The sequence below is a fragment of the Aristolochia californica genome, unplaced genomic scaffold (assembly GCF_029961685.1).
Source record: "Aristolochia californica isolate CCGP_79_NKW_82.1479 unplaced genomic scaffold, dmAriCali1.0.hap1 SCAF_13, whole genome shotgun sequence".
In the NCBI taxonomy this organism is placed as follows: domain Eukaryota; kingdom Viridiplantae; phylum Streptophyta; class Magnoliopsida; order Piperales; family Aristolochiaceae; genus Aristolochia; species Aristolochia californica.
The window spans coordinates 26602549-26890906 of NW_027181804.1; the positions used below are offsets into that span (position 1 = coordinate 26602549).

At 36.6% G+C, this 288358-nt stretch overlaps 20 protein-coding genes across 30 annotated transcripts in view; 13 read left to right on the top strand and 7 right to left on the bottom strand.

The window, feature by feature from the left end:
* The first annotated feature begins 4503 nt into the window (after positions 1–4503).
* LOC137948831 (uncharacterized protein At4g06598-like) lies at positions 4504–8447 on the top strand. The gene is made up of 6 exons (XM_068795010.1): positions 4504–4595; positions 4695–4772; positions 5817–6456; positions 7310–7385; positions 7480–7606; positions 7905–8447. The coding sequence occupies exons 3-6, from the start codon at positions 5819–5821 to the stop codon at positions 8135–8137; spliced, it is 1074 nt and encodes a 357-aa protein (XP_068651111.1). The 5' UTR covers positions 4504–4595; positions 4695–4772; positions 5817–5818; the 3' UTR covers positions 8138–8447.
* A 1261-nt stretch (positions 8448–9708) lies between these two features.
* Positions 9709–22292, top strand: LOC137948067 (uncharacterized). 2 transcript variants are annotated; one of them, XM_068793994.1, is made up of 11 exons: positions 9709–9924; positions 10444–10581; positions 10715–10813; positions 10902–11098; positions 12125–12321; positions 12453–12561; positions 12707–13029; positions 13108–13482; positions 18668–18746; positions 18850–20268; positions 21856–22292. In XM_068793994.1, the coding sequence occupies exons 2-11, from the start codon at positions 10514–10516 to the stop codon at positions 21993–21995; spliced, it is 3006 nt and encodes a 1001-aa protein (XP_068650095.1). In that variant the 5' UTR covers positions 9709–9924; positions 10444–10513; the 3' UTR covers positions 21996–22292. The 2 variants fall into 2 exon arrangements, with proteins under 2 accessions (XP_068650095.1, XP_068650094.1); XM_068793993.1 differs by having other exon boundaries at positions 9709–10581.
* Positions 22293–37403: 15111 nt separating this feature from the next.
* On the top strand, positions 37404–52384 carry LOC137947808 (protein REVEILLE 6-like). Of its 2 annotated transcripts, none has more exons than XM_068793594.1 (9): positions 37404–37678; positions 38892–38949; positions 39523–39646; positions 39960–40139; positions 40246–40359; positions 40532–40641; positions 41304–41363; positions 51748–51854; positions 51950–52384. In XM_068793594.1, the coding sequence occupies exons 1-9, from the start codon at positions 37476–37478 to the stop codon at positions 51969–51971; spliced, it is 978 nt and encodes a 325-aa protein (XP_068649695.1). In that variant the 5' UTR covers positions 37404–37475; the 3' UTR covers positions 51972–52384. The 2 variants fall into 2 exon arrangements, with proteins under 2 accessions (XP_068649695.1, XP_068649696.1); XM_068793595.1 differs by having other exon boundaries at positions 40038–40139.
* Positions 52385–52902: 518 nt separating this feature from the next.
* LOC137947807 (scarecrow-like protein 28) lies at positions 52903–56088 on the top strand. Of its 2 annotated transcripts, XM_068793593.1 has the most exons (2): positions 52903–55571; positions 55670–56088. In XM_068793593.1, coding segments are annotated over exons 1-2 (1938 nt in total). In that variant the 5' UTR covers positions 52903–53634; the 3' UTR covers positions 55671–56088. The 2 variants fall into 2 exon arrangements, with proteins under 2 accessions (XP_068649694.1, XP_068649693.1); XM_068793592.1 differs by having other exon boundaries at positions 52903–56088.
* A 4718-nt stretch (positions 56089–60806) lies between these two features.
* LOC137947876 (protein HOTHEAD-like) lies at positions 60807–63373 on the top strand. Its single transcript, XM_068793697.1, has 5 exons — positions 60807–61120; positions 61255–61900; positions 62037–62421; positions 62502–63067; positions 63171–63373. Exons 1-5 carry the CDS (start codon positions 61039–61041, stop codon positions 63223–63225), a joined length of 1734 nt encoding a protein of 577 aa, XP_068649798.1. The 5' UTR covers positions 60807–61038; the 3' UTR covers positions 63226–63373.
* A 16280-nt stretch (positions 63374–79653) lies between these two features.
* On the bottom strand, positions 79654–80215 carry LOC137949117 (uncharacterized). The gene has a single exon (XM_068795391.1). It carries the CDS (start codon positions 80131–80133, stop codon positions 79804–79806), a length of 330 nt encoding a protein of 109 aa, XP_068651492.1. The 5' UTR covers positions 80134–80215; the 3' UTR covers positions 79654–79803.
* Positions 80216–82757: 2542 nt separating this feature from the next.
* LOC137947756 (uncharacterized) lies at positions 82758–84045 on the bottom strand. The gene is made up of 3 exons (XM_068793525.1): positions 83741–84045; positions 83058–83203; positions 82758–82841 (listed from the first exon to the last, which is right to left on the bottom strand). The coding sequence occupies exons 1-3, from the start codon at positions 83814–83816 to the stop codon at positions 82758–82760; spliced, it is 306 nt and encodes a 101-aa protein (XP_068649626.1). The 5' UTR covers positions 83817–84045.
* Positions 84046–84432: 387 nt separating this feature from the next.
* Positions 84433–84744, top strand: LOC137947757 (uncharacterized). The gene has a single exon (XM_068793526.1). The coding sequence runs from the start codon at positions 84433–84435 to the stop codon at positions 84742–84744; it is 312 nt and encodes a 103-aa protein (XP_068649627.1).
* A 6162-nt stretch (positions 84745–90906) lies between these two features.
* On the bottom strand, positions 90907–93291 carry LOC137948701 (cytochrome P450 CYP72A616-like). The gene is made up of 5 exons (XM_068794849.1): positions 92959–93291; positions 92536–92756; positions 92146–92393; positions 91642–92023; positions 90907–91551 (listed from the first exon to the last, which is right to left on the bottom strand). Exons 1-5 carry the CDS (start codon positions 93227–93229, stop codon positions 91126–91128), a joined length of 1548 nt encoding a protein of 515 aa, XP_068650950.1. The 5' UTR covers positions 93230–93291; the 3' UTR covers positions 90907–91125.
* Positions 93292–104198: 10907 nt separating this feature from the next.
* LOC137948097 (ATPase GET3A-like) lies at positions 104199–111824 on the top strand. The gene is made up of 7 exons (XM_068794043.1): positions 104199–104632; positions 107844–107968; positions 109381–109531; positions 110136–110246; positions 110808–110943; positions 111083–111198; positions 111304–111824. Exons 1-7 carry the CDS (start codon positions 104372–104374, stop codon positions 111475–111477), a joined length of 1074 nt encoding a protein of 357 aa, XP_068650144.1. The 5' UTR covers positions 104199–104371; the 3' UTR covers positions 111478–111824.
* A 2872-nt stretch (positions 111825–114696) lies between these two features.
* LOC137948153 (golgin candidate 6) lies at positions 114697–138461 on the bottom strand. Of its 3 annotated transcripts, none has more exons than XM_068794124.1 (20): positions 138252–138461; positions 136938–137013; positions 125955–126007; positions 124910–125037; positions 124755–124807; positions 124195–124341; positions 123991–124064; positions 123777–123846; positions 123283–123336; positions 123093–123188; positions 122375–122425; positions 122122–122211; positions 121860–121973; positions 121700–121771; positions 120276–120461; positions 117570–117673; positions 117323–117371; positions 117128–117193; positions 116066–116839; positions 114697–115458 (listed from the first exon to the last, which is right to left on the bottom strand). In XM_068794124.1, the coding sequence occupies exons 2-20, from the start codon at positions 136980–136982 to the stop codon at positions 114991–114993; spliced, it is 2694 nt and encodes an 897-aa protein (XP_068650225.1). In that variant the 5' UTR covers positions 136983–137013; positions 138252–138461; the 3' UTR covers positions 114697–114990. The 3 variants fall into 3 exon arrangements, with proteins under 3 accessions (XP_068650225.1, XP_068650224.1, XP_068650223.1); XM_068794123.1 differs by having other exon boundaries at positions 138243–138461; XM_068794122.1 differs by lacking the exons at positions 136938–137013; positions 138252–138461 and adding an exon at positions 126145–126192.
* A 35870-nt stretch (positions 138462–174331) lies between these two features.
* On the top strand, positions 174332–176275 carry LOC137947851 (molybdenum cofactor sulfurase). Its single transcript, XM_068793661.1, has one exon. The coding sequence runs from the start codon at positions 174332–174334 to the stop codon at positions 176273–176275; it is 1944 nt and encodes a 647-aa protein (XP_068649762.1).
* Positions 176276–195623: 19348 nt separating this feature from the next.
* On the top strand, positions 195624–200405 carry LOC137947930 (hydroxymethylglutaryl-CoA synthase-like). The gene is made up of 12 exons (XM_068793788.1): positions 195624–195833; positions 197100–197206; positions 197316–197448; positions 197770–197913; positions 198180–198338; positions 198889–198962; positions 199057–199132; positions 199228–199283; positions 199406–199493; positions 199595–199735; positions 199822–199971; positions 200065–200405. The coding sequence occupies exons 1-12, from the start codon at positions 195762–195764 to the stop codon at positions 200269–200271; spliced, it is 1407 nt and encodes a 468-aa protein (XP_068649889.1). The 5' UTR covers positions 195624–195761; the 3' UTR covers positions 200272–200405.
* A 3117-nt stretch (positions 200406–203522) lies between these two features.
* On the top strand, positions 203523–208590 carry LOC137948623 (peroxisome biogenesis protein 16). 5 transcript variants are annotated; one of them, XM_068794725.1, is made up of 9 exons: positions 203523–203884; positions 204030–204087; positions 204242–204455; positions 204573–204868; positions 204980–205239; positions 205459–205526; positions 205617–205678; positions 205761–205822; positions 208196–208590. In XM_068794725.1, exons 1-8 carry the CDS (start codon positions 203816–203818, stop codon positions 205820–205822), a joined length of 1089 nt encoding a protein of 362 aa, XP_068650826.1. In that variant the 5' UTR covers positions 203523–203815; the 3' UTR covers positions 208196–208590. The 5 variants fall into 5 exon arrangements, with proteins under 5 accessions (XP_068650826.1, XP_068650825.1, XP_068650828.1 ...); XM_068794724.1 differs by lacking the exon at positions 208196–208590 and having other exon boundaries at positions 203523–203676; positions 203804–203884; positions 205761–206166; XM_068794727.1 differs by lacking the exon at positions 208196–208590 and having other exon boundaries at positions 203523–203676; positions 203814–203884; positions 205761–206166.
* A 15707-nt stretch (positions 208591–224297) lies between these two features.
* Positions 224298–225688, top strand: LOC137947758 (uncharacterized). The gene is made up of 6 exons (XM_068793527.1): positions 224298–224420; positions 224472–224527; positions 224619–224715; positions 224896–225050; positions 225195–225258; positions 225494–225688. Exons 1-6 carry the CDS (start codon positions 224298–224300, stop codon positions 225686–225688), a joined length of 690 nt encoding a protein of 229 aa, XP_068649628.1.
* A 6853-nt stretch (positions 225689–232541) lies between these two features.
* LOC137948753 (transcription factor TCP9-like) lies at positions 232542–234115 on the top strand. Its single transcript, XM_068794911.1, has one exon. It carries the CDS (start codon positions 232828–232830, stop codon positions 233986–233988), a length of 1161 nt encoding a protein of 386 aa, XP_068651012.1. The 5' UTR covers positions 232542–232827; the 3' UTR covers positions 233989–234115.
* A 13765-nt stretch (positions 234116–247880) lies between these two features.
* Positions 247881–251102, bottom strand: LOC137948015 (bifunctional dTDP-4-dehydrorhamnose 3,5-epimerase/dTDP-4-dehydrorhamnose reductase-like). Its single transcript, XM_068793917.1, has 2 exons — positions 250567–251102; positions 247881–248546 (listed from the first exon to the last, which is right to left on the bottom strand). The coding sequence occupies exons 1-2, from the start codon at positions 251008–251010 to the stop codon at positions 248100–248102; spliced, it is 891 nt and encodes a 296-aa protein (XP_068650018.1). The 5' UTR covers positions 251011–251102; the 3' UTR covers positions 247881–248099.
* An 11936-nt stretch (positions 251103–263038) lies between these two features.
* LOC137948955 (uncharacterized) lies at positions 263039–270703 on the bottom strand. The gene is made up of 4 exons (XM_068795187.1): positions 270421–270703; positions 266044–266291; positions 263738–263936; positions 263039–263615 (listed from the first exon to the last, which is right to left on the bottom strand). The coding sequence occupies exons 1-4, from the start codon at positions 270517–270519 to the stop codon at positions 263493–263495; spliced, it is 669 nt and encodes a 222-aa protein (XP_068651288.1). The 5' UTR covers positions 270520–270703; the 3' UTR covers positions 263039–263492.
* A 2888-nt stretch (positions 270704–273591) lies between these two features.
* Positions 273592–286678, bottom strand: LOC137948361 (copper chaperone for superoxide dismutase, chloroplastic-like). The gene is made up of 6 exons (XM_068794439.1): positions 286285–286678; positions 286078–286104; positions 285861–285933; positions 285591–285725; positions 285149–285372; positions 273592–274113 (listed from the first exon to the last, which is right to left on the bottom strand). The coding sequence occupies exons 1-6, from the start codon at positions 286537–286539 to the stop codon at positions 273856–273858; spliced, it is 972 nt and encodes a 323-aa protein (XP_068650540.1). The 5' UTR covers positions 286540–286678; the 3' UTR covers positions 273592–273855.
* Positions 286679–288270: 1592 nt separating this feature from the next.
* The window catches only part of LOC137947832 (elongation factor 2), a 5948-nt gene continuing 5860 nt past the window's right edge, over positions 288271–288358 (top strand). Inside the window, exon 1 of one of the 2 annotated variants that reach the window (XM_068793630.1) lies at positions 288271–288297. The gene's annotated coding sequence lies outside the window, so the exon portion shown is untranslated. The other variant, XM_068793631.1, reaches the window with a different exon arrangement.

Below are 288358 nucleotides of genomic sequence, written 5' to 3' on the forward strand. Positions count from 1 at the left end.
TTTGGCCTCAATTAAGACATTTCCAAAAATCTATTCTAGCGCCCTAGAGTTTCAAAATACTTCCCTATTTTCTCTTGAGGCTTAATTTCGCAAGATTGGTGGAAGATTTCAACCCTCCAAAACCGTCCAAACCCTAATCTGACCTGTGGAGAGTCATGTTTTTCTATTTTTTACGGCGGCCAAACCCTATTATAAGGTTCATGATTTCCACTTCAAGCTTTTCTCTATCCAAAACAACCCTTTGAATCCATGGTAAGAAGTAGGAAATGACACCTTTGAAGTTCCAAATTGGAGAGTGCATTTTTTTCTGGATAAGAGTATGGTTCAGCCCTCAAAACTTAACTAGGATTTTCAAAATGCAGGCTAGGGATTTTGATCATATTTGTAGAGATTATGACCCTATTGTGAGAACCATCTTTGAAATGTATCCATTCCTCAAATTAGTGGAAGAGGAGATATATCCAATTTTTCTTAACTTAACTTGTGAGCAGCTACAACAACTTTTTGTTGTTGAGCGTCCACATTTGTTGTGGTCACCACCATTCAAAAAGGTCCTAAAGAAGGTTTTCTCTAATACTACTTGATAAAATGATCTTAGAAAGGGCCTATCTTCTTCAAACAATTGCAAAAAAAGTGACGTTAAGAGGGTTGGAAAAAACCAAATCAAGGTAAATTTAGGAGGGAAAGGAAGGCAAGAGGATGGAAGGAGGAAGTAAGAAGAGAGAATTAGTGGGAGGAGAGTATAGTAGAGGGCTTGTGTGGGACAAGATGCTTGGAAACTCCTACTTCAATTAGGATTTCTAGTTACATAAATCTTGGAAATGAAAGATTATATAAATTTCAGAAATTGTTCTCTAACTAAGATCTTATCTATAGAGATTTCAGGAAAAATAAAAATTTAAGATTTAATCAAGCACTTTGACAAGCCTGTGAATATTCTTCATGGAATGCCAAAACTAACCTCAAGTTGACACCCCACGAGATAACTCCAAAACTACCCTTAGGTCGGTGTCCTCCTCTCTTGTGCATACTTGGTGCCCTCCACTTTTTTTTATTTTGAATCCCTTAGCTCCCCCCTTGCATGACCCATATATATATATATGTGTGTGTGTGTGTGTGTGTGTGTGTGTGTGTGTGTGTCCTGGAAAGAGCAAAGGGATCAAGAAGAAGTCAAGCCTTATACCATTCTCTTGGTACTCTCTCCCCTCTCCCATTAAAAATCCGTCCCCTTTCTCTCCATCTTTCCCTCTCCCTCTCTATTCAAGCACCTTGATCTCTCTTTCCTTTGTTTCTCTTACATGAACCCTCTACTATACTCTTCTCCCTTCCTCCTTCTATCCTCTTACCTTCCTTCCCCTCCTAAATTTACCTAAAGTTCAGTTTTTTTTTTCCAGCCCTCTTAACTTCACCATTTCTAGTTTTGCAATTGGCTGAAGAAGATAGGACCTCCCCAAGAGGCAGTGTGATCAATGTGGACCTTTTGAGAAAGTTACAACTCACATTTCCACCTAGGTTCTCTTTAGTACCTTTAGTGGTCATCGTGTTATTGTCAACCAAGGTTGCATTTCAAATGAACCACTCTTGAACAAGTAGCTAAATTCTTCGAGCCACTAACTGGTTATGAGTACTTCAAATATTGTGTAGGGATGTTGTTGATGGCTTCTTAAGGTGGTTTGGGGTGACTTAGTTCCACTCATGGCATGAAAAACCACAAGTATTCTTTATTAGTTGTTGTGGTTAGCCTCCTTTAGGCTCCTCAGGTCTTGCTGCCCTAGTCTTGTACAATGATATTTGTCATCTTGTAGATCCTTGGCAGTCCATGGAGGGTCTCTAATCCTTCTAACTTGTTGGTCTTTTATTCCTCATTTGGACCTTTGGTAACCCTATTTACTTTGGGGCTCCAACTCATGTGTTAGGCTTGGACATGATTGCTTTTATGGCAACTTCTGTTAGTAGGTCATGTCCTTTGGAAAGAAAATTCTCCTCTTGTCTTGTTCCCAATGTTAAGCTTGTAATGGTCATGTCCTTTGGAAAGAGAAAATTCCAATGTTCCTAGAGATTTGTAAAGAGAAAATCTTGGTGACCTACTTTAGGAAATTCAATTCTTCCTTGGTTGGTAGGAGACTAGTTTGCTATTTGCTATGTCTTCTTCTTTTTTCCATTATCATCTCTAGCAAACTTGCTAGTGCCCATTAGTCTCAATCTCTTGCCATAAGTGCTGCCCCATTTGCTTCATGTGTTCCAAAGTGGAACTGAAAGCTGTTTAGGGTTTAGGGTTTAAGAGGGAGTCCGAGGGTAAGTAAGACTTAGGTGGTCAATGAAGGAAATGGAATATCAGCTTAGGAGAGAACATAGAATGGTGAGTATGGCAAGGCTAGACTAGAGTGGATGTTGGTTGGTCATGGGGAAGGTGTGGTGTAGTCTAAGGGATGGTTCTCTTTAGACCATTCAAATGCTAGCTTGGATGGTTGCTTCCCATGAGCTTTCTTTCTCATGTCTAGTCAACCGGATGTTGTGAGACCATTTTGTGCCATTTTTACATTTTTTTTAGACAAATTTTTGCCATTGAAATGGATGTGCTAAAACCTTTTTTGGGTTTTTTTTTTTATCAATTATGTTCATTCAAAATTTAGAATTATTTTGTAAGTGTTTATTATCATCAAAATTAACTTAATCGGGATCTTGGAACAACAATCTCCTTGCTTTTTAAGATGACAAAAATTTATGAGCATTTAAACTTTTTTATGCAAATGTGGGCAAAACTCATCATGTGTTTATTGTAAAAGTAGAATTTTATTGATGGTGATATTCACATCTTCGACAAATTTATGGTAATCTTTTTCCAAATTTTTTTAATGATTCTACGGTTTTCGGCAATTTTTGAAATGTTTTAAAAAAATTATTTCTTTGAAAGTTGTTTGTGAATTCTCCGTAAGAGGATCGTAGCAGGAGAGGATTGAAAATTTTAGCGTCTCTCTTTTATCTTCTTCTATTTTTTTTTTATCTTCTAATATTTTTACTCAATTACCCATTCTATCAATTGTCATTTATATATACAAAATAAAAATCATTATTTGTATAATATTACCAATTTACCCTTATCTCATTTCTTCAATAAAAGCCGATATGGATGAAGATTCTTATGTACGCAATTGTTCTATTACCCAAATTTCCAGGGGGATATTTTTTTTTTATTTTAATTTTTCCCAAAATAACTTCTCTTTATATACCACAAAACTCAATTTTAAAGATTTTTAATTTAAAATTACTCAATTCGATGCCCGATTAATATATCTATATGTTTTTAAAATCGATATATTATCATACATTATCTATTAAAAAACAAATTTTGCTTATTTCTTTTACCCAATTACTTGGTTACTTGCCATTCATCCATAAAACAAATGAGCAACATGACACCCCCTTATTATTTTAGATAAATTAAGTAACAAATAATTGAAGCAAGTGAGAAAATAATCCTACACGTATTTTCAATTTTACCCCTTCGTAGTCTTAATTGGTGTGTATGCCTCATCGAGCGTCGTATATCGGACTGTTCTCGTCTTCCAAGCAGATGATGGTGCAGAAGTTTTCATACACTGAACCATCGAGTTTCCTACTCTTCACAAATCCCCACCAATAACATCGATTAGTTCCCATCCAACTCAGACGCTCTGTTAATGTCTGATAAAATCGCCTCCGCCACCCTACTCATATTCTTTTTTGTTGTCTTCTTCGCTTCCGGTCCGACAATCCTTGTCTACTTGCTTCCAAATCCAAGCAGATGATGCTACAGAAAGTTTCATACACTGAACCATCGAGTTTCCTATGCTTCACCAATCCCCACCAACAACAACGATTAGTTCCGATCCACTCGGACGCTCTGTTAATGTCTGATAAAAACGCCTCCGCCACCCAACTCATATACTTTTGTGTTGTCTTCTTCGCTTCCGGTCCGACAATCCTTGTCTACTTGCTTCCAAATCCAAGCAGATGATGCTACGAAAAATTTCATACACTGAACCATTGAGTTCCCATCCAACTCAGACGCTCTGTTAAATTATGATAAAATCGCCTCCGCCACCCTTCCCATATTGTTTTTACCGTCTTCTTCACTTCCGGTCCGACAATCCTTGTCTACTTTGTCTGCTGCTACGGAAGCTTTTTTATATGTTTCAATGGAGCCTTCGGAAATCATTTTCAGACGTCCTCTTTTGCAAAATCTGGCATTTAAACGACAGATTGTAAAGGTCCTTTTTGTTTGTCTTATAATTTATCTTAATTCACTTTCGATTTTTCAATCTGAACTCCAAAACTTATTTCTTCCTCACCAATGGATTGGGCCTCATCTCTATATTTCTATTTGTGTAAAAAAAAAAAAACTAAAAAAATAATATTTAGTTTTTTTACTATTTCTAATATTAAAAATATAATATAATCTATAATTACGCTAAGGTAGATTTTTACGGGGGCAAGAACACATCCAATGGGGTCTGACCTGATCCGGCAACTGCTCAGACGGAAAGAGATCCGGTAACCTTTACCAAAACCGACACGTATAGGTCCTAAAGCAGCAGTGAAAGCTTCTTTTTCCAGTAAATATTGCGCGGGGTTTTTTATTTTTTATTTTTTATTTTTTATTTTCTAAAAAAGGTCTCCGTTCACTTCAAACTCACTCCCTCCTTTCTCTACAGAGACCGGAACTCCACTTTTTCTCCGTCTGCTCTCCCTTCTTTTCCACGACTCATGCTTTTGGAGGAAGCCAAACTGAGGTTAGTTGTCTAAGATCCGTAATATTCTTTACTTTCTGATAATTTTAGGAACTTGGGTGTAACTTGAATTAGTGGCTGTTTCGTACTATGTCGATTTCTTTTTATTTTTTTTCCGAATACTTTGATCTTATTCGGAAACTATTTGTTGAAGTGAATGGAAAGATCTCCTTAACTTTTAGTTTGGATCAGGCGTTATATTTTGCGGATGGTCGCTCATTTAAGAAAAGAATTTATGAAAATTAAAGGAAATTTGTGATCATTCTTTTGATCCCCTTTGTAGTATCTTCCCTTTTCTGGTCACCATTTAGAGTCCCTGGAGGATATTAAGTTGCATCGGCTTGTCCTGACTTCTATATGTTTTTATACAAGTACAGGTTTTTTTTTTTTTTTTTTTAAAACGCTCAAAAGAAATTACTCCATACCTTGAGCTAGCCATGGATGTATAGGATCTTCCCATTGTCAACCATACTTGCAGGCTTGTGTCGGTCAACCACCTTGACCTTTTTCTTGCCATTTATTTCACTCGAAGATCTGAAATTGTCTTAGATGGGACAATAGAGATGTATCTCTATCAAGATGGTACCAGCTGTAATCTGATGTCATGCTTTGGATACATATTACAAGCATATGAATGGAAGGCAGAGCGTTTTGTCTTTCTGAAGCTTACCTAAGAGGAATTAATTACCTATTACTACATAAAACCCATGAGTTGTTGATTCTTATAGACTCTTGCAGTTCATACTTTCTGCTCGAGTCTGAACTACAGTTACTGTTATTATTTCTCTTAAAATGTCGAACCCCTTACCCTTATGAGACTTGAACCTGAGAAGTCACACCAGAAGCCCCCTGCACTGTTATTTCAACATTTATTTTAGAGTATTGCCTTGCAATCAGTTGTCATATTTGGTGATCTTCTTTCTTTTTTCCCCTTTTTTGAACATTTCTTTTTCTTCATCATGATTTTACTGGAATTTGTTTCTTCATAATGTCGTTCGAAGCTCTTATGTCAACTTTATTTTCTCAACTGGAAAATTTTATTTGCAGCCATGTTCAACGACAAAGGACTACCACACTTGGAAAACTGGTCGTGTACTGGACGAACATCTAAACTTCCTCCAAGATGCCCATTACAAATCTTCACACTTTTGTCTACCAATAGTGGATCCAGTCCACCAAATGGGAAGAAACACTTGCCAAGTCCGAAAAAGGTTCACAGGCAGCATCAAAGAACATCTTCAGAAAGTTTTGTATTTGAAGAACAACCGTCCTGGCTTGATGACCTCTTAAATGAGCCTGAGACTCCAGTAGGAAAAGCGACTCATCGCCGGTCCTCCAGTGATTCTCTTACATTTTTGGATTTTCCAGGTTCTTTTTCCATGGCAGAGACATTTACTGGCCAAGAGGGTAGTCTTGTTGGACCATCTGTTATGGATTGGGAGAGTACTGCAAACTCATTCAGGCATAAAAGTTATTTTCACTCCCCAGTGGAGCTGTTAGGCCCAAGGCAGGTGTCAGAGAAATTTGGTGAATGTAACCTTATAGGGGTTCTAGACAGGGGAGAGAGCAAGTCAGCTAAATCAGCTGCATCTGATGTGGCTTCTGACCAAAAAGTGCTCTCCGAGAAGAAGGATGCTACAAATGGAAAACCTACTGTTTCCGAAACAGATACCATACGAGCTAAACAGTAAAAACTTGACTCCTCTCTCTTAATATTTTGGAAGATAAATATTGACTAAATTATTATTTTGAGGACTTGTATCATGCAATTTCTTTGGAGTTTCAGTTCTCTTAGTGACCTATATGTTGCTGATGGCATCTATTGTTAATTTGGGCAGATGAGTTCTCTTGAATTATGATCTGCATATGCCAGAAACATGTAGAGTTTTCCAGCTTATTGACTAGCTAGCTATAGTTTCATGTATTTATTTATCATCATAATCAAATAACTAAAAAAAGGAGAGGAATTTGAAAACTGTAAAACATTCAGTTTATTAACAGAATACCGATAATATTGGATAAGAGTGGTCAACATTTTTAATCTTGTTTCTGAGAAATTTCTACATAACTTACCCACATAGTTTGGATAGAGAAATTATGTCTCATCTAATAATTTGAAAATAGTAAAACATTTGTTAACAGAATGCTGATAATATTGAATAAGAGTGGTCAATATTTTTAATCTTGTTTCTGAGTAATTTCCACCTGACTTACCCACAGTTTGGATAGAGAATTTATGTCCTGTCTAATTCTTTTCTGTCCTTCAAATAACTACATGCTTAAAAAAATATGAGGTTCGGTTTTAATTCTATAATTAGTGTCATTGTGTTACTTAGAAGATTAGTTGGACATTCATCAGGTTGCATATTCTGTACACTGTTATCATTTCAACTATACTTGTAAAGGTTTGGTTGGGTTCATGATTACATAGTTATGGGCGGCCTTTGTACTAAAACTTTTCACTCTAATTTTTTTTTTTATGCATGTTATAAACTGCAAAGTTTGAGCTGCTGTTGACTAGTAGGATTATTGGGATGCAGGCACTTTGCTCAGCGGTCACGTGTTCGAAAACTTCAGTACATTGCTGATCTGGAGCAGAATGTCAGCATGCTTCATGTAATTGCAGTTAGACATTACCTTACCTTTTGATAAAAAAATATTAAGTTTGTCTTTACTTCAGCTGACATATTTTTATCCCTATGTCGTATAGGCTGAAGGCTCTGATGCAGCTGCAGAGTTGGCATCCCTTAAGCAGCAACACCTTATCCTGACTTTAGAGAATAAGGCTCTCCTGCAAAGAATAAAAAGCATTTCTCACGAGAAACAAATAAAAGATGGTAAGAGAATAATTTTGTTATCATTTCTCAAATTGATCCTGTTTTGTTTCTCATCCTTGGCCACAGTGTGACAACTGGATTACCAGCTTTTCCACATCAGAAATGAGAAATTTAATACAAAAGCTGTTCAGCACCTCTTTGATTAACAAGAAGTAACTTTTAAGCACATACTTAAATTTCAGCAACTGATCTACTTGGTGGAGCTTACACCTTGAAGTGCTGTAATGCCTTAATTTAGTGCTGTTTGAGTTTTCAGATGCTCTGAAGGCGACTCATCTTGTGTTTTTGTACAATGCAGCTCAATATGAACTATTGAGGAAAGAAGTTGAGCGTCTCCGATGTTTATATACTAGTCGACAGCAAGACAGATTAAAATGTGTTACAACTAAAGAAGCTGCGGAGAATCTAAATCTTGAGTTCGGTAGTTTGTCCCTCAGCTCAACCAATCATAAGGCGGCAGACTCTGTAAAGGACCCCATAGGTATGAAAAATGCGGCTCCTTACCCGTGCATGATGCTCCAAAAATCCTAACTTTGATGGCATCCTTAAAACTTCACCACACTGTTGGTGAAGTTTAGGTGATGATTTGTTGTTATTCATTTCTGGATGTTGGTTTTTGACTGGGCAAAACTGAACAATAAGAAAGGGTTTTTCCAGCTTTCTGCCTTTTCTTTCTGTTATTCATGACTCGGAAAAGCAGGCAGCCCCCGTTTGGAGTGGTGGCGGTGATATCTCACTCTTTCTTGTTGAAATTCTTGTATTATTTATTCTTAACAGTTCTCTCTGAAGTTTGTGTTTCCTGGCTTGCAAGAGTAGTTCTTGTCAGTGTATGTTGGAACGATTTGGGACATTTTTTAGTTTTTTTCCCGGAAGAGGAAAGGAGATGAAAAAATGGTCAGAAAAAAGAATGTGATCAAATTTAATAAAGGATGGCGTGGGTACTCTTGCAAGGCTGGTTTATTACTTCGATTGGTGACTCAAGTGATAGGACCAAAAATAGGGGAAGGGCGATGGAGCTTCTTCATCTATTACAATCCCATGTTTTGGTTAAAGAGTTTCAAAAGCCAGAGTAATAGGTTGCACATCCTTGAGAAGATACCTTAAATAGCACTCTAGTTGGTTGGGTAGAATTAGGGTTATGACTTATGAGTTTTACCTTAAACCCAATGGTAAAACTCTAGGATTGGTGCAAAAGGTGGTTGGAACAGGCTAAACGATTGTTTGGATTGGTGAAGTGGCTCGAGTGGAGGGTTGGGTGGACCTCGACGGAGGGGATGTGTAGGTGTATCCTCCGGGTTAGTCGAATTATAAGTTGGGTAGAGCGGTTTAGCCAATTTGAGCTAAGATAGCTAATGAAACGAATGAAAAGTAGTAGTACCAAAAAAGTCATCCTCTTTGGGATATTGCTTGGCTAAAAAAAGAGGGGTTAGTCAAAGCTAGATAAAATGTTGTTGAATTTTTGGAAAAGAGAAATACTTGATGTAAGTTGAGTATATGAACCTCTATTTATAATAGAAGAAAGTAGTAGAGTTTAATTATAATTAAACTATTTTTATTCCAGTTACACCCAAAGTCTAATATTTAAAAGATAAGTCATAACATAATTAAATAATTAAACATAAATAGAGGATTAACATAATTAAAATATGTTTTCACTGTTCTAATCACTCCCAAAGTCTAATACTTAAAAATAAGTTATAATATAATTAAATAATTGAATATAAATAGAAGACTAACATAATTAAAATACATTTTAACTAAAACTCTTCTGTGAGACTTTTTATTGCGAGAATTATGTAAAATTCTTCTATAATTTAATGGTATTTTATTTTATTTAATAATAAATATAATCGTATATTTAAGTGTAATTTAAATAAAATTTCAAAAAATAAAAAAATAATAAATATAGTTAAATGCGGTTTTAAAATTTTAAATAAATTTATTTAAAATCTGAATTACTTATTATGGTAAAAAAAAATTATAATTAAGCGAGCCCTCGTTCATTTTTTGTTTTGGTTTTTTTATTCTCGTTTTTACCCGTTTTCTGATATTGTTTATTTCTCACTGATGCGCGTCATTCTACTCTCTCCTTTTCTGCAAGCTTCTCTTGCGAGAGAAAACCCCCCTTCCTCCTCCCTACTCGTCTCAAACGATCAAAGCTGCGACAAAGAGCAAAAAAGCTGCATCGGTGCCATAATCTCCAAGTATCCATTATATCTTTACTCTCTCTGCTTCTACCTCTAGCTGGTCTGGTTTTCAACGATACTTTCTAGGGCTAGTGGCAAAAAACAGAAACGCTTGCCTGTTCGATCTTTAAGGTTCTTTTCCTCCTTCTTATTTGGAAATTGGCGCGTTTATAATGAATAAATCTGGCTCGCTCTGATCTCGTTGTCTCTTTATGTGGGATGGTTGAAGTGTTTTCGATCCGGGGGGCTTTTCCGAGGGAGGTTCTGCTTTCTTTACTACTCTGCGTGGAGTTGAATATGTTTGTAAATGGATTCATCCCGTTGTAGATAGTATCCGTTCTAGAAAATGCTGGAGTTTCTTACCGGGTTTTAGGATTTGGATGTATTTTATGATTTTTTGAACGTGCATACCTATGGACGATCAATGAAGAAAGTGGAGTGGATTTAGTAAAAAAGTTCACTTTGACAGTTTGCTGTTCTTAGGCTCCTTTGCCAGTTTATGAACTGAAGAAACTGGTTCAAGCTTTGTGGTTGATCCCCTCTTGGATATGCATCATTTGGTTTGAGATCGCAATCCAAATTGTTCACACTGTGACCTATTGGCTTTTGTCAAGCTTCTTAATGGTTGCGACTTTTTGCAATTGGAACCAGGGAGGGCCTGCTGTCTCATCCTCACTGTCAATAAAAGCTAGCTGTAATTAACAAATTGGAGTGTTTCAGAATGAGCTCAGAAAATGAAGATCAGTGCTTCATTGTGTCTCCTATTGAAAGCAAAAGTCATCCTAATAAGTACCTACTTCCTAACTCTCACTCTTGTTTCTCTTATCATTTGAAATTCATACATTTTATCTCTTTTAATAACATATTTATGTTCTTTAAGCTTTTAATATATATATATTAATGTTATTCGAATGGAATTCAGGCAGACTAAGATTTCCTATACAAGAGATTTCCTCTTATCGTTTAGTCATCTAGATATCTGCAAGAAGTTGCCTGCTGGATTTGACACATCAATATTGAGGTATCACTGAGTTCTAAAATCTTCAGATTTGAAAGTTCTCACTTTTGAATTAGGCTTGGCCACTAAATTCAATTTTTTATTGAAGCAGGGAATTTGAGGATACTTTCAATAACATACCTGAGTGGCTGAAAGTTCCGGGAGGCTTATCTTTACAAAGTTCGAAGCGCAGTGACTATGGTACGTCCCCACCAAATAACAACTCTCGAGGAAGCCAAGGAAGGTGGGATACTCGTTCTTCTGGTTCAAATGACAGGGATGGGGATTTCCAGTCTGATCGGGAATCAGGTGTGAATTCATGGCTCCTCCTAGTTTCTCAAGGCCTAGGGAAATAGAAAAAAAAACAACGTGCTTTATATTATATTGTTCTTGAAACTGTTTCGTGGAACTACTTCCTGACTTTGTCCTTTTTAGTGGCTTCATGATACACCTCTGATGCACCTTTGATACATTGAAAACTAGTACTCTTTATCAGAACTACAAATTAGATACGATTGCCTGTAGGCATACAGCTGTCGTATTGGGAGCTAGGTGGCCTTTTCTTTTCTAACATCTTTGTTTTGAATAACTTTTGTCTTTAATTTTTAATGTGGTCTTAATAAAAAGTTAAAATCCGTTTTTTCACATGCCTCAATTAATTGTAAGCTCATTGAAAAACTTGATCAAGTTAACAAAAAGAGGAGGGCACATCATAAGGGTCTGAGTTTTTAAAGTGAAGTTTTCTAATTCTCTTTCACTTTTTTTAGATGTTTCAAAAATTGTTAATGTTTCCTTAGTGGTAAGGCAAGGTGAGTTCATACCATTCTGATAGCTGTTAGATGGTAAACGATTCATAGAATTAGTAGTGATAAGTTGTGAAAGCTTGAATGTCTTAAACCTTTTCTATGTCAAAACTGCACCTAGCTTTCTGACCTTCTTCAAAGGTTTTTTTTTTTTTTTTTTGTCTGTTTAGACTCTAGGTTTGGTTTTTTTGAAGAGCAGATTCTAGGCATGTTTAATAGGAGATTCACTCTTCTCACCTGGCACATGGCCACATAGACTCTTGCTCAGTGGAACATTGATTACTTCCTTATTCGCTTTACTTTTTTCATGTTTTTTCCCCTTTAGTTCTAGTCTTTTACAAACCTAATTGTTTTCTGCTCTTAGAAGTATTTGGGTTGGTACTGTAGCTCAATGGCAAGGAACCTTGCCTCCATCATGTACAATGCATGTTCAAGTCCCAGCTTACCTTTTAATGAAGAAAAGGAGTAAATCTTTCCGAATGTATGAATGAATTGGTTTGGGGACTTTGATTAATTCTTCTCTACCTTACAGATACTGGACGACGGTATGAAAATCAATCCCGAAAGTCATGGCAAAATCCAGAGCATGATGGGCTTCTTGGAAGTGGTGCTTTTCCAAGACCATCAGGATGTAGTACAGGAGGCTCCATTGCTTCAAGGATTCGAGGAAGTGACCATTACCCTCTGAACAGGAGTTCTGAACCTTATCAACCCCCACGCCCATATAAGGTTTTATGCCACCCTACTTTGAGGGTCTTTGTACCTGTTCTCTTATTTTTCCTTTCCACCCTTGGTGCTGTCTGTCCCTGTATTAATGTTGTTTATATTGTTTCACTTTTCTTTTTTCTTGTTCTTTTCAGGCACTGCCCCACACGCGACGAGATAACACTGACATGTTTAACGATGAAACATTTGGCCCTTCTGAATTTTCTAGTGAGGATAGAGCAGAAGAGGAACGAAATCGAAGAGGTGTGTTTCTTCCTATTCTTCTTCCTCGGCTTCCTCTGTTTCTTTTTTCTTTTTCCCTTTTCTATTGTAGTTTTGATTTTTCTTTTTTGGACTACAAGAAACTTATTATTACTTAACATCACGATTAGTTATTGTTTCCTTGTAGCTTCGTTTGAATTGATGAGAAAAGAGCAACAGAAAACACTACAGGAGAAGCAAAAAACTGGTACAGACAAGCATAAAGATCAGGTTGGCACGGATATTTGCATACTGTTGGGAAGTTCTGAAGCTGAGAAGACCTCTTGGAACTGTAACTTGAACAAATCAGAGGATTCTCATGTCGAACCTATTATTGAAAATGAGTCTGTCAAATGTTCTTTGCCCACCCAAGCTCCAGCAGCCAGACCTCTGATTCCCCCTGGTTTTAAAAGTACAATGTTGGAGAAGAATATTGGTGCAAAACTTTTGGCCCCTTCCCCGGCTCCAGAGGTATTTGTGCTTATTCTGCAGAGTAGGATTTGATTTGTGCAGATAATGGATTTGATGATGCTTGCGTTACTATCACAGGTTGGGCATTCTGGAGTTGAGGATGATAATAGCCGAACCAAGTTCATTTGGATGGCAAAAGGCTCGTGCGACAATCAGGATGACATGAAAAGTTCAACAAGATGTGAGGACACCAGTGAGAAGAATGTATTGCCATCATTGGATGTCGAAGTGTCTGATCATTCAATTCCTCTTGAGAATCCAAGGGCTAATGAAATTTCTAATCAAAGGGAAGCTGGTGCTGTTTGGCCAGATGGTGCTATTACTGACTTCGAGGGCGACAAATTGGCAATGGGTGGGAGTTTGGTTACTCCTGGTGAGGGTGCATCAATTCTGCAAAAGCTTTTTGATAGTGCTCTGACCCTAAATGGTGTTGACTCACTTAGTTCTGCTGAGGTACATACGATTGGCTTGAAGTTGTTGATCTTATTTTGAATCTACCTTCTATTTCTGTTTTGTACTTTAACCTAGGAATAATGATTATCTAAATCACTTTTTTATATGGTATAAAAGCTCATAATTGTGAAGGTACACATGATAGCACAAAAATAAAAAATAAAAATAAAGATGTGTCATGAGTAATTAATTATTCAGTATTATGGCTGAAAGTTTCCTTGTTTTCTCCTGTGATTACATCATTGCATTGTTACCATTTGTTACATAGGAAATTTTTTAAAGTTTAGCATCATTATGAAATATAGTCTCTGTTTTCCTGCATCTTTTGTACTTGAACTCCTCAAAAATTGCTCCCTTAGTAGAAAAGTATGCTGCTAAGTTATATGATTAACCTATCTTCTTTTTGTAAAGTTGTCTAGATTTTTAGTTCTGTCAAACCAGTTTTACACAGGCTACTAGAATAATTTGATGGAGTTTCACTTGGCATTGTTATTCATAAGTTTTCTCATCATTTCAAAAACAAAAAAAAAGTTTTCTCATCTTTATGAGCTGGGCTTGAACAAGTACCAAACTTGATTATTGTTAAGGAATAGTCCCACATGGATTAGTGAGTACAAAGATCTTGAGTTTATTAGTTGGGAAAGAGGTTTCCTAAGTTGGCTAGTCATTTTGGGATGGGCCTTAGACCCACCTTCACATGGTATCAGAGCAGGTACTCATATGTGGGCTTACACCTAAACTATCCACTTGTAGGGTCACAAAAAAAAGGCTTATACTTAAACTATCCACTTGTAGAGCCACAAAAAAAAGGCTTACACCTAAACTATCTACTTGTAGAGCCATACAAGAGGGCCTACACCTAAACTATCCACTTGTAGAGCCACAAAAGAGGGCCTACACATAAATTATCTACTTGTAGAGCCACACAAAAAAGGCCTACACCTAAACAATCCACGTGTAGAGCCACAAAAGAGGGCCTACATCTCAAACTATCCACTTGTAGAGCCACAAAAATAAGGCCTATACCTAAATTATCTTCTTGTAGAGCCACAAAAGAGGGCCTACACGTAAGGGGGAGTGTTAAGGAATATTCCCACACGGATTAGTGAGTACAAAGATCTTGAGTTTATTAGTTGTGAAAGAGGTTTGTTAAGTTGGCTAGTCATTTTGGGATGGGCTTTAGACCCAACTTCACAATTATTAATCAGGTTGAAAGGTGTGAGGAGGATTATTTAACCTTACACTTGTTGGTGATATTTGCAACCTGGAAGCTGTTCCACATACACCTGTTCAAATTTTATGTTGTTAAAGATATTTAACTAGAAAAACAGTAAGTTTTTTAACTAGTCCAGCTGTCCAATTGAAATGTCATCATTTTTCAAAAAGAAAAATATTTGTTCATACTTTTAATCTACATTCTGAACTCTTACTTTAACCCAGCAACCTGTCATGACTTGGGAGTAGTCCCCTTGCTAGTGTTCTCATTGGTGCAGCTGAGGTTGACTTGACATTGGCCTTAGGCCTCAGTTACAATCTCCTAGCCTTATCCAAATGAGTAGAAGATTTGTTAGTTAACTTTAAATAATCTGATCCTAAACCTTTTGGATTGGGTGATATAAAGTTGAATTATCTGAACTTAACTATGGTTCTGGTTAGAGGCTTTGTAACGCCTCCAAAATTACTGAATTAAAATTGAGGGACAAGGCTGGAGTATGAGTTACCCAGCTACTGGCTTCTCATCTCTCATTGTAGTTTTCTAAGTTTAAAGACACGAAAGTGAAATTTCAGTTGCTGTTTTCGTAACTTCAGTAGCTAGTACAAGAGAAAAGTTATTAAGAAACTAATTCTCAGAAAAGGAAAGAGAAACAATGGTGTGCTCCAATAACCAAAAAGAAAAAAAATCTTTTATTGATCTTCAAAACTTGCTCAAAGATACAATTGATTTACATATTTATAGACTCTAAAACATCCGACTTGCCAAAATATGTAACCTCACCACAATGGAAATTTCCTAAGCATAGATGTCCTAATTACATTAAATTCTGACTTTCTATATTGAAATCATGCTAAGAAAGGATTCCAACAACTAATTTAGATGGAAATCATTAATAATGAACTAACTTTGGAACTTTCCTAAATTGACTATTGATAAAGTAAACTTGCTGACCAAAGATTTTCCTAAAGAAAACTCTCCTATTGGGACTATGGTCAAACTACGAAACTATTAGAAGTGGAAACATGTTGACTTTCCCTATATAGAAATTACCTAAAGAACTTTCTTGAAATAGGTAACAGTTACATTTCAATCTTCTTCCTTCTTTTATATATCTTCAGTTGTTTTCCACAATTGAGCCATGTTCTACATCTTTCACCCTTTCTCTGCTCTCCTTTGTGGTTTTAGAATTTTTTCAGCGGTTTCTTTCAAGACCTTTAGAGGTGGAGGATGATTCAAAGTAGTTATTAGTTGGTTTCATTCTGATAGATGTCCGGCCTTGGCAGTTATTACATTTATCTGATGAGATTTGTGGCATTGCTAATTGTTATTAGATCTCTTGGTTACATACCTCACGGACTGCCAGCTCCATGGTAGACAATCTAGCATGTGTTGGAGTTACTCAATAGTAGATCCCACATGACGTGTTTTTTATTTTTTAGCTAGTTTGTCTGGCTTCTTGTGTTTCTTCTCTTTCTTTTAATGCATTTCTAACTATTTTAAAAAAAACGGGTAATAGATGTGTGATATTGAATGTATAATTATTCTGGAGGTCAATTTTAGCTTGTTGACCATTGTGTTGGATGGTAGGAACAATACCAAAACTTATATTTTCTTCATCAATTTTCTTCTCAAAATCTGACTGAGAGAGGTGGTGAATAGGTTTGAACTTTTCGTGATCCTTTGGCCCCATACTTGGTAGTAGAGCTGTTGAGAAGGAAGGAATAAGTGTTTCTCTTGCCACTATGTATTACCTCCGTATCATGTTTCCATGGTCTTTCAAGTAAAAGGTGGCATGTTTCCATGGGATTAACATCACATTATATGCTGTCTTTATTTTTATCTCCAATGCCAAAAGTAACAAAACACCTTTTTATGTTTGATACTTCACATGAAGTATTCAACCATGCAAACTTGTAAGGTTGACTTCTGTTTTTAGATTGAGCTTGGTAACCACAGTTTGGGAGATAATATTGTCACAATGTCATGCATCAATAATCACTTTGACTGTGTGAGCTCCAAGAGAACCAGCAGTGGTAAAGATATTGTGATGCATCCAATTCTCTTAATCTTTCTTTGGGAGTAAGAAAAGACCTACTGACTAAAGATAAATGGGGACCATAGTCTTCGGCTCTAAAGGTAATACCATCACTAGTTTCTTCCTCTTCATCTAGACAATCTCTATTTTTGTTTGAGTCCTCAGTAGTATATAAAACTATTTTCTCACTTCCATCTTCATGGACTAAGAGTTGTTGTCTAGCTTGTGGACATTGGGCTTTGGGATGACCTGACTTTCGACACTTAATAGATCATGAGGAGTAAGTGAGGTAGATGACTGAAAGGAAAGTTGGTAGTTTGGTGGTTTAAGAGAGTTTTTTCATCTTCTTCTGCATATTGAGCTTTGGTGAAGGCTTTTAAAACAAAAGTAATGGTAAGCCTATGTAATTTCCTCTGTATAGATGGTATCAATTGACTCACATATTGAGAAACCAATTGATTTTGAGTTTCTCTCAACCAATTTCTTGCTAGCAATTTGTAGAATTCTTCAGTTCATTAGGAAATAGATTTTGTACTTTATGTGTGTTTATGAAGTCTTTCATATAAGGCTTGATGGTAGTTGAAGGGCAAAACCTCTTCTCACATTAGTTTCTTCATCTCTTTCTGAGAACTGACTTCACTATTACTAGAGGATGCTGTCGAATTCTAAAAAGAACATACAAAAACAGTAATTCCTGGTTATTCATTGCACTTTCCAATCAGATCGATTGCCACACTTACTATCAACCTCTATCAAAAGAAGCAATCATCACACCAATAATAGGAGCATGTGCAGACCTTTGGGAATAAGCAAACTCACGCATGGTGAGTGAAAACTCCAAACTTCGAACTTCAATTTCAAACTTCAATCACTAGTTGGCAACAAATCAAACCAGCACCACGAAAAATAACAAAGAACAAACTTTCTAGAAGATTAACCTGGTCTGGACACATCAATGCTGCTTTTTAAACCAGTTCCAAACCCAACTAGGGGCACAGGCATAATAAACCTTCTGCAAACTATATTAAACCATCAGCCTAGAGGTTGTAGTGCAAGAACGAGAGAGACTAAGCTGGAAATCCTCCTAGAAGATAAGATTATATTTTTCCGAATCGGAGACTGCCGTAGGTGAAGAGGAGTAATAACTGTCTAATATCCATGCTACAACTTGATACCATGTAGAAGTTGTAAATCAAGAAAAAGAAAGAACTTGAGAAAAAGAGAATAGAAGACTTGTGGAAGTTCTAGTTTCTCAAAGTGAGAATACCAGACATGATTGGCATCTGCAGTGAACCCCTAATCCACCTTTATTAATTTATTGTAAGATACAATAAGGACAAAGACACAAATACCCCTACCACTAGAATGTCATCTGTGATACCTTCGTAGAATATAAAAACAGAAATATGACTAACTTAAACAATCAACCCAGGTATCTAAGTGAGAGCGTAACTAAATAATTCATTTACCAATAAATATAATCTTGCAAATACCTTGAAAGTTACATTATTCAACAAGTGCTAATCTTGCAAATACCATGACTGTGAAATAGCCGGCTGCAGCCAACCTCCTGTTCCTCTTGTGAATAGAAAACTGAAATATACATATACATAATAAAAGTAAAAAATACTGAGTGACTATTATTGCAGATAATCTATATAGCTGCAACTAGTGTCTTCATATGAACAACTATGGATAGGCTAAGAACTAATTGAGTAATTTGTGCTGATGTGGTGAGTGCTTGTTAACTTCTCACTTTTTATTGTTATATATTTGTTTCTATTGAACTGTTCTTAATGTGATTAACATGTCACTATAAGAGATGTAAAACAACTCAATGATATAATGGTGTAATTGCCTGTCTCCAGCAAAACTCCTAAAAGGTATATCTTTAACTATTATGATCTAACAACAATTGTTTTTTATTACTGCAGCATCCAATTGTCAAATTAGATGAGGACCGTTGGAACCCTATGCCTTCTTCCAAGTTTGCTCATTGGTTTCTGGATGAAGGTAATAAAGCTGCATACAGCCTTCAATATCCTATAATTTTATTTTTCACATTGTATATCAAAATTGCCCACAAAGCTGAAAGTTTTATTATATCTTGCTTCAGAGCCTAAAATTTCCGATGAGGACCACTCATCCTTCAAATCTAGAGATCTACTTTCGCTGATTAGTGACAAAGGAGGGCACCACGTTTCTAAAGCTTCTGATGAAACAGCTGTGGAGCACCTCCCTTCTTCTGTTTTGTTTGAAAAGGGCCAAGTTTCTCAGACGCTGGTAGAACCACATAAAAGTGTCATGTCAGAAGCAAACTTAACTGTGCTTACATGTGAAGACCTTGAACAGGTCATCTTGGCGGAGGCAAGTGAAAGTAGTATGCCAAATTTGGTCCGAGGTGGATCATGGGATGTATCAGATTCCGAACTTGATCCTCCAAAAGATGTAGTGGACAATAATGCCTCCCAACATCTTCTTTCTCTGCTTCAAAAGGGTTTCCCATTGAAAGAATCAGCTCCAGCTCCTAGTTTTGATGTGGGTACAACTGATAATAATGGTGCAAATTTGGAAAATATTGAGGAGATTCATAGTGCTGAGAAAACACTTACTCTTGAGACACTATTTGGGTCAGCCTTCATGAAGGAGCTGCAGTCAGTGGGAGCCCCAGTATCTGTGCAGAGAGGAACGACTGCAATGGGTGCTACAGTTGGTGATTGTGGTCCTGAAAAAATTAACCCTCAAAGTAATCTAATGACCTTAAACCATACCGACGCAAAATCAGATGTCTTTCAGGGGGATTGGTTGGGGCCTGATAATCCTCGAACTGATAGCTCAAACCTGAGTGGTGTGGGTTTTGAAGAGAGAGTTGATGGGGCCATGGAACTGTTACTACCTGAAGAAGAGAGCTTGATGAGTTTGGGTGGTGATGCAGTGCAGCTTGTAACCTCTAAGACTCAGGATTTCTTATCCACTAAGGCACCAGTTGAGATTGTTGATAAGCTGATGACTTTGAATGCTATAATTAAGGGTGAAAGGTCTATGCTACCTGGTGAGGATGGTGGTACTGTCTTCCATGATGCTTATGATCTAGTAAATCCTGAGCTTCCATTCCAGCACTCACATGGCCAACCTTCTTCTCCACCATTTTCTCATCATCAGATTAGTCATCATAATATGAGGCCTTTTTTCCAGCAACATACCCATAGGAACCCCCAGATGATTGGTGCAGAAAACATCCTGCATCATGATTTCAGTCATTTCCCTTCCAATGCTTTTCGTCACCCACATCCTTTTAATGGTCCTGGGGGGCCCAGATTTGATCCTCCCCATCATCCAATAATGCCGCAGATGCGATCCTTACATGGAAAATTTCCACCATCTCAAATGCTCCAAGGATTGCCAAGAGGTGTACCTTTATCTCCACCAATCAATCACATGGGTGGTTATGTTACACAAGACCTGGGCCCATTGCAAGGTTTTGCTTTGAATCATCGGCAACCTAATTTCCCTGGCACTGGAATGATGGTACCAGGTAAATCTCTCAGTTTGAATTTCCTGGGCCATTATATGCTTGTGATTTAGTCATGGCAGTTTCTCTTTTAATATATTACTTGGAGAAAAGTGATTAGGTTATCAAGTTCAGAATAAAAAGAGTGATAAGGTTATTAAGAAGAGAGGAGTAGAAGAAAAAAAAGAATCTTCTTTCAGCCTATCTCTGATTGTGTGTTGGTCATGATCTTGGAACTTCTTTCCATCCATCTGAAAATGCATGATCACTAGGATTGTCAAAAACTGTGTTGATGAACTGCATCTTATGTCATGATTTTTGAATTTGAGCCCCCCATGTTGCATGGTTCTCTTTGTTGCTTTAATTTTCTAGTGTTGTGATGCTTGTGATTTTCTGAATTTGTTCTGGTCTTAGCCAGACATTGACCTAAAGGTAGGTTGTTCTGTTGTCAAATTCTTATTCAATTTTTCTTTAATGCCTAGAAACAAGTACATAAAAGAAAATATATCTCTCGTTCATTGAAATGATCATAGTTGGGAGGAAATGTGGCTGCATGGCTATTTGATTGGGAGATGGGGACAAAGCAGGAAAGTAAAATGCTGTGGAAGAAAGAGATGCACAATGATTTTTATGTTTTCTGTAGTGTCCTTTGAATTTGTTATAGACTTTGAACTAGGAGTTTTGTTTGCCGACTGTTCTGCTGCTTATACTCATCATGTAAGGTCAAAATTGGAATTTTTTTTTGAATTTAGTAGGTGAAATATAACAGAGATTTTATTTTTTGAGTAAAAGAGTGAGATCAACTCCTAATTTCAGTTTGACTATTCATCTCTCATCTTGTCGCTCAGACTCCCTGACTCCCTGCTTTCACCCTAATGTGAGTCAACTTTTTGCCTCTGTATTTCCTGTCTTCAATTTCAGATTCTTTATACTATTATTCTTGATAGTGTCTGAATTTATATTCAAAACAATTACCTGACACATGCGACCCAAGAAACTATATTCATCTCTTTCAGGTGGTGGACCTCCATCACTTGTCTTTTGTTGATTGGGAAGATTAGGCTCACTAAAAGGAAATTGCTTCAATTTGGGTCGAGCATTTCTTCAATTATTCTTCTTCTTCGTAACCCAGTCTTGACTACTGTGTTGGTATAAGATTCATACTATATTGTTTGTGAACACATTAATTGTTGAATTACTAGATAAACAGTAAATTATGCATATGGTATCTGTGCCAATTGTCTTTGCAATTTAAGCATCTCTTCGCTTGCACAAGTGCCCACCTGGAAGAGCATCAAATGCTAAATCAAGTAATCATCCTGCATGCTGATAGTGGTTTTATGTGTTTATCAGAAAAAGGAAACTGTGTCACTGTAATCTATATTTAAAAGACAAATGTTTGTCTGGTTATGTAATTTTCTTGGATGAATTGGTGAATCCATTCGTTAAGATATAGATTGCTGGATTGAGCATTCATATAGGTGGAGCACCACTAGAGTCTTATATGTCTCTGATTGCTTGATGTTGGTCCGAGTCACTCCTAGTCTCTGTTGGTGTCTGTGTGATACATCGAACCATAGAAAGTAAATTTCCACCTCTTTATTGTTGCAGGGCAAATAAATCATCCAGAGTCATTGGAACGGCTAGAAATGGAGTTTAGAGCGAAACAACAAATTCTCCCAAGTGGTGCTGGGCAGGCCCCCGGGATGTATGTTCCACCCGAGCTTGATATGGGTTTCAGGTACAGATGATACTGCTGGCAATTGGAACATTTCTGTTACCATTTTGTTTTGATTAGGGTGTTGTAGGGGTTTGGTTTTCTCATTCCGATGAGCGGATTCTATCCTTGTGCTTAAGCGCATGCTCTATTAAAGGAATTCTACTTCAAACGACAACTAAGTTGACTAAAACCATTCCTCATCAAATTGGATCAACCACTCTCAATTCCTCATCTAGTTAATTGGGCAAATTTTCATTTTAATCACTTCCTACCTTGCCCATGAGGTCTATAAAAACTTGGGAGTAATAAGATATATAGAGGCTTTTGAAGTAGAAAATGTGATCTTTATATATTTCTTTTTTAACAAATTGATAGATCTTCTACTTGCTTCCCATTAGGGTTTTGAATTTACAAATTCTTGAGTTGAACCCTAAGTTATCGATTTTTCAAATTTATGTTGGAAAGAAAGTGTTTAATAACGTAATTAGAACTATTAGTGTTTCAGTTTCAATTTGACCATTTTGTTATCATCAAAATAATATGATCTAATAATCCAATAAGATTTGAACCCGTGTTATTTTGCATTTTTTCTCTTCACTCCTCGCGGTTGTCATCGTCATTAAGAAGCTACCATTCTAGCTCTTGGTTAGGGGAGATTTCCAAATAAAAACTTCTTCACTGTTTTGAGGGAAAACGTTTGTTGGTGCTGTTACTCGCTACAACTAGGGGTGGCATCGAGCCAGGCTGAGCCTGAACCTATCTATGTTCGACTTGAGTTTGATTTAAATATTTCAAGCTCGAGTTCGAACCGAGCTTAAATTTGTTATCGAGTTCGAGTTTAATAATTTTAATCAAGTTTGAGTCGAGCTCGAGTTTCAATATTCATTTAAATTTTTTTAAAAAATACAAGTCTCGAGTTCGTGCTTCAAATTACATTTAATTTTTTTAAAAAAATACATGTCAAATAAATTATATATAAAATTATACATACATTTTACATAAAATTGGGAATGACTTTTACTTAAAATTGGGTATAAGGGTGATATGAATCCAACAGAGTCTTAACCTTGTTCAAGCTGAGCTTGATTTAAATATTTTGAATTTGAGTTCGACCGACCCTAGCCTAGAGCCTAAAATTGTAATCGAACTCGAGCCTAATAATTTTAACTGAATTCGAATTTAACCTATATTTAATACTCTATATAAAATATATGTCAAATAAATTATATATAAAATTATGCATGCATTTAAAAAAAAAGAATGATAGGGGAGGTTTAGGATTGAATTTCAATAATGGATTAGAACGTACTAATATTAATATTTTTTACTCCAAATGTTGTTTAGCTTGTTTTGTAATTTTTGAATTTGGCCATAAATTTACTATGGCCTCCATAGTGCTCCTAGTTGAAAATTTATATTATAGGAAAAACTAAAAATATTTTTCCTATGATACATATTTACAAAAAAAATATTTAAATAAAATCCTATTACTATTAGTGACTTATTAGAAAATTACAAAAAATATTTTAAAATTTTCTTAGGAAAGTTAAATGGACATCTTATTGTCTCTTCTGGGGAAATAAATAAAAATTAATAATCAATCTAATATATTACTATACTTACTGATAAATTTTTAATCAAATAAAATGTTAAACATAAAATTGCCTCATGCTAAAAGTATAACAACATCAACTGTCAAATACTTATTCAAAAATTTCTATACAGTTTTCTTGCCATCTTGGCAGGAGAATTTTACTTAGAAAATTATATGATTTTTTTAATAAGAATTTTCAATTAGAAAAATGTTTACAAAAAACATGAGACACTAATAGTCCCTAGAAACTTATTTAGACTATAATGTATTTTCAATTTCTTTTAATTTTTTTTTAACTTTTGATCTCGCACGTGCGAAATCATTTTCGCACATGCGGGGGGGGGGGGGGGGGGGGGGGGGGTGGGGTTGTAAGTTAGGTATCTCTGCTTCTGTTGGTTCTAGTTTTCCACCAAGACAAGGAACGACACCGAGGGAACCAGCGGCGCTGGCGAAGAACTTTCGTCGGGGATAACGATTGCGACGGAGGCTGACGGAAACAAAAGCGAACAAACGAGGGGGAATAAATTGAGCGGCGGCCACAGAATCGACGACTATGGAAGTCGACAGCGACAGAGGCGGCCACAACAGCGACCGGAGGGGATCGGCGGTGATGAGGGGAGGAAGAATTTTTCCCCCTTCGCTCTCGCTCCCGCTCCGCTCGGCGCTCTGGTACCGAATCCCGTGCCGACTCGTTAAATTAACGAGCCGGCTCGCGAGCTTTAGAGTCAAACCTTGATTCGTTCGAGCTCGACTCGTTAATTTAAACGAGCCGATCCTGGATCTCGAACTCGGCTCGAGATTTGGGTATAACGAATCGAACCGAGCTCGAGCCGGCTTGGTTCGAAGCCACCCCTAGCTACAACTACGTGCAAGCTTTGCAAAAGGAATACTGAGTAGGGTAATTGAAATTCAATATGGAAAGAATAAAGAAAAACACATAAGTTTAAAGAACTTGTAAAACGAATAAATTACACTAAAACCTGATTAAGAGAGAGAAAAGTATCATCTCTGTAAATTGACATTGTGTTTATTTACAAATTGCGTTCTCATACTATATTATTATTATTTTTTTGGTAAAGAGAAATAGTTCATTGATTTGATTGTAACTAAGTAGAATGAACTTTTATTTATAAGCGATGAAACAAGTAGAATCGGATTACAAATAAACTACCCATGTCCCAGTTACCCCTAGTGTCAAACACTAAAAGATATGTCCTACAATAATTAAAAAAATTGAATAAAAATAAAAGACTAACATAATTAAAATACCTTAAATCTTTTCCCATGAAACTTCTCTTAAGACCCCATCCTAAACTTTTTGTTGTTTCTATACATGTTCTTCAATAGGTTTGGAAAATGCATATTCTCAATTTCAAAATATCATGAATAACATTTTTATGCCTTACACATATTACTTGATTTTCTATATTGGTGATGTTATAGATTTCTCAAAATGTTTGAAACAACGCTATAAACATTGAAAAACACTCAAACATCTTACCAAAAAAAGAAAAGGTTTGGTAATATCCTTTTCAAAATTAAATTATGGAGGAAGAAGGGCCATAGTGTTTGTGGTTGCAAAGAACAAAACTAAAAATCTCTTGAAGTGAAGAGAAAATAAGGTTATCTCCCTCTCATCCATTACTTTTATTTATAGAGCCCTTTAGGCTACAAGTATTGCATAATGACCATTCTAACCTTACAAAATGATGTGCTCAAATTAAAATTAAAAAAAAAACTAACAAACATGTAGCTTACTAGGTATGATACTTTGACTTTCAAACACACCCCTAAATCTAGAACATAGATGTCATACTTCCCCAACTTGTAACAAAAATAATCAAATTGCTTAAAAGAAGTTATTTGATGAAAAAATAACCAATTTTTTTCTATCGACTACACATGTGGATCTCTAATGAAGTGACAATTAACTTCAATGTGTTTGTTCACTCGTGGAAGACTAGATTACTTATAATGGATATGGCTACTTGATTGTCACAAGCCATTGGCATAGATTCAACATGTGTAAACTCAAACTCTTGAAAAATAGAGTTCACCCACATCATCTCCCTAGCAGTGTGGACCATAGCTCAATACTCTAATTAACATTAGATCTAACTACCACAATTTGAGCTTTTGATCTTCTAAGACACCAAATTTTCACCCACAAAAATACAAAACCAACTAGTGGATCAACTGTGAAGATTGGAACATACATTGTTTGCATTAGAGAATCCAAAAACATCAAAATGTCCATGTTTCTTGTATAACAACCCTTTTCTTGGGGTACGCTTCAAGGATTTCAAGATCCGATAGACAGTCTCAAAATAAATCTTCCTTTGTTTCTCCATGAATTGACTCACTGGTCACACAAAAGAAACAATAAATTGTGTAGTAATTGTGGCGTAAATAAGTTTTTTAACCAGCTTCCTATATTGAATATTGTCCCCCAAGACTAGACTAGCCTCATCATGTAAATTGTGATTCACCTCAATTGGTGTTTCCACAATTTTAACACCAAATAATCCTATTCATCAACATATCAATTATACTTATGTTAGGAAAAGGAAATACCTATTTTGCTCTTTGCCACCTCAATGTCTAAAAAATATTCAGGTCTCCCAATGCCTTTTTCATAAAAAATGCCCATTGATGTGATCCTTCAGTTATACTTATGTTGGGAAAAGGAAATATCTATTTTGCTCCTTGCCACCTCAATGTCTAAAAAATATTCAAGTCTCCCAATGTCTTTTTCTTGAAAATGACTTGAGCATCATCTCTAAAAATCATGATATCATCTACATAGACAATTAACACAATAATTATAAAAGATTTACATACACTTATCACAAAATGATCTAATAATGCCAAACAAAATCATGATAGAGTTGAACTTGTCAAATCAAGCTCTTGGGCTTTATTTTGACCCATATGATATTTTTTTTTTCAAACAATACAACTTTGTGTTCCTTCCTTGAGCAACAAACCCCAATGGTTGCTCTATAAAAAAACTTCATCATATAAATCACCTTATAAGAAGGTATTCTTGATATCTAACTACTAAACCAGCCCCAAATTAACCACCACAAATAATAAAATCTAAACAGAAATCAGCCAAGCTATTAGTAACGTATAAAAATATTTCACCCCATATATCTGGATATACCTTTTGGCCTTATCTTTAGCTTTATGCTTGTCCAAAGAAGCATCAAGATGATGTTTGGTAGTAAACACCCATTTGCAACTTTTCACTACAGAACAATGGAGGCCTCAACATGGATCTAGGTATCAGGAATAAAAGACAAGGACAATGCTGAAGTCTTGTTGGAAGGAGAAAGAAAATAAAGGAAGCAATGTTGGATGAGAGAAATTAGAGAATGAATATAAGAGAGGAGAAATCATGAGAGAGAGAAAACAAGAAAGCGCAATAATGTTTTTTTGTCTCTCTCTAACACATTCTATTTCTAAAAGACTTCTTGCACCTAGAGACATACACTAAATTGCCCTTGTCCCAATTATACCAAACTTAAACTTATTAATTAAGCATTAAGAAACAAAAAACATAACTAGCTAGGAATCTGTTTGTAAATGTCCTCTTCGTTCCAGCTTCTTCTTTGAGTTTGCTCCACTTGTGAGACTTTTTCCTCCATGAGGTTTATCTTAGAGTCCACCAAAAGGCTTCTTCCACACTCCCTTCAAGCTAGAGTTTTTAACTTCTACTTACAAAAAAACTGGAGTGGCCAGTATGTCACGTGTGACATGTAGAGCCAAAAGGATGAACTTTTTATTGGATCAATCCGACCATTGTAATGGATCAAGATTAGGGCCATTGAATGGAAATGATTATAGATCTTAACCATCAGATCAAGCGGTTGCAGATCTGAACCGTCAGATCATTTAGTTACACATATGAACAATTAGATCGAATGATTACAAGATCTAAACCATCAGTTCAAGTGGTTACATATTCTAATGGTTAGATTTGTCGTTCCGCATCTAATAATTTGATCAAAAGTTGTTGGAGATCTAAACCGTCAGATCAAAACGATTACAAATCTGACGGTCAAATTGGGATCATTGATCTGAATCGTTAGTTCAAATGTGGTTATAGATCTCGACGGTCTGATCAAGAAGTTGTTTTCCCGGAAGAGTAAAAAAGCTCTATAAATAGAGCTTTAGAACGTCATAAAAATACAGTGAAGAATCCTGAGCTTTGAAAAGCGTTGTGTGAAGAAGAAATCGTTTTTCATGTTCCTGAGAGAATTTTCAATATTCTTGAAAAAAAGGAGGAAATATCCTCCCTTCAATCCGGTTCGAGCAGTCAAAAAAAGTCTTGTAGAGTTCGTAGGCCTACTTAGCAATGTATATGTCTAAGAGGGCGGAAAGGTTCATTGTCTCTTGGGAAGAGATCACCAACATCCTATGTAATATAAGAGGTAAATCTCTTTCGAAGACAATGAATACACCTCGTGGGCCTGACTGAGGTATTATTTAATTATTTAACTATTTTTTGTTTGATTGGTGAAGCGGATCGACAAAAGGTATGCATCAACACCAAATTTAATTTGGGTTTATTAAAGTGTTTATTGAAGTTATGTGGGTTTGCATCATATTATTTCCAACAAGTTGGGATGTTGTTGCTCAGATTGAATTTTCTTTCTTCATTGTTAATGAATTTGATTTGTTCCAAAAACAACAAGTTCACCTACTTTGAGTAGGATACAACAACCATGGATCATGGGACAAAATGATAGAATTCCATTTTGTTGTACGTTATTGTGTTTTCTTCGCTAGTGAACTTAACTTGAAATTCAACTAAAATGGGAGTTTGAATAAGACATTGAATCATAAGTGAATTGATCTCATCCCAAGGAACTTAGACACAACAACAAATAAGACTCATAAATTGCTCTCTGCTACACTTTCCATATGCAGCTCATTGTCCATCCTAGCTCCTTGGATTGGATGTGCTCTTCAAGTCTTAGTCTCTTGCAACTCTAGAGCTCTCACATTACCATATTACAGGGGGACCAAGCAACAATTTGGTTCTATCAAGAAGCAATTGCACCCTAAGAAAAAGTGGAGGACGGAGGAGCCCATTGCCGTATCAGACAACTAAGACTATGTTTGTGGCCAATTGCACATCTCCTTTGCTGAAGACGCTAGTTGGGTTTATATTAGATTCCCATGGAACGATCCTCAAGCTTTTATATTAGAATCTCTTTGACAACTATGATACAATGCATCTGATAAGCCATGATCCTTGATATCAAGTGGGTTTTGTTCTCACGATTGGAGTTAAAAGTGCCTATGTCTTGGGATATGCTACTGCCATAATGGTTCTGCTAGGTTGGATAGCTCACAAAGTGGGATTAGTTTTGGTAGCAACCATATCCCTCCATGTGACTTCTAAAGTGAATGCAATTACCGAATCAAGTCTTTGTTCCTTCTGCATCAAGCATTTATTACTACTGCCATCTCTAAGTTGAATAGATAAACTCTCAAAGGCTTTCAAGATTAACTGAGGTTAAATACCTGATTTTGGAGTTGCTGTTAGCACATGATGGGTCTTAAGGCTCTTTGAATGCCTTATCTCGAGCAGTTTGTATTGTTGTTAGATGTAGTGCTGTTTGAAGACAATTTGGTTGAATCCTTTAGCATATTGGAGGCATTTGAAGCAAGAATGACAAGACTATCTTTTGCTTGTGCAAAAAAGTATTAGCATGACAACAAGTCCTGAGGAAAGGTTTGCTAAATTCCCTACTAGTTTATAAAAAATGGTTGTGGCTCATTGCCAGTTAATTATTGTTCCAAGTTCATTGAGAAGCTCTTCATCTAGATACACGTAGGAACCTTTGTTGGCCTAGGTGGCTTCTCAAGAGGAGAGTGAATTGAGATTTTAGAATTAAAAATTAATTACATATATGCAAATGTAAATATAAATAAAATAATAAAAGCACAAACCACAATAGAAGACAAAGAGTTTTTGTTATCGATGTTCCCCTATTGGCAATCATCGCCCAATAACTCGTGCTCGAGAAAATTTTACTAATAAGCTCTATTAGTTGAAATTTTACATATTTTGGCTTTCTTGTAAGCTACAACTAGATTCTAGCTCTAGCAAGCCTTCCTATCTAGATTCCAGGTTCTAGATGAACTTTGATAAGAAAAGTGGAAAATACAATAAGAAAAGGAAAAGTTACACCCTTTAATTATGGAGAGACAACTTTCTCCTAGAGATTTTCACGTCTCCAATGTTTGATGCACAAGACAAGAGTTGTTGGGGCTTTAAATGCTTGTATTCTCAATGAATTTGAGAGAGAGGATGATTTGGCGAGAATGACAGTCTCTTTCTCTCAAAAGTGGATTTATGAAAGAATTTAGGTAAAGCAATGGTTGAATGCAATAAATTGCCAATAAATACTCATATCACTCTTCTATAGGGATTTAGAGGGGTATATATAAGTTTCCCTACCAAATTAGCCATTTTCGCCCATTTTTGTAAAACTAAAAAAAGTGTCGATCGATCATTATGATCAATCAACCATGTATAACAACTATATTTTTGAATTTCAAAGTCTTATTGATCGATCATGCTATTAATCAGTCAAATTCTCAACCTTTTAGAAATACCTTGTTGATCGATTAGTCTAATTACGTTAATTGATCATACTTTATGGGGTTGGTTATGCAGTACTTGGGATGATCAATCATGGAATAGGTTATAATTGGTCATACTTTATTGCTTATATTGGTTGCTCTCAGTATGCTTGATAATTCTAGATAGGATGATTGATCATGCCTTACGTACTCTGCCAGACTGCATTCTTTTTTATCGATCATGCCATAGGTATGATCAATCATGAAACATGCTAGAATGAAAAATTAAGTTTTAAGTATGACGATAGCATGGTTGAGGGGTTTTGCAAGTTGAAGAACAATTTTATGTATCAGTTAAACATAGTTTGAGAAATTAAATGCCCTAAAGCTCCAATACTCTTGTGTAAAACAGAGTTTGGTGTTGTCCTCTTACATAACTAGAGTTCTTGAGATATTTTTAGACAATTTAAGAGTCTAGTCTTCAAATCTTCAATATTTGTTTGCGAGTGCTTCTTCAAGAAAACTTGACACGTTGTGAAGCTCTTGGTCTTGTCTTGAATTTGTCGGTTCTTTGTACAAATTTTATGATTGTGTCTTTTGAAGGGATTGTATCTAAAATGCTTGATTTTCAAATTAGTAGAAATGCAGTTAAGTTTTGTTATCATCAAAATATGGATGAAGGACAACCTAGGTCAACAACCTTTTGTTAATTCCTAGGGCAAACACATAAACACAAAATATTTTAAGGGGATGCGAGAAAAAAAGAACTCTAACTCTTGGGAGAGAGGAGAGAAGAAACCAAGAGAGAGAAAGAAGAAGAAAATGGATAAATTTGAGCCAAGAGGAAGACGCTTAAATGCTCTATCACATGCCTTGAAGCTATATTTATAGTTGTGTGAAGGTGTTTATAATGACAACAATGCCTTTGGGGCTACATGCATAAAAAAGAAAAAGATATAAGAGGTCATACACCAACTTGCATAATTATAATTCTATGCTATCTCTATGAAAGTTCTCCTTGTTTACTAGTCATGCGACTCCTACACACTTGGGTGTTTTTATCACTCCCCCTCAAGCTGGTGTTTGTAACTTCACTTTACAAATAATCTTGGTGATGAAAATTGTTTGCTTGAAAAGGAAATTTTGATTTATCTTCTTCTTGCTCACATCTTGTTTTTAGTCTTCATCTTGTTCTCATCTTGTCTCTCCCTTTCTTGGATATTCTAGCCACATAAAACTTTATTACTACAACAAGAGAAATTCTTTATTATTGGTTACCTCTGTTTTGTACTTCTTCTTCTACTTTTCCCCCTCAAGTTGGAAATCTCTTTGTTCTTTAACAAGAAACCCATGTTGTACAACATAATGGTGAGATAAGAAAAATCACTCCTAGTTGTACGACAAAGGTCCATACACCAGTCAAAATGGTCATAGTCTGAAACACACTCCACTCAATTTCAATGGTAAAAAAATAACCCAACTTTACGACACAAGAAAGAGACTATTCACTTTTTTAAGGGTAGCTCAAACACAAATTACTACTTGGGTGAAAAATAAAAGACTTGACTAAAACTAGATGTTGATCACACTCCTATACTTTTAGGTAGTGGGTCTACAGGCATTGTTTTAAAATGATTTTAACATACACAAATTGAAGAAAATACTTAGAGGAATTATGGTGTGAATAAAAGGATAACAACTCTCATACTTTAATTGGAAGGAGGTGCACAATGCAGCTCTTTATACTTCCAAGTAAGAAGGAGGCACGTTTAGACCAATAGATCGATGCAAATTGACCAGGTTTGACTCAAAAGGGAGATAAAAAATAATTTATTTATAAACATAATAATGGAGGAAATTTAAAATAAATTTCCAATAATAAACTTTTGAGATGAAACATAATAATGGAAACTTTCTAAAAATTGGCTTTTCATATAAGGCAATTAATTTTCAACACAATTTGACAAATTTATAAAGAAAATATTCAAGAGATAATTCTAGAATAAGGGTGATTTAGGACACTTATTTGGAATTTAGAATGATAAAATAAGACTTTATAATTAAAAATTTTCATACTTCGTAAAAAAAAAAAGAATCTAAACTCATATGGGGAAAGACTTCTCTTATCCTTAAGGAAATTAATGTGATGTGAGATCAAAGAAAAAATTTTTAATGAAGGAAATATACTCAAGTTGGTAAAATCTTGACTAGATTTTTAAAACAAATACTAAACTCAACCAACATTAGCAACTCAAAAAGTGAAGCAAAAAATTCGGCTTAAATTCTTATCTTAGCATGCAATAGAATACCAACATGACCTTTTGATTCTTCCAATGTAGATATATCTCTCAAGAAAGATCAGATTGAGAAACAATTTATTGGGATCGAAAGTAGGCTCACATAGATTTATTTTGAGATATAATTCTCAATATAAATCACCAATAATGTTGGTAGAAACCATTTAGGAAATTGATGCTTTCTATTGCTACATGAAACTTTTCTTCTACTTGACCTTTATTGCTTCATATGTTGATTTCTCTTTCTAGAAAAATCTGATTTCAAAAATTCTTTTGGAGTTGGAAAGTAGACTCAATGATCTTCCCAGTGGTACATATATATGAAACATAAGGTAATAGAGTGAAGTATCTAATGAAAAATAGAAATTAGGAAAGAGGACTTAAGGAAAAACAAGCAACTCCTCTTTTTTCTTTTTATTTTACTTATTGTTCTTCTTCCTCCCTTTCTCCTCCATCTTCTCCTCCTTTTCCATCTCAGATGTTTGCTCGCTCTAAAACCGTGTTGATTTCTAGGGCCAACACATAAACACAAAAGTTCTCAAGGGAAGGAGCTCTAACTCTTGGGAAAGAGCAGAGAAGAACTCAAGGGAGAGAAATAAGAGGAAAAAAGATAAAGGTATATGGACAAGAGGAAGAGGCTTTTTTTCTTCTACCCCATACGTTGAGGCTATATTTATAGTTGTTTGAAGGTGTTTTCAATGACTACAATGCCCTTAGGGCTACATGCTTCAAAAGGAAAAAAAAAAGAAGAGGACATCCACCGACTAACATAATTATAATTCTATGCCATCTCTATAAAAGTTCTCCTTATTTACTAGCCATGCCACCCCTACACACTAGGCGATTTGGCTTGGAGACTCCGCTCTAGTGGACTCCTCTCTAGTGTTGACTTCCTTGTCTGTATCCAAAAATTTTGGTCACCCCCTAGAAATTCCCTTGAGATCATACTTGGTCCATCTGGTTTGTTAAGTTATTTTAGTTCTTTTGTTACAATCTTATTCTTATTATTGTGATGGTTATTTTCTCTTCCTTTCATCCCCCTAAAACCCATTTACTAGAATACCTTTCTCCTACCATCTTTTTTTTTTTAAACTCTCGTTTACCCCTTTAGGCCAACCTCTTGATGTGTTGCTTCAATTTGTTCTTTTTTATATATGGGTGTTTTAAAATCTATTGAGACGATTCTATTGGTACCCTTGAGGTGGGTTTTTTATCATCTTCTTTTAAGTGACAGACATTACCCGTTTTAGTGATTATTATCACTATTTTTTTGAAGTCCTATGAGGTTGTTTTCGACTTTTTTTATCACCCATATTTTATTTTTTGAGAGTCCAAGTCCAATTGAGTACTTCTCCATAGGACACTTTGATGGAGGAGATAATTATTATAATTATTTTTTTGTTGTTGTTTTTACGCTGGGATCACTGCTAACACCTCCTAGCATGAGGGGGAGAATAGAAGAAGTATGAAGGATTCTACAAACTGAATCAAGCTCGTTCCTTTTTATTATTCTATTTGATGTGATTTACGTCTTCTTCAAAAAATTTACACGTGTAAGAATTTGTGAGTGTTTTTGTGGTTGTGTCTCCTTCCAAAATTGAATTATGAGTATTGTTGCAATCTATAATGAAGAATTCTATATATTGTGGTAATCAAAGAGTTTATAACTTCAACTTGCAATTAAAAAAACAAAATTGGTCTTCAAGAAGATATTCTTCATATTTTAGGGAGAGTGTTGAAGAATAGTTATGAAAGTCTTACATGATTCTCATAACAAAGAGTCTCACAAAACTATAATTAATGTGGTGGAGTATAAGAAGAGTTTCATGGAAAGGAGGTCTCATAGAAGAGGTTCAATTAAAAGTGTTTTAGTTATGTTAGTCTTCTATTATTGTTTAGTTGTTTAGTTATTTAGTTGTTCTAGGACTTAGCTCTTAGTGTTCGACTTTGGGTATAACTGGAACAAAGATAGTTTAACTGTAATATGATTTTATTTATTTTCTCTACTATAAGTATAGGCTCATTGTGCTCGGTTATAATCAAGACAATGAATTATTTCTCTTTTCTAAATATTCAACAAGTACCAAAGACTTTTCCGTTTGCCAAGGGGCATCCTCCTTGCGGGAGTGCTAGAGCTAGCAAGATGATAAGCCAATGGAGATCCTTGAATAGGGGGTTAGCCACCTAGGGAAGGGTGGCCAAAGCCGATAGGGTTTAACCAAAGCGAAACTAAGGGTTTTTTTGAATTGAAATGGGATGATTACAAGGATGATAGACTTTGCAATGTATAGACCAAGGACTAGTGTTACTTCTACTGTCTCCTCTATATGGAGCTAAGAGTTGGATACCCACTTGACTTGTGTACAAAGCCATAAATCAAACTTAGATGCTTTTAGGCTCTTCCTCTTAGTTGGTGTCCTTATAAAGATTTCTCTTGGATATTTGATGTGTTGACACCTCTTCTTCAAGAGTCTTCCTCGACTCTTCAACCCTTGCATAGTGGGCACCACTTCTCTAGGAATTAGTTTAACATTTTTACCCATCATACTAGATGCCACCTGCCTTCTCCTCCTCATGCACCTTTTGTTCCATCCTAGACAATTCTACTTGAGTCATATAACATCCTATGGACTTCTAATTTCATACTCGATCATATGAGGCCCATGTAGGAGTTTAATTTTCTTATTATTTCATCTATCTCTTGTGGCCAACACAGCCTCTCTCTAGGTACATTAATAGAGGGTTATAGCAATCCTTCTCTCTTAGGTGAACCTTGTCTTCAAGGTTCAACTTCTTGGCCCTCATTGTGTGCTTCTTTCATGGAGGTTTTTGTGGCACTTGATCTTTTTAGCCTCGTGTGTACTTGTGTCACTTGGGGCCTTGAGTATTTGTGTAGCAACTTCTTTGATCTTCTTCTTTCTTAGCTTGGCACATCAGCCATCTTCAGGCATGAATGCCTCTAGCTCTTCCAAGAAGTTGTATGGTATGCTTCTCTCTTGTTCAACTCCTGGATTCTTGGCTATATGTTTTCTCCTCTCTTGCAATCTTAGTAACTTGAAAATGTTTGGAGGGGTTTGATTTGGTGAGTGTTGGAAGATGTGCCCAAGTCCATACGACCAAGGAAGGTTCACACATCTAAGAGATGTGGAAGATGGGCTCAAGGCCCATAAACCCACATAGCGATGGTAGGATGGTAAATAAAGAGTCATCTCATAGAAATGACTTTGATGGAATTAGTTGAAGTTTCAGGCGTATTATTGTAATATTATAGTTTTATCAATCTATAAATTGAGCTTAAGGGGAAAGTTAGGATATAAGTCCATAACCCCTTTCTCTCATGTTTTCTCCGATGAGTGTCTTTTTTTTTCCATGAACTAAATCCATGGAGTCGTGAAAATCAACAGTGAAAAACCTTTCCAAATTGCTAAAGGTTGATGAACTGTTTGTCTTAGTTGTAACATGATTGGCTTTTAAGCATCTTTGACGTTTGTTTGCCCTAGAATCAGGAGTTTTGGGTGTTGGACTCTTAACCTTTCTTTTTTTGGCATTTGTTTGTTGGGCCTGATTTTGACTTTAAGTATGACATGTGACATTCACATCAAGACATGTTCTATGATAATGAAGTCATATTTAAGCCCACCAATGGCTGCCAATTTCTTCAAAAACTCACACGTCTCCTTAGCTATAAGAGACTTCAGACTCTTTTGAGTCTAGTGCCCAACACATGCTTGAGTTTGTTTGCTTGCATTTTGGATTGAGATTTTGCTGTCAAGCATTTATTAACTCACCTAACCTACCTCTTTGTTGTCAAGTGATAACTTCTGTGGTTGTTATGCCCCCATCACTGGGACTTCTTGGAGCCTTGTCATACAGATAGAGGTTTGCTCTACCACATGAGCTACATCCCAACAGAGGTTGCTTTCCTTGGCCGAGGGAGGAGTCTAGGCTTTTAGTTGGTTGCTTCATACCTTCTTCTTCTTTCTAGAGCCCTTAGACTACTTTATTCAAGCAAGATTTTAATTTATCTTGCATATTTAGTCCTTAAATTTTTATTTTATATTCTCAATTCACCCCTTTTCTGAGAAGCCACGTGAGTCAATAATTTTTACTCGTGTGGGAGGAATCCTGGTCAACACGGGGACGAGAGAGAGGGAAGAAAAGGAAAAAGGGAAGGAGAGATAAGGTGAAAGAAAGAAGAAGGGAAGGGAGAGAGGAAAAATGTATTTCTCATGATGATTTATAGAGAGCATTAGGAATTAAACGTCCTAATTCAATACTAACGAGAACAATAATAATCACAGAAGAAGAAAAGAAAACAAGCATGAAGAATACAAGATTTATACAGATTCGCCTCAAGGTGAGAGACTACATCATATCTTCCACTGCTACAGTTATCCACTATGAAGATGAAATAGTTTACAAGAGAAATCACATATATTCATGTTTTTCTCTAACATCTCTCAGTCGCAACTGATGATCCTCCTCGATGATAACCTTAACAACGGTGCCCCCACATATAAAGAGAAAACTAGTGCAACTATAATACAAGTATAAAATCTTCAAACTATCCTTAATGAAACAAAAATCAATATATCGTAGACCTTCAGGGGGCTCCCTGCCTCCCTTCCAACCCCCACAATGACCTTAACGCGAAGGTCAATCCGCGACATAGCGATCCGCGTAAGGCGTTGTGGAAAATTATTCTATTTTATAGGTAGAAATTTCAAAAGTGGGGTCAACCCACGAGCCTCCCCGCTTATACCTCGCGAGTCTTGCTGGCCTGCTTTTTAGCCCATCTTAGTCTTAACTGGATAAACCCTTTTGAAGAAGGATAGATTAGTTTAATACAGTTTAAGTAAAGTAAACGAGAGCGAAAACCTGCCAGGTTTCGCCATGTTATTTGTCGTCGTCATTATTAATTTTTGTCACTGAGGTAGGAGATGTGGTATTTGGAGCCACATCTGCCTAACGCTGCTAATCCCGACAAATTCCAACCCGTCGAGAGAGCACAAAAAAGCATATGGTGTCCGCTAACCAGCCGGAAAATTTCTTCTTGGATCAGCGCCACGCTCACCCCTTCGAAATGGCTCTTCCCGGTCTCGGCTCCCTTACTGCGTCCGCCGAGGACGCCAGCAAGAAGATCCGGAAGCCATATACCATCACCAAATCTAGAGAGAGTTGGACCGAACAAGAGCATGATAAGTTCCTCGAAGCTCTCCAGCTGTATGTATTTGGGCCTTTTCTAGATGATGGTTTCTCTTCTTAGTTGTTTTTCGATTGTTTTACTCCATTTCGATTATTGGCTCTCTCGATGTCTTGAATTTTTCTTGTTGACTTTGGTTAAGGAAATGGGGTTTTGGGTTTTTCGCCGTTTCATGAGTTGAAGTGGACACTTAATGTGGTTCGTGCACTATATTTAGTTCATTTTGAAACGTTGTTTGTTTGGTTGCTTTTTCCTTTTCGAGAGTTGAATTCTGAGAACAACTGAGTGAATTGTGGGTGTTTGACACTTTATCCTTTGTATAGGTTATTGTCAATTTGGTGTTTATTTTTTATGTTGCATTTGTTGGCGTATTATAGCATTCATTGATTTCGACCGGGGGTTTGCAGTATGCGGTGCAGGATTGCATTTATCGAAGTTCTTTTAGGATTGAGATATATATATTGTGAACTTATAAAAATGCAATGCTGAATGTTTAGAGTGAACCATGTTCCTGGGATTTAATCGGCTAGTAAATTACAAATATTGATTCTGTCGCACAGCTATTGAATAAATGGGAAGACGTTCCTGTGAAATCAGATTCTTTTTTTGGATGTTCTGTCTCGAGCTTGGTTATTGAAGTTGGGTTTGCCTCTCTTGTCATGTCATGAATTTCCTGGATCTGAAGTGGTTTGGCGTCATAAGTTGGACCCTTTTTATCATTTGCGAAATTTGTTCTAGGTGTTTTTACTTTAAAATCAACTGTGTGAGCTATAGCTTCTAGATACTTTGTTTTCTGCTATTTTTCTTTAACTTACTAGGGAGATATGCTGTTTTCTTTATGTGGTACTGACACTGAGTTTGATTGTGGCTAAAGATGACATCTTGGGTATTGGTTTATTATTTGGTATTTGCTGAGGTTTGTTCATATATTTTGGACTGTCTCCAGAATGGAGCAAAGCTATTGCTAGGGATTGCGAATTAATTTGAGATCTCTTTATCTTCTTCTGCATTTATTGACCTGTGAATTAATTCGAATTGGCCTTCTGGGCAGTGAATAGAGTTCTATTATATATCTGTATGATGCTATGTTTCAATTGCTTGCTGAATACTGAGCATTGTACCTCCTGAAGGTTCATTACTACACTTTTCTGTGGTTTTTAGTTTGCTCTCTATGTTTTTACTTCTTTTGGGTAAAATTTTTCAATATTTGATTACTTTGATTTCTATTTTCAGTTTTGATCGTGATTGGAAGAAAATCGAAGCATTTGTTGGCTCAAAGACAGTTATTCAGGTAATTTGAAATGCATTATCTCTATGCCAGAATGAATTTAGTTAAAGACTTTTATGCTTTGTTCATTTTCAAAAAAAAGAAGAGATTTTTATGCTACATTGTCTCTATTTTGAAATGAAATCTGCACATAAACAAAATGTGGTACAAAGGCATCTAAATTTTTATTATTTTTTTGGCTTTATAAAGAAAGTGAATGGAGAAGGAAATTGTGTTGGAAAATATGTAAGACTTGTGTTGCAATAAAAGTGAATGAATGAAGGAGGAAAATGCATGAGACGTATGTTGCACTCCCTGAAGCCTTTTTTCATGTGGTCAACCTTTTCCTTAATCTGCCATGAGAGAACAAACTGGTCTAGCTAAGATCTACACAAGTGCAATGATTTGTTGCTTTGAACTTCTAAAAAAAAAAACACTGTCATGTTTCTTTTCCAAATTTTATGTCATTTAGCTAGATGTTTCCTGCTCTCATCAGGATTCTTTCTTACTTCAGTAGTCGGAAGCAAAGTGGATACATAAAACAGATAAACTTCTTCTGTCAAATTTGTTTCCACCTGATCAAGTTAGTGTTTGCAGATTCGGAGCCATGCACAGAAGTATTTTTTGAAGGTTCAAAAGAGCGGGACAAGTGAACATGTACCACCTCCTCGACCTAAGCGCAAAGCAGCCCACCCTTATCCACAAAAGGCCTCTAAAAATGGTAAGAAACTGCTCTCTCTCTCTCTCTCTCTTAAAAATAAAAAACAATCTGTCTACACAGACACAACACATTTTCATGTATTAGGCTGTATATGCTGGTACCACCTTGTACATCTTGGATTTTGAGGTGTCTGCTACTAGGTTATTCCTCTGAGATACCCTAAAATACCCTGAGAAATATTGGTACTGGTGGATATTTCCCAGATTTTTGGGTACCCGATACAATACCCCAACAATATGTGAATCCGCGTGCGATTTTTCTTGTATATGCATATGGGTGGGTTTTTAGGTCATCAAATGGGAACATTTTGCAGCTCCTATCCTATCCCAAGCCTCAATGGCATTTCAATCTTCATCATGTCTTGTTGAGCCGGGATTTGCATTGCAAATAGATTCATCTTCGGTGCTGAGGAATTCTACCACAAATGCATCTGTTGTATCTTCCTGGCCTCAAAATTCGGTGCCAGCTGTCAGTGTATCACATCCGACAAAAGGTTCATTTCTTAAGCACTTAAAAATGTATTATGGCCTAATTAGCTCCCTTGCTGGATACTTTAATTCACGCTCTTTTTTCTTTTCTCTCTTTTTTTTCTAATATAGATGATAGAGGACCTGGTGGGCCTACTGTATGCTGCAGCAGCACTGAAAGCCCCACTGGAACATGGCCAACTTGTGAAGCAACTGATCAAGCAATCCGTGGGCCACTTCTTCGAGGCAAGTAACATGTAGTGTATTGTTGTAATGGTTACATCCATTCCTTCAGAAACTATTTTCTTTTTATTTTGTTTTCTAATTGTAATCTTGTTTCTTCAGATCTTTCTCTTTCTTTCTGTTGAAAATTCAGTATTCTGTTCTCAATATCATTTATTTTTGTGCGTTTCTGCAGTTATGCCAGATTTTGTTCAAGTGTATAGCTTCATTGGCAGTGTCTTTGATCCAAATACAACTGGTCATTTGCAAAAACTGAAGGAGATGGATCCAATTGATGTTGAAACAGTATGATGTTGCTTCTTTTCTCCTTGACAATAGCTAGGATTGTGAAGATCTGAACCATGTGTTTTTTTGTTGATCAAATATTAATCAGTTAATTAGTATGATTGTATTGCCATCTGCATCTATCTTGAAAAGGTTGTTCTATTTGGGACTCATGCTCTTTGGTGTAAATTTAAATAATCTGGAGGATTGTGTGCAAGGAAAAGAATGTAGAAGCAAGAAAGAACCATTTTCAAAAAAAAAGAAAAAAGAAAAAAGAAAGAACAAAATAAATTTAACAAACTAGATATCCAATTCTTTAGGTGCACACTTTGCTGAGCATGTTGACAGATGCCATTGCTTGACCATCAGTTGGATTTGTCATTTGTCATCAAATGATTTGTGATGAATAAATGTTATCTTTGCTTAAAACTCTATATTTACAGCAATCTACGTTATTAACATTTTCCTTATTGGTTCATTTTGTTTCTTGAGATGTCTTATTGTCTTGCATATCTCTCTGTACCTTTTAGTTGAGATCTTGTATGGGTCCTTAGTTGATTACCTGTGATATGTTTCAAAAATAATTCACTATGATAATATCATTCTCTTTTATTCTGTTCAAGTTATAAACTTCTGTTATGTAACAGCCAATTAATGCAATGCTCTCTCTGGTTTTATCCCAGGTTCTTTTGTTGATGAAAAACCTCTCTGTCAATTTGTCTAGCCCTGAATTTGAAGACCATGTGAGTTCCTGTACCTTATATAATATGGTCAAATTTTTTTATTTAATTTTGACATCCTCAAATTTTCTGATGGGTTGGAGTGAGAAAAAAATTGTCTCCTTTAATGATTTGCTTATTTGAGGTTCACACACTATGGTCTGTATGCATGTACTCTTTGTTCACTGATGACCAGAAGTAATAGTATGATGGCCTCAATCTGATTCAGTGCTACTGAGTTTCTGCATCCTCAAATGCATTCTTGAGAAACAAAATCCTGATAGAATAAAGGCTTCAAAAAGTAGGATAAGATGATCTAATAGCTCTGCAAGTTGATGCTGCTGGTATGGATTTTTCTTTTTTTATTCGAACTAGTGATGATTCCATTAAACTGAGAAAGGGCCCAAAGGGAAGATCCCCAATTACATGTTTAGATCTAAGAAATCCAGCCTTAGCTAAAACATCAGCAAGGTGATTTGCTGATCAAGGATCTTATTAACCGTAAAATGTCTACTTGTAGAAAGCGAAAGCAATTTTCTTTTGATATCTTCAGGTTTGAAAGTTGGAAATTTTGACAAAATGCCTAAACGTCACGAATTGTCCATTGTGATGCTTCTTAAATTTATCATGGTGAGTATCAAGTGGGACTGGTCTCTTTGGTCCTGGCTAGGGCATGTGATATCTATTGAAAGGATTAAGTATTTAGCACAAATAATTTTGTTTAGAAGAATGACATAGCACAGAAATTGGAAGCTAATATGGGTTAGAATAGATTGTTGGGGGCTATCTGGTGTGAAGTATTGGATTCAACTATTACTAGGGGAAAAGGGGTGTGGTGTGTGTATAATCAACATTCAAAAAGCATTTCTTGTCTAGGCATGAACTGATCCTCTTAGAATTTTGTAATTCCTTGTTTCAGATTCTCAACAAATAGGAAACTGTGTCAAATGAACAAAAGTCAAGTTTATGATCCCATCACCGACCACACAAGGTGATTGAGTTCCATTGAACCTAGGTCAATTGGGTTTGACAACAAGTTGACTCAAAGATAATGTCATATGATATTCTAGTTAGAAGGGGACTAAAGTCCCACTCGCCTTCTTTAGGTAGGGGAAGGGATGGGGGGAGTGTTAAGTTGTGGAACCTAATCAACGCCTTATGTTGAGTCGGTATGCGGATCCACCTTTGCGGTAAGGTCGTCGTGGGAGTTAGAAGGGGGGTGGGGAGCCCCCGAAAGGTCCACAATATATTGACTACTGTTTCATTAAGGGCAGTTTGGGGATTTCACACATGTAATCCGGTTGCCCTAATTTTCTTTTTATATTTGGGGGTGCCGTTGTTAGGGTTTTATCACCTGGAGTAAGATCATTAGTTGCGGCCGAGGTTAGAGAAAAACCACCTGTAAGTGTGTGTGATTTCTTTTGTAAACTATTTCATCTTCATAGTAGATTACTGTAGCGGTGGAAGACAGGACGTAGTCTTACCTTGAGGCGAACCTGTATAAATCTTGTGTCATTATTTGTGCTTGCTTTTCTTTTCGTCTGTGATTATTATTATTGCTCTTGTTAGTTTGGAATTAGGGCGTCGAATTCCTAACAAGTGGAAAAAATAGCCCAAATGGGGAGGAACTCTTCACCGTTTCTGCTGTCGCATAGCAGGGAGGCTAGGGGTGGCCATGTGGCAGTGGGGAGGGTGGAATGGGAGGAGTAGAGAGGAAGGGGTAATTGGTCCCTTCCATTGTCTTTGTGTTGTGGTGAGCCTTTGTGTGAGAAATGACACAATTGCCTGATTGAGTAAGCTAGTTTACTGGGTGTTGAATTGGCATAATATACTGCAACAGGCCAATCTCAGCCATCAGACCAAAATTTACAATGGAAGATAGTCTCAAGTTTCAATTTTGATTTGCAGTTTGACATCTCTCTTTAGCTCTCCCTATCAAACATATACCAAAGGTATATTTATGTGGTTCTCTCATTCCATCTCAAATTGTGTAGAGGACTTTCTCCTATCTGGTGAGATCAATTCCTTATGTTTGGTATTTTGTTTACTGTTCAGAAATTTAATGACTTTGTGTGGTTTGAACTTTTGTGTTATGAAAAATTTCTGTGTTTGAGAATTGAATATAGCAGTCCCTTAGTTTGAGTTCCTTGGGTTGGTTGTCTTAGTTTTGGTGCATATGGGTATTTTTGTCTTAGTTGACGTACTACTGCTCTTAAAACTGGGTGGTTTCTTACTGCTGCCCATAAAACTGGGTGGTTTCCTATTGCTACCCTTAAAAGTGGGTGACTTCCTCTTGTTGTCCTCAAAAAGTGGTGGCTTTCTTTTACTGCCCTTAAAAGTGGGTACTATCTGCTGCCATTAGATGGTCCACTTTGTGTCACCCATGTATTTTTAACTTTTTGCTTGTGTTATACTCTCTTGGTAGGGTTGTAAAACTTCATTGTCTTTACTAGTATGTGATCTGTCTGTTTTGTCCAATGGGACATCTTGAGAGGTGGTCTATTATTTAGGTGGGAGATGGAGAAGTTGAATGATTTAGAGCTTCTATTAATATTTTTTTAAGAAAGGGCAAACACAAGAGTTTCTATCATGTTCGAGTGCTAGCAATCATTGGCATGTATTCCCTAGCTTGAGGGGGAGAAAAGAGTATAAGTGCGCGAGTGCTGATGAGCCAAGTCCAAGAACTATACTACAAGTGCGTACTCAACCGTTGAAATCACGAAGCAGTTCATGACCACATGAAAGCTACAAATTCAAAAGCTGAAATTTTTGAAGGCCAAAATTGTGTTTTCTTTTTTCTTATGCTTATGATGGGGAATTGTGATATATTCTGGAACAAGTTGTAGTTATAAACTCTAAACTGAGGGGAAGCATGAGAAAAACTTAGCCTGTGCATGTTAACTTTCTTATTTCTGTATGCTGCTCACTTTGTATGTGTAGAGCAGCTTTCTAATTTGTTTTTATATGTAGTTCTTAGGATTACTAAGGCTAGTATTGGGATTTGGTTTTCCTCATGTAAGGAGGATTGTATTACTACTGTTTTCTTTGTTGTTTTATAAATAGTGAAGGATGAGGGGTGAAAACCCCTTCCTATCTCTTCCTGTCCTATTGTCTTGCAACATTCTCTATCTTCTCTTTTGTTATCTCTTTCTTAGCTCGATTTCATGGAAGAAATGGACGCCCTGCTGTCTTGTCAGACTTTGGAGCTTTGTGAACATCCATAAGGGATAGATCCAGTGAGATTTGGATGGGTTTACACTATTGAATATCATGCAGATGACCCAATTGAAAGATACAAGACGTGACTAGTTGCCAAAAGCTATACCTAGACCTGTGAGGTGGACTATTTTGATATTTTTTCTCCTATGGATAGGGTTCAGTTTGAATCCAAATTTCAGTAACTCTCAATCAAGGTTGGAATTTGCACCAGTTAGATATTAAAAATGCATTTCTATATGATGATTTCTAGGAGGTAGTATATTTAGAGCAACCTTTTGGGTTCGTTACTTAGGGAAGGAAGATAGGGTATGGAAATTAAGGGAAACTATCTATGGTTTAAAGCAACGCCCCAGAACTTGGTTTGAGAAATTCAGCAAAATATTATGGAATTTACTTTTCACGGAGGTCATGTAGATCACCCTACTTCTGTGATCCTAATTGTTTATGTGGATGATATTGTCATATTTGGAAGTGACAATACATGTATCGAACAGACTAAGAATTACCTTAAAGAAAAATTTTTGGACGAAGGATCTGGGTGGTTTGAATATTTTCTGGAGATAAAAGTGACACAGAATTTTGTAGGAGTGGTTCTTTATTAGATAAAGTATATCATAGATTTCTTACCCAAGACACGGTTATTGGCGAACAACCGTTAGATACTCTTGTAGACATTGGTCAAGATTTTACGTAGTCCAATCCAAAAGACTGGTGGGTAAATTGTTGTATACTACAACATATCTCCATATCCTGTTCAGTTGGAGTGGTTAGTTGATTCATGGAGGAGCCTAGATGTAGTGGTGCGTATCTTGAAGTATTTGAGGGATCTTTGTGGAAGGGTTGGAACTTTACAACATTTAATCATCTTGATGTAGTTGGATTCAGATTTGGGTTATGCAGACTCTAAACTTGATAGAAGGTCAACTATCGGTTGTTGCACTTTTGTTGGTGGAAATTTAATTAGTTGGAAAAACAAGGAGCAAAATGTGTTAGCTAGATCAAATGCAAAAGCCGATTATTGGGTTAATACTCAATGCATATGAGTTGATGTCGAGAATTCTCATGGTGAATTTGGTTTTGTGAAGGAAAAGCCCATGGAGATGTTTTGTGATAATCATGCAACTATATTTATTGATAGGAATCCATTATTTAATGAAAGAACTAAACATGTAGAGGTGGGATGTTATTTTATTAGAGATGCAATTATGTTTGGGAAGGTTGTGAATCCTCACATGAGATTATTTGAGCAGCTTGGAGATTTGTTCACCTAGGCTATTGTAAAAGACTTCTACTACTAGGTGTCACAAGCTAGGCATGCATAATATTTATGGTCCAGTTTGAGGGGGAGTGTTGATAGATATGGGAGAAAAGAGGGGCAAAATTGTAATTACTCTATACTTCAGGATAAATGATTCTCCTTTTAACTGTTTAATTAGTAGTCTTTAGATGATGGGTATTTAATGACTTTTTTATTGTAAGCTTACGATTAGATATAGGGCTCAAATTTAATTCTTCTCCAAAACTGTAACTTTTAGGGTTCAACCTGCTGGTCAAGTCTGAATTTTATAACACTATACTAATGTAGTAGGGTGAGCATAAATAATAACAGTGCATGAGTGGTTGGGCCATGAGATCAGTTAGATATTTCTCTATTGAATATGGAAAAAAAGGCAAATTAGATTTACTTTTCTAAGGGTAAATGAAGAGACCTAGTCAAACTTAAGGCATGATATGGAAATTAATGGTGTAATTGTGTTTGAAAAAATTGTTTGCATTTCATGATAATGAAACATTATTAGGAACCAATGAAATTAACAAAAGAATCTAAAGGTGTACTATATGATATGCAAAGACTTTTGTGATCAAGGGTCAAATGTGTAAAAATATAACTTTTAAGAGAAAAAAGGAGAAGGAGAATAGAGAGAATGAAAAGGGAAGAGTGCATTGTATTCAGCACTGCTTAGGGTAAAAATCGACTCTCTTTTCTATTTAAACCAACTTTAAGTGATTTTGAGTAAAGTTACAACAGAGTACCCTCATAACTCACTCAATACAGCTCATTCTAACTTATCAAACTTGAACCTTTGCGCTTTCAGAGGTAAATACGAGAAGGGTGAAAGGACAAAAATACCTTTATATGAATTCTACTACTCCCCTCAAGCTAGAGCATATATATTAAGGAGCCCCAGTTTCTTACAAAACTTCTTGAATCCTTTCTTACCCAAAGCTTTGGTGAATATCGCTAATCTGATCAGCAGATCGAACATATGGAGTGACCACTTCTCCACTCATTACTGCGTTACGGATGAAAGTGACAGTCAACTTCTACATGCTTTGTTTGGAATGCTTTTATCTAAGTGTGGTTCAGCGGTAGCAAGAATCCTCCTAGCCGCTTCTCGATGTACTTCAATGAGATTGAAGACCTTTATAGAAATTTAAGCATTTCTTGGTTGCACACTCATTGGAGAGCAAATAGCATTGTTGATAGTCTAGCTAGGGAAGGTCTCACCCGACAACATCTCGCTGTTAGCTCCTCATTCCCCATTTGAGATTTTATTTTTTTCTTTTCAATGTCCTTCATATTATTCCTTGTAATCCTTGTGTTTTTTTAATGGAATTTCCTTTCTCATTTTTAGGAAAAAAAAAGTGGTGGCTTTTTTAGCCACTATTCTTACATGAAAAATAAATATGAAAGAGTCTTATGTGATTTTCACAACAAGAAGTCTCACAAGAGTCAGAATTAATATGGCAGAATCTAAGAGGAGTCACACAGGAATAAGTCTCACTGTAGAGTTTATTTGAAGGTGTTTTAGTTATATTAGGGGTGGTTCGTCCAAAATGAATCAAACATGAATTACTCCCGCATTACTCAGTTCATTCAATTAGGTCGTTAGTCCAAAATGATCTCCTCTTCATTTGAATCACGTTAGGTAATGTGCTCAGGCAAAAACGGGGGAATTAGGTTTCATACGTATTTTGCGAATCATCCACATGAGATCAGTTAGATATTTCTCTATTGAATATGGAAAAAAAAGGTAAAGTAGATTCACTTTTCTAAGGGTAAATGGAGAGACCTAGTAAAACTTAAGGCATGATATGGAAATTAATGGTGTAATTATGTTTGAAAAGTTGTTTGCATTTCATGATAATGAAACATTATTAGGAACCAATAAAATTAAACTAAAACAAAAGAATCTAAAAGTGTATTATATGATATGCAAAGACCTTTGTGATCAAGGGCTAACTGTGTAAAAATGTAAATTTTAAGAGAAAAAGAGGAGGAGAATAGAGAGAATAAAGAGGGAAGAGTGCATTGTATTCAGCACCATTTAGGGTAAAAATCGACTCTCTTTTCTATTTAAACCAACTTTAAGTGATTTTGAGTAAAGTTACAACAATACCCTTAAAAAAAACTCACTCAATACAACTCATTCTAACTTATCAAACTTGAACCTTATGTTTTTGACATGATTCCTAATTGCTTTCAGAGGTAAATACGAGAAGGGTGAAAGGACAAAAATATCTTTATATGAATTCTACCACTCCCCTCAAGCTGGAGCATATATATCAAAGAGCCTCAATTTGTTACAAAATTTCTTAAATTCTTTCTTACCCAAAGCTTTGGTGAATAGCACTAATTTGATAAGTAGATCGAACATATGGAGTGACTGCTTCTCCACTCATTACTGTGTCACAAATGAAAGTGACAGTCAACTTCTACATGTTTTGTTTGGAATGCTTTTCTCTAAGTGTGGTTCAGCGGTAGCAAGAATCCTCCTAGCTGCTTCTCGATGTACTTCAATGAGATTGAAGACCTTTATAGAAATTTGAGCATTTCTTGGTTGCACACTCATTGGAGAGCAAATAGCATTGTTGATAGTCTAGCTAGGGAAGGTCTCACCTTGCAGCATCTTGCTGTTAGCTCCTGATTTCCCATTTGAGATTTTAGTTTGTTCTTTTCAATGTCCTTCATATTATTCCTTGTAATCCTTATGTTTTTTAATGGAATTCCCTTTCTCGTTTTTAGGAAAGAAAACTGGTGGCTTTTTTAGCCACTATCCTTACATGGGGAATAAATATGAAAGAGTCTTACGTGATTCTCACAAGAGCCTAAATTAATATTGCAGAATCTAAGAGGAGTCACATAGGAATAAGTCTCACTGTTGAGTTTATTTGAAGGTGTTGTAGTTATATTAGGGGGGGGGGAGGGGGAGGGGGGTTAGTTCGAAATGAATCAGACATGAATTATTCCCATATTACTCAGTTCATACGATTAGGCCGTTAGTCCAAAATGACCTCCTCTTCATTTGAATCACGTCAGGTAATGTGCTTAGGTAAAAACGGGGGAATTAGCTTTCATACCTATTTTGCGAAACATGAATCGCGCGCGGGACGCGTTTCTCCCTCCCTCCCTCCCCCGAAGGAAATTTTTTCTCACATTTCGCTTCCTCCCGAATTTTCTCTCTCTATCATCTCCCTCTCTTCTCCCTCTCGACCTCTGTTGCAGAGCCGCCATCACAGGCTCGGCCTCCATCTCTTCTCCCTCTCGGCGTACCATCAAAGCGCCGCCTGCTGGCCCGCCGTAGTCTCCCGCCATTATCGGCGCTGTGAGGAATACGACGCATCAGAGCACCATGAGGAAGACGAAGCTGGTTTAATTTTTCCGAAGTTAGGAAAAATTAAATCAGTGTCTTAAAAATAATAATCCATATTTTTTATTTATAAAATAATTGTTTTATTTATTCAATATATTCATTTTATAATTATTGTATTAAATTAGTGATTTAATAGTCATAATAAAATATTGTTAAAATAAACATTTGATAAATTGTTTTGTTTAATTATCCCATTTCTATAATTAATTAAACCAATGGTTTTAAATTTTGTGACAATAAATTATTAATTCATAATACGTAAAAATATATATTATGTTATTGATAAAATGATATATTTATTTATTTATTATATTTATTTTTTATTACTGTATTAAATTAATATTTTTAATGTTAAAATATATTTTATGTTATTAAAAATATAATTTATTTATTTATTATATTCTCTTATGTTATTTTTTTATTTTTTTATTTTATAATTTATTCTAATCACACGTAATTATTATATTAATTTATAATAAATTATAAAAGTAATATAATATAGTCTTTCATTAATTAGTTTATTAATATATTTTAATACTACACATTAAATCCTTTATAAAAAAAATACTACACATTAAATCACTTATAAGTGTAGTAACCATGCTTATTTTGGTTAATTATCTGTTTAGGTATATGTTCTATTTAAGTATATTACTAAAAATTACTCATTCTCTTGTTTATATCATATTTTCCATTTTGGGACACTAACATTGGAATCTGTTTTCCAGTGCACTTAAACTCGTCTAGACTTACACCCAAAGATGAGTTGAAGTTGAATCAATTTATTTAAGATGAATTGAAATCTTCACTTCGTTTCAAGTTCATGGTGGACTAACCCCCTTACTCTTCTATTTATGTTTTGTTGTTCAATTGTTTTAGGACTTATCTTTTAGTGTTTAACTTTTGGTGTAACTCGGGTAAGGGTAGTTTAATTGTAATTGAATTTTACTTGTTTCCTCAATTATAAGTAGAGGCTCATATACTCAAATTATAACAAGTTAGAGAAGTATTTTTCTTCTCCAGAAATTCAACACATTCAAAGGCCTAGATCAAAATAGAATAACAAAAAATTAACAGCTGGATTGTAAAATGATAAGAATTTGAACCCTCACATTCCATGTCCTGGGTCTAACATCATAAGAATGAAAACTAAAACACGGCTATTTAAGAAAAACACCCAGTATTGTGGTACCAATGGAGTTGGTTAAAATGAACCATTAGCTGGTGGTCCTTCAGATTCTATAAAGAATAACCAGTCAAACATGGATGAGCATTAAGTCATTTCTGAGGTCTGGTTTTCATTTCCAGGATAGGTAATAGTAAGATTCTTTATAATCATCATAGACAGATTGAATCACCAATTTAGACATTTGAATTGCACATTGGATGGGTAACTTTTCTTTTACATTGTGCCATTATTGATCTCAACTGTTCTACTCTGCTGTTCAATGTGGATTTTTTTTCTTCATCATCATCTTCTTCTTCATCTTCATCATCTTCTTCTTCTTCATCTTCATCATCTTCATCGTGATCTCCTTTTCCTCATTCATCTTCATCTTCATCTTCATGTTCTGCTTCTTCGGGTAAGGTTAGATTGCTAGATATTATTATATTGTGGCCTGGCAGAGGGTTGATGTTCATTAAGGTTAACAGAGGTTCTTCTCGGTTGGGTCTTTTAGCTGATTATCTTCAGTTTGTTTCTAACGATTATAGCTGTTTTGAGATTTCTTTTAGCTGATCCTGAGATGGTGATCTGTAGTTTCTGAGAGGAACAAAATGCTGGCTGGCATCAGTACTTTGCTGTCTTGGGTTCTGTCCTGAGTTACAAGAATTGAATTCTTCTATTCAGGTTTCCAAAAAAGAAAAAAACATTAAGACACAATTAGAAACCCTAATGGGCACTTAACCCATGACTAGGCTGAACTAGAAAATTTTCAAATAAAAGTAACAAATAAAATTAAAGCAGAAGTTACAGCTTAAACCCAAGTAAATAATTACATGTTAGTCCCTATATCTACTAGAATTATTATTTCAATAGAACTCTACTGGAATTATTTTTTCAAAAAAAAAAAAAAAAAGGATAACATAAACTCAAAGAAATAATTAAATTTCTGTCCTCATCAAGTTGGTTGTGTATTTGAGAAATCAACATTCAACATTCAACAAAAATCTTTGAATCAATTAAGAAAGCATTATGAAGATCAGAGGACACCTGTTGCTTGGGATCTCAATTTTAGAGGATGGTTGACCACAGGATATGCCTTGTTTGACTTTTATTTTTTTGGGATTTGTTTTAGGATTTGAGTCTCAGTAAATGGACAGTGGTAGATTTGCCATGGTCACAGAATGATTTTCCAATACATGACTGCTCTGTTTGTTGATAGCTGACACAGAATCAGCTAGTGTCCTATAAGCAAAATGATCTTTTTCTTTCAGGTTCTGATTACTATTCCAAAGTGTTTTGTGTTAGCGGAATCAAAATCGCCTCACCCAGTCACATAGGGGGTTAACATTTTATTTGCTAATGTATGCAGAGAAGGCTGCTCTCATCATATGATGTTGGCTCTGAAGAAGGCAAGCCTGTAAAAATAAACAATGTCTTACAAACTGAGGACTCAGACATTGCTCCGCTCACTCCCAAGTAAGTGATCAATCTGTATACCCTTTATTGTGTACTACATAGCTTTCAGTTCACATACTCGTCCGGATTAACCGACTGATAAACATTAACACCAGAGCAAACGCAAAGGATCAGTAAGCTACATGGAACATCCTTTAGATACCTGTTGTACTACGTAGGTTTTAGTTCGTATACTCGTCTGGATTAACTGACTGATGAACATAAACGCCCAGAGCCAAGGCCAAGGATCAGTAAGCTCCATGGAACATCCTTTATATGCCTGTTGTATAGTGTGATACGCCAGATTGAGAAGTGTGATATATTTGGTGTCTGCTTTCTCTTTGAAGATAGCTGTAAAGATCCTACTTCAAAGGGTTATTGAGGTTCTTAAGAGTAGTCATTTTTGTTAGAGGTATTCTGTACAGGGAGTCTTTTTGAAGCTTGAGTTTTTTACTTTGTAGTTGCTGTATAAGTTATGTAAATGGGTGTGTGGAATTTTTGCAAGTCTTTAGCTTTGTTGTACCGTTAACTTATGAAATAAAACGAAAATATCTTCCTGTAACTTGAAGCTTTCCTTCATCTCTTTCCTGATCTTTTTTCTATCAAGAGAATGCACTGCTCATTTATGGAAGAAAACAAACATCTCTTCTGGTAACTTGAAGCTCTCTCTCTGCATCTTTTACAGAATTTAAACTTAAAATTAATTGTAAAATTTGATAAATCTATCATAAACGGGGCCCACAATTTACCCCAACCGGAATCGTTGCAAGAGTAAGAATAAATAAATCTGACAGGGAAAAATGGAAGCCACAGGAATCTTGGCAGGGCAACAACGAGAAGAACTTACAACGGTCACAAAAAAACCGTACGTTACCATACTCGCACGTGCGTACACCCCTCCAACGGTCATATTTCACCAGAGCAACGGTCATCTTGACTCCAATCCGGACCGTCCATATCACATCGAAAGGTCAAGTCAGGTCCTGCTTTCCCCTTTTCTCTTGTTCCTACTCCCTCGGGTGGAATCGATTTTCTGAAGTTTCCTTTTAAAAAAAGTCAATCTGCCAGAGTTTCGAGTTTTTCTGACTCTCCTCAGAAATCATTTCTTCGGCAACATCGAAGAAAAGTTGGGGCTGGGTTCCTTCTGTTTTTACCGTCTGGATAGAGCGCGTAAGTCTCAGTGGGAATGGAGAGTTTTCGGATCAAGGAAGTCGTTTTTTGCAAGCATTATCGAGATTTTAGCTGCAGATGCGAATGGGTCACTCTCGGATTCTCCGGGCGTCGATTTGGAGGCATTGCTGCAAAGGAAGTTGGGTTTAATCAGTGAAGGTCCCGGTCATGTTCAGAGTCGTAGATTGGTTTTCCGGCCTGGTAGGTGTCGAGTCTTCCGTAAATTCTTTTATTCTTTCGTTTATTTGAAGTTTAACTCGATTCTAACCATATTCTTTAATTCCAAATCAAAAGTTTAAAACTTGTCGATTTCTCATAGCTGATACACTTCCTATCTTTTCTGTAAGTTTCCAGTAAAGAGATTCATAAACCCATTCAGTTTTTTTGTTACTTCCGTTGTCCATTCTCTGTCTCCATTCTTGCGCCATTACTGGATTGAGTTTTTCGTAACCTTAATTCTTTCTGACCATCTATGATCTTTGAGCATGAAAGATACTCTGTGAATTTGTACCGAATTGATTTATAACAAAAAGAAACACAAGATTGGAAATGAAAAACAGCAGAGCAACAAAGAGGTTGAATTGAAACGTGGATGGAAAAAATATATCAGAGGACCGGAAGAGTATAGAGAATGTTGGCTGGATGCCCAACATTGTTATCCCCAAGGCATCGATTAAGCAGCGAGGCTTCCGCACAGTTCCAAGCTTGCCATTACCAGTTGGGTTCCATGAATAGTGCGCAAAGATTGGATCTTCCACGCAGTTTCACCCATAAAGAAGCAGCTCCAAGATCCCAGTCTTCAAGGCCAGTTGGTCTTTTGGTTGAAGTACCAGTAGAAACGAGGAAAAGCTGCTCTATTAGACCAAATGTTAGGGTACCTTCTCCTATTAGTAGCACACAGACTGGGTTCTGGGATGGAAGAGGAGAGATCGAAGACAGGTTTTGGGAGAGGGGGAAGAACTTGAAGAGGTTCTCTGAGCACAGTTCGTCTGAGGATACATGCATTAACAGAGCGAAGAGGAAACGAAGTAGCAGCGTTAATACAGTATCACCGGATGATTCTTATGAGGGGGATGGACTTAGTATTAACCAAATGGACTACGGTGGTGATTACTGGTTCAACCAGACCGGAGGAGACCCGAGACCGGTGCTCGGGATCACGAGCCTTGGGCCCTCTTCAGCTCAGTTTTCGACTTCATCTGAGGAAGAAACAATCTGTTTTATGAATAGGGATGCGATACTTCCTCCTCTGCCACTGTCGAAAAGTCCTTGGGTGGAAACTAAAGGAGACAAGGATGTCAATACAAGCGAAGAAGAGGGTAGGAAAACAAATCCGACTTCAAGTTCCTCATCAGAGACTGATAGCTCCGCTCGAAAGTTGAAGGATAGTAACTCGCCTGAAAATGAAACCGGGAACGGATCTCATGTGCCTTACCCATCCAGAGAAGCTAGAGTAGCAGGTGAAGAGCAAAACCAAGCAGAGAGTTTGGGTCTCGAGCTTGTAGCGCTTCTGGTTGCTTGTGTAGAATCCATCAGGTCCAAGAACTTCTCTGCCATAAACCAGCACTTGGCCAGATTAGGTGAGCTAGCTTCACCATCGGGAGCAACTCCAATCCATCGGGTCGTGGCTTATTTCACCGAGGCGTTGGCGATTCGGATAACGAAGATGTGGCCTCATATTTTCCATATCACCATCCCTCGAGAGATGGACCGAGCTGAGGACGATGTAGCCACCTCGTTCCGGCTCCTCAATCATATAAGTCCCATTCCCAAGTTTCTTCACTACACCTCGAATGAGATCATATTGCGAGCATTCGACGGAAAAGACCGGGTACACATCATAGATTTTGATCTCAAGCAAGGGCTTCAATGGACAGGTTTGTTTCAGAGTCTGGCTTCGAGGCCAAACCCACCCAGTCATGTGAGAATTACTGGAATTGGTGAATCCAAACAGGATCTCCAAGACACAGGAGATAGGCTGGCGGGGTTTGCAGAAGCCTTGAATCTGCCGTTCGAATTCCATGCAGTTGTGGATAGGCTAGAGGATGTGAGGCTATGGATGCTTCATGTGAAGGAAGGGGAGTTTGTCGCCGTGAATTGCATTCTCCAACTACATAAGCTGCTTTATGATGAATCAGGCGGGAGCTTGAAAGATTTTCTAGGCTTAATACGAAGCACAAACCCGAGCATCGTCCTCGTCGGAGAGCAAGAAGCTGCTCATAGCCACCCCAGGTGGGAAAACAGGTTTCTGTCTACGCTCAAGTACTATTCCGCAATCTTTGATTCCATCGACTCTGGTTTGCCATTAGACAGCCCGGCTAGGATCAAGGTAGAGGAGATGTTCGCCAGGGAGATCAGGAACATACTGGCATGTGAAGGGAGTGAAAGAGTAGAAAGGCACGAAACTTCTGCAACTTGGAGCAGACTAATGGAGGAAGGAGGATTTAGAAATGTCCGAATTGAAGACAGAGAGACCCTTCAAAGCCGCATGTTGCTGAAGATGTTCTCGTGTGAGAATTACAGAGTGGAGAAACAAGGAGAGAATGACAATGGCCTTACACTGAAATGGTTAGACCAGTCTCTGTACACTGTTTCTTCCTGGGAGCCCATTGAATTTGGTGGCAGCTCATCCTCTATATGACTTCTCTTCTTTTCTTCCTTGACAGATTATTCCTTCTCACCCACCCACACTCCAAAAACGATATACAAAGTAGAAATTCTTTGTAGGTAGGCAACATTATTTCATTCTTTGATGGGCGTTTTGAAGAACAGGTTACAGAAAGAGTTATTTGTGTGCATTTTTTGAGGATTCTCCCAGAATATTTTCAAGAGCTTCTTTTGTTTGTTGGGTATTCTTTCATTCTTTCCTTTCCTTCCTGGTTGGGGAGCAAAAAGAGTCAGGTTTCAGGTTTCTCTCTATTCTTTTGTAAACTCTGTAGGTATTTAATTCCCTTTTCATTCACAGCTTCTGCTTCTTCTTCTCTTTCTGTTGTTGATAGGAAGATTGGGAGGGTTGTATTGTTCCTATAATGTTGTATGAATTTGGGTATCTTCTTATATATGAAATAAAGCTGTTTTAATGTCTTATGTATGAAGAGTGATTGAATCTTTGTTCCTCTTAAATGTGTCATAGTAACAAAATTTTGGTATCCTCATGAGACAAATTCTCCTACTTTATATAGGATTGAGATTTTATCAAAATTCTCATTCTATGTGATTTTGATGATAACAAACAAGTGAAATCAACTGTCATGGATAGATGTTACAATCATTATATGACCCTAGGAGCAAAAATTGGTCGAATGAAGGTAAGTTGTTTAGACAAAGCATGTTGATCAAATAAAAACAGGGAAATTTGGTATATTACCTATTTTTTAAAAATAATAACACAAATAACCAACTTTTGAACTTAATTACATAAATACCCAACTTTAACCCGTCAATTACAATGTACAGTCAAAGGTTGTACATCATCATACCAAGTCAGCGCCCAAAGATGCTTATGCCATGTCGCATGTCACATCATCGGTGAGCCATGTCATCCTCCATATAGGATGACACTTCATCTGCCACATCATTGAATGCCACACGTAAGCCCTCCGCATCAGTTTGCTTTTTTTTCTCCCATTTTTTTTTCATGATTGATTTAAGATATTTTGTAAATATTTAAAAAAAATATTAATTTCTGGTTTTAAAAAATCTTACTCATTTCATTTCGTTACTTTAAAATAAAATAAAATTGATTATTAATTATTTCAAAAATATTTTTTAATATAATTAATACTTTATTTTACTTAATACCTTAAAGTAATTATTTTACTTTTAGATATTATTTAATTTAATGCAATATTTAGTAAAAAATAATTTAGTTTTAAAATTCTTATTTGTTTGTAAAAATATTCTACCTTCTTTTTTATATAACAAAACATAAAATTCGTATATTAATTAGTTAAAAAAATTATTCTTACCTATTTAACACCTTTTATTGTTGATATAAAATATTGTTTAATTAAAAAAATTATTTTAGAGTTTAAAAATCTAATTTATCGGTACATGTTTTATTTCCCTAATGTAATAAATAATATTTTATTTTAAAAATATTTAAATCATATTTTTTTTCAAAAATATTATTCTCTATATAAATATTTTATTTTTTAATTTTTTAAAATATTTAAAAATAAAAAAGTTAAAATAATTAATTTTTTAAAAAAATTATTAACTACATATATAAATATTTATATATATATTTAAAAATATACCAATATTTAATTTAAAAATCTTGAAGATATTTTTTAAAATTTTATATTTTTAAATATTTTTTGATGATGTGGCATCCTATGGTGTGATATGGTGTCCCAATGACATGGTGGGTGATATGGTGTAAGACTCTTTGAGTGATGATGTGGTGTGATGAAAGCAATAAAACTTTACGTGTCACCTTTTATTGTACTCATGTGTAGTTGATCGGTCAAACTTAGATATTTGTGCAATTAAGTTGAAAGTTGGTTATTTTTATTATTATTTTTAAAAAATTGGGTAATACTAAAATTCCCAACAAAAAATAACCAAGGAAAATTATTGGAAGGAGGTTATTTGACCACAGTTAGTTGTTCTAACAAGATAGGGTTTTAACAAGGCACTAGAGAAAGATTTATTAAAAAAAAAAAACACATGTTGATTGAACAAGTTTCAAACTTAGAAGTCTATTGGAAGTCTGGTTGAGTTGATAAAACAAGCTATAAAATTAGAAAGCTATTGGAAGCAAGTTTCTTTAATTTAACATGATGATTAGGGGTGACATTGAATCGAGCTTGATTTAAATATTTCGAACTCTAGCTCGAGCCGAGCCTAACCTCGAGCCTAAAATTGTAATCTAACTCGTGCCCCATAATTTTAATAGAGTTCGTACTTGAGCTCGAGTCGAATTCGAGCTCCAACATATATTTAAATTTTTTGAAAAATACATGTCAAATAAATTATATATAAAATTATTGTAACGCAGAAGAAAATGCAAAGCAGTAGAAAAACACAACTAGGAATAGTTCAATACACATTACCCCAAATAACCAATGCACCATTGACATGCATGGAATTGAACAAACAGTTAAAAACAACTCAAAAAGAAAATTTCATGAGGGATAATATAATTCAGACCTTGCATTTCTTTAAAAATAAACTTCTTTTCACGGTATCCATTGTAGAATTTGTAAAGTTAAAACAGAGATTACACTTTAACAGATTTTCCCACCCAAAAAATCCTAATAACCCAATTTGTAGTAGATTAAAATATTACACATTGAAACACAATCTCAACAAAACTGACTTCCCGTGCAATTTCATTTGTAGCTTGTTTGCCCATACCTCTAACAAAACTAGCGGACATCAATATCACATGAAAATCTCCTAAGTCGCCCTTATTTATGAAGGAGCATCCCTCCGTAAGTGTTGCACACACCGCAGTTACCTGACACAAAACGGTTTGGCAATTGCCGCACACCACAACCGAGAATGGCTGAAGAACAATAAAAAAATCATCTTTCTATTACAACTAAAATGAAAATGAGAAAAGATAAGACTAGTTCAACACCAAGTTATGTCTCTTCGGTTATATAAAAAAAACAACCATCATACTTAGATAGGAAATAAATATTGTGAAAGATAGAAATTGAGCAATCTCTGTATTTGAATAAATGAATTGCACAAACAAAAAGAAAAATTCACAGGAACACACATGTTGAAGCATCCTTGACATTTCACATCCTAAAATCCCAAAACAAGAACAAAAATTACCATAAAAAAGAGTTCGAACTCTGCACAACTTATGTCTCCTTTTCTCGAGCTCAATAGGAGGATTAAGCAGATCAATGTTTTTTGGAAGCACATAAATACAATAGCAACTCAAAAATAAGCGCTATATAATCAAAATCCCGAGTTACAAGTACTCCAACAGAACCAATCTAGATATCATAAAACAATAAAAACAAAATCAAGGTAGGCAAATAAATAAACCGAAAAAAAAGAACCCCCCCGGCTCGATTCGATGCCACTCCTAATGATGAGGCAATAACAGAAAATAGGTTATTTGGATGAAGTGTGACTAGAAAGTGTAGCAATGATCTTCCAAGCTTCGATCTAGATTCATTATGTCACAAAATCATATAAGTGACCTACCATTGTGACCAACAACTCATGGAGAAAAGTTCTAATTATTTTAAATAATTGTTGAGCATTTTATCATTGGTTTTTTTAGAGGATGAAAGATCCCTTTTATGCTCAAATAGCTAGTTTTTAGAAAGTTAGATTTCATCTATTTAATTGATTGTTTACCTCATTTATTTTTATGAAGCATGCGACATTGGCCATGTCTAATACCAAAGTGTTCCCCACTATTTGAAATCAGCTTTGGAGGTCATCTTTGTTAGGTTCCATGAGGAACAAACATAGTGGCTGGGTGGGGGGTGTGAATGGGTTTGCTAATTTTTTTTATTTTTTTTACTCCTTTTCTTAATTTTTTACATGTTCACAATTTGAATAAATTCAATACACAATGTTGATTTCATAAAACAACCAAACTACATATAATACACAAGAACTTATAATGGTTCACAATCCTATCTTGATTTGCCAATCCATTACCAAGATATTTGTACTTTAGAGTCAATTCAATTTGTTTGGGTTGCATTATAACAGTTACATCAATTATCTCTACAACCAATGACAATGTTGTATACATAGGGAATTACGTTATTCAATTGATCGTAACAGTCGATTACAGTGATACCTTCATATAGATTTTGCAGCAGCAAACTAGGTTATCCAAACTAGACCCACAAAGAGGTTTTCCAAAACTAGGTCATCCAAACTAGACCCACATTTTTCTTTAAATACTAGAAAAATAATTATTTCTTAGTTTAATTATGGATTAGACAATTAATGACTCAAACTATTTTTCAAAATGAAGTGTTCAATTCAAATTTTTTGTTATTTAATATTTAAATATTACAATAAATTGGAAGGTCAATACAATTTTTTTTTTATATTTATTGGTAATTCTGACTAAAATGGCATGTTATGTTCATCCTCAACCATAATTTCGATTTTAATGGAATCTCACTGACCACCAAATTTCTCTGTAGGCTTTTAAAAATCTTCATAAATCCATGTACTTCGACAATTCCCCCTGATCACTTTCAAATTTTCAGGAACTCCAAATCTTTACACAGTCACCTTGTCGATAGGACCTGTCGCCAGTTATCGTCTTCAAACTTAGTCGCCGGGCCTCTCTCCTCTGCATTTAATCATCACCAAATTACAGGCTCATCAGTTAGCTGGTTCATGAATCCCAACTAATACCAAAACCAGTAGCTGAGTCCAATAAAACGCCAGCGATCTTCTTCTTTGTTCGTCTCCGTCTTCGTCACAGTTTCATTTCTAATGTCGGAGGGGAAGTGGTGGACATTAACTCCACGAATTAAAGGAATCCAACTGATACCAGTGCAGGAATTGAACTTCAGCTACTTTTCTTCATGGCAGTTGGAAACTATTATGACCTTGCTTTCGTGATCACGATCTTTCTGTTCCTTTTACCTTTTCTACTGGCTTCCATGCACAATCCATCTAAATCGTCAAGTACGAGGGCAGTTCAAGAGCGGAGAGATTCGGTTCACTGACAGCAAATACGTATTCGCTACTTGTTTACTGCTCTGAAACGCTGTTCGACATGAGAATGAATTTAAGATAAGATATCCAGTCACTATCTTGGTGACATCGTCATCGTCGTCGTCGTCGTCGTCTTTATATTAAGCCAGGAAGCAGGGCATGACAGGTTCTGAGCAGGGTTAAATGTTATCTGTGTGGGCAAAAAGTTGAGGAGGGAGGCTCTTCTGCAGAGCTGCGATGAAATCTTTGAGCGGAGGGATTTATTAACTACGAGATCGGCGGAGTTTGGTACATAAACTGGCCAAGATCGTGATTCTTTGGGTTGTTTTGCATTTGGAAGTATCTTCTGCGCGTCGAGATTCAAGTTAAAACTGCGATGGCATTTGGACTTTGGAGGCTTGTTTCGGCCTTATTGTTCGTTTTTCTGTCATTTCATGGCTTCTGTTACTCCCAAACAGGTTCTCTTCTTCTTCTGCTCCGATTAACTTAAACCTAAAATGCACGGTTGATCCCACTGAAAAGAAGATAAATTGTCGACCTCATCGCATTTCTATTAACATGGTGATTTCTCCGTTCTTTGATATTGTTGCAGCTCCAAACTATTCCTTCGTTCATCAAGCAACGACGGCTCCTCCCATCGCTCACTACGATTACATCATCATCGGAGGAGGAACAGCCGGATGCCCTCTCGCCTCCACGCTCTCCCAAAACTTCCGGGTACTCCTCCTGGAGAGAGGTGGCTCCCCTTACGACAACGCCAACATCAGCAGCATAAGGACGTTTGGTGACACCCTCGCCGACCACTCCCCGACGTCGCCCTCCCAGAGCTTCACCTCTGAAGACGGGGTTTTCAACAACCGGGCGCGGGTCTTGGGAGGTGGGAGCTGCCTCAACGCCGGCTTCTACACTCGAGCAAGCCCCGAATACGTCAAAGATGTTGGATGGGACGGGAAGCTGGTAAATCGTTCATATGAGTGGGTTGAGAAGCTCGTAGCTTTCCAGCCGCCGATGCTGCAATGGCAATCGGCGGTGAGAGATGGGCTCTTGGATGCAGGAGTGTTGCCTTACAATGGGTTCACGTACGATCACATTTATGGGACGAAGGTCGGAGGAACCATCTTTGATAAAAATGGTCACAGGCACACCGCTGCGGATTTGCTGGAATACGCCAATCCCAGAGGACTCACCGTCCTCTTAGGCGCCACTGTGGGCAGGATCATGTTCAGAACCAAAGGCAAGTACCGGCATTCTTATTCTTTCTGTAAATGATCTACCTCAGAAAATGGAAAAAACCAGGTTGTCGTCAAAGAAAACAAAATGATGGTAACGGCTACCTACCTCTTTAATTTGTTTTTATGAATGAGAAACAGGGAGACCGAGGCCGCTTGCCCATGGTGTGATCTTTAGAGATTCAGCAGGCGTGAGACACAAGGCATACTTGACAAGGGGGTCGAAGAACGAGATCATCCTCTCCGCCGGCTCAATCGGCAGCCCTCAGCTGCTAATGTTGAGCGGGGTTGGACCAGCAACGCATCTCAGATCCCTTGGCATCAATGTACTATTGGATCAACCTATGGTGGGTCAGGGGATGTCCGACAACCCCATGAATGCAATCTATGTTCCGTCTCCTTCTCCGGTGGAGATTTCCCTGATACAAGTCGTCGGCATCACCAAGGTCGGCAGCTACATCGAGGCCGCCAGCGGCTCCAATTTCGCCTCCGCTGGCCCCTCAAGAAGCTTCGGAATGTTCTCCCCTCAGGTATTTGCTTCTTCTCCTTCTCCGATCACCTTATAATTTCGGACAGTTTCCCATTAATCATTAATAATGGTTCGTCGCAGACGGGGCATATCTCCATCGTTCCACCCAAGGAAAGAACCCCAGAAGCCATAGCCAAGGCAGTCGAAATGGAGAGCCGTCTGGACGATACTGCTTTCCGGGGTGGGTTCATACTCGAAAAGATCCCCGGCCCATTCTCCACCGGTCACCTGGAGCTAAGAACCAGAAACCCAAAAGACAACCCATCCGTGACTTTCAATTACTTCAAGGACCCCAGAGATCTGCAGAGATGCGTGGCGGGCATCAGAGTAATCGAGAAAGTGATAGAATCAAACGCGTTCACCAAATTCCGATACCCTTTCATCAACACCGATATGCTGCTGAACATGACCCTGAACTTCCCGGTGAACTTGCGGCCGCGTCACGGCAACGCCTCCAGTTCCTTAGAGCAATACTGCAAAGACACGGTGATGACCATCTGGCACTATCATGGAGGCTGCCATGTCCACCAAGTCGTGGATCCCGATTACCGGGTTCTCGGCATCGACGCGTTCAGGATCATCGACGGCTCCACCTTCAATTTCTCCCCCGGGACGAACCCACAGGCCACGGTCATGATGCTGGGAAGGTAACCGCTTATAACTACACCATTGCTAGCTTAAATTCTTGCTGCTGTCATCAACATTAACAAAGGTTTGATTTCTTGCTTCTCGATCCTCTTTCTTGTGCAGGTATATGGGAATTAAGATCCGGAACGAGAGACTTGGAATAAATGGGTTGGACTAGTAGAAGTTTAGGTTTTCTTTTCTGGTACTGAAACCGAGAGAGATTCACTGGTTTTTTATTTTTCTTGTTCTGTTTCTGGAGTTTCATTAAAAAAATCCAAAAATGAAACGAGACAGGTTAATAAATTTCAAGAGTGTTTCACATTTAATTGGGGACCTTTGATGAAAGGACGAGGAAAAGAGATAAAATTACATTGGTTTTAGTTTCCACCGCTGTGGGTAGGGTATGGGGCTAAGAAAAAGACCCCATCTGATTTCGGATTGGGGATGGATAGGGGTGGTTTCGACCCAAGCTAAGTTTGAGCTTGCATATGTACGAGTTTGACTTGATTTGAATACGTCGAACTCGAGTTTAGCCTCAAGCCTAAAATTGGAATCGAACTCGAGTTCAACCTCGAGCCTAAAATTGGAATTGAGCTCGAACCTAAAATTTTTACGGGAGTTTGAGCCTGAGCTCAAGTGGGATTTTTGCTCCAACTAACATTACTACAAAAAAAAATTAAAAAAAAAAAAAAAAGAGAATATTGTGATGACCTTTGTACTATTGAGCTACAAAGTATCACAAAGGAGTCCAAGACTTTGCAATGGAACATACTATTGTATACTAACCAGTTTAATAGACCTAAAAGAAAGAATAAACACCTCCATCAGTAGTATTTATTTGCACACAATAATATTGGATGTGTTAGACTTGATGTCTAATAATAATAAAATAAATATCATAGAAATAAATATTAAATCCTCCATAATTTTTCTTCTCATAAGAGCCATACATATATCTTAGAATTAAAATAATAAGAATAAAGAGAGCGTACCTTTCATCTTGAAGAATATAAATAGAACTTGAAGTGCACAAGATAATATTTGATAATTCGTTTACAAGTGATAAACTTGCTCCCGTTCAGCCAGACTGGGTGTGCAAATAGCCTTAGCCTCACTTGTAAGACCATGGAGGAATTTATAGATTTCCAAAGGGTGTGGCACTTATGAATTTTCATAAGGATACATCTCCTTAGGAGAGATACATCCTCTAAGGAGAGATACATCCCTTAAGGAGAGATACATCCCCTCAAGAGAGATACATCTCCTTATGCCCAAGGGATGTGTCCAGTCAATGCACCCAATGAATCTACCTCTACAAGGGGATGTGCTGGCCATTATTCCATGTACTGAACATTCAATGACAACATCTAGAAGTGGGCCCCACGCCTCTAATATCATGGTATTTTTATTTTATAAATAATATATTTTGAAACCATAATTCCAACAGGATGTTGATGGACCCAAAAGGTTTGAATGATCGATCATCTTTAAGGTTTGAGGTAAATAAGAGCAACTATCAACAACTAAAGAGGGAATTGACAAGAGCAACTAGAGTAAAGGGTATTTTCATAAAAAAAAATAATATATATATACTAACGTGTCGGTTCACGCGCTAACAATCAGAGCTTGGAAAATAAAATCAATTTTCAAACTTCAACAATTGCTCTCAATGAGACTTACACAAACCAGCTAAGCACACTAGTCTAGACACACAAAGGAGGATTTATAGCTTTCAAACACTTCAATTTAGTTTAGACAAGCTAATTGAGTGGGTTTACAATGTAAAATCTTGATATACAAGAGAAGCACAAATTTGCCTCTGAATAGACTGATATCATAATAATCGAAATAAGAAGAGTAGACATCCATGCCCAACCTAGGTGATCCTAACCATGACATAGTAACTCAAACAAAATCTCAAATTAAAATTTCAAAGTTAAGATTCTATGATATTTAACTCAAATATGAGTCTTCTCATTTCCTAAAAACTATTGTGCAAATGCCTCATATGAGATTCTAAATCGAAAGATCGTAGGGCCAATAAAATGTTGAACTTAAAAAGAAATTGATTTCAGAGTATGAGAACTAAACCTTAGTAAAGAAAAACTAAGCACAAGAAATAGATTTGAAATAAAAGTTCAAATGTACTTAGCTATCTTGAATACATTGAGGTTAGCTTTAAAAAAAAATCAAACAACTCAAATCATTTGAAGTATGATTGAGAGTTTAAAGGAGCACAAAAGCACTTTATCACCACATGGTATATGATTTGGGGCACTTAATAGCTTAAATAGACAAATAGTTCGATTTGGGTGTTAGTAGTGTTTTTTATTTGTAGAGGGTAGAGAAGAATGAGTTATTTGAGCTAAGATTTGAGTTTAATTTCATTCTTTTTCAAAGAGCATGTTTGTTAATCCTCTCGGTTGTCTATTTAAGTGAGTTGTGATCATCCTGGATGTCCACTTAATTACAGAAGTGAGTTTAATTAGTGATTTGATTTTAGTTAACCCTCTTGGTTGAAGGGTCTCATGTCTCTCACTTGCTAAATTGCATGTTCATCGTGTTGGTGCATATAAAATCTTTCACCGGAACTATCAATTTTTTTGTGCTCTTTCTCCTAGGTATATATTTAGGTTTTTAAAGGATTGAGACATAAACAGATGGAGGACGTTAGAAGGGTTCCTTTTATGTATAGCATGTGTGCAATTATGGTGGTCATTAATGCTATCACATTATGATTTTACTTACAAATAGGTTGTATGCTAATGTGAAGGATGAGGCAATGTTTGATGGTTCAGGTCACTTCTCTAATGTTTGAAGATAAGATATAATTAGGGTGTCATTGCTGTAATTAGTTTATGCCTCTTGTCTCTTCTTTACTCTTACGTAATATTGTACTTTTATCAGTTATAAATAAAGCTTAGGGGGGAGGGTTTGGACACAAGTCCATAACCTTATTCTTCCTCCTCTTTTTCTCTCCAATGTGTGTTCTTCATCTTTCTCCATGATGTAATTCATAGAGTCCTGAAAATCCACATGGTATCAGAGGATTGATTTTCAGGACTCACAACTATGGTTTCTAGGATTCTAGTTTATTTATTTATTTTTTTGCTTGGTTGATCAAAGGACATAATGTACCGGTATGAAAGAAGTTTTCCTCTTGAAACAGATTTTTTCCCTCGCTTGTATATTCTCTCTTTTCAAGTTTACTCATTGAAACTCATGGAACGTCTCTCTTAGTGTGAATCCATGGATTTATTCTCTTCATGAGTGCGTTGATCTACATAAGGTGCATGATAAATCCAGAATTAAGTGCTGAATGAAGAACAACAGTTGTTGATCCTATCCTGGCTCATGATCCCAAGTTGGGATCAAATCTGCTAATCTCTCCAAGTATGGATTTGGTTATCGCCTGAATAGATGCATTAGTGACATTTATCTGATAATCTAAAGTTGCTCAAAAATATTTTCCCTCCAAAATACGATCATCCAAGTAGAGCAGTTCAGACTTACAAACAACCGATCATCTATGCAAAAGCCTTCTGATAGTATCGGCAATCAAGTTTCTTGCACTAAGACTTCTTGATCGTCTGGTGATCATTGGTATCTCTGCTCTACCATTGCTCCTAGCCTTCACAACAGCATTGGCGATCAGTTATTTTTCTTCTGCATTGCTTCCGTAACATTTTTTGGTACTCGGTGTTGAAGAGAAGATATGAAAACCTCTTACATGATTCTCACAGTAAGCAATCTCACAAAACCAAAATTAATATGGTGGAGTCTTACAAGAGTCTCACAAAAAGAGGTCTCACAGAAGAGTTTCAATTTAAAGGTGTTTTAATTATTTTAATCTTCTACTTATGTAGAGTGATTTAATTATACTAGGACTTATCTTTAAGTGTTAGAGTTTGGTTGTAATTGGGACAAGGATAGTTTAATTGTAATTGGACTCTTCTACTTTACTCTAATATAAATAGGGGTTCATGTACTCTGATTACATTAAGTTAAAGTCAATGAAGTTTTTCTCTTTTCCATAAATTCAACATGGTATCAGAGCATGTTCTGTGAGTTGATTCGGTCAACCCACGGAGATAATGTGATCATTTTCTAATCTATTATATGTAGCAATTTAGTTTTATATCTATCTTTATTTTCCTCCTTTTAGTCCCTATACCTATTGTTTACTGCTGCTATAGATTTTGCAAGCTTTGCTTGGCTCACGAGCTGTTATTCTTCTACCTTCTAGATAAGGGCTTATCCTATCTCCCTTTTCGAGGAGAATGAAATCGCCACGACAAGATCTCTTTGTCAAGACCCACTACCACCTAGTGGACCACTCTACTGAGTTAATCAAATTAGACCACCAAACGACGGAAAACCGAAGGTCGTAACCGATGACCACCATTAGTGGAAAATCGTCCGACGAATAGGTCACTTAAGTGATGAATCGGGAACTGTCTAGGTGACGGATCGTGAACTGTCGAGGTGATGGTTCGTGAATCGTCTTACATTCTCCCACTTGACCCATACGTCTACTTAATATGTATCATTGACACATTTTCATGAATGTTTTCCATATATATAATATCCTTATATGCAAACAAAGAAGATTAAATTACATGAATCGTGGCGGTAAGTCCTTTAAAGCAAGTATTACCTTCCCCGTATTACAATACAACTATCTCCTTTGAATGAGAACCTTACGTGGCACATTTGCTTTATAAATGAACATGCATAATGCTCATTCGAGATCATCTTATATTGGCACTCTCTAAACTTTATGTATACAACCAAATAAGATAAGACACAAATGAACTTAATGGGTTTTTTTTTTTTTACAAAATCGCGATACAAACATAAAAGGAATCTCAATTACAAAAATTACTTAATAGAACTGAGTCCCATATGTTCAACATATCCTTTATAAACAGCAGGTGGTAGACCTTTTGTGAACGGATCAACGATCATTAATCTGTTACTGATGTGTTCCACAACCACTTTATTTGCTTTGACATGTTCTCGAATAGCTAAAAACTTTATGTCATTATGTTTACTACGACTTCCACTCTTATTGTTCTTGGCCAAAAACACTGCTGCGGAATTGTCGCAATAAATCCTTAATGCTTAGAAATAGTGTCAACAATTTTAAGCCCTGAAATAAAACTCCTCAACCATATAGCATGTGATGACGCTTCAAAATATGCTACAAACTCAGCTTCTGTGGTAGAAGTAGCAACCAAAAATAGTTTTTCACTTTTCCAAGAAATAACCCCTCCAGCTAATAAGAAGACGTATCCTGATGTTGACTTTCTCGAATCAAGGCAGCCAACAAAATCAGAGTCTGAATATCCAATCACTTCCAGATGATCAGATCGTCTGTACGTAAGCTTGTAGTCTTTAGTCCCCTGAAGATATCACATGACTATCTTTGCAGCTTTCCAATGGTCCAAACTGGGATTACTTTGATATCTACCCAACATTCCCGCTGCATATGCTATGTCAGGTCTTATGCAAACCTAAACATACATTAAACTCCCAACAGCGAAAGCATATGAAATATTTTTCATTTGTTCCCTCTCTAAATTATTTTGTGGACTTGGTTCCAAACTTAATTTGTCACCTTTCACAATTGGTGCAATACCAGATGAACAATTATTCATACGATATCTCTTTAGAATTTTGTTGATATAGGCTTCTTGAGACAATCCTAATGTCCCTTGGGATCTGTCTCTATCAATCTTTATGCCTATGACATAAGAAGCATCACCCATATCCTTCATATCAAATTTCAACGAGAGAAATCGTTTGACCTCATGAAGTAATCCTAAATCACTTGAAGCAAGTAGAATATCATCTACATATAAGACTAAGAAAATTATTTTACTCCCACTGACCTTATGGTATATACATTGATCCATGATATTCTCTGTAAACCCAAATGAAGAAATAACATCTTGAAATTTTAAATACCACTGACGGGAGGCTTGTTTTAGTCCATATATAGATTTCCTAAGTCTACAAACCAAGTGATCATTCCCCTCTTAAATGAAACCTTCAGGTTATTTCATGTAAACCTCTTCTTCTAGGTCTCCATTGAGGAAAGTCGTTTTCACATCCATTTGATGTAACTCCATATCAAAATGAACTACTAATGCCATCATTATCTGAAATAAATCCTTATTTGAAACAGGAGAGAAAGTTTCGTGATAATCAATACCTTCTTGTTGAGTAAATCCTTTGGCTACAAGTCTTGCCTTATATCTTTCAATATTGCCTAAAGAGTTTCTTTTGGTTTTGAAAACCCATTTACAGCCAATGGTCTTCCCCCCTTCAGGCAATTCAACAAGATCCCAGACTTGGTTATTAGCCATTGAATCCAACTCTTCCTTCATGGCATCATTCATAATGTGGATTTTTGTCCACTCATGGCATGTGAAAACGTAATAGGATCATCTTCAGCACAAATATCCATGTTAGATTCTTGAAAGTACACTTCATAATCGGAAGAAATTGCAAGTTTCCTAACTCTTGAAGATCATCTTAAGGGGACTTCAACATTTTCAGATTGCGAATGTGGAGTAACCTGATCTATAGGAGTATCCTCATGATGAGATGGTTCTTCAACTATTGGTTGTACTTGAATAATCAAATCTGTATTATTTTTATGAACAACAACCAATCTATACGAATTTTTAGAAGCAGGTAGAGTACTTGTATGCTCCTCAAAAACTAAGTTTCGAGGTTGGGTACTCCCACTAATCTCATCATTCTCAAGGAACCTTGCATTCTTAGATTCGACAATTCTTATTGAACGAGATGGACGGTAAAATCTGTATCCCTTAGAATTTTTTGCATAGCCAATGAAATGTCCACTGACTATTCTAAAGTCTAACTTTGTTTCATGTGGATTGTAAAGTCGAACTTCAACTGGACAACCCCAAACATGTATATGTCTTAAACTAGGTTTCCAACCTTTCCATAATTCGAATGGCGTTTTATGAACCGCCTCGGTGGGAACCCTATTGAGTACATAGACTGCAGTTTTGTGAGCTTCACTCCACAAAAACAATGGGAGATCAGAGTTATCAGAGTTACTAAGTATATTCCTCACCATGTCCATTAATGTTAAATTTCGTCTTTTAGCCACACCATTTTGAGACGGTGAACCAGGCATTGTGTATTGTGGCACAATAACGTGTTCCTCAAGAAACCTTGCAAAAGGATCAATCAATTGTCCTGTTTCAATGTACCTTCCATAATATTCACCATTTCTATCTGACCTCACGGTTTGGATTTGTTTACTTAATTGTTTCTCTACTTCTGCTTTATAGACCTTAAAAGCATCTAGTGCTTCACTTCTATCATAAAGTAGATAAAGATACATATATCGTGTATGGACATCAATAAAGTTAATGAAATACTTTTGACCATTGAAACATGGATCATAAGGACTTGAAATATCAATGTGTATGATTTCTAAGACATCAGAAATCCACCTGGCACTTTTCTTGTACTTGTTAGTTTGCTTTTTTTAATGCAATCCACACATGTACTAAAATCAGTAAAATCAAGAGCCTCAAGGACTCCATCAGTAACTAATCTTTTAATTCTATCAATGGAGATATGACCTAATCTCTTATGCCACAACATGGAAGATTTCTCATTTATAACACTTCTCTTAATGCCAACATTAATACCATGCACAGTAGTAAGACTGCAATCAAATGTAGGGTTTAAAAGAAGTTTGAACAATCCTTCTTCCAAAATGTCATTTCCAACAAGAAAATGGTCTTTATACAAATGAAGGGAATTTCCAAGAAAATTAAAACTGAATCCAAAGGGTAAAAGTTTAGAAACTGAGATAAGGTTTCGAGAAAAAGATGGAACATAAAATGTTCTTTCAAGGTCTAAAACAAAGTCAATATTTAGGACAAGTCTGAAAGTTCCAACCGCCTCTACATGTGAACCCATCTTATTTCCTGAATAGATGGAGCATTCACTTGGCGTCGGTTTTCGTTGGTTCAAGAAACCCTGCATGGTGTTGGCAACATGGAGTGTAGTACCATAATCAATCCACCAAGTATTATAAGAAGCATGAGTCATATTAGATTTAAAACACACTAAAGAACACATTTCTCCATTTAAGGGAACAATAGAGGAACCAGAGGTGGGGATAGATAAAGTTTGAAGAGCTACAAAAAGTAGATAACAAGCTTACTAAACATGTAATGATGCAAAAATTTGAATATTTACCTATATAAATAATTAAAAAAAATCAGCGAGTCACTATAATCTTTCATGTGGGGTTAGATTATAACACAGATGCGATTTATGTCTCTTTATGATGGGACCTAGAAATGTGTTTGTCAAGGAATATTCTAGGTAATTTAAACAAATAAATCAGCATGTCATTATAACCTTTCCTATGAGCTTAGATTATAACACAATTGCGATTTATATCTCTTTATGATGGGACCTAGAAATTTGTTTGTCAAGGAATATTCTAGACCTGTGGCCAACTAGAATTTTTTTTTTGTTTTTTTTTTTGAATATTTTCTTTACCATCCTGATTAATCACGTAAATATAACATTTACCCTATGGGGTTAAATTATTATATCTTCATGATGAATCATAACTTTTGTTTATGTCATTAACTTTACGTGACTAAACTTAATGTCACTAGACATTTGCATAATTAAGAATGTTCTGGCAATTACTCAATTATTCAAATGTATACAAAAAATATGACATAAAAAATAATTGACTAAAATAAATGTCAATCAATAATCCTTATATTTAGGTCAACATAAAAAATGCATAAAAACTAAAGTATGCATAAAACCAAAATAAATTTTGCACAATTATTAAAATTGTATGAAAACAAATTACTGTAATTTTAATCTATATATTATGTGTATCCCACGATAACACATTAAACCAGTCGGATTTACTGGTTTCGAGCGCCCAAAGTTATTTCCTGCACGCGTGTTCGAATCCCCGTAGGCTCAAGATTTTTATCTGTCGACCGAGTCGACTCGGCCAGTTCGCGGGCGGGTCGTCTCAGCGAGTTGGAATTGACAAGCCAAAATGATTCAACCCGTTCGTGCGATGACTCAGCCCGATAGAGTAAACCCTAACGACTCGTTAAAATCCGAGTCGAGTCAACCCGTTCGACTCGTTTCATCAAAACCCATCTTGCACAACCGGTACAAGTTGACTCAGTCGAGTTAATTTGTCATTTAAAAGAAACGAACTAACGTAAGTTTCAAAACATTTTTTTTTATTTACGTGCGCTGGAGGTCATCTTCAACCTCTAGCCACATGCAGAGAGGATGGTCAACATCCATCGTCGCTCTCTGTCGGACGTCGCCTCCTGTCGGAATTCGACCGCTGTCGTCGGACGGCGACGCCGACTGACGCACAGTGTCGAGCGATACGCCGGTTGGCTCCACAGCGCCGGCGCTCACAGCGTACACAGAGAACTCCTCTCCATGGAAATGACTTGATATCAGAGAGGGAAGCTCTTATATCGCATGTAGGAATACTTTTAATAGAATTTTGGAAACATATATGAAAAGTCAGGCGTCAACGTCCAGGGAACAGAGCTTATCGGCTATCGTCTCCAGCGAACAGAATGTCTTGTCTATCACAGAGGCTCGTTGATGGCAGTGGTCAGGCATGCCTCTGCTAGACCAAACCCCATTTTATAGGTTCCTCTCCATCAAAGGAGACCACCAAAAGACGAAAAACCGAAGGTCGTAATCGGCGACCACCATTAGTGGAAAACCATCCGACCGGATATGTCACTTAAGTGATGGATTGGGAACCGTCTAGGTGATGGATCGTGAACCGTCGAGGTGAATAAACCAAAATATTACCTCCTAACATGGCGTCAACTTTCGGTGAACAGAGCCTATCGGCTATCGTCCCCAGCGAACAGACGTCTCATCTATCATAGAGGCTCGTTGATGGCAGTGGTCAGGCATGCCTCTGCTAGACCAAACCCCATTTTATAGGCTCCTCTCCATCAAAAGGAGACCACCAAACGACGAAAAATCGAAGGTCGTAACCGGTGACCACCATTAGTGGAAAACCGTCCTACGGATAAGTCACTTAAGTGATGGATCAGGAACCGTCTAGGTGATGGATCGTGAACCATCGAGGTGATGGTTCTTGAATCGTCTTACAAACGACTCTACTAAGTTCATTTTATGTTTCTACTTGCTGGATTATTTCCTCCAATGATAACTCTGTTTTCACCAAGTTATTTGATCTTACCTTCTATCGACATCTTCCGAAAATACTTGCCTGAGCCAACAGATGCGACGTTGTCTCTCTGCAATCATCGGTGCAGTGAGGAAGAAGATGCATTGTTTGGAAACCAGAGTGTTGCAGGGAAGAAGATACTGTTGAAAAATTTAATGTTTCCCTAAGTTAGGAAACATTTAATCGGCACACTGGTTCTGCAGAGCCGATTTTGACCGAGATCTGGTCCAGTCCGAATTGAGACAAACAAAACTAGAGACCCGAACTTACTGCCGAGTTAACTCGGACGTACTCGAACAAAGTCAACCTAGTCTAGATCAAGTCAGTGAGTCAACTTGGGTCTGGGTCAACCTGACTAGGCCCACTTATTATTTTCCTTGGTTATACATGTTTGGGTCTTGAGTTTTATACATATTTCTCCTGCGACTCGGTTATATGAGTCAACTATTTGACTCGGTTCAACTCGGTTCTCTATCTTTGGATGAATTATTATCTTTAATTATTACTCGGTTCTAACATACTCTCTTGTGCAACTTCCTTATTTACTGACGTACTCATTGCAGACTATTTCATATGTCCTTATTACTCTTAAGGACTTCCATTATTTACCGATTATCTATTGCTATACAGTTACACATTTGGTACATTTTATTTGGGCATTGGCCCATTTCCGCTATTGCTACTCTTTGATTAAGACATTATTTTTTAAGAAGAACTCCTCGGTTGTTTGCCTTGGGTTCATTATTTGTTGATTGATGTCGGCATTGGTTCGTCTGATGCTGAATTTAATTTTTTTAGAAAAAAAAAAGCACATGGTGGCCTCAACATCTTATCTTCCTCTTTACCCATTACCCATTGGTCATTTAGCAACCTTTCTCCTACCAATTTTTATTTGACTCTCACATACCCCTTTGGGCCAACCTCTTGTGTGTTGCTTCGGTTGGTTTTCCTTTGTACACACACACACATATATATATATATGTGTGTGTGTGTGTGTGTGTGGGTGGGGGGTGTTGTGTGTTACTACATCTATGTTATTGGGTTCAAGTTGAGATTGTTGCCATTACCTCCTAGCTTGAGGGAGAGAAGTCAAAGAAGAAGTACAAGAAATAGATATTTTATTCCATATGTTGTGGTAAGTTTTATGTGATCAAAATATTCAAGAAAGGGGGAGCACAAAAAATAAAGTTTTTGCATCTATCAAGAATTGTATTTGTCAAGAATTTTTTTTGTAGCAAAGAAAATTGAAGACCAAGAATTCTTTTCATTGCAAGTTGAAGTTAAACTCCATCTTGAGGGGGAGTGTTGAAGAGAAGATATGGAAGCCTCTTACATGACTCTCACAAAGTTAGAATTAATATGGAGTCTTACAAGAGTCTAAAAAATGGAGGTCTCACAGAAGAGTTTTAATTTAAAGGTATTTTAGTTATGTTAGTTTTCTATTTATGTTGAGTTATTTAATTATGTTTGGACTTATCTTTATGTGTTAGAGTTTGGGTGTAATTGGGACAAGGGTAGTTTAATTTTAATTGGACTCTACTACTTTCCTCTATTATAAATAGGGGTTCATGTACTCTGATTATATTAAGTCAATGAAGGTTTTTCTCTTTTCCATAAATTCAACAACGGTATAAAGCCTGGTAGACGGGTATCTTCTTTGCTAGCTCGTCTTCCTTCCGACACTGCTTATCTTCTCCTCCTGTCTGACATTACTCTGCCCTTACTCTATTGTGTGACTGTTGCAAATCTGAGTAATTGTTGGCATTGTATCTTTCCTCTCTACCTTCCTGGAACTTAATGTCGTTCCTGTAATTGGCGTCTATCATCTTATTTTTGGTAGAGAGTATCCTCTTTAGCAGAGGATTCTCTATTACTTGGTTCATTGTTGCAACTCAGACCAGTGAACTCGCTCTATCTAGCGAGTCCATATCTGGCCATATCTGCCAAAGACTGCTCCGACAGCATGTCACGATATATTGTCTTTCAATCTTGCTATTCTATTTCTGGAAGACTGCAACTTCTTGTTGTAATTGGACAAGAGCTCGACTTATTTCTACTGTTAATCCAGATATCATCCTAACATTACAGCATAACTATTGTCATCCTTAGCCTACTAGAATTATGTTGATATTTGAAACCAAAAGATTACTAATTATATCTAGATTCTTATCATTGTTCCGAGTGATTGACGGCATTACATGCCAGTGTTGTTCAAACTCTGCTATCTTTGATTGATCCTGCCGATTTATCTGCCATTACTGTTGGCGATTCTCATTGCTGATTTTGGAAAATCATCTGAGATTATCTTTGTTAATCACTCTACCTCGTCTCTATTGTCTATCTTCATTCTACTGATTGATTTTTGGAAGTGCTGAGCTGCTGTAGAATTCTGAGTCTAGCTATTTATGGCTCGTCTCTTTGGTTACCGTTTCTCCATTGTTGAAATAAGAGGGAAGCTAAGACAGAAGGGTAGTTGTTTGAATTTAATCTGTCAAGTTAACCCAGCAATCCGAGCGCTGCTTACTGATTCTGCTTTGCTCAAGTTAACCCAGCGACCTGAGCATTGCTTACTTTTTGCGGATTATTTTTTGTGTCCTTAATACTTTTAAGGACTTTCATTATTTATCAGTTATCCACTGTTTTATAACAACACATTTGGTACATGTTATTTGGGCATTAGTCCATTTCCATTGTTTCTATTGTGTCTTTTTTATTGAGACATTATTACTAAAAAAGAACTCCTCGGTTACTTGCCTTGGGTTCATTATTTGCCGATTGTTGTCGACATTGGTTCATCTGATTAAGAATTTGAATTCCTTAGGAAAATAAAGCACATGATGACCCTGACTTCTACACCTTATATTCCTCATTACCCATTACCCTTTGGTAGTCTTTCTCCTATTGTCCTTTATTTGACTCTCACTTACCCCTTTGGCCAACCTTTTTGGAGCGTTTCTTTGGTTGGACCCTTTAATATATGAGTGCCTTAAGTCTTTTGAAACTTTTATTGGTACTCTAGGGTTTTTTTATTGCCGACTTGTGAATGATAGACATTACTTACTTTAATGATTATTATAACTATATTTGTTCAAAATTATTAGAGGTTGGTTTCGATTTATCACCAGTTCTACCCTTTGAGAGTTTGTGTCGGTGTCGTACTTATCCTTGGGACACTGTGATGGAGGAGCTTATTACTATGTCTATGTTATTTGTTTCAAACAGGGATCAGTGCCATTACCTCCCAGCTTGAAGGGAGTGTTAGAAGTGTTAGGAATTAGACGCCATAATTCCAAACTAACGAGAGCAATAATAATAATCGCAGAAAAATGGCGAAGCAAATATAGGTTCGCTTCAAGATGAGACTACGTCTTGTCTTTCGCTACTGTAGTAATCCACTATGAAAATAAAATAGTTTATAAGAAAAATCGCACACACTTACATGTGTTTATTTTTCTCTAACCTCCCCCCCCCCCCCCCCCCCCCTCCCTCCTCCAAATTATAAAGAGAAAATTTGGGTAACCGTTTTACAATAGTGAAATTCACACCCCCGGGAGGGAGACACCATGGCGACCTTACCGCGAAGGTGGATTCACGTACCAACTCTGCGTAGGGCATTGATTAGGCTCCACAACTTAATAGAAATATATGATGTAATTAGGGTGTCTTTGATGTAATTAGTTTATGTTTCTTGTCTCTTCTTCTATCTTACTTGGGTGAAGGGCATAATTATAATATTATACTTTTATCAGTTATAAATAGAGCTTAAGGGGGAGGGTTTGGACACAAGTCCATCACATTCTTCCTCCTTCTTTTCTCCCTAATGTGTGTTTTTCTTCTTTCTCTATAATGCAATCCATGGAGTCCTAAAAATTAACATATAAGAAGTCCTTCAGAGTGTAGAACTGAAGATTGAATCAACATTACTGTTTGGAGATGTTTAGTTTTCCTGTTTGTTATCATATCACTTTTGATGTATAGCTAAAGAGTGTAAACTGTTTTTTGTTTCTTTTCTTTTCTTACTATCTTGCAGATTTCTTTCGGTTTTCTGGTATACCCTTCTCTTGTGTTATTGTTACATGGGTCAATTGCACATATGTCTGCAAACTACCATGGGGAATCAGTCCATTTTCTTGGTGCATCCATGCCAGGTATGTCTAGCACATTTCTCGAGTTCCCCTGAATTTGAGCAAACCTTAGAACCTTCAGGGAAGCAGCCAAATGCTTCAGCTGAGAGCAAGGAATGTTAGTAGCTTTGAACAGTCATAGCAAGAATAGACTGTATTAGAGCTACTCTCTGCCACCTTATTACCATTCAAATATTAGAGCTACTGGGATCACAACATTGTGAAGATCAAACATGGAAGAAGATTCATACTCAATGATGGTGTAAGTCTCACTTCCAGAATTAGAGCAGTTTACTGCATGTGGTAATGAAAGATTCAATGGGACCACCGACTCATCTGCGGTCTGCATTCTCCATTTGAGAAGACCAATTGCTGCTGCATCACCATCTTGACCAGTAGGAAAAGGCCTTTTAGGTTCTTTCAACCCAAGAATATTTTCATTTGAGAAGAGCTCCTTGTCGATGTTTGGATGTGTTTTGAAAAGGATAGCAGGATTCCCTCCAGTTTCAATCTGGACAAAGAACACTAAGCTTATCATCCTATACTTGGATGGGAAGAGGAAGAGAGAGAAAGATAACAACTCACTTATATAGACACAACGAAGAGGGTTAACGAACATGTTATTCAAAAAACAATGATATTAAACTCAAATCTTAACTCAGATAACTCATTCGGGTGTAGAAAAGGGAGAGGATTTCAACAGAAAAAGAGGAATCGAGCTCGATAGTTGGTCACCGATAGGGGTGGCATCGAGTCGAGCCAAACTTGAACCTGCATATGTTCGAGTTTGGCTTGATCTGAATACTTAGAGCTCGATCTCAACCTCAAGCCTAAAATTGAGCTCGAACTCGAACTCCAACCTACATTTACAATTACAAAATAAACAAAGAAAATATTGTGATGAACTTAATACCATTGAACAACAAGTTATTACAGAGAAGTCCAAGACTTTGCAATGGAACATACTAGTATATAATAACAAGTTTGAGGGACTCAGAAGGGTTAAACGATCGATCATCTTTGAAGTTTTGAGGTAAATAAGAGAAAATATCAACCAACTAAATAAATGAATTAATGAGAGTAATTAGAATAAAGGGTATTTTTATAAAAAAAAAAAAAACTAAAAAGCCGAGCTGGGAAAATCCTGAGTTTGACTTATTATACTTTGACTAGCCTTATTTCAAGTTTGAGGTGGAGACTAGCCTTATTTCAAGTTTCACGTCAGATTAATTAAGCTGGTTGACTTACAACAACTCTCGTCCCTGTCTTCCAGTTTTATCTTTATAATTGAAACGAATTAAACCACGGAGGAAGACGACCGCTTCCCGGTCGTTGGAGGCTGACGAAATGCTTGACATAAACACCAAATCCAACACGCAGCCATTAACAATGAAAGTCGGTTCCAACTTCTTCAATAACCGAAAAATATAAAAGCAAGAAGATGAAAGATGAACTGCGACCAGAAATCCATTTTCCTCAAGATCACCGGTTCAATATCCAGAAACGGACGGTTTCGATCGTCGAACAAGCTAGCAATTCTGTATCCTGCAGATTTGAGCAGAGGGTGTTACGTTGGAATTTCGTTAACTACCAGGTCCAAAATCGTTCCTTCGATGAGTGGAGGAGTGATTCAACATTGATTATTTAAGTTGACTTCAGATTAAAGATAGGCTTCCTTCAACCAGTCTCGTAGTCGTCGATGAAGTGGTTGCCGTGCAATTAGAGAACAGTTCTTGCTTTAATGGCGTATCTATCTGGGTAATCGGAAGTCATTAACCATTTGGCGGGAGATATCAGAAATTATCCCGGATTCAGAGCCGGCTGCTCGGCCCATGTTCGGGCGAATACACCCAACACCTCTGTGTATGCACTATAAACCAGACAAATTCAGTTGCTGAATGCTGTGACAAACTAAAAGAGAAATTCTATTCGGTTATCTGTGCGGTTTTTGTCATCCAGCACGGAACATGAAACATCTGACTTCGTTTAAAGCATCTTTAGCTTTCTTGCCGGAGTCTTCTGTCCCCGGTTAATCGTGGAATTTCTGCTCTGAAGTCTTAGATGAATTGGTGAAGAACTTGTGTTGATTAGAGAAGAAAGCGCAGGTATAAACGTTACAAGAACGCTGAGATGTTTTATGAAAACCATGGAGGCAAAGGAAGAAAAAAAGAACGGAAGGCTCCCTCTGTCCTCCATCGATTTGATCCATCAACTATTTTACTCTGCAACTTTTTTTTTTCCTCTTCAGTAAAATGGAAAAACAGGGAAATTTTATCAAGAGCATACTACCCTTGAATCATTTGACACAAACAAAAAAGGATAAATAGAAAAGAAACATGTACATAGAGAAACAGGGAAAGCGCTCTTATAGTTTCCTTTGGTTTGAAGGGACGATTCTGATGAGTAAACCGGGGAAAACATCATCTGGGTCCTGGATATGGGGATTCCGCTCGACAATATACGGATCCCCACACTTGTCGCTGATGGTGTGCAGAGTCTCTCCTTCGTTAACAACGTAGATTTCTTCGCAGGGGCGTTGTCTGAATCTTCCGGCCATGACTGGCTCCGCCACCGGGTGATTCTCCTTGACAGATGCAAACAAGATGAGACCCACCAAGACGAAGGCGCAGTACCACGAAGCTGCGTCTGCTATTGCTTTGGCTCCCGCCATGGATTTCTCTTCTGGTCTCGCCATAAGAAAGGTGGTTGCTTTCAAATCGATCGATCGATCGATCGAGAGAGAGAGAAGGATGAAAGGTGTGAGGAGAATTTTAGGCGTTTTCGGAGGGTGGGAAATCGGTTCAAAGACACGACGGGTTGCGTGAACTCCCTTTTAAATCTTTCCTTCCTTGATGAAATTACAAATGTACCCTAACCATACGAATCATGATTATTTCATTTGTTTGATACTTGATCACGTCACAAAATTAAATCCCATCAATATACGTATATACATACATATAATATGGTCAAATAAATTATATTTCAATTAATAGAGTGTCAATTTTATCTGATTATTTGGTTTTTGTCAACCTTTTATTAAATTGAATATATATAAAATAAAAAAGCTTATCCTTACATATAATTAGATAATTTTATATATTTACTTATATTATTTTTTATTAAATAGGAACAAAATCGGGTAATATCTATTTTATATTCATTTACCCGATTATCGATCATGTAAGGGTATTATTATAATTTTTTAATATCTTTAAATATTATATGTATATATTTTTAAATTTTAAAAAAACTTATCTGTTTTATTTATTTATTTATTTTTTTAATTTTCCTTTTACTCGTTTACGTGACTAAAAACCATAATCCAGGTCGATCGAGAAACGGACCGAGTCGACATCGATTCGCCTTCTTTGTCACTAGACTCACTAGTTGCGATGGAACCCTGCAAATGAACCGAGAAAGTTGATATTGGAAGCTCTTTTCACGACGGATTGCAAATAGAACTAATCAACAACGGTGTTGGCAAAAATTTGCACCAGAGAGAAGTACATGCAATCTTATACCAATTCAAACTTATAGGCTTAGTACACCTTCAACCTTACTTTTAGAAGTCCTACACTACAAATGAAGTAGTTATCCTTTAGATCTTTATGATAAGAAGATGCAAACCTTTCAAGCCATCAGTTTCCTGCTTCAACATTACTACAAAAGAGGCATTTATGACAAGAAAGTCCAGATACTTGCTATACATTTCCCATTACTATGTATGAAATACTTGGGTAATGACATCCCTCAATCTTACAATGTAACCATTGTTTAGATCCAGATTTTGGCTTCATTGCACCTAGAAGACAAACAATTCATGGGAGCTTGCAGCATTGTTGGGAACCATTTTTTTATTTCTTAATTAACAATTTGATTCATCAAACAAGGTGCATTACTTTTTTTAGAGAAAATTCCACAGACTTAGATGGAAGTGAATGACCAACAAAAAAAAATCAAGGAATAAGTTTTAATGTTAAATGCATTTGACAGAACACTGACCAGTTTTGCCAGATACTGGTGATGAAAATTCTATACCAGCAGCAGGCCTCAGCTCGTGACTGGCATTGCTGAGTTTCTGGTGCTGCACACATTCAAGAAGCTTTTGGATGACTTGTCAGAAAACAATGATTCAATAAAAATCATGCACCAGAGTTATTAGAGCTCTAACCAAATCAGAAGTAGCAATCAGAGTGAAAGTCAAAGTCGAAGTAGAAATCTTGAAGGAGAGTTAATAGGATGTCAATTGCATGGTACATGCCAATAAGAAAAGATAAAACCCAAGTGAATTAGGAATTCTTCTCATCAAGAATTATTGCAGTAATAATCGAACAAAAACTTCCTTATCAAGCAGGACATGACTTCTGTTAGAACTAAAGCTAAAAAACCGAGCACGATTCAAGATTATCAAACTACAAAATAAATATGTAAATGAGAAAACGTAAAAGATTAAGAAATAATCAATCACAAGAGGCACAGAGTTTACGTGGTTCAGCAACAGCCTACATCCACGGGAGGAGACGACGAGATTCCACTATAATCGGAAGAGGAGAGCTTTGCGGCTCCGAACTTGATTACAAAATCAATCTTTCGATTCTTCCCTCGACAAAACCCTTTCTCCCGCAAAAATCACTAATTTCAGAATGTCTCAAACTCTCCGGTCCCGAACTGAAAATCCCGATTAGGTCATCCAGGTCGGGGACGAACCGTCAGGTCGAGTCGAGTTGTCGGGTCGACAAGTCGCGAACCAGAATTAATGAAATCAAGACACTCACTAAAGGGCAATATTGTCATTTCACACTGTCTATAAAGTTCAGCAACTACACTACTTTATTCTATGCACTGTTTTATCTCTAGTTCAAATTTTTATCTAATTTGGACAAGTATGTAGGGAATAAGTATTTTTAATTGATTAGGGTATTTCTGTAATTTGTATCTCAGGCCATTATAAATAGGGGTCGAGCTCCCACACAAAGTTATTTCAGACTGATTTTCTCCATCTCTTCTCTCTTTCTCCTCCTCCTCCAAAACCCATTCTTTTACATCTATGAAACCAGAGGTATTTGTGTTTTGTATATTAAGTTTTATGAGTTGTATTTCACTTTATGTAAAACTATGGAATGTTGTTGACACTTTATTGTGTAGCATTTTAGATGAAAAGTCACCTCCTAGGCAACATTTTAGATGAAAAATTATTTCCTGTACATCAAAAGAAGTTGAAGCAATGTTATCACTTTCATAACTTGAAGAACACGTTCAGTATGAAACTAGATTCTAATGTATATTAAGTCATTCAATCATATCCCTCATGATATTTCATAAAAAAATTGGGTATGAAGTTTCCATTGAACTGCGAGAATGACTTTGAATGTAAGAGGGTGATCTCTGCCCTTCCAACATCTGCGAGCAAATTCAAAAATCAGCTTTCTTTTGTAGCATAAGATAGATTTTGTTGGTTGTACTAAAATCTAACTCAACCTGAATCACTTGAACTCTAAAACCAGCAAGTTTTACAAAGCTTTCTTCTGGTTCCTCTCATAAGTGATAACATTCACCCACTGTCTCACTATCTTAAGTACCAAACTATAAATGCTGAAGAGTAAGGGAGAGCATTACCAGCATCACCAGAACTTTTAGGCTCGTCATTTTGATGCTTTGGCTCTTCCATATTTTTTTCCTCCTCATTGTCTTCACCCTTCTGTTTCTGTAACATTCCAATAACCTCTTCCAGTGGAGGATCTGCGCATCTATAAAATAATAATCTAGAAGCACAAAACATAAAATGAATTGCACAGAAAAAAATCACCAATTCAAGAGTTCAAACGTCCTAAAAACCACAATTATGGCCGGTATATTCAAGGTCGACCTTCTATTTTGAATCACCCAGTAACAAAAAGGGACATCAAAATGTAGGATTCTACGCATTACCCTAATCAAATAACCTGCTTAGAACCCAAAAATTAAGAGTTCGATGATGTTTTGTGATGCATATCCAACCCAACCCTTGATAATAGACGAGTAAGGAAATTTTTGTATGCAGGAATGATTCAAGTAGATCGTCTACAAATCAACATAATAAAAAAATCTAGCCCAATATTTGCCCAAAGAAACAAAAAACAACCTAAAAAATAAGAATCGGATTTCGTCCAACCCCAAATGGGAAGAGAATTTATCATTGGGAAGGTGCCAGATCAGGAGGAAACGAAAAGAGAAAAAACGAAGGAAACAAAAAGAATTATGTGAATGATGCATTTTAGAAAAACAAAGTTAAAAATATGCGAAGAACATGAAAACCATACCTATTTTGGTAAAACCTCCTATAGAAGGGTAATCATGGAAAACACCTAGCAGAAGAGGAGATTCGTTCTGCTCCATCGGTTAGCATTCTGAGAGAATCCCCTCCAGGAGAGCAAGGAGATGACATGGTTTGAGCGGAAAGAGAAGGAGAAGACTCGGGGTTTAAACCAGCGTTAGAGAAGGAGAGGGGCACAACGGTCGTATTTTCGTATGTTTGGAATGAACGCACCCCTATATATATACACATATATATCAGAAAATCAAATATCTGTTGGATTTTTCAAAAAACTGTTGCCTTTTAACTGAAGTCAATCACTCTGTATTATATAGTTATCTTGCATAAAAGAAAATCTTCGTCTGCGGCAAGAATTGATGTCAAGGCAATGTTTGTGCGCCCAACAATTTTTGCCAACGGGAGCCACCATTGATCAACAATGGCTGCCTCGAATGGAAAAGAGGCAAGTAAAGGATTCCCACTCGTAATCCTCTTTCTAAATTTAGCAACACGACGCAAGAATAGCCCCCACGTAGCCGACTCCTCCATCCCAGTGTACTCCACACAAAAACCGCCAAAGTTCTTCTTACACTTGCCATCTTCTTCTTCTTTTTTCCCTCCTCCCACTCTTTCTTCATCGTAATAAATACCCAACACGAAGAAAACGTTTCTTCATTCTTTTTTCTTTATTTCTGTAAAATGGCGAAGCCAAAACTGAAAGCTATGGCGCCCCAAGAGATTACTGATGCAGCATCTTGGTATTGTGCCATTGTCTTGGGGGCACTCATCCTGTTATTGACTGTGAGGGAGAATCCAATGGAGGAAACGCCTGGAGTGAAAGGATATCTGAAGGTGAGGCCATGCGAGGAGATTTATGTGGTGGGCGAGGGAGAGACCCTTCACACGATCAGTGACAAATGTGGCGATCCATACATCATCGAACGGAATCCTCACATCCAAGACCCTGATGATGTTTTCCCCGGCCTAGTCATCAGAATCACTCCTTCGTAATCCCAAAATCCATAACGAAGGCCAAGTTCTATGTGTAATTAAAAATCCAAATAGTTTACCAATTAATTGTTACAACCACACAACCTTTTTTTATCTTTTTTTATTCACTTCCCTTTCTTCTTTCAACTGTTTCTTTTTCATATTCAAAGACAATCTTTGCGACTCTCAAGTACTATTTTACTCATTTGTTATGATATATTTCCCCTTTTGATTCCATAATCTAAACACATATTTCTTTTTATTTAGTTTTCCATTCAAACATAATTTTTCTCTTTGATTTTTTACTCAAGCTCCATCAAATTATGTTTTGTGCAAAAAGATTGGAGACTTGGATCTCACTAGGACAAGGCTGATTCTCCTAACTCAAAGGTGTGACTTTTATTTTTCTTTTCTACTTCACTTTGAATTTCTATAGAGATTTAGTCAAACCTCAAATTTTAAAAGTGAAAGACCAATAGAGATATAATCTAGTTCTAGAACTCTTTGAGAGAGTTTGTAATAGTGTAATTGCGTACTACACTTGGCTTAATCAGAGCAAGATCACTTTGAACTTATAATTTCTAACTAATACAATAAGTAGTAGAATTATCCTGAGCAAGGGTTCTTGGGAAGTGATTACCACCAGGAGAACATCGAGAACAAAAATTTTGTGTTCTCTTATGGCGTGTGATTGCTTATCTTATGATTTGCATTAAACACTAAAATTTCATTTTATATATCTCAATTCACCTCCCTTCTTGAGAAGCCACCTAGGCCAACACTTGGCTATAGACAATCAAGTTTCCATATGGGTATGCTTCTACCATAGCATGATGTTTTAAGGAAGATACCCCCATTTCTTAGGCATGTAGACTCATGATTCCCATGTAATGTTGCAAAGATTGCTCCTTGTCCTATGTCATGTTAATTATCTACCAAAGAATGTGACAACTTTTATCTTTTAGTTGGGATTATTTTTCAAGGAATTGTGGTTGAAGACACTAAGGGTTGGTGACTACTATTGGTAGAATATTATGTAAGTTGGAAAAAAACAATCCTCCCTCATTCTTTTTTGTTATGGTGTATCTAGACCTATCACAAGAGGCATTGAGCGTGTAGTCTAGTGCCATAAAGTTAGTGGTTCTTTATCATAGAGATGAACTGATAGATTCCTTACCATGGAGTTACTTGTGTCTTACTTTCTCATGTATGTTACCACATGAGGCACTAATGTGTGGTCCAACGCCATAGTACTTAGCAGTTCCTTACCATAGAGTTGCATGTCTCTTACTTTTTCATGCCTATCCTAACTTTTCAAATAGGTTTCTACACTAGTTGAAAAACACAATAGGAAACAAACCTCGACCTAAAGGGTCCATCACTGAAACCAAATTCTATTCAATATACAAAGAACTTCTTACTCACAAGGGAGTGATAAATGTGAACAAACGATATGAGATATTGTTTGTTGAAGTGTTCAAAAATAAGGTTACTTGTATACTAATGTTAAAGTCAATTTTGTTGTTTGTCATGAATGTGAACTCATCTGATTATATTTATTTTTTCCAACACAAGTTGATATATTAGAATACCAAGGTTGTATTGATAGACACAACAATATTTATAGTGAATTCACCAACTTCATTGGTGCACTTCTTAGGAGCCATGCATCGAAGAGCCATCATGTTTGACATGATTCAGAGAATGTTACTTCCTTTATGTTGCCTTGTTAACTACTTTTGTTTTCGTTAATATATAGTTTTGTTTTCCTTTAAGGCAACTCTTGACCACTTGCCTTACAATGAGCAAGTGGTCAAGATGAGTGGAGAGCTTAGAGAAGTTTGTTGTCACTGCTTTTGATTATGAGAAAGTAATGTTTGTTTGGTGATGTTTTCTAAGAGATTGGACTTTGTCATTGATGAGTCTAAAGGGTATGAAGTATATCTGTTTTTGAGTTTGGTGAATAATTATCCTGATATAGGAGCAAGAACATAATGTGTTTAGTGGACAAAAGATCAAGAGTTGCCCATGAGCCACTAGTCAATCTCTCTCCCTCTCTCTCTCTCTCTACCTTTTGTTTGGTTTGATGCTGAAATCAATTTATGATGTTCAGGTTCAAATTAATAACAAACCATGATACGAATACTTGGAATTGATGTATATTGGGTCTATATGCTTTCCATATGTTACCTTTTGTTTTTTTTTGTAATATTAATCTTTGGCTAAATGAAGGCAGGTAGTGTAAAATTCATTTTCTTCAGTGAGGAAGAAAGTATTTTAGATTTGAGTAGGTAGTTGATGATGAGAGGATGGAAGTAACTTCATTTGTAGTTGTTATGATTAGAGTTATGGGATGAATACTGAGGTTGATGGCCTTAGACTTCTCTTTCCTCATTATTCTTCTTTCACTTTTATGTTTCTTTCTTATTCGGTATTACAAAATTTCCAGAATTGGGAATGAAGAAGACTAAAGGGAAAAATGAAAAAAAACTCCTTTTTTTTCTTCTCCATATTATTCTATTTTTCCATGTCAGATCTTTGCCTGCTCTATTACCATGTTGATTTCTATGGTCTTTTCATAAACATAATGAGATATCAAGGGAAGGAGAGAAGAGAAGAAGGGGAGGAGAAGAGGATAGAAGACCCCGTGGGAGAGAGAGAGAGAGAGAGAGAGAGGACGAATTCCAAGAGAGGAGTGAGGTTCAAGATGCTAGAGCTTGATGCTCTTCCCTATGCCCATTGGGTTGTATTTATAGTTGTAAATCCATATTTACAATGTCAATAATACCATTAGGGCCACACCTATTAAAAGAAAAGAAAAAGAAAAAAAACTATATATACCAGCTGGCATAGTTCTTGCAAAAGCTTTTAATCATATGGTTGGTATCAAAATCAATCTTCAAACCTCACTAGCTACCCTTGCTCTTTCGAGGGAGGGAAGAAAAAAGAAGATAAAAAAAAGATTGGAGACGCAGATCTCACTAGGAGAAGTCTGATTCTCCTAACTCAAAAGTGTGACTTTTATTTTTCTTTTCTACTTGTCTTTGAATTTCTACAGAGATTTACTAAAACCTCAAATTTTACAAGGGAAAGACCAATAGAGATAGAATCTAGTTGTTGAACTCTTTGAGAGAGTTTGTAATAGTGTAATTGCGTACTACACTTGGCTTAATTAGAGCAAGATCACTTTGAAATTATAATTTCTAATTAATATAATAATTGGTAGAATTTTTTTCTAGCAAGGGTTCTTGGGAAGTGATTACTATTAGGAGAACATCGAGAACAAAAATTTTGATTCTTTTGTGGTGTGTAATTATTTATTTTATGATTTGCATTAATCTTTATTAAACACTAAAATTTTATGATTTGGTTCTACCATACCATGATGTTTTAAGGAAGATACACCCATTTCTTAGGCATAAAGACTCATGATTCCCATGTAATGTTGCAAATATTGCTCCTTGTCCTATGACATGTTAATTATCTACCAAAGAATGTGACTTCTATCCTTCAGTTGGGATTATTTTTCAAGGACTTGTGGTTGAAGACACTAAGGGTCAATGACTACTATTGGTAGAATATTATGTTAGTTGGAACATTTTTTTTCTCCCTCATTCTTTGATGTTATGGTATTTCTAGTGATTCACCTACCACAAGAGGCATTGACCTGTGGTCTTGTGCCATAGAGTTAGTGGTTCCTTATCATAGAGATGTACTGATAGGTTCCTTACCATAGAGTTACATATGTCTTACTTTCTCTTGTATGTTACCACATGAGGCACTGATGTGTGGTCCAACGCCATAGAGATGTACTTAGTTGTTCCTTACCATAGAGTTGCATGTCTCTTACTTTTTCATGCATGTCCTAACTTGTTTGATTCAAATAGGTTTCCACACTATTTGAAAAACACAATAGGAAACAAACCTCGATCTAAAGGCTCCATCACTGAAGCCAAATTTTATTCAATATACAAAGAGCTTCTTACTCACAAGAGAGTGATAAATGTGAACAAACGATATGAGATATTGTTTGTTAAAAAATAAGGTTAGTTGTATACTAATGTTAGAGTTGGTTTGGTTGTTTGTCATGAATGTGAACTCATCTGATTAGAATTGTTTTTTCCAACACAAGTTGACTCAATACCAAGGTTGTACTGATAGACACAATAGTGAGTTCACCAACTTCATCAGTGCACTTCTTAGGAGCCATGCATCGAAGAGGGTGTTGACATTTAAGTACTTCAAGGATGAGAATATCTCCATCACGAAACTATTTTAATTATGTATATAGGAAAAAATATTTAATTTTTAATAGTGCTTGATTATTTAAATCATGTAATTTATTGCATAAATCAAGAAAATATGAATCCTTGATTAAGGATTCAAATTATTTCATCTTAGCCAATGAGTAAATTTGTATTTCATGTAAAAATCACTTGGAATCAATATATTTTTCCATCTCTATTTCCGTTTGATGATTAGGCTTATGGGGAAAAAACTTTTACTTTTCATAATCCAATTTTATCTTTTCATAACTTTTACAAACCAGGGCAACATGTTTCCAATATGGAATGTGAGAAGAGCTTTGGCATTCAAAGATTGTACCAATATGAGTGGAGAGCTTAGAGAAGTTTGTTGTCAATGCTTTTGATTATGAGAAGTAATGCTTGTTTGGTGATGTTTTATAAGAGATTGGACTTTGTCATTGATGAGTCTAAAGGGTATGATGTATATCTGTTTTTGAGTTTGGTGAATAATTATCCTGATATAGGAGCAAGAACATAGTGTGTTTAGTGGACAAAAGATCAAGAGTTGCCCATGAGCCACTACTCTCTCTCTCTCTCTCTCTCTCTCTCTCTCTCTAGCTTTTGTTTGGTTTGATGCTTAAATCAATTTATGATGTTCAGGTTCAAATTAATAACAAACCATGATACAAGTACTTGGAATTTATGTATATTGGGTCTATATGCTTTCCATATGTTACCTTTTGTTTTTTTTTTGTAATATTAATCTTTGGCTAAATGAAGGCAGGTAGTGTAAAATTCATTTTCTTCAATGAGGAAGAAAGTATTTTAGATTTGAGTAGGTAGTTGATGATGAGAGGATGGAAGTAACTTCATTTGTAGTTGTTATGATTAGATTTATGGGATGAATATTGAGTTTGATGGCCTTAGACTTCTCTTTCCTCATTATTCTTCTTTCACTTTTATGTTTCTTTCTTATTCGGTATTACAAAATTTCCAGAATTGGGAATGAAGAAGACTAAAGGGAAAAATGAAAAAAAATCCTTTTTTTTTTTCTTCTCCATATTATTCTCCTTTTCTTCTCCTTTTCCATGTCAAATCTTTGTCTGCTCTATTACCATGTTGATTTATATGGTCTTTTCATAAACATAATGAGATATCAAGGGAAGGAGAGAAGAGAAGAAGGGGAGGAGAAGAGAATCGAAGACCCCGTGGGAGAGAGAAAGAGAAAGAGAGGAGAGGGGACGAATTCCAAGAGAGGAGTGAGGTTCAAGATGCTAGAGCTTGATGCTCTTCCCTATACCCATTGGGTTGTATTTATAATTATAAATTCATATTTACAATGTCAATAATACCATTAGGGCCACACCTTTTAAAAGAAAAGAAAAAGGAAAAAAACTATATATACCAGCTAGCATAGTTTTTGCAAAAGCTTTTAATCATATGGTTGGTATCAAAATCAATCTTCAAACCTCACCAGCTACCCTTGTTCTTTCGAGGGAGGGAAGAAAAAAGAAGATAAAGAAAGAAGGTTTGTAAAGGGATGGCTAAAGAGATATTTTGAAATTGAAATTAAGAGAGATTGAAAACTAAGAAACCTATTTTCATTAGAAAAAAAAGAGGGTTAAGACACGAAACAAGATGAATCGAATGAGGAAGAAGACAATAAAAAAATAAAGAGAAAGTTTCACACCATGCTCCTTATCGCAAGGAGGATAGTATTTACAGTTGGAGGGACTATTTGAAAAGGCAGCAGGAATAGTTTAGTTTGAAAAGGGAAGGCTCGGGCCAATTTGGGAAAATAAAAGAATGACTATTTGCATTGATCTAACTATTGATATTCATTTTTTTTCAAGGAGTTTTGTATTGGATTGACTCTCTATCTCTCTCTTTACACACAAACACACACACACACACACATAAACAAATAATGCTCGACATGATAACAAATGTATGAAGTGTAGGAATCTCACAAGTAAGAACAAAATGGGACAAGAGAGTGGTAGGAAACATAAGATGAGACGTTTAAGAAGCTTTGGTGATACATTTAAAGAGTTGGAAAAACTCTTTTGGAACTCGTGGTAAATGGATAAGAATGAACAAGAAACATTCTAATCCAATGGTAAAGAGAAGTTTCAAGGTTACAACATAAGTTGCATTATAGTTTGTGTAAGATGACTTGAGCACCATATTGTGGCTGAAGAGTAAGTACACTAGAAGGAGCATGAACATAGAACGGCGAGAGCTCAAACGAAAATTGCTGTAAGATCATGGATAGAGCTAACTTAGCTTCAATAAGGGCAAAGTTTTGCCCAAGGCAAGTTCTCGGTCCCCAACCAAATGGAATGAAAGAAGTTTGGTATTTTGCAGCCTTCGAGACCCCCCCAATAAATCTCTCTGGATTGAATTCTTCAGCATCCTCGCCCCACAGTTCTTTATCATGATGAAGAAAGAGAGCAGGCAAAGCAAGTTCTACTCCGGGAGGGAAGGTTACTTTTCCTACTCTCACTTCCTTATAGGTGGTACGCACAAGGAGGATTACAGGTGGGTAAAGACGGAGAACTTCATGTAGAATCATGTTGACCTGCAAAGGGACAAAAAACACTGTGTGAAATTTTCATTTAACAAAATGTACTTTTTATCTTGCAAAGTATTTGAACATAAATGTACTCACTATCTTTAGGTGACTTAAGTCGTCAAACTCTGGTTTGTTTTTCCCAAAGATTTGTAGGACCTCATCTCTTGCACAATTTTGCCAAAGAGGATGCATACTTAATAAAACCATAGTCCAAGTTAACAAAATCAAAGTTGTCACATGTCCGGCAAAGTAGAACGATTTACACTCTTCTATGACCTCCTTTGTAGTTATTGCTTTGGAGCTTCCACCTTTTTGGAACTCCTTCAAATTGGATTTTAGAAGCAAGCTTAACAAGTCACCTTGTGGAGCTTTCCCGAGTTTCATAGCCTTCTCCTTCTTCTCGATTATGCTTGATATAAAAGCAGACATTTCATTGCTGATTTTCTTCCTCCTTAAGTTGTCCTTTGTGGGTAGGTACCTATGGATGTCATAGAGAATTTTAGGAACATGTTAACCATAACCAATGTGCATGTCTCTTCTCTATTCACGAGTAAGATTGTAACCTTAGAAAAAAATTAAGGAGAGGAAAGAAAACTTAACTGTAGCCCAGGAAAATAGGGAGAAGAAATTGCCTTCGCTACAAGCTTGGCCAGTTCAGACTGGAGTTTGAATATGGGGCTTCCTTCACTGTAATTACTTCCAAATGCAGATCGAGAAATCACATCTCCCGTTAGGTTCTGGAACTCATGCCAAACATCTACTTCACATGAACCCTCTTGTGTTCCCGCTAGATTATCCCATTTACAGATCAATTCCATGCAGCTGGTATGAAAATCAGGTAGCATCCCCTATAGATTATGAACACAATCGAAAAACGATTAACTAAGCTTTCTTCTTAAATCCGTTCTGTCCTAATGAGGTAAAATTTTTGCAGGAACACTGAAGAAAAAACCAGTTTAACCGAGCTCAAGAATGTATAAAATGAATTACTTTGATCTTCTCAAGATGAAAGGCAGGGTTGAGGATTTTCCTATGTTTCGCCCATTTCTCTCCTGTGCAGTCAAGGAGCCCCGTTGCCAATAGTTTTGTGACTGGGTTCGAAATAGGCTTCTGAAATTGATCGAACTTGCTAGAAAGAATCTCTTTTATCATTTCTGGATCTAAGATGATCACCCTTGGCTGAGTTCCTTGCCAAATGAGAGACACCTTCCCTGTGTTTTATACGGAAACACAGAAGCAGATGATGACTAGAGCAGTATCAAACTCAAATCTAATAAATTTTGATAATCTAGGACTAATAACTGAATGGAAACTCTTTAATTCTTTGAGAGTAAAGCGAGCTATTAGAGAAATTGTCATCAAATTCACAAGAAAAATGAAAGTGAAACCGGAGGAAGTAAGGGAGAAAGCAACCGTATGTTTCCACGGTATGATGAATAAATGGAGAGATCCGAGGCAGAATCTTATGAGAAAACTCCATGGGTTTGGATAGAGCTTCCTGGATAAGAGCAGCGTTGTCTTTGAGGCTTCCATAGAGCAATTTGTATGGCGGGCCAACGACGCCCTGATCCTTGAAGAACTTCTGTAGCTGCCGGGGCTTCCACCAAATGGAGTAGAGCACTCTGGATAAACATAGCAGCACAGAGACGAAAAGAAGGGTAGAACCAGAGACCAAGTATCCCATCTTCTTCGTCAGACTACAGCACTCGGTGGACGATCGGCGTCAGAATTTATCCAGCAAGAGTGGCATCATCCCTGACGCCACGAATGGAAGACTTCTTTGCGTTTTCTTTGTTTACCTGTCTCTAAAGCCAATAAAACACGTAACATTTTAATTATGAATGATGATAAGTTTTTAAAAGGGAATTTCACTTAAATACCTATTTAAAATAAAATATTTTTAAAATACAGACGTCATCAAAATATTTCTAAAATTACCCAACTTTGACCGGTCAAATACCTATGTGTGCAGTCAAAAGTGACACATTAGCTTTGACTACTTATGTGTCACCACATCATCCATGCAGTAAACATAGATCGACACGTCGTCTAACATGTCATTTTTTACCATGTCATCTGCCACGTAAGCTGACACGTCATTAAAAAATAATCCTCACCATATTCCACCGTATTGTTTTTCAAAATAAATTATTTTAAATACCTTATGTGTCCCCTCTCATCTTTCTCCTCTCCTCTCCTCTCGCCTTCTCACCGCCGCCGCTCGGCCTCCTCTCCTCTCCTCTCACCCCCTCTCCTCTCGCCTTCGCGCCGCCGCTCGGCCTCCTCTCCTCTCCTCTCGCCCCCTCTCCTCTCCTCTCCTCTCTCCCCCTCTCCTCTCGCCCTCCTCTCGCCACCGCTTGGCCTTGCCCTCTCTCCTCTCGCTGTCGTCGTTGGCCTCTCCTCTCCTCTCCTCTTTCCCCCTCTCTTCTCGCCCTCTCACCGCCACTCGGCCTTGGCCTACTCGTGCCTCGCCCTCTCTCCTCTCGCTGCCGTCGCTCAGCCTCGGCCTTCTCTCCTCTCCTCTCTTCTCCCTCCCTCTCCCCTCTCCTCTCCTCTCCTCTCCCCCCTCTCCTCTCCCCTCACAGTGCCTGCTACCGCCGCTCCCCACCGCTCGGCCTCAGACTTCACCCTCAACGCCCCCCTCTCAATTAAAAAATTAAAAAATTAAAAAATATTTTCAATCGATAATAAAATATTTTAAATTAGTAAGAGTAATTTTTTTAATTAATTATATATTTATATTTATATTTAATTATTTTAAATATAAGGTAATAATAAATTTAAAAAAAAATATTGATAAATTTGATTTTTAAACTCAAAACTAAAATTTTCAAAATTTTTTATTAAAATAATTTTTAAATCGATAATAAAAAGGTGTTAAAATGGTTAGAGTAAGATTTTTTATAACTTATTATTTTAAATATAAGGTAATAAAAATTGTATACATTTATTTTTTAAAATCAAGTAAATTTTTTATATTTTTTCAGTTAATAATATTTTTAATTGATAATAAAAGGTGTTGTAAGATTTTTAATTAACTAATATATATTTTTAATAATTTATTATTTTGTAAATAATATGATAAAAATTATATAAATAAATTATATTTTTAAACTCTAAAATAATTTTTAGGCTTCGAGACATAACATTTATTACTTTTCCCAAGGATAAATGTCCAATATTGTAGATATTAGGTAAAAAAAATGTATCTAATTTTTTTATTTTTAAAAAAAGAAAATATTTAATTTTTGATTTAATGACGTGTGAGCTTACGTGGCAGATGACATGGAAAAAATGACGTGTCAGACGACGTGTCGATCTATGTTTACTACATAGATGATGTGGCAACACATAAGTAGTCAAAGCTTATGTGTCATTTTGACTGCACACATAGGCATTTGACCCATGAAAGTTGGGTAGTTTTAGAAATATTTTGATGACGTTGGTATTTTTAAAAATATTTTATTTTAAATGGGTATTTAAGTAAAATTCCGTTTTTAAAAACAAACCTAGAAAGACTTGGAGCTTGCACGTCAAATTCTCATTATCGTGGCATCATCCCTGACGCCACGAATGGAAGACTTCTTTCCGTTTTCTTTGTTTACCTGTCTCTATTCCCACCGAAGCCAATAAAACACGTAACATTTTAATTATGAATGATAAGTTTTTAAAAAAACCTAGAAAGACGTGGAGGTTGTAGGTCAAATTCTCGTTATCTGCAACCATTGCTTATAAGCCTGCAAGTAAAACAACGTGAATAGAGGTGGCTTTGTACCGAGTCAGGCTCGTGAGCGGCTTGAGTTCAGTTTAGTTCGATTCGGTATCTCTCGAACTCGGCTCAAGTTCGAGAGCCAAAATTGGCTCGTTTGAGTTAACGAGCCGAGCTCGACCAAATTAAGGTTCGACTTGAAAACTCGTGAGCTGACTCGTTAACGGGCGAGTCTTGGGATCGAGATCGACAGTGAGAGTGGGGGAGGGGGAGGGGAGAGCAGGAGGACGCCGAGCCCTCCTGTCCGCCGCTCTGGCCGCCATTATCGTCGTCGACAGCTCCTCGCCGGCCGCTGCATCCCCTTCCCTCCGATTTCTTCCTCTTCCTCCGATTTCTACGCCTCCTCTGTTTCCGTTGCCACTACCTCCGTTGCCAACGACAGGTCCTCGCCGGTGCCGCCCCTTCGCTCTGCGTCATCTTGGCAGAAAACCAGAGTGAGAGTCGACGACGGAGAAATAATTTTGCTCCTCGACCAAAGTTGGGAGAAATAATTTTTCTCCCCACCCACCAAACAATTTCCAACGTGTGAGATCTAACGGACGATTTCGCACGTGTGAGATCTAAACCGATGATTTCGCATGTGTGAGATCATAAACAAGTAAAAAAAAATCTTTTGACCCTTCCTCGTCGTTCTTCAAAAAATTAAAAAAATACATTTTAGTAGAAATAAGTTTCTAGAGATTATTAGTGGTTTTTTCAATAAATATTAAAAAACATTTTTAGTAGAAATATAGGGACCATTAGTGCCTCATGTTTTTTGGAAACATTTTTCTAATTAGAAATTTTTATTAAAAATCATATAATTTTCTAAGTAAATTTTTTTGCCAAGATGGGCTAGAAAACCGTATAGAAAATTTTTGAATAAGTATTTGACAGTTGATGCTATAATACTTTTAGCATGAGACAATTTTCATAGCAATTTTGTATTTGACATTTTATTTGATTAAAAATTTATCGATAAGTATAGTAATATATTAGATTGATTATTAATTTTTATTTATTTCCCTGAAAGTGGCAATAAGAGGTCCATTTAATTTTCCTAAGAAAATTTTAAAATATTTTTAGTAATTTTTTAGTAAGTCTCTAATAGTAATAGGATTTTATTTAAAGGTTTTTTTTTGAAAATATGTATCCTAGGAAAAACATTTGTAGTTTTTCCTAGAATATAAATTTTCAATCAAGGCACAAGGAGGTCATAGTAAATTTATGGTCAGATTCAAAAATTTCAAAATAAGCTAGACAACATTTGGGGTAAAAAAGATTAATATTGGTGGGTTCTAATCTATTATCAAGATTCAATCCCGAACCTCCCCTATCATTTTTTTAAAATATATGCATAATTTTATAGGTAATTTATTTGACATATATTTTATGTAGAGTGTTAAATATAGGTTAACCTTGAACTCGAACTCGGTTAAAATTATTAGGCTCAAGCTCGATTAAAATTTTATAGTTTGTAAATTTATAATAGATTTATAGTTTTGATTTGGGTGATTGTAAATTGAAAGTGATATTTCATTTAATTTTGTTGGGTTTGATTATTGTATGGAGTTTATTCATAATGTTATGCAGTGTATGAAGTGTTTAGACTATTTTATGGAGTGTATAATGTTTATGCACGTATTATGTATATAGATTATGCCCAATTTTAAGTAGAGATCATGCCGAATTTTATATAGGTATTATATACATAGATTATGCTCAATTTTAAGTAGAGGTCATGCCCAATCTTATACATGTATTATATATATAGGTTATGCCCAATTTTATGTAAAATGTATGCATAATTTTATATACAATTTATTTGATATATATTTTTTGAAGAGTTTCAAATGTATGTTGAAGCTCGAGCTCGGCTCGAACTCGGTTAAAATTTTTGGGCTCGAGTTCGATAACAATTTTAGGCTCGAGACGAGGCTCGGCTCGAACATAGGCAGGTTCGAGCTCGGCTCGGCTTGATGCCACCCCTAGTGAATACCCATCAGCCCTTTCTCTTTATATTGTTTTCTTTCATGCAATCAAGCTATTCTTCTTTGTTTATTTTTTTAATGCTTGTCATTTTTGTGCCTTGTGTTTTGCCAAAAATTCTTGTCATTAATAATGGCAGGAATTCCTGCTAGCCTGTAGGCACAAACAAATACAGAAGAAAAAACTCCACCCACTATTAGAATTTTTGAGTTGGTTTACCTAATTACTTGAATATCATTTGTTCAACAAAAAAATGGTATTTTGTTTGTCATATTCAACTACTTGATTATCTTGGTTGTAACTTGTGGAGTGTATTCATGTAACTTTTATTAGCATTTTATTACAATCATAACTTGAGTTACATAATCTTTCAACCGATTTTGGGTATATATGGTTTGTGGTGGTATATTTGTAGTGGAGTAGGTCTTTATGACTTTCTCCTTATTTTGTCTATTCACACTTTTAGATAATTCAATATGCATATTGATCCAAAGTTCAGTATAAAACACAAGCAATAATCACATAGAGAACATACTAAGATTTATAGTGATTAATAACCCAAATTAGAGTTGTTAATCCTATCCCAAGGTATTGCACCTTAGAGTTAATTCATTGCGTTCGGGAGCTAACAACATCTACAACAAATTGTTACTACATCATTATAAAACTACTCGTATAAGGATTTAAGTCACTCAATTGACCATAATAATCAATTTATAATATATACTATTATATAGATTTACAACAACAAATTAGGCTTTCTAGCCTAGATCTCCAAAGGGATTTTCCAGCAACTAAGTAGACACTATTTCATAGGCCTGCAAAGGTACACCTACCTAAACCTACAAGGGGATTTATAATACCATTTGCTAACTCAAGAACTTATAGCTCTCTAGGCTCTCCAGCTTAGATCTACATAGAGATTTTAATAGCAGCTTTCAAGGTTGTCCAATACCTTCAATCTTATTTGAGCAACCAACTAAGTAACACGATTTAAAGTCACAAAAGGGTTTATCAACAGCTAATCACCAGTTACAAAGGTTTTCCTAAATAATTGAGATGAAGGACGGTTTTTGAGGCACAAGGTTTGACCAAAGTTTGTAGGACTTACAATAAAACCCTTTACAAATGCTTCTTAATTTGGCAAATTTTACAATACCAATGTAAATAGATAAACACAACCAATTCTATGTGTCTACACTATGTAATAACAACTCAATAAGTCTTCAATGATTTGATTTCAAAATTAAAGCATGCAATGAAAAACTTGAATAATTTTTTTAAATAGGTGGGCACATTTGAAGCTGGTTACTACTAGATGATTTCAAAATATAAGCCCATGAGTAGTTATTTGAACCTGATAGATGTTTACAATTGAGGTAGTTTAATTATACTTGACCAAGATCAAGAAAAAGATTTCAAAGTAAATATACACTAATACGTATTTTAAAATTCAATCCCACAAGTTAGGATCTAAACATGGTACTTTGATTTTAAAATAAGAGATCTCTAGTTCATACATAGTTGATTGAGTATAATTAATTGATGTCAAACTACATGCAAATACTTGGATTTCTAGACCCAACCACAAACATTTAAAAAACAATAAAAATCCCACTTCAAGTCTACTTGCTAGAATGAATAATATGATTTCCAACTTAGAGAACAATGCTTCAAGCAATGAAGATGTTAAGTAAATGTAGATTTCAAAATAATAGCCCAAAAATACTTCTCTTTGGGAGATTGCTTCTCAAATCTTCAAATTTGGACTTCGTAATCGATTTTAAAGTATGATGTGCATAAGAGTGATTGTGGAAGACTTAGTAGTCAAGATTGTGAAATTTTGGGGTGAGATCAACTTAAATAATTAAGTTCTAAATGTTTAGTAATTGAATCATTGAGTTTAAAAGGTGTATTTTGTCGTTGTACAAAAATTGATGAAATTTCAACTAAAAGTTACTAAAAAATACTTAAAATTTTCTTTATGAGCCCCCAATCACATAGATAGGTCACTTATAGATTTCGGATATCTATGTTAGCCAAATAGAAGCCTTAAATATCTTCCATTCACTCTTCTAGGCCGTATCATTTGAATGCATGGGGAGCTATTTGCACAGTCTACGTCGATCAGTCTTTTCAGGTTCTCCAGTCACTAAGCCATTTTGAACTAGCTATTCAAATGGTTGTGATCTGGTCAAACAATCTTCATAAAAAACATCTTTTTTTTCCTTTAATCCATCCAATTGGATGGTTGGATTTCCTAATAGAGCCTTTTATCTCTCTTGTTTGTTCAAATTAAGTCTTCCCAAACAAATGGCCTTCTTTGTTGGACTAATTTCCTTTGTTTTCTCTTCTCGACTTTGTTAGTATGGTTGTTCAGACATTTAGGCAAACAAACTCTAACAAAGAGCTTCTTTCCCTTCACCATTCAAATGGTCGGTTTCATATTGTTCGAACAAATGACCTGTCTTGCTTGATATGTTGAGCATTCTCCTAAGCAATTCCAATGCTATGCCATTCAGATGGTCTATTTTCTAGCTTGAGGAGCTTATACCCTTTTCTAATGGGCTATTCACACAGTCCTTGGTCGGACGAATGATTATGCCACTAGAAAATTCCTTTAGGCATTTTAGTGTTGTTAAAATATACTTAATACACATCATTAGTAGTTTAAATATTTTTTATCATAAAAACTAACTAAATGGGGTCTTGAGAGTCTCGAATTGCTGGCTCTTGTTCTCATTATCATTTGATATCTAGCTCTATGATCAAGCAGTAATTTGTATGCTACTAATTGAATATATAACCACTTATAGGTATATGTTTTTTTGTTAGTAACTTGACCACAAAGGTCCAACAACTTGTCAAGTTATTGTTATAGAAGACAAATTGAGGATATTACTGATTTAAAGACTAAAGAACCAAAGATTTCTATATTTATGTAAGTCTCAAGTCAAGGTTATATAGCAACCACAAAAGATACACTTAGGCTTTCCCATTTTAAATGTGGTAAACAGCTTCAAGAGCACTTAACATTGGACTCTCGATATTTACCAAAATTCTAGAAATTTTATGGCTTGAAAAGAAGCCAAATATCTGATTTTGTGTGACGGTGGCAATCTACAAAGTAGCTAAGAATCCAAGACTAGGTAGAATTTCAAATTCCACAAGAAGGCCTCTTGTGTTTAGCACGAGCTTCCTTGCAAGTGAGTGAGCTATGGTGCATCTAATGGATTATTTTTGCTAATAGAGAAACCTTAGGGGGAAAAAAGACTAGCAAAATCTTTTCATTTGACCAAAATACTCTATTGTTTGTGTCAGTTTTTTAGGATGGAATTTTTTTCACTTGATTGTTTTTGTCCTTCAATTTGTTTAAGTGATGGAAAATGAGTTTCCTATTGATTCTCCAATAGAAAACAATGGAAAAAAAACCAACAAGAATTAAAGTGGTCTTTGATCACTCACCCCTCTTATCTCCACCTTTTTTATTGTAAAGATTTTCTTTTTTCTAATATAGACATAAACTCTATAATTAGTTTTCTCATCATTTCTTATGGTGGCACAAAAACAACCAAAAACCAAAGGTCCAAGGAAATTTTCAATAGAAAAAAAAATTCAATGAATTTTTTTATTAAAAGTAAGATAATTTCCTCATCATTTTGTATTTATATAGTAACACAAATGGTCCCAAGGAGTTAGATTGTGGCTAACACAAAAAAATCTAAAGCTTGACATTCTAAACACTTAAGCATCGAGGTCCAATAAGCAAGCAAGGTGTTTCCTAGCCAACCACTAGTGCCTCAATGTGAGCAAGCTTATGTTGTGTTCTGCTTGTGTAATCGACCTCATCAATTGATGAGTTTTGGCTTGTTGAAAGCACAGTGTGATACAATTTAAGAAAAATTCAGTAACCATAAGTTTAAAATTCATTTATTAACCCATCCATTCTCAAGTTTGGAAGAACCAATATATATTTTTTATGTTAAAAGACACCTATGTGTGTAGTGGTGCCATGACTAATAAATAAGGAGAACTTTCATAGAGATGACATAGAATTGTAATTATGCAAGCTGGTGTATGTCCTCTTATGTTTTTTTCCTTCTGAAGCATGTAGCCCTAAGGGTATTGTAATCATTGTAAACACTTTCCACAACTAAAAATACAGCCTCCAGGCATGGGGTAGAGCAATCAAACCTATTCCTCTTAGCTCAAATTCGTCCTTACACTTCTCTCTCTTTTCTTCCTCTTTTTTCCCCTTGGTTTCTTCTCTCCTCTCTCCCAAGAGCTAGAATTCCACTTCTCTCCTTCTCTTGAGATATTTTGTGTTTATGTATTGGCCCAAGAAATTAACATGGTATCAAAGTGGCAAAGATCCAACACGGAAAAGAAGAAGAAGATGGAGAAGAAAGGGAGGAAAAGAAAAAGAAAAAGAAAAAAATGGAGTTTCTAGTTTCCTTTAGTGTCCAACATCCAGCTTGAGTCAAGTCTTTCATTCTTCACCCAAGAGGTGATTTATTTTTTAGCTACCCTTAAAAAGTGAGTAGTCTCTTTGTTGTGCCCTAATGTTGGATTATTTTTCTGCCATTGAAATTGAGTGGAGTGTGTTTCAGACTATAACCATTTTGACTGGTGTATGGAGTTTTGTCATATGACTAGAAGTGAATTTTCTTCTCTCACCATTATGTTGTTCAAGCTGGGTCTTTTGGTCAAGAACAAAGAGATCCGCAACTTGAGGGGGAGAAGTAGAAGAAATACAAGAAAGAGGTAACCAATAATAAAAAATTTCACATGTTGTGGTAATTAAAGTTTATGTGAATAGAATATCCAAGTAAGGGGGAGAACAAGATGAAGGCTACAAACAATATATGAAAGGGGGAGAAGTAGAAGAAATACGAGAAAGAGGTAACCAATAATGAAAAATTTCACATGTTGTAGTAATCAAAGTTTATGTGAATAGAATATCCAAGTAAGGGGGAGAACAAGATGAAGGCTACAAAGAATATGTGAACAAACGCAAGATGAATCAAAACAAGGCAATCAATATTTTTTCAAGCACACAAGTTTCTTGACCAAAATTATTTTCACAATGGAGTTACAAACACCAGCATGAGGGAGAGTATTAAAAGACACCCATGTGTGTAGCAATGGCATAGCTAGTAAATAAAGAGAATTTTTATAAATATAACATAAAATTATAATTATGCAAACTTGTGTATGTCTTCTTAAGTCTTTTTCTTTTTGAAGCATGTAGCCCTAAGGGCATTGTAGTCATTGTAAGCACCTTCCTACAACTATAAATACAACCTCAAGGCATGGGCTAGAGCATTCAAGCCTCTTCCTCTTGGCTCAAATTCGTCCTTACACTTCTCTCTCTTTTCCTCCTCTTTCCCTCCCTTGGTTCCTTCTCTCCTCTCCCAAGAGGTAGAGTTCCTCTATTTTCTTCTTCCCCTTGAGATTTTTTGTTTTTATGTGTTTGCCCTTGAAATCAATATTTTGAATATAAAATGCTACAAATCACTAACTTTTGGTTTGTATGGTTCAAAATATTTTATGATATAGTTTTTACAAGTTGCTAGCGCCTTAACTATAGGTATGGGTTTATTTGGATGATTCATGATCTCTTCAAAAGACATAGGATTTAAGTACATGGATATCACTTGTTTTATTTGAGGCTTGCAGGGGCCAGATTTTTGCATGTACTACCTGATGTTTCTCTTAGAGGACTCAAAAAAGTATTGAGAGTTTGGTTCTCGAGAAAAGGTAATGAGCTGCAGTTGAAACCAATATGAAAGAGTTCGAAAGATAGGTTTAGGGTTATATTGTGAGAGTTTAAACCAATATGAAAGAGTTCGAAAGATAGGTTTAGGGTTATATTGTGAGAGAAGAACACAAATGAAGAGGCAAGGAAGGAGAATTTACATGATACTCGGAGAGAGAGTAAGTGAAGTTGCCCTCCTCCTTGACCCATACCTTGTATTTATATTAGGCATACTTTTCAAAACAACAATAGAGTTCTCAAGAGAGAAAGATACTCAATGAACACCAAAGGAAAACAACTTTCTCAAGGCTTAAAAATCACCGATTACACCAACACTTTGCACATCCCCCTCAAGCTGGAGAAAAAATATCACACATGACCAGCTTCTTGCAGGATATCTCAAATCTCTTCCTAGGAAGTGTTTTACTATAAAATATCTAAGTTTTCTAATAACCGGTCATGTGGTGTAGCCACATATCCTTTAATTACTACATCTTAAATAAAGTGATAATGTAACTCAATATGTTTCATTCTCTCATGAAATATAATATTGTAGGCTATGAATATGGTTGCATGAATGTCACATGCCATCTTCATTGGCTTAGTTGAAGGACTAAATTTTTTAAGAGTAGACTTGACCCACATCATCCCCTAGGCCATATGAACTATGACACGATACTCTGCTTCTACACTTGATCATGCAATATGTTTCTTACCCTTCCTTAAAACTTTATTACCTACCAAGAAGGTACCATACTCACTAGTAGACCTCGACAATACATAGCCCCTTCATAATCAACATAAGAGAAATCGGCTATGGTAAGATGACAATTCTTCTGGTATGATATAGCTTTTACTTTAACCCTGTGTAGAACAAATTAATGTCTCCTAGGTTGAGTTGTTTAGCCCCTTGTTTTCTTCAAATCAAACACTTGAAGCTAATAATAAATTTTAAATTACTTTCACATAGCTTGGCTTCGAGGCCATAGGCCTATAGTGATTTATATGAAGTGGCTTTGGGCCTTTAGGAGATCCACTAGAGTTTTGGGCCACAGCAGATCCACTATTCAAATCCATCTTTCGTGGCATTCGAAGAACACAGGGCTTCCCTTCCCTGAATTTGCGAAAGGACCGTCAAGTCCCTGGCAAAAGTATCCCTTAAAGCTTCTCGAGTGCGAATTCGATCCAGAGTACAGAATTCGGTTAGCCGAGAGACTTCGTTTACTCCATCTCAAGGTTGTCGTTGTGCTTAAAGTTACTGGATCCGATTTTCGTTATTCCACTCTTCGAGAGGCAGGAAACATTTAGCTCATTTCAAGGGAAAATCTACGATGGCTGGCGAGGACGAATTACCAGAAGGAACGATACAGAACATCGTAGATCAAGAAACTCTCAAGTGGGTCTTTGTTGGAGGCAAAGGTGGGGTGGGTAAAACGACATGCAGTTCGATACTGTCGATCTTACTCTCGGCTGTTCGATCGTCCGTGTTGATTATCTCCACAGACCCGGCTCATAATCTGAGCGATGCGTTTAAGCAGCGATTTACGAAATCTCCCACTTTGGTTAATGGGTTTACAAATCTCTACGCAATGGTATGGTCTTGATTATTGGCAGATACTTGAATATGAACTTGTTCTGGCAAATCTTAAAGTGAAATTTCCACATTCCTTCTGAGATTTTTCTACCTTTTCTACTGTTGAGTTTTTCCAGTTGGACAAGCAATGAGCTTCTTCGTAATCCAAAAATTCCTATATTATTTTAATAATACTTGACTATATGATTTGTATTTTTAAGAATATCTGCGATTAAATCCGTCTCTTATTTCTTTTGTTTAGTTTCGTTATAGCTCAGGGTGTACCCAGGATTGGTCCATGGAATTTTTGGTGAATATTTAGTTTTAACTTGTCGACTATATGTGTACGTTTATTGACCTTGTATTAATATTCCATTCTTCTCAAGGGAATAGTTGGTGATATCCTATTTGTCTTCCTTGTCGTTCATATCTAATTGACTGCAGTTGATGTTTCTCTGCCTTTTGCATTTCCTATTATCATGAAAGTACTTTATTCTTATTAGTATTGTTTCTTTTCTTTGGGGTCATGGCGAGTATTTGTTGGTGTTGAAATTTTGGAAAAGAGAAAACTTCACTAACTTTATGTAATTTGAGTACACTGGGCTTCTATTTATAATAGATGAAACAAGTATAATCCAATTACAATTAAACTACCCTTATCCCAGTTATACCCAAAGTTAAACACTAAAAAGATAAGTCTTAAAACAACTGAACAACTGAATATAAATAGTAGACTAACAAAACTAAAACACCTTTAACTTAGACTCTTCTGTGAGACCTCCTCTTGTGAGACTCTTGTAAGACTACTATATTAATTTTGGCTCTATGAGACTTTTTACTGTGAGAATCATGTAAAACTCTTCCATACCTGTTCTTTAACACTTCCCATCAAACTAGAGTTTATAATTTCAGCTTGCAAGGAAAAAGATTTTTGGTCTTCAATCTTCTTTTGCTGAAAAAAAAATTCTTCATATATGCAAAATTCTTCATCTTTTGTTCTCCCCCTTTCTTGAATATTTTGGTCACACAAAAATTACCACAACATGTAGGACAAAATAGTTTTTTCTTGTACTTTTTCATCTACTTTTCCCCCTCAAACTGGGGATAAAAATGACATATAGACCCAGCTTGGACAAAACACAATGTGGGAGAAGAAAATCACTTCTAGCCATACGACAAAACTCCATACACCAGTCAAAATAATCATAATCTAAAACACACTCTGCTCAATTTTAAAGGCGGAAAAACCACTCAACTTTAGGGCTTAATAAAGAGACTACTCACTTTTTTAAGGGTAACTCAAAACACAAATCACCTCTTGGGTGAAGAACAAAAGACTTGACTCAAGTTGGATGTTGGGCACACTCCTATACTTTCTAAGTAGTGGGTCTAGGAATTGCTCTGAAGTGATAAAAACACAAGATGATAAACTGAAGAAATACTAAAGGAAAACAACTTTAATCGGAAAGAGGCGACTATGCGATACTCATACTTTTAAAGTGACCTTTGTTTTTTGAAAACTAGGGGAGACTATAATGGTAGAACTTAATAAACTTGACCAAGTATAAATTTTTGGATTGACCACAATTTTTCGGAGTTAACGATGCAGAAGATGCACAACCATGTAATAAAAACACAAAACTTGAAAACAACATTGAAGCAAGATATTGCATACCTGTATGAGCACATCTTGGAGTAATTAAGTTTGACCAAAACTCTCTGATTAGAAGAGAAATTTGACTAAAAAACTCGGATTTTAGGAGAAAAGGAAACACAATTCACGTCAATGCATGGAGAGATAATAGGAGAGAAAATAAGAAAAAATGAGAGATTTTCAATAGAACTGACCTTAGGTATTTCTGATATCAATATCTCCAAAAATATAACTCAGAATAACAAATGGTTTGTTGCTCAAGAAACTAGACTCAAAGAGTTCTAAATTCAAACATAATTTGACATAAAAAATTTCATTCTTGAATCTTTTATGACCTCTTGATTTTCTTTGTTTTGTACCTTGAACCTTGCCAACTCCAATGTGAATATCTCCTTAAATACAAATCAGATTGACATGAAATTTTCTCCTTCTGAAACTAGATTATAATATTACTTATTTTGAGAGAGAATCTGATGGATTTCAAACTCTATAATCTGGCCGAACTGAGTACTATTTCTTCTTTGGCCAGCATGATCATTGACCTTGCGAAATTGATCTCCCTCTAGAAAAACAGATTGGGAATTGGTTTGATATGGTAGAAAATAGACTTACAAATCTTTCTTTTGACATATAAATCTCCATATAAAGTCTCATTCTTGATGGCATAAAACAGCTTGAAAATTGAAGTTTTCTACTATTGCTCGAATCTTTCTTGCAGTCTGACTTTGCTACTTTAAATTTCGATTTCTCTTTTTAGAAAACTCAGATTGCCAAAATTCGTTTTGCATTGGAAAGTGGACGCGAAAATCTTTCAGTCAATAATAATTTGTAATATGAAAAGCTCAGTATTGATGTGTTTACGCCAAGAAAACAATGGGTATTGATACAGGAAAGAAAGAAAAAAGATATAATACGAACTAAAGTACTAGAGATGATAGATTATAAAATGATCACATTATCTCTGTGGGTTGATCAAGTCAACTCACATAACCCGCTCTGATACCATGTTGAATTTTTAGATAAGAAAAAATTCACTGACTTGATGTAATTTGAGTATAATGAGCTTCTATTTATAATAGAGGAAACAAGTAGAATCTAATTACAATTAAACTATCCTTCTCTTAGTTAAACGCTAAATGATAAGTCCTAGAATAACTAAAACACCTTTAACTGAGACTCTTTTTTGAGATCTCCTCTTGTAAGACTCCACTATATTAATTCTGGTTCTGTGAGAATCATGTAAGACTCTTCCATACCTTCTCTTCAACAATTGGTCTTAATTGAATATGAATTTGAATTGTGAAATTTTTTTTTAACTATTTTTTTACCGAATTTTTTGAAGTTTCTTGTCTGACTTTATGGAATTTTTTAAAAAGGTATCAGTTCCATATTAGCTCATTCCAGCTAAGATAAATGTGTGTCGGTACAGCAAGTGAAGTTTACACTTTGCAGTAGATGATTTTAATTCCATATAGGTTGTCATGATTTACCTTTCTGCTGTGACGAATCTATTTATTATGTTGCCGTCTTATACTGTGAAGTTGAGTTTACTCAGAATTTCGGATATCTGCTATAGGAGGTGGACCCCAATGTAGAAAATGATGACCTGCCAAATGTGGAAGGAATGGACAGCTTTATTTCTGAGCTTGCTAATGCAATTCCCGGAATTGACGAGGCTATGTGCTTCGCTGAGATGCTTAAGTGAGTAACCTTTGTGCCACATTATACTTCAACTCAACTCCACAACTTCTGGACAGGGAGAATGCAAAAAAAAAAAACAAGAAAAAAGGGGCATTAGAAGTTTTTAATGCCTAATGATGAAAAAAATGAGAAGTCGTAAACTTACTGTCTATTGATGTCTTTCCTTAGTATTGGATATTGGCAAACCATGAAAGTCACAATTTATTGCCCAAATCTGTTACTACCGTTAGGGTTGTTTGACTTTTACTGTCTCATATTAGAAGACTAAGTCCTTGCTGGCATTAGAAATCCACATTTATTATGTGATTATTTATTCAAAATGTTTGGAGGTGGGTATGGCACTAAGTAACATATTACAGAGTGATGAAGTTATTGGAGACGTTCAAAATTGAGGCTGCTGAAGAACACCACTATCATCTTCTTCATAGCTTTATTCCTACTATGTTGGGTCAGCTGATGTGAATCCTCCTCCTTCTGCTCTAACCTTTCCAAGGAAAGCAGGAGGCTATAACTTGATCTGTAGAAGTTGCTCAGATACAAAACTATGTCCAACTATGTCTTGTCTTACTGCAATTATTTCTAACTAATTACATTCATTTACAGTTGGTCGTTTGTGCCAGGGGTTATTTCATTTTCTGTATTCACTATTTCTTGACCTAAAATTATCTAATCTATAAGTTGTAGGATTTTTTATGGTTAATAAGAAGATCGTCATTCTTAGAGCATTGTCCCAATATTTTTTTGGCAAATGTGGTGGCCCACCTGACATGAGTACTCTTGCATCCTTAAACTAGGAAATAGTTTGAAGCCCTTTTTTGGGTAGCTGATCCTATGTCCTTTAATGATATTGCTTCGTTTCCAGCCCAGTAGAGGCTATGCCTTTTTTATTTTTAACTCTTATGGAATTTCAGAAGTTTGTATACATTACCTTTTACTTATATACTAGATCATTATTTCTGATGCTTACTTTAGTCAGGAAATGTCTCAAACTGGTTTATGAGGGTTCAGTTGACTTCAAAGTTCTTATCTAACCTTCATCTAACACAAATAATTAAAAATAAGGCATGTAAGAGCTGCAGTAAAGTCACCGTTAAATTTCTATTTTGCACTGTTGCTTTCACATCCAAGAAATAAAGAAAAAGTGTATGTTGTATCTTTCAGGTGGAATAACCATTGACTGGAAACTGTTTATTGGCTGGTTTTCGTAATCTAATGTTATCCAGTAATTGATTTTAAAATTTTATTTAATAAGGTAACTGAATTTAAATCTTGCCTGATGTTCTTATTAATGAATTTTCTTAGGGAAGTTGTTGTTATGCATGGTATGTGCAAGTTCGTTTTCCTGAAACCTTACAATAAGAACAATTTGGTCAGCGATCTTTTGTCAGACAATTGTGACTTCTCTGTTACAGATTAGTGCAAACAATGGATTATTCAGTTATAGTGTTTGATACAGCTCCAACTGGTCATACACTCCGGTTGTTGCAGTTCCCATCAACTTTGGAGAAGGGGCTTCAAAAAATGATGTCCTTGAAAAATAAATTTGGGGGCATGTTAAGCCAGGTAAGTTTCTACCATGTGGGCCAATTAATTGTTACTTTAATTTATAGCTTCTTTTATAGAAAACTTAACTGTTTTACTTCTTGTTTAATGACCCTGAGCTTGGAAACCAATATTTGATTAGCATGGTATTGTCTTCATACTTTTAGATCCATGAACCATCCAGTTGCAGTCTTATGAAGCTATTTCTGTTTGAGCAATACCAGCTAACATATCAGTTCACATGTGCTTCTCAATTTATCATGATCCCTTTCAGACTAGGAGTTTGATAAGTAGAATCTTATTTTAAGATGCCTCTATTTCAAGTTTCAACCAGCTATTGTTTACAGTACATATTTTCCTGCATTTAGCATAATAGGTATCCCTACATAAAGATAAAATCTCCTTCATCTAGGAGTGTTGGAAAATCTATATTAGTGTTCTGCTATAAACTGATTCCTCTTTAAGATGATCTTGGAACCACCTATGATCTGTTAGTAAATAACGCTTTAGAATCCTTTGGAATCCCAAAATTTCCTGTTCATTAGCCTTGGTACCAGTAGTAAGCTGATTCTGGTCTTAGCATTTGCTTTATAATGTCTAACAAGCAATAATTGATGGATGACAGATGACTCGTCTTTTTGGTGTTGATAATGAATTTGGTGAAGATGCAATCCTAGGGAGGCTTGAGAGTATGAAAGATGTGATTGAGCAAGTGAATAAGCAATTCAAGGACCCGGTATGATTTTATCATCCTTTGATGTGCTCTTTGTGTAGACTCTCCGCTGATTGCTACTGAAATTTTAGAAGGCATCAATTTTTACACTGAGCGCATGTCATCATTTATCTCATGTTTGTCAACTGAATTATTAACTATCATTAACAAAATATATAATGACAAACTGTACAGAGAGAGAAGATTGTAATGAAAATTGTATTTAGGCAAAGTATGACAAGAAAATTGTGATTAGTGTACAGTTCCTTTCTGGGTGGAAATCTTTTTGCAGTCTTTTAGTTAAATGTTGACTGTCATCAAATTTATTTGATCGTAATAAATTACCTTATGATCTAACTTTTCATTTAAAAAAATAAACTCTGAATTTGTAAAAATGGATATAACTTATTGTTTGGTTAGTAATATGATTGCCACTGCGTTCTTCTTCATCTGAACCGGTGGGTTATCTGCATGCGAGTTGCCTTGAAAATGGTTGAGGTCCTCAGCTGAAAATGGTGGGTTATCTGTACTCAAGTGCCTTTGAATATGGCCGATATGTCCATTTTCATTTTCTTCATTCTGCAGGATTTGACAACATTTGTCTGTGTGTGCATTCCGGAGTTTCTCTCTCTCTATGAAACGGAGAGGCTGGTTCAAGAACTCTCCAAGTATGAGATTGACACTCACAATATCATCATTAATCAAGTACTTTTCGATGAAGGTGCTTTTACATTGTTGAATTTCTCTATAGTAAAGCTTTCATACATGGCCAAATTCTTCCCTTTTTATCATTTCTATTTTCTTATCTTTTTCACGTATTCCATTATATTCAATCTGACAGAGTATTGTAATTTTTTCAGCAATAGAATCTAAGCTGTTGAAAGCAAGAATGAAGATGCAAGAGAAGTATGTGAACCAATTCTACATGTTATATGATGTTTTTCACATCACTAAATTGCCATTGCTTCCGGAAGAGGTAAAATAGAGATGCTTTTCACTACATTTTTTGGTTTCATCTACTCTGCATGTCTAAGAAGCAGAGTGAGTTTCCTATTCAATTAACATGTTAGGATTTTATTAGGTATGTGGCGTTGAAGCTTTAAGAGAATTTTCCAGCCACTTTCTGACCCCATATAAACCCACCGAGAAGGGGACAATTGAGGAACTGGAGGTGAGGGTATCTGCATTAAGAACACAACTGACAGAAGCTGAAGAAGAGTTGGAGAGACTCAGAAAAGGAAAGCAGAAAGCTTGATTGATCCCCATTTTCTGCCTCCCTCTGTGATTCTTTGATTTCATTAATCTTAGTATTTGAGGAAGACAGTTTGATATGCTTCTCAGTTCATAGTTGTTGGAGCCACGCTTGAAGAGACAATTCTTTCCAAGGAGCTTCTTTGTTTGCTAACAATACCTGGTACTCGTTAGCTTTCTAGCTGTCATGGTTTGATGTACCTACTGTATGTCATGTATTATTTTCTGTTGCAGAAGGATGAGGAGAAAAGAAAAGAAAAGAAAAGAACCCAACCCATGTTAACATTCTTAAGAGAGGAATGATGATAGTAAAGCTCTCAAGTAGAAAAACAAATGCCCATATTGAGTTTAGTGTTTCAGAGATTGCCTGGTTAACAAGGCTAGAGCTAAATCAACCCCTTAAATATGTTTTTAATCCATGGAATTTGCATTCTCTACCCATGAAATTGGTGTCCCCAAAGTGATTTAGGTGCATATAAGGTGTTGTGGATCGGTTTTTCGAGGGGGGTTGTCTCGGTCTTAACCTAAGGCAAGTGCTTTGTGAAGATCCATCATAAATTCAACCATGTTTGACCAAGATTTTTGCCCTTAACCTAAGGCAAGTGCTTTGTGAAGATCCATCATAAATTCAACCATGTTTGACCAAGATTTTTGCCTACTCGATGGGATGATGATGCCAAATTCAATTGTGCATGGATAGGCCGATTTAAATAGTAGTAAGTAAAGTCGAAACTCTTTTTAGATGAAGCTAATGAACATACTTAGCTTAATTCGGCCTATATCGATCTTTTTTTAGAGACACTTTGCTTATACTAAGCTGGGTTGTAGGACCTATGAATTCTAAACCAATTATATTGTATTAGGCTACTTAATTTGTATAGAGTAATGAGTTTACCTCTAACAAATCAACACTTCTCTCAATTGTGTAGCTATGGGAGAATAACTCTTTCCAAGTTAGAGAATCAACTTGAACTCATGCATCAAAATGGTCGATCAACTATTTGAAAATCTAGTACATATCATTTTGAACCATAAAATGGAATTATCGAGATTTTGTGAAGGATTTTTTATGTGACATCAATTTTGCTTAGGCTATGTGAAATTTCATGAATTTTCAAGATAAGAAAGAGGTAATTGAGAGAAGAGAGAGTTGGAAAAGAATGATTTCAAGTTAAATTTTGGAAGAGGATTTTATTGGGGTTCCCTCTTCTCTACCAGTTATAACATAAAGTATAATTCTTCTAACACTCTCCCTAAAGGTAGAGTTTCTAACTTCAACTTGTTACATAGCATATCAACATAAAATAATCACAAAAATTTTTATACTTACATCTTCAATGAAGCAATGAATTCTCATATTTTCAACTTCAACTTGATCTCGCACTTCCGCTTGCACTTAGCCACTTCTAAAAATTTGCATATTCAATTATCCTCCTTGAATGTCTTCAAAAAACTTTGGTCACTAACTTTGATCAAAACTTCACCTCCTCTAGAAACACTTCGTCGTAGGTTCTTCCAAATACCTCTTTCTTTTGTATTTCTCCTTCTACTTATCTCCCTCAAGGTAGGAATCCATTACACCAAAAGACCCAACTTGCCAATAACATATATGAGGAAAAAATAAAAAAACATCATTCTTAACCACTCGACAATACTCCAAACTTTAGCACCCCTAAGTGAAAGAAGAGTTAAGATTCACCAACCTACCCACTTTTAACGGTAGTACACATTCTAACTCCACTCAACTCAAGCTAGATTTGGGCACACTCCTATTCATCTAAGTAGTGAGTCGATGACATTATTCCGAAATGATAAAAAATAATAATGACTAATTAAAGTACTACTAGAGATTTCACAGCGTACCCTTGAACATAACTTAGATATTGCGCTTCTGTGAGACACATACTTAAACCATTCACCCTACCGCGAGTATGGACAATAAGAGAACAAAAGTGACCATTTTTTTTACACCAAGGACTAGAAACTCATCATAACATGCATTGAAAGACCGAATAAGGTAGGTGAACCAAAATAGAGAAAGTTGCAATAAGGTGAGTTCTGAATTCGGCACACCTAGGCAATACTCTTTTGAAAGAAGTCCTAAAACGAGAAAAAAAAATCTAATTTGTTACCCATCTCAAATCTTGGGGTTGGAGATTACTCTTGGGAAACCCCAATTTCTATTTCTTTCTCTTCTTTAACAATAAGAGGAGTTTATTTAAACATATTGCTTAATGTTTCCAAATCTCCTTGACTATTGTGTACATTTCAATGAGGTGCAAGTCCTCATCTCTTATTTCATATGAAATGAAGTGCATAGCCCATGCATCGACTTGAAGGCATCTCTTGTTTTCAGTAGTCAATAGCCCATTTGTGAAAATGTTGATTTTCAGGATTCCATAGACTACGTTCTTCGATAAAAGAGAGGAAGAATAGAGAAGAGATGTCCAAGTGAGAGAGAGAGAGAGAAGAAGATGAGAGACAAGTAGAACACATGAGAGAGAGAAAGAGGACAAAAGTAATTAACCATACATTGAAAACATAACAATTTATAGTAGTTCACAATGAATTTTAAGTAATTTGACTAATTGACAACATGATTTAGTTAATTATGTAATTTAATGGTGATAACTAAATTAACTTTTGAGAATGATAAAAAATTTAGACATTTTAAAGACTTTAGATATGACAATTATAGACTAACATTCAAAAATAATCAACTTGAACTCATTTAACTCAAATATTTCAAACTAAAAAAATTTCCTAATTATTTATGTGATTAAGTACTTAATTAGTCACCTGAATAATTACTTAATTACTAAAAAGTTATTATAGGGTATTAAAGAAACAACATAAAAGGACTTAGTATTTTTTGTACTAGAAAGAGAATTAGTCGACGAGGATTGTTGGGTTGAAATTGCACTCTATTTCCTCTTCAAACTTCAACCTGCTCAAGTGCATGACTTTCCTTGAGAATTGATTCACTTTCATTGGTGAATCCTATCTAAGACTCCACCATAGGAATGAATGTTCTTGACCAACAAGACACGGACATTTGACATGAAAATAAATAGTGTAAACCTTAATAAAAAGCACCCTAATATTGCAAACCGTTTTCCCCCCATTGGGTCTGCTTGCCCTTTTAACCTTTTCTAAAGGCACCTCCGCATTTGCCAGAATGTCCACTGGTTCATCACTTCTTGTTACAACAAATGGGAAGTAATTTCAATGAATAAGTAGACGATAAAGATGCTATTTTTCGGTGGACTATATCAAGAGTAGTTGGGTTCTAGAACATAGGACACAGGAGATACACAAGACACACCTTCGTTACCGGGACCAAACAATGCATTTCTGGAACAGGAACTGAAGTTACACTTTTGACATTCCATCTCGGCTCTCAGCTTTTAGAAGTTCAGAATCATCGTTCTATCAAAACAGGGGGATCGAAATCTTTGCAAGCTTCACTCATGCCAACACATAAGTAGAACATTGAACTCTGCCACCCTGTCATGCTTTAATCTTCATCTTCAACTTCACCGCCATCTTGGAGTTCAGTGTCATCTCCAATCCCATCAAGCAGTGAATCAACATCTTCGCCCAACTCAGCCAGCCTTGCACTCAGCTTTTCCACCTTACTCTGCTCTTGCCCCAAACACACAAGTAGATCATTCAATTCCACATCACTCTCCTTCTGTCTTTCTTCACTAGCCTGCTCAAGGCTGTTATATGCGACTGAGAGGCTCTCCAGGTCTGATTCAAGTTTACCAGCCTTGTTCCTGTACATGGATGCTTCATTTTCAATTTTAGCTTTCTCTGCTTCAAGAATCTCAATTCGTTGAGTTGCTTCCTGAAGGGCCCGTCGTAGCGCCTCAGACTGCACTCTTTCATGACCTTCAGCCATCTTTTGGTCTGAATTGGACGCTGCTGCTCCACCAGTCTTAGCCAAGGACTCTGCCAGTGTTGCATTTCGAGCAAGAAGGTCCTGTCAAGAAGGAAAAAGCACAAGATTACAAACAGCATCCAGTGGGATCGACTGAAGGACCACATAGGGGAGTCATTTGGTATAATATCTAGCTTCTGAAGATGCATAAGACCCTAGTCCTCAAGAATTTTCCTTGACAATCACTCTCACCAGTTGACCTGGTTAATGTTAGTTGCAGAAGATGTCGATCGGAAAGATAAAAATCTCCAAACAGCTTGCTGTTGGCCAGATTGATTGCCACTTTTTTTTTTTTGAAATGAAGATTTATTGTCACTTTTATAAACCAACAAAGATGGGTTAGAGCTCAAGATATCACAGAAGACACTGTTTTGAAAGCAAATATAGCTACAGGCAGAAGAGCACTAGGTATCATTTTAAAGTAACTAACATTTCAACAACAATTATAACATGATGAAACAATAAATAAATGCATTAAGATAAAAGGGTTACATGATAAAATAAAAGAACAAATTGTGGCCATAGGGCCTTAGGTCCACGTGAGGAGGCTTCTACAGTGAGGTATTGGGTTCGAGTCTTACTTTGGTAGGTGTTAAGCATTCAAACAAAATAGAGTGAACAAAACATGTGATAAATGAAAAAAAATCACCTGCATTTCATGGCTCTGCTTCTCCACAAATGACTTGAGCCGTTTTATATAATCCACATCACTTTCCCCTTCCTTCTGTTGCAACTCAGCAGGCGCCACCGAAGCCTTGGTCTTGGGATGACTAAAAACATCCACAATACTCTCTCTTATTTCCAACTCTAGCTTTTTCACAAAATTTACAAAATGCCCACTGAAAATAGATGCTAAAACTGGTTGGTCCCTCTTCTGATCAATCGCTTTATTTTGATCCTCTTCTCCTATCTCAATCATGGTAGAAGTATTGGACCGTGTCAGAGGCTTCCTGTGTTGGGGTGACATTGCAGAAATGAAAAAAATGCTTTTCTGCATCTCCTCAAATCTTAAGAAGTATGTCGTAAGCCCAATCTTTTGGCTAATAGTATCCACTACAGTAAATGCATCTCTCGCATCATCAGAGTCATTGTAAATAACACATTCCCCAAGTAAAACGGCAGCCAGACCACGCACACACACACTCGCACTTTGGCTTGAGACTAGCTCAAGTACATAATAGAGGTGGTCTTGAGAGTCCAAAAAGGCCTGAACTGCACTTGGACAGTCAGCAAACCAGATGATTAGCAGGCGGAGAATAATTGGTTGAAAATACTTATCTCCTTCCAAAGCCCGTTGCTCGTGGTCATTGCTGCCTTTATTCATCATCGAAGATGCAAGTGCCAGACACTTCACAATTCCATGCATTAGTGACTGTGAGGAGCTCAGGTTTGGAGCAGGGGGGGCGAGTTCAATTCTTAACACCTGCAACAGTTCATCACATATTAGAGAAAAATTAAAACAACCACTTTGCACAAATGGTATTCAAAGAACTAGTTATACTCGAACTCACATACAAAATCATTGTTTTAAAAGTTCTAAACACTTGACTTCAAAAACATGGTATGCTCGAAGAAACTCATATATAAAGTGTTTTTTTTCCTAATTATAAAAGAATCGAGAACGAAATATTTTGTCAAAATTGGCACATTTATCAACCACTTGTGTGCTGGCAAGAAATAATAAAATTCAAGAGGAGAATCGAATACATACACGTTCTTTGCACTGCATATTGTCCTTCAGTACATGAGAAAGAACACTAGCAGCTCTGCAACAAGTCTGCATACCAAAAGTAATAGGACAGTTAATCCCCTTTAATAAAGGTAAATGATCATCAAATAACAGAAGGATAATATATTCATCAAGAATGTGTCAAATGACAGGAAAAAAGAAAACCTCTTTCCATACCTCTAGATCTCCCCCAGTGTCTGTCAAAATAAGACCACGTAACAGCATGCTGCACATAAATATACAACTTCAGAAAAACAGTTAAAAGTTCTTTTTGAAAATAAATAATAGTTCCCATGATTATAGTGGCAAGTTGATAATTGGGCAGATAATCAGAAAATGCCCCAAGAATTCTGAGCACTTAAATGTAAAGAAATACACTTTTTTGTACGAAAAAGGGAAAGGAAGTGTCTGTCTCTGAATTAACCTTCCAAAAGACATGTTAACATCTTCATCATGAGCAGAGTTTGTGGTTGGGGGTGGTTGAGAAGTCATAGTGGACACTAGCATCACTTGTCCATCTGCATTTTTCTGCTTGGAACCAAAAGTCACACTTAAATACAAAAGATAGAAAGAGAGAGAGAGAGAGAGAGGAGATTTTGCCTCTGACTGTAAGAAGAATTTTTCACATTATGTACAAGCAGTTTTTTACAAGAGCTGAGACTCAAGATAGTGGAAGGATGAAGAAAAGGAAACAACAAATTTCTGTTTGATGTGCAAAAATAGTATGTTGTGCTCAATATATAAAATAATACAAAATGAAACAAGAGATTTGTAGATGACTTCTGGAGAGAGTAATTTATAAAACTGTCTCAAATAAACTGCTAAAACAGTAAAACCAGGATCATTTTAGATTTGATAAGAGAAGCTATTCTCTTCACTAGCCCAATCAAACACCATGCAAAATGCAATTTCATGGCAGCACACAATTGGGGCTGCAAAGCATGAATCTGATGTACTTCAAAAGGCAGGTATCTCTTCCCCATATCTAGTAGCAGGTGACTCCACTCTCGTATTAGTTGAGGGCCTCTTTCGCCCTCATGATGTAAAAATATATTCCAGCAATAAAAGTCATTCAACATTTAAGAAAAAAAAAATCACTGGCAAATTTACTTATTGCATCTCCTAGCAACACAATCTGTTTCCCTGTAAACCTGTTGGGTATTTTACAGATGCTAATAAGCTGTAACATCTCAAATGTATATTTCCTAGACCTAAAATCTCCTTCATCTATAAATTTCTTTCCATTTATGGCAACTAAAATAAATTCCTCAACTTTTTCACTTGTGTTTTAAAGATTGTTCAAATCAATCCTAGTAACTCCTCCCACCCTAAAATAATGAAGCTGCTGATTACCCCAATAAACAGGGGCACAGATAGCTGCCAATGGAGCCAGATTTCAAGATTGACAAAAGATAACTGACTATGAACTACATCTGGGGTATATATTGGAACTATGATGCATGACAGAAACCACTAACCCAATCCCTTAAAATTATGTTCATTTTTTAATAACTTAAAATTATGTTCATGACCAAGGGACTTTGATGATCATATTGTGCCCAGAGTTCAATCCATGTCCCATTCAAGAACCTATCCAACAATCCATTCAAGCTTAAATTGCAATAATATGTTAGAAGTGTTATGTTTCAAACAAAGACCTGCACAAAACTAACAAGGTCAAACATGGTAAAGCTGGCAATCTCATTACTGGCTAATAACCCACAAGAGAAATGACCTTTTCTTTTTAATAACAGAAGTGATTTTTACCATTAGAAGTACACCATGGCATGGTTATAGACCAGGTTAAGTTATAGTTAGTCTCTGTAGAGCTCCTGTACATAAACGGTGCATATACACAACATTACCTCTTTAATAAAACAGAGTTTTTGAAATTTTCTTCAAGTTTAGGAAGTGAAAGTACCACCTTGTTAGTTCCTTGTAAGCCTCTGTAGACCTATTCACACTCATGAGATTAAAATCTTCCCTTAAATAAATGCCAAAAAAAAGGACAACAATTCCTACTATGCAATAAGTTACAAATCACAAGATAATTCACATATGAACTGGCTAAAATTTTGCACGAGCTGAATAGATCATCTCCCTATCCCCTATCTATAAGTGTTCTTTAAACATTATTTTTGACACAAGCGAGCAAGCCACTATCAGTTTTCAAGCACAGGCAAAAAAGCTCGGGAATGAATTAGAAGAATCAAATATTCATAATTTCAAAATTTAGTAATTCACCTTATAAAACAATTTATGGGGATGGAAAATTCATTTTCCAGCAGCCGAACCAAAACATTTCTTAGATTTTATGGGAAACTTTACAAAAATTTAATAAAATAACATCACAAAAATAACATAAAAACGTTTCCTTAACTTTTAGGAAACTCAGAAATAACATATTTTTTACATTTCTCAAAATAAGAGTTCAAAAGTATAAAAACAAAAACAGACTACTTGACCCAGAAAGTTATTAAATTAAATAATTTATTGCAGTTTAGTTAAATGCTTTTTGAACTTTTTGTATATTAGATTAATTCTTTAAATGCATTTGATAATTATTGTCAATAAGCATTTTTCGTGCATTATTTCTCTTTAAATAATTTGTCAAACAGTCCACAGAAATGATCCTTGTTCCATTCTTGTCCATCTTGTACGAGTTTCTTAATTCTTTGCTGTCCATTTCCTTCATATTTCATTGGAATTTCTCAAACAACGAGCAATTTTTTTGGGTGATAGAACAAGTAATCCAACATAGTTTTATGTATTCTATAATGTTTTCCACCAAATCTCCGTTTTCCATCTTCTATTCTCGAAATTATGCTTCATCACATGCCTTATAAGTCATAAGGTCTGATGAATAATATTCAATAAGCATAAGAATCAATATGACCTCATGTCACGCGAGAAAGATATCAACAATTAAACAAACACAACATGTTTTTCTTCCTCTACAACTTAAATTTATCATGTTAAACCTTGTCTTGCATTATGTCTGGCTGAACATAATTTGTTCTTCAAGGGCATAACAATCCATAGAGCAAAAATCACTGGCAGGTAAATGTGAATCAAGTAATATGTAGATTGTGATTGCCACATAAGATTCTACTCACTACAAGAGACAAACCTCACAGAAGCACTTGAACACATACTCAGCGGCAAGGAATTCTTCAACATCACTGGTTTGCAGTACAATTCGTAAAATGGAATTTAATGCTGGTTCAGTGTGTGGGTCATCTCCAAGTACTTTATTTGCAAGTAAGTCCAGATTTTGACGATGTTTAATGACTAGATTACCAATGCCTCGCAGTGCCTGACACAAAAAATTGTGGTATACAAAAATAAGCACCAAGAACTGGGCATCTAGTACTACAACCACAGTTAATGGGAATGGATCAGCATTTCAGACTTGCTTCCAGTCAGTTTCCTTCCAAATAGAAGACAAGAGAAAGCAAAAAATAAATAAATAAACACAGGAGGGCCATTGAGGAAAAAGCCCAATCCAGAGTCATGTGCTATTGCATTTATAATATTGCTTTAGCAGATATCTCCTCTAAAAATCATATGCATTATAAATTCCAATATCATTCACAACAAATTATGAATTTCTTTTCAATTTCACATTTTATTTCATATAGAACTTGCAAAGTTCACTATTCTTTTCTTTTTCACTTATAAGTTTCCCAAGAGTTTTTTTTTTTTTTTTGAGAGAGAAATGAGATTATATTATGTTGAAAAACAAGAACAGGGGCATTTTGGTCATTTTATATTGTCGTTATTTATATTCCTTGATGTAATCTTGTTCAACATATCAAACTGTCTATGGACAAAATTTCATGTAAAAAGGACACATAGAATAGGAGATATAGAGAATTAAGGTTTTTACTTAAAAGTAGGGGCAATATTGTAAATTGTACTGAACCATCTCAACCCTAAGTTATAAATAGAGGTTGGGGGATGTGCAGGTCCCCCATCTCAGTCTCTTTATCAATTTTCTCTGCTCCACTCTCTCTCCCTCTCACTCTCTCTTTAACCTTCTTTCTTGTTACTTTTTTCATATTAAAAGTCAAAAAGCCACACAAGATTACAAAGGAGGCGAGGAGCCTGAGACAGAGAGATTGAAGGGTTATTCCTTGCCTAACAAAATGATCAGCCACAGAGTTGGCCGATCAAGGTATATGAAACCATGCAATATCCAAAGAAGAAGAGAGATCATAAACGTCTGTAATGTCTGCCAATACCCCCAAGGGGGATCGAGGGGGAGGAACACCATCTGTTAACCACCTTTGAGTCTCCTTCCACCCAAAGACTGAGATGGCAATGATTGGCGAAGGACCCAGAGAAGATTGACAACCGTCTCCCCCAAGAATTCTACTTTTGTTTTCTTCAAATGTGAGTCCCGAAATTTTTAAGTTTGTTTTTGAAGTTCACCTTTCCAGCCATATTTTTTTGATGAGCAACAATAGTTTTCCATTTTATTTCATATTCTATTAAATATAATATTTTCACATATGCACAAGAAAGCAGCCCCCATAGACATTTTTATCTTACCGAACAGCGCAGAGGAATTGGAGCCCATTTGCTCTCAACCCCCAACATCAATAGATGATCCAAAATCTTCTTCTGCAGTGCCAAAAACATGAAGACACAATTGAGGATTATAAGAGAACAGAATTTCAATCTGAAGTGATAAAAATAATATAACAAGCACCTGGGATAAGACTGTTTGGTTTGACAACCTATTTGCCTCTTTGCCAGGTTCTGTTTCTGGGCCTCCCATTAAGAGCAATTCAATGGTTTCCAAAGCACAGAGCAGATTAAATGTCTACTGGCATAATGCATTTGATATCAAACAAACAAAGACATTCAACCAGTCAGCCTTGAAACATGTACCAGCAAGCAACAGAAGCTTTTTTTTATCTTCTCTCTTTGTCATGAAAGGAAAAACAAATCCATTAGATGGTATAATTTACCTTTTGTTGAGTAAAACTGTAGGCACTCCCTTTGCGGAGTTTCAATATTGATATTAAGGACTCAAATCCAACAGTTTCTTTAAGTAATATCTGCATCATGGAAATAATACAGGAAATTGTCAAGTCCTTGAGCACTCATAAGTTTGTAACATCTTGCAGTTTATATTGTAACACTAATGCTCAGTTAATTAATGAAAGCTATCACCATTTTCAACCAAAAAAGAAGTTTGTAAAATCTTCAAATGCCACAAACCTGGTTTGATGCATTGTTACGTAGAAGATTGTTCAGCAATTCAAGGCAATCCTGTTATAAAATTCACAGATAAGTATAGGCAATGCCACTTCAGAAGTATAAATTTAAGTACATCAAAAGTAGTTTTGGTGTTTGAAAAAGACACGATTGTCAATACTGCTAAAAATTGTCAAGAAAAAAAAAGGAGACTACAGGTGTATATCTTCTAGCATCGCAGAAGGAAAGACTGTTTCATTTAGCAGATTCCATGTCCTTATCTAAATGTAAATACCAAAGGATTACCATTTTTTGGTGACAAAAGGATTAGCTTTTTTTTCTTATTTTTTTTGGAGAAAATGCAAGAAGATTCCATATCCTTGATTATTATTATCTAAGTCTAAATACCAAAGGATTACATTTTTTTTTGGTGACAAAAGCATTAGATTTTTCTTTTTTTTTAGAAAAACCTTAATTATTTTTTTCTAAAGGAAGCTAAAAAAAAGATCATGCCTTCACAGTTTTAGCAATACTTATAACAGCTGATAATAACAGCTTCAAACACCTTTCTAGTGTTTAGACATGGTTTTAGGCATTTACATAATACTCAACCACTTTACTAGCAGAATAAGCAAATTAAGTACTTGAATGATAACAACGCAGCAGAATAAAACATTAGAATTGGAGAGACTAGCATAGCAGAGAGGCAAGCATGTCAATATCAAACAACCACGAAAATCACCTGTACAACAACACCACCTTCTGAAACCCCTTCCTCTTTAATGATACTGAATATCTTCTCAAATGCACCCTCAAAAACCAAAAATTTTTGAATCTCCTGGAAGTGAATAAGAAAATATCAGTAAGAAATAAGTGTGGATAACGTCAATAACAAAAAAGAATATGAAACAATGAAAAGGTAAGAAAATCACCTCTGCCTCACGAGTCAAGTAAGTGAGAAGTAACAAAGCTTCATTTCTTATAACCTATCAAATAGCAACAAGAGAAGTTTCAAGAAATCAGAAGCATCTACAGAAAAGATAGACACTGTGCCATGCTACACTGCTAGATATCAACAAAAAAAAACAATATAACTGCAGAAAGACATTTCAAACAAAGACAAAAAAATTAAAGCTTGCTGCCTGATTTTTTTTATATAAAATTGATAATGTATTAAACGAGAAAAAGATTACAAACTTAGAACAGAAAAAGCTTGCTGCCTGACTTTCTTATATCCACAGGTTCACAATAACAGAAAACAAATGCAGATAATTCAGTTGCACATACTAAGCACATTAACACTTCCATTAAGCAGGCCAAGAACGTTTGCTTTCATCATGTCATAAATTTCATGGAAATACCTAGATCAAGTTCACAGAAAATGAGGAATTATAAGAATGAGTGAAGTTGAAGAAAAAAGCCAGACCTCACGGTCCATTAGCATGTCCATCAGACAAGTTATCCCACGAGGAATGGTCAGAATTGCTTCTTGTAATCTGAAATAAGAAGTTTTCATTCACGAGTAAGAGAAGTCAATGCATTCCAGGTAACATTCAGGTAAGGAGTAGCTACTCAAAAAAAAAAAAGTCAGGGAAAGAGTAAGAGTGCACATCAACACTCTCTACCAAAAATAAGTATACCTATTGGAAGAATGTGTAGAAAGAACTGTCAATAGTTGGAGTGTATAGTATCGGACATAGAAGTCATCCTCAGACTGCCAAAGGTCCAAGTCAACAAAGTGATCAAGGTGTAGTACAGGCATAAACCACAATTATAAAGAAAACACATGCCACTTATCAGAATTGACTTTAAATAGATTAATAAATGCAACTTAGAACTCTCACCAGTAAACTTAACAGGAGAGAAATGCTGTCCGGCTCCCTAGAAAGGAGATCAGAATTCAGTAAAGCTGGCTGAACCTCATTTTTAGGTCCATGTGCAGAACTAAGAGGTGTCAAAGCACCTACCATAGTCTCTAGTGCACCCCGAACCTGCAACGTGAAATGTAAGATAAATTAGTTTTCCATTTTCCATTTTCAAGCAATACACCACAGCACACAGATTTACTAAAATTTGAACAATACAGACAGAACAGTAACAGTAGGACACCACATATGTATTGATGCAGAGTGGACTATTAACTTGTCACTTCAATAGATGATAAATGTTTTGCATTAAAGAACAACGCAATAAAAAGAATCAATGTCATTTAAAAAGCTTCATTCATGTGATAAAAAAATGAAAATAAAAAGATAAAAAAAACATGATGCTGTGAAATTGATGGACAATTACATTTTCTTTCACCTTACTTAGTGACTAAGCTATTAATTTACTAAGTAATTACAGCAGATAAACATATCAATACTTAAGGAAGAAGAGATAAAGTTCAAGGAAAATGTGTAACCATCTCAACATCATCTCGCTCTTCCTTCAAGATGGTCATTAGCACTGGGAATCCTGTTCAAAAGAAAGTACCAGCAAGCTACGTGAAAAGTACAAAAAAAAAAAAAAAAGACAATAGCACTACATATTGCCTCTCCATGGTAAGGAATTACTCACCCATTGCCCCAAATGCTAGCTGAGCTGAATTCGTTTCAGCCACAAGAGACTGAAGTTCAGCCATTGCAGCACGCCTATCGTCTGCTAGAACTCCATTACTTATTCGATCAAGCAAGCGTTCCATATAGCTGTTGGTGCAGTTAATAAATTATAAACATCTGCTAGATAATTGCAAATGCAAATATGTCTCTATATCAAATGTTCACATAGTAACATATTTGGCCACAACAATTGAAATTCATTACAAATCATGTGGGTCCAACTAATGGGAGTACAGATGATATATTAATGAATAAGTAAACAGCAACCACCTGCCACATAGTAACTAATCTATTATTAATGCAGAAACATATCATGATTAAGTGTCAAGTCATCTAATGTGAAAGGTCAAAGTGGCTAACCACAAAGGGTAAGTATGCTCACCCATTTCTCATGCAGTAGATTTAACTAAACAGTTTCAAATTGATTGGATAGATATCATGGCCCCTTCATGAGCATGGAGATAATTGAACATCCCTAGTAAGACGCTTAATAATCAAAGAGACACATTGCAAATGCCAACGCAACTAACATCACTAGAACTAAAATGCCTAGATGACAGTTACTGATACAGTCATAATATTTTATTATCTATGCATTGTTATTTTGTTATTTTATGCATCTACTTTCCTCCCATGTTCTCCATTCTCTCTCTCTTATCAGTTGCCTCCCAATCCATTACTTCAAAAAGGTTCTGCTTCTACTATGTTTCAAATGCAAAAACAAAACAGCATGATGGTGAACAATTTCCAGGAAAATTCCAGAAAACATGAAACCCAGCAGCCCAAACTGCAAATTCCATTACTTATTTCTTTATTAGAATATTGTATCATTTTCCTTCAAGATGGGCACCAATTATCCATCAAAGCAACAAACTCATAAAAACTGAAAATTGTAAACAGGAATTGAACAACTATTTGGAGTTGATATGTAATAGCCTAGACTTCAGTCATCATGTCAAAAACTTCAAGAGAGCTTTCATCATTCAGAAGAAACTATAACTCACCTATCCTCATTACTGTTAGGACTTTCATTCCCGAAAACAAACCCACCAACTCCCTGCACAAGAAATCCAAAACTAGCTTCTAATTTATACTTGCAAAAACATTTTTTTTCAACAATAATAAGAACTTCATTAAAAAGGGCATGAAAAAATTTAAAAGTAAAATGGCAAAAAAGTATTGAAAAAAGATTACCAAAAAAAGAAGGCATGTCACTAGCCAATAGCCCATTTTGTAACTCATCAAGCTTCCAATGAATAAGATATTAGACAAAATAACAAAATGATGAAAACTGGAAAGAAAGTGACATGTTTCATTTATCGTTACTTAGTAATCCTTGGATCAAGAAACTTTCGTGATAGATATAATGACTCAGTTAATTGCAAGGCATTACTGGTGAAAACGAAATAGAAACTTTGTTAAACTGAAAACTAACCTGACCTGGCAGACATCACGCACATTTTATTGAATCCTCTTGTCACGCGGTTAGATTTAGGCTAAGTCCGTCTTGCCTTGCGGAATATCTACCCCGTGCGGCCTAGCTCTTCCGAAGAACTAGTCAGCCTCCTTGAGCCTCGGATCCTCCAACCAATACTTCACACAAGAAGTTGCCAGCCAAATGGGACAATGAAAAGACCAAGATATAGAAGAGAAAAGCCTACTTTGTATTAAGAATACAAGATTACAAAGGATGGCCAAACACTCTTGAAGGCCAAGGCTAAAAACTCTCTCTATACACTTGAAAAGTAAAGAATACTAAGGATTTTCGACCTCCTTACAATGGGAGAGGCCCCTCTATTTATAACCTCTCCTTTGGCTTTAGAAATCTCTAAAAACGCCAAGAAATCCGCCAGAATCCGAAAAATCCGAATTCTGGAGTCTGGCGCCTGGAGTCCTGCTGGCGCTGGAGTCCTGGAAACCCCATTTCGCCCCGCCAGGACTCTGCTGGCGCGCACCTGGCGCCTGGCGCCTGGAGTCCTGCTGGCGCTGGAGTCCTGGAAACCCCATTTCGCCCCGCCAGGACTCTGCTGGCACGCGCCTGGCGCCTGGAGTCCTGCTGGCGCTGGAGTCTTGGAAACCCCATTTCGCCCCGCCAGGACTCTGCTGCGCCTGGAGTCTTGTTGGCGCTGGAGTCCTGGAAACCCCATTTCGCCCCGCCAGGACTCTGCTGGCGCCTGGCGCCTGGAGTCTGGAGTCCTGCTGGCGGTGGAGTCCTGGAAACCCCATTTCGCCCCGCCAGGACTCTGCTGGCGCCTGGAGTCCTGCTGGCGCTGGAGTGCTGGAAACCCCATTTCGCCCCGCCAGGACTCTATGGGTGCCAGCAACCCCATTTCGCCCTGCCAGAACTATCTGTTGGCGTGCTGCCTTGTGTCTGGACTGGCTGCTGGGGTTGTTGTGCACCTTGTTGCTTGGCCATCCGTTTGGCAAGCTCAAGGGTGTCTTCCTTTGCTGCAGCTGATGCCGGGTCAGCCATATGTGTGTGCCCCTCTGGGCCGTGCCTTTGCACTTGGCCTTGGCCGTTGCTGCCATTGCTGTGCACTGGACTTGCACAGTCATTTTCCTTGGTGTCTGGCCACACCATGGCTTCATCCTCCGTCTCATACTCCCACCGCCATAAGGCAGACGCCCTCGTCTGCAACCCCTGGCGATAGTCGGCCACCTCCTTTTCGAACTGCCATAACTCGGCAGCATCTTGCCATGTTGCCTCGCTTTCCGGTTGACCCAGCCACTTGACCAAGTATTGCGTCCTCCGGGGCTTGCCCCTTTGGCGTTCCTCTCGGTCTGCAATAATATACTCTACCCTATTGTCAAAGGTAGTAGATATATCCATGGGAGCTCTTGGATCAACTATTCTCTCCGGGTCCGGGTCTTCAAAATAAGGTTTAAGGTTTGATACATGAAAAACGTTGTGGAACTTAAACCTTTTCGGCAGCTGCAATTTGTAGGCGAGGTTGCCTACCCGTTCAATGATAGGAAAGGGTCCTTCATATTTCTTCAAAAGACCTTTGTTCTTGCTCCTTAGGTGACGAAATTGTTCAGGTCTAAGTTTGAGAAGGACCTGGTCACCAATATTGAACGAAGACTCCCTCCTCTTCAAATCAGCATGTTTCTTCATCTTCTTAGCTGCCTTATGCAATAAGACCCGTGCCAGCTCCGTTTTCTCTTTCCACCTCTTCGCCAGCTGATGAGCTGCTGGACTTTTCCGTGAAGTGTCTGGAAAGAGACCCATGGGAGCCAAAGGCTGTCGTCCTGTCGCCAACTCGAAAGGACTGTGCCCGGTTGATTCTGATTTCTGCAAATTGTATGAAAACTGGGCCACGTCTAACAAGTCTGGCCAGTTTTTCTGATTTGCTGCAACAAAATGGCGTAAGTACTGTTCTAACAAAGCATTTACCCGCTCGGTTTGGCCGTCACTTTGTGGATGAAAACTAGTGGAAAAACATAGTGATGTTCCCATTAGTTTGAATAACTCGGTCCAGAATTTTCCCATGAATCTGGGGTCACGATCACTAATAATCGTTGTGGGCAAACCCCAATGCTTCACCACATGTGCCATGAAAGCTCTAGCTGCTCCGTCTGCTGTACAATCACTTGGCACCGCTACGAATGTACCATACTTCGTAAATCTGTCTACCACCACCATGATAGACGCCAGCCCATCTTTCTTACGTAATCCAGAGATGAAGTCCATTGAAACAGACTCCCACGGCCGCTTTGGAATAGGTAAGGGCTGTAGCAAACCCCTCGGCTTGCGTTGTTCGATCTTATCTTGTTGACAAATAAGACACGTGCGCACAAACTCCTCCACATCATTCTCCATGTCTGGCCAATAATACTGGCCAGACAACAAGGCCAACGTCCTTCTTTGACCTGGACGTCCTGCCCACAAGGTATCATGGCATTCCCTCAAGAGGTCACGCCGTAGGTTATCGTACTTAGGCACATAAAGTCGATTACCTTTGGTCTTGAGCAATCCGTCGTCAAGCCAGAATCTTCTCGTCTCGCCCAAGGCAGCAGCTTGTACAATGCTGTAAGCCTGGGCGTCTTGGCGAATTCCAATGCGAATCTTGTCTAGCAACGATGTACCAACCTGTGTAATTGCTGCTAAGGCTTGTAATCGCAAAGTCCCATCTTCTGTTTCTGCGCCAAGATGGTCCCCCCTGCGCGCGCGCTTGCCTTGCGCAAAGCACATATCTCCTGCGCCTACGCTCGCGCCGCGCGCCTCTTCCTGTCCAGCTGCTACCGCACCGCGCGTGGTGCGCGTGAAGCAAGTACCGGCTGCTGCGGTATGCTGGAATTCAGCCGCACGCGTCTTCTCCTCTGTCGCATGCGTGTATGATGCTGGTGCTTGCTGCGCCATGTGCGCTAAGCTCTGGCTGGTCTCTTCCTCATAAGAGTTAGGTGCGTCCACCTTCCTGCTCAGTGCGTCGGCAGCACCATTGGCCTTCCCCGCCTTGTACATCATCTCAAAGTCAAACTCGGCCAAGAAATCTTGCCACCGGGCCTGTTTTGGACTGAGCTTTTTCTGTGTAAGAAAGTAACTAGAAGCAACATTGTCAGTTCTTACAATAAATTTGGAGCCTAAAAGATAGTGCCTCCAAAGACGTAAACAATGCACTACCGCCGTCATTTCTCTTTCTTGTACAGTGTACCGTTGCTCAGTTTCATTGAGCTTCCTACTCTCATAAGCGACTGGGTGTCCTTCTTGTTCTAGCACACCCCCAATGGCATAATTTGAGGCATCGGTATGTACCTCAAATGGCTTGCTGAAATCAGCAAGGTGAAGCACCGGTTCAACCATCATGGTATCCTTCAGCCGCTAGAATGCTCTTTGGCATGAGTCCGTCCATCGCCATTTTTGGTCCTTCTTTAGGAGATCGGTCAAGGGGGCTGCTATAGCTGAGAAACCCTTGATAAACCTCCTATAATAGTTTGCCAAGCCAAGAAAACTTCTAAGCTCACGCACCTTGATAGGGATAGACCAATCACGCACAGCCTCCACCTTCTTGCTGTCCATCCATATCCGTCATTCCCCTATCCAATGTCCAAGAAAGGACACCTCTTGCAACCCAAAGGAACACTTCTCCTTCTTGACATATAGCTGATTGTGTCTCAATTTCTTGAACACTTTTCGAAGATGTTCTTTGTGTTCTTCCATACTCTTGCTATACACCACGATATCATCCAAATACACAACGACAAATTTGTCTAAGTACTCGGAAAATACCTCGTTCATGAGAGTGCAGAAAGTTGCTGGTGCGTTGGTTAGGCCAAAGGGCATAACCATGAACTCGTAAGCCCCATATCTCGTTACACAAGTAGTCTTCTCTTCGTCTCCTTCAGCTATCCGAACTTGGTAATAACCACTTCGTAAATCCAGCTTGGAGAAAACTCTTGCCTCCTTCAATTGATCAAAGAGATCAACAATAAGGGGAATAGGGTACTTGTTCTTGATGGTTACCTTGTTGAGCGCCCTATAATCGATGCATAGTCTCATACTTCCATCCTTTTTAGTCTGAAACAGTATAGGATCTCCATAAGGTGCTTTGCTTGGCTTTATGAACCCCGAATCCAGCAGCTCGCTGAGTTGTCTTCGTAATTCGTCCAACTCTTTGGGCGCCATTCGGTATGGTGCTTGCGCTGGCTTTCTTGCTCCGGGTTCAAGCTCTATGCGATGGTCCACCCCTCTCCTAGGTGGTAACCTCGCTGGGAGTTGTTCCGGCATGACGTCTCTATACTCATGCAAAACGGTTTGTATCTCCTTAGGAGTAGGCGTGGCCTCATCCTGTTCTATAGCACAAAGAGAAGCAATATAAGTAGAACAGCCCTGCTTAAGACCTTTCTTAAGCTGGAGGGCTGATAGCATTAAATCTTTATTTTTTTCATCTTCAACTTCAGAAACAGTACAAGGACTTTTCTCGTCCATAATCCCCACTACCCCAACATGTGGCATAACAAAAGCCCTACAAACCGTGAAAAACTCCATTCCCAAAATTACTTTGAAATCATCCATATCAACAATGGTAAAATTCAGAAATCCAACCCACTTGCCTATCACCACCGGTACATTCTTGGCAATGCCTTGGACCTCACGAGCAGCAGAATTTACGGCTTTCATTTTGCTCCCATCTTTCTCTCCTCGTATCCTTAGGCGCCTAGCCTCCTCCTCCGAAAGGAAGTTGTGGGTGGCGCCAGTGTCCACCATTGCTTTAATAGTATGTCCAGCAAGTGTTAGTGATATAAAAAGAAGTTCTCTTGAGGGTCTTACCGGAAGTGGAGCAGCCTTCTCCTCCCTGGAACGGACAGCAGCATTGAGAAGGGTTAGAGAACCCATCCTAGGCTCAATTCCTCCATTGTCAGATTCTGTTTGAGCAGCATTGAGGAGTCTCTTTTTAGGACAATCCCTCGCATAGTGCTCTCCCTCGCATATAAAACAATGGACCTTCTTCCTCTGTTTGTCCCCTCTCTTCTTCTCTTCCGGCCTAGCCTTGGTATCTTTTACCCATGGCTTCTTCTCCCCTTTCTCCTTCCTCTTAAAATTTGTTTTACCATTATTTTCCTTGGACACCTTGTTAACCGAATCATTCCTCCTCTCGTATTCGGTTAACTTTTCAGCCGTAGATAACGCTGAAACTAGTGTCTTTACCTCTCGTCTTCTCAATTCTTGCTCAGCCCATGGACGAAGGCCAGCAAGAAAGGAGAAGAGACGGTCCTCATCCGTCATGTTGGAAATACAAAGCATAAGGGAAGTGAAGGATTGTACATACTCTTTAATTGTACCTTTCTGCGTCAATGCACGAAGTTCCTTCCTTGCTTGGTACTCGACATCCTCCGGAAAGAACTGCCTCCGCAGCTCCCTCTTGAAATCTTCCCAAGTGTGGACGGGGTCCTCTCCCTCTTGCTCATCTCCCATGCGTCTTCTCCACCAAAGAACAGCATCATCAGACAAGAACATGGCAGCCGTACTAACCTTAGCTTGCTCGTCGGTGAGCTTGCTCGCATGGAAGTATTGCTCCACTTGCCATAGAAAATTATCTATGACCTTTGCGTCTCTCTTTCCACCGAAAGACTTTGGCTCAGGCACCTTTATCTTTGCTTGTGTGTGACCAGCCCCTCCGTTGGCTAAGGCTAGTTCGCACAAAGAAAGTCTTGCCCGCAGCTCTCCAGTGAGGTCTTTGACGTCCTTCCCCAATCGTTCCATCTCCACCCTCATAACAGCCATGGCAAAATGGACGTCCTCCTCAAATCCTCTCAGCCAATTCGGAGTTGGCTGATGCTCCTCAATCGTCCTTTGAACGAACTCCTCCCAGTTCGTACAAAGGTTTTCAACACTGTCCAAACGATGTTCAAGAGTAGAAAAACGAAAGTTAACATCACTTACTTGTTCTTTGCCTCTTGAAGCATCTTCTCCACTTGTGGAAGCCATTGATTGCAACGCACGCTCTGATACCAGTTGTCACGCGGTTAGATTTAGGCTAAGTCCGTCTTGCCTTGCGGAATATCTACCCCGTGCGGCCTAGCTCTTCCGAAGAACTAGTCAGCCTCCTTGAGCCTCGGATCCTCCAACCAATACTTCACACAAGAAGTTGCCAGCCAAATGGGACAATGAAAAGACCAAGATATAGAAGAGAAAAGCCTACTTTGTATTAAGAATACAAGATTACAAAGGATGGCCAAACACTCTTGAAGGCCAAGGCTAAAAACTCTCTCTATACACTTGAAAAGTAAAGAATACTAAGGATTTTCGACCTCCTTACAATGGGAGAGGCCCCTCTATTTATAACCTCTCCTTTGGCTTTAGAAATCTCTAAAAATGCCAAGAAATCCGCCAGAATCCGAAAAATCCGAATTCTGGCGTCTGGCGCCTGGAGTCCTGCTGGAGCTGGAGTCTTGGAAACCCCATTTCGCCCCGCCAGGACTCTGCTGGCGCGCGCCTGGCGCCTGGCGCCTGGAGTCCTGCTGGCGCTGGAGTCCTGGAAACCCCATTTCGCCCCGCCAAGACTCTGCTGGCACGCGCCTGGCGCCTGGAGTCCTGCTGGCGCTGGAGTCCTGGAAACCCCATTTCGCCCCGCCAGGACTCTGCTGGCGCCTGGAGTCTTGTTGGCGCTGGAGTCCTGGAAACCCCATTTCGCCCCGCCAGGACTCTGCTGGCGCATGGCGCCTGGAGTCTGGAGTCCTGCTGGCGGTGGAGTCCTGGAAACCCCATTTCGCCCCGCCAGGATTCTGCTGGCGCCTGGAGTCCTGCTGGCGCTGGAGTGCTGGAAACCCCATTTCGCCCCGCCAGGACTCTATGGGTGCCAGCAACCCCATTTCGCCCCGCCAGAACTGTCTGTTGGCGTGCTGCCTTGTGTCTGGACTGGCTGCTGGGGTTGTTGTGCACCTTGTTGCTTGGCCATCCGTTTGGCAAGCTCAAGGGTGTCTTCCTTTGCTGTAGCTGATGCCGGGTCAGCCATATGTGTGTGCCCCTCTGGGCCGTGCCTTTGCACTTGGCCTTGGCCGTTGCTGCCATTGCTGTGCACTGGACTTACACAGTCATTTTCCTTGGTGTCTGGCCACACCATGGCTTCATCCTCCGTCTCACCTCTACTCAAATGCTGCCTTAGACTAGCTTTTTTTTTTTTTTTTGCATCATTTGACTTGCTACATCATCACATCAAGATCGTGGACTTATCCCAACTATGTTAGGGTTGGTTTTTTCTTTAACAACGGTAACAGACATCTCTACTAAAATCCATTCATGAGATTTCAAGAGCCCATAATAAGAAAACCCTAATGAGGTCATGACCTACATAAATTTTTTCTCCATTCCACTCTTTCACTTGGTGGTTCCATTCCAGATTCTTCTTCAAGTGTTTCCTTACCACCTCCACCGATGCCATATTCAGGCTTAGTCCATACCAACATCACAGACTTTTCCATTGATGCACTACTGAGCCTCCGCTAGACATCTCAAAACAATGGAATAGCGGATCCGCTATCCCAAAACATTAGTTAGGATCTGATGCTCAACATCCTCTATTCCTGTCTAATGTTGTGGCACTTGCTGAACTTGCAAAAACGATCTTAAATGATTGCATGGATGTTCTTGTCTAATGTTGCTTCTCCTTATTGTTTTTCACTTGGCCATTTCTGTTCATATCTCATAGATTTGCAAACATGACTATCTAAACAGCCCACCTTTCCCCCTCTTACCCTGGTGCAACTTGAAACGAAGACCTCACACTAGATACACCCATGCAGCTATTGAGCCAAAAAGTCCAGTCCACTATTTAACAATCACAACATTCTCATCACTTCCACCCTCATCTTCTTCAGATGTGATTTCTTGGAGGTCTTAACTTTCCACTCCATAAAGCATGGTTAGCCTTACGCCTTCATACATCTTGACATGTACCAATTGAATAGCGCTGCATATGGCAATCTCCACTAAGGCCATCAAAAACATTACTTTGTATTACTAAAAAATATGAAGCATGCATCTGTGTTACAGATATATGCTCCAAAATTACTGATCTGACGGCTATAATCCAAGTGTCTTTTTTTTTAGAAAAAGGATATTTTATTCCAGCAAATAGAGACAAAATAAGGGAATCGGAGGGACACACTTTGTTTTGCTAAAAAGTCAGCCACATCATTTGCCCAAACACAATTACAGTCAGAAATGAGGTCCATGATTTTGTGGAAGGTCTGAAAATGTCTCCAAGGTGGTTTGGTTTCCTTTGCACACCAGCCAATTACTAGGTTATGGTCTCCTTCAATCCAAAGGGGGCACCGAATTGAGTTCTTGTAAATTTGGGAGCCTTACCTAAAGATCGGAAGCTCAGCAATTGTAAGATCAGCAATACTGATTGGGTCCAAGTAGGCTGCAATAGAGATGCCCTCATGAGATCTGAAGACCCCTCCAATTCCCACTAGCCAAGGGTTCCCAATCGGGCAACCATCAGAGCTCAGTTTAATGGCACCTAGGGATGAGGCTTCCGTGCAGCAACATGGTTGCTTCAGGGAATGGAGAGCTGCGCCACCAGGTTCCAATTGTTCCTGATAATGCCTCCATTGAGGCATTAGAATTCCTTTTGAATGCTGAGCCAGGAAAAGATGGAACCAGAAATCCCACTAATCACCTTTTCGTGGTTGCTCATATTGTTGTTAAAATGTGATTGTTCCTAGCCAGCCATAACCCCCAAGGGATGTGGGCTGAGAGGTGTTTACAATTTTCGGCAGCCTGATTCCAATCCCCATCCCAAGCAGCTCTGGCAGGTGATGAGACAGGTCGAAACTACATCCCTTTTTGTTAATGAAGTGCATCCAAATGCCCCAAGAGAAAAAGCAATGGAGAAGCAAATCACCCCTTCATCATGAATTCCATATAAGGTGTGTATGCTGCTGTTGATTGTGGTTCCTCTCCTTCTGAGATTGTCAAAGGTGAGAATTCTGCCCCCAAGCTGCACTCCAAATGAAGAACCTTTTTTTAGGGAGGAGGAGAAGGAATTCTAGGCGAAAGCATCGTGCTAGTCAACCATAGGCTCAAGCAACCAAGAATTCTCCACAGTCAAAGGGGTCCAAATCAGTGAGTACCTCACATCTTCTAAAGTGAAGTCCCTCTAGCTGGTCAGTTAAACTGGTGATCTCAGCAGTCTCCTCCTTATTCAGATCTCCACAAATATTAGCATTCCATTATTTTTTAGGATCCATAATTTTTCAGGCCTTAACAATAAGAAGGTTCAGCTTGGTGGTAAGGCAAAGATCTAATAGGCCCATCACCAAGCCACCAATCGGTCCAGAACCTCACCAAATCCCGTTTTCCTACATAGAATTTGACTGCTTTTTGAACTCTTGCACTAATAGAAGAGGCATCTCCAAATGGATGAAAGGTGACAAATATTCCCACCCTCCATCCACCAAGTCCCATCCTATATCCCTAGCTTGCTGGCAACCAAATCTTTTGATGCTGAATCTCTGTGAATGCTAAATTTTCAAGGCCATTTTAGAAGCAAAACTTGACTAGTCTCTCTAACTCTTCTGATTCCCAGCTCAACCCCCATGCCAATTTTTTTTGGTTAACAAAAGTCTGCCCAGTCACCAAGCTGGTGCTTAAAACCATTAGAAGCACTCTTCCATAGGAATCTGCTCTTAATTGGCTCAATCTTGCTTGCTACACCAACCAGGAAAGAAAGAAATGACAAATAGAATATTGGCAGGCCCACCATGCACATAGAGTTAACCGTCCATCTTTCGACAATAGTTTCCCCTTCTAGGTAGAGTTTCTTGCTTCCAGTTTTTCAAATAACCAGGGACCAGACGATCTTGTCAGGTTTTGTAGTAATAAGGGGCAGCCGAAAATACATTTCTGGAAGGGCGGAGTAGGTAAATCCCAGCAGATCATAACATTCAAATACTAGCCAATGATATTAAACAGTAAGGGGAAAAGGGGACCACCAGGCATCTTGGCAGCATGACCATCAATCAGCAAACTCATCAGCTGCTACCCTAGCTAAGGAGGGGACTTCATAGCACCAGCTTGTAGTCTCAAAAGGAAATTCATTTTAGCTGGTTAAGTTTCAATTATGATGTAATTGGGACCTTATTTGGGCTTCTTGCCCTCTTCTCTGTTAATACAATTACACAACATTAAAAAAAAAAAAAAAAAATCTCACTATGCAAGTATAAATTTTCTAACGCATGGCATGAGACATACAGCATTAAATATAGCATATCCTATAACCTATTCTGAGACATGCTAGTGCATATTGAAAGAAGAAGTCAAACTTGAATGCACATTTGATCCCAAAAAATAAAATTTCTACAGACCATATTAAATATAAATGCTAACAGCTAGGCAATTTTTTTTCCAAAATAATTGGACCTTTAATAGCAATAATAAGGCCACGAAATCATTAAAAGAATGGAACCTTTAATAGCAACAAACAAAGACAAAATCATAAAAAGGTAGTGAAAGAAAGAAAAACACAAAAATCAATAGACAATACCTGAGCAACACCTTTTAAATTGATAGATCCAAGCTTGAAATCCATTAATTTCTCAGGAATATGGAGATATCTTTACCTGAAGTCAAGAAAAGCTTGTGTTATTCAACTCTATCCAAATAAAGGAAGACAATTTTTTTATGATTGGTTGACCCATAAACCATTGGAACACCTATACACCAGCCCTAAATGCTGCACCTCACGACAGTTTTCATCTAAAAACTACGATTTGTAAAGAAAATAACTGTCATCAAATGAGTTTCAACGGATCAGCCTACCACTAACAAAAAACTGAGTAGATAGAAAAAGCAGATGAGAGGAGAGGAGAGGAAATTATAAACCTAAGAAAGATGCGCACTTTTAGTAGTGATGATATGATTTTGATTTTACTCAAGGACGCTAAAAAAGGATGGTCTAACAACCCCCCAGCAGACACATACTAGATATCTACAAATAAAGTATATTGGCAGGTCAAAGTGAAATCATGGCTGATAACATGCTTATTTCTATTTAAAACCAAAAACTAGAACTACATAATAAAACAACAAAACAGCAAATTCTTTGGTTTGAGGAAAGAGGCAGGTCCAGGAAATCAGCATTCAACTTAAAAAATAGATATATTTTGCACTGGCACCTAGTCCCGAGCAGATCACAATAGGATTTCATCCGTTTCTGTCAGGGCCATTTTCAACCCCAACCGCACTACAAAGGTCAGTGCCACAGCGCAATGAGGTCTCCAACAAATAAAGACAAAAAAAAATGTTATTAGTTTATCTTAACCTCGAATATTGGAAAAATCTTAAATATGAAGCACTGAACTTCGTTACTTTGAGAAAGCCACTAATCAATGAGAAAGCGTAACCAATAAATAATGAGATAATAATGAGATCAGTCTCCGAATCACATATCCGCAAATGCTCAGAAATTTATCCGAAAATTTCACATAGGAATCTGACCAGTAAACATGAATTCAGCTGAAAAAATAAGATCAACAGACATGTTTCGCTTGTCCTTCACACGCGACTATCAGCTCGCAAACTGATGGCGCTGCAATCGACCATCTCTTCAAACATTTCCTTTTCTTATTGCAAATTTTATTTGATGCGAAGACAAAACTTGGTCAAAAGCAATCTTCGATTGTCGACATCAAATGGTTGCCATAAAAAAGGCCACAACATTTTCAGATTAGAACGACAAACAGAACCTAACAAGTAGGGATTTTATAATTCGTAATTCATGAAAGAAAACTAAAACAAACAACAAAAATTACTGCACAAAGAGGGAAAGAAACTAGAATGGAGAGATTACTCTTCCTACCAACTCCAACTTCCTGACTCCTCTATATCTACTGGAAAATTTAAGACGGTGACAGCCCTGGCCGCGATCTTGATAACGGTACTAACATTGGCTCTTTCCGTGGAGGCAAGAGAGGACGGCTAGAGAACGTAGTGGAGCAAAGTCAGGGATGGAGCAAAGTTCTCTCCAAATTGGGGAAGGAACTGATAGTGGCCAAAACGTCAAAGTAACCCACGAAAATACTATCTTTCTGATGCTATCGTCGGCCTGAACCGTTTCGACTTTTTTCCCTTAAGAATGTAAATGTTTGTGTTAGTGTAACGTTCCATGGAATTCTTTAATAAAATAGATTTATAATAAAATAACTAAGAAAAGAGGGCATTCATGCTATTATAAGTCACTACAAATTATAAAATGTTTAATTAGTTGACATAAATATAGTGTTGACTACTATGATAATAAAATAATCTTTTAATTTGATAGATATAAATTAAATTAATAAATTAAATAAGCATGATTTAAACTGAATTTAAAGTGATAGGATAATTTTTAATTTAAATAACAACAAATTTATTTTTTATATAAATTAAATTAATAATTACCTTATTTACAAAGAATGACAAATCATTAAATTTTTTATTTAGAGTAATTTATTTTTAAATTATAGAATAATAAATTTATTCTATCAAATAAGCATCATTAAAATTGAATATATAATTTTTTATAATATTTAAATTAAAAAAAATATTTTTTGAATTATATAGCATGAAATTGAATTTTGATTCAATAAATTAAATTCATAATTACATAATATAATTAAGTAATGATAATAATCATAAAGTTTTAATCAATATAATGACAAATTATGAAATAATAAAATAAGATTGATTTTATCAAAAATTGCCAATTAAATTTGTAATAAATTAATTTAATTAAAATATGTCTTAAATTTTAAATAAATAATTAAAAATAATTAAAAAATTATTTAATCAAACATCAAGTGTCAAACTCAGCTTTCACACAAACAGGAAGCATGGGAGAGGAAGAACAAGGAAGGAGGGGGCTTGAGGAGGAGGGCCTCCGTGGTCATTGGAATGAGGCAACTATTTGAGGAGGGTCAAGGAAGGAGGAGGGCCACTAGAATGACGTGCCCCATATCGATTTTTGGCATCGTCTACAAGTCGAAGAGGATGCCAAGGAAGGAGATGGGGGTAAGGGTGTCTTTCCCTTGCCCTCACCAAGAATTTTTGCACAAAAACACCAGGCGAGGGCATGAGAAAGGTTGGTCTGATGTTACTATTGTATTTGACTTATTTTCAATTAATTATGTTCATGATCTAATTAATTCAATATGTCAAAAGTCTTTTCAAAGTAAAAGCGTATATACAAGCAAACAAATAATGAGCATATAGGTTTATGGAGGTTCACAATCCTCTCCTATGTGTTTGCACCTCGGAGTTAAATTCAGTGTATTCGGGTTCCTCAATGGCACTTACAATAAATTTTCTCAAGGACTTGTTAGACTAAGGATCCAAATCATGTTGATCTCCATTGTTTTTACGATAACAAAATGAATAGTTTGAAAGTATGCTATTAATGGTGTCATTAGTATATTTTGACACAAGCCTTCCATCACAAGTATATGTGGTCTATGGAAAAAATTCAAGACAAGAAATTAAAGAATCAAGTTGCCAAATCATGACCCAAAGTTAGAAGTCATTGAAGAAGTATTGTTGAGAAAAAGAACTTATCAAAGGATGAGCTGAAATTTGAAGACTATAGTCCTTTACATTTGTGTTTAGATCTCTAGAACTCTAATAATGTAAGACCAATCGTAATCTTCCAAAGCTAGAAATAGCATGAAACTTTAAGTCATTCATGTCTTCAAAACCACGCTCAAAATCAACATACATATACTGTAGAAACATTTTGAAATTATACCAAATGTTTTCGCCAAGTTAAAACTAGATATGAAACTTAAGATGCATTATTGAGTGATTAAAAATGTATTGTTGAGCTATTAAACGGTTATCAAATTCAAGAAAAGAACATATGGCATTAGAGTTCAAAAACATATTCAAAATCTTCATAGAAAAGCTATAAAAATGGCTTTGGAACCATTTTGCAAATTTTCTCCAAGTTTTGTATTTGTTTGAATATTGAAAAGAATAAAATCGAAGTGTTATACTTAACCTAAAGACACAGATTAATAAATAGTGTTAAACACTAATTGATTAATCACATTGATCAATCATTCCAAATGATTGATCGATCAAATAGAGTGCTACAAGTTTTTGCAAAGTGTCTCCTCGATCATTAATCAATCGCTAGCTTGGGAAATTCATAACAATAGAGTCATTGGAAGGCAATGATTGATCAATGTTTCTTAGTTGACTTTTCTCTAACTTACCAAAACAGATAATTTTGCTTTGATAATTTTACTTTCTAGCGCATAAATAAGGATCTTAGACACATCCCCAAACATGAACTTGCAAATCCTTATGGTTATCGAAACCAAAACTCTTATAAAATTTTGAAAGAGAGGAAAGTTTTGGCTAATTTTCTCAAATCCTTTCAACTTCCTTATTCATTTTTCATTCCCATTTGTTGAAATTTAGGAGAATAAAATAATTCATTGATTATGTTAAACCAAGTACAATGGTCCTCTATTTATAATAGAGAAAAATACTTAGAATCTGAGATATCCCAGTTACGTCCGAAGTATATCTCATGAATTTAAATCTCTAAACAAGTCAACAACTATGACATAAACAAAAGAATAATAATACTAAAAGGCCTCTTGATGTGAAACGTCTTCATGTGAAACTCCTATAAAACTCTGACATGTTAATTATTCCTCTATGAGAGATCTTAGCATGAGAGTTATATAAGACTCTTCCATATCTACTCTTCATCACTCTCTTTCAAGCTAGAGTTTCTTGGTCTTCACTATTCTTTGGCTGTAAAATTCTTCAAAGATGCAAATTCTTTATTTGTTATTCTCCCTTTCACTTGGATATTTTTGTCACATAAAAATTTTATATCAACATGTGAAATTCTTTATTTTATCAAAATACTACTCTTTGTCGGTTCGTATTTCTTCTACTTCTCCTCCTCCTCAAGCTAGGGATAGAAAGAACAAAAAATCCTATCTTGAACAATACAAAAATGGGAGAAAAAAACACTCTTATCTAAATGACAAAACTCCATACACCAGTAAAAAATGGTCAAAATTTGAAACACAAAAGACTTTGCTCAATTTCAAAGGTGAAAAAAGAAGCCTAATTGCAGGGCATGAAAAAGAGGTTATTTTAAGGGTAAATTAGAAAAAAATACTTGGTGAATAAAAAGACTTGACCCACATTGGATATTGGGTTTATTCTTGTACTTTATAGGTATTGGATTTATATGCATTAATCTGAAGTGATAGAAAATAATTAATGGTAAATCGAAGAAATACTAGAGGTTTAATAGCCTACGATTTTTGAAAACAAGAACTAGAGGACTAAAAATGGCTAGTTTTTCTATTAGGAAATTTTAGGGAAGATCTGCAAGGATAAAACATAAAATTAACAAACAAGTTGGACCAAGTATGTTTCAGAGATGACAACACAAAAAATAGGCAATTGAAGCAGTCAAGAAGAACAACACTAGAGAGGAGATCTAGTTAATCGCTTTGTGCAATCTCCCCTCAAAACCAAAAATAATAATTTATTAATAATGAACTTGAATAACAAATCATGGACTGAATTGGTTTTGTTTGCCTAAATCATATGGATTCGACTTGGACTGAGGCTAATGGTATGAGCCGATCTAATTTACATCAGAAAACATCAACCAATCTTCTCTTCTAGATTGGATTCCATCTTTCTGTTTGTAATTCCCTCCTTCAATCTCACCTTTGCTTTGATAACAAGAAACACCCCTAGTTGTTGTAGGAGTTTTATTTTAGATGATCAACAAGATTCTAAATTGATCAAAAGGTCAAGATTGAAAACAATTGTGAGGTGTGGCAACAAGCTCACCTTTGCAATTGAAGATTTGGGCTTCTAGACGGATGGGCATTCAACATAGATTAAGAGATTGAAAAGACAAGAAGTACCATGACTTTAAAGCCATTGCTCCAGTAACTTCATATTTGCTACAAAACATCGGGTTGTAGAATGATCCATCAAAATAGGGAGATCATCTTCTATTTGTGGTCTCATGCAACTAAAAATTGGCACTAGGATTTCCATGGATAAGTACATAAAAAACACTGCTTTGGAATCAAGTAGGAATTTGCAATTGCTTTCATCAATTAAGTTGTTGTCTTCTTTCGACAACTCAACTTTAATTATTGGGAGAAAACTATATCAACCGCTAGCAATAGCTACTGCCTTTCCACATGAACAAGTAAATTGGGAAGGAGCTGCACCCGACCACTTGATTTTGCACCTAAGCAATAATATGGGAAACCATTGACAAGATTAGGGTTGGATGCTAATCTTTAGTACCCTAAAACTGAGAGGACACGGTAAAAGGCTGGATAAAGAGCTTCAACAACATTACATACAACTCACAAACCATGTTATTAGTTCAACAAGAAGAGTGAAAAGCAATTGAAGGAACATGCCCTCAAAACGTAGCAAGGAATATATTCACCAATTAAGCTAGAAGTCTATGACCCAAAAGAAACCGTGACAACCTACTCTTAGTTGTAATAAATACAAGCCTAAGAAGAGCATGAGAAGAGAAGAGGGCCAAAGAAGACTTATTTGCTTAAAGAAGTATATCTCTTGAATTTAAGTCCTAAAACAAGTAACTAATTTGCAACATATACAAAAAAATAATAACACTAAAAGATCTTGTGAAAGACTCCTTGCGAGATTCCATAAGACTTATATTTATTTTTCCTTTGTGAGAAATCTTAGTCATGTAAAACTTTTTCATACATGCTCTTCAACATCATTCTAATCCAAACTCTAATTTCATTTGGTCGCTCGTGCTTAAGGGTTTGGAAGAATTGTATTTGCCACATGGTGTGGTTCAATTATTTCCAGGAACAGTATTGTTAACCAAAGGTGAAAATTTTCAGTTTTAGATTCATTCTCTATTTTTTTTTCTGTTTTAGACATGTTTGTTAGATGACTCTAAGTGCATGTGATTGCTTGAGAATGAAAGCCAGGTAAATCAAGTTTTGATCTCTCAACTTGAAGTTTCTAAAGAGGACTTTAGAAGGAAGTTGAGAAGCAATTTTTTCGTTTTAACTTAAAACCAAAGTATTATAACCCAAACATGTCATATTATGGTCCCACACGTAGTTTTTTTGAACTTTGATCTAATGAACCTTTAAGATCCAAAAAATGAAGTTCAAGAAAATTCTGCTATAGGACCAAGAAAGTTGGCATAAAAGGTAGGTTGAGTTGCTTTGAGCATGCTCGGGTAGCCTCAACATCTATGCAAGAGGAAAGGGAAATCTCCTCTTTGAATCATTGGGCAACAAAAGCCTTTACCCCTCTTTTGTGCATAAATCCTCAATATTTACCGCCATTGTTGATGTGAACTAATTGTGCAACAAGTGGTAATATGAGTTGCTTGGAATCAAATCATTCATTTGATTAGTTCTACATCAAGGACATCCACCTTTATGATATTTGTTACAAGACAAAAAGGGTGAGACATTGAGAAATTTGGAACATAGCTTAAGGAGGAGAATATATGATGGGTACAATTGTTGGGTGGCATGAATAGGATTACCTGATAGTTGTTCAACAATTGGAGTGAGGCATATAATGGGTACATTAAGCGACCGACAAGTTTTGTAGAGGCTAAGGGTTTTATATTCCCAAGCTTATTCCCTAGGTAGGTAATTTTTTATTTTTATTTTTTATTTTTTTTTTTAGATTTACAATGCTTAAGAACCCTAGGAGTCAATGACAAGTCTCTCTTTTTTATCTCTACACTTTTTTATGATAAAAAGGGGGAGAAATTAGAGAGCTTGTAGTTGAGGGAAATGCATATTTAGGGGGAGGGAGTAAAGTCCATGTGCAATAATGCATAAATCCTAAGGACTTTATTTCATATGATTGATGAATTTATGAATATTTATGAAAACTTATGGTAATTAATTATAAAACTTTGAAATTTATCAACATGTGCTTTTATGTGTACAGATTTCAAGCTCAAGATTCATCACCATATAAACAAAGGGAAGATTGTTAGGCCAAGGAATCAAATCATGTTGCTCTCTATTATTTTTGTAATAATAAAATAGGTAACTTAAAAGTATGCTACTAATGATGTCATTAGTGTAGTTCGACATAGGTCTTTCAATACAAATATACGTGGTCTATGGAAAAAGTTTAAGAGAAGAGATTGAATAAATCAAATTGTCAAGTCATGACCCAAAGCTAGAAGTCATTGAAGAAGTGTGTTGAAGAAGAACCTAGAAGAAGAGGAGTTGAAGAATTTTAGCAATGTAAGAGTAGCCTTTCATCTTCTAAAGATTGAAATAGCGTGAATGAAGCCTTAGATCGTTCATATTTTCTAAATCACATTTAAAATCATCATAAATGGGTTTGTAAAAGTTTTGGGATTATACATAAGTTTTCACCTATGTTAAACTCGATATGAAACTCAAAACATTTTTTTTGTTCCAATTACTTATCAATTTCAAGACAAGAGTATAGGGTATAAGACTTCAAAAAATCTTCAAAATCATCATAGAAAAACTTTAAAATAGCTTTGGAACAATCCTACAAGCTTTCACTAAGTTTAGTACTGGTATGAATCTAATAAATGGTTAAAATTGAGGTGTTATGCATAACCTAAGACATCAATTGATCAATAGAGTTAAACATTTATCGATCAAATAAAGTGTTACATTTTTTTAATGCATCCCATTGATCACTGATGGATCATTGGCTTGGGAAAATTAAAAAATCGAAAAATCTAGCTGTTGAAAGGTATTGATCAATCAATCAAATGTTGCTAAGTCGTCTTCAAAATGGCTAGTTTTTCTTGCAAACTCATAAATAGGAGTCTCAGTCACGTCCCCAAGTATGAACTCACTTGCAAATCCTTATATTTATTGAAGGAAAAGCTCTTGAGAGAGATTTTGAAAGAGAGGACTGTTTTGGCTTATTTTCTCAAATCCTTTTAGCTTCATCAATCATTTTTCATTCCCATTCTTAGTCCAATCTCCGTGTTTAAAGTTTGGAAGAATTAGATTTGTAACATGAGTGGTTCAACTATCTCCCAAAACGTTATTTTATACGTTGCATATGATAAAGAGTGTAAAATTCTCATACTGTTTGCTATTGTCAATTCTCTTAGCCTTCAATGAAAAGATCAAATCCTCTCTTCAAATATTTTGAAAACCTTCTCCCCTGGAAAGGGTACTAAACCAATATTAGAATTCAAACTCCGGTTATATCCTCTTGCTATACAGAGAACGAGTCCTTACCAGTCTCCACCATGAACATTTGATAGTTGGGAATTTCACTTAAATACCCATTTAAAATAAAATATTTTTAAAAATACCGACGTCATCAAAATATTTCTAAAACTACCCAGCTTTGACCGGTCAAATGCCTATGTGTGCAGTCAAAAGCGACACATAAGCTTTGACTGCTTATGTGTCACCACATCATCTGTGCAGTAAACATAGATCAACACATCGTCTGCCATGTCATTATTTTACCATGTCATCTGCCATGTAAGCTGACACATCATTAAATAAAAATTAAATAATCCTCACTGTATTCCACCGCATTGTTTTTCAAAATAAATTATTTTAAATGCCTTATGTGTCCCCTCGCATCGTTCTCCTCTCCTCTTCTCTCGACCTCTCGCCGCCGCCGCTCGGCCTCCTCTCCTCTCCTCTTACCCCCTCTCCTCTCGCCCTCTCGCCGCCGCCACCACCGCCGCCGCCGCTCGGCCTCCTCTCCTCTCCTCTCGCCCCCTCTCCTCTCGCCTTCTCGCCGCCGCTCGACCTCCTCTCCTCTCCTCTCCTCTTGCCCCCTCTCCTCTCGCCCTCTTGCCGCGGCTTTGCCTCGGCCTCCTCTAGCCTTGCCGTCTCTCCTCTCGCTGTCGTCTCTTGGCCTCGACCTCCTCTCCTCTCCTCTTTCCCCCTCTCCTCTCGCCCTCTCACCGCCGCTCGCCCTCGGCCTCCTCTGGCCTCGCCCTCGGCCTCCTCTGGCCTCGCCCTCTCTCCTCTCGCTGCCGTCACTCATCCTCTCCTCTCCTCTCTCCTCTCCTCTCCCCCCCTCTCCCCTCTCCTCTCCTCTCCTTTCCCCCCTCTCCCCTCTCCTCTCGCAGTGCCTACTGCCGCCGCTCCCCATCGCTCGGCCTCAAACTTCGCCCTCGACGCCCCCCTCTCAATTAAAAAATTAAAAAATATTTTAAATGATAATAAAATATGTTAAATTAGTAAGAGTAAATTTTTTTAATTAATAATATATTTATTTTATTTTTAATTATTTTAAATATAAGGTAATAATAAATTTTAAAAAACCTTATTGATAAATTTGATTTTTAAACTCAAAAATAAAATTTTCAAATTTTTTTATTAAAATAAATTTTAAATCGATAATAAAAAGGTGTTAAAATGGTAAGAGTAAGATTTTTTATAACTTATTATTTTAAATAAAAGGTAATAAAAAGTGTACTGGTACATTTATTTTTTAAACTCAAGTAAAATTTTTATATTTTTTAAGTTAATAAATATTTTTAATTGATAATAAAAGGTGTTGTAAGATTTTTAATTAACTAATATATATTTTTAATAATTTATTATTTTTTAAATAATATGATAAAAATTATACAAATAAATTGTATTTTTAAACTCTAAAATATTTTTTAGGCTTTGAGACATAACATTTATTACTTTTCCCAAAGATAAATGTCCATAGATATTAGGTAATAAAAAATGTATCTGATTTTTTTATTTTAAAAAAAATATTTAATTTTTATTTAATGACGTGTCAGCTTACGTGGCAGATGACATGGTAAAATAATGATGTGGCAGACGACGTGTTGATCTATGTTTACTGCACAAATGACGTGGCGACACATAAGCAGTCAAAGCTTATGTGTCGCTTTTGACTACACACATAGGCATTGACGGGTCAAAGTTTGGTAGTTTTAGAAATATTTTGATGACATCCGTATTTTTAAAAATATTTTATTTTAAATGGGTATTTAAGTGAAATTCCCTTGATAGTATCATGGTTGCCATGAAAAGTACACGAATAGCAGATTGTGACGATACAAGGACCAAACATTACCAGAGCTCCATTTCAATTTACAACCAGAGGCCTTATCGAATCTGTCCGTAACAGTTTCCACCAAGAACACCTGATAATTTCATGGTTGCCTTGAAAAGCACACGATGAAGAATAGCAGATTATGACGGTACAAGGACCAAACATTACCAGAGCTCCATTTTAGTTTACAACCAAAGGTCTTATCGAATCAGTTCGTACCAGTCTCCACCATGAAGACGATATAATATCATGGTTGCCATGAAAAGCACACGATGAAGAACAGGAGATTATGACGGTACAAGGACCAAATATTACTAGAGCTCCATTTCAAATTACAACCAAAGGTCTTATCGAATCAGTCCTTACCAGACTCCACCATGAAGACGATATAATAACATGGTTGCCATGAAAAGCACACGATGAAGAACAGCAGATTATGACGGTACAAGGACCAAATATTACTAGAGCTCCATTTCAAATTACAACCAAAGGTCTTATCGAATCAGTCCTTACCAGTCTCCACCATGAAGACGATATAATAACATGGTTGCCATGAAAAACACACGATGAAGAACAGCAGATTATGACGGTACAAGGACCAAATATTACAGCTCCATTTCAAATTACAACCAAAGGTCTTATCACCAGATCTGCTGGGGCCATTATGAGCTCCAAAAGAAATTTCTGGAAAATGCCATTTGTATCTGCTTAGTTAATCCCGTCCCATGTTGATCAGGAGTCTGATCGATTTATCACACTTTACGGTTTAATAAACAGGCAGAGAGCCCGAATTGTAACAAAAAAAAAACATTTTTCAATAAAAATCTCACCTCACATTGCCCTTGAAAGAATCTCAAGAGTCAAACGGTTGCTTCGGGCCAGAAAAATAACCGAGTTTCCCATTATTCAACTACTGCAATATGTTTCTGAATCCGCCACCAGTTGTTCGGGAACAGTAATAAATGTTCCCGACCAGATACAGACGCCAGTTTATCTTATACTGATTATAATATTGTCAAACAAGTTCGCATTCCCAACTTCTGTTCTGATATGTTAATAACAACCACTATCACTACCAATCTTCCATACCCAAAAAAGAGTTGCTTTTCCTGGAGATCGTAGTGATGCTTAGCAGCGGTGAATTTCTCGAAGAAGAAACAGTAAAATACCGATTCAGCACTTTCAGCTTAAAAAAGAAAAAACGAAATGAAAGAACACAGCAGAAGAAAAATAAAATGATCATCTTGGTTCCTTCAAACAGTCTTCTTTTTATAGATTTCCTTAAGATGACAAGGTTCTCTTACAAGACTGAAACAGCAAGCAGAGATATGTACCCTTCCCTTCCCCCCCATCTATCGACCAAAACACACGAAGACAAAACAAACAGAGACGAAAAGATCACAACCAGATTGGGAATGCTTCCACCTCTTTAGGAAGCATTATTGTTGGTGTCATCACCTGCAAATATGGGGGCAGCGTTGGACCACAATGAAGCAACTGGAGAATCGGTATTTGGCTCCTCGAACTGCATCTCAGCAATCGAATCAGTGTCTTCATGGATGGTAGCGAGTTTTTTACCAGAACTGACCCTAGTAATGGAGATTACAACAGGAGGGGCTTTCTCGAGCCTTATCGCCTTTTTGCGCCTCGGAGTTGCCGCCGTCTTCCCCATCTGTCCCTATCTCAATCCCTCGCTCCTCCACCCATATAAGTAGAGAAGGAGAGACTTTGGTGACCGGCGATTGCCAGTTTAGGGTTGGGCCTACATACGTCCACTTCAGCTTTTTTTCTATTTAAGGTTTCTTTACCGGGTACCGTGGGTAATTGACGGAGCAGGCATCTCATCCATGGCTTTTAGTGCAGCTCATGCTTTGGAAAGAAACAGTTCGTTTGGCTGGCCTTCGTCAGTTCTCTTTCCTACTCAGTGGGGAAGATTCCACTAACCAGTGTTTTAAGATGAAGAGTTACTAACTGCATTTATTTCGGTATACTTGACACCTAAAAGAGTTCTCTATTGGGAGGACACGTTCTGGGTTCTCTTGTTTGCTTAATTTATTGCATGAGCTGGAAGGTGCAGAGCACTTGCTAGTTCCATTGGAAGTCGAAGGCTTTCACTTTCAGATGGTTCAAAAAACTGTGAACGATTACAAACTTTTTGCAGCATGGGTTTCTTGTAGTAGACGAGGTGTTTGCCTAATGAATATAGTTAAGTAAAACAACTAAGATAATCCAACAACAAGAATAGACACTTTAGTAGGATTGTTTAGTAGCTTGACTATGAACTAAACATGCTAAAATCGGTCCATTGGTTAATGTTACCTATTTTGGCATTACAAGATGATAGATTCTGGACTCGATATTTGTCGAATGGAAATAAATGACAAAACCACTTCAGAGACTTCTAAGAGTAGTTCTGACCTTACTAATCTGGTTTGTTTTAACTGCAACTGTGTTAGAATCAAACATCCATCTATTTCGCAAGCCATTTGGAGGTAGAAGAAAAGAAAAGAATACCGACTGATCGACCGACCGATCAACATTCTGTGCACATGGAAAACAACAAGACATTTTCTTGTAGCATTTAAATGAAAAAAAGGCCAAGAACTCAAACATAAAGTTCGAGCAAGGGTGGCAAAATTTTCTCTGATCCAAAACTCAACCTGAGTTATAAATAGGTCGCACTTGGCATTGTATACCTGAGTTTCAATTGAAAATTTATTAGGCAAAATGAACTCATTTAACACATTTTTTGAAGGGTCTTAATCTTCCTCTCAGCCACTTGAATTTGTTGAGGGGTCCAAGGTGCGGAAAACTCTTGCTTTTAACCCTTTTCATCAAAACATTTTATAAAGTCTACATGAACTCACCACCTTTGTCACTTGTAATCCTAGTGATCTTGTAGCTTTTTTCATTTTCTACCATGGTGATCAATTTGACGAATCCTCCAAATACATCACTCTTATGACCAAGAAATAGAGTCCATGTATATCTAGAGAAGTCACCAATAATTAAAAAAATAAAGTATTTTCCACCAAGACAAGTTGCCCCAATGTCCCTGTACAAATCCATATGAAGGAGTTGTAGAGGCTTAGTTGTGGAAATTACTTTCTTAGGCTTGAATGAACTTTTAAAGTATTTGTCATTCATGCAAAAATGACACAAAACTTTATTTTGAAAAATGAGCTTTGGAAGACCATGTACACTATCTTCCTTTTGAATTTTTTTTTCACAACTTCATGCCCTCATGTCACGTCTTATATGCAATAAGGAAGTAATTTCATTGTTGGCCATGAGAGATGCAACCATTTTTTTATCAACTAATTCATTTATATTTAGCACATACATGTGTCCCTTCCTCTTTGCAATAAAAATCAAGTTTGAGTCATAAAACATCTTACATTCATTCAACCCAAACTCAACTTTGAATCCTTGTCACACAATTGACTTATGTTCAAGAGATTGTAGTTGAAACGTTCTACAAAAAGTACAACATGCATAATTGCGAGGGGGAGCATATCCCTTGTCCTCATACCTTTGATATGGCCTTCCCCATTTCCAAACTGGTCTTTCCGCCATCCTTGAACTCTTGTCCCTGGTCATGTGTCTTGAATAATTGATGTCTAGGAATCATGTTCCTCCTTGTAGTTCTTGAGGCACATTTCTTGATTTTTGACCTGCATTTAAAAAGATTTTAGGTTGTTGTGGTACCCCTTTGATTGGATCCATACAAGTTCTACTTTCTCTTGCCATATGTGCAGCTTTTGAATTTTCTTCTCCTTTCACCAAGAATCAATGTTGGTATGTCTCCTTTATCCACAATAAAAACATGTGACTCATTTGTTCCTAGTGAATTTGAGTCTATTGACTTGGCCTCTTGGACTATTTGGGGGAGTTCTTAGAAGTATAGGCATTCCTCCTAGAAGTGCATGGCTTCTCAAGTGTACTACTTCCACCTTTCAATGGTATCTCCGCCTCAATCATGTGAGTGAGGGAAAGTTGAATCAAGTGTTCTCTACATTCGGCATGTCTCCTTCTCCTTCTTTTCAATGTCATTCGTGTCAATTGGGGGGAAGTATCATAGAGTTTCTTATCCAGTAAAAAAAAAGTTTAAATTCCACTAAATTTTTTGAAGTGATTCATTCTTATATACGGGGTCCATATCCTACCCCTAGTAGTAGTGGACACCAGTATTTCTTTATCTTTTATTGATGATTTCAGCCGTGTTTCATGGGTGTATTTATTTAAAACTAGGAGTGAAGTATTTGCTATATATACAAGTTTTATGCTGAAAATAAAGCCCAGTTTGATGCTTTTATATCTATTTTTTGTTCCAATATGTGTACAGTTTTCATACAAATATGTGTATCTCCTGGTATTGTACATCAATTTTTCTGTGTACACTCCACAATAGAATGGGATAGTTGAATGAAAGAACCACCACATTATTGATATTTCTTGTACTCTTATATTCATATGCAGGTTCTAGAGAAGTTTTTGGGAGAGGCAGTTCTTACTATTATCTAACTTATTAATCATATGCCATCATCGGTTCTTTGTGGAAAAATTCTGCCACATGTGCTTTATCCTAATCATAAGTTGTTTTCTCTACCACCCAAGGTTCTTGGTTGTACTTGTTACATGTATAACATGAATCCAGCCAAAAAGAAGTTATCTCCTTGTGCAATTGAATGTGCTTTTTTGGGCTATTATCGAGTACATACATTTTTATTTCTTTAATTCTAACTAAATTTATTAAGCAATAGGAGATAAAGTCTCACCATAGTCCATTCCATGAGTTTGAGTGTAGTCTTTAGCCACCAGTCGAGCCTTGTACCTCTCAGCCATCTCATCAACCTTATATTTAATATTAAAAAAAAAAATCTAGAGGAGAGAGGGATACATAAAGACCATCTGCCTCAAGAGGCTAAGCCTGACATTTCTTCTGACATAGCCGATTTCCAAGAAGGAGACTGAAGAGCTTCAATGTTCATTTTGGGAGTAAACACTGAATTGAGATTAGACAGAAACTTTGTCAAAGGATACAAGCATTGAAATAGGATGTCTCGTACACTCTCAAATCCCTTTTTTAAGAGCTTTAGGAAGATGAAGATCATGAAATAAAGGAGTAGAAGACACACCATTAAAAGAGGATGGTATAGAGGAGCCTTGACGAGCATCATTTGTAATTTCTTCACTTGTGTCATTGCATCATCAAGAATATTCACGTGTTGGAGGACCACATTTCCAAGCTAGAAGTGGATTTGAGAGGAGAAGAAAATTCAGAACATGAGAGTAGTAGAATAATAAGGTACTTCTTCAAAAAATGACAAATCAACTGAAGTGTACCATACCTATTGTAATATGATATAAAAAAAACCTACAACCATTTTTTAGTCGGGAGTACCCCAAAAATATACATTTAAGAGATCTCGGTGGCAATATTTTTGTTGCTCTCATATTATAAACAAAACAAATACATCTGAAGACTTTAGGAGGAAGAGGGAATAGGTTGCAGCAAGGTTGTAACACTTTTCCACCAAGTACCGAATAAGGCATATGATTAATAAGAAACACTGCAATAAGAACTGCCTCCCCCAATTATTATTTTTTGGTACATGCAAGAAACAAAAGTGTTTGGGCTTATCCATAACATGTCTATTCTTCCTTTCTATAAAGCCATTTCGTCAATGGGTGCATACACAAGACATTTGGTGCATTATATTGATGTCCTCTACTACTTGGGGTAGGATACAGACCTCATACATTAGAATGAATAAATTGAAAAGGTCTATGTTTAAACTACTTTTGAAAATTAAATAAACCCAATGTTGTTTTCCCAATAAACAAGCCTCACAATGAAATTTAGAGGAAGAAGACATGCCAAAGGAGGACAACACTTTGTTGAGCTTTGCAAGACTTGGAAGCGGGACCATATATGCCATTCCTAAACTGAAGTAGAACTCTTGAATGCTGCTACCTGAGGTTGCTTCTGCTCTAGAAGATGATAAAGTCTACCTCTCTCAATGCTCCATCCAATCTTCTTCTTGATTCAGAAATCCTGAATAACACATATATGAAGAAAGAAAGTGATTGAGCTGTTGAGACTGTGAGTAAGTTTACTAACTGATAGAAGAGTAATAGGAAATTTATGCACGTGTAACACATCTGAATGGGACAATGAGGATGTAGGGACTTGTCTAACACTCAAAACTTGAGAGTTAGTTCCATTAATTAGCAAAGGTAACACTACCAAGATTACCACTATGACACAATAGAAAAAGATGATAAAGCACCTTACATGTAAGTTGTAGCACCGGAGTCGATGATGGATGACAGAGAGGAAGAAGAACTAAATAAGGCAGACATACTTGTTTGAGCAAGAGTTGCAATATTAGGAGTGGAAGAAGATGTCGACGCTTGGCCTTTATGTGTCATAGAAGGCTTCTAAAGATATTGTTGAACAAACCTATGTAAGTCATTCGTGTTCATGGACACAATAACAATATTACAACCACTACCTTGTACTAGTTGGTTTGCCCAGGTAGGTTTCCCAAATTTCTTGTAACACTTTAAAAAAAGTGGTTTGTTTTCCACAAAGAGCATATGAAACTCTATCATTTCTACCTCTACATCTTCCTCCCCCTGAACCTTTACCTCAGCCCCTCATAACACTACCTCTATGTTCAGAATTCAAATTACTCTTCCTTACCACCATGGCCGAATTATTAACCTTTAGAGTATTAGGAATAGCAAGTTCAGCACTAATTAAATTGGCCACTATTCCCTCATGAGTTGACTCCACATGAAAGTAAGTTCCACATGTAAAAGATAAAGCTCCACATGAAAGTAAGTTCCACGTAAAAGATAAAAATTCCACAGGCATTGAAGTTAAGAATTCTCATTCCATGCAACAACTCAGCATACTCTTCAAGAGAACTCCAATTTCCACAATCGTTGCAAAACCATAACATTCTAAGCTCCACACTTAGATTACTTCGTAAACCCTCGATAAGTTTTAAATTCTAACAATGGAACAAAAAGATAACAACAAAGAACTCTCTTACCCGGGATTATTCTCTCGATGAGTTTCGAGTCTGAATCCTTGAATTGGTTTAAGCTCGATATAAACTAATCTAGCCTTAAAAACAAATTAGTGAGTGACATGTTAGATGATTTTTGTTTTTTTTTGAAAACTTCTTGCTATCTAACTTTTGGTGTCTCAAATGTCGAATTCTCTTTGTTGAAAACTCAAATTTCCAAAATTCTTTTTCATTGGAAAATAGAATTAAATAAATTTCAAGAAATATAAAATTTTTAATATGAAAATTGTAGGATGATCGTGCAAAAGCTGAGGAAAGACTTATTTGATAAGAGAAAAAAACTGACCATCTGAAAGAGAACTTATCTTTTCTCTTCTTCTTTCCCATCTTCTTTTCCTTCATGTTAGGAACATTCCTGCTTTGATGCGAGGTTAAATTTTAAGGGAGAACTTGTATTTATGAGGACATTGATGCTCTATTTATAATAGAAAATAACTAGAAACTTAACCATATTAATTCCTTCATTGAGAGATTGTTGTCATGTGTTAGAAACTTCCATATTTTCTAACAATCTCCTGACATTGCAATATCATCTAGATCACTCACCAATAACACTTTTTAGAGTAAAAAACGTACAAATCCAAATTTCTCCTTACATACTACTCACGTAAATTTATAGAAGCATGAACATGGACTTTGGTTTAAGCCATAGATTGCCTTAAAAGACTTCTTGCCATGAAACTCATAGAAGACTTAACCATATTAATTTCTAGATTGTGAGACTGCTTGTCATGTGTTAGACACTTCCATATTTCTTAACAATCTCCTGAAATTACAATATCATCTAGATCACTCACCCAAAAATACTCTTTAGAGTAAAAACATACTAATCCAAATTTCTCCTTACATACTATTTAGTTAAATTTATCGAACCATGAACATGGACTTTGGTTTAAGCCATTGATAGCCTTATGTAGCTTACACAAAGATGATTTACAAGCATGCATTAAAAAGTATGTTCCATGTAAAAGATAAATCTCCACATGAAAGTAAGTTCCACGTAAAAGATAAAACTCCACATGCATTGAAGTTAAGAATTCTCATTCCACGCAACAACTCAACATACTCTCCACAAGAACTCCAATTTTTACTACCGTTGCAAAACCATAAAATTCTAAGCTCCACACTTAGATTACTTCATAAACCCTACATAGGTTTTAATTCTAAGAACAGAACAAAGAGATTACAATAAAGAACTGTCTTACCCGCGATTATTCTCTAAATGAGTTTCGAGTCTAAATCCTATAATTGGTTTAAGCTCGATATAAAACTAATCCAGTCCTTAAAAAAAAAAATAGTGAGTGAGATGTAAGATGATTTTTCTTGAAAAGTTCTTGCAATCTAACTTTTGGTGTCTCAAACGTCGAATTCTCTTTGCTAAAAACTCAAATTTCCAAAATTATTTTTCATTGGAAAATAGATTTAAATAACTTTCAAGAAATATTAAATTTTTAATATGAAAATTGTAGGATGATTGTGCAAAGTTGAGGAAAGACTTATTTGATAAGAGAAAAAACTAAGCACCTCAAAGAGAACTTACCTCTTCCCTTCTTCTTTTCCATCTTCTTTTCCTTCATGATAGATGATAGGATCATTCTTGCTTTGATGCGAGGTTAAATTTTAAGGGAGAACTTGTATTTATGATCACATTGGTTCTCTATTTATAACAGAAAACAAGTAGAAGTAAAATAAAAGTAAACTACCATCCCAATTACACCCAAAGTGGAACTCTTAAAGATAATACCTAAAAAAATAACTTTTATTACATAAGTATATAATTAGTATCATTAAAAGACTTTTTGTCTGAGAATTCTTGCCGTGAAACTCATAGAAGACTTAACCATATTAATTCCTTCATTGTGAGATTGTTTGTCATGTGTTATACACTTCCATATTTCCTAACAATCTTCTGGAATTACAATATCATCTAGATCACTTACCCAATAACACTATTTAGAGTAAAAACATACTAATCCAAATTTCTCCTTACATACTACTCACGTAAATTTATCGAACCATGAACATGAACTTTGGTTTAAGCCATAAATTGCCTTAAAAGACTTCTTGGCTGAGAATTCTTGCCATGAAACTCATAGAAGACATAAGCATATTAATTCCTTGATTGTGAGATTGCTTGTCGTGTGTTAGACACTTCCATATTTCCTAAAAATCTCCAAAAATTACAATATCATCGAGATCACTCACCCAAAAATACTTTTTAGAGTAAAACATACTAGTCCAAATTTCTCCTTACATACTACTCAGGTAAATTTATCAAACCATGAACAATATAGACTCAATTGTGAATAGTATGGGGTATATTCAAAAAATGATACATCAACTGAAGCAAACCAAGTGTGTGCCATTGGATCATAACATTTATACCCTTTTTGTAACAAAGAATACCCAAGGAAGATACACTTTATGGGACAAGGAGACAATTTTTTTGTGGATGGACTTGTATCGTAAACATACAAGTCCATCCATGTGCAAACCCATGAGGTTTGGGGGGCAATACCATGTGCCAAGCAAAACTCTTGAATCATAGAACTTAAAAATACTTCTTTACATTATTAGATCTAAGAATTGCAATAGATGAACAAAATTGAGTTTGAACTTTAGTATGAAAACTTTTAAAATATCAACTACCCCACTACATGGTTTCAACAAGTACACTCGAGAGACTCTACTATAATCATCAATTAATGTAGGAAAATAATGATATTCACCACTACTAGGAATTGTACATGGTCCCCATACATTAGTATGCATTAACTAGAATGGTCTATTTGAATGTAAAATACTAATGACTAGATATGATATTTGGTATTGCTTTCTTAGTTAACATGTTTCACAATTTAGGGAGAAAGAGTGGGAGGTGACCCTAAATAAGCCAACACACATTTCAGCTTGTCAAAACTGGGATGTCCGAGTTTGAGATGCCATTCAAATGCTGATCTTGAGCATTTTTAAGCTGTTGAGGAATGCATGTGTTCTCCTTTAAGGTTATAATACCCACCATTCTCAAAGCCCCATCCAATAGTCCTTTTTTCTTGGAGGTCCTAAACAACACACATATAAGGAAAAAATGTTGAGAAATTTTGACCTTTAGTGAGTTTACTTACAGACAAAATATTAACAAAAAAAAATGGAATAAACAAGACATTAGTAAGTTACAAAGATGAACTAGAAACACCTCCAACGCCAACCAACCTAGAAGAAGACCCATCAGCAAACGTGACTGCCTCTAAATGTTTATTAAGTGATAACCTACTAAATGAAGAGGAAGTACCTGACATACGGGTGGAAGCACTTGAATCAATGACTCATCTACAGGGAGAGGAAGTAAATAGGGCTGAAATACCTGTTTGAGCAAGACTAGTAACACTAGTGAAAAAGGGTGTAGAGACTTGTTTTTGGCTGAGTGGAAGACTTTTGTAGATAGTTTAGGACAAACCAATGAAGTTCATCTTTATAATGTCCTACTTACTACCATTACGTTGTACAATCTAATTAGCTCTACTTGGCTTTCCAAACTTTTCTTAGCACCAGTCAAAAAACTGATTAGTTTTCCTACAATTGTTGCATGACACCTTATCAGATCTCCCTCGACTTCTACCTTCTTTATCGCTTCCCCCACCTCTGACATTACCACCTCGGTCGGTAGAGATAGGACTACCACCATTAACCACCATTACTGAATTTTTCCCTTAGCTACTGCACTAGGAATTGGAGATTCAACCATCATAAGACTTGCTACTATATTGGTTCATCAGTCATAGTGAGAATTTGTGCTCTTATAGCTTCATAAGTCAAACCTATTGCATTTACAACCTTGTGACATTGATTTCTTCTCTGTCTTTGAAGACTAGCTTGATTCAACTTGACAGTGTGAAACTTACTTATTTTCTATCAACACCCCTTCTAACTAATCTAAAAATTGCATAAGCGCTTGTCTTCTCTTTCCAAAGTATAAAATTTAAAGTAAATTTTATAGATTCTTGACAGGTATTTCTCTTGAGAGAATCATTCAAGGCTACCCAAATTTCATAAGCTATTTTACAGAAAATTACCTAGTTAGTCACATGAGGCTCCATACTACTCAATAACCACAACACGGCCTTCAGATTTCCAGCTCTCCATTCAGAAGACTGAATGGTTGTGGATTCTTTATATAGAAGACTATCTTTGTCTTTAGCTCCAATATAAATCTCACTAGCTCTTGCCTGCAAAATATAGTTATTCCCATTCAGTTTTGCAGTGGTTATCTTACCAAAATGTTCTTCTTTCTCAGAAGCTCTATCTGGCCCAGTTATGGGATTAATAACATCCTCCATCACAATCATAACAGCAGCATACAGATCACAATACCAGAGTTAAGAAAGAAAAAAGCCAGAAACCAGTATTATTCGCAAGTTTATACTCAATTCCCAGCAAAATTCAATTAGAACCACAGAAAGTATAGCTCACAATATCTTTACGGCAGTTTCATGCAAATTTTTAGACAAGAATCAAATCACTAATGTGAGTAGAAAAAAACTCATAATGCAGTTTTTTACTCGTTTCTCCCACGCAAAACTCTGTAACTCTACGACTTCTCTTCGTCTCCAACTTTCTAAACCCTGATTTTATCTCATCCAAGCATTCACACCAGAGACCCAAAAATCAAAACTGAGAAATACCAGGCTTATGCGTTCTTGAGCAAGAAGAGAAATCTTCCTCATGAACTACCGCAACTGCTATTTCTATTCAACACTGCTCTCCACGAGCAGCTAAATCTTAGAAGTTGTAGAACTTAATCTGGATGAAGCTCCTTGCTTGATTTACTTCATATGTTCTCTTCCTTGGATTTGGAAAGGAAAGAAAGAGAAGGAAAGAAGAGGTGTAGTCTGTCTTACCCAAGAAGCTTTCTTAAAATGTGTCCTTCTACATAGTTCTATACCTGCTTTGGTACCATGTAAATCATGGAGATTTTAACATAACTTATATCTTAGGAAATCAAAATTACATTAAGAACATGACAAGAAGAAGGAATAAGGAAAAATAGGTGGAAAAGAAGCCGAGTAGGAGAGAAAGAGATGTTTGCTCTAGAGAAAGCCAACCCTCCAAAAGTCTACGGTTGCTCACTAAGCCATTCTCTTCATATTTTTTAATACAAAATGTTATAACTGCCCACAAGACTAACTGCCAACACCATCCATATCACGTTACACTAATGCCATCTCCCCATTATCCTTCCCTAACTTCTCTCCCATGCCTCCTCAACCAAACCCAATGGCACCTAACTACCACCACATCCAAGAGATCATTTAGGTCCAAAACTAAGTCCCCCACTTACATGTAATTGTGATAGTAACAAGGTCACTTTGCCCTCTCCTTTAGGATTATGTTATCTTAATAACACTTTTGTTGTTTCTCTAATTAAAATGAATTTACTTTAAGTGTCTTGGTTTATTGGACAAACAAAATATTTGTTCGGGCCATTACTATCTCTACTTGGTCCTTGGCCTCATTGCACCCTTGCCCTATGGGACACCCTTTAACCAACACTATCTCATCCTTAATTAGACACTTGTACTCCTTGTAAGATAGCAACACAAACAAGGTTACCTTCAGTCATTCTGAAAATAAGGCATCTCAATTACTAGAACTCATTCACTCGGATTTATGGGGTCCAACCCTGATTGTTCTAATATGGGCTAAAAACAAGAAATCCTTTTAAGTATGGAGTTAATATATAAGAAACAAAGAAATTGAGAAGAGGAGCTTATGGTATTTGGTGGTGAAGAAGAAGAATGAAGGAAGACTCCTTGAGAGAATGGGAAGTCTCTTAAGTTCAAGTCCAACTCATAGATTCGTTTTATTTAAAAATCAAATAAAATTACAAGAATGCCATTCACTTTCTAGACACTACTCTTAACTATTCTAAGAACATAAAGAAATAGTAAATACATTAAATATAAGTTTTGAACTTTTCACACTCCCCGTCAAGATGGAGTGTATATATATATATCATATAATCTTATCTAGTTACAACAAATTTTCAACTAAGTTTAGTGGGAGAGCTTGCGTAAAGAAATCTCCAAGCTAATCAATTGACCTCACATGTTCATGATCCCTTTCATTACTACATCTATAATTAAGTGTTGATCTACCTCAACAATCTTTGTTCTCTCATGGAACACTGAATTGTTTGTTATATAAATGGTAACTTGAGTATCACATGCCATTTTTATCTGTTGTAAGGTATGAGCCATAACCCTATACTCAGCTTTTGTACCTAACCTGCTAAAACTATTTGTTTCTCATTTCTCCATGTTACTACGTTTCCTCTAGCATAGGTGCAATTCTCATTTCTCCATGTTACTACGTTTCCTCTATCATAGGTGCAATTCTCATTTCTCCATCTTACTACGTTTCCTCTAGCATAGGTGCAAAAACCATTGGTAGACCTTCTATCAACTTTGGTCGACATAATCAACATCTAAAAACCACTACACCAATATAATCCTTTTTGCAAAGAAATCCTTTTCCCTAAGCTCCTTTTAGATATTTTAAAATTCTGCGTACTGCATCAAGGTGAATTTTTTGAGGTTTATCCATGAACTAACTTATATACTCATAAAAAAACATAATGTCTAGTCTTGTAACAATAATATAAATTATCTTTCTAACTAGCCATCTATAAAAAGATTTTATCTTTCAAGATTAGACTTGATGCATCATATAAGTCATCATTAGCTTCAATAGGAGTTTTTACTAGCTTTACTCCCAATAAACTAGCTTTTGAAAGTAAATCCATTATATACTTTCATTAAGATAACCACATACCTTATTTTTTGTGAGCCACTTCAATAGCAAGAAAAAATCTTAGAAGTCCCAAGTCTTTGGTTTGAAAATATTTCATGATAATGATTTCACATCTATAATCTCATGACCATCACCTTTAGTAATAATAATATCATCCACATATACAATTTATATAAAAGTCAACCCATATTAATCGACTCAAATAGTAATATATGGACTAAATACAACCATGCAATCAATAAAATGTTGCAAAGTAGTATACACCTAGGGTTTCAGTATAACCCTTAGTAACCAACCTTGCCTTGTATCTTCTTTCAAGGGAACCATTAGCATCGTATTTGATAGTATATTCCCATCTACAACTCACAACAACAACTTCATAAGGTGGATCTACGACAACACATGTTTCTCGAGATATGGAGTATTCATTTCTTCATTAATAACATCTTACCACTGAGGAATATTCATGGCCTCAACATGAGATTAGGAATGGCAACAAATGAAATGGAAACAACAAACGATTTAAACTTAGAGAAGAGGGGCTTAAATGATACACAGTTAGACATAGGATGCTTTGTACTTGATCTAACACCTTTCCTAACATAGGCAAGTGAAGATTAGAAGAGGGAAAGAAGATTGACCTCCACATAAATCAGATGTAGGCATATGACTGATTGAAGGAGGAAGTGCTTCCGATTGGTGAGTTGTCATTTCTTCTCTTGTTGAATTTATGAAAAAGATAAACATTTTATTGACTTATTGAAATATGAGTACAATAAGACTCTATTCATAATAGAGGAAACAAGTAAAATCCAATTACAAGTAAACAACCCTTATCCTAGTTACACCCAAAGTTAAACACTAAAAGATAAGTCCTAGAACAATTGAACCACTGAACATAAATAAAAGATTAACATAACTTAAACACATTTAGCTGATACTCTTTTGTGAGACTTCTATAAGACATCGCTATATTAATTTTGACTCTATGAGACTTCTTGTTGTAAGAGTCATGTAAAAATTTTTCATACATGCTCTCCAACACTCTCCCTCAAGCTGAAGTTTATAACTTCAGTTTGCAATAAAAAGGATTCTTAGTCATCCATCTTATTCTTCAATCTTTATTGACTAAATATTTTATAGATGTAAAATCTTCATCTTTTACTCTCACCCTTTCTTGAATATTTATGCTCCAAATTTGCTCCCTACAGGGGGCCAACTCCTTTTGTAGGGGTCAAATGCACCATCTTCTTTATCTTCAACTTAAGTCAAATCCTCTTGGTGTAATTAAATCCTTACATTGCTCTATCCTACATGGGTTCTCTTTAAATAATTATAAACTTACTATTCACGAGTTCAACTCTTTGTCCCTTGCTACTTGTTGTATGGGGTAGAATCTTTCCCTATGGGGTCGACTCTCCTTTTATTGTATCACCATGGATTAAATTTGAAATTCCTCTTCTTTGGGCTGAACTATTTATTTTTTTGCTCGAGTTCATCTATTCGACTCCATGTGCATGTGATCAATTCCTTTTTCTTTCTAGCAGTTGTATGTAACAACTTCTAAAATTCTTTTTTCTTGCCTCTAGATTTTGTCCCCGATACCTTTTGCTTCTTGAACTGGTATTATTGAAAATTGGAAATCCGATTGGCTTCTTGCATATGTATTATGATATGGAGTCGACTCATTTTTTTTTCAAATTCCGCTCATAAACAACTTGTCCTTTATACATAGACTGCTCAAGAATAAAACAAGCAAATTCATATGTTTGTAATCATCAAGACTTGAGCAGTTAGAGGAATCTTTAGCCTCAGGTTCATCTACACGGAGGAGGAATGTTAGAAAACTAGTGTAGGGATACAATAGGAATTATGGGTTCAAGAGAGTTTAACAGGAATATTTGGTTGAGACAAGGTCAATTATGTCGTCTAAAGGTGAAAGTCATCCATTTTAGAAAGTAGGAAACTTGGAATAGGTTTAGGAGTTCCTTTGGATTAAAAGTCTCTTTCCTGGTTGATTAGGAGTTACTTAGTTTAGATGTAATTTGAGTAGAAGTCTTAAGTTTGTAACTTTATTTAAAGTTTGAATGGAACGGAGGAGGGGTTTTCAAGAATTTAAAAGTTGTTTTTGTTTATGTTTCTTTATGTCCACCCAAATGTTTTTGCGCCCATCTCTTGACCACTTCTTTTAACACTTCTCTCTCCTAAATTTCAGCTAAAACCCTAAAATATAACCAAGTTCATCATCCTCATAAAGTTGTCCATGAGGAGCTACAATAAGGGATCACACATGAGGAAGAGTAGTTAAACGAAATCCCCAGTGATTTGGGATTTAAAATTCCTTGTGCTTATTAGTTGACAAAAAAAAAGTCTCTTAACTTTGGCTAGTCATTCTGGAATGAACCTGGACCTGATTTTATCAACCCCAACTAAACCAAATATAAAAGCAATAAGATTACTAGGTAGGAAAGAAAACATGCAAGTAATTACATGGATTCTAATTTTAGAGAATTATGATATTAGGAAGAGTATTAAATTTTATAAAGTGACAAATATCACTTATTATAGTTTGACCAAGATGTCTTCAGAACATAAGTGTCATATCATGTGTATCAATTATCTAGAGTGATCATACAAGTACTCCATACTTGTGAACGACTATTTTGCCACCTATGAAAGCCTTTGAGTGGTATAGATTGTCATGGATCAACACCAATTGACTGAATGTATGATGGGAATACATAAATTTATGCAAAATAAATCAATTAATAATTGTGGGTTTGGTATCTTAGTGGGGTTGAATAAATAATTCAGGGCTATTAGAAATCAAGCTTTAGGATGAGAAGAGTTGCCCTCCCTAGACATTGCATTGACAAACTAAGATAATATGATGTCAAAACTTTTCTTCAATAGGACTCGATGAAAGAAAAGAGCTTTATTACCATTAGTTGAAGAAACGGTCAAACTCTGAAAGAGGTTTTTGTCTTTAATTTCATCTCAAAAGGAGAGTTGGGAGCATATCATTACAACCTTAGAATGTGAATGGGTGAATTTCAGTGAATCAAATGATTCATTTCAAAATTATTTGTTCCGTCAAACTTCTTAAGCTTCAATAATCTAAAATTTGAGAAGTCAACCTTGTTGCATTTTAATCTTGTCATTGTAAATTGATAACATTATTTTATATTTGATACACCCTGAATGTAGAAATAGATTACCACTTTTTGCAATGGAACTGTGAGGATATGAGCTACTGCAACCTATAAAGATAGAAACATTTTGTAACATTTAGGCCCCATTAGTCTCCCTGGTTGAAAATTTATATAGAAAGAAACATTTTGTAACATTTAGGCCCTGTTAGTATCCCTGGTTGAAAATTTATATCCCAAGAAAAACTAGAAATGTTTTTCCTAGGATAAACATTTCCAAGAAACCTTTAAATAAAATCCTATTAGTGCCTTACTAGAAAATTACATGAAAAATTTTAGAAATTTTCAAGGAAAATTAAATGGACATGTTAGTGCCTTTTTCAGGGAAATAAATAAAAATTAATAATCAATTTCATACATTACCATACTTATCGAATAAATTTTCAGTAAAATAAATTATCAAATACAAAATTGTCATGAAAATCTTAAAATTATTTGATTTTCTTGGTAAGAATTTCCAGCTAGAAAAGTATTTTCAGGAAACATAAGGCACTAATGGTCCATGGAAACGTATTTCTACTAGAAATGTTTTTCCAACATTTCCTGGAAATGGCACTAACATGGCCTTAATAATTTGCAAATCACTTACAATTAGCTAATAAAACATTCTCTTCCGTTTTTCTTTTTGATCCATGGACGTAGGTCACCATGGTTTAACCACTTTAAATCTTTTCTGTCTTCCTCTTCCTCTTCTAATTTAACTTCTACTGGATTAGAGCCAGAGGTTCTATACGTGTAGGGATGGCATCGAGCCGAGCCGAGCCCGAACCTGCCTATGTTCGAGCCGAGATTGATTTAAATATTTTGAACTCGAGCTCGAGCAAGCCCAGTCTCAAGCCTAAAATTGTTATCGAGCTCAATCCCAATAATTTTAACCGAGTTCGAACCGAGCTCGAGCTTCAACATTCATTTAAAATTTTTCGAAAAATACATGTCTTGAGTTCGAGCTCCAACATACATTTAAAACTTTTCAAAAAATACATGTCAAATAAATTGTATATAAAATTATGTATACATTTTACATAAAATTAGGCATGACCTCTACATAAAATTGAGCATAACCTCTACTTAAAATTGGACATAAGGGTGGCATCGAATCCAGTTGAATCCGATTCTTCCTATGTTTGAGCCGAGCTTGATTTAAATATTTCGAACTCGAGCTCGAGCCGACCCTAACCTCAAGCCTAAAATTGTAATTGAGCATGAGCCTAATAATTTTAACTGAGTTTGAGCTCGAGCTCTAGCCGAGTTTGAGCTTAACCTACATTTGATACTCTAGATAAAATGTATGTCAAATAAATTATATATAAAATTATGCATACATTTTAAAAAAAGAATGATAGGGGAGGTTCAGGATTGAATCTCAATAATGGTTTAAAACGCACCGATATTAATCTTTTTTACCTCAAATGTTGTCTAACTTATTTTGTAATTTTTGAATCTGGCCATAAATTTACTGTGGCCTCCTTAGTGCCCCTGGTTAAAAATTTATATTCTAGGAAAAACAAGAAATATTTTTCCTATGATACATATTTCCAAAAAGTCCTTTAAATAAAATCCTATTACTATTAGTGACTTACTAGAAAATTACAAGAAATATTTTAAAATTTTCTTAGGAAAGTTAAATGGACCTCTTATTGCCTCTTCTAGGAAAATAAATAAAAATTAATAATCAATCTAATATATTTCCCCCTTTTAACTTAGGTTTCTTTGGTTTTCCCCACCGAGACGACGCCGAGGGCCGAGGGAAGGGGTCAAGCGGTGCCGACGAGGACCTATCGTCAGGGATGATGGAGGTGGCGGCGACGGAAATAGAGGCAAGGCAGACGAGGGAGGAAGAAATCGGAGGAAGAAAATGGAACCAAGCAGCGACGAAGGCGGCCGGTGAGCAACTGTCGACGATGATAGCAGCAGATGGAGGGGCTCGGCGGTGACGAGGGGAGGAAGAATTTTTCCCCCCTCGCTCTCGCTCCCACTTCCGCTTTGGTTCCTGCTCCCCCAGCTCCGGGTCCCGAGTCCCGACTCTCGAGCCCGTTAACGAGCCTGCTCACGAGTTTTCAAACTGAACCATGGTTTGGTCGAGCTCGGGTCGTTAACACAAACGAGCTTTATCTGGATCTCGAACCAGATAAATCGAATTGAACCGAGCCGGAACCGAGCCAAGCTTGAGTCGCTCGCGAACCGGCTCGGTTCGATGCCACCACTATATACGAGGGTGTTGTTATGTTTTCCTATTCAGAGAAGTGAAATCATTTTTTTTTATATTCATTCTCTCTTAAACTTCCATTACGGACAAGCTCAAGTCAGTCCGCTTGCTTATCTGAATTTTTTTTCTTTTATTTTCAACTATTTGGACCATATAATTCATATTTTCCAAACCAGCACTATCTGAAGACGCTCCTCAAAATGAAGTTTCTCTAATGGATTTGCCAGGACCATCTAGGCTTCCGGTCCAGTTCCAGAAATCTCCAGCTAAATCCAAGCATGAAAAGAGGAAAACAACGATGCTTTTGATGCTCCAGCAGTCGATTTGAGTAAATAATATCGCTTGGTTGAAGCAAAGATGGAAAACCCTCTTGTTTCAGACCATGCAAGTGCCCGCCACGAAACCATCTGTTAAGCTTGAGATTGCCGAAAGAATGCTTGAAACCTCCATTTTCCTGTTCTTAGCTTGGTTCAATATGAGTGGTCGGGTTCCTGTAAGGAGCTGCTTTCAATCTCTTCAGAAACCCAAAAGCCAGAACAAGTAAAGCTATCCCAAACCATTTCAGAATATGAACGAGGATATCCCTCGACATGGCCCGGCTCGCCCTCTCCTCACCCAAAGAACATATCCTCTGTCTAACATCTATTACTTTTCCCCTTTCCCCGATCCCAAAACGCTTTTGAGGTTGAAATCTTGCAAATGGGGATCAGGCACTCTCTGCGATTTCTACTGAAATGTCCTCAGGAGATAAAGTAGAGCGACCCTTGCAGGAGCAAAAGCAGTCTGGAAGGCATATGCCATGGTATAACCCTCTCCACGGCATATACCAGTGCATCTACCCCAACACTTCCGCTTATAAAACTATCTCAGACAGCCCAACGCATTTCAAGCAGCGACGGGGCGACCGGAACCAGTGAGCGACACAGTTGTAGGGCTTCCCTCTTTTGGCAGGTGATCATGGTGAAATTAAATCTGAAAGCGATTTAACAGCTCTTCCCCCTTCGATGGCCTGCCAAAGGAGAGTTGCCCTATGACTGCTTCTTCTCTTAGCATATCATCACTGCCATCAATGCATGCTTAGCTTCAGCGTCGTTCAAGTTAAGGTTAGAAGTTTCACATCGGAGACATCTTCTACCTCTTCTTGGTGATAATGGCTAACGGTAAAGCTTTGTTCATTAATCTTCTTCTGCTCCCTATCTTTCTGCCTCCGTATGTTTCTTATCAACAAAAAATTGGTCGAAGCATAACAGTGGCACCCAGGTAACAACTTCGACCCTTCTTCCTGCTGATGTCTTCTGTTCTCAAGTCTGTTTCCTTGTTTGAGTTACAAAAGTGGTCTGGGAAGGTGATGTAGTTCAGGAAAAGATGGTCCAAAATAAGTTCTTTCACTGTTTGGAAACCTAGGACAAGCATTGTAAAAAATAAAGAACAAAGAAGTACGAAGAAATGTCAGTCTTGAGGTGATTCTGCTTATACAGACCACAGTCCCATGGTGATCACTGTGCTTATAACTTTCAGGACTCAGGTAATGGGAAAATACTCACTCCCATAAGACACTCAGCAAATCGGATGGTTTTTGAAAGAAGCTTCACTTACTCTATCAAGCGATATATACTGTATAAGTTTTACACCTTTCGGGGAGTTTGGGATTTGTCGGTTCATAGACTAACATTGGACTGGTTTGTTCCCATCATTTATGGAGGTTGAATGGAACATGTCTTCTCATGTGCTAGGATCTCTTTCACTGTCCAGAAATTACTGATGGAGCTAGTCCATGGACTAGAGTATCCCAACTAAGGGTGGCACCAAGCCAAACAGGCTCGCAAACTGTTAGGCTTGCAAAAAGTCAATTTCAGTTCAGTTTTTACTTGAGTTCAGCTCGAACTTAAACTTAAAGGATCTTTAAGTATAACAAGCCAAACTCGAGATTTTCCAAGTTCAGCTTTTTAGCTCATTAGCAAACTCGTTAGCATAATTTTTTTTACGAAAATACCCTTTACTCTAATTACTCTCGTTAATTCCCTCGGTTGATAATTACTCTTATTTACTTCAAACCTAAAAAAGGATCAATTGTTCAGCCCTTTTGGGTCCCTCAATATCTAATGTTGTTGTTTATCAATAGAAAAACACTTTAGATAGAGGTGTTTGCTTTTTTTTGGGTCTATTAAGCTGATTATTATACATTAGTACGTTCCATTGCAAAGTTTTGGACTCCTCTGTGATAGCATGTAGTTCAATTATACTAAGTTCATCACAATATTCTCTTTATTTATTTTTTTAGTTTTAAATGTGGGTTGGAGTTTGAACCCGGCTCGAACTCGAGCTTAAACTAGCTTAAAATTTTTGGGCTCAAGATCGATTCCGATTTTAGGTTCGACGATGAGCTCGAGTTCGAAGTATTCAGATCAAGTTGAGCTTGCTCATATGCAAGTTTGAGCTTGGCTCGACTTGATGCAACCCCTGATCCCAACTCCCTTTTGCATACCGACTGGTCATTTCAAGCAAGCATCTTATCTGTTTCACCGAGTACACAATATCTCTTTGAACCCGATACGATATAGCATATACTATTTCACCTAGTAGCTACTTAATAAAATATGTTGAGGGTTGCATTCTTTGTTTTGTCGAATAATTTTTAGATGCTAAAGTAAGCATATTGGAGGGCTACAATAAAGATGTGTTTTGGTTCGTTCCAAAATGACTAGCAAGCTGTGAATTGAAATTATGGTAATTGGATATTTCTAATACAAATATATTTGAGATAATTATCAATACTATCCCTCAAATGTGGTTCATCTTTATAGCTCTTACATATATGGATATTTTGGATGGAGTCCCATGAACAGGTATATACAATATTACTATGTCATAATTGAGTTCAAGTTTGTCCCAAAATAACTAGCTAAAGATAAGAGGTCTCTTCCCAAATAGTACATACAATATCTTCCTAATCCCAAGTCCATGAGGGACTATTAATAGGCTATGTAGCATCATTGACGTTAATGTTATTCTCAAATGAAATTGAATTCAGGAAAGCCACCATGAAAATCGGGTTTTCATCACAGTAGGAAACATAATCAAAGGTCAGATCTATAAGACCCCTTGTGTAGATTTCAAGGGTCTACAGGAATTTAATCACAAAAAAAAATTATTAAAATATTTATTTATATGAAAATGGTGACAAATATTAAAGGTATTCTAGTCAAATGATACCAATTTAATTTTATAATTTGACATGACATGTATGCATTTAATATTAAAAATGGCACTTTTGTCTTTTAAACAAGAAGAATGAAAAATTAACTTACACCATACTCTTGTCATGTCATGTCCATAGTCTATAATTTTTAAATTTTGTATGATGTTAAAAGGATGTATTTGTTGTTTCATGTGTTAAATACAAGTAGAATCTTTCTAAATTTATATTAGATGTATGGAGAAATAGGACACAATAATGTAACCTCATTTTGTGACAAGGAAGAAAATAAGTAGGTCAGAAGGTATTTTAATCATTTTAAATTAAAATAAATGTTAGGAACTTAGAGATCAAATAGTCTTTATAATTGTAATTAGAGAATTAGGATACTTCTAAAATCAAAAGGATAAATTAATAATTAGTAGAGATTGTAAGGGCTGACTTGGATGTGGAGGACATCCTCGTCTAAGTCGTAGCATAGTAAGAAATTGGAGTTGGGAGGCAAGTAGAAATTGTTACACCTGTAAACTACAAACTTGAGGAATGGGGAGTTTGAATTGCTTTTAGGGCACTATTGACAATTTTTTAAATTCTTCCTCAATTTACTTTTTGAGCCTTGTGCAATCCTCCTTGTATGGGATAATTTATTCACGAATTAATGTGAAATTAAAGTGTAATGCAAATAAGACATAACATACAAGGTGCATAGTAATTTATGGTAGTTCACAATCCAAACACAGGTTGTTACATCCTGGTAGTTCACAATCCAAACACAGGTTGTTACATCCTGGTAGTTCACAATCCAAACACAGGTTGTTACATCCACTATCTAAGTGTCTCTACACTTGAGAGTTAAATCCACCAAGTAAAATAGCCAAGTGACACTTATAGTAAATAGGCTACAAAGGCCAATTACATCAGTTTCCCACAAAGGGACTTACAATGGCACAACTAGGCTAGACAAGTCTAAATTTACAATGGGATTTACAACAACTCAACTAGGTTACACAAGGTTAGACTCACACATGGATTTTCAACAACTCAACTACAACTGCAAAGTCATTCTAATTGATTTTATGTTGAGTTTTTAGTCTTGCCTATACAAGGCCTGACCTATCAAAATCCAAGAGTTACTTGCTCATAATTCTAGCATATTTAATTAACATCTTTTTAATAGCCTGATTTTATAATAAAAAGCTAAAAAAAATGAAACCCCAAACCTAATGGAACCGATCAATGTAAGAATTACCTCAAGTTAGTCTATAATGACTTGAACATAAATTATAAAGCTCATTTGAAAACTCAAAATTGGTTTTTATTATCAAGGGGGTCTTTTGGAGCAACTCAAGGGAACCCAAATATAAAAATACATGAACACAATAAGAGATTTAAAGTGAAAAGAATTTATGGCAAGCAACACAAGACCAAGCACATTCAATAAATTTGAAAGTAAAAGCTCAAATGTATATGAATTTTATATATGCATCCCCATAAGCCAATAGGTATGCAAATGTCAACTCAAAGAAAATTGCTAGTGTTAAGAGATAATTATTGTTTATTTTTATTAATTTTATTTAATTGAAAATTCGTTGACAAATCAATCTTTTCAAAATCAAGAGAAAATATCTTCAGTAAATTATTGATGACCCTTCTTCTCACTCGAGCTCTTTTCCCTCTCACCTCTCCTTCAAGCTTTCTTCATCTTCTTCACACCTCTCTCTAATGGAATCCAAATTTTAATACTTCTATCTCTTCTTCTTCTTGTGCTTCTGCTTTAGTTTTATTTATTTATTTATTTATTTAAAATTTTCTAAACTTTGGATTCCATGTTCTTGTGGTGGATTTTTGGCTTCATAGCAGTTACTTAAGTGATTTAATCATCATTTTTCTATTCTTGCACCCACGGGAAGGAGTATAGAACTTTTCAGGCCATGGGGAGAAAGTTCTTCCTTGGACAAAGGTTTTAGAATATGGCAGCCACATCTTTCCTAAAACTCGAAAATCAGTTGATAGTAAAGATAAATGGGGGAACATCATGAGAAACAATAAATGGAGGAACATTATGATAAACGTTAACAAATAATAATGTTGTAATTTACTTTTGTATCTCCTTCTATCTGTTTTGTCACAGAAAGCTTCTATCATTCTTCTGTATCAGTTTCCATCTCTTTATATTGTAAAGTGCATGTCCTTCGGAAGTAAAAATAGTAAAATTCATTTCTCATTCATGCACGAACAATTGTGCATAGTAAAGAATATGAGATATTGAAATGAATCTTTGCATTGATTAAAATTGGTATTTATATAATTTAGAACATAAAAGATAAATAAAATCATGGAGATTTTATCTCCTAAATTGATGGGAGATAAGAAATCTTATCTCCTAAACTGAAGGGACAATAATCCCTTATCATGCTCCCTCAAGATAGGCCACGATTAGAGAAGACAATCTTGTCTCTTAACAACTGAAACTGTGAAAGTGGAACTAGTTTTGTAAGGAGACCATACCTAATAAGGACAAATTTGAGCCAAAAGGGGGAGATTTAAATTTGGGGAGAGGTTTGCAGTGAGGGTTTTCGGTGGATAGGGTTTGTAGTCATCAATGTACTCAAGTAGATCATACTCGATAAGCACGAATTTGAGTAAAGAGGGAGAGACTTGAATTTGGGAAGAGATGAGCAGTGAGGTTTTTCGGTTGACATGGTTGAGGCATCAATGTATCTAAGGAGATTATACTTGATAAGGACAAATTTGAGCCAAGAAGGAGAGGTTTGAATTTGGGGAAAGATTTACAATGAGGGTTTTCGATGGACAAGGTTTGGAGCAATCAAAGTAGCCAAGGAGATCGTACCTGATAAGGACAAGTTTGAGCCAAGTGGGAGAGGTTTAAATTTGGGGAGAGATTTGAAGTGAGGGTTTTTGGTGGACAGGGTTTGGAGTCATCAATGTACCCAAGGAGATCATGTCTGATAAGGACGAGTTTGAGCCAAGAGAGAGAGACTTAAATTGGGGAGAGATTTGTAGTGAGGGTTTTCGGTGGACAGGGAGGGTTTGGAGCTACCTTTCAGTGGCTCAACTTGAGTTGTTGGAGACACACAAAAGCTTGATCAGTGCGAGTTTTCGCCATAGAGGGCATTGCAAAGAGGGAGTGAAGGGCAGAGACAGATTTCGAACAAAAAAACTGGAAAGAAGACAAATGCAGAAATTTAATCAATCTATTCTAATAACGTATGAGATATTGAATTGAACTTTATCTTTGCATTGATTAAGAATTGTATTTATACAATTTATAATATAAAAGATATATATAACTTTTTTCAAAGAATGGTTCTTTCTCAAAATAACCTGAAGTGCCGGAATATTCCCCAAAGGACTGAGGAACACGGTGAACGATGATTCAGAGGTAAGGCAATTTTCAAACTTTCTCGTTGGACAATACTGTAGAAAACAGAATTATTAGTTGAGTGATAACGATTTCGGTCGACGACTTCGTTTCCGTTTACAGAATTTAAATTTTTCACTTTGGTCCAATGCAACAATCAGCTTGAGTACGTTTACCAGTTAACAAAAGAAAAAAAAAATCTCGAATACGTCAACCAGGCTGCCGCAGAACATTTTGCAGAGTTGTTTATAGCTGCTGTAGGACACTTTCAACGATGATCCAGAAGAAGACATGTGGCATATGGTAATGGTGCCGTTCCGGGCGGCCAAAACTTGCTCGGCTTTCATTTTCATTTCTTATTTCAATTAAGAAACAGAAAATAAAACAGAGCTATCATTACACCTGTAGCCTTTTTCATTTCCGTAAGAACTACAGAGGAAGCCATTTTCATGGCAGGTGATTACTGACGAAAACCTTTCAACTGAAAGAACCCATATTAAAACAAAAATGTGACGGTTGCGTCTCTGCCACTTTCAAAAATTATTCTGTGACTCGTCTCTGGTTTCTTTATATGCCAAAATTGACTGGTGATTAGTTGTTCTTAAGCCTCGAGCTCAAATTGGTTAATCATCACAAGCAAGACCTTTTCAGAGGAAATCATAAAAATACTGAATAACATGGAAGAAGGTCGATTCAATCGTTTTCTTCGCCCTTTATTTTCTTAAACCTGAATTCTGAAGAAAAAAAAGCTTGGTAACTGAACTGAAACCAAGATCATGATCAGACTCCCCATCTGACCCTTTCTTAGAGTTCCCACCTGCCAAGTCTAACATCAAGAAAACCACCTTTTACAGCGAGAACAAATACCCAGCGAACTATGGAAGGAGGCCGTAGAGAACCGAGTGAAAATGGAGGCCAAGTGGTGCGGAGGACATCTAGAGAGAAGAAAAATGCAATCGCCTTGCCTTAGCGAAGCAACCAGGGCCTGCTTCCATGGCTGCTGCACTACGTCTTTGCTTAGCTTAACGGAGCCCCCCAAACCTAAAGCTCCCACAACATCCGCAGCTTCGCGCTCCAAATTCGTCATCTCAACTGCATCCTCTATCTTCCCTGATACTCAATTCACCAACCATGAGTCCCTCCCTTCCTTGCCTGAAGCTTTCTCCAATTTCACTGAGGCTTATCCACAGTACTCAGAGACCGAGCAAGCTGACCGTATTCGGACAGACGAGTTCTACCACTTGATGCTGTCTGATCAGGTCTGCCTCGATTATATTGGGTTTGGTCTCTTCTCTCATTCTCAGCATCAGACCTCCTTGGCTACTGCTTCTTCTTCCTCTCCTCCGCGTCAAAGCCATTCGATGTTGCAGTCCTGTTTCTTCGACATATCCTACAAGGCCGTGAGCCTCAACTCTCAGATACTCTATGGTACCCAGGAGACTCCTCTGGAATCCGCCATTCGGAAACGGATAACGGCTTTCCTCAATATATCTGAACAGGAATATGGAATGGTCTGTACAGCCAATACGGCATCCGCCTTTAAATTGTTGGCGGAATCTTATCCTTTTCAAACAAATCGAAGGCTTCTAACAGTTTATGATTACGAAAACGAAGCAGTAAATGGAATGATAGAAATATCTCAGAAGAGGGGAGCGAGAGCTGCGTCTGCTAGCTTTTCTTGGCCAAGTTTGAGAATCAATTCATCAAAATTGAGGAAGATGGTGACGGGCAAGAGGAATAAGAAGAAGAAAGGATTGTTCGTCTTCCCTCTTCAGTCTAGAATGACTGGAAGTCGGTACTCTTATTTGTGGATGACTTTGGCTCAAGAACAAGGGTGGCATGTGTTGCTCGATGCCTGTGCGCTGGGACCGAAGGACATGGACACATTGGGACTTTCTCTCTTTAAGCCAGATTTCCTGATATGTTCTTTCTTCAAGGTGTTCGGAGAAAACCCATCAGGATTTGGATGTTTATTTGTGAAAAGATCCAGCAGTTCAACCGTTGAAGCATCGACTGTGGCTAGAAGCATTGGGATTGTGAGCATTATTCCGGCGAAGCAGTTCTCTAACCTCCCTGAAGATTCCTCAGGTACAGATTATGAGAGCCAAAATTTGAAAACCAAATTGCCTGACGAAAGTCGAGTAGTAACCGGAATATTCTCTGGTCCGGTGTCTGCACGAACGAGTGATGGCCAGTGCCGGTCTCTAGGCTCTAGCAAGAGACAATCCGAAGTAGGAGAAACCTCTGAACTATCATCTGAGATCGTCGAGTTAGAGAAACCAGATGCAGTGCAAACAGGGAAAGTCCCCATAAATTCCGGCGAAACTGACGAGAGCTTCAAAATCGAGTGCAGAGGCTTGGACCACGCAGATTCTTTGGGACTCAATCACATCAATTGTAGAGTCAGATTTCTGGTAAACTGGTTAGTTCTCGCATTACTGAAACTTCGCCATCCTCATTCAGAGACTGGGCATCCCTTGGTAAAGATTTATGGGCCAAAGATCAAGTTCAACAGAGGCCCCGCCGTGGCTTTCAATGTGTTCGACTGGAAAGGTGAAAAGATTGAGCCGAGTCTGGTACAGAAGCTAGCAGACAGGAGCAACATTTCTCTGAGTTACGGGTTCCTACAGAACATCTGGTTCTCAGAGAAGTATGAACAAGAAAAGCAAAAAGTCCTCGAGAACAGAACCAACAAATCAGTGATTCCAGGTAGCAAGAAGGGGGGGAAATATGCTACTGGAATCACCGTAGTTACTGCAGCAATTGGGTTTCTGGCAAATTTTGAGGATGCTTACAGGCTTTGGGCTTTTGTAGCTAAGTTCTTGGATGCAGATTTTGTGGAGAAGGAGAGATGGAGGTATGTTGCTCTCAATCAAAAGACAATCGAAGTTTGAAGTGAACAAGTCTCCATGCGAACAGGGTACACAGTTTCTATTCAAATTTAAGATGGATTATTCAATTATTCTTTGAAATCATAGAATGAACGATGACTGAAGATGTTGCTTAGAACACAATAAGCATCAAGGGAGCTAGCAACGTTTTCAGAAGGGTAATCGTTATTGAAATTGTGATTAGCATTTGGTTTTCTGCAATCTGTATTCAAATTGTGATTTGACATTGTTATCTATTGCTTTGTTATCTTCATGTGCTTGCACCAAGTAATAATACTTCAGTCCATACATTAATTTATATAACATATTAATAATTTTTCATGTTTTGCCTTGATATTTTTTTAATTATACTTTAATTTTTTTTATTTTTTTTTTGACTGATAGCTTCTAAATCTGGTTAACTATCTTTTTAATTTAATTTTGTGGGAGTTGGTTGCCTCTTATCTTTTTCAAGTTGTTTTTTGTGATATTTATGTTAAGTCCTATGAGGTAAACCTTGATGGGAGGCGGTGAATAAGTTTATCAATTCCAATGGTTATTGTTAAACCTGTAGAGGACGAGACTCTTTTTATTTTCAAAACTCGTTTTTTTTAGTAGTTGATTTCTTTTGTCACTATCTCTACTGCAAGGGGTGGACGGCTTTTAGTGTGGTCGATTCCTCTGGATTTTTATGCTTCAATTCTTTTAGTTTTCTTATTGAATGGGTGAACTCTTTTTTTAAATTAGCATCTCACTATTTATCGTAGTAAAGTCTTTTTTTTTTTTAGTTTTTTTTAAATGAAGGATCGACTCCTCTTAATGTGTTTGACTCCTTTTAGCCTTTATGCTTCAAGTCTTCATCTTAATTATCTATTGAAGTGTTTGACTCGATGCATCGAGTCATCTTCTTCTGCCCAGATCTTTATCTATGATGAAAAGAAAAGTTGTAGGATCATATAGTGAATGTTTTAACTATTTTTACTTTTTTTTTTTGAAATTATCAATGTATTAAAAAATTTTAAATTTTCTTATTGTTCTCTCATGGATGTTTGTATTTAAAATATTTTTAATAGATTTTATAATGTTCAACTCAATGACTTTTGTTATAATTAATGAAATTTACTTGGATTTTATTAAATATAAGGTTATTATATTTGCTCTTCTAAATTAGATTTTTCAAATATTTACATCACATCATAGTTATTGTTCTTCACTCCCTCATTATTTAAATGCACATTATAAAATAATATTTTAGATTGAAAGTTATGTTTGTCTATTAAAGTAAAGTTAAAAAAATAAAGTATATAAAGTCATTCTAATATGCAATATGACATGATCTACATGGAAATGGATCACATGTGGATAGCCCCTTGTTAAGGATGAAAAATCCTTAACCTATTTGATTAAATGTTGATTAAATAGGTACATAAAATTATAAAAATGCCATTAATCATGTAAATAATATAACCCATGCTAACACTCTCCTTCAAGGTTTGTGATAAAGATCGAATAGGCCTATCTTGTTACATAAAAAATAAAAAAGAAACCCTTTTATTCAAAGTTTTCCTTAAAATGTCACCTTGTTCAGAAGACTGCATATATAGAGTAGAGGTCTTCCTACTCAATGCAACATCTCTGATAAAATGATGTTCCTTTTCAATACTATTAGAAGTATAATTAGGTTTTACTTTTTTTAGGAAAATATTTTCTACTTAAAAACTAAATTCCTAGGGTCTATAAATTGTAAGAAGAAGAAGAAGAAGAATTCCAATATAAACTTAATCTTGGCAATCAGAGTTTCCAACAAAAAAAATGACATTTGAAGCTATAGGAAGGTTTCAAACAACATTTGCGGGGGAGAAGTGAAAGAAGAAGTACAAAGAATGAGGTATCCAGTAGAAGCTTACAATGAAAAAAACAATTTAGATGACCAAAAAACGAATAATTCCACAAATTGTGGTTAAGATCATCCAAGTAAGGGAGAAAATGGAAGATGAAGAATTTGCAGCAAAGATATTGAATGTTAAAGACCACATAGTCCTAAGTTTCTTGAAGCCCAATTGTTTTGTTGAAGGATAAATTTTTATATTTTATTTTTATGCGTATTAAGATTATGAGACAAATTATATAACAAGTTGAAGCTATATGCTCTAGGTTGAAAGGGAGAGTTAGAAGGAATAATTAGGTTTTACTTATTTTTCAAAAAAGTATTTTTCTACTCATAAACTAAATTCCTAGGGTTCATAGGTTGTTAGTCCTTTGAGAGATTGTGGTTTATGATTTGTTTTTTTAATTATTGCATTGCTTATAAATTAAGAGTTATAGTAGGAGGAATTTTTGAAACAACCATTAAAGCTAGTAAACCTATTCACACTCCCTCCCCCTAAGTTTACTCTTGTAGGACTTAACATAAAAGTATAAAAAAAGGAAATATTCTTAAACTATCAATGAAATATCATGAACTAGATAAGAAATTCCTTGAATTGGATAGATAAATACACACACACACACACACACACACACACACACACATATATATACACACACGGCTGATCCAATACAAAAAACCATTTGGTGTGAAACGGCTATCTAAGCCGTTGGATCATGATCAAACGATTGAGATAACCGTTGATTGGATGGTTGAGATAGCCGTTTCGCACCAAATAGTTTTTCGTATTGGATCGTCCATGTGTGTGTGTGTGTATGCAACTAGTATAAATAGTTTTGAATTGCTATGAACCAATCAAAACAATTTAGACCACTCTAAACAATGTTTATTGGATTATTTAATGGACTATAACTCATCTTTCCAAGCCCTCAAGCATGACAAATTGAATTGGGGTTAAAACTCAATGAGAAACTTAATCAAAGAACAAGCTACCATTTCTTTCCCTCTAACATAGAGAAAAATATGATGAAACCAAAGGAAAAAAGAGGGAATTGCTAGTGAGAAAAGAGAAAGACAGAGAGTTGAGAAAGAAATACAAGAATCTAGATGGGGAGGGAGGGGGGAGAGAGGTTCTGAGACTCAGAGAGACAGACAGAGGACCAAAGGAGAAGAGCTTAGAGAGTGAAGGGCAATCAGAGAGGGTTGCTAAGACAGTGGGAGGTTGAGAGGGGCAATAGCTTTACCTAAGAGAAGATGAGAACTAAAAGTGGAAGAAAACCTACTAATAGAGGGAAAGAAAATTGAAATGGAGAACATTAGAGATCCAACCATGTTGGAGTAGAATCTTGTCGTCTCTTCCACAAGTTAAGCTTTCAGTAACAATCACTTTATTCCCTCAACTCATATCTAATCTTCTTCTTTTGCATTTAATGCATGTGAAGATCCGATTCTATTGAGAAAATCACAATAGAAATCAACAATCAACTCAACCGTTGTAAATGGATTGTATAAAATCGTGAGAATTGCGATTATAGATTGTAAAACTCTTATATAAATTATCTCTTCATTCAATAGAAATTAACACATGGAAAAATACACTTCCCTGTTTTACATGGTATCAGAGCAGACGCTTTGCCTTGTCTCTGTTGCTCTCTCTCCCTCGTTCGGCCAAGAGGTTGAACGATTTTAGCTTTTTCTTCTCTTAAAAATTTTGCTGAGTTATTCATCGTCGTTCATCGAGTTTTTTCTCGCCATTCACCAAGTTTTTTCTTGTCGTTCCCCAAGCTTCTCTGTTGTTCGTTGCTCACTATTTTTTGTCGTCGCACCGCTATTCATCACCCAACCGTTTGCCCGTCTTTCACTTTGTATCAATCGTCGAGCTTCAATTTATTTTTCTCTCGCTCTGCTCTGAAGTCAGAGGCGAGAAGATGCAAATTTAAAGCACCAACCTAGGTGTTGCTGCACTGAATTAAATCAGTGTGTTTTCCCAAGAGCCAAGATCCGAACCAAGCCGATATTGATCCGAGCCAAGCCACACCAATTTTTTTGTCGAGTCAACTCAAACCTAGTTTTCTTTCGTCAAGCTCTGCTCAGGATAAATTTTTCTTTGCCCTCCCTTTATCACCGTTTCCTATCATCATAGCGAACGATCAAGCTTTGAATGAAGGCAAGCTTGATGTTGTCAATCCATATTTTATTCACCATTCTGATCATCCAAGAATGGTGCTTGTTTCCAAACCTCTCAGTGGGGATAATTATTTGACATGATTTAGTGCCGTGACGATTTCTTTGAATGTGAAATTTGATGAACCACCATAATGTTGTCTGCCACAGACAAACCAGATGAGTATGCTTCATGGAAAAAATGTAATGATATGATCCTCTCTTGGTGGATATTGCAGATAGTGTTATTTTTTTTACCACCGCCCAGGAGGTATGGAAAGATTTTTGGGATCATTTTTCTCAAAGCAATGTCTCTTGTATTTTTCAGATTGAGAGGGACATTGCTTGTCTTGCTCAAGATCAGATGACTGTTGCGGGTTATTACACGAAGATTAAAAGATTATGGGATGAACTAGGATCCTATAATGACACCATTTGTTCTTGTGGGATAGACCATAAGAGACGGCTACTGATGCAATTTCTCAGGGGCCTCAATGAGTCCTACAATGCAGTCTGAGGGCAAATTCTATTGATGAGTCCACTTCCTGATGTTGCCAAAACTTACTCTTCCATTGTATAAGAAGAGAAGCAGAGACGTGAGACAACGGAGAACTCAGCTGTGGTCGATCAACGGACTAAACTAGTAGCTTTGGCTATTCGACGTGGACAAGGTTCATCTTCTCCTCCTAATTGAAACCCTTTGCACTGCTCTTATTGTGACGGTGACCATCATGTCCAAGAAACATGTTGGAAGCTAAATGGGTACCCACCAGACCACCCTAAACATTTTTAAAAAAGGCATATTCAAGAAAGTACTCCTCTCAAACACAACAATAGTCATCAGTCTTTCGTTAACAATGTCAAGGAGGGTCCAATATTGCTAGAAGTGTCATCAATGACGAATGGTCTCTTTGCTTTGAAAATTCAACATATTTTATCTATTATGCAAGGAAAAGGGACAACACAATTCGCCAATCCTAAAGTGTAAGGATAATGGGGATATGCTTTCTGTCTCATCCAGTTTAGATCTTCTCAGAGATTCTTGGATTCTGGATTCAGCATGCTCTTATCACATGACACCAAATAAAGATTAGTTTCACACCTACAAGTTAGTAAACTTTGGTTATGTTCTGATGGGTAATGATGCTTCATGCAAAAAAATTGGAATAGGTAGTATACAAATTAAAATGTTTGATTGTGTGATGTTAGATACATACCTGATTTAAGAAAGAATTCGATTTCATTAGGCACTTTAGATTGTAATGGATATAGTTACAAGTCTACAAGTGGAACAATGAAAGTTAGTAAAGGTGTCTTAACAGTGATGAAGGGACAGAAAATATCTGGCAATATCTATACACTACAAGGTACCACAGTTATAGGTGGAGTTGCAGCTATAGAGTTTGAGTCAAACTGTACAGTCTGGTGGCATATACGGTTAGGTCATATGGAAATGTGTAGGATGATGGAGCTTTATAAGAGAAATCTATTGAATGGTATCAAAATATGCAAACTTGATTTCTGCAAGTTTTGTGTCTTTGGGAAACAAAATAAGGTGCAGTTCAAGGCAATCACACACAAGACAGAGGAGATTCTAGACTATGTTCACTCAGATGTTTGAGGGCTAATAAGAGTAGCATCCCGAGGAGGACACATGTATTTCGTGACCTTTATTGATGACTACTCACGAAAATTTTGGGTGTACTTCATGCAACACAAGTCAGAAACGTTTGCCAAGTTTAAGTTGTGGAAAGTTGAAGTAGAGAACCAGACAGGGAGGAAGATTAAATGTCTCCAATTAGACAATGGTACTGAGTACACAGACTCAAAGTTCAAGAGTTGTGTAAGCAACATGGAATTAAGAGACACTTCACAGTATGCAAGACACCACAACAGAACAGATTGGCAGAAAGGATGAACAAAAGTATAACTGAAAAAGCTCGATGTCTCAGGTTGAATGCAAGGCTTGCAAAGAACTTTTGGACAGAAGCAGTGAATATGGCATGTTTCTTGATTAACAAATCACCTAGAGCAACACTAGATCAGAGGAGGTGTAGACAGGCAGTGAGGTAGACTACTCTGGATTGAGAGTGTTTGGTTGTCCAGCCTATGTACATGTTTCTAGTGAGGAGAGGTTGAAGTTTGTTGTGAGGTCTAGACAATGTATCTTTCTGGGCTATCAGAAAGGGGTGAAAGGCTTCAAGCTCTGGGATCCGAAGGCAAACAAAATGGTGATCAGTAGAGATGTGGTTTTTTTATGAAAAAGCCATGTTGCAGCGTACTCAGGAAGAAGAGAAACATGTGCTAGAAAATTGCAACACCAATGAGCATGTGGTGCAGGTGGAGCTAGAGAACCATGGTAGAGAAAAGGATACTCAGCATGCAAAAAGTTCTAGCTCAGGTGAACAACAGTATCACCGTATAGCCACAGACATACCCAAACGCACTATCAAGCCATCTGCAGGTATGGTTTTGAAGATTTGGTTTCTTATGCACTTATTACTAGTAGCAGGGATCCTACTACTTTTCAGGAGGCAGTACAAAACCAAGAGAAAAGTAGATGGATGGGTGCTATGGTGGAGGAGATGGAGTCTCTGCATAAAAACCAGACATGGGACTTGGTGGAGCTTCCCAAGGGGAAGATAGCGATAGGGTGCAAGTGGGTCTATAAGAAGAAAGAAACAGTATCAGAAAAAAGGGGGGAAAATTCAAGGCTCGTCTGGTAGCAAAGGGTTACTCACAAAGGAAAGGGGTTGACTATGATGAGGTCTTAACCCTGTGGTCAGACACACCTCCATCAGGGCAGTATTGGCATTAGTAGCACATTCGGACATGCAGTTGGAGTAGATGGATGTAAAGACAACTTTCCTTCATGGTGACTTGGAGGAACAGATTTGCATGGTACAACCAGAAGATTTAGTCACCTGGATAGGAACATTTGGCCTGTAATTTAAAGAAATCACTTTATGGGCTGAAAGCAGTCTTCGAGGCAGTGGTACAAGCGATTTTATTCTTACATGATCCGAATTGGCTACAAAAGATGTGTGTATGATTGTTGTGTTTATGTTAAAAGCCTTGATGATGATTCTTTTATTTGTTTACTACTTTATGTGGATGATATGTTGATTGTTGCAAAGAATATGAGTGATGTCAATAAGTTGAAGACTTTGCTGAACAAAGAATTTGAGAAAGATTTGGGTACGGCCAAGAAGATTCGTAGGATGGAGATTCACAGGGACAGCTTCCAGGAGATTATGGCTATCTCAGCATAGCTATGTTGAGAAGGTGTTGGACAGGTTCAGCATGGGTAATGCAAAACCAGTAAGTACACCTTTGGCGAATCATTTTAGATTGTCTATCGCTCAGTGGTCAAAGACAAATGATGAAGTTCATGGCATGTCAAAGGTCCCATATGCCAATGCAGTGGGGCGTTTGATGTATGCTATGGTTTGTATAAGACCAGATTTGGCACAAGCTGTCAGTGTGGTTAGCAAGTTTCTTTCAAATCCGGGTCGACAATATTGGGATGCAGTTAAGTGGATTTTCAGATACTTGAGGGGTACTACAAACTATGACATCATGTTCAACAGGCAACCGAGTGTTCCTTCATTTATGGGATATGTGGATGCAGACTATGCAGGGGACTTGGATGACAAGCGATCTACCACAGTTTATGTATTTATTCTTGTGACAAGACCTATTTGTTGGAAGTCCATGGTACAGTTTATAGTTGCACTATCTACTACTGAGTCAGAGTATATGGCAGTAGTTGAAGCTGCCAAGGAGGATTTGTGGCTTATAGGGTTGGTTAAGGAGCTGGGTGTCCAACAAGGTGGAGTTCAGTTGCATTGTTACAGTCAAAGTGCCATTTATTTGGCAAAGAATCAAGTGTATTATGCGAGGACAAAGCACATAGATGTGAGGTTTCACAGGATCAGGGAATTGGTTTCATCAGGTGAACTACTGCTTCAAAAAGTTCACACTTCTGAGAATGCAGCAGACATGTTGACAAAGCCTGTTACTACATATAAGTTCAAGCACTGCTTGGACTTAATAAATGTCTCTAGTTACTAGATGAGCGATGGCCCCCAAACTATTGTTCCAGGTGGAGTCCTTAAGTTATACTTTCTTTTCTTAAGGGGTGAATATTCGCTAAGGTGGAGATTGTTGAGCATATGGCTCAACATAAAGCTAATGCTACTGCTGCTTCCTCAGGTTTGTTACAAACATTATTACGACTCCATCAATTGATTATCAGCAATGGTGCAATAGACCACATTTCTTCATCTCCAACTTTGCTCGTCAATAGCAACAAGAACACTCTTTTGCCACCGGTTGTTATGCCAAGTGGAGAACATACTCCAATTACTTCCATTGGGTATTTACCTTTGACTGCCGCTGTTACTTTAAAAAATGTGTTTGGTGTGCCTTCCTTTAAGGTGGATTTAATGTCGGTAAGTCGAGTAACCAAAGATCTTAATTTTTCAATAACTTTTTTCCCTCATTGGTGTATTTTGTTGGATTTGATGATGAGAAGGACGATTGGTTTGGGTGAACAAGGAGACCGACTTTATCATTTGGTTGTGTTAGCATCAGAGAAGCCAAAACATCCAACTCCATCTGCAGCAACCACTTCCTTTAATTCACCTACTCATCAGGTCACCTCCTCCACCGCCTTGTGGCATCGCCGATTGGGGCATTTATCTTCCTCTAGATTAGATTTTATGAAAAAACATTTGTTAGATTTCTCTTTCTAGTCTAATAATGCTTGTGAATTTTGTGCTTTTGCAAAACAAAGTAGAGTTCATTTTTCTATTAGTTGAATTTCGTCTGTTAGACCTTATGAATTATTTCATTGTGACATTTGTGGCCCCTATAAAACAACATCTCTTTCTGATGCGAACTAATTTTTGACTATTGTTGACAATTATTATAAATTCACATGGGTATTTTTTATGCATCACAAAAGTGAAACACAACATTTACTTGTCAATTTTCTCTTTTGTCCAAACACAGTTTCATGTTTCTATATCCAACATTCAGGTTGATAATGGTGGAGAATTCTTTTCCATGCAAGAATTTTTTAAACAAAAAGGGACCACTTATCAACATTCTTGTGTCAGTACTCCCCAACAAAATGGGGTTGTAGAGCGCAAACACCGTCATATTCTTGAGTCAGCTTGAGTTTTTCATTTTCAAACCCATCTTCCTTTACATTTTTGGGCAGAATGTGTTTCTACTATTGTTCGTATAATTAATCGTTTGCCCACATCACTCATTTCTCACCAAAATCCTTTTGAACGGCTTTATGGCAAGCTCCCCTCTTGTTCCCATCTTCAACTTTTTGGGTGTCTTGCATATGCTACTGATGTGCACGTTCCCCATAAATTCGTTCCTCAAGCCAAGCACTATATTTTTCTTGGTTATCCAGTTGGTCAGAAAGCTTACAAGTTATATGATCTTACCACTCATCAAATTTTCACTAGTTGTGATGTTGGTTTTCATGAAACTATTTTTACTTATGAGTCCATTCCATCCACTCTCTCAAATTCAGCCCCGGTGATTCCTCTTTTTGTACCCGATCCTTACCAACAACCGTTACCACCGATTCCAATTCCTCCTCTACCATCACCTGCTACTCTTCCTTTCGAACCTATTTTACGCCATTCCCAGCGTCTTCATAACCCTCCCTAGGTTTTACATGACTATGTCTGCAACCAAGTGATGTCTCATGACCCTTTGTCGCCTTTGTCATCAGGTCCACAAAAAGGTTTGCGTTATCCTCTTAGTAATTTTGTCTCTGATCATCGTTACTCACCACAACATTACTCTTATACTATTGTCGTCAGTCAAGATATTGAGCCTACATCTTATATGAAAGTAGATTCTCATTCCCATTGGCAAGAAGCAATGCAAACTGAATTGGCCGCTTTAGAAGTCAACCACACTTGTTTTTTTTCTTCACCAACTTGATGTCAACAATGTTTTTTTTCATGGTGATCTCCATGAATAAATTTATATGTCTCCACCTCTTGGTCTTCAACGAAAGGGAGAGAATCTTGAGTGCCGCCTTCACAAGTCGTTATATGGCTTAAAACATGTTTCTTGACAATGGTATGTCAAATTCTCTACAGCTATCCAAGCTGCTGGATTTGTTCAATCCAAAGCAGATTACTCTTTATTCACATATTGGAAAGGAAATTTTTTTGCAGCTCTATTGATATATGTTGATGACATTCTTATTACAGGTAATGATGTCAATGTCATATTAGCTCTAAAAAATTGTCTACTTAGCCATTTTCAGATTAAATATTCGGGTGATTTGAAGTATTTTTTTAAGTTGTGTCAAAGAAAGGTATTTCCATCTCGCAACAAAAATATACTTTGGAAATTTTGAAAGATGGTAGATTTTTGGGTGTTAAACCTGTGAACTTTTCAATGGAGCAAAACATAAAGCTTTCAGATTCAGGAGAATTACTTAACAATCCATTTCAGTATAGGCAACTTATTGGATGCCTAATTTATTTGACTATCACCCGGTCGGATATTACCTATTTAGTCCATGTGTTAAATAGATTCATGCATGCACCACACAAACCACACATGGAAGTTGTCTTGCGTGTATGGCGTTATTTAAAAAGCAGTCCATGACAAGGTTTGTTTTTCCCTTCTCAAAATGATTTAACCTTGCAAGCTTTTTTTATTCAAATTAGGTTGGTTGTCCAATATCTCGTAGATTCACTACGGGTTATTGTGTTTTTTTTTTTTATCTTCTCTTATTTCCTGGCCGACAAAGAGGCAGAAAATTGTATCTCTCTCCTCAGTAGAAACCGAATATAAAGCCATGACAAGTGCATGTTGTGAATTATTCTGGCTATGGTCATTATTGACAGAGTTGAGAATATTACATCCGAAGCCAACACTGTTATATTGTGATAACACATGGGCTTTACACATAGTAACCAATCCCATTTTTTATGAAATAACCAGACATATAGAGATAGATTGTCATTTTATTCGTGACAAAATACAAGATATTTGGTTGTAACCAAATATGTTGCTTCAACAAATTATTTTGCGGATGTGTTCACCAAGCCATTGGAAAATGAAGCCTTCTCAACTATGATGCTCAAGTTGGGAGTTTTTTACATTCATTCTCCACCTTGAGGAGGAGTGTTAAGAAAATCACGATAGAAATCAATGATAAACTCAATCAATGAAATATAAAATAGCAAGAATTACGATTATAACTTGTAAAACTCTTGTATAAATGACTTCTTCATTCAATAGAAATTAACACACTGAAAAATACACTTCCCTATTTTACATGGTATTAGAGCATACTGTCACGGGGTCGCAACTCCTTTGCTTAACCCGTGCAGCACTTGTGTGCAAACTCCTTTTGCCGATACACAAGTCAGCCTAACTCTCACTCTTACTTGCAAGGGCTACACCCACTCGCCCGATGAAAGCAATAAGAGAACCTAAGAGGACTCAAGGGACTTGCTCAAGAGAGATTGTATTACACTCCAATGAGTTGTGTACAAATGAGAGGTTCTCCCCTATTTATAGTTTTAAGGGGGAGCAAGGAATGTTCTAGATTATGTACACTTGTCATTGATCCAATGGGTTGGATCCTTCTGGACTATTCCACTACCATCTAACTATGGACCTTTCTAGACTCCTATATACAATACTAGGGTGTATGCCCAAGTACATATACCGGATCCAACTTGGTGTATGTGCGGGACCTTCTAGAGAGCTTCTAGAGATCCTTCCTTCTAGAGCATGTGTTGGGCCATCCATAGAGGGCTTGGACTAGAATATCCTCTATGTGTCCTCAAATTGGCCCAATGGGTGGACAGTGGGCCTAGGTCCCGTAACATTCTCCCCCGCCTAATTCACGCAACGTCCTCGTTGCGTTCCTTGTACTTCGTGATCTGGTCCTCGAACTGCCACAGCGCCTCAGCTTCTTCCCATGTAGCCTCACTTTCTGGCAATCCACGCCATTTCACTAGGTATTCAGTCTTAGGCTGGACTCCCCTTCGTCTCTTCACGCGATCGCTAATGATGTACTCCACCTCCTTGTCAAATGACGAAGTCATCAACGGTGGTGCACGTTTGCTAACTCCACGTGAGGGATCATCTGCATCTGCATGGTTGGGCTTCAATATGCTTGCATGAAAGACCGGATGGATCTTGAGGGATGGTGGGAATTGGCCTTGGTATGAAACCTTTCCTACTCTCTTGATGATGGGGTAGGGCCCTTCATATCTCCTTACCAACCCCTTGTGCTTACCGCACAAAGCTTTGAATTGTTGGGGTGGTAACTTTATCATGATTAGGTCCCCCACCTTGAACTCAAGTGGCCGCCTCTTTCCATCTGCGTGTTTCTTCATCCTCTTAGCCGCCTTGTGTAGGTAAGATTTTGCTATGTCAGCTTGTTCATGCCAATTCTTAGCAAACTGGTAGGCTGCAGAGCTCTTGCCTTCATAGCTGGTCCCTACTGTCAATGGTGTGAGAAGTTGTTGGCTGGTGGCCAACTCAAAGGGGTTGTGGCCTGTTGACTCGCTCTTTTGCAAGTTGTAGCAAAACTGGGCCACATCCAAAAGCTTCACCCAATCTTTCTGATTTGCACTCACGAAGTGCCTTAGGTATTCCTCCAGCAATGCGTTTGCACGTTCTGTTTGTCCATTTGTTTGGGGGTGAAAGCTTGTGGAGAAGCAAAGTTCTGTCCCCAAAAATTTGAACATCTCCATCCAGAACTTCCCAGTGAACCGAGGGTCTCAGTCACTTATAATCGTCTTAGGGACTCCCCAATACTTCACCACGTTTTTCAAGATCAGCCGAGCTGCTTCATCTGCAGTGCAATCTGTTGGAGTAGCAATGAAGGTAGCATACTTGGAGAACCGATCTACCACAACTAAGATAGACCCCATCCCATCCATCTTAGGCAACGCTGATATGAAATCCATGGAGATTCTCTCCCACGGTAGTTCCGATATAGGCAATGGCTCCAGCAACCCTCCCGGTTTTCTATGTTCAACCTTGTCTTGTTGGCAGACTAGGCAGGTTTTCACGTACTCGTCTATATCGTCCGCCATCCGGGGCCAATAGTAACTAGTCTCCAACAAAGCAAGGGTCCTTCCCTATCCTGGGTGGCCAGCCCACAGGGTGTCATGGCATTCCTTCATCAATTCTCTTCTGAGGGTGCCCCACTTTGGCACATAGAGGCAGTTCCCCTTGGTGTAGAGAAGCCCATCCTCTTTCCAAAATCTCCTTGTCCTTCCACCCTCGATAGCTTGAATGATGCCTCTGGCCACATCATCCTTGTTAAGCTCTTCCCGTATACGGTCTCGCAAGGTCTCATTAAGTTTGCTTACCGTGGCCACATGTTCGAGCTTCATGGCGGCAAGTTTGGCCTTCCGACTCAAGGTGTCCGCAACCTGGTTAATCCGTCCAGACTTGTATTCCATCACCATATCAAACTCGGCCAAGAAGTCTTGCCAACGCGCTTGCTTCGGACTCAACTTCTTCTGGGTCTGAAAATAGCTTGTAGCCACATTGTCCGTCTTAACAATGAAGCGAGAGCCAAGCAAGTAGTGCCTCCATGTTCTTAGGCAATATACCACGACCATCATCTCCTTCTCTTGAACCATATACTTTTGCTTCGTCTCATTCAGCTTCCGACTTTCATATGCAACAGGGTGTCCATCCTGTTCCAATACCCCTCCAATGGCAAAGTCAGAAGTGTCAGTGTGTACCTCAAAATTTTTGGAATGGTCCGCCAACTTAAGCACTGGTTCCGCCATTACTGCGCCCTTAAGGTCCTCAAACGCCTCTTTGCACTCCTCCGTTCATAGCCATGAGACGTTCTTTTTTAACAAAATTGTGAGTGGAGCAGCACGCTACGAGTATCCCTCGATGAACCTTTGGTAGTAGTTGACAAGGCCCAAGAAGCTCCGTAGCTCTGTCACCTTCGTGGGTACCACCCACTTGGCTATAGCATGGACTTTGGCCTTGTCCATCCAGATCTGCCCATCTCCGATCCAATGCCCAAGGAACGAGACTTCCTTCAAGGCAAAAGAGCACTTCTCTCTCTTCACATAGAGAGAGTTTTCCTGTAGTACTTGGAAAACAATTCGTAAATGGTCAAAGTGTTCCTTTAACGTTTGGTTGTAGACCACGATATCATCCAAGTAGACCACCATGAATCGATCTAAGTATGGATGAAAGATCTTGTTCATCAAAGTGCAAAACGTAATTGGGGCATTCGTCAAGCCGAAAGGCATTACTAGACACTCGTAAGCTCCATACCTGGTAACGCAAGTAGTCTTGGGCTCATCTCCTTCAGCAATCCGCACTTGATAGTACCCCGATCGTAAATCAAGTTTGCTAAAGTACCGTGCCTCAGCCAGCCTATCGAACAAATCTGCTATGAGCAGAATCGGATATTTATTCTTGATGGTTACCTTGTTGAGTGCTCGGTAGTCGATGCACATCCTAAGGGTCTCATCGTGCTTCTTCTGGAACAATACAGGGGCTCCATATGGGCTTTCGACGGTCGTATAAATCCAGCATCCAGCAACTCTCGTAGTTGCCTCCTTAGTTCCTCCAGCTCAGGTGGCGACATCCGATATGGGGCTAGCGCAGGGGGTCTTGAACCGGCCTCCAACTCGATTTGGTGATCGACCTCCCTCCTTGGTAGTAATCTCTTGGGCAGCTCTGGCGGCATGACGTCCTTAAAATCACTAAGGACCTTCTCAACTTCTCGCGGCATGGGCATCCCGTCTTTCTCTTCTAACAGAGTGGCCAAGTAGGTTACCTCACCCTTCTTGAGGCCCTTGACCAACTGCATAGCCGATAATATCTTACCTATCTTCTTGCCATCCTTCAACACCGGGACCATGCAAGGTGCCTTCTCATCCAGAAAGTTTAACACACCTAAGCATGGCATAGGAATGGCTTTGGCCGAGCTAAGGAACTCCATTCCGAGAATGACCTTGAAGTTATCCATGGGCACTACTGTCAGGTTAATGGTGCCTAGCCATTCTCCTGCCTTAAAGGCGATGCTCCTTGCAACTCCAATCACTGGTTTAGCCTCAGAGTTGACCGCCTTCATCCTACTCACATCCTTCTCCAACTTGAGACCCAGCCTCTTGGCCTCTTCTCCTGAGATGAAGTTGTGAGTGGCTCCCGTGTCAATCATAGCACGTGTGTTTTTGTCATTTAGACACACGTCTACATACATGAGGTCCTTGACTAAATGGGCAGCAGGTTTTTCCACATGTGCCTGCCCCTTCATGGCATTGAGGAGTCTAAGTGCCCCCATCTTAGGCTCCTCCTCATTCTCGCTCTCCTCCTCATGACCTTCCATGTTCACCAACAAGGCATTGAGAGCTTTCTTCTTTGGGCACTCAAAAGCTCTATGGTCTCCGTCACAAATGAAACAACCAGAGCGACGAGGGACGAACTTACCTTTGCCCTTTTGATCATAGCTGGTTTTCTTGCCTTCTTCCCTCTGGTACTTCGGTTTGTCTCCCCCGCCTTTACCTTGGTTAGGCTTGCCCTTTTTGTCTTTGTTTGAGCCCTCAACCTTCTTTGTGAATTTGACCAACTTCTCCGCTGTTGAGAGTGCGGTGGCCAGGTCTTGGACTCCCCGCCTTTGCAACTCTTGCTCCGCCCACGGTTGCAAACCATCCATGAAGAAGAAGAGCTTGTCTTTCTCAGCCATGTCAGATATATTTAGCTGCAAGGCTGTGAACTGGTTGACATATTCTCGAATAGACCCCGTATGTTTTAGCCACTTTAGATCCTTCCGAGCTAAGTACTCCACGTTCTCTGGGAAGAATTGAGACTTGATCTCCTTCCTGAAATCTTCCCACGTTGCTATAGTGCAACGGCCTTCGGTCACATCAACGTACCTCCGTCTCCACCATAGCATTGCATCGTCGGTGAGATACATAGTGACTGTATCCACCTTCAAGGCTTTCTTCGAAATCTTGGCGACTTTGAAGTATTGCTCCATTTGCTAAAGAAAATTCTCCAAGTCCTTGGCATCTCATTTCCCATTGTAGCTCTTAAGTTCCGGGACTTTGACCTTTGGAGCGAACTCCTTCGGTCCAAGCCTTCCCCCAAAAGCTACTGCCTTCTCCAATACGGTCAATCGAATTTTAACATCTTCGAGCTCAACTACTTCTTCGCGGAGGCTAGTCATTTTTCCTTCCATAGTCTCAAGCCTTTCCGACATGCTTTCAACTTTCTCTATTGTCTTTTCATTCAAGGTTTTAAAAACCTCTACCGCACTTCGCATGTCGGCTTCAAGACTATGCAAGGCATCTACAAAAGCTTTCGATTTGTTCAAATACTTAGAGAGAGTTTGTTCGAACTTACCAGCCCGAGCCTCCATTATAGACATACGAGCATCCAAAGCGGATTCCCGACCTCAATCCCTTGACCTATCTCTTTTCGTCTTTGAAGACTGGCCCTCCACCGACACGTTGGTCACTTGCGAATCGCTGGCCATGACGCAACAACAATCCTCAGCAATTCCCCTCTCGAACCGAAGCTCTGATACCAACTGTCACGGGGTCGCAACTCCTTTGCTTAACCCGTGCGACACTTGTGTGCAAACTCCTTTTGCCGATACACAAGTCAGCCTAACTCTCACTCTTACTTGCAAGGGCTACACTCACTCGCCCGATGAAATCAATAAGAGAACTGAAGAGGACTTAAGGGACCTGCTCAAGAGAGATTGTATTATACTCCAATGAGTTGTGTACAAATGAGAGGTTCTCCCCTATTTATAGTTTTAAGGGGAGCAAGGAATGTTCTAGATTATGTACACTTGTCATTGATCCAATGGGTTGGATCCTTCTGGACTATTCCACTACCATCTAACTATGGACCTTTCTAGACTCCTATATACAATACTAGGATGTATGCCCAAGTACATATACCGGATCCAACTTGGTGTATGTGCGGGACCTTCTAGAGAGTTTCTAAAGATCCTTCCTTCTAGAGCATGTGTTGGGCCATCTATAAAGAGCTTGGACTAGAACCTCCTCTATGTATCCTTAAATTGGCCCAATGGGTGGACAGTGGGCCTAGGTCCCGTAACAATACGCTCTGCCCTATTTCTGCAAATCACACATCATCAGATTTTAAATTTAAAATCAATAAAAGGGGTTTTCCAGATCCAATCTTTACAACTAATGCCTTGATGATATACTCAGTCTTGGTGATCCTATCCTAAGAGAGAAGACTCTGAAACTGCAAAAAATATCTGACTTCTCTTGATTAATTTCCTTATTTAATCTTTGTTGTTGAGAGTCGTCGTGGGTCAGAAGAAGCTGCGTGAAGAACGACAGAGGAGTTGCAGTCCGAAACTGACGAGTGACGACGACGGCTTGATTTCTCTCTTTCACCTCCTCTGGTACAAAGACAGTCAAAGAAATTCGCAAAAATCCCAAATACCAGCGACCGCGTGCTCCCGACTCTTCCCCGCCTGTATATTTAGTCAATTGGCGTTTGGTGACCGTGGTCTTATATTGAACCTTAAAAAACTAAATTTCTTGTGTTTTTGCGTCAAATAGCAACATTTTCCTGAAAGATGGCTCATAACACCTATTTTCACGTGGGACATTTGCTTTAGACCTAACTAGTTGTAAAATTGAGGATGACTTGTCTCTACTATGAATTAAGTACATAACCTAATTACCTAAGTGGATGACAATTACAAATTGAGATCACTTGGTCTCTACTATGTATTAAGTACATAACCTAGTACCCGACGTCGTATTTGTTGATGAAAATAAAGTATTTTGTTTAGGAATCATGATTTTACCCGATTATCTAATTACTTGAAGGATGTGGAAGAACAATAGTTATCATTTAGGAATTTGAGTCTATTTATCTGATTTATAAATAAAATGGATATGGATAATCGATTTTCTGCTCCTGATTTCTTGTTTACTCGAGTTCTAGGAAAAGTAGAGGATAATAATTTTTTTAATACTATAAAGATATTTTATTATTTTTATAATGTTGTATAGTTTTTTATGAATCTTATGTGATATTAAAATTTTAATTTTAATTTTTTATTATCCGTTTATTTACCTGTAAATAAAAATAATAAAAAATCAGATATTGAATAAGTTGTTATCCGTTTGGGTGAAAACGGGGAACAAAACAAAGGTATGGTAAATTGAATCAGTAATTAATTCTATTAGAAGGAAGATATTTCCATATACACTAATTAAATAAAGTATTTATCCTTTGTTAGGTTTTTACCCAATTTTTAAAACTTAATTAGATAAATAACAACCATTTGAATTTATTTAGAAAAATACCCAACTTTGATCGACTAATTATACATGAGTACAGTCAAAGGTGACATGTAAGCTTTAACCGATTACACATCGCTATGTCATCATGACACATCAGCACTCGATGAGTCGATTGACATGTCAACTATCACGTCACCATTCCAACACGATATAACCCCATGTAAGATGCCATATCATTAAATAGGTAACAGTTATTTTTTTAATTTATTATTTTAAATAAAAAAGTAATATAATGTATTGATAAATTTGATTTTTAAAATCTATTTTTTAAAATTTGAAATTTATAAATATTTTAAATCGATGACAAAAGATATTACATGGATAATGACATGGTTTGCCATGTTATATTTTGAACTATGGTTTTTTTTTTGTCATTTAATGATGTGGCTTACTACCTTGGTGATGATATGTCAATTGATGTGTCATTAGTATTAATGTGGCGTGATGATGTGACGACACGTAATTGGTCAAAACCTACATGTGACCTTTGACTGTGAACATATGTAATTGACGGGTCAAAGTTTGGTATTTTTCTAAATAAGTTTAAATCTTCGTCATTTATCTAAATTAAGTTTTAAAAATCAAGTAAAAACCTAAATTTCCCTAATCCAAATTACAATCCAATAAATAAAAGGAAAAATAAAAGAGAAAAAGAGTCCACGAGATTCACAATTCTAGCGGAACAGTGGGACCCAGCGGTGAAGCAGCCGCTCGGTCTACGCAGCCGTTGGACATGGCGAAGCGTGGGCGTCAGCGAAAGGAAAGACAGCGCAGCGCAGCCATTTCGCACAAGAGAAATTAATTATTGGGAATCGAAAAGGGAATCGAAATTCTCATCCAAATCTCGCCTGAGTGGCAAAACCTGTAAAAATCCGAACAACCAGGCCCTACCTACCAACTCCCTCTCACTCGCCAGGTGTGGCTATTTGTACTCGTTCCCTCCTCGACGTTTTTTCCAACTGCCCGCGTGACATCTTCTCTGCATCTCTGCGAGATTCTTGGATTCGCGCCCCCTCCATTTCCTCCCTCCCTCTCCGTCTCTTTCAGGCGACGCACGACACAAATTCTATTTCTATCTGATCTAGGGTTTGCGTACTTGCGGAGGGGAGACATGGCGTCGCAGCAGAAAGGCGTTGGAATCCTTGCCATCGATATTTACTTCCCTCCTACATGTGTGCAGCAGGTGATTGCTTTTTTTTTTTTTTTTGTACATGTTTACAACTGGTTCTTGTCATACCTGTTTGCATGTGATGAGTTTTTTTCCTTCGAGGTTGGATCTCTGGTTTCCAGAGTTTGGAGATCGTTTATGCTGCATTTTGAGGAATTTTCCGTTGAGCGATGAAAGCTGTTTTAAGTCTTGTTTTTTGGTTGATTGATTTGATTTCGAGGTTCTATGTGTAAGCAAGAGTTGGTTACTGGCTTTATTAAACATTGTCTCTGTGTATTCACGAAGACTGACAAGGATGTTTGTCATAGTGATGAAACCTGTAGACGAAATGGTAAATTTGAATGCTCACGTTCAATGTTTTTCTCGGCGCGTTTTTATTTTTTATTTTTCTCTGCAAATGACGTTTCGCTGGTGTTTAAATACACTACATCTGTGTTCATTTCGTCTGGAATTTTTTTAAGGTTTTTCAGTATTTTTACTTTTCTGATAATTCTCTTCGTTCTCTCTACTCCTTTTGTTGTGAAAATTTGAAATTGGTTTCTCTGGATTGAGATATATTACTTCACCGAAATGAATGTTTTTGTTGCATGTACCTTAATCAAAGGCAAAACACTATATGATAGTTGATAATCTTAAATTAATGATTGAGGTATATACGGTGGTTCCTTGGAGCAATTTGTTACTTGTTTCCTACCTGTCTGTATAATATAGAATTGCAGGGCGGAATATCCTATTCGTCATTTAATTGTTCCACATAACTTTTGACTAGTAGCCTTAACAGTTAAAAACTTCTCATGTCAATACGTTTATGGTTGCTGGAGCACTTTCTAAGGTGAACGATAAAAGCAGTGGACCTTTTTCTATCATCCAATTTTAAATCTCTATTAAATTTCATGTTATTTCTTATACATATTTGCTTTTTCCAATTATCTGTCTTCATCTGATTGTTGTATAATTGTTGCTCGCCAGGCAGGTGTTAAGTCTGTCTTCATTTGCTAATCATTGTTGTTAGATTTGTTGTTATTGTTGCTGTTGTCTTTTTTTTTTTTTTTTTTTTTTTGTCTTGTTTGGTTTCTGTTCTTGCTGTTCTGTTCTTCCATATTTTTGTTCTGCTAATTAGTGAGCTTTCTAGCCAAATGTGCATGTGTAGTTACAGCTAAAGGAAAAGTTGCTTCAAAGTCATTTTTTTGGTTATTTAAAATTATTTATTCATTCTAAAAAAAAACTATTTATATGGATCATTTTTTTTAAGACCCTTTCTTGTTTTTATGCAAATCGTAGGATGCTATGGAGGTTTTTGATGGTGCAAGCAAAGGCAAGTACACTATTGGACTTGGTCAGGATTGTATGGCTTTCTGTACAGAGCAGGAAGATGTCATCTCAATGAGGTATGAATCTTACTTACTCATAATTCCTGTCGTCTGCTAAATTAGATATGCATCTAGAGCTTATGGCTGTGAGACTTGTATAATAACTTACCTTACTCCTGAATTGCAGTTTGACTGTTGTTGCTTCTCTTCTTGAAAAATATGGAATCGATCCAAAGCAAATTGGGCGCCTTGAAGTAGGCAGTGAGACCGTGATCGACAAGAGCAAATCCATAAAGACTTGGCTGATGCGAATTTTTGAGGTTTGATCCACTCTTTCCACTATCCATGGTACAATGAGCAAAACAAGGGCAGAAACTCTTGTATCTCTAGTTTTATTGTTTTTCTATCAAAAAAATAAAAGGCTGATTGCACCCTTGCCTCAGTGATCACATTGAGATGTTTCTTTATTTGGTCTTGGGTTCAAGCCTCCTAGATTGGGTTCTATTCACATCCCGTATATGAAAGAGGTTTAAAAGGAAGATGGTTTCGGGTTGCTACTCCCTATCACTATTAGTGCAGTTTCTGAGTTTGTGTTTTGCTTTTAGTCTTTCAACTTACAATGCACTTTGAATGGCAATCAGGAGAGTGGGAACACTGACATAGAAGGAGTTGACTCAACAAATGCATGCTATGGAGGAACTGCAGCTTTATTCAACTGCGTGAATTGGGTGGAAAGTAGCTCTTGGGATGGGCGCTATGGTCTTGTTGTATGCACAGACAGTGCGGTATGGTTCTTCATGGTGTTAATTTTACATAGATGCAGGCTACTTGAATCACTTTGCTTGTATTTTCCTTTGATCTCGATCTATATATTTTTAGCTGATCTAGAGGTGGCGAATAAACTTCAAATTAGTAATAAATAAGGGGAGATTGAATGGGGCTGTCTTGTGAAGCAAACTGTTTAGCAGAGAAAAAAATTTGAAATCTGAAAGTAAGATTCTATTTTGAGACTTGAAAGGATTCTCCTAAACGGTTACTTTTCCTCTTCCAGGTCTATGCAGAAGGACCAGCTCGCCCTACAGGAGGAGCAGCTGCAATTGCCATGCTGATTGGGCCCAATGCTCCAATTGCTTTTGAAAGTAAACTAAGAGGGACACACATGGCTCATGTCTATGACTTCTACAAGCCCAATCTTGCCAGTGAATATCCTGTGAGTTCCCTTATGTTTTAAGATGTTCATTTTTTCAATGCCTTATTGATTTAACTTTTTTCCCATATGTTTATCAACAACCGAATTTGCTCTTCTATCTTGCCTATGTAATTGTCCCACCTGTAAAGTAAAGTGTGCATCTCTAACTGATCAAGAAAGTTAGTAGTACATACAAAGAAATTTCAAACTGCTAGCCTCTGTACTCACTGATCTTGCAGCATTTTTATCTTTTCTTTCTCTTCCCTAATTTCTGTCTTCTCTTCCTTCTGGATGTCCGTTGCATGTAGAGGCACTGTCTCTTTTTCTCCTCCAGAGAACCTTTGAAGTAGTTTAAAAGCTATATAGATGGGTGCAACTTGCATGATTGCAGTGTCTTTGTAATATTTGAGTTTCTTAGCTTTTGCACATGGTTGCTTTTTATGTATGCAAGAAGTGAAGGCCTAGCTTGGGTACCTATGCCTCTGTGCACATAATATCGAGGCTTCATATCATGTTTGTTCTTGATTTAAAATCTGCTATGTGCACTTATGCGTGAAACTCTTGCCCCCAGGTTGTTGATGGAAAGCTCTCACAGACTTGCTATCTCATGGCTCTTGACACTTGCTATAAGCGTTTTTGTAATAAGTAAGTTAATAAATAAGAGGCTTTTTGTCTTCCTTGAGTCTTTTGTTTGCTTTGTTCGTAACTTGAAGTAAATGTTACCTGTGTCTATCTTTAGATTTGAGAAATATGAGGGGAAACAGTTTTCAATTGCTGATGCTGATTACTTTGTATTTCATTCACCCTACAACAAGGTATCTAATGACTGCAGTCTTTGTCTAACTCTTGATTGTGCTAAATATTATTCAATAAAAGTTAATTTACCCCATTTCTTGGACTGTGTTGACAGCTGGTGCAGAAGAGCTTTGCTCGATTATTCTTCAATGACTTCTTGAGGAATGCAAGGTAGTTACATCTTATGTCTGTAGATATCTATTGGCAATTCTTTATTGACAATCCAGTAATTCACAATGTACTTTGTGTCATTTTCTGATTGCTTTGTGATTCCATTTGCTTTGTTACTCTAGTTCTGTTGAAAAGGATGCAGCAGAAAAGTTGGAGTCGTTTAGAACTCTTACTGGTGATGAGAGCTACCAAAGTCGTGATCTTGAAAAGGTGCTTGAGGAATCATTGTAGTTTGACATTAACTAATTTGTACTATTTTATGTAGTTTCTGTGAAATCTAACAGCGATAGTTAGATAATATTTGTCTTCAGGCATCCCAGCAACTAGCGAAGCAATTATATGATGAAAAAGTTCAACCGTCAACATTGCTGCCAAAACAAGTCGGGAACATGTACACTGCATCTCTTTATGCTGCATTTGCTTCAGTCCTGTATAGCAAGAACAGTACACTGGTAAAATCCGGTCATAAGCATTTTCTCATCAATTTCGTTACATCTCAAATTCCTCATCAGAAATTTCCCGAATCTGTTTTTTCTAGGGGCGTAAACGTTTGGTGTTGTTCTCATACGGTAGTGGGTTGTCATCCACTATGTTCTCATTTCAACTACAAGAAGGACAACATCCTTTCAGTCTATCGAAAATTGCCGAAGTTTTAGATGTTTCTAACAAGCTGGAGTCCAGACATGTGGTAGGTTCCTTTCGTTCTTTCTTTCTTTCTTCTTTAAAAAGTTATAAAACTACCTCGAACAACCGATAATAATAGTTTCTGCTTCATGAGCAGTTAGCACCAGCAGACTTCGTTGAAAATATGAAGCTGATGGAGCACAGGTATGGGGCAAAGGGTTTTGTTACCAACCCGGACAGGAGCTTACTGTTGCCTGGAACATATTATCTTACTGAAGTGGACTCCATGTACCGTCGCTTCTACGCAAAGGTAGCCAGCAACAAAGATACGTCTGGTAATGGTTTGATCTCTAACGGCCATTAAAATGTGTTAGGCCAGTGCTTATTTTCTCGAAGGGTTAGGCTTCGTAATTTGTATTCGCTGATCAATTGTCAGATTAGCAAGCTGTTTGTTCGGATATGGTAATGGTAATGAATAAGTCTTTGTTGTTGTTGTCACCTAGTTTTTGCTCTCTCGTTTTTTTCTTTCGGTAGCCAAAAACCATTGGATAAAAATGGTGGAACTCGGTCCTTCTGGTACAAAACCCTTTTTGTAAATATTTCAGAAAAGAGAGGGAATGCCTTTGTTTTTCAATATTTCAGGGGAGACAATTGCCGAGCAGGTGGCTTTTAAGAATTCTAGTGTGGCTTTTCTCTTCTGATTCACCTAAAAGAGTAATTCCATTACCTTATGAACTCCAATGTTTGACGCAGCCATTTAAGTTTGCAATCCACAGCAGAGCTTTCTTTGTTTTTCTATTCAGAATTAGTTTCAGAGGTGGCAGTTTTTCACCTGACTCGGTCATTCAATCTAAACATGATTCCATTTACCTAACCCGAGTCACAAATGGGTTGGATACGCATTTATTCACATGACCCGTTTGATAAAAGGGTCAAGTTAGGGTTGGGCACTACGACCCGATAGATATGGGCTTAATTGATCAAAACTGAAAACATGGGCACACATGTTGAAATATTTTTACTTACCTAACAATATCGTACATCTTCATTGATTTCTTTAACCTCCTAGTCAACCTCTTCTTCTTCTTCTCATGCTTCATCTTTTTCGTCATTAAACTTGTCCCCTACCTCAACTTCGTCTTTTTCTTTTACGTCCTCGACGTCATCTTCATCCTCAACCACTGATACACTGATATGATTTGGAGAAACATCTGATCTTGTCAAATCATCAACATCATTGTCCACTTGGTCAACATGGATATTAAAATTTTACAACTCTTTTTTGTACGTAATCGTTTCATCAATTGTGGATAACTTTTGCTTTAACACAGCAAACACATTTTTCATCACCACATTTTGAACAATGCATTGCAAACCACCTTTTTTTGGGTCTTCCGTCTAATATACCCGTTCGGTTTGAAATGTTAATACAAAAGGGTTGTCATTGACCCAAATCTATGATATTCTAACATTGTTGTCCATTGTTGCTTGTATCGAACTACTTGCACTTGAGCACATAAATTGAATTATTGCCCAACTATCGTAATCCGATTATATTTGTGACAACCCCATAATAATCTAGACAATGATCTTCGTAATACCCTTTTACAACTATATTGTTGTTTTAATTCCCACAATTTACCTCAAGTTGCTTGGTATGGATGCTCATATTATTAACAATACAACTCAGAGTAACCATTACTTGATATATGACCCATTCCAAGACGGAATGTATCATTGTTGATTTCAAGTTGTATACAAACTACTAGAGTTTTGACTTGAAATAAATTAGATGATATCAGAAATATTCAATAAACCTATAGATCGTGAGTTCATTTAGTTAATGGACACAACTAACCTATTGTTTAAACCAAGTGACGGACTCTTCCTCATGTCTTTGGTGCAGGTCAGTTATACACTCCTTTTGAAAAACTTATTTGTGTTCACTGTATAAAAAAAATTCTAAATAATTTATAAATAATGTTCAATAACTAAAAGTTTGATAAATGAAAATATTAAGTAATTACAAGATATATTATTCGATCTGATCGTAATTGTTAAGTACGACCCATAACATCTTGTTATACAACTGTGTGTCAAGGTTAAATTCTTTTCTTCCACTTAGTTCACGTACAGCGGGTGCAAAACTAAGAGTTTGACCTTGGCGATAAAAAAATTCATCATTAGGAGATTGGTAACTACATCTTTTATCATATATTCTCATCCAAACTATACTTCCATGAGTATCCCACTTTCCCTAGAGTTTATCCACACCTACCCAAATGAGAATCTTTTCATCCCTTAGTCTATTCCTTCCCACTCCAGCAAGGACGTTAGTTCTTCTAGTTTGTGCCAACGTTAGTTCTCCCCTCCTTCCTATTTAGTTTCTTTCTTTACTCTCTAGAGAATTCCTAACATCTATGAAACTATTCTACCATATCCTTATACCTCGCTAGTCTATATACACCAAGTCTCATGTTCTCTTGAGTCCCATAAACCATAAAGTTATTGACATAACCCTATTAATTTTCTTGCCGAGTTCCTTTCTCCACCTTCAATCACAATTCTCTCTAAAATCTTGTCTCCATGCCTCGAATCTAAAAAGTATCTCTTCTACCCTCTCTCTAAGACCCTTAACTACCTAGCCGAACCCTAGAAAACAACTCTCATCTCCCTAAAGTCTACTAAACTAAAACACTTAGAAACACTAATTTTCCCTTCTCAGTCAAGGTTTTACATGAAAAACTCTATAAAACCCACATGCAAAACGTCTATTATTTGAAAATTATCTTTTCCTTGGAGCTTTCTATGAAAGCCATTTGTTCAAACATTTTGCTACCAATCTCCTGTTCTTTGGTAGACTTTTTGTTAGCTCCCACTGTTTGAACATTCCCATTTGTCCAATCATTACTCTTTTTCGTGTTACTTTCATTAAGATGGTTTATTTGACTATTTGTTTTTAGTTGATCATTTTGTGCTGCAAATGTTTATTCACTTGAAGTTTGTTGTTTAAGGACTCTACGAAGATACATTAATCTAAAGTATTTGTTATCACCAAAATTACATTAATGATGAACTCCAAACCAACACGGAATTTGTAAATATCTCTCCTCTCCTCTTTATATTTCCGATTTAGTGTATAAACTTCAAATCGGCTTCTTCTATAGTCAAATTGTAATTCCTATTCCTTGATACTTATTTACATTGTACTTCTTTCGGCCATTAAATTTTAAACTAAAAATGAACCGACAATTGCCACATGAACATCACTGAAAATGAATGTGGAGGAACCAAAATTGAAATCTATATCATGGCAAAAATATACTTTATTTTTAAAAAAAAATGGTTGAATTTTGAATGTATACATCCATTTCAAGTAAATAGGGTCTTTTTGGAATCCACGGAAAAGAAAAGAAAATAAGAATTTGATTTAGTTCTTTGGCCTTGCACAACGACCTCGATTTCGACCAGAATGTTGACCGCCGGCTGCCGATCCTATTATCCAGTTATTAAAGGTGAAAGCTTTTAATCAGACGGACGGACGGTGAGGATCAACTTATGATCATCATCCTGATACCGAGTACGAGTCTTCGCCTGACTGGCGGAAACTCTTGAGGCAGAACCGGGTGCAGACCGTGGAAAGTTCTCTCCTTCGTTGGAACTCTTTCCTGTGCAACGGACACTTCAAATGCGTTCCGTTTGCTTCTCTTTTTCAGTCTCTATTTCTCCGCAGAAGCTCGGAACCTTGAGAGCATAGCAAGGTCTCAAGGTCAGGATTTCTGGATTTCGATTGATTTTACTGGTTTGGGGTATTTAATTGAAAAGAAACAGGGACACGGACTGTGCTCTTTTGTGGATCCTCCTGTATTAAGAAAGATTGTGTTCTGATTCCGAAGGAGGCTTCAGCTATGGAGGCGTACAAAAAGTGGGTTAGGAAGAATAGAGAATATGTGCACTCTATAGAATCGCTCGCCAATGTAAGTCCAAGTGTCTTTGACTTTTTTTAAACAGTAGATATCTTTACTCGCTAAATTGGAAATACAGGAGGGGAAAAGAAAAGGCTTTATTTTTGTCCTGATATATGTGTATCTCACTCTTACGGGTAATTGGATTGATAATCAGGGCATGACATGGTTGCTACCGGAACGTTTTTCCGCTTCAGAAATAGGACCAGAAGCAGGTTTTGTGATATTTTGGTAACATTTACTTTTTCTTTCTTAATCTTAAAAGTAGCAACCAGAGGATCTCTTTCTGTTCCAGTGACTTTCAATCTTCTTTTATCTAGAGGCATGCTAATTACATTGTTGAGTTGATTGGATGGTTTTGTTCTGCAGTGACAACTATTTTAGGAATAATTACTGCTATAAACCAACATATAATAGACACTATCCCAACCCGGATGCCAACTGGGCCTGCAGACCCATCTTCTAGTTGGTCATTATGGATTTCCATAATAAAGGACTTGGAAACCTTAATTGAAGTTGCGGCACAGCATTTCTATGGAGATGATAAAAAGTGGAATTTTCTTGCCTTCACAGAAGCCACTAAGTGAGCTATCTTCTTTCTGTTTGTATTATTTTGATCAGTTACCTTCGGGATCAGATTCTTTAATAAGTTGCATAATATTTTCTACTAAATGAGTGTATTCATTTTAATCTCTGGCAGAGTATTAGTTAGGTTAGCTTTGTTCAGAGATAGTGGATACAAAATGCTTTTGCATGGAGGAGAGGATGTGAATGTTGAGAAAGATCATAATGCTGCAGACCGTGGAATGGGAGATTTTGCGAGGCCTATGGGTTATGATGAAGGCGGTCCTGGTTATAATGGATATGGCCCTAGGGGTCTAGAAGGGCGGGCCATGTTTGCATTATCCCGGCTTGGAGAAAATGCTAAGATGGTCTCTAGCCCATCATGGATGAAGGGGCTTCAGTCTCATCAAGCTCCTATGATGAAGAACAGAGGTTGTAACTTTGCATAGTTTGATGTCAATTAATATTATTCAGCTATAGTTTGTTGGATTATATGTTTTCTCTACAGTTATGTTGATTCATGTACTTTTTTTGTGTCTTTAGTCATTGAAAAGCCAACAATTTCAACGATTTTGTCTGAAAAGGGCCTCTTTGGTGGGCTATTTTTGGCTGCTGAGAGTCTGTTCATCCTGAGACCGCTCATTTACGTTCTATTTATTAGAAGATACAGAGTTCGGTCATGGTTACCTTGGTCACTTTCATTAGTGGTGGACCTTGTTGGAATGGGCATTCTTTCACATGTAACAGATCCTTGTCATGGTAGAAAAACCACCATTTCACTTTCCATCTCTGAAAAGGATGAGGTATGTCCTTTAGGTTTATAATTCTATCTGAATTTTAATTTGAACTGTTTGAAGTCTTTGTGTCTTTCTGAGAAACAAATAACTCCAATTTTTAGAACCATTTGTAATGTTTTAGAATACAGGTTACTGTACTTATAAATAGATGATCTGGAATTGGAAATTAATTTGTTTACTACTTACATCCTCGAAAAAGAAAAACATTATATGAGCTTGATGCAGGTGAAAAGGCGAAAGCTTGTGTGGGCACTTTACCTCATGAGAGATCCTTTCTTTAGCAAGTATACCCGGTAATGTGTTTGTCAGTTTTTTTATTCCCAGGCTCTATTGTTTTTTTTTTTTTTTTTTTGGATCATTTTTCTCTGTATACCTTTGTTCAGCCATTGTCTTGAAAGCACTGAGAAGCGTCTTGCCCCAGTTCCTTTCATTGGATTTCTAACAGGTAACCTTCAGGTCCCTTCTGAATACTAAATCCTTTGTCTCTTTTACCTTCAGAGGTCTTTACTTGTTTCCTTCATGTGCAGCCAAGCTTGTTGAACTTATAGTTGGAGCTCAAACACGATATACTTATATGTCAGGATCATAAGTAAGAATCTATATTTTCGGGAAATTGATGAGTTTACCTTATCTCAGCAGGCTCAATTACCGACGCAATTACATAATCACTGGAGAAAACTCTCCATCTTAAATCTTCCATTGCTGCTATGATAATAAATTTTACACAAGTTGTTTCGATTATACAATCTCCTGTATTAAATATAATAATTATTTTAATGGTCATCTGTTGTCATAGTGGTGGATGATTTTTCATTGCTGAAAGGCAGAGTTTACATTTTCTATTGTATTGGTTACATAGACTATTTCAGATTTCAATCCTCCAATAAGTTGGTGGGTCTCCTCTTTGGGACAATAAGTCTGAAAAGGAAATGATACAAGCATCTCATCTTATTTTTTTAGAAGTTTGTTTCTGAATCTTCTGACAATAATCAGTTATTTCTAATAGGTGGCAAAACAACATTTATAAATTACTCTAAATTACTATCTTCGTTTGGCTTTGCACACTATGCAATATTTCCTTTTCTTTCTAATTTTCTTCTTAGTGGTGTTACTTCCCTTTTCAAAAACAAAAGGTTGTGTTACTTTATTATTCAGTTTGGTTGTCTGAATGCCTTGGTTGATTTGATTTCCCTTTCTTGGGTAATGTTGCTTATTCATAATTTTGGGGGCCTGCTATTTGCAATCAATTTGTATCATTCAAGTTATGCGAACCTTCAAAGTGTTTGTGTGTTTCTATTATTAGTACATATTTATTTGATTGGGAGTTGAAGAGTTTTGAAAGAAAAGGAATTCTAGGATCAGGAGCCACTTTGGTATTATTGTCAAGTGTTCAACAATTCAAGTTTTTCAGGCCCTTGCTGATTGGGTCAGGCTTCCCTTGCTTTAGAACTGTTTTTTCTCTTTAATGGGTAGTGGCGGGAAAGCTGGGGGATTCTTCCCCATTATCACTGTTAATAGATAGAGGTGAGGGAAAGGGAACCATTCTCCTTCTTCTTCCCCTTTATTTTAGTTGCCGGGGGTAGCTGGCGGGGAGGGTAAGAGGCTCCTACTCTGTCAGTGTGTGTGTGTGTGTGTGTATGTTGCTGGGGGTAGCTGGCGGGGGGAGTGTAGGAGGCTCCTGTACTTTGTCACGCGGAGAGAATTCACTGGCTGAACTGGCATACCCTGTCTGGTTAATTAGTTTTTGAACCAATCTTAGGTCTTGCAAATGGGTGACTCATTGGAGGACTGGGTCCGGCTGAGCCAGCTCAATCAGCCAGTCCGGTCTGGGTTTTATGATACTGATTCCATGGTCAATTTTCTAACTTGAAGGCCAAGGCTTTGGAAAAATCATTGAGACCATTGGTAGGTTGAAAAGCTCTACCTAATTGGCTATCTAAAAATCTGTTTTTTCTTAAATAAGCTACTTGAAAAAATGTTGGTACTCCAGTCTAGTGAGCTAGATTATTTAGGCCGCTAGGAATATATGAAGGGAAAACCTAAGCTTGTTGAATTGCTTTGTGGTTTTGTAATTTGGCTGAAGTTTGTATTGAATGTCAAGTGAATATACTTTTCTGTAACAATTCAGGAAAAAAATAAAAAAATAAAATTATGTACATTGGCATTGTTCTTGAAAGATGTGCAACTCTCTGTGTGTTGGTCCTTTCAGTTTTTAGGAGAGGTTTGCTAGTATTCTCATCGTGAAAAGCAAGTGCAGAAACCTGGAATGTTTAAAAAAGAGTTACTTTTTTACTTGGTGAAAAATTTTAAATTTGGAGCAGAGAGCAATCGAAAAGAGTCCAAGAGACCAGCAGAAGAAGAGAGAGTGACAACAAGAGAGAGAGCCAAGAAGCTGGGAAGACTTGATAGAAAGGGGAGGATTGGAGAGTTGATTAGCTGGACAGCTCTAGCTCCTATTGATATTCTTTCTTTAAGATAGCTGTGTACATTATTAACAAGGTCAGGGTAAACAAGTAGGAAAAGCTAGAAATAAACTGAGGCCTATGAAGCGCCTTATAACAATAGGGCCTAATAGGGCAGACTGTAAGTTCTTATTGGGATTGTAGGCTTGAGACTTTCTTCCTGATAGCAAAAGTGTGATAAACACACATCAGATGCTATACCCAGCAAAAAGAGAAAACAAAAATGGCCTCCCATAACTTATTAAACCGATGTCTCTATTGAAGAGTATGCACTTTTATGTAAATATTTTTTCCCTGGGATTGTTATTTACTTTCATGTTAGATCAGAAATATGAATTATGGTTTATAGGTATTTTTGGTTGTGAAAGAAGGGCAAACTTCCTTTTCCATTTAAATAGGTTTCCTATTAATATGACAGTTAATCAGGCACAAAATTTCCTCTCAAGAGATTATCTTTATATTATGTTTTCTGAAATTTAATATTTTTCTAAACAATGTAGACATTGAAAGGGAAATGATAAAGGGCAAGGTGATGGCACAACTCATGTTAGCAAGATGAGTTGGACTTGAAGACAAGTTAGTGATGTCAAACTTGGAGTTAAACTTGAGATACAATCCAATTGATTGGTTGATTGACACAGGATGAAGTGTCCATATTTGTTCTGGTATTGTAACTATGGACAACTCCAATACTGCACAACTCATTTGAGAAGGAGAGGTAAAACTGTATTTTTCATTTGAGAATTCTTTAATTCTTTGCAAACTGCAACATGTGCTAGGTGTTTAGAAGAATCTTATTTGTGGTTTCCTTTTGAGTCAATTAGGTTTTAAGTTAGTGTTTGGGTCTAATAAAATTGCAATCATTAAGGGTGGATTCTTTGTAGGGAAGGTTATGTCTTCAAGTGTATTATTTAAATCAAATGTACTTCAATTAAGAGTATCAATGAAACTAACATTTCATTTTGTGGTATGCTTGTTAATTCTTTTGACTTGTGGCATGCTTTGTTTGAAGAAAGAACAAACCTTTTAGACATGGGTTAAAGACAATTAGGAAATACCATGAAAGAGTTATTGTGGAGTAGAAGACTTAGTTTTGTGTTCTAAAGGTGAAGTGAAGAATTGAATTATTCGACACTTATTCTTCAATATTTAGAATCATTAAAATTCAAGTGCTCCTAGCACTGGTTGCATCAAATAAACTCACAATTATATAGATGTTATTTTGATTTTTGCTAATAAACATGTTAAATTCTAGATGTGAAGAACTTTGACATGAAAGACTGAGGATTACCAAATGTAATTTAGGAATCAAAATTATAAAAAATAAGATTGTTTTGAGTCACTGTCATTGACTAGAAATGGTGTTAAAACAATTTGATTTTGAGAATTATAAACCAATTAGTATACGATATGATTCTAACACAAAATTAAGGTAGGGTTTTACAGTTGAGATACTCTCAGATCAGTAGAAGTCGCATTTTCTCAATAGTAGAAAGATTGAGTAGGTACATGAGTAACCTTGATATCTCATTTGGATACTAACTAGGTCTATAATTTTGATTAGCAAAGACCACTACTGGTTTTGTATTTACCCCAAGTGGTGGTAAATTATATTTTAGATTTTAGAAGCTAGACTTCTTATTTTTATTTCTAAGTAATAAAAATCAAATGTTAGTGTAATTTATTGGATATATTAATCAATTGACAAAAATATTATTTATTCTAAGTAAATAATGACTATGGTAATATCTTTGTCATGTAGGTGAATCTCATTTAAAAGTTATAAAAATAAAATTTAGTAAATAATTTAAATTTTACTCATATATGATAGTTTTAAGAAAAATTATTTAAATGACCATAATTTTATTTTTTTGGTAATTTAAAATTATTTAAAAATAATAAAATAAATGAGGAGGTAGGTCAACCACCCTTCTCTATTTGTTGGTTGGAAGGCCCATCTCCTCTAATGCATAGAAAACATATAAGAGAGGGTGGCCATGCCAAGAGTGACTCCTGTCAGAGTAGTTTCGTCCACGTTTGGAGGCGGTAATTTTTCGCACCTAATAGATCGGTCTTTTGGGTATATTGGCTAACCGCTATTATGGTATCGCGGGATGTGGCGTGCCTAGTCCTGATACTATGACAACGGTTTGCCAATATACCCAAAAGACGGATTTGTTAGGTGCGGAAAGTTGCCGCCTATAAGAGTGGACGGAACAACTCTAACACCTCCACCTTTCTATAATATTTCACACTAAGGATGAGGGTCCTTTGTCAAGAGAATTGGAGGACTCCCATTCTTTTTTGAATTCAGCTGGAAGGATGGGTTAATCCACCTTGACTCGTTCTCGCTCGTCTGTCGGTTAACCCACCCGAGTTAAAGGAACCACGGTTTCAGTTAACGGTGGCAACCGGTTTTGCTTCTTGGTCTGAATCTGCTTTTCTGGGTGGGAACGAATCGGCCTGCGAAATTTAAAATCTTTTTCCCTTGTAACGTGTTACCTTTCTGTCCGTTTGATTCGTCTACTAAAATATAAGAGTTTATATTCCCCCTTCACGCGATTCGATTCACTCAGTTTAAAATCCGATCCGACTCACTTGAGTTGCAAATCGAAAAACTATACTTTTGAACGGGAAGAGATCTGTACGAAGCCCAAGATATGAGTTGGGCCGAGAGGCGATATATGGTGGGCAGTCCATCCATCTAAGTTTGGTCCATCACGTTGTCCAAGCGTGCCCGCTCGTTCACGTGAATGGCCCCTTCCCTCTGCTCACTCCGAGGTGGGGACCATCCCCCATAGCGGTCGAGGCGACAGGCGCGTTCCACGAGGTGGGCGCCACACCCGGAGATACCCATTGTGGGGCCCACATGTAACAGCGGGACACGCAATTGGCTTCCCTCGCTTTCCCCCTTTTTTTTTAGGGTTTTAAAACTGATCCGGTCCACGGTCCACGGTCCACGGTCGAAGAAAAGAAATAAAGCGGCCGGTCCCACTTCGGACTTATTCGAGGAGGGGGAGGGGGGGGACCACGATTTGGAAGCCCGGAGAGTGGAAGTGGTGCCACGTAAGGGGCCCGCCAGCTGTGGATGCGTGGCCAAGTTAAACTTTCCACTAAAGAAATGGAAAAGTGGGAGAGGGCTTGTACTACCCCACGCGTGCCCCGGCGGAAGAGCCCCTTAAAGAAAGCTAGAGATAGAGAGAGAAAGAGGTAGGGTCAAATGCGTCAGTATTCAATTCCGGCGCCTCCTCCGATGGTTCTTTTTTGAAATTTTAATTTTTAACTGAAATGACTCAAATACCCCGCCTCCCTCCAGTCTCCAAATCTGCCCGGGCTTTCAACTTTCAAATACACTAACGGTGGATAAACGGTGGGGCTCGCGTCAGTGAGGTAAGTGGGCCCACTTATTGACGGAATGGACGCCACTTCGCCTACGCTCAACACGTGGGATTTGGTGAAGGAAAGCGAGTGCGAGGCAGAGGGTTTGTAAGTCACATCGGAATCGAATCTCTAGCCGGCGGATCGTTCGGGTAGGGGGTCCCACCGGTACAGTCCCTGCCTGTGGTTGAGTCAGACGAGTTAAAAAAGTTGCCCAGGGCCCCCCCACCCTAGTTATACCGTAGGCTTCCAAATCCGTATTTTTTAAAAATAAAACATTAAAAATACTAAAAAAGCTCAAAGTTAAATGTAAGCTGGTTAGGGGAACCTTAGGGGTATATTCTCTTGCTGAAATAAGGTAGTTCTAAGGATTTGATTCTCACCTCAGTAAGGGTGACCCTCAAGTAATATTTTGAACAACTATGATGATTTCATAGTGAAAGCTCTGATGTTAAAACATATTTGACCAAGGGGGTGAAGAATTGAATTGAACTTCAATAAATTGATTCAATTTCAACACATTCTTGGGTGTTAGTGTAAATGAGTTCAAGTGCATTAAAAAACAAATTCCTGTGTTAGTGAAAAGTATTATATAAACAAGAGAATGAGTAACCTTTTATATTATACTTAAATAAAACATATACCTAAACAGATAATTAACAAAAATAAACATGGTTACTACACTTATAAGTGATTTAACGTGTAGTATTAAAATATGTTGATATCCTAATTAACAATAACTATATTATATTACTTAATGATTATAGTTTATTATAAATTAATAGTGTGACTAGAATAAATTATAAAAAATTAATAAATAAGTAAAAAATAACAGAAACTCATATAATAAATAAATAAATTATTTTTTAATAACATAAGAAATATTTTAACATTAAAAATCACTAATTTAATATAGTAATAAAAAATAAATAATATATATATATATATATTTATCAATAACATAATATATATTTTTATGTATTAATAATTATTAATATATTGTCACAAAATTTAAAACCATTTATAGCAATGGGATAATTAAACCAAAATAATTCATCAAATATTTATTTTAAAAGAATTTTAATTATGACTATTAAATAACTAATTTAATATAGCAATTATAAAAACAAATAAAAATAATTATTTTATAAATATAAATTATAAATTATTATTCTTATTACGATTAAGGAAAAATTAAATCATCGTCTTCCTCACGGTGCGTGTCGTCTTCCCGACAGAGGCTCGGCCTCCCATACTCTGCAACGGAGGACGAGAGGGAGGAAGGCCGACGGGAGGGAGGGAGGGAGGGAGAAGAGAAAAAAAAATTGGTCGAAGGATCGCGAGGGGGGGGAGCAATGCGCGATTCAATTGGTTGATTCGCAAAATAGGTGGGAAACCAAATTCCCGGATTTTTGCCAGAGAGAATGAAGTGATGTAATTTAACTTCAATTCAATTCATTTTACACTAACGACGTTATTTAATGGACTAAATAATACGGGGAGAATTCATTCCACTTTATTGTGGACTAACCCCCCCTAAGATCAATCAAAGATTTCAAAGTTCATGCACATTTTATGCTTGGAGTTTTGAAATTCAGCCCCCATATTTTAATATCATGCAAAAGGTCTTTCAAAGGCCCCCAAAACCCATTATGTTGGAACGTTTAATATAATTTTAAAGTATGAGAGCAAAGATTCTAGCATGTTAGATGCTAAGTAAATATAGATTTCAAAATAAAAACACAAGATGTACTTAGCTCTTTTGGGATTGCCTTTCTCAAAGCCCAAGTTCAATTTCAGATTTTGATTTCCAAGAGAGCACTTGGAAGATATCATGAAAGCCTGTGGAGTCAAGTTAGAGGTTGCTTGGGAGGGCAAAGAGACAAAGTAAATAAATGAGTTCTCAATGTTAAGAAATGAGTCAACACATAACTTGGCATTAGTGTCCATTGGAGTGTGTACAAGCTGACACCCCAACATTCATGATTCTTTGAACAAATGATAAACATACTTTCTCTATGATAAGACAATGTCATACATAGATTGTAGCACCTTAATTCCAAGAAAATATTTAAGAAGCCCCAAGTGTTTTGTCTTGAATTTTCTACATAACCCTTCTTTCACCTGTTGGATACCATCTAAATCACTCCCTGTCACAATAACATCATCTATATACATAGCTAAGAGAATGATTCCCTTGTTAGTATGTTGTAAGAATATTGGATGATTCATCACACACATTGTAAAACCAAACTGAAGCATTACTCTGCTAAATTTATCAAACCATGCTCTCAGTGACTATTTCGGCCCATACAATGATATTTGTCGTTTGCACACCAACACCCCTTAAACCACAAATCTAAGTGGTTGACCCATATAAACCTCTTCTTATAGGTTTCCATTGAGGAATGCATTTTTAACATCAAGCTAGTGTAAAGACCAATGAAAGTCTATAGTAAGGGAAATAAGAATGCGTACCAAATTGAGTTTTGCCACATGGGAGAAGGTCTCTTTATAATCAATCCCAAATCACTGAGTAATAACCATTGGCCACCAGCTTGGGATTTTCATGTCTAACTTCCATGCAGTTTGTCATCTCCTCTTCCATTGCTGCTCCCCGTCCTCGATGTTGAAGGGCCTCCTGATATGAATGAGGAAGAGATATAGAAGAAATGGAAGCAATAAAATTGTAATAACTTGGGGATAAGAAATGAGATGACATAAAATGAGAAATGGGATGAGATGTGGATGGTTGAGTAAAAAACCAAGGTTCTTTTCTAAGAAGTATGGGCCGAGTATCATAAGGAGGACCAAAAAAGACTATGAGTAGAAGAATTACTAATATTAGAGGGATATGTAGACTCCAAAGAATTGAACTTTTCACCAATATGCATTCGACGAGTATCCATGAATGGGCAGAAAAGAATTTTTTTAAAAAGAACAATTATAAATGTTTGAGAAGAACTATGTTTTTAGATTCTAGGGTCTCTAATAAAGTGGATTAGAAGCTTGGCCTTGAGTGTAGAGTGAAGGAAGAGATGAGAGTGAGAAAGAAGAAGAAGAAGACCACTCAGGTTGGAATATGTAAACCAGATAAAGTTTAGAACATAGTTACAATTGAAAATCAAACTTTTAAAGTTTATGGCAAGAATCAAATCATGGAGTTGATCCAATTTACCATGAGATGAGATCCTCTTAAGTCTTGAATGTGAACCAAAGTATAAAAACATTTGGTTCCTAATATGTCTATGAAAATTATAGATGACTATCATGCTCATGAGTGACTCTTGGCTCATGATTCATCATGTGAAGATAATGAACATTTTGATCTTACATGGCTATACCAAGATTTTCTAAAAAATATATCTCTCCTACTAAGTTTAGTTTATGTCTAGCCTTACACTGAAGAAAACTCTCTGCTAGAGTCCATTCACCTTGATGTCCGAATGGTCAGTCTAATGAAGGATTGAAGAGAAAAAAGAAACATGCATTGACAAGAAGATCATTCAATAGGATAGTTACCAATCGAACAATCAAGAAAGAGAAAAGCCTTTGGACATCTAAATCGTTAGGGTAGAGAAGTTTAACACGTATTGTGACAAACTACCCAAAGATTCACCCATGTAGACTAAAATAGAAAATAATTGACTACTAAAGATCGTTAAACAAGCAACAAACGTTCAAATGACATGTTCCAAAAAAAAGAGATTGATGGTTTCAGTTCAACCAAGATAGGTCTCTAAAATTTGTAAATATCTTATCAATGTGATCATCAATTCATAAAGAATCTTTTTAAGGACTTTATCATAATTGTTTGTTGCAATTTCACAAAGTTTTACAAAAGGACAAATTTTCCCTTTTCAAGCTCTCAACAACTCAATTGATGTATGTTAAGAACTTGTTTATTTAAGTTGATCTAACCCTAACATTTCATAATCATACTCTTGACAGCTAAGGCTTCCACAACTACTCCCCAAGATCCCTATAATTTGATATTGATTTTGGAGTTCAAATGTGAAGATTTGAGAAGTCACCTCTAAAGGAGCTAAATATTTTCGAGCTATTATTTTGAAACCTTTATTTGCTTAGCTTAATGTTTACTAGAATCCTTAAGAGAATTTGAAAAAGCATTTGTATTTTTTTAAAATTTTAGGGCTGAAATTTAGAAATCCATGTACTTTGAAATCAAATTGATAGAACATGGTCAAATGAATTAGAAGTAAGGTCTCTTACTTTGAAACCACTACAAGGAAATAACTTTTTGCTATAAAAAAAATGCCTCAAAATTCGTTATTAGAACATTGTTTGGTGTTTTTCACTAAAACAAATGTCATATGTATTGGGTCAACATATGATTTGAGAGAGAAAAAACAATTCCAAGAATATGAAACAATGTTTGACAAAATATTCTACAAAAAATAAATTCTTTAAACAATTTTTTTTTTTGATAAGAGTATTCTGTTGAAAAATATTTTATAAAAATGAAAAATCAACAAAAGTTATTTAGTAATTTTTGCAAGAATATTACTCAAAATTAATTTTATTTTTTAGAAATGATTTTAAAAGAGATTATTCAGATTTTTTTTTCAATTTTTATACCAAAAGAATTTTATGAAAATTTTCACATACATATTTTAAATTTCTGAAGTTATTTTTGGAAAACAAATTCTGTCATAAATTTTATTATAAAAATAAAATCAACGTTTTTGGAAGAATGTTTCATTAAAAAATAACTTTCCTATTTTACTATAAATATTTTTTGGTTACAGTTTTGCCTATAAAAATCTTCTTTTTTCATGTATAATACATCAAATTATTTCCCTGTTAAAATTTAATAGTATATAAATTAATCTACAACAATTCAAAAAGTAAAAAAGATAAAAAATCAAATAAAATTTTTATTTATATAAAAAATGAAGACAAATACACATTATACTCAAACAAAAATGTTTATAAAAAAGTATAAGGAAAAAATATAATGTCCAAATGAGAAAATAACAAAGTATACATGCAAAAAATAACAAATAGACTTGGTATGTGGGAGGAACATAATGTGAAGAGTTGTATGGGGAAAGATGATGCACTATCAAGGGATTGTGTCACAAGCACCATCAAATGTTGACTTTTTCTATCTCTCATACGACCTTGTTTCTGCTAGCTGTCCTTTTGTCCTCTCCATGTCTGATGCCTTGGTTGTAGCACTATGTGAATCTAGGCTCCAAGAGTTGGGAAGATGGGCTGCACTAAGACTCATGCCCTTCTTGTTGGCAATTCTACTTCCCAATACTTGGGTAAGTATCTCACCATAGTTCACCTCAACACAAGTAGCTTGGGCTGCTATGACCTTTTCGTGCATCTTATCCTATTAAAGTTCGAACCACATATTCTACTCACATGTGCAACTCTAGTGCCCTCTGTGGCCCATCCACGTGGCTCCCTAGGGTGGGTGTTCTTGAAAAATCTAATCGATTGAAACCATCACCCTACAAAGACAACATAAAATAAAGTTAGTTAACATACAATCACAAATAAAACATAAGATGATCAACAATGTTACACATAGCATCTCATGGTGTGCTTGGACAAATGACTTGGAGCCAAATGAATCCTGAATGGATTGTTTCCTTGCATTGTCTGACTTTTTCTTTAATAGTCTCTTCATTTTAGAAAAAAAAAAAAGATTAGTCACACATTCACATATAATTTTTATCATTATAATACAAAAAACCACCTAAAATTGTTTGACCAAGAAGACCTCCTCACATAGCTTGTCCTCGATAGAAACCTCTTGAAAGGGGTTCATCTTTAATATTAAGTAAGGAGAAAGAAATACGAGAGAGTGACAAAGAGAAGAAACTCATCCCTTAGGGCTCGGGGACGACCTCTCTCTAATCTTTTATTTACGATGAAAGGAAAATGACTTACATAGTTACAGTTCTACCCTTAGATTCTCATAATGACATAATAAGTAAGAAAGTTGAAGAAACTATCACTTAGTAATTAATACCTTCAACACTCCCCCAAGCTGGTTGAAAAATATCAAATACACCAAGCTTAGGACAAGAATGTTCAATTGGTCAGTTAGCAATTGCCTTCTTAAAATAACTGGGCGACTTTTGGAATGAATAAACTGCATGATAATAACTCCAAGTCTGACCTTTCTCAAATAAAGTGAAAATCTATCTCTCAATGTGTTTAGTGTTTTAATGAAACATTGGATTTGTAGCAATAAGGATTGTTGCTTGATTGTCACAATACATTTGCATATGTGTTGTTATTGAAAAATTGAACCCTATGAGAAAGGCTTTGAGCCACAATATTTGACTCATTGCATGTGCCATAGCTCTATATTCAACTTTACCATGTGATCTTGCCGTTACACTTTTTCTTGTTGTGCCGAGTGACTAAATTTCCACCAACTATTGTATGATAACCACAAGTGGATTTTCTATTATCAGGAGTGCCTGCTCAATTTGTATCTACAAACTCTTCAATATTGAACTATCTATGATTCTTATGTACTAATCCTTGTCTTAGGTCCTTTAAATATTGAAGTGTTCACTTGAGCACTTGCCAGTGAAAAAGTTGAGGCTTATGCATAAACAAACTTATGACACTCACAACAAATAAAACATTTGGTCTACTAATTGTCAAATAGATCAACCTACCAACCAGCCTTTGAAACCTACCAACATCTACCTCATTACTAGACCCTACACACAACTTAATATTTGGATCTTGAGTATCAAGAGGTCATCAACTGAGTATCCTAGTCTCTTCAAGTAAATTCAACATACTCTTCCTTTATCATAAGGCAATGCCATGTTGTGATTGTAACACTTTGGTACCAAAGAAATAATTCAACAAACCTAGATGTTTTGATTGAAAATTTTATGCAGCCCTTCTTTAAGTTGATGTATGTGACTCTTATCACAGTTAGTATGTTTAACAAACACTTAGTGATCCATCACACACCTTTTAAAACCAAATTCAGAAACTACCTTGCTGAATTTATCAAACCAAGTTCGAGGTTATTATTTGAGCCCATAAATTGATTTATTGGGCATACACACTCTCTCTCCCTCAACCACAAAGCTAGGTGGTTGAACCATATACACTTCCTCAAGAAGATCACCATGAAGAAATCTATTCTTAACATCAAGTTGATAAAGGGACTATTTAAAATTTGCAAATAGAGAGAAAAAGACATGCATAGAGTTAAGTTTGGCAACAGGAGAGAAACTCTCCTCACAAACAATATAATAAGTTTGAGTGAACCCTTTACCAACTAACCTAGATTTAATGCAAACAACACTAGCATATGGATTATGTTTTATTATAAAAACCCATTAACATCCCACAAGTTTCTTTCTAGTATGCAAGGAGGTCAAGTCCTAAGTCTGGTTATGATAGATAGCTGCCATTTCCTCTTCTATGGAAGCTTTCTAACCTAGATGTTGTTGAGCTTCTTCATGATTCCTTATAATAGACAAAATAGATAATGTTGCTAGAAAAGAACAACACTCAAAGGAGAGGCAGTGATAGAAATAAAGTTGGAAATGGGATGAGAAGTATTGATTTTGAACACAATAACAAGGTTCTTTATGAATAGCTATTGGATAGGTATCATACAAAGGACCAAAAAAAAAAAGGGAAAGAAGAAGAATCACTAACCTCAAGATCAGCAAACAAAGCAAATGACCAGTCAACCGATGCAGAGGAAGAATCCAAGTGACTACAGTACATTTATCCACAAAAATGACAAAATACATTGACTAAGTAATATTATGAATGTGTATCGGGCCTCATATATCAAAATGAATAAGAGAAAAAGGATTAGAACTATTCCTCTTAGAATAGGAAATATGTAAACTAGAAGTAAGAGTTTGACTTGTGTGTGTGAGAGAGAGAGAGAATACCAATGAGAAGAGACTCTTCCCTTAGATCTTGAGACAAACTCTCTCTATTCCTTTATTTATAATGAAAGGAGAATAACTTACATTGTAACAATTTTTCCCTTAGGCCCTCATAATGACATAATAAGTAAGAAATCTAAGAAACTATCAGATATTACATTAATACCTTTAACACTTGCCGAGGAAGATATATGACTCCTCCTCTGCCTGTGAGGGACATGAGGTTGTGGCTTCAGTAATGATTGCTCCACCTCCAATGGCTCTAGATCTGGCCATGGTGGTAGAGAACAGTTAGGCACTCTCGGAGGCACCCTGATGGTCCACATAGTTTATTAAAATGATTAGATGTAATATTAAATAAGACAACATAAAATGAACACATTATTACAGAATGAGTTGACATGTAATATAGGTCATCCTTGGATTAATCCTCCTCTAGCTGATTTTCTTCCTCTTCTTTGTCCTCCTCTTATTCATCTTCATCATCTCCATCCTCTTCTTCTTATGGGTCACTTAAAATAAGACTAGGTCTTGCTTGCATCCAAGCTCATACCATTGCAGGGGCTCCTATGTACACTTGAGTGGAACATCAATCCCGACTAGTAGGTTTTTCTCATTCTCTTGTTGTACTCTATGAACGATCCTAGAAGACAAGTCTTGATGATAGGCTTATGTTTCCTCATGTTGGTGTCTTGCACAACAGACCAAGGAATACCACGCTGGTATTCATCCATATTGTTGTCGTGTTTTTTATTACTTACATCAATGCACTTAAATTTGAGGATATAAACAAATCTAATTAGTACAACTCTATTATATCAATCATCACCCCATAGTAATTGAGATCCTTATCCTCAAAGTATCCCTTGACCACGACACTGCTATTTTGAATTTTATGGTGTACTTCAAGCTACTCAGTATGGATTCACATGTCATTTATTTTGTAGCTTGACTAGCAACAATGACCAATAGGGCCAATACTAAGGCAACAAATATCATTGTGTCTATCAAGACAACCTTGATATCTAATATTTTTACTTACGAAATAAAAATAATTCAATATGATCAAGTTGATGAAGGATTACAAAAATGATTTTTTTTTTACTTTTTTCTACCCTCACACTAGTACATAACCTTATCTTTGAAACCATCACAAACTATTCTTCATGTTGTCGATCCATGTTTGTGGTATCATCGCGAACAACGAGCTCTTTGTATTAACTATTCATTGCAAATTCTACAATAATTAATACACATCTAGAATCAATAAAATGCACACACAAGTGAAAAAGTCTTGAAAAATTACTTATATGAGATATTATTCGATCTCATTACAGTTATTCAGTATCACTCAAAGCATCTTCTTGCATTCAGTTGGGTCAAGGTCTAACTCTCTGTTGTTGCCCGACTTATGAGCTATGGGTGAAAAATAGAAAAAATTTCCTTGATACACACAAGATTCATGTCATAAATTTGACTACGGTGGGAACTTATTTCCACTTCATTCTCGTATATTGAAAAAATGTTAGAGCTTCATTACCAGTATATGCCTTTGTGGTGGATCCTTTAGGCCAAGTTTTATTCCAAACTATGTTCCTTAACTTGCAAAAAAACCTATTCAATTCAATGTGTTAAGGCAAATACATCACAAGGTGACACCACTGATTAGTACAATGATATTATGATGATTAAATTTCTATTGGGTACATCCACCAATATTACATTAAACCACAAAGTATTGCCTCTTGCAGTAGGTAAATTGTTAGATATACCATAACTTCAGAGAATGCAGGTGGAATTTTTTTTCCAACTTACATAAAATCCTAACAATGTCACTTTGTAGCTTATTCAATAAATCAACCCTTAATGTCTTCAATCATAACTTCTTGAAGAATAATCCCAACTCAATTCTTGGAGTCATCACAATCTTTGGCAAATAACCACGTAATAGGACAAGGAGCAATTGTTGCATCATCATGTGATATACATGATTCTTCATACTTGATATATAGAATAGCCAAGTACAACCCTTCTTTTTCTCGTGAAATGAATTAATTTTTAATTCTTTTGGAAAATACTTGTCAAATTTTCTTTAGCAAATACTTGTCACATCTATGATCAGGTGTAATTCATTTATAATCCCCAATTCTTTTATGTCAAATCTAGCCTTGGGAGAGAGTCCTTTGATTTACCAAGTATGTTTAACATTGTGTCTATTATAGTTTTACAAATGTTTTCTTTTTAATTTGCATGACAACAAAGTTGTGCCTCATCTTTAAATTCGACTAAAAGGATAACTAATTTTTTTTATTCTTCCAATTAGATCCACAAAAGATTGTTTCCTCTTCCTATTGGTATCTACTTTGCCAAAAGGTACATGGGTAAGGTTTTCCAAATGCAACACAATGTCGCCACTCATACTTCTTTTCTGTGCATGGTATAAAGGTAGGTATCATTGATGTCTCATATAACATTTTTTTCTTCTTGTTTTAACTGTCGAGAATAGCTTTCACTCATATAGACCAAGCATGTCAATTTCCCTTTAGTATTCAACTCTGACTATGAATCATAAGCCAAAAAATCTTTTATGGTCCAAAATAGAGTAGTTTGAATTCTAAACACCTCACCATTAGGGCATCAAACATTTGTACACCCTCTTCAACTCATCCACCAATGGTCGCATCTAGACAACAATATTATTACTCTATGATTTTGGCCCTAGAATGAGTATACTCATGAGAAAGTAATGATCCTTCATGCATTTCTAGAGTAGCAAATTATATGGTATCAACCATTGGCCATACCCTATATGACATACTCATGCTACCAATTAGATTGAAACCAATCGTGGGTGAGTCCTAGATGCATATTTTGTAGATCTCTTGCAAAATACAAATTTGTTTTTTCTAATTCATATCAAGCTTTTGAATATATTGAATGCCATGATGTCTCATTTTCATCTACACACATCTTAATACACCGCCTCATGCATTTTGGAATTTCTTTTTATGCAAACAACCATTAAGGTGCAGTTTTGGTGGGAAATGCTACTAGACCTTGTGAGGAATTGTTTTATTTGCACATATGTATCATGCATAATGAACCCCAAGTCATGCAAAAGTGTTTTTTCCTCATAATAATATCAAGGTAGTATCTCTCTCAGAGGAATGCTTCTTTTAGTAGTCAAAGTATATTAGTCATTGTTTGCTTATGTTGCATGTCTTCTTAATATGAAGCAATTGAATAAGAAACTTCAACTTGAAGAAACTTTGACATCTAGGATACAACTCTCTATTCACATCCATGAATAAATATGTATATTCATCATAGTACCTTCTTCCAACTTCAAGACTTGGGTATTTCACCTTGGTTGACCATCAATGATGCAAATGTGAACTGCTTGCTCATTATGGGTGAGGGTGTTGATTTCATCATATTGTTACCACTTCTTGGGTCAGACAGTCTTAAAATCTGTCTTTGATGCATCAATTTATACTTAGTCATGATTGATCCTTCGAGTATAACTTTGTGTAATCCCATGACAATATCACCCTTGACCCATCATGTTATACTGCCATAGTTTGTTAACTTATATGAACCAAACTTAGTCGCAGAATCTTAGTGCATAAAGATTATCAAATGATAAAATATAATAGAGAAGAATTCTAGGAATATGCAACCGAAATCCATCAACAAGTTTCTTAAATCTTAACATTAACAACGTTAAACAACATTGCAAGTATTGAACTATCATACAAGACAATTTAAGAATATGTACTAGTACATTTCATAATTCGTACTCGATTGTTTTGTGGGAGCCAAAAAATCCCAAAAAATGTATGATATTGAAATATATATTGAACAAGTAGACACATTTAATCCAAAAAATGATTTTTTTTAAAAAAGAAGAAATTTGCTCAATGTAGCTATGTATGTCATAATTGTAATGTTTATATATTTCAGCACCTAAGTTATTCATGGATGTGTAAGGCTATTTTGGTCCCTTTCTATCTTTATCCTATATTATAAATAAAAAGAAGGAGAGAGGGCTCGTGCATACATGTGAGCCATCTCTCCTTTTGGTGCTCTACTTATTCTCTCCACTCATCTAAACTAAACCCTAGCATTTCTTCTTCTTCTCAACTCTTATCCTTCTTCTCATGTCACCTTTCTTACTTCAAACAAACTCTTAAAAGACATGAACCCCTTGAATCTTACATAGTATCAGAGCAAAGGTTCTATGGTTTCATCGAAGATGCTCTAAAATAGAAGAAAACAAAAGAAGAAAATAAAATAAGCTTCACTCAAGGACATCTAGAAGCAGAAATTGAAGGCCAAAAAACAGTTTTTTTTTTCATACGTGACTTTGGCTAGATGAGTACAAGAAGATCCCTGTTTTTTCTTTTAAAATTCCACTTTTAGATGAAACTATTAGATGTCCAATTCAATTATGAAATTCCAGAATTTTTCTTAAGAGTTCATGCCTTTGAACTCTATTGAAGTAATTTGAGTTGTATTCTATGTAATTATGAGAGTGAGTGGCATAAGCTATGATTAGTAGTTAGTTTTAAGTAATCTTTTTTTCTTTCTATGTATTAGGGCATCCATGCCCCACCTATATAAATAAGAAAGAGAGGGGGAAGAACTCATTCACGTGCTCTCTCTTAACCCCTAAAGTTTCTCTCCTCGTCTCATACTTCGGCCTTCTCTTTCTCATCTTCTCTTCTCTTCTCTTCTTCCTTTTTTATTTTTCTTTCTTCTCTTCTTCTAAAACCAAGTTATCCATGGATTAAACCCTAAAATTCAACAAACTCTATGATTGTTACATGTTATTCCATATCCTCCTTATATTTCTAGTCATACATGCACGTTAGAGTTCATGCATGCATCTTCTGTTATGTTGTTGAATTCTAAAGTGTCGAATTTACTATTGCTATTATCTAATTTTGCTACCCTTACTTTGTCCATTATTTTATTTAAAATTTCCAAGAGGTTTGAGAGTCTAAGTCAATCATGGTTGACAACTAAAAGCAAGTCTTTCAATTCTTATGGTGATTTTAATAAATATGATTTTTGAAAATCACCTCTATACCTCTTAAGAGTCTATCATATTAACCTTCATGGTCATAGTCTATGAAAATGTTTTTACATTGCAAGATATCTTTTTGGACATCTAGTCACCTCCCTTTATTAGTGAAGAAGATCCCTCCTACCAAAATGGTTGACAAAGGGGATTATAGCTATGTATGACAACAACACATGGAATTTGACATCTCTTCCTCCTACAAAAAAAATAGGTGGGCGACAAATGGGTTTTACTTTAAAGCATAATTCTAATTGCAACATTGCTCGATATGAAGCCCAGTCCTATAGTATTGATTATGAGGATACTCTTTCCCCTATTGCTAAACTAAATTTAACTCGTGTTCATGTCTCCCTTGAAAAAAACTTCCCCTGATCAATTTATCAATTAGATATCAAGAATGTCTTTCTTTATGGTGATCTACATGAAGTAGTTTATATATTGCAACCACCTAGGTTTGGGGTTGAAGGGGGAGAGAGAATGCAAACTTAAAAAGTCTATTTATGGGCTGAAATAGTCGCCAAGTGATTGGTTTGAAAATTTCAGCAAAGTAGTCCTCAGATTTGGTTTTCAAAGGAATGAGGTTGATCATTTTATGTTTACCAAAAAAACTAACCAACGCCTGATTTCTACGACTGTCAATGTAGATAATATTATTATACTCAGAGATAACATCAATGGCTTTCAACAAGTGAAAGAGAATTTATGTAATACATTCCAAACCAAAGACTTGGGTTTGGTCAAATATTCCTTGGGATAGAAATCCTTCAATCCACACATGGCATAATTCTATCTCAAAGGAAGTATCTATTAGATTTTTTAGGAAGAAACCGGTATGTTTGGGTGTAGGTCAGTTGGTACTCTAATGGATCCAAGTATCAAGCTGAGTTCAGAAATAGGACAAGAGGTAGATGTTGGCAAATTTCAGCACTTGGTTGGAAAGCTTATCTATATTATCGTTACACGTCTTGATATCTCGTTTGTTGTCAGTGTTATAATTTAATTTATGCTTCAACCTCAATAGTCTCATTAGCTTGCAATGGAGAAGGAATTTTCACAATATGAAAAAGAGCTGAGGTCAAGGACTAATCTATAAGTGTCTAAGTCATACTAACGTTGAAGGTTTTGCATAAACTGGTTTGGTTCACCTTATGATCGGAAATCTGCTTTTGAATGTTACACAATGGTATGAGGAAACTTCGTTAGATGGAGAAGCAAAAATAGATTGTAGTAGGTGAGATGTTATGGCTTAAATCATTGTTAACTAAACTTGAGAAGCAAAAATAGATTGTAGTAGGTGAGATGTTATGGCTTAAATCATTGTTAACTAAACTTGGGTTTCCTATGATTGGCCCATGCAACTTCATTGTGGCAATCAAGCAGATGCACTTATTGCAACTAACTCTGTCTTTTCTGGACAGACAAAGCACATCGAGATTGATTATTATTTTATTAGGGAAAAATTACAAGTTGGTGTAATATCCATGCATTATATTCTTTCCAAGAATCAGCTTGTGAATATATTTACTAAGGCCATTGCATTATATTCTTTTCACGAATCACTTGCTCCAACCTCGACATATTTGACGTTTACAAACCAACTTGAGGAGTGTTAAAGAAGAAGAAATCTGGTCTTTGTAGCTATGCTTGTCCTAATTGTAATTTATACATATTTCAGCACTTAAGTCATTCATGGATGTATAAGGGTACTTTGGTCCCTTTGTATCCTTTTCCTTCATTGCAAATAGAGAGGAGGAGAGAGCACTCAGCATGCATGTGAGCCATCTCTCCCTTTAGTGCTCAACTTGTTCTCTCCACACATCTACACCCTAAAATCTAGCATTTCTTCTTCTTTCTTTCATATTTTTTCTTTTCAATTCTTCCCCTTCTTCTCTTCTCACCTTTCTTACTTTAACCAAACACTTACAAGAAATGAAGCCCTAGAAAATTTACAAAAAATTATATGTATAACTTAATGAAAAAACTAGCTTCTCATGAGTGGGAACATGTGGCAGAAATTCATTTTCAACGGAAAGAAATTCCACCGAAAATTAGTATCATTAGCAACAAAAAATCTTTCGATAAAAAATGTTTAACCCTATATTTTGATGAATTACTTTCCCCATAAAAAATGCCTCATTTGGAAAAATTAATTTTTTTAAAAAAGGTTGCCACCAAATGTCTTTTTTCTTGTGATGAACAAAATTACTTAGTTCAAACCATGACTTGTAGGCCTTGAATTATGATATCCTATATTTGCAGTGAGCTACATTAAGTGTTCCCCCCAAATTTGGAAAACCAATCCAAATTTATCTTGAGCATTAATTTTGAAATATAGTCAATTGATGATTGATTGAGTTGTTATTACTTAGTGTGGGCACATAGGATTATAATACACATTTATTTGCATTTGTATTGTGAAATCTACCAAATTCAGAAGCTTTTTGTAAAGGGCTAAATTGCAAGCATGTGATCCTTTCAAGCTTTGGTCAAGCATAATATAGGCAAGACCGTCCCTCATCTCAACTTAATTGAGGAAGCTATTATAGCTAACGATTAGTCGTTGATAAGCCATTTGTGGGTTTAACCTGTTATTAAATCCATTTGATGGTGTAGACTGGAAAGCGTTGTTTACTACTGTGAGAGTTTTAAGTCCTTGTGCATACAACAGCTACTGAATGGGTCAAGGTAAGTGTACTTAGTTGTTTCTTATCAACTGATGACTGTTCAAAATATCCACATGAAATCTTGTAATTTTTTTTTATTGAGATAGCTAATTTACTTTTTGTTGACAAAAATGGAGAGAGAACCTTGAACATAGGTTGACCTAAGCAAGACTAAGTGAAGTTATAATTGTCAGCTATAGAATTTTGAAGAGAGAAGGAAGAAGGAGAAGAGGAGAGGAAGAGAAGTGAGAGACGAGAGAGTTGAGGAGAGAGAAAGGCTGGGAGAAGGAGGAAGAGTAGAGAACATATTGAGGAGAGAAAAGAAGGAGAATTAGGATTGTGCACTTGTGTCCTAACCCTCCCCCTCTTTATTTATAAATGGCTAAAATATAAATATTACAAATATACCATTCACCCTAGTAGGAGTAATAAAAAAACAAATGATACAAAGGATCATTACATCAATGACATCCAGACTTGTCCCATATCTTCAACATAAATTAAAATATTTTATAAAGAAATGGGGGAAGAGGGATTTAGTCACATGCATTTCAAGGCGTCGGTCTTATCAACTGATGATTGTTCAAAATATCCACATGAAATCTTGTAATTTTTTTTGATTGAGATAGCTAATTTACTTTTCGTTGACAAAAAATGGAGAGAGAAGCTTGAACATAGGTTGACCTAAGCAAGACTAAGTGAAGTTATAATTGTCAGCTATAGAATTTTGAAGAGAGAAGGAAGAAGGAGAAGAGGAGAGGAAGAGAAGAGAGAGACGAGAGAGTTGAGGAGAGAGAAAGGCTGGGAGAAGGAGGAAGAGTAGAGAACATATTGAGGAGAGAAAAGAAGGAGAATTAGGATTGTGCACTTGTGTCCTAACCCTCCCCCTCAAGCTTTATTTATAAATGCCTAAAATATAAATATTACAAATATACCATTCACCCTAGTAGGAGTAATAAAAAACAAATGATACAAAGGATCATTACATCAATGACACCCAGACTTGTCCATATCTTCAACATAAATTAAAATATTTTATAAAGAAATGGGGGAAGAGGGATTTAGTCACAGGCATTTCAAGGCGTCGGTCTTCCTAGCATCCCTCTCTCCCCTTGTTTCTCTTCATGATAGATGATTGCAACTCTACTGACTTGTTGAGTCACCAAATTGTTGGTTTAGTTGGTAAACATGATCAAGTTAGTCAGGTTTTAGTTCAACTGGCTTATCCAATCTATAGTTTCCATTGTTCCCATTGTGCAAGAGTGAAAGCAACACAGGTTGTAGGAGGGCTAAGGTGTCCCACCTTACAGTCCCCCCTCCAAATAAATAAATAAATAATAAACCTCTTCCTCCTTTTGCTCCAACCATGATGGGACCCTAAGAGCATTTGTTGGAAAGGAAAAGGGGGAAAAGGAGAGAGGAGAAGGACCTTTTCCTAACGATTTTCTACAAATAGGGAAAGGAACCTACCCACGTGAGCATTTGTTGAGAAAGGGCCAAGGGGAAAAGGGAAGGGTGGCTTTTTACTATTTCTTTAAAAAAAGACAATAACAAGCCACTGTATTTAGAAGTACATGAAAAGGCCAAATGACCCTTACATGAATAATATTATCACTCATAATATAATAAAAACATCAAGGAGACTCTAGTTTTTAACAAGAATAATAATTATTATTTTTAGTTAATTCATAAATATTAATTTTTTAAATTGGTAAAATTAATACTACCCTTTGCCACGAGAAAAAAACAGATGAGCCAACATGACTTACTCAAACCGATTTAGGAACGAATCCAACACAATAACTATGCACATACCTAATCAAATGGTATTGGATCCACAATGTGGAATGTTACATCTACCTTATGCACCAATTCAAATACAAGACATTGATCTAATTTCGAAAGATCCGATCACTCCTCCACTTGCGGATATTGAATTGCATGACCCAAAAAGGAATCAACCCATTCCGATTCTAATTTAAATTTCGTTTGGACCATTTAAATTTCATTTTTATCTTAGACCCGTCGAAGTCTACCTTCATTTTGTTATTTTTAAATTTTTCAACTCATATTTAACTATTTATTACATAAAATTCACAAGATTATTACATCTTTCTTTAGTCTTTCACTTCTAAAAGAGAAAAAGAAAGTATTTTCCAATATAGTAGGAATATGTAGGTCTAACATTAGACAAAATGAAGTTAGTAGAGCTTTGAAAGCATAAACCCAACTAGCCACATCGCTTGTTCAACCTTCATAAACCTTTCCATATAACCTAGGTGAGTTCCAAATTAATTGGTTGGCTCTTGCATCACACAAGATCATCAATGGGTAAAATTAAGGGCCCGTAAAAAGGGAGTAAAATTTATTTTTTAGTTGTTTGGCAACATAGAATCATTGAGACAAAAGAAAATAAGAGAGGAAATCACTTTCTGGCTTAGGGCTTGTTGTGAACCCACAGATAAGAAAAGAAAAGGGGAAAGAAAGTTATTTTCTATTGTTTTGTAGCAGAGAATCATTGAGAGAAAAGAAAATAAACAAAATGATGGAATTTGGGGAGAAAATAAAATAAATGAAAACTTGAGAGAAAATCTTAATCATCAAAGCCAGAGCTCCTCTCACACTTCACCAACAACCTCACATGTTTAGAATGGTTGTGAGATAAGTTTTGGATTTGCTCACTTAAAACTTGTTCAATAATAATGTAAGAACTACTTGTTTTACAAATTTGAAACATAAAATTGCCTTCTAATTAAGAGCAAAATAATTACACCCAAACTTAGTGGTGATTACCAAATGCCAGGAGCAGCTCTATTGAAGCTAATTGATGTAGTTTGAGAATCATACACCCTTTTAGAAAACAAAAACAATGAAATTTTCTATAAAATGAGCACAATCAATAGTAATATTGATGAACTCGATCATAAATAACAAATAAATAATTAAAATTTATGGCTTGAGTTGCTGAACGTAACGGTATGTCACTTACATGATATGGAGGCTTAATGTAGATAAATTGAAGCTTGGAATACGATTTAACAACTTTTTGGGCAGCTATTGTTCAAATGTGCTCCCTTTTAGGTTTGAGGCTGAGCTCGAACTTGAGTTCGAAGTATTCAGATAAAGTCAAGCTCAAACGTATGCAGTTTGAGCTTGAGTTGGCTCCATGCCACCACTACTTTGAAATCTCTCTCTCTCTCTCTCTCTCTCTCTCTCTCTCTCTCTCTCTCTCTCTCGCCGATTGTTCAAGGACACGCACCCCTGATGCATGCCACCGATGGGTAATTCGATTTATCATGATCTTGAACTCTAGATCAAAGACAGGGGGGTGGTGGGGGGGATTCTTCCTCCCTCGTCACCATCGAGCCCCACCCGTCCGCCAAGACATAAGTTAAAGGGAAGTGAAAAAAACAAAAAACTCTTTATTGACTCTGATTGTCCTTTCCTCATAGCTCTTGAAGAAATTGAAAAGTCATTTTAGTAGAAATATGTTTCTAAGGACTATTAGTGGTTTTTTCAAGAAATGTTGAAAAGACATTTTTAGTAGAAATATGTTTCTAGGGACTATTAGTGCCTCATTTTTTTAGAAATATTTTTCTAATTGGAAATTTTTATTTAAAAAATCATATAATTTTCTAAGTAAAATTTTCTACGTAAAATTTTCCTGCCAAGATGAGCAAGAAAACCATATAGAAAATTTTTGAATAAGTATTTGATAGTTGATTTTGTGATACTTTTAGCATGAGGCAATTTTCAAAACAATTTTGTGTTTGATATTTTATATGATTAAAAATTTATCGATAAGTATAGTAATATATTAGATTGATTATTAATTTTTATTTATTTCCCTAGAAGAGGCAATAAGAGCTCCATTTAACTTTCCTAAGAAAAATTTTAAATATTTCTTGTAATTTTCTAGTAAGTCACTAATAGTAATAGGATTTTATTTAAAGGTTTTTTGGAAATATGTATCCTAGGAAAAATATTTCTAGTTTTTCCTAGAATATAAAATTTCAACCAGGGGCATTAAGGAGGCCATAGTAAATTTATGGCTAACATAAAAAATTACAAAATAAACTAAACAACATTTGAGGTAAAAAAGATTAATATTGGTGTGTTCTAATCCATTATCGAGATTCAATCCTAAACCTCCCCTATCATTCTTTTTTTAAAATGTATGTATAATTTTATATATAATTTATTTGACATATATTTTATGTAGAATATTAAATATAGGTTGAGCTCGAACTCAGTTAAAATTATTAAGTTCGAGTTCGATTACAATTTTAGGCTCGAGGGTAAGGTCGGCTCGAGCGTTTGAAATATTTAAATCAAGCTTGGCTCGAACATAGGAAGGCTCAGGCTCAGCTCGATTCGATGCCACCCTTTTGCCCAATTTTAAGTAGAGGTTATGCCCAATTTTATGTAAAATATATGTATAATTTTATATACAATTTATTTGACATGTATTTTTTGAAAAGTTTTATATGTATGTTGGAGCTCGAACTCGAGACATGTATTTTTTGAAAAGTTTTAAATGAATGTTGAAGCTCGAGCTCGGTTAAAATTATTGGACTCGATCTCGGTAACAATTTTAGGCTCGAAACTATACTCGACTCGAGCTCGAATTCAAAATATTTAAATCAAACTTGGTTTGAACATAAACGGGCTCGGCTAGGCTTGATACCACCCTACCGGTGGGGATGAAAAGATGGGGACCACATTGAAGGGCCCACATCTTCTTATGTTTCGTGGGTCCCACCAGACAACTTTTAGTTGTCCTCCTCATTAGCACTAGTGGCGTTTTATGGGAGCTTATCATTCTCCTTTTGTCACCAAATTTACCTAATTAGAGATCTGGAACAATTAACAAGTGGCCATCCAACGGGTAGGGAATCTGCCCGTGAGCCCACTCGCCAGAACAAAACATCCCTGCCGTCAATTTATGCAAAATCCCGTGGACCCCGCCGGCGCACAAAATGGGCTGTACTCGTGTTTTCTCATCTCCACCTTTATCCTCGTCGCTCCCCCAGACGCCAGAGACTAAATTAAAAGCGTATGGCCCCACGGTAGAGCGAGAGCGATGGTGGGCCAACATTTTCACGCGTCCGAAAGGACAGCGATCTCGGGGTTTTGCGATACTCATTCATCCAATCAGAAGGCGTCCACATCTCATGGGATCCGCGTGAACTGGAGCAGTGGACCCGACCAACCCTTTTCATTTGATGGGCCGGGGACGCATATTTATTTCGGAGCCGACCTAACCGGACTGGTCGAACCACTAAAGAGTAGTGGGGTAATCCCGAGGAAAAAAGAAACTGCTGCCACGTGACACCCATCGGTCAATCCGTCCCCACAGGCCACAAACCCACTTTTGAAGAGGAAAAAGAACATTTACGCTTATACTAAACGGGAAAGAGAAAGTCGCACTTTTGAGAAACTTCATCAAATAGTTTTTTTTTCTCTGGTCATCAGATCTCCACCGTAGAAAAGACTGATAATGTCCAAGATCAGGGGACCCACCAGTTAATTTACTAGTGCGCACCAATTGGACAGCTAGGACGTTTAACCCTAGTGGCGGGGTCCACTCGCGCTTCTTGATTACCCCACGTTTGGGAGAAAGTCGCACGAGGCCGGAAGACGGGAAGAGGGAGGAGGACTCGCCGCCGGCGAAACAGGAGAGAGACAAGAGCGGAATTGGAAGAAGAAAAATTGAAAAAACCCTATCCGGAAAAAGAAAAGTCGGAAGTAATTCTCGGAAGCCAAAAAGGATCACATAAATAATTCTTGGAGCCCTCACCAACTTTGACCCTATTGGGCACGCCACACTGCCCTCCCCCCCTATATTTCCCCACAATATAACTTCTCAATTTACTTCTGCTTCTCGTATGTTACTGTGTTGTTTTTTTTTTTTTTTTGGCGGTGTAGGGAGAGAGAAACACGCCGGAAACTCACAGCACCGGCACCCCCCTTCTTCCCCTTAAAAAAGGGTTTCCAGGGTTTCTTTCCTTCTTTCTTTCGACTGTTACCTTTCCTGGCTCACCCGGTAGATTGCAGAAAGATCCCTGTTTTTTTCTTCTCGGTTTGCTATGGAGGCATCGTCGCAGCGGCAGGAAGTCGAGGAAGACGACGACAGGGGGAGTGATCTGAGAATGGGCAGTAAGGGAATAGCAACCAACAGTAGTACGGTGGCCGAGGAGGTCTCTTCTTCTGTTCCGGTGGGGGTCTCACCGGCGGTATCTTCAGGGGCTACGCCGACCATTTCGGCGAATCCGGTCCCCATCCAACAGGCGCCTCCGGCAGCGGGCCCCGTCCCTGTGTCTATTCAACAGAGCTACTCCACTACGCCGATACAGATCCAGCCCATCCAGCAACTCGTTTGTTTGAAAGCCGAGCCGGTAGTTGACGACCGGCGAATCGAGTATGTCACGGTGCGGAGACCTCTGGCGACAAGGCGAGTCAGCAAGGACCGCCATACGAAGGTAGAGGGCCGCGGGCGAAGGATCCGCATGCCGGCCGCCTGCGCTGCGCGAATCTTTCAACTCACGCGGGAGTTAGGTCACAAATCCGACGGCGAAACAATCCGGTGGCTTCTCGAACATGCGGAACCAGCGATCATCGCCGCAACCGGCACCGGTACGGTCCCGGCAATCGCTACTAACGTCGACGGGACGCTCAAGATTCCAACGCAGCCTAGCACCTCCGCGCCGGCCGATTCTTCCGAGGCGGACGCCAAGAAGAAACGAAAACGGACGACAAGCACGACGTACTATGGGGTCCAGAATCAACTTCCTATTCAGGCCAAGGGAACCATGTCATCCGGGCTGGCGCCCATCGGTGCCGCGTCGGCCCAGGGCATGGTTCCCATGTGGGTGAGCGGCGTCGGCGGTGGAGCGAGAGTGATTTCTCCCAGCACCCTTGCAACCGGCACGATATTCATGGTCCCGCCATCGTCTGCCATCGCAGGTCCCTCTAACCAACCGCAGTTTTTCACTTTCCCGGCGACCCCTTCCCCCTTGATAAACCTGTCTGCAAGACCCATATCAACGGTTTTCTCTGCAGTCCCGGGGATTAATCTAGCTACCGCGGTCGAGATTCAAGCGCCAATTATATCTACACCACCCGCAGCCGTGGCGACACCGGCGGTTGCCGGTGCAGTTGGTGGTGCCCAAGTTGCCAAGGATTCGCAAGAGCATCAGTTCATGGCTAGTTCAGGAAACCAGCAACAGAGCCAAAATCCTACCAAATAGATTTTTAAATCCAAAAATTTCAGTGGTTGGGGTTTTTCTCTCTGGATTCGAGGGGGGAACGGAGATTATTTTCTTCTCCTTTTTCTGTTTTATTTTCAATGATAATTAGTATTTCATCTTCTTCAAAGCTCTCTGATCGGGCACCTGCCATGGAAGAAGCTCAGTATTGGTCACGTGCGCACGTGATTAGTTTGGGGCGAAGGAGCTTAATTTAACTCGAGGTAGTGGGGTCGGGTTTGGCGGAGTCAGTTTTGGCTTGGTGGGCTCAGGCGGTGTGGTGGTGGGTCAACTGCATGGAATTCTCTTTCGCTTGGCCGAGTTGGCCACCACGCGTCTGTCATCCTCTGGCCGGCATTGGTCACAAAGTGTGGGCCCCTACAAAAGGGTAAAACAACCGCTGACCCTGTGGTCCCGCGGAGAGATGGGCGGGGCCTGCCGACACGCGTCCGTAACGAGCTGCGCAAGGTGGGCCGCGAGTTTTGCGTAGGACACGTGGAATCAAGTATATCCCTGTAATGATCCATTACAAAAATTAGCTTTTTCGGTTTATTTCTTTACTTTCTTCTGTAAGAAAACAGAGGCCGGAGAAAACGGTTCATCACCGAATGCTCATCTCTCTTAATTGTTTCTCTTTTAATCTTTGGAATTTGAAAAGCATGAAATATCAGGATTCCGGCCGATCTCTGCGAGCAATCAATGGGGCCGGTGACCATTCACCTGAGGGTGGTGGGGAGGGCGGGTCCCTTATTTGTCAGATGGGTCAATCCCATTGGAGAAACCTCCCTGCTCTGTACTCTGTCCCTGTTCTTTTCTTCTATCTCTGCTTTTATGATTTGACGATGGGTGTAGCAACGTGTGCACAAAATCGCCACAAATTCATGCGCCGCCCCTTCCGTAGCAGGACGCTCAGCCGTATATATTCCTTCCGTCTTCCACCCGGACTTTCAATTGGTTCAGATGCATGTAGAGACGTATACGGGAAGAAGCTTCTGTTACTTTTGATACAGTTTGGGTCGTGGCAATCTCGGAGACTCGAAACCAAACTCCTTGGGTGTCGTTTCTTTTGAAGAATCCGACCGATTTCGGAGTTTGGCTGTAGGGCGGAAGGGCCCCGCCGCTCCAGGCAGCAAGTCTCGGATTTGGTCCCCGTCAACAATGAAGATGAAGTGAGCGCGTTAAAGGGTTAAAACTGTTTGGCTTCGCGCCAGCGCCAGCGCTCAGACTGGGCCCGGCCCACGTGCCTTATGTGACCCACATGAGATCACCATGATCTCGACCACTCACCCGTTGTGTACCAAAGGGATCCATTTTCTATGTGTCCCAGTTCATGGTGGGCCTTTGATTGATCTGTCGATGAAGATGCTGACCATACCTCGTGGGCCCACTGAAAATGAAGGCCTCTTTTATTCTTTCTTTGTGCCTATGGGTTACTTTAAGAGGTTATATTCTTTTATTTATTGTGTCATTATTGCTAGAGCGGGGGGACCGGCTGAGTTTTCACCGGATTCTTACGCTCCTACCAATGGGCCCCAATGGTCTTGTATTTCTCTTTATTGGGGGCCCATTTAGACTATCTATAAGCTCACTATCTTGCTTAAGGTTAGTTTCGTACTTTTTCTTAAATATCACTACAAAAAAGGTCTGTTATAAGTAGCCATAGGTCCACTATACCAAACATCAAATGACTGGCTCTACGTTAATCGGTAAACTACTCTCTATAAGCTTACATACAAGTACCCCCCATGTATTTTTTGCACCCTTATATTATATAATAGCATTTTGGTGAAGTTTGTGTGAAGATCCCCGTTCTACCGAATTTTGATGATAACAAACAATTGAAATTAATTATGGAACAAACTTTGACATCGATTTGAGGCATCAACAATGGCATCGGAAAGTTACTAGAGAAAACTTGTTCGAACTAAATTAATTTTTTTAATAGTTTTTATGTATAATAAGATGAGAAATTTGTTATGTAAATATTTTTATTTGAACAATGTGAACCAAAAAGGTGTAGGAGATGAATTTCGAACATCGATTTGGCTTCATTAGGTCACCGAATCTTGTAAGTGGCTTATCATTATGTTCAGTAGTTCAAGCCACAAATTCAAAATGTTTATTTCGTAGTTTTTAAATATATAAATTTTAATATAAAATTTCAGCTTGGAGGTGCGAATACCAAGAAAATAATAGATATTGGGACTAAAAAGCAAGAAGAAATATAGAATACGAACCTAAACTACTAGAAATGATAGATTAGAAAAGGATAACATTATCTTTGTGTGTTGACCAAGTCAACTCACAGAATCCAATCTGATACCATGTTGAATTTCTAGAAAAGTGTAAAACTTCATTGACTTGATGTAATTTAAGTACAATGAGTCTCTATTTATAATAGAGGAAACAAACGGAATCCAATTACAATTAAACTATTTTTATCTCAATTACACCCAACGTTAAACACTAAAAAATAAGTTCTAAAACAATTGAAGAACTAAACATAAATAGAAGACTAACATAACTAAAACACCTTTAACTGAGATCCTATAAGACTCCATTGTATTAATTTTGGCTCTATAAAATTTCTTATTGTGAGAATCATGTAAAACTCTTCCATATATGATCTTCAACAAATTACATGTTGGCCTCAAGATCTTCATTCTCATGTTTTGATGATAAAAATAACTTGAAGACCAATATAGGCTTGGCTCGTCTCCTAAGTTTTCATCCTATGTCGGGGTTTTCCTAATAGTGTCTTGGGAACTCATTTACGTCTCCACTTTGCAAACCATAATTTGCCAACGTTTGTTTCTCTAATTCCATATTCTTCGTAATATCTACACTCTCTTCATCACTGAAGTTAGCCCTAAAGTGATGGAGGATGGCGGTAATTTGTTGCCTAAATAGCAACCCATCTGCTCGAGTGCTCCATGCTATGTCTGACATTCTATAACCCATTAAGTACCTGAAGTTGTAGGTGTTGCGTGATCCCCCACAACCAAATGATACCAACCATCATCAGTTGGGAGAATGTGTCTTTCCTCAGATCGAGGATATATGTCACAATTTCCAAAAAAAAAATGGTACTTACATGCTGAGACCCTTAATTTTGATCTCATAGGAGATTCCGACTATATGGTCAAATACCAAGGAGATGGCACTCTAGATGTTTTGAGGATAGTCAAGTGGCATATCTTGTGGCCAACTCTCCTTGATATACATCTTCAATCCCTTGGTGGAGATTCCCAACATCTGATTAATGTCTTCCACATAGAAGGCAATGGGAGTATTCTTTATATAGGAGGTGATCATGAGGTTTTGTCGAATTTCTAAAGAAAAAAAATACTTCATTGACTTGTTGTACTTTGAATATAATGAACTTCTATTTGTAATAGAAGAAATATGTAGAATCTAATTACAATTAAATTACCCTTGTTCCAATTATACCCAAAGTCTAACACTTAAAGATAAGTCCTAGTATAATTAAACAATTGAACATAAATATAAAATTGAAATAACTAAAACACTTTTTAACTATAACGCTTCTATGAGATATCCTCTCATGAAACTCCTATATGATTCTATCATATTAGTTACTGCTTTGTGAGACTTATTTTTTAGAGTCATATAAGATTCTCTCTTACCTGCATTTCAACACTCCCCCTCCAGCTAGAGTTTATAAGATTCTCTCAAGCGATGAAAACAAAATATGGAAAATTGAAGAAGTACCAAAGAAAAATCAATTTAATCGAAAGGAAGTGACTATGCAACACTCACACTTCCAAACGAATCTAGAATGTGGCCTTCTTTTTTTTGAGAAAAAATAGAGAGAGTGCGATGGTAGAAATTTTAAAATAACTTAAAAGACCAATTTGACCAAGTATAATCTCAAAAAAAAAATTCTAGGGATGAGTATAATTTTTGGAGATGATGATGTGAAAGACACAATTTAGTAAAAAAATGCAAAAAATTGAAAACAACGTCCAAGCAAAATATCGTATACCTTGAACAAGAATATCATGAAGTGATTAAGTTTAGCCAAAACTCTCTAATTTGAAGAGATTTTTTTCTAAAAAACTAGGACTCTAGGAGAGAAAAACACTCAATTCATCTCAATGCATGAAGAGGAAATAGGCGAGAAACTAAGAAAAGGAGATATTTTTGGCAAAATTGATGTTTGATATTTCTGATATTGATATCTCCCCAAATATAGCTCCAAATAAAAAAAAAGGGTTTATTTATCAAGCAACTAGACTCAATGGGCATTAATTTGACCCGATTTGACATGAAAATCTTCGTTCATGAATTTTTTATAACCGCTTGATTTGCTTAGTTCTGTAGCATGACTCTTTTCGACTCAAATGAGAATATCTCCTTATATATAAAATAGATTGACATGAAAGTTTCTCCTCATGAAACTAGACTTTAATATCTTTTATTAAATTATAATAACCCTTATAAAAAATCTACTTATTTTTAAAGAAAAAATCTGATTGATTTTGGACTCTATAATCTAGCCAAAGTGAGTACTCTTTCTTTTTTTGGCCAACATGACCATTGACTCTTCCAATATGTATATCTCCCTCTACAAAACTCAGATTGAGAATTGGTTTAATAGATTATAAAATAGACTTGCATATATTTCTTTTGAGATATCTTGATATAAAGTCTCATTCTTGAAAGCATAAAATACCTCAAAATTTGAAGTTTTTTTGTTGCTCGAGCCTCTTTTATTGTCTAAACTTTGCTTCTTCAAATATCGATTTCTCTTTGAAGAAAACTTTGATTGCCAAAAATCTTTGTGTTGGAAAGTAGACTCAAAGATTTTTCTATCAATATAGAATTTTTAATATGAAAACTTCATTATAGAGGTGCAAATGCCAAGGACACAATGGGTATTGGGACACAAAAGGAAGCACAAGGTAGAATACGAATCTACACTATTAGAGATGATGAATCAAAAAAGGATCACATTATCTTTGTGGGTTGACCAATTCAAGTCATTGTTCTGATACCATGTAAAATTTTAAAAAAGATAACTACGTCATTAACTTGTTGTAATTTGAGTACAATCAACCTTTATTTATAATAAAGGAAACAAGTAGAATCTGATTACAATAAAACTATCTTTGTCCCAATTACACTCAAAGTTTAACATTTAAAGATAAGTCCTACCATAAACAATTGAATGTAAATAGAAGACTGAAATAACTAAAACACCTTTTAGTTGCTACAAGTCTATGAGACATCCTCCCATGGAGTTGTTGTAAAATTATGCAATATTAGTTACTGCTTCGTGAGACTTCTTTATGTGAGAGTCAAGTAAGACTCTCTGATACTTGCTCTTGAACTGGTTTTTAGTGAAATTTCTTCGATTTCAAAATTTGAGTAGAAAATGTTTGCCATTGTGGGATATATTGGGTTTTGGCACTCAAATAGATTCATATATAGCCTAAAGGCCTCCTCGAAATGCATCACCTCTCTACTACAAAATCCAAGGTCGAATTGGGTGGGCTCAACCATACTCTTGGAAACAAAGACTTTAAAAACTTACTCCTTTGGCTCCTTGACCGGAAATGATATCTCCAATTAAGCATTTCTTCACAAAACTCTTCTTCCCTTGGAGGAGGTTCCTTCTTCACTGTCCGCTTCTTTCTAAGCATGTTGAATCATTGATTCTGGTGTTAAATCTAAAAGGGGTAACCCAAGAAAAGGGAAAAACATGAGCTTCAAATGAGTTTTTTGTTTTTAAGGGTTTTGGATGGATGAGAATGAAGAAATCGAAGGAAATGGGCAAGGAAAGTGGAGAATTGGGGTTAAAGAGTCTGAGGGCAACCGAATAGAAGACTTTGGAATATGAAAAGTGTTTGAAGCATTGCTGAAAACCCTTCATTTTCTCAGTCGCCACCATGACCGATCGATCAATGTAACTTGATTGATCAATCATTTAAAGTGGATCAATCATTGCCAGTGCATTGATCAACCATGTCATTTAAGTTGATCAATCATTGTCAGACAGTGATAGATCATGCCTTATGTAAAGTAAATAGAATGATTTCTAAGATTCTATTTCACTATCAAAACATGATTTTTATAAGATGTTATATTTAGTATGATATTTATCTAACTATTTAGATGATTTTTGAACCTTAGATTCCTCTTTTTCATACTCTTTCATACTCTTTCATACCCATTCTATAGGTGAGAGTGTTGGTCCCATGATCTTAATTCATTGGTTTTGATGATAACAAACAACTTAAGAATAATTATGCACCTTGAAATATTTTTTTGAACAATGAAAAAGCATTTGCAACACATTAACTGAACAATTTTTTTTGTTCAAACAAACTCCCTCTACAAGAAGTACATTGGAAAAGCATTGGTAAAAAAAAATGGACTGCTCAAAAAAAAAAAAAAACTTGAAAATAGAATGTTCAAACAAACCCCATCAACTGAAGGTCCAAGATAAATAGAAATATTTAAACAAAATAGATTTGTTATAATAAAATGCACCAATAGAAGGTTAAGGATAAAAGAATGTTCAAACATAATAGAATGTTCAAACAAAGTTTATCAGCACAAAATGAAATGCTCAAACAAAGCAAAATGTTCAAACAAAACTCCACATCAATAGATGACCTTGCACAAAACGAAATATTGAAACAAGCCAAATCTTCAAATTTTAAGAAAAGCCATTGATTATTCAAACAAAGCAAATTATTCAAACAAAATTGCAAAGCAAAAGCATATCACAGAACAGAAATGTTCAGACAAAAGCATTTGTTAAAAGATTGTGGCCCAAAAGTGTTGTAGAAGAAGATTACAAGTTTTGATCTAGCCATTATAACTCTCCAAAATTTTAAACAACCTACATTTTGATCAGTAGTTGAAAATTACGAAGTTTTAAATTATTTTTGACAACTTCGAGCAACAATTTGATCAGTTTCACTAGAGGAAAAATGTCATTTTCTAGGTAAAATGATTTAATCATTAATCAAGCTTTACTATAGTGATTTGGAGCTCCCTCATTTACTCGTTCATACTTTGAAATTATTTGTGCTATTTTATTTTGAGAAAAGAAGCCAAAACTCAAGGTTTTCAAAAAAACTAAGTACAGTCGATATCTCATTATTAGAATCACCCAGGTAGGGTGTTTTCTTTTTTTGTTCCAATTATTGTATTATCAGCCGATAAAGAGGCAAATTTGTTCATCCCCTCTAAAGCAAGAATCCCTTGCATTATATAAACTCACGCAATTAGCTTGCACAAGCTGAATTGTTGTGTATTGAGTTGTAAATCCCTTTGAGGGCTGCTTTTACATAATGGATTGAATTATGAGGTGCAAGTGCCAGGTTGTAACTTTGGATGAGGCTGCAATGTAAGTTCTCTAATACCCTAATTGGACATATTGTGGTTTGCCTAATCCTAATATTTATTATAATAACTCAATTATTTCAAAAATTAAGAAGCTTAATTTGAAAAATTGCTTGGTTTTTTTAGAACAACAACTTGAAACTGGATTTTGTTTAAACTGAAAGCCAAGAATTTCCTTTCATATGATCATTGATTCACACCAGGAACGAGTCCTACTGAGACGATTCATGGAGAAGGTGTTTGAGTTTGGAAAGACCGTCTCACTCCTGTCTTTGCCTCCTCTACTCGTAACCATGGATCCACGACGATCGACGCTCTCTTCTTCGTGGCTTTTCCTCCTCAACATCATTCGGCCATGTAACCAATCTGAACTCTGAATATGACTAACCAGGTTAAACTACAGAAAGCCAAAACAAGAGAAACCTACCAAAAGAACAGAAACGCAAGTAAAATCTGACGTATGAACAGAGCTTTTTTTTTCTTTTTTTCTTTTGTTTTTTTGGCGATGATCACGATTCTGGTTCCATCCAAAATCATTACCTGTTCAACTTAGCAAATCATCTCAAGAATATGCCCGTGGCACACAGATTGTTTTCCTCGCTTCTGATCTACTCTTTACAACAGAAAAAGATGGAAGGAAAAGAAAGGGCCAACTGTTTATTCTGCAGAGATGGACGGTGTTGTCTCAGTTCTTCCAAACAGATTTTTTTTGTTAATCTTCACACCACGAGATCATGGGACTTCATGGGCCTCTCTCTGACTCAATCTGGGGGCTCCTCTGGCCAAGGAGACATCATCGCTGCTCTTCTCGATGCGAAACTTAAAAGATCGATGCATGCATTAATTAATTTATCAGTTTTTCCTCAGGTGCCTGGCCTGAGGCTGATAGCTTCAGTGATGAAGGAACGGCAAATGCGCAGCCAACATCACTACAAGTGATGTATGCTCACTCCTAACCTCTCTTTTTCAAATCGTTTTCTTCTCCAAAAACGAAGATTTTCCCTGTTATTCCCATATCTCAGAAATTTTTATGATGTCCGAGTTGCAGCAAGCTAACGGGAGCAAGGTCCTATAACAGTGACAACGTCTACGCGCCAACAGATATCAAATCACCAACTTGATTTCGCCTTCTCTTATCCTCTACCAGCTACCCTGATCAGCTTGGGGGATGCCGCAAAAGCACTGGCCTACGTTCAATTTACTGAGTATGTCCAATATCATCCTGATCAGTAATTATCTTCCTACCCTCTGTCTATTATTTTAAGGATCTCCTGGAATATTTCATCAGATAAGAAACCCCGTTTCAATCAGCTATCCCATCGGAACATGTGAACTTTTAAAACATAAATGAAATTCATTAAACATAAGCGAAAACATACCTCCTGCCATGGCAGAAAAGTTGGAAACATAATTTAAGGCATGTACATGTTTGGGGTTGTCCAATTGAATTTTGGATTTATAATCCACATAAGACAAAGTTAAACTCTAGAACAGTCAATGGATATTTCATTGGCTATATGAAAAAGTCTGAGGGATACAGATTTTATTACCCATCTCGTTCAACATGAATTGTCGAATCTAAAAATGCAAGGTTCTTTAGAATGATGAAATTAGTTAGAGTGGCCAACCTTGAAACTTAGTTTTTGAGGAACATATGTGTTCTCAACCCGCTCCTACAATTTCACATAGATTGGTTGTCATTCAGGATAATCATCGGGATGTGATTACTCAAGAACAACCAATAATTGAAGAACTTTCTCATCATGAGAATATTCCTATAGATCCAATTACTCAACATTCTCAACCTGAAAATGTTGAAATTAAGAAGATCTTCAAGAGTTAGGAAACCTGCAATTTCTTCAGAGTATGAAGTGTACCTTCAAGAGTCTGGCATAGACATTGGTGTTGAAGATGATCCTATTTTGTTTTCACAAGCTATGAGTGGACATAAATCCACATTATGGAATGATGTCATGAAGGAAGAGTTGGATTCAATGGCTAAAAACCAAGTTTAGGATCTTGTTAAATTGCCTAAAGGGGGGAAGGCCATTGGTTGTAAGTGGATTTTTAAAACCAAAAGAAACTCTTTAGGCAATATTGAAAGATATAAGGCAAGACTTGTAGCCAAAGGATTTACTCAACAAGAAGGAATTGATTATCACGATACCTTCTCTCTTGTTTCAAAGAATGATTCATTTCGTATAATCATGGCATTAGTAGCTCATTTTGATATAGAGTTACATCAAATGGATGTGAAAACAGTTTTCCTCAATGGAGACATAGAAGAGGAGATTTACATGAAACAACCTGATGGTTTCATTTTAGAGGGGAATGATCACTTGGTTTGTAGACTTAGAAAATCTATATATGGACTAAAACAAGTCTCCCGCCAGTGGTATTTAAAATTCCATGATGTTATTTCTTCATTTAGTTTTACGGTAAATATCGTGGATCAATGTATATACCATAAGGTCATTGGGAGGAAAATAATTTTCTTAGTCCTATATGTAGATGATATTCTACTTGCTTCAAGTGATTTAGGATTACTTCATAAGGTTAAACGATTTCCCTCAACGAAATTTAATATAAAAGATACGGGTGAAGTTTCTTCTGTCATAGGCATAAAGATTGATAGAGACAGATCCCAATGGACATTAGGATTGTCTCAAGAAACCTATATCAACAAAATTCTAGAGAGATTTCATATGAAAAATTGTTCATCTAGTGTTGCACCTATTGTCAAAGGTGACAAATTAAGTTTGGAACAACGTCTATGAAATGATTTAGAGAGGGAACAAATGAAAAATATTTCATATGCTTCTGTATTTGGAAGTTTAGTGTATGCTCAAGTTTGCACAAGACCTAACATAGCATATGTAGTGGGAATGTTGGAATATCGCGTCTATTCAAAGAATCGTTGACAGAAAGTCCAAGCACCTTTACTAGACCAAACCCTTTTCTTAAACTCCTCTTTTCCATCGAAGAGGAGAGGTTATAATTGCTACCAGTTACAACCGACGACTACACCACCATCCAAGGAAACCACCCGATGGATCACATTATGGAACTATCTAACAATTTCAGCTCCTCGAGTTGTGTCCTTCTCTTTCGATACAGTTTTTGTATCCCCTTGGTTAATTTATGAATTTTTTGTTCTAATTAACTCGCTCAATCTTGAACAAAAAATGGCCAGCCTGATCTCATTGCCCCTAGGGTCGACATCCTCGATGCTTGATCCCTTGTTGCACCGCCTTTAGTTTATGCGGAAGACACAAGGAATGTCAAATACAACATCATCTCCGACACCTCCATGTCTTGCACATGCCACCGGCGCCGCCGCCTAGATCAAATCCCTCGGGCCAAGTTGGTCCCCTACTGCTATCAAGTCAGCCCTCATGATCATATCCTATGTTATGGACCCTCTCAAGAACGAGGACGTTGGATTTGCTTACGGCTCTGGCCACATCAACCCAATGAAAGCCATTAATGCCGGCCTCATCTACGACACATCCGAGCAAGATTGCTTTGATTTCCTCTGCAAGCACGACTACAACACCACCACCTTGAGACTAGTAATCAACTACTCATCTTCGTGTAGAAGAAGTGCCACCAATCATGAAAAGTGGACTTACCATTGCCATGCGTCACACTCTCATGGAAGGTGAACTTGGCCTACTCTTTTTCGCTCTTTTGTATAAGTTGTTGCATGAGATTTACTACTCTTTAGTTGTTTTGGGATTTTTTGGATAAACCTAGTTTATGTCTCTCTTCCATCCATGCTCTTATTCCTTTAGTTTCATGCATACCATGCACATCATTCACATGCAAAAGTGTTGATTCCTAATTCATAAATTTGAAATCAGCTCCTTAGTGTTTTCCACCTTAAGTTATCGCTTCTCTTACAACTTGATAGTACAGCTTGTGTTAACACTTCTTTCTTTTAAGTGTTAGAAAGTATTCTTTGTTGGTGGTCAAATATGGCAAAAATTTCAAATAAGTCTTCCCATCCATATGTTGATTTCAGCAAGCATGATTTTTTTACAATCACTACTATTCCACTTACAGGCTGAAGTAATTACTCATCAGGTTCCATTCTGTCAAATATTTTCTGATTATAAGAGACCTTGTTGAAGACGTAACACATATATTGGTTAATTAAGATAATCTTTTCTATTAAAGTGGTTAAAAGAAGATACATTGGTTATAAGATGGTTGGAAGATAGTATGGAAGAATCGATCGCTAACAATTTTGTTCACTTGGATACAACCAAAGATGTTTGGGAGACTTGTTTTTAATTGTATTCTACTCCTAACAATCTTCAAAAGATTTATGATTTTTTCAAGAGATGTATATTGCAAAGCAAGGTCACAATCTTCATAAGTACTTTACCAGATTCAGAGGTTTTCTACAACAATGAAAAGTGGTTCAACCATATTCATCTAATATTGCAACTTGAGAGAAACAAAGAGAAGCCTGCATCTCAGCCATCTACCTTGCTTACAACTTCAAGCCTTATCTTGATGTTGCCAAATTCAAGATACTTAGGTCTTTAGCTAGACCTTTTGGCGTTGTTTATGTTGTCATGCTTAGGATTCCAGCCAACGGACCCACATCTTAGCTTGATCAGTTAAAAAAGTTTGTCATGTTTTCCCAAAGAAGTGGGAGTGGCAGCTATGGTACAAGATGAGGAAGAGAAGGCAAATATGGTGGCAAAGGCAGAGGAAGTAGTGGTCACTCAACTTTTAACTCTTCAAACTCTAGTCAAAATAGGAGGTGTACCTATTGTGGCCTCAACAACCATGTGGTAGAAGTATGTTGGAATTTACATGGAAAACTAGATTTTTTAAGGCTAATCAAGCCCCAATTACCACCGTTGAAACTAGCAAAGAAGCTTTTTCATATCCTTCTAAAGGGAAGATGGTTCTCACAATGAAAGATTATGATTGTTTTAGAAACTTAAAACCCTAATGGCTCCTCAAAGTGCCCCTACAGTCATTGTTGCTATTATTGGTACACTCTTTTGTTTCATGATCCAGTTCTTCAAACCATTATTGATTCCAGAGCCTCTAAACATCTTATTGGTAAAATTGGAAACTTATCTTCCTTATATCCTTGTGCTACGAATCGATTTGTATCTATTGTAGATGAGTCATAAACCAAAGTACAAGGAACATGTACTTCTACTATATCTTCTTCTTTATCACTTTCTAATGTTCTATTTGTTCTACAGTTTCCATTGTCTCATGTTTATTAACCAATTGACCAAAAAACTTAAAACATTTGTGTAACCTTTTTACCTTCTTATTGTGTTTTTCAGGACATCAAGAAAAAACCGGTGGTTGGTGATAATAGCCATGAGAGAGGACTCTATTTCCTAGACTCTTCAATTTTGACATAACAAATCAAGATGCAATATATGGGCATAATAAACTTGGTCATCCCTTGTTGTCTATTTTAAAAACATTACTTCAATCCTTTAAATCTTTTACCTAGTTATCTTGTGAGTTTTAAACTTAGGAAGCATCAGAAGTCCATTTTTCTATCCAGGCAAGATCAAGTGTTTTCAAGCTCCTTGTCTTTAGTTAACTCCAATGTTTGGGGACCAGTAAATATACCAAACATTTCTCAGTTTTGTGATATTTGTGGATGACCATACTCAAGTAACTAGCCTTTATCCATTTCAAGATAGATCAAAAATCTTGTCCATCTTATGTTGCTTTTGTGCTATGGTTGAAACTCGGTTTCACAAACATATTCATTTGATACTGATAAGGAATATTTCTCTTCTCAGTTTACATTTTTACGTCAAAAGAAGGGTATTATTCATCAATCCTCATGTGTTCACACCCCACCAAAATAGTGTCTCTAAAAAGAAAAATAGGCATCTTGTAGAAGTTGCAATAACTCTTATGCTATCCATGAGTGTTCCCATTACTTATTTTCTCATTAATCGAATGCCTTCAATTGTTTTACAAGATAATTTACCATTCTCAAAATTATTCACTAGTTCATCTCCATTTCCATTACCCCCCTTGTGTGTTTGGTTATGTTTCTTTTATACATAATCTTTCTATGATTTAAAATAAATTCAGTCTCAGGGTTGTAAAATTAAAAAATTAAAAAATAAAGGACTTCTTGGCATGTCAATTTAAAGGTTTTGGAACACAACCTTCTAAGGTAGAAAGGAGAGGCAGAGCTTTGAATCGGTGCTACCAAGAGAATCCTTACTTCTGTATTCTCCTCTTCAGTTTGGGCGGGGAAACATTCCGGCGCCGCAGAGGAATTCCGTTCACGGCGGAGGAGTTTTATTGCCGTAGAAAGTTTAGTTTTGAAAAATGGAAGAGGAGCTTGTTTGATAGGCATTTCATTTCCTTCGGACTTTTGAAGGTTTTGCTTATTACAGAAGTGTTGATCTCCAAACAGGCTTTTTTCTTTAAGAAAATGTTTTTTTCCGATAAACCTACCATATCGGGGAAGAAGAAGAAGAAGAAGACTCCGTAGAAACAACAAAGGCAACAAGAAAAAATCTGCTTGTCTGAAGCAGTTATACAACAATGAAATGAATTCCACAGGCTTGCTCCCAAACTATTTTTATTCAAGATTAGCAAACAAATTGCAGAATAGAGGTACAACGGAAACAGGGAAACAAAAGACTTGATTCTTTCTTAATCCTCTCTTTTCGTTTCCAATCTCAAAACCCAACTTAACAATAGTCCATGCATCATTAGTTTCAAACTTAGGTGGTCTTCTTGTTCGGCTCGAACACGTACTTTATAAGCGACTCCTTAATAGACAGCAGTTCAGGGAACTCTGTCTTCAACTTCGTGGCATCAAGCTCGTTGTTGCTTCTTGGGGCTACAATCACCTTGGCTTGCTCCTCCAATGTGAAATTCTTCCAAGAGAAGCTTGGATCGATGTAGTCTCTGAACATCTCTAAGATCTCATTATGGCTAACCACACCCGGATTGGTGAAGTTCCAGATTCCAGTGAGATTCCTCTTTGCCATCTCAATAGAGATTGGTAGAAGTTCATCCAAGATAGTCATAGAGTTTGGGATGTTCACGACCTTCTCATATTTAGTGATTTTTGTGATGAAGTTACGTGGGTTTGACAGATCTGATGAAATGGGCATTCTGACTCGGAGGGTGCAGACATTCTCATAGTTTTTCAGCAGCTCTTCTACCTGTTATTATCCATGTCAACATCAGAATCACAGGACTGGGTGGTCAAGGTGGTCAAACAAATGTAAGAATTAAAACTAGTATGAAACAAACAAATGAATGCTTTTCAGATGTAAACTAAACTGTTAAATGGAGGAAGAATGTTTCTCAGTTTCCAGCATTAATCTGTGGCAACTATCTAGAGGTTGCTAGCCATCTGAGTAGACCAAACACAGAAGCCTCCAATGAGACAGTAGTTGAGCCACCCAGAATGCCACAAAACCAGAAGGCAGTTCGAAATAAGAGTCAATGCTTCTAGTTCTCATCCTGGAACTGACAAAAGAAAAATGTTGAATTCTGAGATCATCTAATGAAGTCATCAGAATAGAGCAACTTGAAGATTGGCATGGAAATGGCCAGACAAGGAACCAGCCCAGGGGTATCGAGACAAGTTTTCATCCTGTACTGATGGAGGAGGTGAGGTAAAATACCAGTCTGAGACAAAGCAAGGAAGGGTTTTGCAAGCATGCCAATGCAAAAACCGATTCTACACACTCAAATTATTTCTAAGATATTTTATTTTATTTTATTTTCAAAAAAAGCATGGGGTTGCATAGACATTTAACAATATATGTAGTTTCAAACATACCTTAAAAAAATAAACGCTGATAGTGCTACATTAGAAATTTAAAGACTATAATTTTAAAAGCAACTTAGACCTGCATGGCTGGTTAGTTTATAATATGCTATGCTAGAGAAGAGCAGGGATAGAGAGGGGCTGAAGATTCCGCTTCTGAAACGAAAACATGGTTGGAGAAAATAGCCCATAGTGGCCTGGGTAGCAACACCATTGGTTCTGTCAGGTGGCCTTTTGTGCCATCCCGACTTGAGGAATCTGTTCTTAAAGCCATAATTTTCTACCACCAATTAGCTATACACACAAATGTCGCCTTCATGGTAGATGAAAGAGATCCAAGTATCGGAAGACAAGACAATAACTCTAAAAACAAAACAAATAACCATTAACTGAAGTCTTTGAATTCTAAGACCATTCAGTGAAACATAATAATTTCTCCCACCAAACTGCTCCGATCAACGAAAAGGGACTTCTTCAAGGAATATAAAACAAATCCAAATATCTGAGGAGTAATGATATACCAAGAATAAATGCCCTCAAAGCTATTTACTAGACTACTAAATTAATAGAGGTCAAGGATCACTAGCATTTTCTTATGAGTCAAAAGGCACTCCTTCGAGGAAAAAAATGAAAAAGAAAGAGTAAAAAGGGCACTGTGCGAAAAGGTTCAAATTGGAAGGCCTTCCAAGTTCCAATTGGGCTAATGGCGGCTTATACATAATCCTAGTCTTACACCTAAGGACCGAAAACTTGCAAACGAGACTTCAGGAAAAATAACCCTGAGGCCCCTTAAAAGATGTCATGATTGACTCCGCACAGAACAATTTCATAAGGCCAATAAAATATATCATCATAGTTACACTACCAGGAAACTAAAATTCGGTAGAAAGACCTGCACAGAACAAAGGGTAGCACACTTAAAAGTGGACAGGAAACTGAAAAGGTGAATCAGATGGAACAGAACCAACAGATCCGGCAGAAGCATTATGTTAAAACCACAGTTATTAGTCAATTAGCAGAGAGGCTGAGCTATAAATAGGTGCTGGACGAATCTAACTTCCTCGAATATGACGATACAATCACACCAAACTTGGAAGAGAAACTAAAAGTACTACATATTCATAAAGATCTATCCGTTAGATGCAGAAAGAATCACATAACCATCTCTGGATCCCATCAGGAAAACATATAGGAAAAGAACAAAAACAGGGAAATCGGATCCGGGAACCAGATCACAGATGTACAACTAAAAACGCAGCATCGAACACTCAACGCCATAGAAATGTGAAATTTTACTAACAGAGTTGCAAATTAACTCAAGCAAACCCAATCCAGATTCAGAACAAAATAAAACCGAAAAGAGAAAAGAGAAAAACGGAGATGGAGATTAAAAGCAAGGAAGTTACCATAGCCTTAGTCTTCGAGTAGAAGGATCCAACAAAGTTGGGCGTGTCCTCCTCCTTGAAGCCAACCCCGGAACCAAGCGGATGGTCATCGTCATACTCAAAAATGCAGCCGGTAGCATAATTAATCAAGACAAGGCCCTTGTCCCGGCAGACATCTGCGAGAGTGAGGGTACCTGAGACATTGGCACGAATGGTCTCGACTTTATGAGACTCGCACCAATCGACGTTGGGGCGACCGGTGACCCCAGCGGCGTTAAAAACATGGGTAGGCTTGACGCAGGCGATATCTGCCTCAAGCTGCGAACGGTTCTCCAACCTCCCATGACCGTAAGAGAAATCGATCCCCTGCTTCTTGCAGAGGTAACCGAGGAGACCGCCGATCCATCCAGTCCGGCCGTAGATGAGGAACTTGAGGGATGTCTCACCGTTCACAGCGTGACCCATCGTAGAACAAGACAAAAAGCAAGCGGCAGAGAGAGAGCTTGCCCTGTGACAGTAACAGAGAAGAAAGAGAGATCTGTTTGAGAAGTGGGAAGGAAGATATTATAGAGATGGATTTCATTGTAATAGCAGGAGCAATGAGAGAGGGATTTTGGACAAGGACAAGTGGGTTTTCCAGGAGCCGTTTCGTCCAACTCGGTCGACTCGGGTTTTCTTCCCGGCCAGAGCGGGTAAGAAGCGAGAGAGAGAGAGACCAACTACAGGGAGACTATGTTGTACAAATACAAGTATACTATAAGGAAATTATACAGTAAAAATACGGCCCTGCCCTTCCAATGTATAAACATGTTTTTGAACTGATAAGTATACACATAGTTAGGCCAAGCTTACTAGACTTGGAGAGAAGGGCAAGTTAGTTTCGAGATTTACCTCGAGTCTCCCTAAGTTTAGAGGGTGACCTGACCCTTGGGTGTTTTAGGTGTCCAAGTCGTTTCTCGAGTCCAAGTCAAAATGCCACGTATAAACTATGCAGTTTATCGATATTTGTAAATAGTGATAGAGATAAAAATAAACATAGTGATAAATATAAAGATAATGATAGAGATACTAATGATTGAATTAAAGACGGACTCAAATTGTAGAGTTTTAATCACCTACAGTCTCTGAATAATTCTATAAATAATTTACATCTGATCAATGATATTCAAAGTAATATTATTCTTCATTCTTATATTCTACATGGTATCAAAGCTCCCGATCGATTAATCAGAACCAATTTGTCGTCGCTGGAAATACTTATCGGAAGTAACCTCCGTCACCGCAGCCCACTACCATCGTTCATACCTGGTACTTTTCTCTTCCCCTTCTCCATACAAGTTTGCCGGAGATATTTAAAAAAAAAAATCCCTATCGACGATCACCCTCGTCCCACCATTCCGTCTTGCTGGTGGCAATAAAAAAAAAATCCTTCCCTACCGACGATCACCCTCGTCCCCGCCGTTTTGTCTCGCTGGTGTCAATCAATCCTCCGCTTTACCACCTGTTGCCATCAAGCCGCACCTCCATCGTCACCGTCATTGTTGCCCTGCCACCCGTCGCCAGTAACTTCCGCACAACGAAGAGCTCATCTCTCCCGTTGTTGTCACCAAAATCCATCTCTCGACGTTGTTGCCCGACATCCTCGTCGCTGCTGCCACAACCATCTGTCGTTTTCACTGTTGCTGCCACCATTGTCCGCTTTGCCGGCAACCTCGCTCATCGACGCCATAGCACAAAACCCCCCACGCTTTCTTTGGTCTCCTCTCGTCGCAGTTTAGTTTCGTCGGCATCATCATCGCCATTCCGTCATGTCGCCATCGTTCGTCCCTCCGAACCTCCCCTAGCCAGCCAGTACTGCACAGAAACTCCTGCTCTTCTGTTATGGTCCTGGGGTTAAGTACCTATGCCTTCCGCTCCTAAAAAGCCGATCTTTTTGGGTAGTATTGGCTAGGTGCTTAACATTTGGTATCAGAGCGAGCTCCCACATCGAGCGTTCGAATCCCGGAGGGGGCGACCTAAAGGCCATATTAAAATTATTGGTAGGCCATAGGAACTTAACCCAAGTCCGGCCAGTGTCGCAAGAGAGGGCCGCCGTGGACGTCGGCTCACGAAGGTGGGGTGTGTTGTTATGGTCTTGGGGCTAAGTACCTATGTCTTCCGCTCCTAAAAGGTCGGTCTTTTGGGTAGTATTGGCTAGGTGTTTAACTTCTTCCTTCTCTCTTCTCTCTTCTCTCGTCACTGATTTCCCGCCAAAATTGGTCAACCCCATTGCCACTCACCGTCGTTGCCACACCTAAATCACCCCACGCATCACCTTGTTTGCCACTGTTGGCATCGGTTCGTCGTCCTGTTGCCACGCCTATCGCCAAATCTTCACCTCCATCGCCGATCAACTGCAGCCACTGTTGTCGCTCTCCTCGTCATCGTCGTTGTTTTCCCTGACGGCCACAGTGCAGACAGCTCATGTAATTCCGTCCGCCCAAGCCGCCTCCAGTGTCGTTGCTCTTCCACTAGACGATGTGATTCCATCTGCCTCAGTCACCTCCGGTGTCATTATATGTATCACTATAAATAGTTCTAATTACCTACAATTTATGTGTAATTCTATAAATAATTTACACCTGATCAATGATAATCACGACAATATTATTCTTCATTCCTATATTCTACAAATAGTACCTTGATATGAAGCCTCTCCATGACCCATCAAAGTTGATTTTGAATAGGAATCTTGATTCTTTTCTCCCTGACAATGTCAGCTAATTCCTAGATGACTTGCACTAGTTGGGTTAGAAGAATCCATTTGAAAAAAAGAGCTTTATGAATTCCTTAGTAGTCATTGGCTTAAGAAATTCCTCATTCTCTTTTTTACAAACCTTAGGCTTCAATATTGTTGGTAACCCATCAGTAATAGATAGGCCAAAAAGAAAATACCTTGAACATTAGGCCAAAAAGAGGACGGTGAAGAAGAACTAATACCTTCAACTTTAGTTTGAGAATTATCAACAATAGGTACAAACCAGCTAGTGGGGCATGAACACAAAGAAGATAAATTGCCTAATTTCCCTATAAGATGTTCAAGTCATCCATATCGATAATCAAAGGAGAAGTGTTGGAGCATGAAAGAGAAAAAGACAAACATGTACCTATAATATCAATGGTTGATAGAGTACTTGATGAAATTGAGGCTAGAGTACTCATGTTTTTTAAGAACTTTATATTTTGGAGCTGAGTTGTAGTACATGATTACTTCTTTGTTCTCTGGGACACCAAAACTTATTCAAATTAGTTGGTTTTCCATGCAACTTCCAGTATCTCTCAACTAAGTTATTATTTAACCCCCGGTAAGAGCAAATCAGAGGAACTAAAGAATCTCGAGAGGACTCTCCAAAAGTGCAACCTCTTCCTTGACCTTTTCCAAAACCTTACCCTCAACTTCTACCTCAATATGTTTGTCCTTTACCTTGGCTTATGGCTGATGTTTCAAGTGATGTAGTCTATACGCGATTGACTTGGCTAGAATTTGAAGCAATGTAGCACAAATATCATCGAATGAGGGTTTTTTAGAAGTACTTAAAATCTGATTTTTGGCTACTTCAAGGTATGGATATAAATTAGCAAATCAAATAGCTCCAACTAATTCATCCCTTTATTTTTCTTGAATAGCAATGCTAATGGAGTATGGCTAGGCAAGTTTCCACTCTTGCAAGAACCCTCTAGTGGTGTACATAGCCTGAAAAACATCATAAAAAAATTTTAGGCTTCTCAGATGATTTTCGCTATTTCAAGATGCACGACATTATTAACCACAAACAATTTCATACTATTGGTCAGCCAGTTAATGACTAATGTCTCTTCTTTCAGGCATTTTTTGTAATGAATATCTTCTTCACCGTGGGGAGTTGGTGGCTTTGTGAGATTGTCATCCAAATCACAAGTGATTAAAAAACGTTTGATAAATTGAGACCATGCTGCATAGTTGGAGACACCTTTCAATGGAATGGTAGTGATTCTTAAAAACTCATTCTTTCCAAACTCATAGGAAGAAATAGAATTTTCAGCCATGTTGTGATGGAGAATAAATGCTCTCTAAGAACCAAGCTCTGAATGAAATAAGGGCTACTAACTAGTATAGATCCAAATCAGTAAGAAGAAATCAATTTCTCAACAAGAGGGATAAGATTGATCAAATTCCAAAATGAGTATGAATCAAAGGAAGGCATTCAAGAGCAGAATTTGAACTTTCTCAACCTAGCAATAGACCATGATTTCAGACATAAAAAGGATTCAAATTGATGGTAAAAATTGTTTTAAGGGGCAGGCTTACTCAACTAGGACACAAATAAGAACTTGCATGTGAATAGACTAACACAACTTGATTGAAATTCATCAAACCCTAAGGTTGTGTTTGAAACACAAAAAAATGGAGAGAAAACAAAGAGAAAGAGAACAGAAAAGATAAGGAAATAGTTTTTTTTTCTTCTTGTTTCAATGCCCATGGAAAATGAGAGAGAAAATGAAAGAGAAATATAGTTTCTCTTGTTTGGATACACTGTCTCTCTTAGTTAACATTTTTTCTCTCACAAAATGATGGAATTTGGGGAGAGAAAAAAATAGAAACTTGAGAGAAAATTTTAATCATTAGAATTTTAAAATATTACTAAGATTCTTTTCTTTTTCTTTTTCCGCGTGTATCCAAACAAGAGAAACTATATTTCTCTTCCATTTTCTCTCTCAATTTCCATGGGTATCCAAACAAGAGAAAAGAAACCTATTTTCTTTTCTTTTCTCTTTCTCTTTCTCCTTCTCTTTCTCTTTCTCTTTCTCTTTTTCTTTCTCTTTCTCTTTCTCTTCTCTTCCTTTTCTTTTCTCTCCACTTTCTATGTTCCAAACACAGCCTAAGGGTTTTGGCTTGTTAAAATTGTAAAATCTCTCAAATCACAAAGAGGCTTGAAAAGCCATACAAGAGGAGGTTTCAAATTTGTATAAGGCAAATAATCATGATGAAAATACTTGTTAAATTGAATGAACAAAGAAGTTGAGACAAACTAGAAAAAGAGAAAATTTTAAGAGAAGCTCATTTGATGTGCATGAAGAAGAAGGTAAATTTTTCACCAATTCAAGTATACGAGGAAAAGAGTGTTTTTCCATGACTTATTTGGCTGGTTGTGGCTGAGTTGAAGAATTCAGAAAAAAAAAAAAAAAAAAAAAAACTTTCTTTTGGCTGATCTAAACTTGCTTGAAGAGTCTTCCATGACAATGATATCAACCCTCCATGAGTATATGAGAATTTTTAGTAGCTTCAAAGTACAAACCTAGAATCCATGCTTTGGTTCCATGTTAGATTCTAAGGGTTCAATTCTCTTAAATGGAGTTTAGAGAGAGGAGAAGAGAATAATTTTTTGGAAAAAGAAGAAGAAGAAGGTAAAGTGTTGAGGTGAGAGAGAGTGAAGGAGAGAGGAAGAACTAGTGAAGGAGCTCACCCTTAGGGTTTCAACTTGGTTGAGCTTCTTTCTATTCAGTATTTATAATAAGAGTCCTCGTCAATAACAACAATTATAAGCAAGAACTAACTAATCCCTTTACATCATATTATTCAACATGTGCTTGAGGGGAGTTGGTGTATAGATTGAAAGGGGGGACATTTCGTAGCCTAATCTAGTTCTTTGATCCATACTTTCATGTCCCAAACTTAACAATCAATCCATTGTATGTGAGTAGTCTCATCAAACAACTTATTTATTAATTGACATTTTTCTTTCTTGTTATGTTGTTCATAATCTATAGACAAATCAACAAATTCGGATTGGTCCAAAAGAAAAAGGCATTTATGTTTTGGATGAATCACTTTCCATTGCACATAACTCCTCTTCTAGTAGCACTATCACGGATTATAATTTTTCGTGGTACAAAAGATCAGGTCATGTTTCCCTAGGTCCTTTTAAGCTCCTTATGTCTGAGTTGTTAAAGTCAGTGAAATTAAAGTACATTAAAGGTGATGTTTGTGAATTAGCTAAGTGGACATGGTCAATATATCAAAAATCCAATAGAAGAAGTTTTAATACATTTGATTTCATCATTTTTATGTATGAGGATCAAACCCAGTTACCTCTATAAATGATTTTTCGCTTCTTCATTATCTTTGTGATGACTTATCTCGATACACTTGGTTGACTTTGATCAAATATAGGAGTGAAGTTCCCAATGTTACTTGAAGATTTATTATATGGTGAACCCAATATGGCATGAATTAAGGTGTTTAGGTTTGGTAATGCTCCTATGTGTTTTGAAAATTCTCTTACTCAGTTTTTTTCCATGATTTGGGTTGCATTCATGAGTCTTCTTGTGCTTATACTTTTTAACAAAAGGGGATAGCTAAAAGCAAAAAACAACACCTTTTAGAATTTGAGTGGTCCTTATTGTTTACTCATAATCTTACTAGATACTTGTAGGGACATACTTCACATACTATAGCATATCTTATAAGTCAAACTTTGTCTAGAATCTTGGGTCTTAAAACTCTTTTTCAACATTTTAGACCTAGGAAGTAGTTGTTTTTGCAACCTTTAAGGGTGTTTGGATGCATGTACTTTATTCATGTAGAAAATGCCAATAGGTCTAAACTTGATCCTCGAGCTATCAAAGGTATAATTTTTGGTTATTCTCTTAAAAACGAAACACGTGTTTTGACCCAATTACTCATAAGTTTTATGTCACTCGGGTTGTTAGCTTTTGTGAATCTCAATATCATTGTGCTAAGGAGGTTCTACCTCACAAGGAGAGGCTAAATACCCACATTCATATTTAGAATAATGTCCCTACCCTCGTTGTGAGCATCCTAGAAGAAGAGGAGAGTGTTGGAATTGCTGAACAACCACAACTTGAAGGTAACACACATGTAACTTTAAACCATGACCAATTTGCTAATTTAGATGCAGATGACGAATTTGATGGAGTATTGACATTCTTCTTTTCATTTCATGTTCTTGATCTTCCTACTGAAGGGTGTTTGCTCTTGTACCCAACATCATTCTCGTATTATTTTAATTATGAGTCTATTGGTCCTAACCATAGAGTTTTTACTAAAAATTTGTCTTCCTCAATTATTATTAAGCTATCCATAGAGGTAGTGTCTATTCCATATTGGCAGAGAGTTAATAGAGGAAGAAATGGCAACTCTAGAAAAAACCAGGATATGGGAACTAATTGAACTACCTCTAGGTAAGAGGCTAGTAAAAGTCTAATGAGAGATTGAAAAGTATAAAGCTTTAATACTAGCTAAAGGGTTCACTTAGATCAATGGAGAAGATTACTATGAGACTTTTGCCCCTGTTGCAAAACTCAATACTATTTGGGTCTTATTATCCCTAGATCCAAATATAGGTTGGAATTTATATTAGTGGATATTAAAAATGTCTTTCTAAATTAGGGGCTAGAAGAAGTATATATAGCTCTTCTTTCAGGGTTAAAATTTGAAGGACATGGTAGACTGAAGAAGGCACTTTATAGATTATAACAATCTCCTTGTGCATGGCTTGAGAGGTTGAGATTGTTTATGATTCAGCAAGGTTATCACCAAAGTAATGTTGATCATACTTTATTTATTCAGCGTAGTCATACTAATTTGATAGTCTTAGTTGTCTATGTAGATGACATGGTGATCATAGGTACTAATGAGAAGCCTATTGTTGAATTAAAGACTGCCTTGGCTAGAGAATTTGAAACTAAGGACTTGAAAAAACTAAGTGCTTTCTATGAATTAAAGTATGTCAAAAAGGATATGATATATTTATTTATCAAAGAAAGTTTGTGTTAGATTTACTCAAGGAAACCTGCATATTTGGTTGTAAGTCATGTGCTACTCCTCTTGATGTGGGACAAAGGTTATGCCTTCCGGAAGCAGTTTTCGGAAGCAGTCACATTATCTAACAGAGCTATATACCAAAGGTTGGTAAGCAAACTTCTATATTTGTCATTGAGTAGACTTGGTATTACTTATTCAATTGGTATTGTTATTTAATTCATACATACTCCATGAGCACCACATAGGATTGTAAAAGAATGAATTTTGAAGTACCTGAAAAGCACTCTTAAGTATCGGTCTTCTATTTACAAAAGGTTCTATCATATTTTTGAGACTATACATATGTAAACTGGGCTACGAGTTCATATTACAAAAGATTTTGTTAGTGGATATTATTTCTTTGTTGGGGGTAACCTTGTATTATAGAAAGTAAGAAACAGTCAATAGTGGTTCATTCAAGTATAGGAGCAGAGTTTAGAGCTATGTCACACGGTGTAGCTGAGCTCGTGGATAAAAAAATTGCTTGTTAATTTGTGTATTTCCTTTATTTCTCCTTCGAAGCTATATCGTGACAATAAATATGCTATAGGTGTTGCCAACAATCCAATTCAACTTGATCACATAATGCATATTGAGATTGTCGGACATTTATTATGGAAGACTCATTTCAAGAGATATTTGCATGGCTAATATTTCTTCCAAGCTTTAGAGTACAAACAACTTTAGTAAAGCTCTTCCTAGTGAGTAGCTCAAGAACCTCACTAGCAAGCCAATACTTTATAACATTTATATCTCAACTTGAGGAGTGTTAAAGACATTAATTATTTTTCTCGCATGTAATTTGAGTGATTTTCTTCTAATAAGTGGGACAGGAGTGTCAAAAATTATAATTAGAAGAAATAGATAGAGCCACCTAAAAAATAGGGGAGAAGGTGGTGTCAAACTTCTATTTTATTGGAGGCATCATTTGCCCTATTTTTTAAGGAAGAGGACTCCAAGTTGGGCAAGGATCTAGAAGGATCCAAAGCTTGTTTGCATTGCAAGAATGGGACATCCAATGTTAATTCAACATAGGCACCTTTGAAAAAATTGTTCTAATTTTTTATCTCATGTATTCAAATGGAGCTTCTCTTTTTTTTATTTCTTCTTCTCAATTAGAGTTCGGATTTCATCACATAAAAAATTTAAAAATCATTTCACAATCTAGATCAAGTCATTTTGAGCCATTATATGAGATTCTCAAAAGTTAAAATATTTAAGTACTCAAGAAACGATTAGTTTCACTTGAAAAATGTGGAACTAGAGGATAATTTGTTGCTATTCTAATCTCAGAGTAAACTTGCTCTGAATACGTTTATTTACTTTGGATGTTAATTTTAACTTTATTATTCGTTTTACTCTTGAATGTGTTCACAATTTTAACAATTCAATTTGCAATATAAATTTCACAATCAAAGAACAAGCACAAACATGCTAAAAATTATTAACTTACTCCAAAAGTGTTTGCACCTCGGAGTTAACTCATTGTATTTGGGTTGCTAAATTGCACTTACATCTATTGTCACTATAACCAATTATGATGTCGCCCGCACAAGAACGTACGCCTCTAATTTGACAACAATATCCAATTACAATACACATCCTTACATAGACTTATAACAGTAAGACTACACTCTCAACCTAAACCCACAAAAGGATTCTCTAATAACTAACTAAGCAATCCTGCCTAGACCCACATAGGATTTTGCAACAGCTCGCTAGGCACACTTGCCAAGATCCACACAAGGATTTATAGCAACATCAGCCCACAGAGAAACTTATAGTGAGTAGTGGCAAACAATTTCTAATAGTCTCTATTCCTTACAACCCACTACAAAAGCCTCTCAATCAAACAAATTTTACAGTACAAACACAATTAAATAGATATGCCAATCATAAGTACCTATTCTATATAATTGCAACTCAATAAATCCTTATTAATTTGATTCAAAAATGTAAGCTCAAAGAAGAAAAAGATTGGTTTTTCAAATCCACAGAATACCTAAAAGTAGCTCCAAGCAAATAGTGATTTCACAATTTAAGATTACAAGTAATATTTTGAACAATTTGATGATTTCAAAGTAGGAGAGTTCTAATTCAGATATACTTGACTAAGTGTGGTTGATTAATTTTAAAGTAAGAGAATATAAGCACTTGTATTTTTTTTAAAAACAGTCCAAACAAGCAATAATCTGAACAGGTAACTTGATTTCAAAATGCCTCAAGTTCATATATGTTTCACCAAGTATAATCATTTGGTTTAATATACATGTTCATATATGTTTCACCAAGTATAATCAATTGGTTTAAAATACATGTACAATGGTATACATGAGTTTTATAAATAGTCCCAAATCTTTAATATTATGTCAGGATCCGATCAACGATATGATTTCAAAGTAAGATAACAACAATCCTAGCATTAAAGATACTAAACAAATAAAATTTTAAAGTAAAAGCCCAAAAATATTTAGCTTATGGGATTTGCCTTTTTTCAAAAGCCTAAATGCAATCTCCAAGTAGATTTCTAAGTGTATGCATACATTGGAGTAGTCATAAGAACTTTAGAAGTGCAAAGATATATTTTTTGGGTTAAAATCAACTTAAATAAACAAGTTCTCAAGGTTCAAAAATCGAGTCATTGGGCTTGAAAAGGTACCTTTTGTCCATTTATGAAACTTGGTGAAATCTCAACTAAAACTCTCAAGAACTTAAGCGTTTTGTTTTGAGTTAGAATTTGGAGATCTGTGTGTTAGGAATTAAACGCCCTAATCCCAACTAACGAGAACAATAATAATAATCACATAAGAAATGAAAAGCAAGTACGAAAACAAACAACAAGATTTATACAAGTTCACCTCAAGGTGAGACTACATTTTATCTTCTACTACTGCAATAATCCACTATGAAGATGAAATAGTTTACAAGAGAAATCGCACACTTACAGGTATTTCTCTCTAACCTCTCGGGCTACAACTTGAGATGCTCCTCGGATTAAGATTATCAAACCCTAATAGTGGTGCCCCTTAATTATAAAGAGAAAATTAGGGCAACCGCGATACAAAAGTAAAATTCTTAAACTGCCCTTAATAAAACAACAATCAATATATCGTGAAATAATAGGTCGATCCGCGTCCAACTCAGTATAGGTCGTTAATTAAGGTCCACAACTTAACATTGTCTTGGCCTATTTTCACAAATTGAAGTATTCAATCTTGTTTGTGACTTTATTGAAACAAGTTATTCAGATAATCTTTAGTGAACACCTTTCATTTCTTCTGAACATTCAACGTTTTCAGCTTGGTTGGTCGAATGGTCTATCAAATGGATATTTTCCAAGGCTTTTCTTTTTCTTCTTCATTTCAATGGTCTACATCCAGTCGAATGAGTTTGTTCTCTATGCTCTTTTTATTCTTTCTTTCTTCTTGCCTTGTTGGACTAGCCATCCAGACATATAGATGAATGGTCTTTTACAGTGATTTCTCTCTTCTTCGTTCAGACAGATGACTTGCTTGTTTGCTTGTGTAAATCATCCTTCTAGGCCATCCAAACATTGCCCCAAAAGCTTCCTCTCTCTTATTAATTGAACATTTTGCTTCTAGGACATTTGCATCATATGGTTTCTAGCATGAACTACTTGATCCCTTTTTGCAATGGGTCATTTGGACAATCTGCTATGGTCGAACGGATATGTTATAAAAAAAATTCTTTAAAACTCAACTAAATATTTATGTACAAAACACTTGTATAAAGAATATGATATGCTTTGTAACACTGGCATTTATCTGTTAGTCAACTCTCATTCTGACACAAAAAAAAAAAAAATCTTATTATAACATAAGAAAGATAAAAATTCCTTTATGACATGAAATGGTACCTCTCTTCGAGCATATGAAGAAGTCAATTCATATACATGAGCACAATTAAAGTGACACACCCAATTGAATGAATAAATTATAGGCTCATAACAAAAATCATTGCATATCAATTGACTTGGTGGACAATAAAGATACAAATCTTTTGAAGATAATTATTCTCTGTTAATTTAGGAAGGTGGGCTGAGTAAATAATTATGCAATATTTCCAAGATATTTAAGTTCTTTGTTTTGTTCATTCTATTTTCGAACATTTAAAATGAAGTTGATACTGATACTAATCGCTAAACACAATGGAAGAAGAATTGAAAAGTTTGAAAGGGCAAAGATATTGAAAAAATAAAAGAGATCTTGTCAAATTGAGCAGGGAAAACCATAGAGAAAATAAAGGAAAAATACACTTCCTTGTGTCTGGATACATAAAAGATAAAGCCCTTAACCAATGAAGGTCTCTCTTGCTTTTGTTCCCAGCTCTTTGAGAAGAATCCAAAGAAAACACTATGCCCTAGAGACCAGAAATCAAATCCAGAACTAGAGGTGGAGTTTCTGGGTTCTTACTACCTTCTCATCTCCCGAGTTTCTTCAAATCGACTTATTTGACCCATTTTTTCTTTCCTCTTACTAATTCCATCTATCCTGACTGTCGAATCATTCAAATCCCTCAGAGAAGAGGAAATGAACAAATCCAAAAGGAAATGTCATCTTCGTAAGAGAGACCCATAAACCTTACTGAAATGTTTACCTCTCACGAATTATACTGCAAGGGTGGCTTTTGGTTGCAGTAATCCCATCTTTCCTGCTTTGTTGTGTTGTTAACCACACGACAGAGCAGGAAACTAGTTGCATGCAAAACCAGTAGCATTTTCATCACTTTAGTGTCATTGATATGCTAATACACACATTATAAACAGCCAAACCAGGGTGCTCATTATGCCATTTGCATCAATTTTCAGCTCTTTTGAGTAAGGATTACAAGTACAGAGACACTCTTTTTCCTAAAAGAATGGAGGAACTAATTAACTCATCGTTGGCAAGGACCGTTTGGCTTCAAGAGCACAAAGATGGATCGGCATAATCAACTGCACAGCAGCCCCAAGTTCAATAGAAAGGCATGGCTGCAGAGCCTGTTCCTTCAGTGGTTATTTGAGGAAAATTTTGGAGAGCAGATCCAGTAAGAATAATCATGCTCTTGATGTGGATATTTGCCATCCATCTCAAGGTAAGTAGCATCAAGCAAACACCACGTCTGAACGTAACACATATTTCACATCCTTCTTAACTGCACGAGCCTCATGAAGTAAGCATTTATCCCCATGAAGGTGAAGCAGAGCCATTCCGACCACTGGAGCAACCTATGTCAATTTTTCAGTGATCAGAATTCCAGAATTCCTTGATATATCAAAAGACCAAAAGAAATCTGTTTTCTTTAAGTAGAGAAAACGAAAGAATATTAATTATGGTTATTAAGATTTACCTCTGCTAAAACCCCTCTCCTACCATAGAAGACAGTCTCTCCACCTACTAGAGACTGCATAGAAGAATCGCCCTTGCTGATTGAACCATTGTTGGCTTTCCCTGTCAGGTATATTAATAATGTGTAGTATGTCTTGCGCCCTTGTCCAAAATCAACACTTTCATCAATATGCTGCCCAAAGTGCTGGCCCACCTTGTATCTGAAAGCCAAATTGATTGTAAGACGAAGTTTAGGGAATAATACAATGTCATATAGCAAAGAATGTACTCATGAAATAAAAGTGAAACATTTTTCTTCGGGATAACTGTAATACAGCCAATCAACCTGTCAGTTATATAAAGTTTAAAAGTGCCCTGTAAAGGATGTGCGGTTTCAATCAAATTTTCAGTAGTGACCCAATCATCCTTTTTTTACAGGTGGATTAAGTGGTTACTAATGTAAAGAATGGGCGAGCAATATAGAGGTGTCTAGAAAGATCAACTTCCCAGAATACCATTACTGGAATCTTGGTTGACTACATCCATTTCTCCCATTCTGGTCTATCATTTTCTCACTTCATTATGAGGCTGATCTTCTTTAAGTATTTCCTCACCACATCCTTTCATGCCATTTTCTGACCTTCAATTTCTTGTTAGTTGGTCAGGAAACATCACTAAAATCTACTGGCCAACATCTATGCCTCTCTTGAACATAACTGAACTATCTGTGAGGAATTCTTGTCTATCTGCACAAATAATTCTCGGAAACACTATATTAACTGTCTTTCTTGTTTTGCCACTCATCAATCCAAATATTCAACTCCTAAGCATTACCAAAAATGTTCACTTTGTAATTTTTCCTTTTCCTCTTTATGCCAAACATCCATTTCAAAATTATTTTCTACCATACTCATTTTCTGAGGCAAATACTTCAGTGGGAGCCTCTTGCTACATAAAGCATGTGGATCTAACTTCATTGCTTTTGCTCTGAACCTTTCTTTCATGAGCTCATCAAGTAGCAGACCTGCCACTAGACTTCAAAGATCCAAGTTTTTTTTTTCATCTTGTACATCTTCCTCAACATTTCTTTACTTCTAAATTATTTAGTCTAGGCAGCAGAAAAATCTCTCAACCTGTAGTTGACTTCTAAATATTGAAGATGCTAATCAAACATTCGGTCTAAGTTTGACTACCTTGGAAACACCTGCATTCCCACAATTTTTTTCATTTTTGAATTCATGATGGCTTTAAATTCGTCAATTAACATTATATTGTTTACCATGGGGTTATTTGTTGCATAAGCATGTGCAGAAGGGGTACAAGGCAGATTAAAGTTGTAAACCTACAGCCACTAAATAAGCACCTCATTGCAACCTATTCTTCTCATATGAGTCACACCCAACTCATATTTATTTTCAACAATACTAATAAAGCCGCTTGGCTTAGTTTTTCAGACTAACTCACACCATATCAAGTTTCTATATCCTCCATACATCATCATCATCATTAGCCTTCCCTTTTTTGGAAAGTATCATCATGATAACCTTATGTCAACTATGTTGTCAACTGCATCAATCCACCTTTGAGTCCATAGATAATCCTATCACCACGTTACCCTCTCTCAAGTCTAACTTACAACTTCTAATGCTATTTTTCACATTCTACTATTAATCCTCCTTGAGTTATCCTTGTAATTTCTCAGTTATCCATGGTACTCCTTAGTGTTCACTCCTTTTTCTCTAAACTAAAAATGACTACTTAGGATCTCTTATTCTCTTGATATTCATCCAAGAGTTGTCTTGTCGATCACTGCAAGAGCTTATCTCAACTACGTCATTTTCAGCTACATGACTACTTGTCATTTTCAGCCTCGGATGATCTATCTAAACCAATTTTCTGTTAGTATCTTCTTTTCATAGAGGCCATCATGAAACTTAATCCCCCCCTATCCATTGACATTTTCCTTGTCCTGAACATATTGTTAAAGAGGATATACAGCTGAAAAGGTAATCTTAGTTTGTGTTTAATATGTAGGTAGATCAGATTTAGCCATTATGCCACCTAGCAGTAGCCAAAAGAAAAAGAGAATTTCCCCCTTTTGAAGGGTCCCCTTTTTCACTTGCTAACTTGCACATAGTGGCATAAACCCAAGGGCCCTTGCCAACAAAATATACAAGCACGATGACCTGGCTATAGGAGGGTCCTATATATTCCTATTTCATGGTGGCAAGAATCAGAATGTCGAGTTACATATCTGATATTCAGTTTAAGTTATATAGAAAGGCAAGAAAAGGAAAAGGTAAGAAGAATTTGAAGTATACTTGGCACCTGTAGAACCTAATATTTGGGTTAAGACCAACAGCAACCTTTCCTCGAATTTTAATATCAGAAAATATTGTCTTTAGGCCAGATTCCCACATAAGTTCTGCAAGACTAGGATCATCCAGAGCTATACGATCATTGTCTCTATATGCTTCTCCCTTTGCTGGACCAAGACTACCCTGGTGCATGAAACCAGCAGCTTCTGCAGCATCAACAAAAGCCTTTGATTCGGCCGCAGTGAAAAAATTTGGAATCTGAAATTGAGCATGATAATAAGGGTGAAAACAAAAGAAATGGGAAAAGAAGAACCCACTTCATAGGAAAGATAAGCAAATAAACCAAGGCCAAAAATTTTATCCAGATTATTGGCAATCAGTAACCAATAAATGACATGCTATAGATATAGACTCCACCAGTTTGTTACAATCAAATTGGTCTCATGAATTTGCAAATCAAAAGATATCTCATCAGATAAGTTGTTGAATAAGCTAACACAGAGCTCAAAATCTCATATCTGCATATGTCAGTTATTCTAAGGGTCAAACCACTTTTCACCATGATCTCATGATTTGGAACACAAAACACTCAATAGGATCCAACAAAGTTATTGCACAGTCCCTTTCCAAGCGCTTTGGCCTTAAGTTTGATATTGAATCTGTAGACTATGGACATAGGTGCTTTCTAGTATATCCATTGGATGTCACTATCTACCCGAACTTTGCAATAGACGTTCCAAGCATGTCTTCCCTTTGAACGCGTTCAATTAGAAACCAAAATTTGAGACAGTTATCATGCAAAAGCACTTCTCCAAGTAAGACACAAGCCAGAGAGCCCCGTTAGATTCTTTAGTGAGGCCATGGCCTTTGGCTTTCTGTACATCTTACAAATACAGAAATTATTTTCCTGAAGCAGATTGACCCTTTTCAGGAAAAGTAATTTTTAAATAAAGTGACATATTCATTGACTGTATGATTTGGAGTAATGTCCTTTGCTTCACCAAGCATATCTAGTCACTCAAGTACCAAGGCTTAGCTTATCTGGAAGATGATTACGCAGCGGAATATACGCTGCTACAACATAGATACATTGGTCATAGCATCAATATGGAGAAGACATGGAAAAGTTAATTCGGTAGATCTTTACTTCTAGAAGAAGAAGAAGACTAAGTGATGCAGTATATTACGATGTGGAAGATCTAGCTGAAGAATATCCAAGGACAAGAGACAACCTCAAAGTCATTCATGTTTATAAAAGGAGGGGGAAAATCCCTTTAAAAATACCTAAATTTCCTATATTGGGCTCAAGTTCCAAGAATAGAAAGTCTCTCTAAATTATACTTTCATATTTCAAGCTTGCTGAAATTTGAAGTTTTAGCGGACAAACCACTTTTTGATTTTATGGAAAACATCACTCAAATAGCAACTTGCTGTTTTGGTTAAAAGCTCCAGAAAGTCTTTTCAATTAGTAATATCTTGTTTTTAATTTGGGTCTTTGTTTAAATTAGGGGTCTAAAGCAAGCAATTCTATATGTTGGATTTTTGGGTTGAACTCGGTTCCATCTCAAAATGACTAAACACTTGGAAGACCTATTGCTCAACCTTTTTTTTTTTTTTTTTGAAATAATGCTGAATTTTATTATGAAAGCTCAAACGAGCTATTGCTCAACCTTATAACCTATTAACTTTTTTTTTCTCATTTTTCAATGTGGGAGTTTTTCCCAATCAACACTCTCCCTCATGTCCAGGCTTACATATAACGGGCCTCAGACGTGGGCATAAACGTTCTACTAGGTCACCCAAACTCCTTCATGGAGCCCACAACACACAAACTCCTACCTTATAGAGCCCAAAACACACAGATAATATGGGAAACACAAACTAGGCCTTAGAACACACACACACACCTGTTCTAATACCATGTTGGATTTTTAGGTTGAGCTCGGTTCCATCCCAAAATGACTAGGCACTTAGGATGCATATTGCTCAACTTTATAACCCATTAATTTTTCTTCTCATTTTTCAATATGGGACTTTTTTCCACTCAACACTATAAATGAGAAGTTGTTTCCTGTTTTTGAACTTCTTTTCTAGCAAGTAGATATAAATTTAGAAATTCCTAATTGGAGCCTATTTCCTATTGCAGACATCATAAAAGTCTCCTATTTTGTCGATTTCTATGCTTATAAAAGGCCCTCATATGTAACACAGAAATTGCTCTTGGGCTATTGAATAAAGTTCAGGGTTGTGCTCTCTCTTGAATAAACTTGCCCTTTTTCTTTTTTTTCCCCTTAGTATGCTATTTTTCTTAATAGCTATAGAAACCCTACTTTTTGTCCTTCAAGTTATCCCATTAAACTTGAAACCATATAGCAGTTTTCTTAGTTGTTGTTCAAATCTAGTTTACTGAAACTCCAAAGGAAGCATTCAACTTTGCTATTCCTTGAATCTAAACCATTGTGCTGCTTTATTATGCAATCAAAAATCTGGTGAAGTTATGAGTTGTCATAATTGGAAGTGTGGGACCAGTTAAGAGATGTGAGACTTTTATAAAATCACTAATATTTGTGCTATGAAACACAGGTGCTATGTGCAAATTATCTTGTCCTGCTTTCTTTTTGGATTTGGTGTCTAGAGGTGACTTCCTTTCCCTGAAGCTCAGATGCTTGGAATTGGCAATTTATCTTTTCTCACAAGCCAGATTTTGTGAATTGCCTAAGGTGAGTTTTTGAGACGATAGCTTCTTTTTCAGTCATATTTTAGATGGTTTGATAGTTTGAGCTCACAGAAGTTGATCATAGTGTTCTCAGAAAGAATTAGCTCAAATGAGAAGTTCTCATCACTGGATTAATTCCTAGTTGGACTGTATGCTGCCCATCCCGCCTAAACTTGACCACACAGTTCATGTGGGAATATCAGTTGAGTATTGTTAGGACCCGCTTGGAGACAATTGTATGCTAGTTTAAGCTGACTTGTAAGCATTAGAAACTCCATAGGTAGAAGTCAAGCATTTTTCTCCAGACTAAGGCAATCTCAAGGACAATTAAAGTTCATCACACACACTTCAGCATGTGTCAAATCCAGGCATCAAAATTCTTAAAGGCAAAGACAAGCTTAGAATTGTTGAAGAAAAAATATGAAAGCCTCTTACATGACTCTCACAGTAAGCAATCTCACATAGCTAGAATTAATATGGTGGAATCTTACAAGAGTCTCACAAAAAGTGTTCTCACAGGAGAGTCTCAGTTTAAAGGTGTTTTAGTTATGTTAGTCTTCTATTTATGCTGGGTTATTTAATTATGCTAGGACTTATCTTTAAGTATTAGAGTTTGGGTGTAATTGGGACAAAGGTAGTTCAATTGTAAATGACCTCTATTACTTTCCTCTATTATAAATAGGGATTCATGTACTCTGATTACAAAAAGTCAATGAAGCATTTTTATTTTCCATATCCATAAAGTCAACAAGAATTATGGACTTCAAAAGCTTCCAACAGTAGAAACCAGACCTCTCTAAGACCTTACATATTTGGCTTTTTGGTCTTCAGCTAGCAAACTAATAATGGAGTAGAAAGAGCGACTACCTTTATCTCGAATATCAAGCTTTAAGTAAAAGCTTGGTTTTTGTCTTTTTCTATACCTTCCCTAATCATTTCCTGTTTGAACACCATCATGGAATTGTATAATTTCTGCTAACATTTCACAGATAATTCTCTATAGAATAACTCCTCAAATACAATCAAGTCACCCAGTAGAAATTCCTTTGACAATGATTGCTTAGTGACCTTCCGAGTGGCTGAGACTTCAGACCGAAAAGGAATGTGCTTGTTGCCCCAGAAATGATATTTCATATCTGCTGCTCATGCAAAAAAAACCGCCCAGCTGTCCTAACTCATAGCTTTTTAATTTCAAAAGATGTGGCTGCATAGACAGGCAATCAAAGGATCTCCCTGCCACCTATGAACGGCAATCAAGTTAAAGAGATAGGCATAATAAGCTTGCTATCGACAAAATAAAGTAGCCCACATAAACAAAGAAATACCAAAGCAATCGGCAGCAACAAGATAACTAATAATCACTTGCCGCAAGAATAAATTATGCAGAAAGCAAGTATAGCAACATCTAAATTTTACGACGTCTATCTCAAGAGGTATTAACAAAGTCAGAAAAGAAGCAGAAAGATTTTAAAAAAAGAACGCAAGCGTAATTAACACGTAGACTTCATGAAGTCCATCTCAAGAGGAACTAACAAAGCGAGATATTCTTAGCTAATTTCGGAAATCAAAACTTGAGCGCTTCTTTCTGTAAATGACGCCAAGGTCTTAAAATTACATTATCACCGAGTCACGAAAGGTGAACGAACTGATTAAAAGAAGGTCGAGCTTTACCGTGAAGAGGTCCTTGTCTTTGAGACGCATTATCTGCAAATCCTTTTTTGGTTTGATCGCCGGCCACATCCTCTTCTTAGGATCTCTTCTGGCTGCCATTTCTTGCTACCAATCCGATCTTCAGGATTCTGATCAATCTGATATCTTCTTTACAAAAAAAATACAAAAGAAAGAAAGGTCTTCGCCTCTTCGGTATCTGATTGCTGAACAAAAGACGACGTTGATCGTAGGAATCGCCGCGGATTTGAAAGGAAAAGTGAAGGAAAGTAGGACAATCCACTTTTCGATGAAATAAACTTTTAGTTAATGCATTTTCCTAGAAAGAGAAGGTAAAAATGAAACGGAAAATGAATTACTTGTTAAAGTTAATTACTGTTTTGGATGGAAAATGCATTCCAAAGTACTTTCTTGTGCACAAGAAAATTTTAGTGGAATCTTATTTATTTTTTAATTTAAAATACGATAAATATTTTTTTAAATAAATTTATTAAATTAATTAAATATAAAAAATAATATACCTTAACAAGTATTATTATTGTTATAATGTCTAGATACTAAATCAAATTTTTACTTTTATAATATCTAAATTATCACTCTTAAATTAAATTTTAATATACTATTAAAATTAATGAATATAACAAATAAATAAATAAGATATTTTATTAATAAAATAATAACCCGATAAAGGATTTAGATAAAGGAATCACAGCGGATTTGAAAGGAAAAGTGAAAAAAAGTAGGGCAATCCACTTTTCGATGAAATAAACTTTTAGGGGGTTAGTGCACTTTACTAGAAAGAGAAGGTGAAAATGAACGGAAAGTGAATTACTTGGTGAAAGTTAATTACTATTTTGTCTCAATGTCTTCGACGAAAAATGCATTCCAAAGTACTTTCTTGTGTATGCACAAGAAAAATTTAGAGGAATCTTATTTAACTTTTTAATTAAAAATAAGATAAATAATTTATTTTTTTAATAAATTAATTAATTATAAAAAATAATATACCTAAACAATCATTATTATCGTTATAATGTCTAGATACTTAATCAAATTTTTATTTTTATAATATCTAAATTATCACTCTTAAATTAAAATTTTAATATACTATTAAAAATCATGAATATAAAAATAAATAAATAAGATATTTTATTAATAAAATAATAACCCGATAAAGGATAAGGTAACCCAAAAAAAAATAATAATAACATTCACAATGATAAACTCCAATAATAACATCCATAATTTTTCAAAGTTTTATTACAGGGAGATGCTTTTTCGATAAAAAAACGCACATAGTAAAACACTCAAGCACCCAACAATTGGCAGAAAGAGAAAAGAAGACCTGGACGAAAATTTAATATTTTTTATAATATAGAATAATTAAGAACCATCTATATTATGTTTACTTTTTATTAATTTAAAATAATCAAATATGATTAAACAAGTTTAACACGAAAAGCACTAAAAGCTTAATCCATATATCTCAAAATCAAAAGCACAAGTATTTAGCCTATTCTTAAACCTCAATGTTATAGCATTTTCTTTTGAACTTTGAAAATCTCAGATTGTTTGAAAGATTGTGAAAGCTTGAATGTGCTTTTCATTCACTAGAGCATTACTTGGTGAATAGTATGAGGAACAAAAACCAATTAAATAGTGCTAAAAACTAGTCATTTCTAGCTATTTATCTCACTTTTCTCTCTCCTATTTGGTTGAATGGATGTCAAGCAACTGGGTAATCCTTCATTGATCTTGAGCAGCAATTTTTGTCCTTTTACATAGGCTACTTTGTCAATCCTTAGCCAATTGTTAGATGTTCTACCAATTTTCTTTCCTAAGCCTTTTTTTGTCAAAAAATTTACAAGTTCCCCTTGCGTTTTTTGTCTATATTGTTGTATTTTCTCCCCCTATATCCAATGCATATATCTTGAAAGATTTATAGAGGTTCACAACCCTCTTCACGAATTACTAATTCACTTTCAAAGTGTTTATACCTTGCAGTTAATTTACTATTTTTAGGTTATCTATCAACAATTAACACAATTTTCCTCTAAGGCCAATTACTATACTACACACAAGGATTTATGACCACTTAATTGACTACAAGAACCAATTTACCAAAAACTCATATTTACATAGATTTATAGTAGTAATTAGGTTTTTCAGCCTAAACTTCAGAGGAATCTTTCAATACTAAATAAACAATCTTGTTTAGACCCACAAAGGGATTTTCAGATAAGCTTTAGCCAAATATAATTTATGGGCAAGTTCACTAAGATTTGACATGGGTAGATTGAATCGAAAGATTGGACTCAGACATTTATATTCTATAAGAGTTTTCACAAGCCCTAAGTAAAATATAGTAAAATGTTGTCAAATCCAGCCTAAGCTAATTTAAGGAGAGAGGTAGCATAGAGAAAGTGGAGGTCCATTAGCAATTAAGTGTAGCTTTTCCCTGGCACACAATAAGATTTTTATTTTTCCAAGGCCATAATACAAATCTTCTCATTCAATATCATTGTGGTAGATTGAGTACTCCTAGCATGATGCTTTTTAGACTTCAATAGTAAAAGAGAAATTGCTTCACTCAAAATCAGTCATTAGTCCTTATACCTAAACGACTAGCTACTTAGGAGACCGCTCAATCTTACAACTCATTCACTTCTCTTAAGACTTCTCAATATAAGACTTTTTTCCATTTCACACTCTTCCTCACGTCTAAACTTACACATAACAAGCCTACAAAATATCCACAACACAAACAACTTAAAGAACACATATTGAACTTTGGCTCATGCACTCAACCTACTCTGATATCATTATTAGATTGAATTTAGTTTCATCCCAAAATGACTAACAATTTAGGAGGCATTGTTCAACTTTACAACTCATTCACTTCTCTTAAGACTTTTCAATGTGGAACATTTTCCCACTTTACAGATCTTTTACACAGAGCCAAGTCTGTGCTAGTTGAGGACAAAATATTAAGAAGAAACTTGGAAGGATTTCAACTGGTATCCATTAATCCTACACTCTAATATCAATATAAAAAATGGACAACAAAGATTCAATTTCACAGAGAAATAAGAAACAGTGAAAGGAGTGGAAAGAAGTTCTGCGAGAAAAGAGATGTTAGGGGTCGTTCGACCTACCCTTTATATCTCATTAAATAGAAGAAAATTGCATATAATGAGTAAATTACCCCACACAAATTACAGTCATTTAACTAACGGTTCAAGTAAATATTAACACTATCAGACAGGAACTAAACTAGCACATGCAAATGACCACTACCACTATACTCTCTACACCATGATAGCCAAATTATCCATGATGAAGGAAGAAAAAAAGGAATCCATACTCTACCTCATTTTATTAGTTGCTTTTGTTCAAAACAGAGCATTTAACACGGTTCATACACATGCAACTGCCTTCCTAGCTCTTAACAAAGTCAGAAGCTGATGAGTCCCATATAACTGTGCCATCGCATGTACAGATCTTTTTGTAGTTTTCACCAACTCCAGCACTTCTAGCTATCACGGCAGCAGCAATGCCTGGGTCAGATTTGTCTTCAGCTTCATACAGCACTATAGATCGGCCTATGAGATCAGAAACTCTCAGCTTCTCCTTTACACCTGAGAAGTGGGCCTCGCCAGATGCCTCGACATCCAATGTTCCCAGGTCACCCAACAGCTAAACAATGCCAGACACCAAAATCAGAATATTTTCATTAATTTCAAGGTAAGCATTTACACTCTAATACTAACATAGGCCTGAACATTCTGCTAACAAAGCATTTAGTGTAGAAGGAAGCCTTTTTATTTTTGTTTTTCTTTTTCCAATTAATGATAGATAGCAGATAATAGTCTTTAAAAATACTAGACAATGGAAGCAATAAAACGATGAACAACAACACACTAAATGACTAAGTTGAAATTGGGTGCGAGTCCTTCTCAAAATGACTAACAGAATTAAAAAGCCTCTTCCAAGTAAAAAACACATGACTTTTTCTCATACTAGATCTATATGGGATTACTCTTAGCACTCTCACTCACATTTTATGACTATATATGGATGACATTGGGTGCAATCCCAAATGACACAAACCCAAAATGACAAGACAAATTAAAAGACCTCTTCCCAAGTAATAAGTGCAGGATTTTTCTTATTGCGGACCTACACAGGACTATTTTTAACATTATCATCATCATCATCATCATCATCTGTTAAGTTTCTAATGGAGAGAGAAGATCATGCTTGATAATGAAGTAAGGTTTCTCAAAGGAAAAGGAAGAAAATAGGCTAGCTAAAGCTCATGCTTGAGCTTTAGCAAAATGATTCTTGATTGCCCTATTCAACCATGAATTGAAAAAAGTAAGAAGAAAGAAGGTTGAAGAGAGAGAATGAGAGGGAGTGAAAGTGGAGAAGAGCAAATTGAGAAAAGAAACTGAGATGGGGGGCCTGGACGTCTCCCAACTTCTATTTATAGTTTAGGATTGAGTGGGTTGAGTATAATTTACAACAATGCCCCTTCTTTAAATAAAAACCCTAATTCTCGATATCTTCTATTCTATGTGTCTCCTTTACATGAAATTTGGTTCCTAGACATAGTTTGACATGTAGAATAAGACTACATCAAGAAATATAAACAAAAAGATAAAATGACCAAAATGCCCCTATTCTTATTTTCTAACATAGATAATTACATCCCTAAGATTAACCATAACTTATATACTAATATGGACAAAAACTATTCCTCTTACATCCCAATGACACTCTAACTTCTTAAACTATCTCTACAAAAGCATAAGAATAACAAAAATACTCTAAGGATGGCATTTGACATCTATCCCTCCTATGAGAACCTTATCCTCAAGGTTTGACTACAATCAGTTGGTGCTGGTGTCATCCATTGTCCCATTCAATGCTTTTCTAAAGGTCGACTCCCAATTGAAGATTACTTAAAGAGTCAAGTTATAAGCCACAAGTAGTCGATAAAAAGAGAAGTAAAAAAAAGACTTGGTCATCCCACCTAGCAAGAGGTGATCTCATGCACAAGTACTCTAATGATCCACTTCAAGAAAAAAAGAATTGAACCAAATTTTTTTTCTGGTAGGCATTTTGGTGGAGCCCTGACTTTAAGCCAACTAAAAACCATCCTACTAGTGATCTATGATCTTTCATGGTCAAGTAAGTGTCAAAAAGTTATTCATCCTTACAGGCCCACTTGGGTTGGATCTTCTAGATGAGTTAGGCACTGTTTGAGATATCCCTTGAAAGTGATAGTTAGCACCTTCAGTTGAGATTGAGATTTGGCCACAAACATAAATGTGCCATGTGTTGGTTCTGGTTAGGGTAGAAGCATAGTTTCTGCTGGTGACATGTTAGACTCCTTTCATAAGAATTCAAATCCAAATCTTGCATTTCTTAAAATCGATATGGGGGTACAATTTCTTCTATTGGACTTCAACCTCAAGACTTCTCAGTATCTCAGAATTACCTTGTTGCTGATAGTGGGAGAGGATTCAGTTCGTCTAAGCTGTTCATTCGCAAAAAATAGTTTTAACCTCTGCTTCAAAGTGATCTAAGAAAAGTTAAATCTCCAAAACCCAGACATGATTGTCAAGTTTGGAAACTGTTTCTATTTGTTCAATCCTGACCTTTGATTCTTCCAATGATGAGTTTTCCCTTTAGGAAAAATCAGACTGAGAAGCTGTTTTTTCTGTTAAAAAGTAGACTCACTAATCTTTCTTAAGAGGTATAATTTGTAATACAAAATTCCACTCTTGACAGTAGAAATCTTTAGTTGGCTGAAGCTTCATTCTGCCATTTTTAACCTTCCCTCTGTTGCTCTAGATGTCAATTCTCGTTTTTTTTCTTCTGAAGTATGGAAAATGAGAAGCCGTTTATTGTGTTAGAAAGTAGACATGGAGGTCTTTCCTTACAATTACAATTGATGGTAGAAAAATCATGGAAGCATATGGGTCTGTTGACCACAGAAAAAAGCTATTCCAACTCAAGGATTTGTACAAAAAAACCAAATATCTCTCTTTTTGAGGAACTAAACTGATACTAAATTGTATGAACCTTCTAAGGTTTTCAATAAAGGGAAAAGATAGTGCTCAACAATGGGAATAAGGGTTTCTCGAAGGAAAAGAAGAAGACAAGCTGGGTGGAACTTGTGCTTGAGCATTAGCAAGAAGACACACACAGATTAAAAAGAAATAGGATCTTGGTTACCCTACTCAACCATGACTTTCTCATTATATAGATGATTACATCTTTAAGATTAATCCTCACTGATACCTAATAACTATATAACCCCCATGGACTAAAGTTATTCCCCTTGTGTCCCACTTACACCAAACTTCCTATACTACCCCAACATAAGCTTAAGAACTACAAAATACTCTATTGGTTGTCAGGGATATGCTCCCTTTACTGTAATTTCTCTTGTTAATATAAATACATCTTTTTCAAAAAAAAAAACTACAAAATACTCTATGGCATCTAATATCATCATCATCCAAACCTTGTCCAAATATTTTAGGAAGAACACATGAATCATTTTCACCCACATTAACACATCGTTTCTAATTCAGATAAGAGTGGGTTCAGATTCATGTTGTGAGGTCTAACAAACTTTATGAAGGGTAGCAAGTTCACAGATTCCTCCCTTACCAGACTTGAGACCGACAGATAAGAGTGGGTTCAGATTCATGTTGTGAGGTCTAACAAACTTTATGAAGGGTAGCAAGTTCACAGATTCCTCCCTTACCAGACTTGAGACCGACAGGTAAACATTACCTAGTGGAGTGATAGATATTACCTGAAAGATTAGAAATTGTTCTAAAGTAGTGACATTTGAAATGGTGCCAATACAAACAAGTTGGTATACATGCTACATCTTTCTCTGTATAAGAGTTTCACTATGCTTATTATGTTACCCAAAACTTAATCATGATTGTTTTTCAAGAAGCAGAAATTAATCAAGAAAGATCCCTGCTCCCCTGTTTTCCATTTTGACAAGGGAGCAGAAGGTTATTTGCTATTTTCTCATCAGCTTCATGCAAAAGCCATGGCCATCCAAATAATGAGTCATTGTCTCTTCCCAACCTCCAATATCAACTGATAACTTCCTGGATTTTTTTTGGAGAGGAAGAGATGACCAAAATTAATTTTATGAGTTGGATTAATGCATCCCAACGGGTAACAGCAATTCCAGTATCTACTTTTTGTAGAAGATGGATTTTAAGATTACCTATGACCACTACTAGCAAAGACATCTAACCAAAGTTTCAAAGTCATGTCCAAATCCAACAAAGCTTGGGCGTTTCCATGATATAGCCACAGCATACCAGGTTGAACCCACAATGTATGAGGTCCTCAGTCACTTAGTTTGACACAGATTCACAAATGATGGATCAAAATCAGCTTGGTGAAACCATATAGCTTAGACACCAAAAATAAGTAATAGAATTAGAATTTCAGGGTAGTGTGGTACTTATTGCTTTTCCAAAAGAGAAGCAAACTACACAATCAACTCTTATGTACACTGAAAGATCATTAATATACCACTGGAAAGCTGCACAAAATCTAAAACAAGATTCGTGACTTAAGTACATGGATTCACAAATGATAGATCAATATCAGCTTGGTGAAACCATATAGCCTAGACACCTCAATAAGTAATAAAATTAGAATATCAGGGTAGTGTGGTACTTATTGCTTTTCCAAAAGAGAACAAACTACTGAATCAACTCTTACGTACATTGAAGGATCATTAATATACCACTGGAAAGCTGCACACAGTCTAAAACAAGATTCAAGACTCAGATACCAAGATGCAGCCGAATCCATAACATTCTCTTCCTAGTTTTTCTAGCCATAAGTGTGCAACCATTAAGGTACCCTGAACCCACGAGCACATCAAACATATCATACAAAAATAGTACAAGAATTATTTCACTTGTAATTTCAATACCAGTATAAATACATCAATGTCTATTTTCTGAGTCCATTACATAAATGTCAGGACCACTTTAAATTCACAAATGCTCTATTCTTCAAAGTTGGCAAGATCTATTCAGAATCCACGTTACATAATATCATTTCAGATAAACATATCTGTGGTATGCTGAGATAGGGAGCCAGCATGCCTCTAAAGTCTCGTCAGCAGATTGTTCTAGAGTGATGGCTACTTTTCCAAGTGAATAGTCCTATTCACAGGACCAGCCTGCTGATGGAGTTTGAGGTGCTTGTTGGAAGCAGATCCAAGCTCCATGTCCCCTCCAAGTCACATGGAATATCATATGGCCCCAAAAGAACAAGGTGTGAGAGCCTATAACATTCTGCAATAAGATTAGATAACCAAACTACGAAGGGGAGGGTGCGGTAATCTTTGGGCCTCAAGTTACAAGGGAAAGGTGCTCCCAATTGCCATGGCATGGCAGAAGACACCCTTTTTGGTATTATACACACTATTAGAGAGGGTATCCTGCCAAGAGATTGAAAGAGGACACAATGGTCAACAATTTCCACAAAAATGTGCCTCAGCCTCCACCGAGGTAATTAGTTGCCTTACATCCAGTGGATCACAATGGCAGTCACCTCAAGGGCAAGCAGAGAAGTAACCTGCTGAGAGAAAATATTGATTCCTTGAACAAGCACTAGTAATTCAGCCTTGGTCGAATCCCAATTATCAACAGGCCTTCAGAACACAAGCTGAATTCTGCCACTTTGATCTCTTATAAACCACCAATCCCTGCAAGATGCAGGCACCCAAGAGGATAAGTTAGAACAGGGCTAAGCCCTGAAACACCAACAAATAATTGAGTTGAAAAAAGGGGAGGCATCTGATGGCCCATTGCTGAATGGAGAGAAATTTAACTTCAACGCTAGTCCCAATCAAGCTAGTGAAGGCTCACTGGCTACGCCCATTTTAAAGTTCTCAAAGTACAGGAGGAATGGCCATTTGCATGTGGACATTGGAGTAAAAGTATCATTGGAATACATTTTGTGTTTGTGATTATTAATGATTATTCTAAATATACCTGAACTTCGTGTGTGGTGAATTTATTAAGTAGGAAACCAAACTTGAAAATGACAAAGGGTATAAGACCACTAGGATTAGGATTGAAAGAGGCAGTGAGTTCTTAGGTGAGTTTGATAAATTCTGTGAAGAAAAGGGATAGCAACATAAATTATCAGCAACTAGGACTTCCCAACAAAATGGGGTAGCTGAAAAGAAAAACAGAGCCCTTCAAGAGAAGTGTAGAGAACCATGCAAAATAAGTTCAACCTCCCAAAATAATTTTTGGTTTGAGCATCTACACTAGTTGTTATATTGTCAATAGAGTTTACTTGAGAACTATCTTAGGAAAAATCCCATCTGGGAGAGCACCCAACATTAGGTACTTTAGTGTTTGGAAGTAGGTGTTACATTCTTAAGACAAAAGATAGGTCGGACAAACTTGATTCAAAATAAGGTGAAAGAATCCTTATGGGATACTCAACAAAGAGCAAGGTCTGTGGAGTTCAATAGGCCACAGAATCCATTTATGCGAAGTTTGATGAAAGTGGCCCTAGGAAACCATGCCTCACTCAAGATAGCAGTGATGAGGATAAAGATGAAGAGCATATTGTTCAAAAAAAACTTCAAGAAATAGATCTAGAAAGAGGAGAAGAGGCTGAGGAAGATCCCCATGATCAGCCCATGTCAAACCCTAGGGTGGAAGTCATTCATGAGCTTCCTAGAGCTTGGAAGTACAGATCTGCTCATCCCCAAGAACAAATCATAGGTGATACCGGTAGAAAAGTGCTAACTAGGGGTCAATTGCAAAGAGAAATGAATTAAGCATTCATTTCAGAATTAGAACCAAAAAGCATCAAAGAGACCATTAAGGATATCTATTGGATTAAAGCAATGTAGGAAGAAGTAAACCGTTTGACTAGAAACAAGATATAGGATTTGGTTCCCTCACCAAATGGTCATAATGTCATAGGTACCAACTGGGTATTTAGAAACAAATTAGATGAAAATGGCAAGGTAGTTAGAAAAAAAAACTACGCTAGTTGCCCAAGGACACTCAATAGGAGGGTATTGACTATGATGAAACCTTTTTCCCTATGACTAGATTATTAGGATCATGTTAGCTTTTGCATCCTTCAAAGATTTCACACTTTACCAAATGGCAATCAGTATTTTTAAATGGCCTAATACAAGAAGAAGTACATATTGCACAACTCTCAGATCTTGAAGATGTCTCAAAACCAAATCATATGTTCAAAGTCAAGAAAACCTTATATGGTCTGAAACAAACACCCAAAGCATGGTATGATACTAAGTCAATTTTTCTAGATAATGAATTTATAAAGGAAAAGTGGACATCAAATTGTTCATCAAAATTAGGGTCCCACATTCTAGTAGTCCAAATCTATGTAGATGACATTGTATTTGGTTCTATAGATGAATAACTTTGAAAAGAATTTTCATATTTGATGCAAAGTGGATTCGAAGTAAGTATGAAGGGAGAGTTACATTTTTTCTTAATTTTGCAAATTAAACAAGTAAAATAATGAATTTTATATTTTTCAAACCAAATATATTACGGATATATTGAAGAAATACAACATAGATGATGGGATAAATGTCTCAACCCCACTTAGCTCCATAGCCAAACTTTACAAAAAAGAGGTTGGAAAGAGTGTTGACCAAAGTAAGTATAGAGGAATGATTGGAAGTCTTCTCTACTTGGCAGCAAGAAGATCAGACATTCAATGTCTATTTTATTATTCCTCAAAAAAATGTCTTTTTTATTAATGTGTTGGGCTCCAATCAAATCAAAAGAGTCCCAGATGTCAGTTGTGAAAAGAATTTTAGATTTCTAACAGGAAATCTAAACTTTAGCCCATTTTATCCAAAAACTGTAATTTTTCTCTTGTAGGCTATTTAGATTCTGATTTTGCAGGTAGCCTTAATGATAGGAAGAGCACACTAGGCACATCTCAATTCCTTGGAAATTGCATCATATCATGGTTCGCTAAGAAGGAAAATTGCGTAGCCCTCTCAACAGCTGAAGCTGAATAAGCAAACACTCCAAGACTACAACCAAGAATTTGATTCTATCCCCATTTAGTGTGATAATACATCTATCATTAACTTGTTCATAAATCCTTTTACATCATAGTAGAAGCATATAAAAATCAAGCATTACTTTCTTAGCAATTGTGTTCAAAAGAAGATGGAATTTTTAGCAACTAATGATCAACTAGTTAATATTTTCATAGTACACTTAGAGTTTCACAAAGAATAGAAGTGAATGAGGCTTGATCGATATGTAATTTGGATGAATAAAATGCTTATGAGGACAAGCATTCAGACACTCAAGAGCCGTCCAAACAGTGCAGCATTGGTACTTAAAAAATTGAAACAGAAAACACTCTACTGGAATTGTCCATCTGAACAGTCTTAAACCTTACGAACAGTGTATGTTAAAAATAGATGCCCAAACACCTGACCATCCAAACCAAGGGTCAGATGATGTCAAACAGAGAGTTTTCTAGAAAACAGAAAAACTAACCATTTCACCTCAGCAATTTGAACAGAATGTTGAACAGAAAAATTTATAAATTAAGTTGACTAACTGTTTGACTTCGTCATCCAAAAGAAGGTCTGTCTTATAAACACAAACAAAGAATTTGACCATAGGCAAACCGTACGAACTGGTCAAATAGACGCAAACAAAGAATTTTCCCATAGGCAAACCATTCGAATGTGCCCGTTCAAACAGATGGTGCTCATTTGGACGACTTATGTCGAAACAATAAAAACCAAGCCAACAATTCTGGAAATCTTAAAACCTCACATTCGACCAATAGGGTTTCTGTCCAGTGAAAACCTATGAAAATCCTCCCAAAATCCCTTCAAACCTTTGCATATCAATCTCCTCTACCTTCAAAAATGACTAAGGCCAAGGGAAAATCATCCAAGAACATTGGGATCGTCCAGCCAAGCTCCTAGCCAAAGCAAGTGAAAGCGCAAGGCTGATTTGAGAGAAAGGCCAATCATCGCCTTGATCCCTAACTTCAATAAAAAGAAGAGAAACTTATTTAGTAAATTTCTCACACAAGATTGATTTCCAAGTGCATACTTTGAAGATATCTATTTGAATTTCATCACGAGCAAAGAGATTAGAGTAGGAAAACCAATGGAGAAAAACCTTGTTGTAGGCACTCCAGGTCTAAAGGACATCATCCTAAAGGAACAAAGTTTGAAGAATATGTATGATTAAGGAGACTATTAGTGAGGAAGCAATAATGGTCTTTGACTCATGTATGTGGGTTGACAAGCCCAGAAGTGGGATGTAGACTGATACATTCTCAGTTTGAAGGAGATGAAGTTGTAATAGATTCATAAGCCACTGATGTGTTATTTTTAGAGATGACAAAGGGGTGTGGATTTTGGATCTTTATGAAATCCTATTTGGGGGAAAGAACTTTATGAAATCCTAGTGGAGATGAAGAAGATGAAGATGGAGATGATGGGACAAGCTTTGAAATTGAGCCCAGAGATGGCAATTCACAATTAGAGGATAAGGAAGCATTGGCCTAAAAAAACCAGAATGACAGAGAGAAGGAAAAGGAAGCAGCAAAAGGAGACAAGGATAAAGAGAACCAAACTAACTTGGAAAAAGAAATTGAAGCGAGCTAGGAAATGGTGGTAGACACAATAGAGAATATCAAAGGGAGAGAAGGATAAGGAGAAGCAAACTAACTTGGAAAAAGAAATTGAAGCGAGCGCAGGAGAAATAGAAATGGTGGTAGAAACAATAGAGAAGATCATTAAAGAGCTCACTATGTAGGATGGAACTCACACTGAGCAGGCTCAAAATCAATCCAATCAAAATCCAAAAGAAGTTGAGAAGAGCATTAAAGGAAAAGATGGGGTGCAATGGCATTAGATGGCAAGGGGGCTGAAGAAGAAAACAAAAGAGAAGACCACCTAAGCAGAGGAGATGGAGAAGATTTTGGATGAAATCAATAAGGAGCCTAAAGATGAAGGTAGCAAGGAAGAGAATTCTATTAGCGATATAATTCCCTATTAATGCTTGGTTATCAAGATTCCAAGAAGACAAGAATCCTCGCTTAGAAGATCATAGTGAGAAAGAAAAATCTAGCAAAGAAGACCACTCCCAACAAAGAGGAAACTTAAGAAGAAATTTAAGAATAAAACTTCAGCACAAAGGATTTCTCCCTCAATTTTTATCCCCATAGCAGTGGACTTATCTAGAATGTCCACCTATCACAGGAAAAACAAGAAGTCCACATTTGTTCTCATGCACTCATACCCTTAACATGTGGGTGACACACTAAAAAACATAGACCACTGGGAAAGAGGACTAAAACAATTCCAAGATAAGCTTGATCTATCGAGAAAACCTCAGGCTCTAGACTTTGCATTACAGTTTGTTGTCAATTCACATGTATACCTGTATATACCTCACGTTTTCTAACGAAATTCAAAGGCTGTTGTGCCCATTGAATCGTGTTATATTAATTTTCAAACCTTTAAGTAATGATGTCAAAGGGGGAGAAAAACCCAAAGTAAGGACAATAAAAAGATAAACTAATTCAAGGGGTAAAAGAAACCAATAAAAAATTCCAAATTTTGTGCATTGAACTTAGGGGAGCAAAAAGAGAAAAAATACGTGGAAACTAAATGCGAAATTTAATGAACATAATTAGCAGAAAAAGTTCAAAACCAAAGTTCTGGCAATTCATCCGTTCAACTAGCCAAAGAGCATCTAAACAGCCCATTGAAAAAAAGCCCAAATAGTACAAGCCAAAAATCACATCATCTAGACAGCTTAGAAGCATCCATTCACCCAGTATAGAAGGAAATGCAGAGGCCATCTGTCCGAACAGCATGAAGCCAACCATTAAACCGATTAGGAGAGAGAATAATCTAGGGTGAGATTCATTCAACGGGACTTTCGAACGGCCAGTCCAAAGTAGGTGGAACGAGGAATGAAGGAAACATGGCTCACCAATAAAGATGGTTCAACCGAACAGAGATTGTTCGAACAAACTGGAGACAGAAGAGGCTCTATAAGCAACCGTCTAGCCAACCCTTCATACAATATGAAGACGTTTTGAGCAGATCACATGCGTTGGAATGACCCGTTTCAGAAAAGTTGCTAGGGAAGTTTCAAAGCTTTGATTCAGCCACTATAGTTCTCCAAACTTAGTAACTAACCTACCTTTGTGATTAGCAGCTCGAATCAATAAGATTAAATATTTGTCCATGATTTTTTCTAAAAGTCAAGTTGTTTTCTGATAAAAACAACTAGAAACAGCTAATTCTTTACCATTCAATTGAGTTATATTTAAACAATTTTGTGTCCCTTACTATTTACCAAACATTGCTACAGTGAATCAAAGAGATTCCAAGCTTTCCCAAGCCTAAACAATTTGTGACATTCAAATTCAAATAAAAGATGTCAAAAACAAGGAGATCTCAGAAAAGCTAAGTAAATGTGCTTTTAATTTTGAAATTCATTGTTTGTGCTTAGGAATTTTTCTATTGAACTTGGTTGTTTATACTTGAAATCATTAATTTGAGTTGTGAGTCTTTTAATTGGACTCAATATTAGGGCCTCGCCATAGCTATTTTTCAAAATTTTGTTCATTGAGTTTTATATCTCATAAAAAGATAAGAGGATCAAACCTCTTTGTAAGTCATCTGGTTAATTGGATTGAAAATTTTTCCAGTGCTTACTGCTCCCCTCGTCAGATCTCCAAACTCATTTATGCTCCAACCACGTTTCCCAGGTGACAATCCACTAAAGTTGGCTTCAACTCTTGCTAGCTCCATATTTACTTGTGCCAGACGAACAACACCAAAAATTGTTGGTCCTTTGAATTCGGCAACTGCTGCTGAAACTAAAAAGTCTACAAACCCAGACAGTACAAATTATCAACTGAAATTAATCATCGGCATAAAAAGTATTGGATGGTCAACAAAAAATTAGATGTACTTCAAAACTCAACAATCGATATTTTAGTAGGGGAAGCAATAAAATGGAGAAGAAACAGGGGAGAAACTCTATCCATCCAAATGTATCAACATGACCATTAAAGAGATTGAAAACTAAAGCTGAATAACTAACCTTCTGGGACACCCTGACCTATCAGTCGAGCTTTACGACCAGTTTGTTCCAGAGCATCAGTCATGCTCTTAACGGATGAAGAACCAAGTACTCTCACAACTTGGTTACTCAAGTCCACATTAACACCTTTAACCCCTGAAAGGAATATACTCCTTTCCAATAAGATTTAGTCGAGAAATAATTAGTTAAAAAAACAAGACGTTTTAGTGTAATGTCAATTATCAGAAAGCCTTGACAAATGAAAACGCAGAAAGAAGGAAAGCAATCTACCGTCGACTATCTGCAATTTGTTCTTAACAGCCGAAACACAACCCTCACACTTCATATCCACCATGAACTCCGTCTGCGAAGTACAACAATCTTTTCAAAATAATAGTGAAGAACACGCGAACTATAGAAACTATTGACGCCAATAAGGAAACAATAACATGACCCAACAGGAAGGCTATAAAAAGTTTCTGGAGCTTGACAGGTTTGATCAACTTACAAGCAGCTCCGGTGGAACGCTATTTTCCTGAAAATTTAAATGGATACAAACAAATCAGAATATATTTAGAATAAATGTGTAAGAAACAAAGAACACATCAATAAAAGGGGAATATTTTGCACAAATTGTCCGTATATACAACACCTGAAGGCATCAAATGAACAGCTTAATATGAAAACCGCACAAATTTATGAGAAATTTACTAGCCTGTTGAGATTGATTTCTCTCCGTCGTGTGAGAATCCATCTGGAGACCAGTTTGTACGGGACTGAAATGTGTTACAGCGAATGTGCGGTTCGGATTGACGCTTGGAGGCAGAGTTGATAAAGGAAGAGAACCGAAGCCCAAATTTGTAGGACCCAAGCTCAATTTGGGAGGAGACAGAGAGGAGGAAGAAAGAGCTGCTACGGCGACGGCAGCAGGGACGACTGATGAAGCTGCGAGGGACCTGAGAAAAGCCATTGTCGAACCACTGTTGCCTCCTGTCGATCTCTTACATGAAAGGATGGCGTAAAAAGAGCAAACGCATCATTTACTCATGATTTCTGCATCAGAAGTTCTCGAAGACACGAGTTTTTTTATGACAATCCAAATTCGGAAAGATTAACGGGGAGCCAGAAAAGTTTTTGAACGTTAATTTTTAATGCTTTTCCATTTCAGTGAGTACAAGAAGCCTTCTAAAGCATATGAGAGTGAAATAAATTATAAAATTATGTTTCATATGTCACATTTATTTATTTATTATAATTATAAATTTATTTTTATTTAAAATATTAAATTGATAATAAATAGTAAATTTGAATTACTCAAAAGGAAATTTTTAATTTTTAAGATAAATTAAATAATAAAATAATCTAAAGTGTTTTTAAAGTGGGTCTCAGCATCTATAATTAAAGAGAAATCAAGAAAACTTTGAGAAATCATTAGAAGAGGGGATGATTAACTAAATTACAAAAGAATCAAATTTTGAGGAAAAATTAAAATTAATTGATGTGTTGTAAATTGAGTATATTTGACCTCTATTTATTACAGAGATAATACATAGAATTATAATTAAATTATTTATTGTTAATTATACCCGTAATTGAACTCCCAATTATAATCAAAGTAAATAATAAACAAATAAAATAAAATAATTAAAACACTTCTATTAGCTGAAAATTATAAAAAAAAATCAGGTTTTATTTAAGCCAAGTGTAATCCAAGCTTTAAGGTACTAACAAATATTTATTAAAGAAAATTAAAATACAAATATATTAAAATCAAAACTTAGAATTTTCTTTTGAAAATATAACATAGTGAGATCCAAGCTTTAAAAGTTTTAAGCAAGTGAATTGAAATTTATGGAACTTGTTGGAATTTTGAATGCAAAAAATTGTGAAGAGAAAATAGAGGGTTTAGGCAAATTTGGAATGTTTTCTTCACAATGGTAAAATAAAAAATTTAAACCCAAAAATATTCTTCAAGAGGTTTTGTATGCTAATGTAAATTCGACCCATGTTCCTCTACGAGTTTGGGGGCCTATTTATAAGTTTCTTAGATAAACTAGTCATTTAAAAAAAACAAAAACAAAAATTGTTAATCGATAAAAGTATGATGGATCGATCATATATAAAAAGTATTTTTTATTTTCTAAGCCTAGTAATCGATCAGGCCTTCAATCAACGAGTTTTCATCCTTTAAGAATACTCATTAATCAATCAACCAATCATGTTTTATAAAATAGACTATGTAGAGTTCTTCATTATGATTATTCGACAAATAATGATCGATCATGTTTTATAACCTTATCTCGTAGCATTCTGTATGATTGATTATGCAATATGTCAATGTACTATTTTAACTTTCAATAATGATATAGGTTAATACATTTATATACATCAGTTAAAACATTGTTTTGAAATGTTTTATGCCCTAAAGATCCATAATATAATTGTGTTTAGAAATCAAAGTTTGGTAGGCTATCTTCTTACTATTTTAAAAATATTTTAATTATTATATATTTTTATTAACTATTTTTTTAATAATAATATTTAAAAATTTAGTTTATTTTATATTCTAGGTTCCAAACATATCCTAAGTTAACCCGTTCGATTTAGCATGATCATCCTTGGGTATTACGCATCATGTCTCTACTAATCTAGAAATGTAGAAAGGCTGATCCCGTGCCGTTGGATCGAAGCGGAACCCGAAGACTCTGGTTGGGTTTTTCTTTTGTCGGTAACGTCAATTGCGTCGCTTAGGGGTTATCCTCTATTCTAGGGTTTTCTGCCTCTTGCAT

Excerpts from the sequence above, each read along its gene's own strand:
- LOC137948831 (XM_068795010.1), top strand. The coding sequence starts at position 5,819 with ATGTTCAACGACAAAGGACTACCACACTTGGAAAACTGGTCGTGTACT. Across the intron at positions 7,386-7,479 it reads AGAATGTCAGCATGCTTCAT|GCTGAAGGCTCTGATGCAGC; the intron begins GTAATTGCAGTT and ends TATGTCGTATAG. Across the intron at positions 7,607-7,904 it reads CGAGAAACAAATAAAAGATG|CTCAATATGAACTATTGAGG; the intron begins GTAAGAGAATAA and ends TGTACAATGCAG.
- LOC137948067 (XM_068793993.1), top strand. The coding sequence starts at position 10,514 with ATGAGCTCAGAAAATGAAGATCAGTGCTTCATTGTGTCTCCTATTGAA. Across the intron at positions 10,582-10,714 it reads AGCAAAAGTCATCCTAATAA|GCAGACTAAGATTTCCTATA; the intron begins GTACCTACTTCC and ends AATGGAATTCAG. Across the intron at positions 12,322-12,452 it reads AACCCCCACGCCCATATAAG|GCACTGCCCCACACGCGACG; the intron begins GTTTTATGCCAC and ends TGTTCTTTTCAG.
- LOC137947808 (XM_068793594.1), top strand. The coding sequence starts at position 37,476 with ATGGTGTCCGCTAACCAGCCGGAAAATTTCTTCTTGGATCAGCGCCAC. Across the intron at positions 40,360-40,531 it reads CCGTGGGCCACTTCTTCGAG|TTATGCCAGATTTTGTTCAA; the intron begins GCAAGTAACATG and ends GCGTTTCTGCAG. Across the intron at positions 40,642-41,303 it reads ATCCAATTGATGTTGAAACA|GTTCTTTTGTTGATGAAAAA; the intron begins GTATGATGTTGC and ends GTTTTATCCCAG.
- LOC137947807 (XM_068793592.1), top strand. The coding sequence starts at position 53,635 with ATGTTGGCTGGATGCCCAACATTGTTATCCCCAAGGCATCGATTAAGC.
- LOC137947876 (XM_068793697.1), top strand. The coding sequence starts at position 61,039 with ATGGCATTTGGACTTTGGAGGCTTGTTTCGGCCTTATTGTTCGTTTTT. Across the intron at positions 61,901-62,036 it reads ATGTTCAGAACCAAAGGCAA|ACCGAGGCCGCTTGCCCATG; the intron begins GTACCGGCATTC and ends AGAAACAGGGAG. Across the intron at positions 63,068-63,170 it reads ACGGTCATGATGCTGGGAAG|GTATATGGGAATTAAGATCC; the intron begins GTAACCGCTTAT and ends TTTCTTGTGCAG.
- LOC137949117 (XM_068795391.1), bottom strand. The coding sequence starts at position 80,133 with ATGGCGAGACCAGAAGAGAAATCCATGGCGGGAGCCAAAGCAATAGCA.
- LOC137947756 (XM_068793525.1), bottom strand. The coding sequence starts at position 83,816 with ATGGAGCAGAACGAATCTCCTCTTCTGCTAGGTGTTTTCCATGATTAC. Across the intron at positions 83,204-83,740 it reads AGGAGGTTTTACCAAAATAG|ATTATTATTTTATAGATGCG; the intron begins GTATGGTTTTCA and ends TTGTGCTTCTAG. Across the intron at positions 82,842-83,057 it reads TAAAAGTTCTGGTGATGCTG|ATGTTGGAAGGGCAGAGATC; the intron begins GTAATGCTCTCC and ends ATTTGCTCGCAG.
- LOC137947757 (XM_068793526.1), top strand. The coding sequence starts at position 84,433 with ATGGCGAAGCCAAAACTGAAAGCTATGGCGCCCCAAGAGATTACTGAT.
- LOC137948701 (XM_068794849.1), bottom strand. The coding sequence starts at position 93,229 with ATGGGATACTTGGTCTCTGGTTCTACCCTTCTTTTCGTCTCTGTGCTG. Across the intron at positions 92,024-92,145 it reads CCCTATTTTCCTGGGCTACA|GTACCTACCCACAAAGGACA; the intron begins GTTAAGTTTTCT and ends TGACATCCATAG. Across the intron at positions 91,552-91,641 it reads ACTTAAGTCACCTAAAGATA|GTCAACATGATTCTACATGA; the intron begins GTGAGTACATTT and ends GTCCCTTTGCAG.
- LOC137948097 (XM_068794043.1), top strand. The coding sequence starts at position 104,372 with ATGGCTGGCGAGGACGAATTACCAGAAGGAACGATACAGAACATCGTA. Across the intron at positions 107,969-109,380 it reads TGCTTCGCTGAGATGCTTAA|ATTAGTGCAAACAATGGATT; the intron begins GTGAGTAACCTT and ends TCTCTGTTACAG. Across the intron at positions 110,944-111,082 it reads TCAAGTACTTTTCGATGAAG|CAATAGAATCTAAGCTGTTG; the intron begins GTGCTTTTACAT and ends TAATTTTTTCAG.
- LOC137948153 (XM_068794122.1), bottom strand. The coding sequence starts at position 126,192 with ATGAGTTACAAAATGGGCTATTGGCTAGTGACATGCCTTCTTTTTTTG. Across the intron at positions 120,462-121,699 it reads CAATTCCTCTGCGCTGTTCG|GCACTGCGAGGCATTGGTAA; the intron begins GTAAGATAAAAA and ends TTTTTGTGTCAG. Across the intron at positions 117,372-117,569 it reads GTTAACATGTCTTTTGGAAG|CATGCTGTTACGTGGTCTTA; the intron begins GTTAATTCAGAG and ends ATTTATGTGCAG.
- LOC137947851 (XM_068793661.1), top strand. The coding sequence starts at position 174,332 with ATGCAATCGCCTTGCCTTAGCGAAGCAACCAGGGCCTGCTTCCATGGC.
- LOC137947930 (XM_068793788.1), top strand. The coding sequence starts at position 195,762 with ATGGCGTCGCAGCAGAAAGGCGTTGGAATCCTTGCCATCGATATTTAC. Across the intron at positions 197,449-197,769 it reads GGCTGATGCGAATTTTTGAG|GAGAGTGGGAACACTGACAT; the intron begins GTTTGATCCACT and ends AATGGCAATCAG. Across the intron at positions 199,284-199,405 it reads GACTTCTTGAGGAATGCAAG|TTCTGTTGAAAAGGATGCAG; the intron begins GTAGTTACATCT and ends TTGTTACTCTAG.
- LOC137948623 (XM_068794725.1), top strand. The coding sequence starts at position 203,816 with ATGGAGGCGTACAAAAAGTGGGTTAGGAAGAATAGAGAATATGTGCAC. Across the intron at positions 204,088-204,241 it reads AGAAATAGGACCAGAAGCAG|TGACAACTATTTTAGGAATA; the intron begins GTTTTGTGATAT and ends TTTGTTCTGCAG. Across the intron at positions 205,240-205,458 it reads CCATCTCTGAAAAGGATGAG|GTGAAAAGGCGAAAGCTTGT; the intron begins GTATGTCCTTTA and ends AGCTTGATGCAG.
- LOC137947758 (XM_068793527.1), top strand. The coding sequence starts at position 224,298 with ATGGGTTTTACTTTAAAGCATAATTCTAATTGCAACATTGCTCGATAT. Across the intron at positions 224,421-224,471 it reads TAAATTTAACTCGTGTTCAT|AATGTCTTTCTTTATGGTGA; the intron begins GTCTCCCTTGAA and ends TTAGATATCAAG. Across the intron at positions 224,528-224,618 it reads TATATATTGCAACCACCTAG|CAAAGTAGTCCTCAGATTTG; the intron begins GTTTGGGGTTGA and ends TGAAAATTTCAG.
- LOC137948753 (XM_068794911.1), top strand. The coding sequence starts at position 232,828 with ATGGAGGCATCGTCGCAGCGGCAGGAAGTCGAGGAAGACGACGACAGG.
- LOC137948015 (XM_068793917.1), bottom strand. The coding sequence starts at position 251,010 with ATGGGTCACGCTGTGAACGGTGAGACATCCCTCAAGTTCCTCATCTAC. Across the intron at positions 248,547-250,566 it reads ACTCGAAGACTAAGGCTATG|GTAGAAGAGCTGCTGAAAAA; the intron begins GTAACTTCCTTG and ends GGATAATAACAG.
- LOC137948955 (XM_068795187.1), bottom strand. The coding sequence starts at position 270,519 with ATGGCAGCCAGAAGAGATCCTAAGAAGAGGATGTGGCCGGCGATCAAA. Across the intron at positions 266,292-270,420 it reads AAGACAAGGACCTCTTCACG|ATTCCAAATTTTTTCACTGC; the intron begins GTAAAGCTCGAC and ends GCTCAATTTCAG. Across the intron at positions 263,937-266,043 it reads CCAAATATTAGGTTCTACAG|ATACAAGGTGGGCCAGCACT; the intron begins GTGCCAAGTATA and ends TTTGGCTTTCAG.
- LOC137948361 (XM_068794439.1), bottom strand. The coding sequence starts at position 286,539 with ATGGCTTTTCTCAGGTCCCTCGCAGCTTCATCAGTCGTCCCTGCTGCC. Across the intron at positions 286,105-286,284 it reads AGAGAAATCAATCTCAACAG|GAAAATAGCGTTCCACCGGA; the intron begins GCTAGTAAATTT and ends TTAAATTTTCAG. Across the intron at positions 285,373-285,590 it reads AGGTCAGGGTGTCCCAGAAG|ACTTTTTAGTTTCAGCAGCA; the intron begins GTTAGTTATTCA and ends CTGGGTTTGTAG.